The sequence below is a fragment of the Myxocyprinus asiaticus genome, chromosome 45 (genome assembly GCF_019703515.2).
Source record: "Myxocyprinus asiaticus isolate MX2 ecotype Aquarium Trade chromosome 45, UBuf_Myxa_2, whole genome shotgun sequence".
Taxonomy (NCBI): Eukaryota; Metazoa; Chordata; class Actinopteri; order Cypriniformes; family Catostomidae; genus Myxocyprinus; species Myxocyprinus asiaticus.
This window is the reverse complement of record NC_059388.1, coordinates 19,305,585-19,548,337: the sequence shown is the minus strand read 5'-3', so window position 1 is coordinate 19,548,337 and position 242,753 is coordinate 19,305,585. Positions and strand designations below refer to the sequence as shown.

The following is a 242,753-nucleotide window of genomic DNA, read 5'->3' as shown; positions in this document are numbered from 1 at the left end:
TGTGTGTGCCTCAACGAGGACCACCTCAAAGTCATCCTGCTTGACCTCACGGCCCCGCCGTGCCTCCTCGTGTGAATCATTGTGTATCAGAGAAGAGGTGGGTGGGAGGGTGCGTGAGGCTGAATCGTCCCTCAGAACGAGGGTGATTCGTGAGCGAAGTGTCTTGAGACTCATGCCCTCACAGCGAGGACAGTCTGTCTCCACGAGAGCTGTCTCTGCGTGGGTGTGGCCCAGACAGAAAACGCAGCTCTTATGCTGATCTGACGGCAGGGTGTGCCTCTCGCACAAGGAGCACTTACGGAAAAAATAACTCCAGTTGTTACACGACAACGAATGCCATATCAAACATATGTAACCTGCTTTTGTCTTGATTAAGGTTTGCAAACCCTTAAATAAATAATAAATGTATTATTCAGCTATATAGCAACAGAGGAAGAATTAAAAGCATAAGATTACATGTTTACTGATAGTGGCACCTGGTGGCCAAGGTTGGTACTGCATGCATTTTTTGGAAGAGAGAAAAAAAAATTTGAGGAGAGAAAAAAAATTTTTTGAAGAGAGAGTAAAACAAATTTTTGAAGAGAGAAAAAAATTTGTTTTTTTGAAGAAAGAATATATATATATATATATATATATATATATATATATATATATATATATATATATATAAAAAAAATTTTCCCACCTTGCGGTTCAGAGCTTCCGTAGAACCTAACAAAATCGTAAAGAGGTTTTTTTTTTTATCCGAATACGTTGTCAGATCAGATCACAGTCACAAAAGTGTCAGGAAGTTGTCGATTTTATACACAGATTTAAACGTGAAAATATTTTTATATAAGAGACTATGGTGCACCTGTTTCAGACGGAAGAACATTTTTTATTTTTGCACCTTTTAAATGTTGCTGAGTGAACTTTTTGTGTTTTTTAAAGCCCTGAAAGGTTTATTTTTTATTACTTTGTATTTTTTGACTGCAAAATGTTGTATTTGCTTTTCATCGCAGATAATTTGGATTTTTCAACACTATTTAATAAGGCATGACTTGACTTTAATGGCTCAAATATATAATGTCAAATCTTATTTAATATATGTTAAACATTAATTGCTTACTAGATATGTCAGGTCTAACATAGCAGACCTAAACAGACTGCAGGAGATTTCTCTAAGATAATGTCTAAGCATCACTAGTTTAAGAATGACAGGAGAAATAACAAGCACACATAGATTTACTGCCCACTTAAAGTGTTGGATGGAGCACACCAAATGTGAGGACCTCATCCAGACGATGATCCACAGTCAAAAAGTTCAGCAACGTTTCAAGAAAATTCTGAGACCTCTCTCACTTCTCGTCCACCTGGACATCACTGCTAACAAGTGGAAAGGTTTGTACTTTGTTCAGAAATTAACATGTTTTGACATCAAAGTGACATCAAAGAAATCAAAAGTTCTTTCAGACAGGGCCGAGGAGATGAGATCAGAGTCTTCTGCTTATGAGAATACATAAGGACTCCTACCTCACTGTCAGAGCTTTGCAAACTGCTGGAGGAGAGAATCTTTCAGAAATCACAGCTCCACTCCATCTGCCATGAAGACCACCAGGCTCTGGTAAGTCTCAGACAGATCATAAGACATTTAGATGTGTAGTTTATACAAGCAAACTCCAATTTAAAAACACTTTCATATGTGGTTGAATAGATGGATCTTCTTAGTGATTTTAATGAAAATTCTCTCATCATTTACTCACCATCATCTCAGATGTGTATGACTTTCTTTCTTCTGCAGAACACAAACAAATATTTTTAGAAGAATATTTCAGCTCTGTAGGTCCTCACGATATAAGTGAATGGTTGCCAGAACTTTGAAGCTCCAAAAAGCACATAAATGCAGCAAAAAAAAAAAAAAAAAAAAAAAAAAAAAAAAAAGTAATCCATACGACTCCAGTGGTTAAATCCATATTGTCAGAAGTAATATGATAGGTGTGGGTGAGGAACAAATACATTTTTAAGTCCTTTTTACTATAAATTCTTCTCCCTGCCCAGTAGGTCGCCAAATGCACGAAGAATGCGAATTTCCCAAAACAAAAGAAGAATGTGAAAGTGAAAGTAGAGATTTATAGTAAAAAAGGACATAAACATTGATCTGTTTCTCAACCACACCTATTTATTCAATCCCTATGGAAGACATGAATGGGAAAAATACTTCTGGAACCAAGATGGCTGAAAAAGTGGGCGGCACTGTTACACTCTATTTTTGCGGCATTGTTCTGGGTAGCCACGCCTACTGCGGAATCTCATTGGTCCAAAATTTCGCTCCTCATAATTGTACATTAAACATCAAATAACTCTTGATTGGCTGTTATTGTGTCACATCACGCATAATTTTATCCTTAAGTGTGGACAGACAAATCGTGTTTGGTTAGGACACTGTGTTAGTATTTACGTACTCCAGTGGAACAGTTTTGCATGTACTTCATATTTACATTCACCCTTATTATGAAATGTTCTGAAGTCTGATGTTCTGAAGTGTGTGTGTGTCCTGGAGATCAGAGTGAAGGACCAGCTGCTGGACTGTTGGATGTAGACCAGATGCAGGCCAGGCTGGAGAAGGTCTGGAATGCCCTCTATCTGCCAGAGGGCCAGCGACTAGAAATGGCCTTCAAATACAGCTCTCAGAGACCATCTGCAGGAGGTAAAAAATAAAGACGATAAACTACTCCTGGATTTCCATCATTGTTGATCACCTGCTTGATGCAACTGTTTGTGTGTATTTGTGCTTTAAGGCAATTGCTACATGGGAGCAGGCTGCTTGGCTGATCCAGCAGAGGGAGTTATTGCTGTCTAAGTTGGAAGAGTTTGAGAAAGAGGCATCTGACCCCAACAGATTTTATCAACAAGGTAAAAGAGGCACGTGATCTTGAATTTTGACTCCATTTTGAACAACGTATAACGTGTATGGGAGCTTTTGGCATGGATTGTCTATATAAGATATTTAGAGATGCTAAATATAAGATTCTTATATAAGAAATGCTATATAAATCACTTTTGGTTTGTGAAGTATTTCTAACAAAGACACAATTAAACAATTATAGCTTATTTTCTGAATTGATTCTACTTATGTTGTTCTCTTGTATACACACACAGGTTATAATGGTTCATCCATAGCTAGAATGGAGGAGGCAAGTCAGAGAGAGAAGCTTAAAACTCAGATTTCAGCTGTAAACAAAGAGCTGTCTGAGATCACTGGCCACATCACAACCCGTTTCAATGACATCATCACCTATAAGGTGAGTGCTCCACAGCTCACAAGCCCTCCGTCAGTCACCTGCCTCCAGAAAAACAGATTATCATCCATGCTGTTTTGGTTGTGTCACAGGGTCGTCCCTACTGCGAGAAAATGCACTGGGACTGTATTGAGATGCTGTACTGGCTGCAGCAGGAGAGGCGAGTCCAGTCCCTGGAGATGTTTGTAAAGAGACAGATGGCTCTTACTGTAAGGCTGCCTACTCTGAACCACAGCCAGGAGTTTAATACAACAACAATCTCGCAACAATGTCTGTCAGACTGTGAGAGAAACAGCGAATTGCAGCAACACCCAGGACCCTAAATCAAATACTCATGTTTTCAAAATAAAAAAGCAAAAGATTTGTCAGTTTTATAGACCTTTGTGTTTTTATTTGTTTATTTCTAGACTAGTGATTGCAGAAGAACTGTTTATTAGGGTCGTACGATACGACGGCCACTATACAATACCATATGTATCGTATGATACGTAAACAAACACATTATAATGTAATTAAAACCAAGCAGCGCAACATTGAGAGCTGCAGTAACAGTCTCCTCCCCGGAGAGGCGACGCTGAGTACCTAGGTGAGAAGATCGATGGCAAACGGCAAGAAGATTGTAGCGTTACAGCTTGTCGACATTTGGCAAACAACGGTGTCATGTCCCAGTGCTACAGTACATGAAAGATGTTTTATTTACGCCGACATCACCGTGCAAATCTGTGGATTTGCGATGTAGAAACAGCAGAAGCAGCAGCAGCAGCAAAGTTGCACCTCTCCCAGAGACACGGAGCAAGATGCTCATAAGTAACAAAAACAAGCTTATTAAAAAATCTGACAATGTAAGAAACCCGTGATTACATGATACTTATTATTCTCTGGTTTTGTTGTCAAAATTTAAACAGGTATAAGTACAACACTTGCACACATGTTATAAACCGGTAATAACGCAGCTAAATTTTACGTGCAACGTGAAACCGGGGGAAGATGGTAAAAATAAATACGTGGGCTGATCGTTTTTTGTTCAAGCCGCTAAATAGTATTGGATTATGTACATAATCGTAAAAGCAGAGGTCAGGTTCCTCATATGAGTTCATATGAGTTTTTCTCATTACAATCAAACAAAGTAAATGCAGTGCTGTTTAAGTTACTTTATTATAGAGCTAATATATATATATATATATATGTACACAGTGCTGGGTGGTAATGGATTACATGTAATCTGGATTATGTAATCAGATTACAAAAATCAAGTACTTGAAATTAGATTACATTTGGAAAAAGCTATGTAAATGAAAACTGTAATTAGATTACAGCTCATTTCTATGGATTATGTGATTACATGTTAATCAGGCAACTGCAGTAAATTGTTCATAATTTATTTATTCCTCTAATTCTGCACTCAGTAATTATTTCCTCATTAAAAATATTTAAATCCTAAAGACATGTTTTGTAATTTTGCAATATATGTAGGAAATCATGACCACTCACATTAAAATGAAGACTCTAGTCATATCAGTAACCTTATAAAAGCTGTTTTATTCTACATGGAGAGGGTCCCCTCATGGGGGTTGCTATGTTTGAATCACATGACCAACTGAATACTACTCGCTTAACTTCAGTAACCGTCCTGTTATTTGACACTTTCACTCATAGATTACTGTAATCATGGCTGACTGTGAATACAAAATTTCTACAATGGCATCTGAAACTTTTCCTTTTTAATTATGATTTTAAATGATGCTGCATCCAAGCCACTAGGTGTCAGTGTAAGTCCAACATGACACAAAGACAAAAGTTACTGAGTGGACCTTTAAATATTTTTAAAAAAATTATACTAAATCAGCTTACAGTTGATAAATGTTCCGTAAGTCTTCAAGTGTTTTCTTAAGGGGGGAGGGTTGTGGAATTGCATACACAGACCTGATATGAGCCATCAGCCAGGCTATAATTACACTGAAGATGGAGCGGTAATCCATACATAAACGCTGAACCAATTACATTAGTGCAGTACAGTTAGTTTTAATTTCATGAATTGCTTTTGTACTCTGCTTTAAAAATGTACATGAATGCGCTTTTGCTTTTGTGACAACGTTTGAGATCACACATGGATGGTGCTTGTAATGCCAAAATTGCTGGAGTAAGAACATTTTAAATGCCTTTTTCAATTCACTCAGAAACAGGCAAATAGCGTGTAAAACACACAGACACACACACAAACATATCAATTATCATGTTTTGATCGATTTGATCCATTAAGGATGCTTACAGAAGTGGGGATAAAATATTGTACAACCAGGCCAGGAACACTGACTAAGGAAATCAGAGTGGCTTAAAGAAGCAAATCTGAAAATCTGAAAACCAGTTTTCAGCCAACGATCCTGCATCTGTGTGGAAAGGCCTGAAAAGCATCACCAAGTACAAGACACCTCCCCCTCGCTCTGTAGAGAGTCAATTAATGGCAGATGAACTGAGTGTTGGAAAAATTGAATGTTGAATGTTGAAGGATTGAAAAGCCCAGCGTCACACCCCTCCCCTGCTCTGATCTTCACTTCACACACAGACCAACACCTCCTGCAACCCCCCTCCTTGATACTCAATCAGCACTTATGATCTGTGAGGAGGATGTGTGCTGGGTATTTCAGAAACAAAAGACTAGGAAAGCTTCAGGCCCAGATGGTGTTTCACCTGCCTGTCTGAAAGTCTGCGCTGACCAACTGGCCCCCATCTTCACACAGATCTTCAATAGATCACTGGAGCAGTGTGAAATTCCCTGCTGCTTCAAATGCTCCACCATCATTCCGGTCCCCAAAAAACCCAATATCACAGGACCTAATGACTGCAGACCTGTCGCTCTCATGTCTGTGGTCATGAAGTAATTTGAGAGACTGGTTTTGACCTACCTGAAGGACATCACTGGACCACTGTTGGACCCCCTTCAGTTTGCTTACCAAGCAAACAGGTCGGTGGATGATGCTGTCAATATGGGACTGCATTATATCCTGCAACACCTCGACAGACCTGGAACTTATGCAAGGATCCTATTTGTGGACTTCAGTTCAGCCTTCAATACCATAATGCCTGATCTTCTCTCAACCAAACTGACCCAGCTCTCCGTACCCACCCCAATCTGTCGATGGATCACTAGCTTACTGACAGATAGGCAGCAGCTAGTGAGACTGGGGAAACTCCCATCCGGGACCCTTACTATTAGCATTGGTGCTCCTTAGGGATGCGTTCTCTCTCCACTGCTCTTCTCCTTGTACACAAATGACTGCACTGCAAAAGACCCCACTGCGATGGTGACCGTGGCAGCACTGGAGTCATTCAGGTACCTGGACTCTACCATCTCTCAGGACCTGAAGTGTGACACCCACATAGACTCCATTGTGAAGAAGACTCAGCAGAGGTTGTACTTCCTTCACCAGCTGAGGAAGTTCAACCTGCCACTGGAGCTGCTGACATAGTTCTACTTGGCCGTCATTGAGTCTGTCCTGTGTACATCTATAATTATCTGGTTTTGTTCAGCCACCAAATCAGACAGAAGTAAACTACAATGGACAGTCAGGACTGCTGAGAGGAATATTGGTGCCCCCCTCCCCACCCTCCAAGATCTGTCGTCTCCAGATTGAGGAAACGTGCAGGTAGAATCTCTCTGGATCCCACACACCCTGCCCACTCCCTCTTTGAACTGTTCCCCTCTGGCCGGTGCTACAGAGCACTGAGCGCCAGGACATCCAGGCACAAGAACAGTTTTTACCCTCAGGCCATTTCCCTCATGAAAAATTAAACTGCCTCAGGACTCCCCCATAATGCAATAATGTAAAAACATATCTCATGTACATATGTAAATTCACATATTTAATTCATTAACTGTACATATCCCTACCTTGCACATACATTACCACTTGCACATGTACATACACCATTCTGTTATATGTCCTATTATTTGTTTGTCTATTTATACTCTTACCTTGTTTTATATTATGTGTCTCACTGTGATGTTCTGTGTGCACTTGTTTCTTCTATCACCAAAAACAAAAAAACAAATCCTTGTGTACGTGAGAACACTTGACAATAAAGCTCATTCTGATTCTGATTAAGTATGTTTTCTTTAATGCATTTAAGCAACATAATGTCAAAATGATACCATCTTATCCTGCTCAAATGCATGTTACATCAATTAAACAAGAATTAGGAAAGAGTAATCCAAGAGTAATCTAAAAGCAATCAGATTAATTTGTCTTATTCATTACGTTACTGACTACAATTTTGGTCATGTTTAGTCAGTAACTGATTCCAATTCAGAAGTAATCTAACCAGCATTCGTGTATATATATATATATATATATATATATATATATATGTTTACATTTTTAATTTAATTTTATTATTTTCAGAATTCATTTGCATTTATTCTACTGATCAGGTCATGCGTTATTATTTACTGCCACTAGTTGGCAGTTCGTTCTTTCCCGTTTGTTTATGTTGTTCCAGTCAGCTGAAGAGAAGAAGAGAGGAGCGGCACTCTGATTGGTTGCTGCTCAGGACGTCATCTCTTCTGTTTCTAAACGTTTCCTGTCAAATTTTTCATTTGGGATTCATCCATTTTTCTGTTTTCAACATTTATCTTAACGAAATGACAGCAAATAAAAAGGAATCGTTGGGTATGTCATTCTATATTCATGTTTAATGCGTCAACATCCGGATCCAAAGCTCAAAGTGATTTATTACAGTTGATCATAACAACCCTTAAGGTCCAATGACCAAGCTTTCAAAATTATATAATATCAGTATAGTGAAATGTATACAGAATATACATTTATATGGCGATAACAGTTCATAGATTGTTTTGATCGCGGGTTATCAAGACAACAGTCATATTATGGTCAAATGATACATTTATATCAGCAGAGCAATGCACCATCACCTTCATCTAAAGACATTTATTAATTACTAACACTAAAATATTGAAAAACATCAGTGTTTTATATTAAAAGTCTTTAAAGAGCATCAATTTAATCAGTTTAATCAGTTACAATTTAAAAATTGTGTTTGTAAACAGCACTACAGATTTTCACTGACCGCTCGGCTTCAGCATAGATCCAGTTTTAAAAGTTGACAGAGTCCATAAGCAAAGTCTTGCTCTTAATCACATCCATCAGCCACTTTTCCCTTAACCTCCTTCGTCCTGGTACATGTTTGTATCTGTTTGACTCAATAAGAAAGTGCACGTCCACGAGCAGGGTGTCTGGTTTGATTTGAGAGATTTGTATGATGAAATACACGCTGGCTGTGGCTGTGGGGATCGGGACGCCTGGGGTCGGGATGCTCCATTGGGCTCGGTACTGGTACTGCCGTTTAAACTCCAGCTCTGTCTCCTGCAGAAACGTCAGACTGTACAACCAGCCAGTGTGCTGCTGCATCTCCCATGTACTGTCTGATCTGTTGCTCTCCCGCCTCGATTGTAAAATCTTTGCACGAAATCCAGTCTATGTTTTTGATTTCGTGCTCTTTTTGTGCATTATTTGCGATTTCCGAGCTGGGTGCGCTGTCCGACCCGACCTCCATTGATCAATTATTGTCGTTCGTTGGGACTCGAACAACGTAAAACCGTTTGAGCTATCAGTCTGTCTGTCATGTTGACTTTGGTTGCCATGATGATGAGTGACAGGGGCCTCCTTCGGGCCTTCGTTTCTCCCTCTTGACTCCTCCACTGAGGCGTGTTTAAAACTTGTTTTAAAGGTGCATTCAGTAATTTTTTCCTCATTAAAAAAGTTTAACTCCTAAAGACATGAATTGTAATTTTGCAATATATGTAAGAAATCATGACCACTCACATTAAAATGAAGACTCCAGTCATATCAGTAACCTTATAAAAGCTGATTTATTCTACATGGAGAGGGTCCCCTCATGGGGGGTGCCATGTTAGAATCACATGACCAGCCGAATACAACTCGCTTAATCTCAGTAACTGTCCTGTTATTTGACACTTTCACTCATTGATTAAAGTAATCATGGCTGACTGTGAATACTACATTTCTAAAACTATTGATTTTAAAGATGCTGCATCCAAGCCACTAGGTGTCAGTGTAAGTCCAAGATGACACAAAGACAAAAGTTACTGAGTGCACCTATAAAATGACTTTAGGAGGTATTTTTGCATTTCACAATGTATTTTTAAATATTTTCACTACATGTAGAATTTTTTTTATTATAATTTTTTTTATGTAAAAGTGGTCTATCGTTCTCTCATATTTCCTTGTTCTAAGACTATAACAATTACACTAGATTTTTATTTTTTCTGAGGAAAATGTGAGTGCAGTTAGACTGGTAAATGTCACCGCCACAATGCTAGTGTGTTGTGAGAGGTTGCCAGGTGCTGCTCTGTGGTTGCTAAGCTGTTCTGAGTGATTTTGTTTTGGCACGGTTGCTACATGATTTGAGGTAACATTCATGTCCAAGTTATGGGGTGAATTTGAAAGGTTCTGGAAGTGATTTTAGTGCTCTGAAGCTTTCATGTGACTGAGCTGTTGAATTAGCCACGCCCCATCATTCCAAAACCCCACCCTCCAAAGATAATTTTGAGACCAAAACCGAGCAAAAGAGCAGCATTTATTATTCCTGTGGCTGTCAAATTCAACAGTGGCGCAATATCGCCCTCAACTGACAAACATTATAAATCATAGCATCAATGATCCGCTTCAAATACAACACTATGAGAACGAGCAAAATTATTGAGAGGTGAATAGCGTTAATATCCACGGTTCGCGGACACATTTTTGTTTCCTGTTTAGAAAGTTTACAGCAAATCTCAGAACACTTATTTCATTAATATCTTTAAGGGAGTAGGACATTTTTTTGCATACTTTTCCATAAAAAAATCACTTACAGCACCTTTACAGGAATATTCCGGGTTTAATACAACTTAAGCTCAATCGACAAAATTTTTAGTATAATGTTGATTACCACAAAAAATATTTTGACTCGTCCCTCCTGTTCTTAAAAAAAGAAGAAGCAAAAATCGAAGTTACAACAAGGCACTTACAATCGAAGTGAATGGGGCCAATTTTTGGAGGGTTTAAAGGCAGAAATGTAAATCTTCTAATTTTATAAAAGAACTAACATCAATTCTTCTGTTAAAACGTGTTAATTATTTAAGCTGTTTAAATCGTCATATTTACAGTCGCTTGAAGGTTTTAGGGTTAACAGCAATTACAAAATTGTAAAATTGGCTATAACTTTACAGAGAAAAGATTTTTATCACACTAAAATCATGTTAACATACATATTATAGTCTTGTGGCTATACTTTTGAAACAGTGAGTATTTTAACGTTTACGGATTGGCCTCCATTCACTTCCATTGTAAGTGCCTCACAGGAACCCAGATTATTGCTTTTTTTTTTATCCCCTTTTTCTCCCAATTTAGAATGCCCAATTCCCACTACTTAGTAGGTCCTCGTGGTGGTGGGGTTACTCACCTCAATCTGGGGAGGACAAGTCTCAGTTGCCTCCGCTTCTGAGATCGTCAGTCTGCGCATCTTATCACGTGGCTCATTGTGCATGACACTGCGGAGACTCACAGCATGTGGAGGCTCATGCTACTCTCTGCACAATTTACCACGTGCAATTTATCCACGCACAATTTACCACGTGCCCCATTGAGAGCGAGAACCACTAATCGCGACCACGAGGAAGTTACCCCATGTGATTCTACCCTCCCTAGCAACCGGGCCAATTTGGTTGCTTAGGAGACCTGGCTGGAATCACTCAGCACACCCTGGATTCGAACTCACGACTCCAGGGGTTGTAGTCAGCGTCAGTACTCGCTGAGCTACCCAGGCTCCCGATTTGTGCTTTTTTAAAGAAAACGAGGGACATGTCAAAATGAATTTTCGTGGTAATTAACATTATGCCACAAAAGCTGTCGATAGATCTTAACTTGTACTGAATCAGGAATATTCCTTTATTACTAAGGGTTAGGTTTTGTTTAAATCCCTAAATGAGTAACAACTAACAACAATCTTTCTCTTTACAGGTTGCTAGTAAAATGAGAAAAGTTCCCACTTCCTATATAAGCACAGAGCCCTTATCTAACAGATATAAATTGGCTAAAGCTTTAGCACAACATGATCTGACTGAGCACTGCATGATTTACCAAGTCTGATGCCAAGTTTACATAAGTGTGTCTCCATAAGGAATATCCCAAAAGTTCCTCTAGCAACCTCACCGCATGTCGCGTATCAGGAGCACACTAGACACAGTCACCAAGGCTGTGAGTGGAACAGTGAACACTGAGCTCCTCTCCAAGATTACGCGCCTCAAACCCGGTGCGACCCAGGGCAAAACTGTTGAGCTGAAAGTCGATTGCCCTAAAGCCGAAGCTGAAGCCCTCATGACCGTAGCAGAACCCGAGCCACCAAACGTGAAAGAGGTGGAGAAAGACATAGAATGTCATAAAGAACCCCCAAAACCTAACAGCAACCTGTCTGCTACCAAAGGGAGTGCATCCAGCACGGTTGCAAAGCAGACACTGCAACGTTTCCAGCCTGCTGCATTCACAGCGAACATGGACGAAACCTACAGTCACTTGGCTGAACATGTCAACACCTACTTTGGAAGTGACACACGAGATGACAAAAGATCACAGCAGGGTAGAGGAGATACAGACCCCTCCACAACTCAAATCCAACCTAGTTCTCATTCCATTGGTAGTAAAGATCACGTCCTTATGGCAGTGCCTGTGACCCATAGAACTACACCAGAAATGCCCCCTTTACCACCTGCCATTGGCCAGGATGGTGCCGTTCCAAATTCAGAAGTGCCGGCTTCTCCATCTCAAGAGGATGATGATTCAGCCATCCCCATATCACCAAGAAAAGGCATCAGTCAATACTTGTCCTACCCCAGGCCAAGTGTTCAGGCTTTTGTAGGTAACTACATTGCTCCTCTGGTTCCAAAGTTCAGAGCGGATTCCAAAGGCAGTACAGCGGAGAAGGACAAACCGGCTGGATTGGATCAGCCAGTGTCACAAGCCACTAAGACAGCAGAAACCAAGGAACAGAAAGAAGCAGAGGAGAAAGCACAGAGACTGCTGTCTCAGAGAGAGAAGGTATAATTAAAGCACAATAAATAAAACATTATAACACTCTAAAATATGTGGAATGGAGAATTTTGTGTTTCAGACAGTGTGGTTATTTAGGCTTGTGCTGCAGTGTAGTTTTAGGGATTGAATCTCACAAATAATGTCAAGAAATGGTATATTTGGGGGCCTGGGTAGCTCAGCAAGTATTGACGCTGACTACCACCCCTGGAATCGCGAGTTCGAATCCAGGGCATGCTGAGTGACTCCAGCCAGGTCTCCTAAGCAACCAAATTGGCCCGGTTGCTAGGGAGGGTAGACTCACATGGGGTAACCTCCTCGTTGTCGCTATAATGTGTTTCTCGCTCTTGGTGGGGCGCGTGGTGAGTTGTGCATGGATGCTACGGAGAATAGCGTGAAGCCTCCACACGTGCTACGTCCCCATGGTAATGTGCTTAACATGCCACGTGATAAGATGCACGGATTGACGGTCTCAGACGCGGAGGCAAATGAGATTCGTACTCCGCCACCCGGATTGAGGCAAGTCACTACGCCACCACGAGGACTCAGAGCGCATTGGGAATTAGGCATTCCAAATTGGGGAGAAAAGAGGAGAAAATAAAAAATTAAATAAAGAAAGAAATAGTATATTTAAAATATAAACAAACAATTCAAACAAAAATCAAAAGAAAACCATTCGAAATTTTTATTTTTGTAAAAAAAAATGAAGCTCATTGTTGGATTATTATGATCTTTTGACATTGTGACATTTCATGATAATTAAGCGCATACAAATAATTTATGATTATTTATTTAAAATAAATAAATTAAAATAATTATGTCTGGACAGATTGTTTTCACTTTATAGTAATGAGAATTGCTTAATCGTCAAGTAAATAAAGTTTTTTCTAAAAATAGACTTTATCGTCTTTTTGCAAAATATAAAAAACTGGCTATTTTGGCTTCTTCTGCAGTATAGTTTATTGATTAAATGTCGCAGAAACGGTAAAGAAATTTTATATTTACCCCCAAAATCAAAAGAAAGCAATAAGAAATTATATTTTATTTAATGAAAATGAAACCTATTTTAGGACTATTAAGAATTGTTTTACATTTTTATTTTTTTAATCATAAATAAGCACATTAATATTTTTTTTAATTAATTTTGTCTATTTTTTTATGTCTTTTATTAATAGTAATGAGAATTTGGGACAAAATATGTAAATAATGTTACAATGCAAAAAAATTAATAAAATAAAATGAACTACATTCTTCATTTTTTTTTCCATTTTATTTTGGGGTGAAGTGTGACCTAGATATTCTTCTTAAAATTCACATAAGGAAGCTCGATCAGGTTAACAAAGTATCAATTGTAACCACTTATTTTGAACCATTGTTCTTATGTTTGAGCTTTAAATTAGTCTTTGTGTGTTGTATGTAGATTATAGCACGTGTTAGTGTGGATAACCAAACCAGAGCACTCGTCAAGAGCCTTCAAAGAGTTACTGATGTGAAGATTACCATCAGCAGGGTGGAGGAACTGAGCTTCCACCTCCTGGAGTTTCCAGAGACCAGAGGAGTGGCAGTCACCGTAAGTGTGTGTTAAACCATCTCTCATTTACAGTATCTACATCAAAGCTTGTATATTTGTAAAATTCCATTGTACATTGTATTCTCTTTCTTATTGACTGTCTATAGGAGAAGGTGATCCCATGTCTGCTGCGTTTGAGGCAGGCACGGGATGCCAGTCTGCAGGCTGCAGTGAGGCAGGCTCTGGCCCTGGTGGGCTACACCGACCCAGTGAAAGGCAGAGGGATACGTGTGCTCTCCATCGACGGAGGAGGAACCAGGTGCTTGTAACATACAGACGGAACATGGGAAAAAAAATTATTCAACTTATAGTTAACAGATTGTGAAAGTACTTTTAAGATAAAAGTAGGTCACCCAAAAATAGAACTGACACAGTTTTACATTCCCTTTAGATGCTGTCTATCAACCCAGACTAATTTGTGTGTTTAAAATGATTGTCTACAGTCACAATTTTAGGATTATATCCCCAGAATGAAATATGAATTTGATATGAAAAAACAAACAAAACACTAAACATCTAAATTTGCTAATAGTTTCATTTGATTGTTTCTATAGCTTCCTGTTGATGATTTATGAATGTGTTTAAATGTGGTATAGTATGTTAGAACACCCCATAGTTTGATATTTTGAACAAGATGTTGTTTTGCAGGGGATTGGTGGCTTTACAGGCTTTGCACAAGTTGGAGAGTTTGACAGGGAAGCCCATCTATCAACTCTTTGACTACATATGTGGAGTTAGTACAGGTATATTCAGCCACATGCAAAATATCTGTGCAATCGGAACAATGGAACTTAATGGAATACTTTTATATTACTTGTAATACTTTTTTGCCTACTAAACAATATATGTTTGTCTTAGGAGCCATCCTGGCCTTTATGTTGGGTGTATTCCAGATCCCTTTGAATGAGTGTGAGGAACTTTATCGGAAGTTGGGATCTGATGTCTTTAAGCAAAACTTGATAGTGGGCACAATGAAGATGGGCTGGAGTCATGCGTTCTACGATAGCCAGACCTGGGAGGAGATTCTAAAGTAAGGCGTTAAGTACGTTTACATGCACTTTAAAAGTTTGATTTCAGTCAGACTAAAACTATTATTGTTTTCTTTTTAAATGTCATGTAAATGCTGTGGTCCATCTGAAACTGTACTAGTCCAATTTTTGCGAAGTCACACTTCACACAATCAAAGATCATTTGATTGTAGCTTGGCTACAATTCCAGCATGCAAGGATTAAGGGTAAAGGATAATTTTTTAGAGCAATCAGTGTTCAATTCAAGGATTCAGTTCAAGTCAAATGCAGTTAAATTCCTTTATTTGCATAGTGCAAGTACAACTAAATTTGTTCCTTGACTCCAAGGCACAGTGAGATAAAAATAGACAAAGTGTTGTAAAGTGATGTAGTAAAGGACAAAAAGTGGTAATTTATGGTTTGTCTTCAACAGAGAAAGAATGGGACCTGGTCTTATGATTGAGACTGCCAAAAACCCTAAATGCCCCAAGGTGTGTTCAATATATCTTTGGACAAATTACAAATCTTAACCTTTCACTTAGACTTGGATAAATCACTCAATGTTTCCTCTAGGTGTCAGCAGTGAGCACCGTAGTGAACAGGGGCCTACCACTGAAGGCGTATGTCTTCAGGAATTATAACTTCTTACCTGGGGTTCGCTCACACTACTTGGGGAGTTGCCAGCACAAAATGTGGCAGGCCATTCGAGCCTCCTCCGCTGCCCCAGGCTATTTCCAGGAGTTCGTTCTAGGAAATGACCTCCACCAGGTAACCAAAAAACAAAGTTCAGTCTGCATTGTCTCGACCCAGGCATTAAATTGGCTTTTGGTACTGATTTATCTTTGAAAATAATTATGATATGTTTTTAAGGCTCTTTTAGAAATATGCTTAGTATTGAATGTGCCACAGTTTTACACCTAAAGAAATGAATTGTACTTTGGACATTTACACTCACTGAGCACTTTATAGGAAGACCTGTGCACCTGCTTATTCATGCGATTCTTTAATCAGCCAATCATGTGGCAGCAGTGCAATGCATAAAATCATGCATATACGGGTCAGGAGCTTCAGTAAATGTTCACATCAACCATCAGAATGGGGGAAAAATGTGATCTCAGTGATTTGGACCGTGGCATGATTGATGGTGCCAGATGGGCTGGTTTGAGTATTTCTGTAACTGCTGATCTCCTGGGATTTTCATGCACAACAGTCTCTAGAGTTTACTCAGAATGGTGTCAAAAACAAAAAACATCCAGTGAGCGGAAGTTCTGCAGATGGAAATGCCTTGTTGATGAGAGAGGTCAGTGGAGAATGGCCAGACTGGTTCGAGCTGACAGAAAGGCTACGGTAACTCAGATAACTACTCTGTAAAATTGTAGTGAGCAGAATAGCATATTAGAATGAACAACACGTCGAACCTTGAGGCGGATGGGCTACGACAGCAGAAGACCACGTCAGGCACTTTATTAGGACCATATTGTTCCTAATAAAGTGCTCAGTGAGTGAATGTTTAAAAAGACTTATCATTGATGTCACTGAAGGTGTTTAGAACAACATGAGTCAATGAAACATACACAAGAAATTGCTTTGTTCACCTTTAAATGGCAAATTTGAGTTTTTGATATGTGCTTGGTCAGACACCTTGCAGTATTGAAAATCATTACAAAGCCTTTCAGGTCCTTGTCAGAAGAAAGCTATTTCTGCACATGCATGCACTCTTAACAGCTGGATACTATTGGTTCTTCACATTCAAATTCATTAGTGTTGCTCTTGAGTGTCGTTACTCAGCGCACATCAGCTCACTCGCTCAGCGTGCGACTGCTTTAAAGTGGCTCTTAGATTGATGTTTGAAGAGAATCCGGTTGCAGGGATTGTTTAGACTCCTCACACATTTCTAATGCATTTGGGTGCTTTTCTGATGCATCCCATTCTGAGTTAACTCAATATACAATACTGTGCAAAAGTCTTAGGCACTTTTCAAAACAAAACAAAAAATTGTCTTAAGATGGTTATTTTATATCTTCTGCTTTAGTGTGTCAATAGGAAAAGTACATTTTAGATGGCCAACATTTCTTTTGGAAATAGAATAGAATAGAATAGAAGTTGTTCAAGGATTTCTGCAACAGATGGTATGGCCCCCACAGAGCCCAGATCTCAACATCATTAAGTCAGTCTGGAATTACATGAAGAGACAGAAGCAATTAAGACTATAAATACATTGAACTGAGGCAAGTGCTCCAAGATGCTTGGAACAACCTGTCTGCCAACAACCTTGAAAAACTGTGTGCAAGTGTACCTATGGTAATTAGTTGCTGTTTTAAAGGCATAGGGTGGTCACACCAAATATTTTTTTATTTTTTTATGTTTATTGCACTTTGTATGATGTTAATTGATAAAAAAAAATAAAAAAAAACATTATTCATGGCATCATTTTTGAAAAAATCCTCACTATACAACATTTTTCAAAAATGCCTAAAACTTTTGCACTGTAATTTATATCATCCAGATATCAACCTAATAACTCAAAATATTTGGTTTAAAAGTTATCATCCAAAACTTGAGCACAAATACTTTTGTATTTGTTAATCAGTTGGGTGAAAGAGAAGTTAAAAATATCTTTGCAGGGCCAGAGAGAAAAACTAAATGTAGTTTCCTGGTAAACTCTGGTGTGAACATTTAAAGGGATAGTTCACCCAAAAATGAAAATTCTCTCATCATTTACTCCCAGATGTGCATGACTTTCACAAATGAAGATTTTTAGAAAAATATTTCAGCTCTGTTGTTCCATACAATGCAAATGAATGGTGACCAGACCATTGAAGCACCAAAAAAAAGGACTTAATATTGATCTGTTTCTCATCCACACTTATCAAGTCGCATATTAAGATATCGTTTTAACCACTGGAGTCTTTTGGATTACGTGGCCTTTATTTTATTTATATACTTTGATTTTTGGTGCTTCAAAGGTCTGGTCACAATTTACTTGCATTGTATAGACCAACAGAGCTGAGATATTCTTCTAAACATCTTCATTTGTATTCTGCAGAAGGTAGAAAATTATACACAGCTGGGAAGGCATGAGGGTGAGTAAATGATGAGAGAATTTTCATTTTTGCGTGAGCTATCCCTATAATCCACACTATTCACAACACTTTAGCACAATTTTACAAACAATACATAAACATGTGAGACACAACAATACAGACTTAACAAGACTTAAATGGATAGTTCATGCATCAAAGAAAATTGTGTCATCATTTACTCACCCTCATGTTGTTCTATACCTGTTTGACTTTCTTTCTTCTGTAGAACACAGAAGCAGATGTTTGGCAGAATGTTAGCCTCAGTCACCATTCACTTTCATTGCATCTTTTTTCCATACAATCAAAGTGAATGGTGACTGAAGCTAACATTCTGCCTAGTAACATGAGGGTTAGTAAATGAAGACAAAATTTTATTTTTTTTGCGTGAACTATCACTTTAAGTCTGGCTGTCTTTACAAAGGCTGCCTAAACTATACACTAAAATGTATTATTTGTATGTATGAAAATGTGTCTGCACAGCCCAGGCATAGCTGTCAAGTCTCTCTGCCTATTTTAAGCCAGCTCAAACTGGAACAGTCCCATTGCTGCCACACTGAACGCACCCTCACAGCCTGAGATTTCAGCCAGAAGTCTCTCTGCCAAGACGACAGACATTAATGTTGAATCGTAGCCCTCAGCGTTGTCTGTTGAGCCATCAGGAAGGCGTCATTCTGTCCGTCTGCCTATTAACACCCACCGAGTTCACATCCAGCTTTCCACAATGTCTCTGTTGTCCTGAAAGGCCAATAAAGCTGTTGGCCATCGAGCTATATGAATGCCCAGATTGATTAGGATTCTGAGTGCAATGAGATCTGTGGTCAATAGGAAGATGACTTTATTAATAGTGATATAAAGCTGTTTATGAATGATTGTATGCAAGCATTTCATGTTCTACTCAATTTAGATGAGCAATGCAAGTTATTGAACCCTGGAAAGTTTACATCGATCAACCACAACATTAAAACCACCTGCTTAATGTTGTGTAGGTCCCTCTCGTGCTGCCAAAACAGCGCCAACCCGCATCTCAGAATAGTATTCTGAGATTCTGTTCTTCTCACCACAATTGTACAGAGTGGTTATCTGAGTTACCGTAGACTTTGTCAGTTCAAACCAGTCTGGCCATTCTCTGCTGACCTCTCTCATCAACAAGGCATTTCCGGGGGACCTGGGTAGCTCAGCGAGTATTGACGCTGACTACCACCCCTGGAGTCACGAGTTCAAATCCAGGGTGTGCTGAGTGACTCCAGCCAGGTCTCCTAAGCAACCAAATTGGCCCGGTTGCTAGGGAAGGTAGAGTCACATGGAGTAACCTCCTCATGGTCACGGTTAGTGGTTCTTGCTCTCAGTGGGGTGCGTTGTGAGTTGTGCATGGATCGCGGAGAGTAGCATGAGACATGCACAACGAGCCACGTGATAAGATGTGTGAGTCTGCATCCTGTTATATACAGAAGCGGAGGCAACTGAGACTTGTCCTCCGCCACCCGGATTGAGGTGAGTAACCATGCCACCACAAGGACCTACTAAGTAGTGGGAATTGGGCATTCCAAATTGGGAGAATTCCAAATTTTTTTGAAAAAACCAAATAAGGCATTTCCGTCCGCAGAACTGCTGCTCACTGGATGTTTTTTGTTTTTGGCACCATTCGTAGTAAATTCTAGAGACTGTTATGTGTGAAAATCCCAGGAGATCAGCAGGTACAGAAAAAACAACACATTCTCAAGGCGAAATAGTCAGGATTCTTACGACTTTTCTAAATTTGGCTAATTCATATGATATCGTGCGACAGCACTCGTTTGAATTCCTACGACTTTCACTACAGCCAATGACATCGCTGGACATCGTTTCCATCTAATACGCGACAATTACTTGCTTCTGTCACACACAACAGCTTCCTATCATGTTTACACACTCTACTGATTGGTTAAGTTTAGATAAGGGGTTTGGGTAAGGGCATAATATTAATAAGCATGTCCTTAACGCCTCGTGCACAGAACTCGCACTTACTTCCGCATTAGACATCCGGGAATTTGCACGTGATGAAGTTGTACGAGTTTATGTGAACAACTTCATGCGAGACCATACGAAATAGCCAACTCGTAAATTATGAATGAATTTTCATGAGATCAGGTTGGAAATACTCAAACCAGCCCATCTGGCACCAACAATCATGCCACGCTCCAAATCACTGAGATCACTTTTTTTCCCCATTCTGATGGTTGATGTGAACACTAATTGAAGCTCCTGACCCATACCTGTGTGATTTTATGCAATGCACGATTGGCTGATTAGATAATCGCATGGATAATTGTTGGTGCCAGACGGGCTGGTTTGAGTATTTCTGTAACTGCTGATCTCCTGGGATTTTCACACACAGTAGTCTCTAGAATTTCATAACATGATTCCTCATTTAAAGCAGTGCTATGGTTTGATGTATGTTTTTGCATTGTGGGATGAATGCATCCTCATTAAAATGCAAATGTGGTAAAGGCTCTTGGCTCTAAAACCTGTTGCCAACAGAGCTATCAGTGCCCAGACTCAGAATGCCACCAGTGGCATAGTCTTCTCTCAGCCCCTCACTTATTTTCTCTCTCTTTCTTACTCTGAATGGCACTTCAGTTTCTTCTCCACATGCCAAGCCTGTAATCTTTTAAGCATACCACACTCAAGAGCTCTAGAGCTTCAAACAAGAAGTCTGTGCTCTAGTATTTGTTTGTGTTTCTTTTTCATTTGATTGATTCATTCATTAAAGGGATAGTTCACCCAAAAATGAAAATTCTGTCATTATTTACTCACCCTTATGTCCTTATAAACCTCTTTGCTGTTATTTATTCTGTGGCACGTAAAAGGAGAATGTACAAACAGCAATTTTTTATACAGTGAAAGTTTATAGTGACAACTTCTGTCAAGCTTCGAAAAGGGCAAAAAAGAACTGTAAAAGTAGTCCATATGACTTGTATGCTATATTCCAAGTCTTCTGAAACCATGCTATAGCTTTTTGTAAGGAACAGTTCAGAATTTAAGTAATTATTCAAACATCATTATATCAGACAAGCGCCATTATCATTGAATAATGGCTTAAATTTAGGTCTGTTACTTACACAAAATTATCGCATGGCTTCAGAAGTCTTGGGATAAAGTGCACAAGTCATATGGACTAGTCGTATGGACTTTTAAGATGCTCTTCGGTTTTTTTTTTTGTGAACTATCACTGTATGTGTGAAGATTCCTTAAAATGATCCTTTTGTGTTTCATGGTAATAATAACAGCATTTAAAGGAATAGTTCACCCAAAAATAAAAATTCTCTCATCATTTGCTCAACCTTATGCAATCTCAGATGTGTATGACTTTCTTTCTTTTGCAGAACACGGATTAAGTTTTTAGAATAATATCTCAGCTCAGTAGGTCCATACAATGCAAGTGAATGGGTGTCAAAATTTTGATGCTCCAAAAAGAACGGAAATGCAGCTTAAAAGTAATCCACATGACTCCAGTGGTTAAATTCATATCTTCAGAAGTTATATTTTAGGTGTGGGTGAGAAACAGATCAATATATAAGTACATTTTGCTAGAAATGCTTCTCCCTGCCCAGTGAATCACCAAAAACACAAGAAGAAGAATGTGAAAGTGAAAGTTAAAGTGGAGATCAACTGAGCAGAGAGGAGAATTTTTAGTAAAAATTGACTGAAACATTGATTTGTTTCTCACCCACATCTATCAGGTCACTTTTGAAGACATTGATTTAACCACTGGAGTCATATGGATTACTTTTATGTGAGTTTTGGAGCTTCAAATTTTTGGCACCCTTTCACTTGCATTGTATGGACCAAAAGAGCTGAGATATACTTCTAAAAATCTTAATTTGTGTTCTGCTGAAGAAAGAAAGTCCTACACATCCTGGATGGCATGAGGGTGAGTAAATGATGAGATAATTTTCATTTTTGGGTCAGCTTTTCCTTTAATTTAGCTTTTTATTGATTGTCTTGATGAGGAATCCTCTGGTTTCCATTAGCTTTGTTCTTTTTTCAGCATGCAGCGCTTAGAGCAGTGATACATCTCAGAATCTGTGTCACTGAAATGTAGGACACAAAGAAATAAAGGATCTGTCTAGTGGCCGGGGGCCTGGGTAGCTCAACAAGTATTGACGCTGACTACCACCCCTGGAGTCACAAGTTCAAATCCAGGGCATGCTGAGTGACTCCAGCCAGGCCTCCTAAGCAACCAAATTGGCCCGGTTGCTAGGGAGGGTATAGTCACATGGGGTAACCTCCTCGTGGTCACTATAATGTGGTTCTCACTCTCGGTGGGGCACGTGGTGAGTTGTGCATGGATGCCATGGAGAATAGCATGGGCCTCCACATCCTACGTCTCCACGGTAATGCGTTCAACAAAGCCACGTGATAAGATGTGCGGATTGACGGTCTCAGACGTGGAGGCAACTGAGATTCGTCCTCCGTCACCCGGATTGAGGCGAGTCACTATGCCACCACTAGGACTTAGAGCGTATTGGGAATTGGGCATTCCAAATTGGGGAGAAAAGGGGAGAAAAAAAAAAGGATGCCGTCTAGTGGACGATTTCATCATGTGCTCCTAACGAGAGACGAGAAAACAGAACAGAGAGGGATGATGACAAGTCAGTGGATTTTTCATGCTTCGGGTAAATTGAACTCATCTACCCACATCCTCTACAGGAAGAGATGAGGTGTCTATTATATTTTACAGTGATGATTCCCATAATCTTATCAACTTGAAAATGCAAATACACCTCTTTTATTTATTTTATTTTTTTACCTCTACTATTTCAGAGAATAAGGCATATTTTCAAAAAGAAGCTTTTGGGCAAGAATAGATGCAATTTCTGTTGGCAGAACCTCAAAAGTTGCTTTTAACTACTCACGTTTTGTTTAATTTTGTTTTTTACATTTTTTAGTTATCAATCAAAACATACATTTTAGGCATTATTTCATGACCTACGTAAATAAAGTGATTTTAATTGCCCGTAAAGCCTATATAATTTCAGATAATATAATGCAACATCTTTAAATGTAAATCTTATAGTTATACTGGGGCCAAACATTAGATATATTAAGATTAAGCACAAGTTAAAAGGAAGAAACTGAACATTTTATGTTTTCGTTTTTTTAAGAAACAGTTTCGCTTGCAGCATTTTAATTGACTCACTTCCATCCTGCTTAGATCATTGGCAACTCTCATCCTTCCCATCAGCAGCCCTTTTATAAAATATACCAGATGTATACCCAAAATATTTTACAAACTGATGCCTTTAGGGAAGCAGAGTAGTTTTGACCTACATTTTAACATTTTGTGAAATAAAGCCAAAACAAAATGTGATTTAGACTTTTAAACAGTCAAGTCCCCGTATCTATCATTTATTCACTGTCCCAAGGCTTATTATAAAATATCTCTATTTAATTTTAAATGATCAAGTACAAAACCCAGCTGACCATTTTTATTTTATAGCAATCATTTTATAGGACTATGGCAGTGAGGAACAGAAATGTTTTGAGAGAGCTGAGTGCAGTTAGTTACATTGTTATTTTCTTGTGAGATCTACAGTGTAAGTTTTGTCTTGTGTGTTTTCTTTTGTACCCATATCAGAAATATTGTTTCATTATGTTGGCTTGACATATTCTACAGACTTTTTTTTCAGAATTCCTAAACCAAGACCAAGAATGGGTCGTCTCCTGCAGCTTTCAAGCTACATGTACCATACTTGGCACAGACCTTCAGACTGTTCTGACTTCTGATTTAGTGTGCTATGTTTTTTCTAACTTGGTTTTCCCATACTGGACATTAAAAAAAAAAAAAAAAAAAAAAAATCCCATAGACATTCATTTAAACATGGCAAAATTAATATTCTTTGAATGTGACCGTAAAATGTTAAAGGCTTTTTTAAAAAGGGCATGGAAGACAGACACATAAATGCATCTCTTTTTGGGGGGGGGGGGGTCTCATTGGGGCTGGTGTTTCTGGCCCTCTATAATGAGCAACACTGTTATACTGCTTGATCTTGTCCCCTTTCGGCTGCTCATTATTGTCTATCCTTCTTTCTGTTTCCTGTCAAATGATGAATCAGATTCAGCTGAACTCTTACAGTTCTCTCAAGACCTACTGTAACATAGTAGTCCGGTTAAAATCATCTAAAACTTTCTAAGGTTATAAAATCAGCTAAGGATCACCCACAGATCAGTCTCTAGTAACCACTTGTGTGGACAATTACAATTGAGATTTTGTTTAAATTTGATTGCTTTTGTGGGTTTTGTCCAGGACGGTGGACTCCTGATCAACAACCCCACAGCTCTGGCCATCCACGAAAGTAAGTGTTTGTGGCCCAACACACCTGTACAGTGTGTAGTGTCTCTGGGCACAGGCCGATCCGAGACAGTCGCCAAGACCGGCTCCAGCACTTACACCAGCTTAAAGACCAAACTCACCAACGTCATCAGCAGCGCAACAGACACTGAAGGTGAGAGTGGAATCACATGATGTCACATGGGGCCCTATTTTAAGAGCGCAAGCGTTATGCGCAAAGCAATGCCTTAAGTCATAATCGCAAAGACAATGGGCATGGCCATGAAGTTTTGCTATTTTCATACAAGCATGCATTAAGTCTAGGCGCAAGTAGGTTTGGTGAAATCGCCCACGCAACGTGCAAAAGGCGTGACCAAGTGCCACATAATTCTGAGGTTCTTCTCCGGTTATTAAAACTTCTGCATCCTGTTATATACAGTAGTCCATTCCCTCAAGCACCAATGATTTAAACAAAGACAGCACATTCATAAGAATTTTGGTAGTGTAAATTTCTATGACAGCGACATGCTCTTTTTATACGCATGGAAAATGTGATTCTCGCCAGAATTTGTATGTATACACCATTAAATTAAATGATTATTATTAATCATTTTCATCTACTGACACGCAAATCATGGCTAGAGTAAACAGTGATTGTATCAGCACGCACTTCACTTCTACCGGTCGATTTTGCAAAATGAAATTAATTTATTGAAACCAAAAGTATTTCTTAATTCAAATCACACTTCAAATGAAACGAGAATAAAATAAAAATAAAGAAGTGGTCCAAAAAATCAATTTAAATCCAAACATTTTACTCCCTTCAACTTGTTCCTTTTGCAGTGACTTAAAAATCACTCTACGACAACTGGTGGAAAATTACTAGTCAAAATTAAATCATAAATACAATATAAAAGAATTATAATACATATAAACATAACAATAAAAATAATAATAATAATTGAAAAAATAAACCATGACCTCTAGAAAGTTTAACATAAATCTCATAATTTTTTGATTGAACAAATGGCTTCAACAACGACTGAAGGCACGTAATTTGATGTTATGTACTTTCAGAATTTGGACATGAACTTTATAACCACCTGCTGGTGAAATCTCCAAACTGCAAATGCAGGAACTGAATTTGAACTTTGCTCTGAGTTAAGAGGTGGTATTGAAATGTCTTAGTGCAACAACCAAATTCTTAGGAAAATAGCAAATTGTGCTTTGCACTACTTCATTTACATACAACGCACCCACAGTTTGGGCGCCTACACCCAAAGTAGTGCAAACACTCCCACCCACACCCAGTTGCACTTTCCGCTGGCACGAAAATTGCACTTAGAATTAGCGCTCTCACAAAAATTGGATAAGATGGTGCACACGGTCGCAGTGCGTTAATGAAGAAAGAAGTGGTGCGTTCACCTCTACCTTCCTAGAATGTTCGGTCATTTTTGACCAATTTCAAATTTGTTTTTTTAATAAAAAATGGTTTCCTCAATCTGAGTGGTACAAGACTTTGTGACTTTTCCTTGACTTGCAATCTGAACACACAAAAAAATATGGACTTGATTCGATGAGTCTAAGTGGTCGTAAAAAGCCATAGGAAGTGAATAGGAGAGAACCTAAAACAGAGTTTTTTTTTTGTTATGTTTTTTGGTTTTTGTTGAATAAAATAAAAATCAGCCACAATGCCGAACACACACACACAGATCAAAGAACAAAAAAGAAAGTCTCAGTCTGACCCCAATGTATATGCTTAGGTGTGGTAGCCACACCTTCCAGACCAAACACTGCATCTTTCTGTTATGGAAACAAAGAAACAGTAAACTAATTTACATTATTTAATTTTGATTTTGTAAAATTAATTATTGGTAACAAAATGCTTATTATATGTCTTCTCTTTGTAACACCATGGTCAGGTTTGACAGTTAACATACAGTTATGTCACATTATTGCAAAAATAATTATTTCAGAACTATAAAAAAAGCTAAACTTTGACATAATAGTTTAAAAATGTGTCTAAATATATATCCAAATGCATTACATGTGATAATATAATCTAAATCTAAAATTAGAGTCTCTGCAGTCATCTACTGGTTGTTATTTTTATGACATGATTTTCAAGTCATTTGAAAAAAAAATTCTCACCAGATGTCAGCAATCTTCTCCCAGTACATGACACATTCTCATATTATCTTCATGTTTTAACTTATAAAAGTGTAGGTTTTTACTGAAGTGACGTTAACATAAATTATTCGCAAATGTAAATGAATGATGTAATTGAGAAATTTACAGATAAATAAGAATAAATAGCACAAAATCCCAAAAGAATTGAATAATTCCATTGTTATTACTTCAGGGAAGAGATTAAGTTACACCAGTTCCGTTTCCCGTCAAAAATGACCGCGAACAGCCAAGGTGTTGACCTTTATTGAACAGCCTAGGAGGGTTAAATGGTGTGTAAACATTACTACAGTTGGAGTTTCCGAGATAGCACATCTGTTTAATAGAATATTTGACAATACTGTTATACTGCTGTTTAGCAATTTCTGTAAAAACCTTAAAGGGATAGTTCATCCAAAAAAAAAAAAAAACATTCTCTCATCATTTACTCACCCTCACGCCATCCCAAATGTGCATGACTTTCTTTCTTATGCTGAACACAAAGATTTTTAGAAACATATTTCAGCTCTGTAGGTCCTCATAATGCAAGTAAATGGGTTCCAAAATGTTGAAGCTCCAAAAGGACATAAAGGCAGCATAAAAGTAATCCATAAGACTCCAGTGGTTAAAGCCATGTCTTCAGAAGCGATAGGTGTGGGTGAGAAACAGATGAATATTTAAGTCATCAAGTTTACTATCATTCTCCACTTTCACTTTCACATTATTCTTCTTTTGTTTTTGGTGATTTGCATTCTTTGTGCATATCGCCACCTACTGGGCAGGGAGGAGAATTTATGGTAAAAACTGACTTAAATATTTATCTGTTTCTCACCCACACCTATCATATCGCTTCTATTTAGCACTGGAGTATAATGGATTTATTTTATGCTGTATTTATGTACATTTTGGAGCTTCAAAAATTTTGGTCACCATTTACTTGCATTGAAAGGACCTACAGAGCTGAAATATTCTCATAAAAATATGAATTTGTGTTCAGCAGAAGATAAAAAGTCCCACATCTGGGATGACATGAGGGTGAGTAAATTCTGAGAGAATTGTCATTTATGGGTGAATTATTCCTTTAATGATCTCTTTCTGTACTGCAGAGGTCCACACGATGTTGGATGCCCTCCTCCCCCCCAATACCTACTTTCGCTTTAACCCTCACATGAGTGAGGACATTCCATTGGATGAGAACAGACAGGAGAAGCTGGACTTTCTTCTGGTGGAAGGCTGTCGCTACCTTGAGCGCAATGAGAACAAGCTGAAGAAAGCGGCCAGTATTCTCACTCAAGAGAAGAGCGTCGTTCAGAAGCTGGCTGAGTGGGCACAGCTGAAAACTGACATGTATGATGGTTTTCCCTTTCGCTCCAAACTCTGAAACATGTCTTAACGCAGTGAATCTCACTATCTAAAACAACCTTGCACAACTAATGACCTATCTCTGTTTAACATATACAGCAGAAACTGGTACACTTTTGTGGATTTACATATTATGTTGCCATAATGTTTAATCTGATTCAAGCCTATTGTCTCATATTGAAGTGCACATTAGATTATTGAAAAGGTTCATGAGGTCAGATTTCTAAGTGTTTATTGTTGTTGTCAGTAATTGTTGACCATGACTCTGTGGATGCAGAAGAAGAAAGTTAGAGGCAACACTCTCAGTACTCTTTTCCACTTACTAGCACTTCCTGCTTGTTGTTTTTTGCAATGTTATAATATATCATTGTGAATGATTTGCATTAACTTTGTGAAGGCTGAAGTAATTGCACTTGCTGTTATGTAGTGTGTTTCCCCACCAAACCATGTAGTTGCTTTTTTCTGCACAATAATGCTGGTAAGAGTTGACTGAACTTAATTTAGTTAGCATGGGGTTAGCTGCTATATGCAAACTGAAGTTTGTGTAAATAAGTAGTTAAAACTAAAACATTTCAACTAAACTTTTAACTTTAACTTTTTTTATTATTATTATTCTGCGTGGCTTATAATTGTAAACCCTCTAATTGTGTTCGACCACAAAAGGAACCAACAGCACTTTTTTAAAGACTTTTGCACAAAGTGCTTTAAAAGCACTAATTGCAGATGTGTTATTGCCGAATTGCTGAATGCAACACTTGCGTTGGTCACTGTAACAGTTGTTTGGAAATAATAATGAAATTATTATCATGGACATGGCTTATTATGTTTGAATGCTTCAACTGCTTTTCAGTAATGTACATTTTCATTTCAACTTCTGTATGTACTTGGCAGGAAAATGCCCTACATAATTTATTGATTCTGTCCAGATCCAAGTGTTATAAATACTGTAAAATAATGTTAATCCTTGAATGCATTAAGTAAAATGACGACTGTCGAAAATTTAACAGCTTAATTCAGAAATCCCATTTTCCTAATAACATCTGAAACAAGATTCCTTGACAATTTCTCAAAGAAAAATAAAGGATTTTAAAACCTCAGTGTGTCCATGTTTAATATCATCGCTCATTAAAGGATGCTGTTATTTTTACAATTGTTTGTGAGGGATGTCTCAAATAGGATCGCAGTATTTAAGGTATCTAAACATTTGTTGAATTGTTCCTACATTTAAAGTCTCTTTCTTTTCCTTCTAATATTGAGTAAAATCCTGATCATTGGAAAACCACAATTTTAGACACACTTGATTCTCTTTGTACATAACTTGTACGTGGCAGTAATTAATTGTTTTTTCCAATGGAAACATTGATTTCCGTTGGTCTATTGTTCCACAGTGTTGTCACATTGGCTGGCATTTTTATGCAGCCTATCAACATGGCATTCGAATATTTTAACAACATGTAAATGTCCACATCTACACTGAGAAAAGATGTTAACCTTAAAAGTGTTCTTCATTTGGTAACATCTAAAATATCTGGTTTTATTCAATTAAAAAAACATTACTTAACATCACTAAATCAACCTGAATACATTCGGTTACACCAGCAACACTCATTTTAAGAGTTAGATCAGGTAGAAATAGCTCTTTAAGGTAACAATTGCAGGTTACCACTTTTTACAGTGTGATAGGGTTTCATAATTTGTAGTAGGCTTTAGGATTTTACTTTCTTACTCAAACCCAATAGCAATCCTCAAAACAATAAGGTTCAGTGAGGTTATTTTCTCATTCAAACCTCAGTTTCGAGAATGCAACCTACAGTACCTGAAGTGAGGAATGTGTCTTATCCATGGAAACATTCAATGATGTCTCAAATCCCACAGATGAGTGCGAGAGGAGTCTAGATTTGATAGAAATATGCACTCAGATGAATCTGCAGTTCTGTTCTACTGGAAGGGGAACTGTCGTCTACCTGTGAGATGAGCCTAAAGTGGAGACAGAGGGTAAAGCCATCTGTGGCATTTTCTCTTTTCAAACTGGCCTCTTGATTATCTTTAACTGAACAGTTATCTAATCTCAATCTAATCCGCATTGTACCCTGTCAAATGTAGTTACTTATCCACAGTCTACCAAAGCACAGTCACTGCAGTTTTTGTGATTGTCCAAAAAGACAGATTAGGCATGAGTGTGTTCAGCTGAGAAGGTCACTGGTTCTTAGCTAAGATCGATCGAGGAGTTGTACACTCGAAGCACAGTGGTCCCACTTTATATTAGGTGTGCTAACATTAAAATACACAGTACAATGTACATATTGTGTAACTACATTTTGTTCTGCAAAATTCTCACAACATTCACATTTGTTGCTACTGAGGTTGAAATACGGGTAGGGTTAGGGTTAGGAGTAGGGTTTGGATTAATGTTTAGGGTAAGGGTTGGGGTTGGGGTAGGGTTAGATTTAAGATTAGGGGTAAGGTTAACAGATTAACTACAGATGTATTTAAATGCAGGTACTTTAAATGTAAGTACAATGCAACAACATGTATGTATGTAATAAGTGCATTTTTCAAATACTTAAGTATATAGTAAACCACTTGAGACCCGAGCTTCATTGTTGTGTGCATTTTCCATTTCCATATTTTATTTGTAACTAGTAGCACCTAATAAATAAACAAATAAAAAAAAGTTTTTTTTTGTTTTTCTAGAGCAAATAGAAAATTGATGTCCACATATGTGGACAGCGGGACTAAGTTATGAAATTTTAAGTTATACCAAGCTATAGAAAGTCAGATTATTATTATTATATATTTTTTCAAATTGTTTATTATGTTTCCAGGAATGTTGGTTATTCAAATTTTTGAGACGTTACAGACATTACATCAGAAATTAGCATAATTAATTCTGATTCAAAGTAATGGCCAGCATCATCCAATCACTAACAACCATGTTAAAATAAAATTTAGCATTATATATTCTGAATCTATGTACTGATTACCATTGTCCCATGTCTGCTAAACATGTTGAGTGGTCCAAACATCATCTGCAGCCTGAAACTAATCTTTTGATCAGATTTTAGGAGTGAATGCTCCCTTGCTCCCTATTTAATGAATAACTTCCAGTGTGCTGTCTGTCTGCACTGGTCTCAGAATAGTCTGAAATTCACCTTATTTTCATCTTAACTCCATATAAAGCCTCTGAAAGCAAAATTGTTTTGATTCTCAATGTGATCATGCACAGTAAATATAGGATTTTTTAAGGAAAAAATATGCTAAAGTACACATTAGTGTACATTGTGTTTAGCAGCGTGGCATTTTGCGATAAATCGCTCGAATTTTTAAAATGGAATACTAGAGACTCTAATCTTTTGACTCAAATAGGTTTCAGTCTAAAAACTTTACTAGGTTTCTTACCAGATGTAGTTTTGTTGGCTCTTCTCCCAAAGTCAAACATCGCTGTGATCGGCGCCATGTTGTTTTGTCACATGACTCCGTACATTGAAAGTGTAACCCTTTACTGACACCAAAGAGTCTTCTGAACTGAGATCAATTAAAATTATGTGTTGCGTATAGCTAAGCCAAAATACACCATCCACGCATGTGTACGTGGGGTCGCACAATGTTAAAGACAACTAATATAAAGTTGGTACAGCACAGATGATAGGATCATCTCTGACTCAACCCTTACATCATCTCCTTGCCAGATTCTCCTCAGGCTGCCAATTGGAAACTATACAAGAACCTCCTGTCACCATAATAGCATCAAGTGCAATTTTGTAACTTAAAGTACATGCAACTAATGCTATTTCCAATACAGCTCAATACAAATGCAATACATTACACACACTATTCTTGGCACTTGAGTGCCTTGTTTGTGTACAAGGTGTATGAAGACTATTTGTTAATATAATGTTGCCCAGTTTGTGTATCTAAAGCCACACTTCTTTTGTCAGTCTGATTTGTCAACCTAGTCACCAGTGTCCTTGATTTGCATTTTTCAGTGCTGCCACATTGGCATGTCTGCATAAGTCTATAGAGCTTTATGGCTATAGGTAGAAAGTCTTCCATGAATTTATTTCCACTGCAGTAGTTCAAATAGAAATAAAGTGACACTAAAAGAACAGATTATAAACAAATTCCAACTGGTTGGAAAATCACCTGCCACAATTCTGGTATATAATATGGATTATGTCTGGATGATCCCATTGAGGAAAGAGTTCCTGAGTCAAAAGACACCATGAGACATAATGATATGCAAAGACAATTTAGGAAGTAAGATATGTAAATAAAGCCAGTGATCTGTATTAGCTCAAACTAGAGTTAAAAGAGTTATCTTAAAGGGAGTACTCAAAGCTGGCATTAGTTCAAGTATCAGTGCAGAACCCCTTGTTTAAAGGTACTCTTAATTAGGAGACTTCTAAAATGTTTTTGTTGTCTTTATTCTTAATTTACTATCCTTTATGCTGCTCTGTTTTATTCTGTTTCCGAGTAATTTGTATTGCACGGGCATCTACTTTTGACTTCCAAATCTTTGATTTCAATTGTATTGTAGTCCTGATTCTCTTTGTGTCATATCTTGAACAAGTTATCAAGTAGTTCCTCATTCCATTCAAGACTCATACAGACAGGAGTCTGACTCAGAGTCTCAAAAATAATGTTTTCACATATAATAGACACACACCAAACTGTCTAGAATTATGAGCAGATGTGGTCGGGCAAGACATGATAATGTTCTATGCAATGAGAGCCCTGTAACATGCTCATTTTCACATGCAACCACCACCATAAATCAGATGTCCAGTCCTGCCTGCATTCAGAAAAATAAATAAAAAAATCACATAGCAACTCTACCCATCTGCACAAAGGCTTAATATGGCTTTGACAAAGTAGTTTAGATTCTTGTGTTTATTGAAAATTGTAGATGTTCTTGCAATTAATTGGTCTGCATCCCATGACTGTGCCCTGCTTTCTAAATCATTTTAAGAACGCATAGCACAATTTTTAATGACACTAAAACTATAAGGGTGGCTACCTTGAAGAAGGTAAATAAGTAAGTTTTGATTCATTGAACATTTTTGGTCACTATCATACTTCAGTTATTTTTTTCATGGTTTTGATGACCTTACTATTATTCTAAAAGGGGAAGCATTGTAATAAAGAATAAGTAGGGGTTAAAAAATATTTTTAGTTGTAGCCTAGTGTATAAAAAAAAATTGGCTATCAATTATCAATATTTTTCATTGGCAAGGTATCTCAGGGTTACTGATTTAATGTCAGGAGCGTTGTAATTTTTGTAAATAGCATAGTGTATATTGTATTATAATTGTCCAACTGTGCTTTGTGTGTGTGTGGTATCTGCCTGAAGCTCCTCAGCTGCTGATTATTCTCGTGTCGATGCCACTGCGCCTGCACGGAGCATGCGCTTGACGGCGCTGCGCGTGTGACAGCAGTGGCAGTGAGAGCGCTCGAGGAGAAAGAGCAGCGCGCGAACACAGGCTGCAGTACGCGAGACTACACAACATACCATTCCCAGATAAATCCAATCACTTGTAAACGGACGGGTCGAAGATTCAGCACTGTAATAGGTGAGCTTTACATTTATGCATATTGAACGCACGTGCAACAGCTTTATTAGCTCATGTTTGTTTTCCAATATGCTTTTTATAAGGAAAAATGCGCATAAGGTGCAATATATTTGTCGAGCATCCAGTCGCTCTTTCCCATGGCAACCGATGATGATGCGGATTTTCGCGGAGATATGGCAGGCATCACAAAGGATATGTATCTTTCAGATAGAATGAAACAATCATGCCCGTTTAATCCAAAATACAATTTCAAATTCCGTTTTTATTTGGTGTCGTGTCATACTGACAGTGTATAAACGGCCCTTAACGAATGACTGTTTGATAAAAATCTTGCTCGGCTGCGGGTCGAAAGCAGGTGTTTCCATGATTCTCATTCTTCATCCTCAATGTTTGTTTATTATGACGCATTTCTTAAATGTAAATGTTTAATTTTGGCAGTTAGTTTACGTTATTTGAGATCTGTTATCATTGCATGAAGACAATAATCAGCCATTTAATATAGCCATATGATAGCAACCATACACACGATTACAGAAGCAATGCTTTCTTTCTTTCTTTCTTTCTTTCTTTAACATGTCTTTGACATGTAACATGTCTTTGACATGTTAATATCTCTTGCATACTGCATAGAGAATACTGAATTTGATAGCTGCTGCTAGTAGTGGTTTCGTGATTTAGCTTATGTGAAAAGATTTTGTCTTAATAATGGTACAGCTTGAAAATGCAAAATAGAAGATTTACCTACAATGCTTTGTGTGTCACTTTCTCTGGCATTTCTCAGGCTACTCTGTTGTACATTTAGGCTACTGTATGTATATTGTCACTTGTGCAATACAAAGGCGTACTATAATGTATATATACAGTACTGTGCAAAATTCTTAGGCACGTAAGGTGTTTCACAAAAACATTTGTCTTAAGATGGTTGTTTATATCTTCAGCTTTAGTGTGTCAATAGGAAATATAAATGTTAGACTCCCATTGCTTTTGCAAATAGAAAAGATTAGAATAGAAGAACAGGGAGCCCTGCAACAGATGTCATGGCCCCCACAGAGACCCCCACTGAACATCTATCAGTCTGAGATTACATGAAGAGACAGAAGCAATTGAGAAAGCCTAAAAAGTTAGAAGAACTGTGGTGAATTCTCCAAGAAGCTTGGAACATCCTATCTGCCAACAACCAAGAAAAACTGTGTCCAGGTGTACCTAGGAGAATTGGGGCTGTTTTAAAGGCAAAGGTGGTCACATCAAATATTGATTTAGGTTTTTTATGTTTACTGGACTTTGAATGACATTAAGTGATAAATGAAAACTATTTATGTCATTATTTTTGAAGACATCCTCACTATGCAACATTTTTCACAAGTGCCTAAAACATTTGCACAGTACTGTAGCTTTTTTAGAGTTAATGGTAAAGTGAGTGGTAATTAGAGGTCAACCGATAGTGGATTTTGCCGATACTGATAAGGTGTTGGAAAAGGACGATAACCGATTAATCGGCCGATAGTTTTAAAATTGATTTATAGAATGATTTATCAAAATGTTCTTAGTCCTTACTATGACGGGCAAAGCCAAAGCGCCTACAAGTGTCCAAAATAAATAAAACCCCAGATAAAGTTTATTGTAGAGGTAGACCGATATATCGGTTTTACAGATTGATCGGTGCTGATAGTTGCTTTTTGGAACTTTTGGTTATTGGCAAAAATCTATGCCAATTGTTGCCAATAGTTTTTTTTATTCCTCCTTGTTCCTCTGAAAATTAAGTTTTTTAAATTGAAGTGAGGGCATGTGAAGAAAAATGCGACTATATAGAAATGTCCCATGTCAGCACATACATCTTGTCTCCAACTTCATTTGTGAATATTAATGATAATATTATGTAGGCTATAAAAAGCTTATTTTGGTAAATATTAAATATAGAGCATTGTAACAGAGCCAAGTCTATGTCGTTTCAAAATAAGAGTCCCTGGTGTGTTTCAGACTTGTTTAGTGTTGAAAGTCCCATGTTATGCACCCAATCTTCTTTTTTTTTTTTATTATTATTATTGGGATTTTGGTTGAAAAATAAATTAAATCTGGGATTTTATTCATTTTAGACTCTGGCCTCGATGTCTGTGCCAACTAAGAAAATGTTGTAACATTCTATGAATCGATTAAAAAAAAATATCGGCTGAAAAAAGAATATTTGGTGCATAATGTGGTACTTTTAACTATAAACAAGCCCGAAACACACAAGGGGCTGTTATTTTGAAATGACGGAGGTTTGGCTCTGTTACAATGCTCTTTATTTAAGTATAAACCAAATTAATCTTTTTATAGCCTATATATTTCACAAGATGAAGGGTTTGTGTGTGTGTGTGTGTGTGTGTGTGTGTGTATATATATATATATATATTTAAGCAATATCACACGAGCAAGAGTGCGATATGGCCCTATATCAGCACTGCTTTGATTCGGCCGCAGGCCGAGTGCCATAGGTAATCACAGCAGTGCTGATTTAGGGCCATATAGCACAATTGGGAGTGTGATATTGCTTATATACAACAGTTCAATGAACAAGTACATTAAAAAAAATTAGAAAAAAATGAGTACGGTCATAAAAACACATTTGTGCTTGGAACTACTATCTTACGTGACGGATCAGAATCTGCCGTTGCTGGTTCAAACCAAATGATGTGTCCAAGCCTTCATTAGTAATTCAAAAATGTCACTTCAGAAATAGTATCACGGCTTGTGCTGTTTCTAACAAGTTATTGGATAAACAAGGATGGATGGATGTGTGTGTGTGTGAGAGAGAGAGAGACAGAGAGAGAGAGAGAGAGAGGTGTGTGTGTGTGGATGTGTGAGAGAGAGAGAGATGGAGCATGTGCGATCACCTGTTGCCACTCCCAAGCAGAGATGCTGTCAGCTTTCTGAAGGTCAGCTTTCTCAGTAGAAAATAGCCATCCAAGTGGGGGTATTTCTCCCTATTTCGCAGTAGCCGGTGCGCAAGAGTCGATCACTATAGAAACCGCAATCTCCTCCGCCATTTTGGACTATACTTTCTCTCCAATGTGGAAACTCCAGTAAGTGGTAAGCGCCTTGAGTTCTGTAATTAATCAGTCTGTTGTGTCTCTCAGCTGTGATGAGCCTTAATGCTTAAGTTGTTCGTTTAAAGCGGTTTAAAGCTATTTTCTAGCTTTAGTAGTGTAGTAGTAATACAAGCGATCATGGAGCGCTGTTGTATGTAAACACTGGCTGACACGGATTCACTTCACGTCACCTAACTGACTCATATTACACACAAAAATTATCTTTTGCCACCACATGCTGGCTAACATATGTAATGTAAGAGACACACATACAGTAGCTCTTAACACATATGCACTGCTCTTACACTTTAGTTTAGAACAGCATGAACACAAGCGGAGTGATACACACAGTGAAGCGTCCATCAGTGCTCATGGAACATCTCTCGTCCAATCAGATTCGAGGACCGGAACTAAGTTTTGTGTGTGTATGTATATTTATATATATATATACACTTTACCAGATTAGGTTTAATGAGGAAGAAGGTTTATTATTTAAATTTAAGTTGGAATATATGTGCTGACAGGGCACGTTTCCATATAGTCACATTTTCCGTTGCATGCCCTCGCTTCAGTTCAGATACTTGATTATCTAATCAAAATAACAACATATGCATTGAAATAATTGAAGTGAGGATGAATAATGTCAATGATGAAAGATTGAGGAACAATAATAAAAAAAACTTAGGCAACTGTCGCCATATATTTTTGCAGATAACCGATAGTTTTAAAAAGCAACTATTGGCACCGATTAATCAGTAAAACCGATATATATCAGTCTACCTCTAGTGGTAGTGGTCCGTTGTAAGATATCTCAGTTTTATTAGTAAAATTCAAAAGCTGTTTGATCTTAACCCTAACCCTGCTTAACGAAAAGTACCCCATAGTACCTCCTAGCGTCCAACCAGCGGTAATACCGATGTTCGTGGGTTTGAATGTGAATAAATAAATACCGCATGGACCAGCCCTGTAAACGATCATGTCTGTCCATCACTGACTTCGCCACTTCCTGTGGAGTTTTTTTTTTCTGCGACCAACGACCAATCCAAACTTGGTCGACCAAGACTCTTCTCATCGACTAACGTTTGGTCAACTATTAGGGGGCAGCCCTAGTTTTATGGCACACGTGGGATTTAATTAGCTCATAATTTAGGATAGCTGATATTATAGTGAGTTAATTTTAAATAACTCTTAAGGACATTGTTGAATGACCAAATGTATATTGTGCTTTACTCTAATTGGAATATTTATTGTAGTCTCGTTCATTTTGCAGTTACTGCAGGTCATGATTTTTAAAGCCTTTAGGCCATACTGTAATAAGCACTGCACTCTTTCACCCACCACATTTTATCACTGTAGTCCTAGCTATACACACAGAATGTAGTTTGGTAGGAGACCTTATTGTGTGGATGATTAGTGCTTTGCAACATCATTATTCATATTTTGAGTACTCTAATTGCATTATTGGCTACCTGCATCCTGTCTAACATTTGACGCTTTTGAATGATGATTAATGAATTAGAAAATATGGGACATTTGCTTCTCATCTCTGGCAAATGGATATTAGTATGCATGTGTGCATAACAGCTGCTGCCTTGTGTACTACAGAGCTACAAGTCCCTCAGTGACACTGAGAATTGTTCATCCAATTTCCCATTTTGTGCTTTCCCTGGTATTTTTAATTAGCATTTATGCATTGGTGTAACAAGTGAAAATAGTCTGTGTGTGTGTGTGTGTGAGTTAATTCATGTGTGCTTTCATGTAAGACAGAAAAAGATCAAACCAAATAAATGAACAGAAAGCCATTTGTGACAATGTATTAATGGAGTAGTGGAAAGGCATTTTGAATATTTTAATAATAATAGCAATTATGATTATTACAATAACATTATTATAACTATTGTAATTATTATTATTATACTGTTGACAAAGTAAATTGTGACAAAGTGGTATTTTTCAAAATTGAGATTTGGAACAAGATTTTTACATTTATCGGTACACCCAATTTTAAGGAGCCAATAACAAGTAGAAAAGTTTGAATGTTGGTAAAAAAATATTGGTCAATCTGATTATCAATCTTGATCTTCTTGCCATGCCTCTGTTGCTGTTATATCGAAAGCACCCACACTGGAAGTAGATTGGTGATCTGGATTTGCTAGATTTTTACTACTGAAAATAGGTCAAGAGTTGTATTTTGGATAAGAAAATAATTTGAAAAACATTTGGTTCTATTATAGTGATTATAATCAATAATTCAAAAGTTCCATAATGGATGCATTGAATTTTCTTTGTCAGATCAATATATGGCAGTGCATAAATGCATTTTTACCCCCTTCAGTGTTTACGCAGTCCGTACATTTGGATTATGAACAGTGTGGGTCCAGATGAACAAGATCAAACTGTTCTTTTTGGGGTCCTTATATGGGAATTTATAGCAGTGCTGATGAAGCACAACGGACACCAGGTATGTGCCACCAAACACTGCCAGCTGTGCTTCATCATGGAGCTTTCAGCACCTGGTTGTTGCCAAAGGCAATATGCTGATCTGACAATAACTGTATGGAATGAATGGACAATGACTCCTGGTATAGGCATTGCTAGACCATATTTAAGAGGGCATCAGCCCCCCTTAATTTAATCTAAGCCCCCTAAAAATCTATGACTTTTCAATCAGCACACAGCCGTGTTTGTTGTCTGTTGTGATCTCTTTAAACGGTGGCAGCACTGCACTAGTTTAAAGTGCGAGAGTGCTTTGGTGGCTTTTCCCAACTGTAAAGACCGACTATGGCATGAGCCAATAGCATTTAAGTGCGGGCTGTGATGGAGCATATCAGTGGTTTGACACACTATACACCCCTTTACTGAATTAGTCGTTCATTTGAGTTTCAATGAGACAATTCGTGTCCGAGCAATGATCAGTGTCTGTTGACTGACTGAAGGAGAGGAAAATGTCCTTTGTTTAGTTTGGTAATCTCATTTAATAAGGAGAGAAAGGGGCTGGATAAATTATGCGTAAAAGTGACTGATGATGATGACATTATAATGACATCAGGACATAATTGAAACGTCTAATTTGTTTTATAGCTTGATAGGCATGCTCAGCAGTTCACAAAGTGATAGGTTTGCTTTGTTGTCAAAAAATAGTTACTGAACGAATTATGCCAACAAGTACAAATCGGAACTGATCTTTAAAACGGATTCAAAAGACTCGAGTCACATGCTAATGACAGACAGAGAAACATCTGTGGAGTTAACTCATTCCACTAAATAATGACTAAGCTTAATGTGACATTTATTTTAATAAAATATTTTTGCTGTGTTTGATAGAACTTTAATCTATGTATTAAGTTGTGAAATTGATTCATGTTCTATCATTTTTGTAAATAAATGGAGAACAAACAAAGGAATGATTAGGACAGATGAAACATGTTGCCAGTAATTACACAATTATGATAATATATGGTTTGTCTATGGCTATGGTTCTTTAAGCAGTTTCGATTATTTTTATAATTTGATATGTGTTTATTATAGAAAATGACAATATTCTGAATAAATATAAGCTGGCTAGCGTGAATGATGTAAACACAGTAAAAAAAATAAATAAAATAAAATAAAAAAAAAAAAAAACTATGCAGCAACAGAGTGGAATACATAAAATTTGCAAATATGTGTCACCCCCCTAAATTTGAAATCCTAGAATCACCCCTGACATCTGGTATTTCTAGGAGTGGAAAATACATATTTTGCATTGAGGTTTAGCAGACATTGACTTATCTCTACCTCTCCCAGCAGATAGAAGACAATTAGACCATCAGAGATAGAAAACCATTAGATGCGAGACAGACTTACAGAGGGTGAAATAACACTGTTGCTCTTTTTGTGGCTTTGGAGTGTTTGTTTGTGTGTCAGTAAGTTCAAATGCTGGATATTTACATAGAGACACACTGCACCAGCTGCCACTGGTATGACAGACTAGATATTTGCATGCTCAGAATTGCCCTGCAAATATGCCACATGTGCCCTGTGTCCTGATTTTAATGCATCATAGATTCTAAGTATGATTTAAACAGAGTGAAATTAGTGTAATTCTGTCTAAAAAAATGGTTTTTAAATCGGATTAAGTGTGGTAGATTGGTGAATAATAGTTTTTGTGACAGGTGTTGCCAGGGGCATACATTTTTCTTTAACAGGTGTATAATACTTTTGCATCTATTTCCTTTTAGATAAGGCCTGCTTTGTATTGAATATTATTGTGATTATAGGCAGGGAACATATTGCCACATGTAACCAACACATCTCTTCAAATGCCTTTGTGTGACATATGTTTCAGTGTAGAAGCTGGGTGCTTTTAATTAAATTATATTACAAAGCAATGTAGTTTGGGTGATGAAAACTTCAGGAATTATGTGCAGGACGGTTTTCTTCTAGGCCTGTATGGAGTACTTATATGTTGTGGTGGCTGATTAAAATATAAGCTCTTTCAGCTCCATCTGTCTTGCAATAAAGCTTGACTTTTGACCTGTGCGTTTATAGACTACACTCAAAAATGTTGCACTGCAAAAAATTTATTTGATGAATGTTTACATGTGGCTTACTGTTTCTATATAGGCTACTATATTCTGTTTATTTTATATTAAGTCACTTTTGATGGGAGATGGGAGGACATGTTCCCTTTTGTTTAGTTTTGACTGTTATCTCATCACAAGAGCAGTTTATTTTTCATCTGTGGTGTTTCATTCCAATGTCTTTGACTGACCACAAGTAAAAGCCCTTAGAAAGGAGGAAATGTACTCCTGCTTTGAGGCACAAAGTTCAAATCTAGGACTGTTTATGGGAAAGGAATGCCATCTTTTATGTTTAACCATTATGGAAAACAATATGGAAAACAGTGAGTTCAACCGAAGTACAATATTCTCAGATAGAAATGGCATATCTGCTTTTACTTTATGTGGTGGGGGACACTTAAGGCACACGTAAAAATCTATGAATGTTTTTGCATTATATAACAAAATATCAAACCAAGTAGCATTTATTTAAAAAAATTAAATAAAATAGCACAAACACTCTTTTCAAGCAAACATTTTAAAAGACTTTTAGGTTTCAAAGACCAACTAAAATGACCAGTTAGTTTAAAGTAATTTAAAAAAAAATTTATTTAGATAAGTTAAAATAGTTCTGAGCAAAGATCTAGCATTGTTTGTTTACAGTTGCCAATAGGGTTGACATTTTGTATGTATTGCATTGAAATTCAGACATTCTAAGTGTAATAAGTGTCCAAAAACTTTTCCCACTGTATCTGCTTTTGAATTATGATATGAATATATGAATTACTAGAAAATTGGGACCGGATAAATTGGTCTAAAAGTTTTCCAACAATGTCCCCACAGAGTGTGAGACACAGTTGCCCCACTTGTATCGGTCGACTGAATCGACTGATGCGCTCTCAATTTCAACAATGCGCTGCTCTCTCAGTCTGGTGATGGGGTGGTTCATGAGAGGCACCATTCTGTCTATATGTTCCTGTTTATGGACTGAATCTCTGATACTGTCATCTGCTAATTTACTGATTGAAAGCAGTGGCTGGACATTTTTGGATGAGGTTAGGAACTTAAAGCACTGTGTTTTCTGGTCATGCACTGTTCTTCATCAGAGGGGATTGGCACCTTATGTAACATGGGTATCGGAAACTCTATTGAATTGTAGGCTATTTTGCCGTAGTCATGCTTTTTACTGCCAGACAGTTGTGTTGATAAAGTTTCTTTTTTATGCTGGTGTTTCAGTTCATGTGCAGTCTCTCTCACCTCTGCGAAGAAAGACAACTTGCAATTATGCCTTAAATGATCTCCTACTCTCATTTTCCCATGGTCTTCATGTTTGTACCATTCGGTAATTAAATTCTTTGTCTCATTACAAGAATTTTTCATCACACCTTCAGATGTGTCATTGCTTATTATCTTGATAATTCAGATCATTTCAAAAGTTCAGTACAGATGTAATTACTTTTTTTGTGGTTTTATGGTATAGGTAGGGATGGGTGGTATGACCAAAATCATATGATGGTATGATTACATTTACAGGTGCATCTCAATAAATTAGAATGTCGTGGAAAAGTTCATTTATTTCAGTAATTCAACTCAAATTGTTTTTGTGAAGGGTGTCAATGATTGTCTTCTGGACAACTGTCAGATCAGCAGTCTTCCCCATGATTGTGTAGCCTAGTGAACCAAACTGAGAGACCATTTTGAAGGCTCAGGAAACCTTTGCAGGTGTTTTGAGTTGATTAGCTGATTGGCATGTCACCATATTCTAATTTTTTGAGATAGTGAATTGGTGGGTTTTTGTTAAATGTGAGCCAAAATCATCACAATTAAAAGAACCAAAGACTTAAACTACTTCAGTCTGTGTGCATTGAATTTATTTAATACACGAGTTTCACAATTTGAGTTGAATTACTGAAATAAATGAACTTTTCCACGACATTCTAATTTATTGAGATGCACCTGTATATCATGGTAACAGTATCACAATATATTTATAGTTATATGTAATTCTCACGAAACCATTTAAGAAAATGTCCTGGTCATATTTAACCACAAATCAATATGTAAAAATATGAAATTATATTTTTGCTTAAAGAAAAGAAAGCCTTTATTTAGGACCATTAAGATTGTTTTTACATTGTGACATTATTTTCAGGACACTTAAGCACATTTTACCCCCAGTTCTCATTACCAAAACACGCAAGGATGTTTTACTTTTACTTTTAAAAACAACAGGATTTCTCTTTACCCTACCACAATAATTTTTTACTGTATTACAATAAACAATGCTGTTTGTACATTGATTTTGTTCATTAAAATTAGCTTAAATGAAAGGCAGTACCAAGGGAGAACTACAGTAATATGATGTATAAATACTCAAATTAAAATTTTATATAAACAAAAATACTCATTGCGGTAATGAGAACTGGGTGCTAAAATGTGCTAAAATGTGTAAAAAAAACAATTGCAATGACCCTTAAAATAGACTTCATATTCTATATGCAAAATATAATTTCTTATTTGTTTCCTTTGATTTTGCAGTAAAATAAGACCAGGACATTTTCTTCAAAGGTTTCTTGAGGAGAAGCCACATATCTGTTGAAATTTAACAGAAAAATGGTTCATATTTTAAAACCATGTAGTAATACGTACTGTAGGCTTGGGATCGATGCCTTTTTCACGCATCGATAATCTGAAGATTTTCACAATGATTATCGATATATATCAAGATTTTTTATAAACAGGGCTACCCGTTGCACAATAGTCTTGTGTTTTCAAACACATTTCTCAACACAACTTTGGTAAAGTGTGCGGGGCAGGGTAAATTAAAAGGGTTTGCACTCTGCACATGTCTGCCGGACCACATGGTGCGTTCTAAAATGTAAAGTATGTACACACTCACCACAGTCTCACCATCTCTCGAGGCTGCTCAAAAATCTGCAGCGCCACATAGTTTTCCATTAAATTCAACCCTAACCTGCAAACTCATCAACGTCACTTTCATTCTTAAAGAAGGAGAAAAACCTTAGTAATGTTTGTTTGTATGCATCCTGTGCAAGGAGCTCTAAAGTACCTGTCCTATGTTGTGATACCTGTGACTTGTAACATGCTTTAGTAAATTTTATATCACCCCCTTGTGGTCTCCCAACAATATTATTCCAGACATTAAACAGAAGCCTAACTGAGTGAATTGGAAAGCACACAAATTAGGCTTCTAATTTAAATGTTGGCTAATGTTAATATATCGATGCCTCAAAAATATATTGATAAAATAATGTGCCAATCAATAATTGATATATCCATATTTTATGACATGCCTAGTAAAACCTATTTTTGGATATTCCAGTGAAATAAATACTTCAAATATTAAAGGTTACATTTGATAATTTTCTCTTTTAATTAGAACTTGATGGATACAAACCAAACGATAAGTTTATTAATTTATGCTTTGCATTCTGCGCTATTTTCACATTACTCATTTTTTCATCATTCTCAAGTGCAAATAACGTAAAGCAGTCCTGCCCACTTATAGCCACACAAATATCGACCATGGTATAAGCAGTATAGCAAAATCTCTACCAGTTGGCACATTTATATCTACTGTCACACAGTATACTGTCAAACCGCCCAGCTTTAGTAGTAGACATAATATCAAACATTTCTAGACACTGGGTCTTTATTCTTTTGCATCAACAAACAAACATCATCTCAAGAACTTAAGCATTTTTTCTAAAGCGTCTAACATCCGACCACTCTAACCACCAAGAAATGTGAAATATTTAAATTGGCCTGGTATCCTTGTGTTTTAAACGTGCTGATTTAAGGATATTTGAGAGCTGTGGTCTGTGGCCTGCTTGCTGCTTTGGAGAGATGCGTGTTCACTTTATGAATTGTGTAAATAGCTTGGAGGTCATGGCGTCCTCAAGCCCTGTGAAATTTCGCTTCTATGGGGCAAGTTTCTGGTCTCATCCTCCTGGCCTCCTCCCTGAACTCTTTATCCACTCTTCCAAAACACACTCCTGTTTGCCTTTGATGTGATTTTATGTTGTTCTAATGTAAGTCATAAGTTTCTGCCTTTAAAAGTCATCTAATAAGTTTCAGCAGCTGTATTCTGTCTATGAATCACAATGTAGGCCTTAAATAATTTTAACTTCCTGATTTAAAGACCTCAAACTCCCCTGTACTCTGAGACAAGACTTTTTCCAGACAGTCTTTAGACTTTAATGATGTTTTGAGTTTAGCTTGTGATTGCAGTCCCTTGTCGACTATGAAAAGTCATTTATATCAATTTAAAAAGTATTTATTCTGTCAATTATTTAAGGGCACTGATAAAATATTGTTACATTTAATTTGTCAGTAATTTCTCTCTCAGGATTTCAGAATCTGAACAGATGAGGTAAAGATACTTTTATTTCAACAACCTGCTGCATTTGCTCATAATTTCAGCACACTTTGACCCTGTTTCCACCTGGTATTAAGATGCGTTTCAGGTGATCCGATCACATGTGGTCAGCCCTAAATACAGGTCTAAATGGGGTCTAAAACATTTTGTGATCGGCTCGCAAAAATCACATACGAATGTCGTCAAAAGTGAAGCGAGGCGCCACTCCTCGTGGTCACTATAATGTGTGGTTCTCACGTGGTAAGTTGTGCGTGGATGGCGCGGAGAATAGCGTGGGCCTCCACACACGATACGTCTCCGCGGTAACGTGCTCAACAAACCACGTGATAAAATGTGTGGATTGACAGTCTCAGAAGTGGAGGCAACTGAGATTCATCCTCTGCCACCCGGATTGAGGCGAGCCACTACGCCACCACGAGGACTTAAAGCGCATTGGGAATTGCGCATTCCAAACTGGGGAGAAAAGGGGAGAAAATAAAATAAATAAATAAAATGAAACAGAGACCCTCCCCTCCAAATCTGAACACAAGTGGTCACAGGAGACGCATTTAAGCAACCAGGTGTAAACAGCGATGAGTCTCACCTGACCGCACAAATACTAGGTGGAAACGGAGCCTTTTATAACAGAAAACCAAACCATGAAAATATTTTATAACTTTCTGACAACATGTGTAATTTTTTTCCCGTAAAGCCCCATTTTTGGATGATCCAAAATCAGAGATACAGTATGTCCCAAAATAGATTATAAATTATGAACCAAACTACCAATGTTCATATGTTATGAATAAATAGAGCAGTTCTGTTAAATATTTCACATTTGGGCCCTATTTAATCACGCGTGCTAATCGTGTCAATGGAGGTTCTCCTCCGGCACCTTCTCCGTCCTATTATACAGTCCATTCCCTGTCTAGCAGCATTGATATAAACAAAGACAGTACATTCATAAAAAGTTGGTAGTGTAAATGGACTGTATGCAATGAATTGGAAGAATAAAAATATGGATTTACATTATTTTGTGCGTCCTTGTTAAATGGGACACGTTCCTTTTATACGCATGGAAAATGTGATTCAGGATATGGATGTAGGCTCTGTTTAATTACAGAGAATGTAAGTATTATTAATCATTTTCATCCACTGACACATAAATCATGGCTAGTATTAACAGTGATTGTATTAGCACACACTTCAGTTCAACTGGTCGACATTGATTTTGAAAAATGTAATTAATTTATTGAAACACAAAAAATTAAACCAAAAATATTTCTAAATTCAAATTACACTTCAAACGAAACAAAAATATAATCAAAGTGGTGGGAAAAAATCATACCAAATCCAAACATTTAACTCTCTCCTTCTTCCACTGGCCCCTTTTGCATTGACTGAAACATAACAATAAAAATAATAATCATTGAAAAAATAAACCAATGTAACACAAATCTCATAATTTTTTTGATTCAACAAACGGCTTCAACAGCGATCGTCAAGGACATTATTTGATGTTCTGTACTTTCAGAATTTGGACATGAACTTTATAACCTCCTGCTGGTGAAATCTCCAAACTGCAAATGCAGGAACTGAATTTGGACCTGAGTTAAGATGTGGTATTGAAACATCTTAGTGCAACAACCAAATTCTTAGGAGAACAGCAAATTTTGCTTTGTGCCACTTAATTTACATACAATACACCCACAGCTTTGTGCTGGCATGAAAATTGTGCATAGAATGAACTCTCTCATGAAAATTGGATAAGACGTTGCGCACGGTCGTTGAGCGTAGCGCTGCGCTTTGTGCATTCACGAAAATAGAGCCCTGTGTGTTAAGAAAATTTGTATTCCTCCTCAAGTAACTCTTAGCAGGCCTGTGGTTTCATGTTCACATCCTCTGAGACACCTTAAAAAGAGAAGATACTGAGCTCTTTCTCTCTTTCTCTTCCTTTCTCTTCCTCTCTAACCCTTTAATTTGATGTAAGTATAGAGAAAGCTCTAATATTGTTAGGGATGATTTTTAGAATTATGTTAGAGTTTCTTTGAAAGATGAAAGAATGTGCAGTATGGCAGTTATATTGCTCAAATGTAATAAGTTTATAAATTTAAAGATTATAAAGTTATTTCAGCATACTTTTCTTGACTCTGAGGATCTCAGAGTACCACACAGACTCATAGAATATCAGCAAAATTGGATGAATTGTTGGATTGTGTTGTTAATGTATCTATAACACATTATGGGTAGATTTTGGGTGTAAGAATTATAATTAGCTTAATTAAAACAGTTCTTAACTGCACATATTTAAAAGTGTGACGTCGCATTAGAATGTTTGTGCTGTTACATTGAACGTTAATATCCTTTAAACAACTTAAAATCGAACTGTTTGTTAAATCTCTCTTTGGAGAAAACCAAATCAGGAATGTGTGCTTTTTATTTTATATTCTACAATTACTTACAACTTATAGTATATAAATAATGGCTGTGCCTTAAGTACATTGTTTTTTACGAGCTCCCTGTTATTTCTGTTGAATCCAGATTGACAGGGTCTGGCGTGTGTCCAGTCATGAACAGAATGAATTGAAAGATCTCTTGAATAGAGCAGAGAAACACTGGAGACTTGCTGTGAGAGGGACTTAAATTGACTGAACACTGCTGTATGGGCGATCAATGCAGTACAGTTACATTTAATAACAAAGTGTCACTGTGAACATATGATTTAATAAGATATAAATATCGAAAACACTCAGGCATGTGGGCTCTCCTACATATAGTAACTGCAAAACAAACATATGAAATTGGGGGCCTGGGTAGCTCAGTGGTAAAATACGCTGGCTACCACCCCTGGAGTTCACTAGTTCCCTAATTCAAATCCCAGGGTGTGCTGAGTGACTCCATCCAGGTCTCCTAAGCTACTAGTTACTAGGGAGGGTAGAGTCACATGGGGTAACCTCCTCGTGGTCGCTACAATGTGGTTTGTTCTCAGTGGGGCACATGGTGAGTTGGGCGTGGATGCCGCAGTGGATGGTGTGAAGCCTCCACATGCACTATGTCTCCATGGCAACGCACTCAACAAGCCATGTGATAAGATGCGCGGGTTGGCGGTCTCAGATGCAGAGGCAGCTGGGATTCATCCTCTGCCACCCAGACTGGGGCAAATCACTCTGTGACCACAAGGACTTAAAAGTGCATTGGGAATTGGGCATTCCAAATTGGGTGAAAAAAACAAAAAACATATGCAATTGTGATTTTGTTTTTTATTTGACCCCAGAATATCCTAAAACTCTTGTATTGATTGGAGTTTTTGCGTGTCTCTAAATGATTGTTTTGTAAATGTCATGGTTGGGGATTGGGGTTAGGAATTGATTTATTGCACTTATCAATGAACGAATGTATTGTAGTCAGTGTTATTGGCAGTATTGACAGATCATTGACCTTAGACTTAGATTTGACCTCAGTGTGGCTAGAGAATCACAAATCAATGTAGCAAAGTGCAGGAAATTCTAATGGAGCAACTAAAAAGGATTGTGGTCTTTATACCCAACATCTTGATCTCCTTTATTAAAATGACTCTTGGTTAAAAAGTAAGTAACACATGAACATAAAGCTGCTTTAAGGCTATGTCCACATTAATATGGATACATTTGAAAATGTCGTTTTCGTTTTTGAAATGCAAGTCCACATTGGCGTTTTCAAGCATTTTACAAAAGTTCTCATCCACACTGAGATGTATGAAAACGTGTGAAATGCCTTACTGGGGCATGTGAAAAATCGCTGTTCCAAGTACAGTCTGAAATGCAATTGTCCTCTTGTTCAGTCGCCAGACAGCAATTCCATGTAAACTTCCCGTCGCCTTTGAAGGAATGCAATGTGAAGGTTATACAAAGTAACATTTATCTTTAACAGAGCTATCGAAGTGCACAACAGGCACAACAACGCTGCTACAACATGGGCTGCCATCTTGATTGTTTTGGGTTGAATGGATCACATGACTGAAGACAACAAATATGTCATCGTTTTGAGATATATCTGTTTCTCCTGTTCACAACACAATGCGAAGACGGTGTTTTCAAATTTGTCTTCTTGGGAGAGCATTTTCTCAGTGTGGACGGAAACGATGCGTTTTCAAACGAATACGTATTAGTTTGGACGTGGCCTAAGCGATTTAGGCACCACTAGCAGCATCAAACATAATTGCATAAATAACAACTGTTTCCAAGCAGGTTTCCCAAACACGTCCCCTGTTTTCATTGTTTAGACGAACAGATAGTCCCGCCCCAAATACCATTGGTAGATCCTCCTCCAAGTTTGTTTGTGCTTTGATTAGATTCCTTTTTGCTTGGGGGTATCATAGAAATAAGTTTGATTTCTCAGGACACCTATTTGAGTGATATCTGTCAGGTAGTTGGGACATTTTATGCTTGGTATTCCAAAAATAATCACTTACAATAGCTTTAAAGCAGTTTCCTATTGTAAGTCTTTTTGATGAGTTGCATAGAGCTAGTTTAATAGGCAACTGATGATGCTCTAGTGGTTGCTTGAAGGGGAAATAAAATAAAAGAAAGTGACATTTTATAGAGTTGAATAATCTGTGTTGAATATATTTCATGGGTGTGAATCAGTTGAAATGATAATATTACGAGAGAGAGAGAGAGAGAGAGAGACCTGACCATGTAGGTGACTCTCCCTGATATAACAGGGCAGTTGAACGCCAATGGCATAAACAACACATGATAATTTATTACAGTTAAGCGTACACTAATTTAGTCTGCCAGCTTTAATTTAAACATACCCTTTTTAAACTCATTAGTCTGGTATGTGCTAGAACAGGCAACTACTTTGCAACCAAAGACCAAAGACATGTTCCTGAACCTTATTAAATAGTGAATTGAGTCTTTGATTTTGTGTTGCACTCACTCTGAATAGCACTTCAGGTCCTACTTCACATGCCAAGCTTGAAATCTGTTATGCATACTCTCCTCAAGGACTCTATTCCATCAGACGAGAAGTCAACACTGTTGTTTGTTTATTCAGTTTTTCTTTCCTTTTTTTTTCTTAAAAAGTCCCTCTCTTCCTCCATTGGAATACAGTGAAGCAGTAGTTTGGAGTAGTTTCTGTCCCTGGAGGGTGATTCTTTTTACCCTTAATCTGTTATGGAAATCAACTGTCATTTAAATCAAAAGTTTTTAGAGGACTTCAAAAATGTCAGTTACATTTTAGATTATTGCAACATCTAATTCTCAATTTATGTTCCTGGGTTCATAACAAGATGTTATTCTTTTTTTATTTAATTATTCATATTCAATATTCATATTAACTTTATTAACGTGTTTAACGAGACAATTGCATATTTATTTTTCTCATCAATTCAAGCATCTGTCTCCATGAAAGCAATAGTGTAAAGGCATCCCATATTGTTGCTGCTCCCCATTGCTGAAATCCCTCTGCACTCTTGCAGCTTGTCAGACCAGCTTGATTTATGATACCTCTCATGACGAATGTGAATTTGAATGCGGGTCACTGATGGTTTAGTAGTGCCATTTTGTTTAATGGAAATCAAGACAGAGGGCTGAGAGATTCATTTTGCATGTGTACTCTGTGTGTCTGTCGCTGCCAGATGCGTCAGATTCACAGACGGGCACACACTTGACGTGCACATGGCAGGGGTGTCATGGCTCCGGTGTCTGCCGGTTCATTCTGTTGTCTGTTTTTCTCTCTCCCTCGTGTGCCACAGGTGGAGCCGGTGAGCATAATCTGCGTTTCCATGGGAGCGATGATCGCTCCCGAGGAGGCGCTGATTACAGTAATGGTTTACTCACCTGCTTCACCTGTCTTCCTCTGAATACACTCCCTATTTTATCACTTGTGTTTTCCCTGTCCTGTTGCTGGATTATTGTTTACTGTACCTTAATGTTGTTCTCTTGTTTAGTGTGGAGTTCCGTTCTGTTGGTTGCTTTTGTCTCGGAGTGATGTGTGCCCATCAGATCGCTGTTGCCCTGGTGACCACGCTCAAGGAAGATTTCTTGGATATTCTGCCCGCGTGTCGGGAGACTTGCTTGTATGGGCTCTGCTCCACACCACACCTTCTTGCTAGGGATTGGTCCAGACCTCCACAGCTCTACTCACTGACGAACACACTATCCTCGCCCCAGTGGCTTCCTTGTTGAGCTCAACCGAGCTGGTGCAGGAGCGCTTTTGTTGTGTTTACTGAATTATTTTTTTTATTATCTTTTTTATTTTTTACATTTTTTTTTATTTTTCCCCCAATTTGGAATGCCCAATTCCCAATGTGCTTTTAAGTCCTCGTGGTCAGTCCGGGTGGCGGAGGACGAATCTCAGTTGCCTCCACGTCTGAGATCGTCAACCCGCGCGTCTTATCACGTGGCTTGTTGAGCGCATTGCCACGGAGACATAGTGCGTGTGGAGGCTTCACGCCATCCACCGCGGCATCCACGCTCAACTCGCCACACGCCCCACTGAGAATGAACCACATTATAGCGATCACGAGGAGGTTACCCCATGTGACTCTACCCTCCCTAGCAACCGGGCCAATTTGGTTGCTTAGGAGACCTGGCTGGAGTCACTCAGCATGCCCTGGGATTCGAACTAGCGAACTAGCGAACTCCAGGGGTGGTAGCCAGCGTATTTTACCACTGAGCTGCCCTATGTTTATTGAATAATTAAAGATTTTTTTATTTATTCCCTCTGCTCTTGGGTCCTTTGTCTCCACAAAATGTCTGACAAGAGGAATGACAGTGCTGACTGTTCAAGCCTGACCGGATACAAATAAGCCAAATGGGTCTCTAATATGCTGCAAAGTTTTGGACATTCGCTTTTATTGTTTTTGTCTGATAGAGGGTGGATACAGTTTCTGTTATCAGTGTATGTGCGCACACACGCATGTGTGTATGTAGCTGTAGTTTGGGGACAACATTTTTCCAGCAGTGAGCTTATCCTTCCTTTGGATAGAAGTATATGCTATGTTCTTATAGTTAGCTAATAAGCAGGTTTATAGTGTTTTTACTCTTAATCCATCTATTCGCCTTTAATTCTCACTGACATTACTATTTAACATACGGTAGCTCTTTTTGCTTGTTTCCTATGCAACCCCCCCCAGAAGTGCTTATTCACCTTCTATGATAATAAACTGTGTTCTTCTGCTCAGCACACACTGTTTAATGCATTTATCTTTTAAATAATGTCATTTTATTAAATTATCTTGTTGCAGGTAACGTTGAGGTCTTACATTCCGCTCCTTGGAAAATTTAGTTATTCAAGACCTCAACACTCTCACAGTCACAGTATGGACATAACACATTCCATTCAGACCCTTATAGATCTTTAATTACTGTTAGTTGTCAACCTTCTTAGTGGCATTCCTTCTTAGAATCTGCACAGACAATAGACACTTTCACACATGAAACCTGGTATTTTGCAGTACAATTGTTGAGTTGCCTTTAATGGTAAATGTACCATGTCTGCTATTAACACATTTCTATCTTTTTTTGTTTTGCTACCATTCACACATCAGAACCAAAATGCCGTTTGAGCTGTAGTAAGTTATTTTATCAATCGACAAATTTCCTCATCTGCTCGGATGAAGAGAAGTGCCTTTAGGCTAAATTACACTACACCACTTCTAAAATCTGAACATAATCTAAAATTCGTAGTTATCACACACTTACCAACTATGTAAATGGCTACAGACAAAAACTGGGTATCACACACTAAGTGACCCAACGAGTGGATCACTCCTGCTGTCAAGTTGATCCGATCACAAACACACGGCTCCATTGTAGAAGACGCATGACAGATGTAAACAAACATGAATGTACGGGAGAGCATTGCCTTTGATGTTGCTGCTTCTTTGTTTCAGAGTTTCAAAAGAAGCAGTCTGAGTACATTTAGGTTCGGTCTTGGTTGTAAAGACGGAGACTGTGACGCGAGGTGGAGGTGAGTGGCTTAAATGTTTTCTCCACTTTGAGCGCTTGTTCGCCATCTCCATTTCTTCGTGGTCCAGTGTTGTGGCCACATGCGGTCGATTTCCATCGGCTGCTCTCCATATGACTTAAGATTTGAGTTGTGGAGCAACTACAAGATTTCCTCTTTAGTCGGCTCTAAAATATTTTTTATATCCTCTGACTAAATGGAGTAATTTCATTTTTTTTTTTACTACTCTAGACTAGAGTAACTGAATCATCTCCATCATACGTCAGCGCGCCCTGACCTCGTACGTTCTCAAACCGATAATCTTATGACTCTGTTCACACATAGCAAAACTAAACTTTTCAGGTAATATTAAAATTGTTCAAGTCGTGTTCACACATGACCTCTTTATTAAAAATTGCAGTTAAGTTTCTGGAAAAGGCTGTATGTGTGAAATCGACAATTTTCACTGTAGGACACTGAGCTAAAACATTGTAAATCTACCATTTGAGGATTTCAGGTGCTGCAAAACTACAGAAAGCTCAGTTGGAGTGTTTGATGAATAGGAATGCACACTTTATTTCTGAAAATGCAACATATAAACAAAGACGGAGCAAACAAAAAGAATACAATACATACTGTTGGTTGAGACATAGACCCCGTTTCCACCTGGCATTAAGATGCATTTCGGTTGATCCGATCACATGTGGTCACCCCATAAATACAGGTCTAAAGGGTCAAAAACATTTTGTGATCGGATCACAAAAACCACATACGAATGTTGTCAAAAATGCATGTGACTGCATGCTAATCCATCCTGTATGTGTCCTAGCAGCAGTGAAGCACCACCCCTCACCTGTCAATCAACCGCTGCTCTACAACAAGAGTTTAAATTGCTTTAAAAGGAAATAATTCTCAGATCGGAAAATGTAAAAAGCGGATACAAACTGTACACAATCATGAGAGCTTCACAGATCTTTAGTGTGTCTGATATCAACACAAATCACAAGTACGAACACCTGAAGCTCCTTTAATACAGGTAATACACTGAAATAATGGATAATCTTGCTTGACATGTTGCGTTTGTGCTTAGATTAAATTTCAACCACATCTGGGAGAAACAGCGCAGCATTTTTTTCTGTGCTTTCTTTGTCTTTTCTGACTTTTTTGCACTTTATTATCATGCAGTAATACACTGATATAGTGATTGATGTATGTCATGAAACAGAGACTCTCCCCTCCAAATCTGAACACAAGTGGTCACAGGAGACGCATTAAAGTGACCAGGTTTAAACAGCGATGTGTCTCACCTGACCACATTTGATTGGATCACCTGAGACGCATCTTAATACCAGGTGGAAATGTTTTTCAAAGTTAAACACTTTTATCTTGACACTGCATTTTAAAAACATGAAGCATGCATAGTGTGAGACACTGAAAAATAATGTCTGTCTGATATGTGCATAAAACTATAAAAATACAGTGCAGACGGATACAAAACGGCTTCAGTGTGAACAGCTCCTAAGGCTGGTTCAAACTGCCCCGATTAACCAACATTTCAAACATTCCAAGGGGCCGTTGAGACCGAAGGCATTCTTGTGATAAAAAAGGTATACACAATGTAACCTGTCCCGAGATGCGCTTTTTAAAAGTGTACATTCTTTTTAACCTGACACATCGCACTCCTGCACGAGCGAGACGCAGCGCAACAGTCAAAGACGTCTGTCTAGAGTTTGTTTACATATGAAAAACAATAGAAAAACTGTGAAAATGGATACAAAAATGTGTTTGATGTGAACAGCCCTTAAAGTTGGGGAATTCTGGGAAACAAAACTTTAATTTTTACTTTGCCGCAACAAACACTGACAGGGCCAACCACACTGATTCAATAAAACCACAACCATTGGAACTGGTGTTTGTTGGCGTTTGCTAGAGCAGTGTGCACTAACCTTCGGAATTAAGAATGTCGAAATGGTCCAATGAATGAACTGTTTGTTTGTTCATATCCCTCTCTCAGCTACACCTTTTCTAGATTTCACTTCTTTTCTTTCTGTGGCCCACAGTGGCACGTGAGCCTTAGGGAGCCACACTGAGGAGATTTTTCAATCATCTGAGTTACTTGCTTAATAAGAAATCCCTACCCTCTTGTGGGGCTAATAATAGCCCCCTCTCCCTTCTACTCTATCAGATGTATAGCTCCACTCAAAGTGAAATGCTGTCCTGTAGTTCCCCAGCTCTCCCGCTCTCTTTTTTATTACCACCAGCTTGTCATGTTTTTTTTTTTTTGATGAATATCTTTCTCAATAGCTTTCTCTAGCAGACTCTCGCTCTGTGTCAGCTTCTTTGCTTCAGTTTGTTCTTTGCATGCTCGTTCATTGTATTTAAAAAAGATTAGTTTCTCTCCGGAGTGCAGGCTTAATGTCTGAAGGGTCAGGGTCACCAGGTTCTCCATGGTGATGATGTTGTGTGATCGGCGTGGCTGGTGAGGATGTTTGAAAAAAAGTTATGCAGCCGTTCTGTGTTGTAATAGTTCAACCAAAAACAAATAAAAAATTCGGTCATAATTTACTCTCCCTTATGGCGTTCCAAACCCATATGACTTGCGTCTCCTTCAATAACCACTCCCAGTCCAGTTAAACCACACATAAATGCCCTGAAATAGCATTCACCATGACTATTTAATAATTGGTAATGGTAATTGTTATTCTTTTTCAGCACAAACATGGTTCCTTTCTATGTAATTTATTGTTAATTTGTTAATTTACCTATTATAACTTCTAGATTGCGTCTTGCGACAAAAGTCAGTGCTATTTGCTTGCCACAATTAAAGTTGCATTAATATTACCTGCAAAGAGCAGCCGGTAAACTAAATGTAGTTATTCATCGAATAGTGATTAAATAACGAGAAGTGCCTAGATTTCAGTGGTGTAGTGATGCTGTACAGTTCCAGTAAAATATGCCAGATTGCAGCAGTCTCCTGCATCCTTTGTGTGTCACGGTCTTGGTGAGTCTGCTGGTTTGTTCCAGTTTGTGTTTACATGTTTCCTCAATTGATTCAGGTGTTGCTGGCTTGTGTAATCAGCGTTGCTGTGGGAACCTTAATCGTTTCCATGGGAGCGCTGATCATTCCAACTTGCTGAGAGCGAGCGGGACTTGATCACTATTAGTTCCCTGCCTATATCTACCACTACTCTTCAGAGGATTCCTTGCGAATATACGCTCTACACTTCCACTATGCATGCAAGCCTATGAACACACTCTCCATCTCCATGCTGCAGTCAGTGCCAGGTATCTTTGATGTTTCACCAGCTTAAGGTGTGTTTAAATAATAAACTGTTCATTGCCTCCGCACTTGGATCTTTTGTCTCATCATTTCTGACATTGTGTTTTTATTTTGCATTCAGCTGTGCATGTGTGGAATAAACCTGAATAACACTGACCTTATTGGAGATGGCTGAATGCTGTTTTATTGTCTGGCTTTCTCTGAGAACTGTGGCATTTACATAATCAGGCAGATCAATAATGTGGAAAGCACATACGTCAGCAGCAACTAAAATTAATTAAGATAGCTTTCATACACCGTGCATCAGAATAAGCTAATGAAATAGAAGAAATCTGGCCTGCTTAAATGTGTTCAACTGAGGATGTCTGTAGAATTTTAATGGTCGATTTTTGACTTTAAATCTTGCACTAATGCTTTTGATGAATATACACTCACAGAACTTTATTAGGAACACTATGGTCCTAATAAAGTGCCTGATGTGGTCTTCTGCTGTTATAGCCCATCCGCCTCAAGGTTGTTCTGAGACGCTATTCTGCTCACTACAATTGTACAGAGTGGTTATCTGCTCCATTGACCTCTCATCAACAAGGTGTTTCTGTCTGAAGAGCTGCCACTCACTGGATGTTTTTGGTTTTTGGCACCATTTTGAGTAAACTCTAGAGACTGTTGTGCGTGAAAATCCCAGGAGATCAGCACCCTTCCTGATCCGTATCTGTATGATTTTATGCATTGCACTGCTGTCGCATGATTGGCTGATTAGATATTTACATGAATAATAGGTAGACAGGTATTCCTAATGGAGTTTAATAAAGTTCGGGAGAAGCATGTTCATTTAATCCGACCAATCACATCGCCAGAGGAAGCATATATGAACAGCTGCTTGCATCCATGCTGCGACGATTCCACTTACCCTTGACAGATCCATGCGGCAGTTTTGGATGACACACTACTCTGCGCAAAGCATTTGTCCTCATCAGATAAGCTCTTCCATCTCAATTGTTACGTTATTCACCAAGCTGCCACAGCAGCCACTATTCGTGTTTTGTGGTAATACTGGCTGTTAATTTAACCGTTGTTTTTCTTTTATTCTCATCTTTCCTCACCGAAGCAGACCTGGTGTCGAGGCTGCCTCCACACTGGCCACTGCTTCGCTGTATACCTGTCATACAGCCCCCTAATGCTGAACACAGGTCCTCTCATCCTATATTCTGCCCGGAGCAGTCCCTATAACGTGAGGCTGTCTAAGCGAATAGGCGCTGCTCCGGCTTCATGCCTCATGAGCTCTATTACAGCTTTAATTTAACGTGAACAATTTAATTCAAACATTATTCCAGCACACTCCAGTGGTTTAATCCGGTTCTCCCACACATGTGATTCCTGTCAGCCTGATTACATCGCCATGCAGCTCATTTAGGGCATGTTCCATTCAGTGATCATTCCCATTAGGGCTGCCCCCTGGTAGTCGACCAAACGTTAGTCGATGAGAAGAGTCTTGGTCGACCAAGTTTTGGTTGGTTGGTTGGTCGCAGAAAAAAATAAAACTCCACAGGAAACCGATGCACACTGGTATTACCGCTGGTTGGACGCTAGGTGGTACTATGGGGTAATTTTCGTTAAGCAGGGTTAGGGTTAAGCCTACACAATAAAGCAAGACACCTTGACTTATTTTTATTTTAACAAAAATTCAAATGAAACTGGAAAAATTAAAATGTGTGTTGTTCAACTTTTTGAAAGATGGCTTTACAACAGTTCTCTCTGGCAAAGAACCTACTTCATCTGTGCATTCTCTACCGGTCAGGTATTTCATTGTCTGGGAAAATACATCATGTGTGTGGATAAATTCGTTTTGTTCCCTCTTCACTATATATATATATATATATATATATATATATATATATATATATATATATATATATATATATATATATATACACACACACACACACACATACAGGGTTGGGAGGGTTACTTTTTAAATGTATTCCACTACAGATTACAGAATATATGCTGTAAAATGTAATTTGTAACGTATTCCGTTAGATTACTCAAGGTCAGTAACGTATTCTAAATACTTTGGATTACTTCTTCAGCACTGGTAGATTTTTTCACTTGTTTTGACTATAAAAACTCTGCCAGTACAGTAAGACAAAATACACATGTTAAAAATACATTCTCTGAAAAACCTAAATATCTTATGCAGTGTTGTTTCTAAAACAAGATAAATCTAATTGATCTTGTTTGAAGGATTTTTAGATATTTTTACAGGAAAACAATACAAAAAATATTATCAAGAATTCGATGTTTACCCTAATATCAAAGGTCTTACTAGAAAAAAAGAAATTATGATCCAATGTGAATTTTCTTGATAAAAAAATATGATCGTGCCTGGTAACGTGCATGTAAAATGGCTAGAAATAGCATTTTAGCTAAGCGTAAAGCTGACAATTTACACTATGTTTATTTCTATTTCTTCTGCTTCAAACTTACTTCAAACTTATTTCTCTGTCTGCTCGTATGAATGTAACACATAAGAAAGTGTTTCACCGCTGTTCAAATGGACTTTGGATTGCATCATTTACATGTATAAATGTATTCCATCTGAAAAGACAAAATATTAAATGAAACAAATGACAATAAAATGCAAAGTAATCTCTTCAATAATCAAAATACTTTTTGAATGTAACTGTATTCTAATTACCAATGATTTAAATTGTAACTGTAGTGGAATACAGTTACTTATATTTTGTATTTTAAATACGTATTCCCGTTACATATATTCCGTTACTCCCCAACACTGGCTACGAGGGCCCCCCGGCTAGACCAGAAGCCCTTCCGTTCGTACCGCTGTGAAGGCCCTCCCACTTACACGCATTCAAGGGGTTCGAATCTCCCGTGCGAATGTTGTGTGAGCTAACTCAATGTGGCATGGGGTCATGTGTCTGTCTGTGGGAGAGGGAGAACGGGAAGGCTCGTCACCTGGGTTGTGATTACTCTAACACCTGTCTGTCATTATATTGATGGAGGGAGACCTGATAAGGCATGCCATAGCATCAGTGTGGGGGAGAAACCGCAGAGAGAGACCGTGTGTACAGCAGTGGCGTGTTCTTCAGAGTGTTCAAAGATCTAATGAGTGTTTTCGAAGCCTTTAATGTTTGTTTATGTAAGTGAATTATTGCCTGAGTGAAAAAGTAACAAAAAGTAACTACACTGTACACAAAAGTGTGAAAGCAAGAGAATAAAAGACTCACGCTGACAGTTCGCTTCCTCCTGGCTCCTCCATTGCCCACGAACTTGAACATATCACAGTGGTGCCGAAAACCCAGCTTTGGAGGATTACGCCATTATGGAGTCTTCACCACTGGGTGAAGTTGTCAAGTCCCTCACCAGCATCAAGGAAAACCAACATCGAGCCCTGATGGAGGAATGCCTGTAGCAGGAACAGCGTTTCCAAGTCCTGCTCCAGGCACAAGCAGAGGACTGGCAGGTGTTCCGGAGCCTGATCGCCAGTCAGGGGGCTGGCGCTGCGACTTCCTCGGAGCCCACCCGTGACCCTGATTAAAATGGGGCCAAACAATGATCCGGAGGCCTTCCTCGAACTGTTCGAAAAGACAGCCGACCAGTAGGCAGCCCACTTATTGCCCTTACTCTCTGGGGAGGTGCAGCTAGCGGCACAGCAACTTCCCACTGCCAGCCTCTTGAACTATCAACACCTGAAGAAATTTATCCATCAAAGGGTTGGCCGTAGCCCCGAGCAGTGTCGACAACCCAGGTGACGAGCCTTACTGCACTTCTCCCGCAGACAGACACATGACCATGCCCCCCATGCCACACTCACGTTTATTTGCATCGTGGGCTCTTCCATTTGTACCGCTATGAGGACTTCCTCGTTCGAATTCAGTGAGGGCCCCTGTTCAATTGCAGGATGGGCTCGCCCTCATGAGCAGCAGCCGAGCCCCACACACATGGGGTTGGTCCATTCGCTATGTAGGCCCCTCCCGTCGAATGATTTGCATCTGTAGATGGCATAAGGTCGAGTCCGCCTAAGGTGGCAGGGGCCAGCTCTCGCCACGGGTAGACCTGCCCGGGCGGTGGGAGGTTTACAGGACCCCCCTTTCTCCAGAAGGCTTGCGTTGCGTAGCGGAGTCCTCAAGTGCAACAGCAGCACCCATGAGAGCTCATTCCATGCAGCAGCAACCACCACTGTTTCTGCAGTGTTTCTGCCTATTTTCACTCTTCTAATTCTCAACCTATCCTGTAGCTCTCAGTTTCCTGTCCCTCAAGCAGACCCTAGCGTGAGGCTGCCTCCGCAAGCGGGAACTGCTTGTTCTATCATCTGTGGCACTTCTGCCCCTCTCACACACAGGCTTAGGAGAACCCCCCATCGAAAGTCTACAACCCCCCCCCCCCCCCACCACCCCCCGCATGCCGTTTCAGGTCTCATTACCTTTGGGGGGGAGAGGCATCACAGTGACTGTCGTTCAGCATCTCAATATTCCTACCCAAACACATTGCTTTCTGTGTTTTACAAGGTTCTGACACTAGTGACTTGCAGCTCGGTCTTGGCTTCTTTTGGGGGGTATTCGAGCTTGGGTCAAGCCTCAAGCCCTCCTCCAGGGACAGCGAACCAAACACGTTTATAATATCCTCATGGCAGGATTACATTAACTTGCGAACTACTGAAATGGAGATTCATAACAAAGTTTGTGGGGAGCATGTTAATTTATTCCGACCAGTCACATTGCCAGAGTAAGCGTATATAAACAGCTGCTTACATCCATGTTGTGACAATTCCTCCAGCATCCCTCCACCACCCCAACTCCTCCCATCTATTCATTAATAACTCAACAAGTCCGGGGGGGTATTCGAGTTCGGGTCAAGTCTCGAGCCTCGAGCCCTCCTCCAGGGACAGCGAGCCAGACACGTTTACACTATTCTCATGGCAGGATTACATTAACTTGTGAACTACTGATATAAAGTGCTCAGTGAGTGTTGCTGATTCCAATAGATAGTCATGGAACCGAGAACCATACGGAAGTGTGTGGTACCCAACAGCCATTCCATATCTCTCCTGGCATGTGGCCTTTGCTCAAACCACATCATTAACATAAAAATCAAATAACATTCTCTTTTTGCACTGTTGGACCTCTGTAGGGGGCATCATACCAACAGATCTAATTCACTTTTATTTTCTCTTTGTTTCTGTCTTCTGTACAACTATGGAAATCAATGCAGTCAATTTTGGCTATTAAGAGACATAACAACTCTAAAGGCTATCTACCTGCAAAATATATAGGATATATTTGTATATATTGTGAGTATGTGTGTGTGTGTATATATATATATATATATATATATATATATATATATATATATATATATATATATATATTTTTTTATATATTTTTATATTTGGGTAGTTGACCTGAAATAATTTTGGGAAGTTGACGTGTCCTGTGGTGTGACATGCTACACTCCATCTAAAAATATTTTTAAACAGCATTTTGCTAATTCTTTATTAATTATTGTTTCTATGACTTCATATGAATTGAGAAACTACACAGAATATTTGTTTTGTACTTTTAAAAAGTAATACTCTATATCACACCATAAGACTACTTAAAATAAACAAGTGAAGGCAAAAAAGTGATTAAAAATTATGAAAGACCAGGACCTAAGATATATACTTTACTTTATAAATTCATATAAACTTTAACCTGAAATCTTGATGTTTTATTTAAAAAAATAAAGGTCATGGACATTTTGTAAATGCCATCTACCTAACTATTTATATAAAACATATGTTTTTATTTATAATACAGTATATCTCAAATGCATGGTCCTACACAAGATCAAGTAGATTACAAACTGCAAACCATAATAAAAAAAAAAAAAAAAAAAAAAAAAAAAGATCTTTTGTTTCCTTCCTGTTGGAAGACTGGTGGGAATTATGTCCTGGTATTGTTGCTAGTGTGGATAGCTGTCTCCTCAGAGCTGAAGTGGAAATGACACAGAGTTCAATGGCGACTCGTCTCCATGCTGAAAGTCCAGCTGGTGTGTGCTAAATCTACTGTGTGAAAAGGCCTCTCCATGCCCTTTTGTGCAGCTCTCCAGCACTCGCTCTGTTAGGGCATTTGTGTGTGTGGGACCCCAGTCTGCCGGATGTTAACACTCAGACAGGGTAAATTAAGGCAAAGAGCTGGGGAAAGTAATCAGAGCTTTTCTCTCTATTCATATATACTCTAGACTGTATCAACATGTGACGGTCTACCTCAGTATGTTACTCTAAAACACTACATTCTCAGAGATATGGGTTTTAAAATAGCTTACCTTGAAGTTACTGAGATATGATCCCTCATGGTCGCAAAAATATACGATATAGAGAGGCAATGTATATTACGTAGCAGAATTGATTTTATTCTGACTGATATTAATAATGACTTTTACTCTTTACTGAACATTGGTGTCTTTAATATTATACTTTATTGTTATTAATGCTGTTATCGTGCCTAAGAACATAACTCTTATGCTGTAAAATTACAGTAACACACATCCTCTTGTGAATTATTGCATTCATTTAGATATTTTCAATAGAGGTTGCTTAATTTTTTCCTCAGAGAAATGTTATGTTTTCATTTGCTGACCACAGAATTTAATGTCTATTCTTTTACAAAAAGGATATCAATTTAATGCCTCAATTTGAAGACAGCATACGGTAAAAGACTGGGGTTTACAACTGCTAATATCATTATATCTCAGTAAACAAACGTTCAGAACTTTTCAAATTACCATTATATGATTTTGGAATGACTCATTATGTCAGCATTGAAAGCACTCTCATATGCACTGAGTGCCTGCATTGCCTAGCTACATTAGGATAAATTGATTGAAACATCTGGTTGCCGTAGAGCTCTGCTTTTGTATTATGATTTTTATTGGAGTGGAGAGAGATAAATAAACAGTCTAAATCTGTTTACACATTATTGTCAATTCATACTGTTCTCAGAAGATCTTGTGCTTTGTGTTGTAATGGTTTTGGTTAGAAAAGCTGACCTCAGATCTGCAAAATTGGTCTGAATCTTTCTCTATAGGCTCTTTAGACTGACTTACTGTAAGTGATTGAGGCTACTGTCAGTTAAGTGGTGAGGCTCTGCACGGATTTTGTATTTTATAATTATTTCACACTTCTAGATGTTAATTAAGATCTCCAGATCTCAGATGTGTTCCAGATGTGTTCCATTTAAAGCAAATGTTGTGAAACACTTTTACAAAACAAATGGACCTGTAAGATGAGCTTGCACTGCAAAAATCAAGAAGTATTTTTGTCTTGTTTTCCGGTAAAAATATCAAAACATCCTGAAAAACAAAATAAATTTACTTGAGAAGCAAGATAGAATGAGGACAGAATGTGTCACCATTAACCTCAGTCACCATTCACTTGCATTGTATGAAAAAAAGATGCAATGGAAATTGACTGAATCTAACATTATGCTTTTTGTGTTCCATGATGGAAGAAACTCATTTGGGTTTGTAACAACATGAGCGTGAGTAAATGATGACAAAATTTACATTTTTGGGCGAACCCTTTAAAACATTGAAACCAGCCATTCATCTTGCACATTTTACTATGCCTTTAATTCAAGAGATACTCTCTGAAAAGAAATCGTTTTACACAATTAAATATGTGTTATTTTAAGATTAGTTTTAGTTTAGATAGTTTTACTGGATACTGTGGATAGCAAGACAAAAATAATGATTAAGAAAAATATTTTTTTTTGCTGTGTGTAAGCATGATTGTTGTATTTCACCACTTCTGTAAATGTACAAAACCTACTCCACTCGACCTACTCCATCTTTCTTTTTATCTCCATCTTTTTCTCTGTCTTTTCCATCCCTCAGTTTCTATGGATGCATTCGGTTTGCACCAGGAAATGCGTTAACCCCCTTTTTACAGTGACAAAGAGGTGTGTTAATCTCACATAGTTTTTAGGAGGCAGGGACATGGGGGTGGGTGCAAAGGAGAGACGCGCCGCCATCAGTGTGTATATGTATGTGAGCGTGTGTGTGCGTGTGTGTGTGTGTGTGTGTAAATCAGCTGCCTTTCAGAGTGTTCACTTGCCACACACATGGTACAGGAGCCAGAGGGAATGGTTAGAGAGATACACACTTGATATACACTGTTCAGAAAAAGGACTGCTATTGACTCACCATAGAATTAAGGTAACAATCATCTGGCTGTTTGAAATAACACTTTTTTATACAAAGGAGCCTTTGTTTCTGTATGCAGTGTGTTTTTTGAAATGTTTTATTGATTTGTTCTGATTTGGTGATTTTTTTTTCTCAACATTTCCATTTCTCAATTCTTGTGGGCCAAAGTTATACCTCCAGGGTGATATATTTCCTTTCACCTCCTTGACTCAGGTTCTGCAACTGCAGGTCTAGAAAACAAGATCACACAGCATTTTGTCCATTGCATGGTACACACCTGGTATCACCTTTCCCACAAAAACCAGTCAGATTTGTCTCTGTGTGTTTGCTGATTTGTTTATTCTTGTGAGTCATGTGTATGCTGATGGGACAGAGCTTTCTCAGTCTGTCTGTATGTGTAAAACACAAAGCAAAGGTTTTATGGCAGTATGCATTTTATGGGAGAAACCTGTTTTATCTGAATGTCTGGTTGGTTTAATATGTAATATATTTTTGATACTGTATATAAAACTATATATAGAGGTGCTGCCCTTCTGCCCGTCCTTCTGCTGGCAGGTCTTCCCCGCCTCCTTGGACCCTGGGAGAGGTGAGGGGAGGGAGAGGGGAGAGGGAAAGAGCGAGGGGGAGAGACAGAGAGAGAGAGAGAGAGAGAGAGAGAGAGAGAGAGAAATTGGCTCGCCGGTCCTGAACACGCCGTCCATGGCGTCCATGCCGTCCACGGGTCCTCAGCCCCCTGGCGGACGGCAGCGGTTCCTCTGCGATCTGGCAGACGGCAGCGGGTCCTCCATCCCCAGGCAGCTGGCAATGACTCCTCCGCTTTTTGGCGGACAGCAATGGCAAGTTCTCCTGGACAGCGTGCTCTTCCTCCTTCCTGGGTTTTGGCACCAAATGTAAAAGACCTCCGTTCGGTTGGGAAAGGAGGACGTTGGGACCCGGCTGAGCAGTCATCATAAAGTTTTAATGATACAAATGAACTTCAACATAACATAAAAGACACACAAAAGCATAACTCTGTGTGTGTCTCTCTCTCTCCCTCACTGGTGTCTCCGGCTCCACTTTATCTCTCTCTCTCCTGCTGATTTGGTGACTCTGCGCCGGCTGTGCACCATCACGGCCCGGCCACGCCCTCCTCCTGGTCACACCTATCATTAATGAATATATTATGTATTGAACCTACCTATCCATATAGATAGATAGATAGACAGACAGACAGACAGACAGACAGACAGATGGACATCAGGACAGACAGATAGATAAAATAGATGGATCGATGGATGGATGGATGGATGGGTCAATAGACAGACAGACAGACAGATAGATAGATAGATAGATGGACAGAGAGATGATAGATAGATAGATGGATGGATGGATGGATGGAGGGATGGATGGATGGATAGATTAGACAGACGGACGGACAGACGGATAGATAAGATAGATAGATATACGGACAGACAGACGGACAGATAGATATAATTTTTTTATGAAGATAATTGATAATTCTCTTGATGATGATGCAGACGATGATAAAGCATTTTTAAGTCTGTCTCTCAACATTAGCTACAGTGCATTCTCAGAACCCCCTCCATCCCTCTCTCTTTCTCTCTCTGTTTATCCTGCCGGCATGCGGCCTGTCTCCATGACAACACCTCAGGTCGGCTCTGAGAGGTGGGAGGTAGTTAGTGTGATTTCTCTCGGTTTTATAGCCTGTTTCTCTCTCTCTGTCTATCTCTCTGACTCTCTCTGTGAGACAGCAGCTGTTTGTGACAGCTTTTCGAGGGGCTGGAGATTTCCTCAGTTCGCTTTAAAATCTGAAAACAATGCAGTAAAGCAGTGTGGTTCTCCCTCACTGTGTCTTTGTGGTCCATCTCCCATCAAAAGCGCAGTGCTCTGGGAGGGGTGGGGGGTGGGGGGGTGTTGTGTCAGCGGCCATGTTTCTATTAATGTGAAATGAATGCGTGTCTCTCGAGGGAGAGCACTGATATATGCACGACCATGAACCAGCACATATGATGTAGAGGTGCCAAAGGGGGGTGCTGTTGCATGCAGGTCCCTCCATCATTCTGCTGATTTAAGACATGGCTTTGTGTTTACACTGAGGCCATAATTTTTAGAAATCCCATTGGACCAAAGAATAACACATTTTGTGTGATTTTAGTGCTTTATTGGATGTTGCTGCAAGGTGGTGGTCAGCACATGTGCCCACTTTTTTGTTGCATCTGGTCCACTTTAAGAGTCTTTTGTCCCGTGAACTACAGAGAGTCCATTCGCCCTTATGTTGTTCCAAACCAATATGACTTCCGTGGAATACAGGAACTGTTCGTCACGCCTCAGTCACCATATACTTTCACTGCATCTTTTTTCCAAACAATGAAAGTGAATGGTGACTGAGGCTGTTATTCTGCCTAACATTTTTTGTGTTCTATCCCTTTATGGCACTATTCTTCATCCTATCATTGGTGTGACCTAATGTAGTCAGGTTGTTTGAGTCATCCTAAACAATATTTTTGACCAGCTCGTTTTTTTAGGTTACTTGACAAAAGGTTTTTATATAGCAGTCTGTCATAACAGAGTTCCCCATTTAAAGGTGACATTGTTTTCTTTACAGTGTCCACACCATCTGAGCTGCTGACGTCTGGTTCAAACGAGAGGATTCACTCTCTGTTACAGTCTGAGCAGGTAAGATGTGGCTCACGGGATGGTGCTTTTTTGTTTGTACTGTATGCAATTTGATCCATTTTCAATGACTTTGTGATGTGACGAAAGATCTTTAGAAAAACACACAAAAGAAGATGATTTGAAATGAAAAAGAATTAATGGTTTGTTCTCGTATAGTGAAACATTTAAGATCTAAAGGATAAACTAAAAAAGCTGTTACTGGAATAGAAAGAAATAAGCATTTTATGGCTGATTTCACCCACACCCCCAGCCACACACACACACACACACACACACACACACACACACACAGAAAGCATCATCAATAATCGCAAAAACTTTGATAAGGCTGCTGTCTGCTGACAGATTGTTATCATGCAGAAGCCAGTAAAATGCATTTGGTCTCCTCCAAACTGCTGGTTTGGGTTCCTTGTACAGTTGTGTTTGATCACAGACCTTTGATCATTTATTCAGTAGGCTATGTCTTTTATATGAGAGGTCTGCACCCTTTTTCAGCCTAAGGACCCCTTGGTGGATATACAGTAGAGACAGAGTAGGAACGTTCTGTGTTGCATTTTATGCCTGGCGTGTAAAAACATTTTGTATAGTACCATATTAATCTTTACAACATTGTTATGATGCTATATTTTCAAAACCATTTGTACATTGCATTTATATTTTTACTTAATACATTTTTATGTGACAATAAATCATTTAACTGAATGTAAGCTTAGTTTGAAGTTAACTTAATATTGCATTTTTGTTTGATGCATATTTCATATTTCACATTTAATAAAACAGTAATTGGCGGAGCCCCCTGAAATACCACCATGTACTTGCTGTTGAAGCCCCCATTTTATATTACAATAAAATGTGTGTTTTGTAAAGAAATTATTTAAATAATATATTTTAGGGTTCTGAAGCAAAAATAGATGCACCTGGGGGATATTTAGATGCAACACAGCAGCTGCATCATATCTAAAGTACTCTAAAACATGTAGTACAATCAAATTTAGATGTTGCAGGGAAAAACTTGAAACTGCGATGAGTAAATGTGCTGAGTGTGCAGCTGAACTGGCATATGCTGCTCTGTCATCTAAAGTAGGCGGATTCGGCCTCTGAAGGCACAAATTTGCTGTCAGCAGTGTTAGTCAACAAGTGAGTCACCTCTACAGAAAACCAATGGGATCAGTAAAGTCTTACATCATCTTTTCTGATTTAATGCAGGGAAATTGAACTGAATGGGTCTGAATGTGATTCTTCCCTAATGATGAACCCTGCTGAGAACATCTGGCCCCATTAGAGAGAGGTACAGATGGCATGCTCCAGAGCTCTGCTGTCTTTTGTAGGAAACACAGATAGTCGGTGATCTCATGCCATGTGCATTGCCATGATTAAGGTTGCTGATGTGGTTGTTTTTTGACATTTAATGTTTAATGTTTGTGTCTTTAGAGAGACAGAGCATACTTTCTGGCATAAAGGAATAGTTCACCACAAAACAAAAATGCTGTCATTTAGTCACCCTCATGTCGTTCCAAACCTGTATGACTTTCTTTCCTCTGTATAACACAAAATTAGATATTGTGCAGAATGTTCACGCTGGTCTTTTCTATACAATGAAAGTAAAAGGCTATGGGTGCTCTCAAGCTCCAAAAAGGACTAAAAAGCACCATGAAATTACCATAAAATTAGTCCAATACAATATGTGTGTGCTATATTATATGTTTGTATTTCACAAAAGAGAGACATATACATTTTTGTGCAAACTATTCTTTTTAGTGCACAAAGTGATTTACTGTATTATGGAAGTCGGATCTTGCCAGGAATGAGGGAATTAAATAAGATAATTCAACTTTATGATTGTGATTTTTTTTTATATATCTCGCAGTTGTGACTTTACATCCTTTTGTTGCAACTTTATATCTCAGAATTGTGAATATATATCTCACAATTGCAACTTTACACTCAATGAGCACTTTATGGTCCTAACAAAGTGCCCGACACTGTCTTCTGCTGTTGTAGTCCATGTGCCTCAAGATTTGACATGTTGTGCTTTCTGAGATACTATTCTGCTTACTACAATTGTACAGAGTGGTTATCTGAGTTACTGTAGCCTTTCTGTCAGCTTAAACCAGTCTGGCCATTCTCCACTGACCTCTCTCGTCAACAAGGCATTTCCCTCCACAGAACTGCCGCTCACTGGATGTTTTTTGTTTTTGGCACCATTCTGAGTAAACTCTAGAGACTGTTGTGTGTGAAAATCCCAGGAGATCAGCAGTTACAGAAATACTCAAACTAGCCCATCTGGCACCAACAATCATGCCATGGTTGAAATCACTGAGATCACTTTTTTCCCCCATTCTGATGATTGATGAAGTCATAATTGCAAAAAATAAAGTTGCAGTTCTGAAATATAAACTCACGATTACAAGAAATGTAGTCACATCTTTGAGATATAAAGTCAGAATTACCTTTTTATTTTTTTCCTCTATGGTAGGATCAAAGCACTATTCTGCAGAGTGCTTCATTTTTCTAATATTAGTAAAGCTTAGTTTAGCGATGCAGAATTTTACTCTTTATAGCTGACTTTTTAACTACAGCTAAATGTATTTCCTGAAAATTCCACTCTTTTTTTCACAAAAGGGTTAGATGGCATCACATGTACAATATCAAATCATAACTCAGTGTGGGACAAACACAATTTGAACTCTGTAAATGGCTGTGATAGGCTGCACATACTGTAAAAGCTCTGGTTCACCCACACGCAGTTTGTGGACAGATGACCTCAGCTTATCTGAATGCTGAACAGATGGAACAGAGAGGGGAGTGAGCCGACTCATCCTTTCCCCTTGGATTTTCAAAAATAGATCATATAAAGAGATTTTAGGTGTCATAGAAATAGAATAGTAACATTATTTGAAGATCATTCTTTGTTATTATGCATACTATTTAATAACACGACAAGTTATATAACCCTAACCTTAAAGGAATAGTTCATCCAAAACTTAAAATGACGATTTTTAGAAGAAGATAGAGCTCTGTCAGGTCCTTATAATACAAGTACACGGGTGCCAGCACTTTGTCGGTCCAAAAGTCATATTTAGGCAGCATAAAAGTAATCGATTATAAGGAACTTACAGAGCTCTATCTTCTTCTAAAAATCTTCATTTGTGTTCTGCTGAAGAAAGACAGTCATACACATCTGGGATGGCATCAGGGTAAGTGAATAATGAGAGAATTTTCATTTTTGGGTGAACTATTAATTTAACCCTAACCCATTTGTCAAGCAGATAAGTAGTTTACAAGCTTAACAAATAATGCTTAATTAATCAGAAAAACTTGGTAGTCCTTATACATGTTTTTAAAGCACAAAACAGTTTCAAAATTCACATTTTAGGTATGAATGTGTATAATTTAATCATAAATCGAAAACTGCTATTCTAAAAGCCCATTTTGACTCAGTTAAAGTGAGGCACTTACAATGGAAGTGAATTGGGCCAGTCCATAAAGACTAAAAGACACACAGTTTCAAAAGTATAGCTGCAAGATGTAAACATTATTTGTGTTAACATGATTTTAGTGTGATAAAATCACTTACTAACCTTATCTTTGTAAAGTTATATCCAAAATATACAACTTTATACCCATTCACTTTTATTGTAAGTCCCTTACTGTACCTGCATTTGTTAAATTATTTTTTGTGGTAATCAACATTATGCCAGAAATTCTGTTGATTGTCCTTAACTTGTGTTGAACCTGGAATATTCCTTTAACATTCCAAAACACTATACACATTCACTGCATCCCATACAGTAAATGGCTGTTATGACGGTTGAGTCATGCCAGTCATTATACATCACATCAACAACAATTCACAGTCAAAACTTGTATGTACAGTATAGATTCTCATCCCATTGCTATGACCTCCATGGTATTTCTTGAGCTACTGTATCACATCTGGTCATTGATATACCCCTCACCCTCACTCTGTTTCTTCAGAATACAAATGCACCTTGATTACAGTCCTGTGGCCTCTTGTAGGGGAGATCTCTTATGAAGCACTCAACCCACCCCAACTTTCTTATTTCTGGTGGTGTATAGATTGTACACAGGTGGACAGTACTGAAGCAGATTATATAGCCTGATCAACTGATTGGAGGATATTTTAAGAGGTCTTTACAACCAGTGTTGAATAAAACATAATGCCACCCCGGTACAGTCACAAATGTGCTTGGGAAAAGGGCTGCAAGTATGAAGTTGGACTTATGACTCGCAGCCTTCAGGAACCATTAAATCATTTCTGGAAATTCCCGGCTGCTTTTTAAATAATTAAAGTACAGTAGAAGTTTCCGAGAGCTTGATGGAGGTCTCCTAGTGTCTGCCTTTTTTATACACATTCTTAAAAATAATTATCATTAATATTAATTTCACCTTCATGATAACCCAGAGAAATGTTGAAATTTTAGACTAGAAGACTAGACAAAGACTGAAAACGTGTAGTTCCCTGATTGACAATGAGCCCACCAATCAAACCAGATCTTAACCTCTGTGCTTCAGTTTAACAGGCCTTTTAACATTTGATTTCCAAACCTGGATCAGATCAGACTGATCTAGAGACATTATAAAGGGAGGAGATGGGTGGCTCATATGCGTATTAATAGCGGAAATCATAACGCTAAATACGGCAGCTGTAATACTGCCTTATAGTTAAAAGAGCCAATCAGTACCGTTGATTTCAGATTACATTACTGATTTGAAATATTTTTCAAAATGTGTTTTGATACAAAATCTTGACAAACAGTTTGGAGATTTCTTTCTTTCCCCATTCGAGTAGATAAACAGTATGTTGTACTGGAAAAAGCTACCCAGAGTGTTACCAATGTGGTTGCTGAGCAGTGGCGGCCCGTGCATTTTAAGTCTAGGCCTTCATTGCGATTCATGCCATTAAGAAAACACAGTTTCACAATGAATAAGACACTGTATGTCTATCATACATTACGTGGCAGTCAACTAATAATACCAATTGACATTTTAAAAACACGTCCATGCACGAAAGCCAGAACCAAGGAGGTCTAATACCAAGAAAATGCTCTCTAATAATATTTGCGATTGAAATTTTGCTTGCAATAAATTTTGTTTCATCAGTGTACATGGTTACTTTTCAAAACTTGATCTGACACTGAATGCTCAAGCAGCCTAATTTGCACTTAGAAAACTGAAAAATGATGTTGCTATAACAATGCAAAAAGCACTTACCAATTTGCTTGAAGTGAAAATCAGCCCTCATTTCCTGTTTAATTATTCAATCGCACGATCATGCAGAACATCTTAGGTTTTTAAATCCATAAGGATCTCTTTCTCAATGGCAATAACAGCAGTGATGACAGCCAACTCGTCAGCAAGATGTCGTGCTCTTCACTTTCAAATTACGTACATCACTTAAAGTGTGATTGCGTCACTCAAGGCCAGTTAGAAGGCCTGGACTGAGACATATCCTAAAGACCACACCCACCAAGAACAAATCAATCAATCTGATTGGCTGATGAATCTGACAATCTGACTTTAAATACCTATTCACTGCAGTGTTGAAGGATTCTCTGGAAATTCTGAAGGCCTGACAGGTTGGAGCTGTTTCGCTGCTTCGGCTAAGGAGCATGGCTTCAGGCATGCGATTTGTGAAACAGTTGTCACACTTTGCTTGTAAGCATCGAGGAATAAATTCTGATTGGATAAACTTTTTGTTTTTTGCTATTTGTTTGTAGATGAATTAGGAGTGGAAAGCGATTGAAAATACATAGGCAAAAAGGTCAATGAGAATGAAAGGATGAAAAAATATTTATTTATTAGGCATGTTACGCTAGCAGAGAAGGCTTTGCTGGCCCTGAGAAATTGCGACTGTTGCTGAGTGAATTAACTTTAACTTTAAAGATTAAAAGGGCATTGGTATTACTTAGTTAGAATGAAACTTTTTTACTTTGTAATTTTGATTTAGTAATTTTCTGCTATTTATACACTGGTGCCCAAAAGTTTGGAATAATGTACAGATTTAGCTCTTATGGAAGAAATTGGTACTTTTATTCACCAAAGTGGCATTCAGCTGATCATAATGTATAGTCAGGACATTAATAACATGAAAAATTACTATTACAATTTGAAAAACAATTTCAGAACTTCTTAAACTACTTCAAAATGTTCTCGTCAAAAAATCCTCCATGTGCAGCAATGACAGCTTTGCAGATCCTTGGCATTCTAGTTGTCAGTTTGTCTAGATACTCAGGTGACATTTCACCCCACACTTTCTGTAGCTCTTGCCATAGATGTGGCTGTCTTGTTGGGCACTTCTCATGCACCTTACAGTCTAGCTGATCCTACAAAAGCCCAATGGGATTAAGATCCATAACACTCTTTTCCAATTATCTGTTGTCCAATGTCTGTGTTTCTTTGCCCACTCTAACCTTTTCTTTTTGATTTCTATTTCAAAAGTGGCTTTTTCTTTGCAGTTCTTCCCATAAGGCCTGCAGCCCTGAGTCTTCTCTTTACTGTTGTACATGAAACTGGTGTTGAGCGGGTAGAATTAAATGAAGGTGTCAGCTGAGGACATGTGAGGTGTCTATTTCTCAAACTAGAGAATCTGATGTACTTATCCTCTTGTTCAGTTGTACATCTGACCTTCCACACCTCGTTCTGTCCTTGTTAGAGCCAGTTGTCCTTTGTCTTTGAAGACTGTAGTGTACACCTTTTTTTTTTTTTTTGGCAATTTCAAGCATTGCATAGCCTTAATTCCTCAAAACAATGATTGACTGATGAGTTTCTAGAGAAAGCTGTTTCTTTTTTTGCTATTTTTGACCTAATATTGACCTTAAGACATGCTAGACACTCTATTGCATACAGTGGCAACTCAGACAATGTTACGCTTCATTTAACAAACCAAATAGCTTTCAACTGTGTTTATATAATGGCATGTGATTTTCTAGTAACAAATTAATAATTTAGTATGATTACTCAAGGATAAGGTGTTGGAGTGATGGCTGCTGGAATTGGGGCCTGTCTAGATTTGAAAAAAAAATTACTTTTTTCAAATAGTGATGGTGCTGTATTTTACATCAGTAATGTCCTGACTATAGTTTGTGATCAGTTGATTGCCACTTTGGTGAATTAAAGTACCGCTTTCCTTCGGAAACACCAAAATCTGTACATTATTCCAAACTTTTGGCCGCCAGAGTATATTTGGGGTTAAATATTCCACCCAGAGTAGTTCAGGTTACAAAGTACTGTATTTTCAGTGTAAAGTTTCAGCTTAACTGAACTATAAACAGCATAAAGCAACAATGCAGCTTGTGAGTAGCCAGACATGAGCGTGCTGACGTTCAGCAACTTTCCAAAGCTCATGAGAGAAAGAACGCTTTCTTATTCTGCTGACGGTGCAGGATTAAGTTGCCCTTTAGCCGTGCATAACCTCATACCAGTGCTGTGTTAAATTAAGTTAGCTCATTTATTTAGATAACTCCCGGCAGTGACTCTTTGAAACTATTCAGTGCTGAGGTTTAGCATTGTCTTGCTTCCGAAAACATCAGTTGTTGGTTTTTGGACCAAACAACAGCATGAAGGCAGACAGCTGCCAAACAAGCAGTTTAACAAGTACAGTTAAAGTTTACAGAGATATATCAGAGCTCACCCAAACATTACAAATTCTGCCATCATTTATTCACCTTCACATCCTCCCAAAACTGGATGACTTTCTTACTTAAAGGAATAGTTCACCCAAAAATGAAAATTCTCTCATCATTACTCACATACATCCCAGATGTGTATGACTTTCTTTCTTCTGCTGAACACAAACAAAGATTTTTAGAAGAATATTTCATGCAAATTAATGGGTACCCAAATGTTGAAGCTCCTAAAAGCACATAAAGGCAGCATAAAAGTAATCCATAAGACTCCAGTGGTTAAATGTCTTCAGAAGCGATATGATAGGTGTGGGTGAGAAACAGACAAATATTTAAGCCCTTTTTTTTACTATAAATTCTCCTCCCTGCCCAGTTGGTGGCGATATGCACAAAGAATGCAAATCGGCAAAAACATAAGAAGAAGAATGTTAACGTGAAGATTGAAATTAAAAAAGGACTCAAATATTGATCTGTTTCTCACCCACACCTATTATATCGCTTCAAAAGAGATTGATTAACCCCACTGGAGTCTTATGGATTACTTTTATGCTGCTTTTATGTGCTTTTGGAGCTTCAAAATTTTGGTACCTATCCACAATATTCCTGAGTCCCATAACGCTTTGTGCACAATGTTGGCGGGACTTCTGGCCAAGAGTATAAACAAACATAAACCGATGTACCAGTACAACTTTAAAGATGACAGAAACTTGGAAACATTTTACAATGTTTTAAAAGCAAGAATCTAAGAAACGCTAGCTAACTGCTACAACTGTACACAAAACCGCTAGCCAACCGGAAGTTCCGCCCACCTGTCGAAATACAGTGGACTCGCTGAAAATATTGTGGGTTCGCTTGCATTGAAAGGACCTACAGAAAATTGAAATATTCTTATAAAAATCTTCGTTTGTGTTCAGCGGAAGAAAGAAAGTCATACACATCTGGGATGGCATGAGGGTGAGTAAATGATGAGAGAATTTTCATTTTTGGGTGAACTATTCCTATAAGTGGAACAAAAAAGGATACATTTTAAAGAGTATTCACACTGCTCTGTCACAGACAACACAAGTGAATAATGACCAGGGGCTGTAAAGCTACAAAAAGGACAAAAAAGTAGCATAAAAGTAGCCCAATCCACTTTTGTGCTATACCCTATGTCTTCTGAAGCCAAATTATATTTTTATGTGAGGAACAGACTGAAATTTAAGCTATTATTCTCAAAAAAATTTCCCCTCTGGCATAGTTTTCAAATCTCATTCATTCATGCACATTTTCAGTCTTAAACTAACCATTAAATGCATTTTGTGTTTCTCAGTCTAAAAACAGATTTGTTTTTACAGTGTCGCATAAAGTGTTGTGTCTTAAATGAAATGCAAGCTTTGAAGGCAGCTTAGTTTACTCAGACAGATAATTAAAATTAATTTCCTTGACTCATTTTAGATGAGTCATTTGTGCTCTCCCAAATAAATTAGAACAATGTACCATAAACCATATGAGTAAACAGGGATTTGATTGCCCAGAGGTGCTTTATGAATTAAAATGCAAGGAAATACAATGTATTGTCTAGAGAACAGATATGATTTGGTATGCAAACCTTAACCCTTTAAAAACAGTGAAAAGGTTTTAGGATAAATTGTTATATCATGTTTTTGTTTGTCTAACACCCTGCTCAAGGGCTTCAGACTTTGGTGTGAAAAGACATTTAACCGTGTCTCTCATTTGGCCTGAAGGCATCTTGTGCTAAAGTAAAGAATTGCTTTCTTTTCACTGTTCAATGACAGCTGAGCACTGTTGAGAGGGCTTCTCTCAGTAGTGTTCTCTTCTTAGATTTACATTAAAAAGATGGATGGGCTTGGGTGTCTTTTGTGTGTCTTTTAATAGGCATGTGTTGTAATAAATGTGTTGTCATGGAAATTAAGTGATCAGTAAAGTGGCTGCCTGGTTCGGTCTGTTGACTCAGGTCTTCATCAGAGTAAAGGAGCTGTTGAGAAGAACTTGTACTATTGGAGAAAATGAGTTTCCAATGTACACTTTCTGAGAGTACATTCTCCAAATCACTGTGATCAAAAAAGCTTAAATATACCTTTTAATCCTTCCAGCTACATTGCTTTTAAAGGGGCAATATTATATAATTATTGTTTAAACTTATTATGTTATCACTCATTATGTAAACTTATTATGTTTACCACTTATGTATAGACAAAGTTTCTGTTTTGAGAACTGAAGCTTGAAAATGTTCACGGAGTATTTCAAGTCACTTGCAAGTTCTGAAACTTGAAAGTGTTTACATAATTTAAACTCTCTTATTTTAAAAGATCAAGGAAAATTAGGTTTTCGAGATTTACATTTTTAAATGTAAATCTCCTTTACATTTTGCCTACTGCCTACAAAAGTACTTCTATTCTTTTTGGGGAATTGTTATTTTAATATTAACTCTAATAAAAAAAAATAATAACTATTTTGTGGATTGGTCTATGAGACGTAATTTGTCTATGATGTTTAATAAGTTCTATAAGTCTGTGTGTGTGTGTGTGTGTGTGTGTGTGTGTGTGTGTGTGTGTGTGTGTGCCTGACCATATGATGTCTCACTTTTCTTATTGGTCTGACTTAATTTTCCATTTCATTCTCATGGTAATATTTCAAGCCCAGCTCAAAACACACACTCAGACAAACCCTTCCTGACCTGCGAAGGACAGTCTTTTGATGGTTCTCTCACTTCTGTGCCCTCTTACAAACATGAAAGATGAAAGTTTCATTCATAAAATCCACTCAATTATGCCATAGAACCATTCTGAGTTAATTAGAAAATGTTTGGTAGAAAAAGCTGCTATACTTAGCTTTAGTATTCAAGAACAAACAAAAAACAAGGTGTCTGTTGAAATAATTGGTGAAATTTAAAATAGCTACGTAGCAAACAAACTCAAATATGAAAAAAAAGAGATTTTGATAACATACAGTAAGGTTATGAACTCCCTCCTTGCAAAAAGAATCACCGTTTATCAACACAAACAGCAAATTAGCCAAACCAGAAAACACAACGGAAGGATTTGGTTAAATGAACCCATGTGAATAAAGTTCAGCCCTTTTGACTGTACTGTACTGGTATGTTCACTTTTACAGTTAAAGACTATAAATATGTAAATTATGCTATTCATTTGCATATACTCCCCTCAATTTTTGTATGGATTATGCTGAGATGAATATCAAAATAGACTGTGCAAAAGCCCGTGGCAAAATTTCTTTTGAGCATAATATGTGATGAGAGTTATGGATATTAATGAGTCTTGTATTTTTTTAATTTGTTACATTTTTTTTTATTGTTAACAAGAGGTTGACTCAGGCTTTTTAAAACATGTCTCAGGCATACTGTATGTTCCCTTTAGTGTGGTTACTTTTTTATCTGTTTCATACAGTAAAGAGGCTATTGGCCAAGATGATCCAGAAAAGAAGGGATCTTAGCAGCCCAGCTTCCCTAGAAGGATTGCCCTCATTTAGGACAGATTCCTCTGGTTTGAGCCCTCCATCCAGCAAATCAGAAAGAGAATAGATGCTTGTGTCAGATTACCTGCATCTTTTCTCCATTTCCCTTGAAACTGTCATGATATAATTCAGAAGTAATTTAATCACAGGTTTTGCTGTTCCATGACACAATACTGTAGCTTCCCTCTGAGCTATTGAAAAGGTAATGTGTGCCAAAGGGCTATCAGCTAACATATAATGCACACACACTCATCATTACTCTTTAAGTGTACGCTCTGGGGTTTCCTCCAAGCTACTGTACAAACAGACAGTATTTTGATAGTCCATATGGGACTGAGGAAACATTCCCTGATGGAGGGAACGAGACGTTGTGTCGATGTAGTGACACTAGAGGTCACTCTTGGGAGCCCCAAACACCATTGATTTTTTGAAAAAAGGCCAATGGGAATTGGCGAGTGGAATTTGCATGTCACTCCCCCCGGACATACGGGTATAAAAGGAGCTGGCTCGCAACCACTTGTTCATTTTTTGTTCTGAGGCCATTTCAGCGGGTAGAGGAACCTCTGTCCAAGGAAGACGCAGTTTACCAACAGGGAAACGATTTAGTGGAAGACATATCACATGGGGTCACCTATGGGGAACCAGTGCATGTGGAGCACCTACCCCAGTATAGGGCTTAGTTAGCATATGTACTGGGCATACTTACCACAGGGCTAAGGAGGAAAATCATCCAGGGATCAGAACTTGTGAACATGACTGGGAGTCAAAAGCTCACATCTTCACCTCATGGGAGGGGAAAGGCGCTATGTGCAAGCGGTACACCCGGCCAGCTGTCCTGGAACTTACCTGCTCATACCTGACAATACACGGGACGAGACCGGCTCAACCCAGAGATTATAGAACCTCGCAAAGTTGTTGGGTGTTGCCCAGCCTGCTGCTCTGCAGATGTCTGCCAAAGAGGCACCATTGGTCAGGGCCCAGGAGGCTGCCACACTCCTAGTAGAGTGGGCTCGTAGCCCCACAGGGGGCGGCACGTCCTGAGCGTGATATGCCATCATGATGGCGTCAATGACCCAGTGGGCGATCCTCTATTTGGAGACAGCGCTCCCTTTCCGCTGTCCGCCAAAGCAGACAAAGAGCTGCTCGGAACTTCTAAAGCTCTGCGTGCAATCCAAATAGATGCGTAAAGCACGCACCGGACACAGCAACGCCAAGGCTGGGTCTGTCTTCTCCCGGTGTAGCGCTTGCAGGTTCACCACCTCATCCCTAAACGGGTTCATGGGAACCTTGGGCACATAGCCCGGTCGGGGTCTCAGGATCATGTGAGAGTAGCCCGGACCGAACACCAGGCACGTTTCGCTGACAGAGAACGCCTGCAGGTCCCCTACCCTCTTGATGGAAGTGAGCACAGTCAGGAGGGCAGTCTGACTCTAGGGGCTCGAAGGGAGCTCCCCATAGACCCCAAAGGACTACAGAGAGGTCCCACGAGGGAATGAGGCACGGTCTGGAGGGATTCAACCTCCTAGCGCCTCTCAGGAACCTGATGATCAAGTCGTGCTTCCCCAAATACTTAACATCTACTGCATTGTGATGTGCCGAAATGGCGGCTCTCCTGCAGGAAGGAAAGCACCGATCCGACTGCCCATCTCTGGGGGTCTTCACGTCAGGAAGAACAACACTTAGCGAACAGATGCCACTTCAAGGCATACAGACGCCTCGTAGAGGGAGCCCTAGCCTGAGTGATCGTGTCTACCACCGCAGGCCACTTAGGTCTACCACGTCCTGTCCAAGGGCCAGACGTGGAGATTCCAAAGGTCTGGTCATGGGTGCCAGATGGTGCTCTGTCCCTGAGGAAGAAGGTCCTTCCTCAGGGGAATTCGCCAGGGGGGGGCTGTCGCGAGGAGTGTGAGGTCCGAGAACCATGTCTGGGTGGGCCAGTAGGGTGCTACTAGGACAACTTGCTCCTCGTCCTCCCTGACCTTGCACAGGGTCTGTGCAAGTAGGCTTACTTGGGGAAACACGTATTTGCGTAGTCCCGGAGGCCAGCTCTGTGCCAGCGTGTCTATACCGAGGGGTGCCTCGGTCAGGGCGTACCAAAGTGGGCAGTGGGAGGATTCCCGGGAAGCAAACAGGTCTACCTGTGCGAAACGACTCTAAATCAGCTGGACCACCTGAGGGTGGAGTCTCCACTCTCCCCTGAGCGTAACCTGTCGTGACAGCACATCCGCTGCGGTATTGAGGTCGCCCGGGGTATGAGTGGCTCGCAGCAACTTGAGGCGCTGCTGACTCCAGTGGAGGAGACGGCCGGCGAGTTGTGACATGCAACGGGAGCGTAGTCCGCCTTGGCGGTTGATGTACGCTACCATCGCCGTGTTGTCCGTCCGGACCAACACATGCTTGTCCTGGATCAACGGCTGGAGCCTCCACAGGGCGAGCAGTACTGCCAACAACACGAGGCAGTTGATGTGCCAATGTAGCCGTGGGCCAGTCCAAGAGCCGGCGACTGCGTGCACGTTGCATACGGCGCCCCAGCCCATCTCGGAGTTGTCCGTCGTAACCACGCCGTGCCTGGAGACCTGCTCTAGGGGAACCCCTGCCCGTAGAAATGCTAGGTCGGTCCAAGGGCTGAAGAGGCGGCGACAGATCGGCGTGACGACCACGTGATGTGTCCCGCAGCGCCATGCCCATCTCGGGACTCGAGTCTGAAGCCAGTGCTGAAGCGGTCTCATATGCATCAACCCAAGCGGTGTGGCCACCGCTGAGGATGCCATATGCCCCAGGAGCCTCTGAAAAGGTTTCAGTGGAACCGCTGTCCTCCGTCTGAACACCTTCAGACAGTTCAGCACCGACTGTGCGCGCTCGTTCGTGAGGTGCGCCGTCATCTGGTATTCTGACACATTGGGCTGTGGTTCTTATGCTTGTGATGTGAGTTTGAGTCCAGCATGCAACATTCTCTTTTTCCACCCTCCTCTTCCCATCATTTACTGTCCTCTCTTTACTATTTAATTTATTGTCCTCTCTTTACTCTCCCTATCAGTAAAAGATAAAAAAAAAAAAAAAATAAAAAAAATCTGAAAGCTGTTTTAGAAATAATTAATTTAAAAATGCACGGAATTAAGTGCTCTTTTCATTAGTTTGTCTTCATTCAGCTAATTTGACCAGAATATTAAAAGACCGACTTCAGAGATACCAGCTGTTTCTCTGTTAATAAATTCAGTCATAAATCATGCGTTATTGGAAGTGAAAGTATGTAGAATCATTTATGACTAGAATTGATGTTGTTTGTACTATACACATTCGACTATAAATGACAGTCTATCCATCTCTACTGTTTATGACCTTGTTTTTAATTTGTCTCTCACAATGTCATTTTAAAAGACCCAGATAGAAATGTCTACTTTTTTTTTTCACTGATTCCTGTTATAGAAAGCTAAAGGTCAATCCATGGCACTGATGGCATGGCAACAAAAAATATGACTGACAGTTTACATTTAAAACAATGTCACTGTCACTCTACTGTCAGTAACCTAGTTTCCATCCACTTTTCACGCTAATTTGTAATACAAAGTGAAAATGTGTAAAAAAATGTTTGCGAAATTTGCCATCTTCTGCCTGTTTCCATTCAAATCGATAAAAATGGTGTGTGTGATGACGCCATGCTTAAAAAAACCACTTTGTTGCATTAGTTTTGGTTTATCGCAAAAGAAATCTGCCCTTAAGCCGTTTCCATACAGAAATGTGTTTATCACTAATTGTGTACCTTTCGCCTCCCAGATGTCCCTAATCCCCCCTCAAAAGTCTTTGTAAAATGGGGAGAGTATTGAGATAATTCATTGAAATTAGCCAGCTTACTATCATTTTAATTTCACAAATAAATGCAATCAGAAGAGGAGGAATTGCAATCAAAAGGGAGCAGTTGCCCTTCTGATAGGACTGTAATATTGGTCCTGATGTTGCGCCTATCGCAGGTTGCCACCGGTTCCAACCCAAAAGCGAATCATCATGGCCCTGTTCAAGCTGGCAACCTGCACCAAGTAGTGGGGGAAAATTTTGGTCTTAGCATATGGACCATCCATTGATGTGTATATGTCACATTTAATAGATGTACACAGCTATTAAAGAAAACATTTTGCGGTGTAATATCAGGGTTTACATATGATACATTCCTGATATTCAATAGGCTATTTTGAACAATCATCTAATCTAAAGCATTGCCATCACAACTGCAATATGTCCTGCATATTTGTCCGCAACTTTTAACGACAAACTGTACTTGATTGTCATCTAAAATTAATTTTAGCATCATTTACATTTTCGGAAGAAGTTTAGCAAATACGATCCGAGGTTAGAACGCTAAATGTAATAGGCAGATTTAAACATGCCCACCATTTATCCACCATTAATATGTTTTAAATTTTGGTAGTATAAACATCACGGTTCTGATAAATCCGCAGGTTTGTTTTGTTTGTTTTGTAATTTTCTCTCCCTTGTGTTTCACAGGCGCGCTCGACTGGCATGATCAGCGTTTCCATGGGAACGTTCATTGTTCTCAGGGTGGCGCCGATCATTACACTGATTGCTTGTCGAGAAACACCTGTTCCAGCCTGATTGCACTCCCTACATATGCCCTCATGTTTCTCTGTTTCTTTGCCAGATTATTATGCTAAATTGAGTACTAACCTCGCTCTCCTTGTCTAGCTAGTCCTGTCTTGTCACTCTGTTGGTTTGCCCGCATTGTTCGGGTTGTGGTTTGCCTTTCAGTCTTCGCTGAGTTCAGCCTGGCAATACACAAAGGAATTCCGCTCTATGCCCACTTGCCGGGGATCTACACGTCTGCTGTTGCTCGCATTGTCCGCTGGACATCTCTCTCATCGCCAAGCTTCTACGGAGGATTCTGCCAAGCACCTCCTGACTTCCACGATGCACAAACTCCACTGATGAACACACTACTCTCTACTTTGCGCGGTGGCACATTATTGACTTTATTAATAAATATTTTTAGAACTGTTACCTCTGCTCGTGGTTCATTCTGTCCAGCACCTACACGTTACAATAATACGGGTTTTAGCTCAGATACCTTGGCGTCAGCAGAGCAGTGCCTTTAATATATGACTTGGAGGAATTTCCAGTGTGACTGCTGGCCTCTGTGTCTTAGTTTTAATAACTTGGAAGTAAATATCAGTGTAAATCCTGGATTTAAGTCATTCAGCATGGAAATTGATATTTCTTCAGTCTATAAGATCCTACACAGGGGACACTGGTTTCATTAAACCATGGCCTCACTACATGATTTTTATCATAGCAGACAGATTTCAGAGGTCTGCGCCAAAACCCCCGGCTCACAGCCAAATCGGTGCTCGCTACGGTCGGTGATACTCGCTAAGTATGATCAGTTCAGCAACATGATCAGTGTTGGGGGTAATCCAATTACAAATTAGTTACTGTAATCTAATTACTTTTTAGTAAAAAAAAAGTAGTGTAATGCATTACTTTTTAAATTCTTGTAATCAGATTAAAGTTACTGTGTGTTTTATGGTAATAAACTAATACAAAATAATTTTAACAAATAAATAAATGGTCTGAGCATTATACTTGACATTGTGCTTTATTTAATTTACATCTAACTCTTTTTCCAAAACAGACACAGACAGCCTGCCCACGTCCTCCAAATGATTGTTTCTGCCATATTTTCTTTTTTTGTCTCTTTTTTTGTTTTAGACAAAATAAGTATAAAGACAATTTTGGACAGCGAGCTGATCATGAACAAGACAAAAATCTTGTGATCACTCTATTTTCTTGCCTGAATTTATGTGTGAAAACATTTTTTTCCCCCCGCTGTTGGTCTGGGATGCCTCTTGGCCAGTGATCTTGTAGTTTATGCACCTTGTCTGCATTCTGTTATGTAGTATGTGTGCTCCTACGACAAGATGACAGATGAAAAAAAAACTTTTGTGTAATGTGAGCGGTACAGCAATTTGGGTAGTCTGATATTGGTGTAGTGAGGACACCTGCTAAGACCCATACTTAGTGTTATACTTAGTGTTAGGGATTTGAACAAAACCCTTACCATAAGTATTAAACTTTGGTGCTTAACTCATCCCCTACCATGAGAATGATACATTAAATCATGCGGCATGTTGAGGAGAGGTGTGTTGTTATTATTTTTAAGCAATCAGACTTAGAATTTTTGCCTGGTGGACGATGACTGACTTATATTGAAGGAGAGCCCCAAGCACTATCTAGGGAAATAATATCATAGAGACTTGAATGTGGGCTCTTTTTACCTGGGCGAATAAGCCACACCATAGGAACCACATAGAACACCTTAGCAACCACAGAACAATGTCCTGGCAACCACCTACAATACCCTAGCATCGTGGCAGTAAGTTTTGGGCAAATGATGCTGCTGGATGTGTTCTCACATTCTTATTTAAAACCGTGTCCAAGCAACTGGCCTTAGATTTATCTCTGGCTAAAGTGTATCTATGAAACCAGCCCTTTACATCACAAACTAAAATTATGTAGATTCCAGAATGTGTCAAGGAGACCTGACTGTTTGAGCGATAATTTGCGCAGGTGATATCCAGAAGAATCCATCTGGATATTAGAGTCCTAGTCTCACTTTGAATGTCTGATAACTTCCCCTTGAGACGAGCCTTTGAATCTACAGACTAATGCATTCTCTCTCTCTCTCTCTCTCTCTTTCTCTCTCTTGCTGTAAGAATCCATCAAAGTTTCTGAGCTTATGAATTATGCAAAGCACAGCCCATTTTCCTGACACAGCCTGCTACACAGCAGTATTACCCAGAGAACTGTCTCTACATACCGGTAGGAACAGTGAAAGCTAGTTCACTTCTCTGACACATTATACACCTGTCTTCTCATTAGAAGAGCTTTTCTACCTATGCTTTGTCCAACCTAGTCTCATAGATTGAATGTTACTATAACTACATTTTTGCAAACCGAATTTTACGTGCTGCTTTCTACATTTTGCTGCAGTTTCCTGGTGAAATTAACACTAGAGGTGCTACGACAACTGCATTTTATTCACTTTCACACAAATCACGGATACTATGGCTGTTTAGGACTTTATAAACACTTATTCTTTGCTCTATAACTCACACCCTGCTATGTTATTATATTAAAACACTTATACTCTAACACATCATTTGAAAAATGATACATTTTAACGCTTGTATTACAGACCCACCTACATTTACATATTTATTCCAATGTGATTATCTTCTGCGGTAACTCACCTGATAGAGTGTTGGACTTTGGACTTTGAGACTAAAATGCTCAAAACGAAAGTGCCATAGAAGATAAATGATGTGGTTGCTTCAGTAAATGTGCTTTTCATGTTGAGTTTGCTTTTAAAACACAATCGGTTAGGTTTAGGCATTGGTTAAGGATGTCTGTTTTGTTCACCTCTCATTTATCTTTTTGAACACTATTGGTTAGGTTTAGGTTAAAATTTTAGGTTAGGGAAGGACATTTTACTCAATAAAACATACATCTAATATTCACCTTAAAAACCGCATCTGATTACAACATTATTTCACTCGCTTTTGGCGGCCCCGGTGGACATTTCACTCAGAAACTATAGCCAAATGTGTAATGAAGCACGTAATTTTGGTTTTCAAAATTTTTGCATTTTTTTTTTTATATTTTGTTTTCTCGTGTTCAACTGAAGAAAGTCATACGAGTTTGGAACGACATGAGGGTATATAAATGATGACAGAATTTCCATCCCTTCCATCCCTTAAAATATTGCAATCACCCATTCATTTTAGTATGACTCTATTATCAGGTATGAGGTCACAGTTCGAAATGTATCACAGTACATTGGATTGACTCCCTGAGTCAAAATGAAGATCTGCTCCAGAAATTTCCATTCAGTGCATGTAGAAAGCCAAAGAATAAAACAAAGGGCTTTTTGGGGCAAGAAAGGCAGTGTTTAAGGTATTTCTTTGTCTCTGGTAATTCACCTCTGAGGAACCAGACAGCAGGCTGATTAATTTTGTGTTTCAGCCATGTGTATTGAGATCCATATGACAGTGCTGAGCGTGTTGCCATTACAGCATCCCTGTCTCTTCAAGCTAAGTGCCCTCATGTGTTTTCATGTGTGTCAAGACAATCCAACCCCATGCTACTGTAGCTATTGGCAAGCACTCCCTACTGAGGCTCTTGTGGACTGTTAGTGCTTAAAGAGGCATAACACTGCAAAAAGTCATTTTCTTAATCAGTATTTAGTAAAATATATCTAAACATCCTTAAAACAAGATAAATCAGATTATATATAAACTTGATAAGATATTAAGACTTGAATTACATTTATTTTTATTATGCTATTTTTTGCAATTTTTTTCCTGATAAAATAACAAATCTAACAAAATTTAGTGAAGCTTATGGTCAAAACAATCATTTTATTTTTTGACATATTAAGACAATAGTGATTAAGAAAAGTATTTTTGTCATTAAGCAGTTTAATGGCAAAACAAATGTAATTCTTGTTATCTCTGTTGTCTCTCATTTAGTGTGACTGACTAGTCGTGGATGCCCCTGCATGTTTGAATGGTCACAGTGAGTGTGGATCACAAGGCCCAGTTGCTTTGTCGTGGAGGGGAAGGATTTCTGTGTAACACACCCTGCCATGGACAAGAAGAGGAATCGTATGCTCTGTGGTGGAGCTATGATGATGCTGTTGCTTGGTCACATGGCCACTGCATTAGAAGTGCCTCTAGACCGTGAGTATTGCACAGTGGCCAATTTCCAGATTTCCAGTTTGAAAGCAACTGCAGTCAAACAGCCAAAACTACAGTTTGCTACATTATAAATGTCTTTATAGTGAACATGAAAAAGTCTTCACATTCCATTATCTTTCCATAAGGTGACATATTTCTGAGTGAAACAGGATATTCAATGAGAAATTTTTTTAGGATGGGCCTTGATTTTATCCTTGATGGAATAGTGAAAAAGACATTTATCCCCTTTGGAATAGCATGCACTGATTAATCATGAGCAGGAAATTGTGTTAAGGAAGTTAGTAGGGTTGATTTTGCTATAATGTTGACTTTAAAATAAAGTTCTTGCCATATTTTTGGAGTGGGACATAAATTTGAAGATTCTCAGTCCAGATTCATTTAAGAACTCTATCCTCCAAAAAATAAAAACAACCAAAAAACAATCTCATTAGAATGAAAATGCTAAATGCAGTTCAATATGTAACTGTGAGTGGTGTAAAATTGTTCTCACATAAGACAGTCTGTGCGTTTCTCTTTACTTAGCTGCTGCTCTCTAGAGGAGCGTCTCACATTTATATACTGACAGTGTGTTAAGTCAGCATCACCACTGTGTAAGCAAAATATACAAGGACATTTAGAGAGCACAGGTCACTCCATATTCCTGCCGGTGCCGGATCTCTCTTTCTTTGTCTCTCTCCCTCTGTCTTTCTCCTTCTATCTCTCTGGCTTTGAATTTACACTTAATGAAGGAAATAATTTACCAAAAACCTTCCAAAAACTCTTAAAACCTTTGGAAGCCAAGATTAATCAAGCTTAAACACAATCCAAGAAATAGTGCCCCCCAAAATGTAATTTAAAATGCCTCATTCATGATTTTCTTTATTTCTGTGGAACACAAAAGTAGATATTTAGCAAAAGGTGCAGGGTGCTCCAAACAACTAATGCATTTAGTGACCAGGGGCTGTCAAACTCCAAAACAGAGCTATGGCACAGGGGAAGAGTTTTATCGAGTAACAGCTTAAATTTCTGGCTGTTTCTCACACAAAGCTATTGTATGCCTTCAGAAGTCATATGGACTACTTTTATGGTACTTTTTTGTCCTTTTTGTAGCTTGATACCCACTGGTTACTGTATGCTTTCGTTGTATGAACATGAGCAGCTTGGACATTCTGCAAAAAAATCTCAGTTTACACAAGTGTGAGTAATACCAGTGAATGCTGACAGTATTTTCATTTTTGGGTTAAATATTTCTTTAAAATACTGAGGTAGTCCTAAACCTGCCAGAAATTCAGTCCAGTACTTTGTACATTTTTTGGTCTACAATGCATGCACCACTATTGTCAGGGCCGGTAAAGCCAATCAATCATTGACAAACAATCAACATCATCAAAAATGCATTAGCAGACTGAAATGGCTTGAGAAATACATGATGGATAGTGAGCGCCCAACACACCTCCGGAAGTTTATCTGAGGGAACATGTTTTTGTTTGATCGTCTTTTCTCTCTTCTTCTCTTGCACTAATTTGAACTCTTTTACTCTCTGCTTATGTGTTTCCTGATTCTTTTGGACAAAAAAGCAAAAGTTCTGGAGGGATGTAAGTTTGGGCACTTTGCTGTGAACTCTGTTGTGTATTAGCTCTTTATATAATTTTTTTCCCTGTCTTTTTCTTTAGTTTGAAGTGTTTTTGTTTTTGGTATGCATTTTTACTCTAATTAAACATTTAATTAACTTACAATCCAACTAGGGCTGGGTGATATAGCTAAAAAAATGATATCAATATTGTTCAGTTGACCATATTCAATATATACCTCAATATTTATGTTTTTTACTTAATAAACACAAATAATTATATTTAATCAATAATGAATATCTACAATAATTACCTTCTGCTGTTAGTCGATTGCATTTTTTAATCGCGATTAATCGCATAATCTTTGTAGTTAATCGCAGTTAAATCTTTTAAACTGAAATCCTTCACAATCTGCCGGTAGACTGTGATTATCCACTTTCCTGGTCATGGCACCAAGGCCAGCGCCACTTTGAGCTCCACATGAAGAGCGCTTGCAGACAAAAATGTCTCATTCTGCGTTTTGGTAAAAGTTTAGACTTAACGTGCTTCTGTGTTAATTAAAATGCGCCTTAAGTAGGCTGAAAAATACTTGATTTCTATCGCAGGTCCCATCTGTGCTTGTTTTGTACATCAAATAACATTAAGAGGTCCTTTCTCCATTATTTTATCACTGAAGCGCTGTTGTATATGTGCACAGAGATTCTATTTACTGAGATAAGAACCTCTGCGGCTCTATCATATCAAGACAAGAATGAATCGTGAAACTAGTCAAATGAAACTAATCTAATGAATACAATGAAACTAGTCTAATGAAAGTCTTTAGAAAACAATTAATGGCCAGATATGAAGCACATTAAATTCACGGCACTATTTGCAGTGTTGCTTAATTTTATATCACCAGCAAAAACATTGCACATATATTCTGAATATACAATATATTGCCCAGCCCTAAGTCAAAAAATTAAGCTATTTACAATGTACTGCTAAGATCTGCCATGCCAACAAGTTTGTGTTGCATGTTGCATGCTCTTTGGTTGTTTGTCTCTCTGGGTTTTGTTGTACATACTTGGAATAAAATTAGGTAAAACTGGGCATATTGTATTTTTAGATGTTTTCTTGAAACATCTAAAAATATGGTTCATCTGTGTGGAGTGTGTTGGTTTGTGCCAAGGTGTGTGGGGGAATAGAGTGGTTTTGTATTCACGCCTGTCTCTGTGCTTTAGTGCCACAGCCTCCCACAATAATTCATCAGTCCCCCAAGGATTACATCATCGACCCTCGGGAGAACATCATTATCCACTGTGAGGCGAAAGGAAAGCCTCATCCCAGGTGGGTGTCACTTTGAATCACCATGGTTACTATCACTGTAGATTCCACTGCTTTGGACTGATATATAGTTCACCTACCAAATTATTCTAACATTACACAGATATTATTATTATTATTATTATTATTGCAAATTAAATATGTTTTCATAGTACAATAAAGTCTTTAATTTCGAAAGATTAAGGAAAATTCTGGGTCTTATGATAAAACCTTTTTAATGAATCAAGTTGTTCGACAAATTAGATTGATGTAGAGATAGATAAATAACAATATTGATTGTAACATCACATTGAGCACATGCTTTGTAATTGATGTTCTATTTTTAATCCTCTCACCCTGTAGCTTTTCATGGACACGTAACGGCACTCACTTCGATGTGGAGAAGGATTCAAAGGTCACCGTGAATCCCAATTCAGGCACTTTGGTCATTGACATCAGTGGTGAGAAAGCAGAGGCATACGAGGGCATTTACCAGTGCATCGCCCGCAACGAGCATGGCTCTGCTGTGTCCAATAACATCTTCATCCGTCAGTCGAGTAAGACCTTTTGCAGATGCAGCTAACACCAAAAGAAATTGCTATAGGCATGTGCACTCCTAAAAATTTACAAGATTAAATTCCAATTCATAGGGTCCCCCTTGTGGTCGAAGGAGAAAAATGAACCAATCACAGTGCAGAGAGGCATGTCTCTAGTACTGCAGTGCAGACCTCCGGCAGGCCTGCCTCCACCAATCATCTTCTGGATGGATAACAGTAAGCGCAGAGAACACATCACGTCTACTCACGCACTACACGTACATGGATCTTTTGCACATCCTGCTAATGTAAACAGCCACTGTAACATCTCTTTTGGTTACGTTTACATATATTTTCCTTGGAAACCCATGAATGTAAATTCACTTGGGTTCTCAACTTAAACCGAGCTGCTCTCTTCTGGAGGTTCAGCACATTGTTATTTCATGGGCCTTTGCACTGTATACTGATAATACTGACAATATTGCTGTGTTTGCAGAAGGCTACAAGACAAAAGGAACTTGCGTGTTTCAAGTTTCCTTATAGGTAGAGAGCAAAATCTAATACTCTTATGAAGTTTTTCCTGTTTTGGAATTTCATTTATTGATGAAATATTTTTAAAATATTTCTAATTCTCAATTCATTCTCTGATGCATGTATTATTAAATCACAAAGGAATGTTTCAATTTTCTTCAAAACAAGATTTAATCATTTCCAGTCTTTATTTTTTCAAAATGATGTATTTCAAGAGAGTTACACATCAATCCACTGCAATTGAAAATAGTAGTTATGTTAAAGGTGCAGTATGTAAGATTCAGAAACCCTTGTTATTAATGACACCTGTGGCCGTTAAGTGAACTGCAGCCAGCTACCTGTTGCTCGTGCTCGTGCACACACTCCATAGGTACATTATAAATATGTTGACACAATTCAGTATTGATGTGATTCCATCACAACTGTCATTTTTATATATCGATGCGCTAGTTACGAAGCAAGGTAGCTTGCAATTCGTCAGCGTTAGCAGGAAAGATCAAGTTAGCTAAAATTATGGCACTTTATTTCACATGCTTTGCAGTTATGTAAGCTCACCTGTCCAATAAGAAGAACGCCAATTCAGTTTCAGTTTTGATACCCAAAACCGGTTTTGATCCCCAAAACCGAATGAAGGTCCTGCCGATGTTCACTCTAGTTTTCACTCGACCACCATCACGTTCCCGCTTAGCCAGACGGGATTCAGTAGATAAATTTTTTTTTTTTTTGGCTTACTCGGAGTTTGTGTAGGAGTTGGTGTTGTGCTGGGAGTCGGACGTTTGCTGAATTCCATCTGTAAGATAATGTTACCTAAGGTTGCAGACTGTCTGTTGACGCTGTTGAATAACGGAAGAGAAGCTATTACTGTCTGAGGCAAGGCTCTCGGGAGCGCGCATAAACGTCATATCCTTTGGATTTTCCCGGCAAAAGTGACCCGCTCCCTTTGCATGAAAATCAGTCTACAGGCTTTAATAGGCAACCTAGGAAGTCCGGGAAGGGCTCCTTTATTAAGTTGCGTTACAAGCCGTTCACACATTGGAAAAAAAAGCTGTATATTACATGAAAAATGTTACATATTGCACCTTTAAGTAGTATAGTAATCATATTCATTGTACATGTACTGTACATTTACATTGTTCTCCAAGTTGCATCAAAAAATACCATGATATGATATGGTATATGTCCAAAAACCGTGTTAATACCAAGTATACACTCAAAAAAAGGATTTTTGCGGGTTGTTAAGTTTACTTCATTAAAATGAACTTAAGCAACACAATTCTAGAACATTTTGTCACAACTTGATGTCATTGCATTCCATCCTATTACATTTGTAAAACTGAAGTCTACTTAATCTATTTGGACTACATGAATACTTTTTGTGCCATTGATGAAACTGGGCAGGGGATTTCCTTTTCCCAGCATGCTTTGCATGGGACTGGATGGGGTGAACAAATGTTGAAATTAAGTGTTATTTTATGCATTTTATGCACAAGATGAGAACAGAAGGAGATTTGTTAATGTTTTATTGGTATTTAAAAAGAGAGTTTGTTATGCTGGAGTTTTGGAGGTTACCATTGTGGTGAAGATTGACACTTGTGTTTAGCTTTTATTTTTTTATTTTTTTATTTTATTTTTTCTGGGGGGGGTTTGATATTTGGAATGCCAAATTGCCAATGCGCTCTAAGTCCTCGTAGTGGCATAGTTGCTCTCCTCAATCTGGGTGGCGGAGGACAAATCTCAGTTGCCTCTGCGTCTGAGACCGTCAATCCGCGCATCTTATTATGTGGCTTGTTGAGCACGTTACCGTGGCGACATAGCGCGTGTGGAGGCTTCACGCTATTCTCATCATCCACGCACAACTCACGATGTGCCCCATGTGACTCTACCCTCCTTAGCAACCGGGCCAATTTGGTTGCTTGGGAGACCATGCTGGAGTCACTCAGCGCGCCCTGGATTCGAACTCGCGACTCCAGAGGTGGTAGTCGATGCTTGTGCTTAGTTGAGGATGGACTTTCAATTTCAAGCAATTATTTATTCGGGTGCTGCTCAGCTCTATAACAAGTTGCGATCAAATTGAAAGTGCATATACTAATAATAAATCAAATAGATTAAGTTGGACCAACATAAGAAAATTTCGTTTGACGAACCAAATAAAGTTGAGTTAAAACCATTATAGTTCATTGATTTGACCTGATCCAACTAAATTATGTTGACTGAATGAAACTGACTTAATCTGAATGAAAGAAATTAAATTCTCAAATTCAGTTAAGGGTAATGACTTTAATGGTCTGTTTTTGTCAGATTTCCAGAGGCTTCCCCAAAACAGTCGTGTGTCCCAGGCTTTAAACGGAGACCTTTATTTCTCCAACGTGCTCATTGATGACACCAGAAATGACTACATCTGCTACGCCCGCTTCCCACACACTCAGACGATCCAACAGAAACAGCCCATCACTGTCAATGTGCTGGACAGTAAGTGTTTTTTGCCTACTGCTAGTAACAGAATCAGCATTTCTCTCCTGCTCTAATCACATGCTTGCTGCACTAGTGCACTGTGGGAATCAGTTGGATCTTCTCATCCAAGGGTGTAGAATTGGCTTGAACAGTGTGAAGAATTTGCATGTTTCCGTTGATCATTGTATAAATATTGGGGGGGGGGTTGTTCTTGCTTGTTTTGATTATTGGGGGGTTACCTCCCCATCCCCCTGGAATCTACGCTCTGTCCTCATCTGATTTATTTTGTAGAAGAAACTCTGCATTTTATGTTGAATCATGTTTTTTTCTGTTATTATCAATGTTCCCTCTAATTTTTGTTGTTGCTGAGCAAAACCTGTTTCTACTGTACAGTACATATATACTTATTTCTAAGCAGAATGTATAGTATATTTAGTATATATTAAATGTTATGATTTATTATTGATACTGTATATTGACATTGATGACATTAAATGTTATGATTATAAAACAAATATAGGTATAAATCTGCATTAAATTAGATGTATATGCTACTTATTATATAAAGGTAATATAATATTCATAATAAATAACATTATCTAGAGGACTTGTTTTTCTTTTGAAGGTCAACTTTTGTCAAGGTCACAAAAACAAGTCAGAAAAATAACAATTCATAGCCTTTGTGAACTTCTGTTTGCATGTACTTCCAAACGTGTAAAATCTCTGTACTGTTCACAAATTAATCCTTTCATGAATTAATCCGTGCTGGACTTTTAACAATGGACTGGATGGACTCCAGTTGAAGTACTGATCACTGACCTGTTTCAATAATTCCAAACTTATTCCACATATTTGCACAGAATCCGTGCACACTTGGCAGCTTATAGAGGGAACATTGGTTATATTATTAATGCAACAGTGTCACCTTGTCCCTTTTATTTTCAAATGCCTCTTTAATATTTACTGCTCTTTCCAGACACACAGCTTTACCAGTACTGCATGCTCATTATTTTTTGTTGTATTCCAGTTGAAGCTATGAATGACACTGTATTGGCATCTTTTTTGAATGGCTCTGATTTTTGGGGTGGTGAGTGCTAGCATAAATTTTCCAAGTGAACCCAGCTTTCATCCCTCCCATAACTTGTGTGTCTGCCTAACCAGGATTGGCTATTCTTCTAATATATCACCTACTTAACTAGATATATAACCTACTCCTATAGAACCCCAACCCTGTCCTCAAACAGCTCATCTTTATGAAGATCTCAAACTTTTACACTATTAATATTCATTTCATTGCATCCTCCTCATGAAAACTCTGACTTAGTCAGATATAATTGACAAAAGGACTGAAACCAAGCTGTCTTATGGATGAATTAAAATGTTTATTTTAAACATTTAATTTCATAATCTGTATAGCAAGGCAACATACAGTACATGCATAAGGTGCAATGATAAAATTAGTGGTAATCAGTCCTTTTTTCTTTCTTTTTAAATGTCTAATTAATATTTAGATGATATATTAGACCTGTCTATACGTCATCTACAGGTCTGATTCCTCTAAACTTTTTTGTTTGTCAAACTAAATGAATTTACTCTTGTTAATCAACCTTTGGTTCAATTTATATTTCTCCTTCAAATCCTTCCATTCTCTTTTTAAAAGGCCCTGTCCATCAAAAAGAAGCAATGGAAGGATATAACTCTTATCATTCAATATCAGGTTCACTTGATCACAGGCATCAGGGCAATTACAGTTCAGGTTCTAAAAAAAAAAAAACTATGAAAATTCCACAGTTTAAAAGAGAAGTCTACTTTAATCAGCAATATGCTATTTGCACACCTCTAGTTGTACCGGCCTTATTCATGTGTGGTTTACACACCAGTTCATAATCTTTCCTCCTCACTTGCATATTAACCTATGAAGTCCTGGCCAAAAGCTGGCCGGTCACAAGAGCTCTGTTTGATTGTGGCCAATCCCTGTTGTAGACAGCCCATTTGGAGAGAGAGCACCCTCTTTCATGCACCCTCCAGGGACACACAGTACAGCCACGGTCCTAAAAGGAGACACGCTGGAGCTGGAATGCATCGCCGATGGCCTGTAAGTAGCAGGAAGGTCTGTCCTCAATCAGAGAGCAGCACAGATAATTTTACCTGTGTTATCTAGTTTATTTTTGTTTCAACATCCATCTCTTCTTCTAATTTAGGTCAGATCAGTTCAGAGTATTTGCAAAATGTGATATACAGCTGCTAAATATAACTACATGTAATAGGTCTGTGTTTCCACAAAACTAATGTTAATTTCACTAGGTCTTTAAGTGTTTGTCTTCTTTGTGTGTTTTAGTCCGACACCAGATGTCTCCTGGAGTAAGGTGAACGGGGAGCTGCCAAGCGGTCGTTTTTCATTTCACAGTTTCCAGAAAACTCTGAAGATAACGGAGGTAACAGATATGGATGGTGGAGATTACCGCTGTTTAGCCAAGAACCGGCTGGGGAGCAATCATCACGTCATCACTGTTGTTGTCAAAGGTCTGACTTTGTTTCATCTGTCACATCTCAAAAATCCTGTTTAGTCACACCATTCACTGTCCCATGGGACACCATCCTTGACTTGCATCAAGCAGATCTGAAAGACCCTTTATAATTCCAATTGCTCTGAAAACACCCACTGAAACAGCCAAACATCATGAGAATAATTCTAGTCAATACCATAGTGAAAGCAGTATTGGAACACTTGAAATTTTTTATTTGAGGCATCTCCTTCTCACCACCACAGCGGCTCCGTTTTGGATCAGCGCCCCTCGGAACCTCATCCTGGCTCCAAAAGAAACTGGAATGCTCACCTGCCGGGTGGATGGAAACCCTAGACCCAAGGTCACCTGGTCTGTCAATGGAGTGCCTATCGAGAGTATGCGTCAGCCAATCACATTTATCTTGAGCTTGAACTTCAGTATGCCAAGTGAATATCCTACATGTTTGAAAGAATAAAGAACTGAATATATATTAATTTTCCATTGCATTCCTTGATAGACTCACCCAAGGATCCCAGTCGGAAAATTGAAGATGATGTCATCATCCTCAGTGATGTCCCGATGGGATCCAGCGCAGTTTACCAGTGCAACGCCTCTAATGAATATGGTTACCTGCTGGCCAATGCCTTTGTCAGCGTCCTGGGTTAGTGATATGCATCTGTATTAGACTGTATTATATTCTATTCATATTGTTTAAGATTGTTATTTATTTAATGAATCATACATTAAACATATTATATTACATTTCAGCTGAACCTCCAAGGGTGCTGACTCCTCCAAACCATGTGTACTCAATCATCACCAACAGTCGGGCATTGCTAGACTGTGCTTCATTTGGCTCTCCCCTTCCAAAGATCACTTGGTGAGATTTTTATTTTTATATCCTTTTAATTTCTTTTCTTTTTTTATTTAATTGGATTTTTACAATATGTCTCTAATAGCATTACTGAAGATCAACATTAACTGCAAGGAGTGTCTGTGTTGAACGATTTTGATGTGTTTTTTCCATGATCCAAAGGTTTAAGGACAGTCAAAGCATACTGGATGGTGACTCATACATCATTCATAAGAACGGTACCTTAGAGATTAATGTGGCTCAGCCACTAAACAGTGGTAAATACACCTGCATGGCCTCAAACAATCTCGGCAACAAAGAGAATCACGTATACCTGGAGGTAAAAGGTGAGAAATGGCTGATATTACTGTGTGAAATCCTACTGAAATGATTTGGCTTACTAGACATAATAAGAGTGAGTACTGTCATACATATTTTGGGTAACACTTCACAATAAGTTTCCATTTGTTAACATTAGTTAACAACATTAGTTAACATGAACTTACAATAGTTTTACAGCGTCCCCACATCACCTAGCATTTATTATTCTTGGTTAATGTTAATTTCCACATATACTAATATATTTTTAAAATCAAAAGTTGCATATGTTAACATTAGTTAATGCACTCTTACATGAACTAACAATGAACAATTGTATTTTTACTAACTAACATTAAATAAGATTAATAAATGTTGTAAAAATATATATTGTTTATTGTTAGTTCATGATATCTAATGCATTAACTATTGTTAGCTAATGCAACCTTATTGTAAAGTGTTACCAATATTTGCAATTGCACATCAATTATTTTATTTTTAAAATACTAAATGAAGGAATAATATACTAAAGAAAGAAGTAAAATGGGAAGTGGGGGAAAGAAAGAATTAAAATGTATATTTGTGCTCTTTTCTCAGAGCCTACACGGATTCTAAAACAGCCAGAGTATAAAGTGGTCCAGAGAAACAGCATAGCTGTGTTTGAGTGTAAGGTCAAACACGACCCCACTCTTTTACCCACCATGATATGGCTTAAAGACAACCGAGAACTTCCTGACGATGTTCGGTATGCTGAATATTTCTTCTAAAGACTGCATAACTTTGTTGAGTCCTAAAGGTGCAAAGCACTAAATAGTAGTTTGTAACTCCTTGATTTTAACAAATGTGTGTGTCGTGTGTGTGTGTACTGTAGATTTGAGGTGGGCTCTGATAGTCTGACTATACATGATGTAACAGAAGATGATGAGGGGACCTACACCTGCATCAGGAACACCACGCTGGACCAGGATTCAGCCAGTGCTGCGCTTACAGTAGTCCGTAAGTTTATATATATAAATTCACCATCATATAACATCTATGAGATCACCTTCTGATTATACTTCTCCTGATTTAGTTCTATATCTTTTTTCAGAGAGTATATTTTGCAACTGCACACTGTACAATACGCAACACACAAAACAGGCCTAATATGTCAGCTTATAAAGTTATTTGTTATGCAGTTGAAATTGTGCTGTTTTGTGTGACTAACTTTGGACTTTCACCCAAAACGGCTTTCCTTGTCAGAGGCAACACCAATACCACCTGTAATACTGGGTAAAGCTTACTTCCTTTCAATTCCCAAACAGGACCCAGGCCCATTTGATCCATCTGTATTTTTGGTTTTTTTTTTTGTTTACCCCTCATCACCTCGCTGAGTATGTGTTCTGTAGTCATTTCTCATTAATAAACTGTTAAAGACAGTTTACCCAAAAATGTAATTCTGTCATCATTTTGTCATCCTAATGCTGTTCCAAACTTGTATGGATTTCTTTCTTCGGTGGAACACTTTCATTGCATCTGTTTTCATACAATGAAAGTGAATGGCTGTCTCTAACATTCTGCCTAACGTCTCCTTTTTTTTTTTTTTCATAGAAGAAAGTCATACAGGTTTTGAACAACATTAGTATGACTAAATGATGACAGAAATAATTTTTTGGGTAAACTATCCTTTTAAAGGCTATTTTCATTTTTACGTTTTATCAGGTTCTTATTCTCAGATTAAGCAGCTCACTAATCTTGGATATCAGTGCACAAATGCAGCCTTTTTCCTGCTTGCTTTGATAGGAAATAAGAACCTGTGTGTTTCATTTTAACAGCTTCCAAACGCATTTGTACCTTGAAAATAGTTTTACCAAAACCATGCCATGACAGAATGTCATATATTTCAGACTGACATTTTATATTTTATGTGCGCTTTTGTTTTTTAGTTGGTGGTATATATGGGTCATTTGACCATGACGTTTTTATTTTGGCTTGTGTTGCATGTTTCTAATCTGTGGTGCACTTAAGTTGGCTTGGTCTGATTGTTTGGTGTCCCATAATGTTTGGTGGTTTGATTTCCCAGAGCAACCAGACATGCCCACAGACCTGGAGCTGACGGACCAACGAGAGCGCAGCGTTCAGCTGACTTGGACCCCTGGAGACGAAAACAACAGCCCTATTAAATGTGAGCAGGACTGAAAACTGATCTCTTTTTTGTTTGTACTGTAGATTCATGGCAGATTGCCATTGCAGCAATGTTTGTTCTTCTTGATGCTTTGATTTTACCATAATCAAAGCTGAACAGGATTGGATAAGTATAGCCATTCAGTATGTATGCTCAGTGCTCAGTAAACATCATGCATACTGCATGGCATGGTAATAAACAGCATGTATCGGCGATTATGCTTATTGTACTGTTTGTGAGGGTGCCAGCAATATCTGAGCCTTTAATATTTCTTGTAATATTTCATTTTAAATAGCTTAGATATTTAAATATATATACATTGGTTTTGTGGCTTTTAGTCCATGTCTATAATCTTTGAAACATATCTTTGAAATCTGTGTATATGCTACTGTACTCCAAATTAACTTTTAGCTGATATACTCATTTAAAATGTATATCAATCTTTCTCTTCTAAAAATAATAATGACTTACCTTGCACTCCAAATTTTTGTCCAGTCAAATGCTCTCTAGAATTAGAATTTCCTTCCTTTCTGATACATACCATCGGCAACCGACTTGGGAAGAAGACTGTGCACGTCAAGCCATTTAATGGGGTCTTAAAACACGTGCATTCAAATTACACATCTTGGATGATTAAAAACCTTTTTCAGTCAGTTGATTACCTCAGTTGTTCACCTCACTATTATCTCTGGTTCCCTCAGCATTCCTTATCCAATATGAAGATTCGCTCCATGAGCCTGGAATCTGGGTCAATATGACTGAGGTTTCAGGAACCAGCACCACGGCCCATCTGGAACTGTCTCCATACATGTATTACTCATTCAGAGTTCTGGCACTCAATCAAGTGGGTCTGAGTGAACCCAGCGCGCCATCCAGACAGTACCGAACCAACCCTTCACGTGAGTGACCCTAGAGAGAAAGATGACAGATTGTACAATTGAAAATCTTTAAACACCCTTATTTTTTTTGTAGATGATAAGTCTGAAACAGATTATTTTAAAATCTTCCAGAGCCTGACATGAATCCATCAAATGTTGAAGCCATTGGAACATCACCTGACAGTATGACCATAACTTGGAAGGTAAAAACTTTTATACAATATCTACTAATTATGCTGTGAATAATGACAAATATGCTGTAGTCCGTGTCCCCACAGTCATGGAAATGTCTCGGTTACTGTCGTAACCTCCATTCCCTGATGGAGGGAACAAGACGTTGTGTCGATGTAGTGACACTAGGGGGTCGCTCTTGAGAGCCCCGATCACCTCAGATCTTTGAGAAAAGGCCAAGGAGAATTGGCAAGTGGAATTTGCATGCCACTCCCCCGGACATACGGATATAAAAGGGAGCTGGAATGCAGGATTCATTCAGGTTTTGTGCTGAGGAGCCGAGACACGGTCCCAGCCATTTCAGCGGCTAGTACAGCGTTGTGGCAAGAGGGACACAACGTCTCCCGAGACGTTCCCCTTCTGTCACTCACTCGATGTTGTGTCGATGTAGTGACACTAGGGATCCCTATGAAAAAACGCCACAACAGCTGAACTGTGTTACGTGAACTGCCGATGCAGGTGCAAGCAAGCTGCTGCGTGCGTAATAGCAGGTGCATCAGACTGCACGTAACCTGCCCCAACACCCCAAAAGACGTCATGTAGTACCCCACGTCCCTGAGGGGGGGAAGCGACTTAAATAGCATGGGAGCAGGCCGCGCCAGCTGCGGCCTTTTCTTTCTATGTTTTCTCTCCACAGAGTATTAGATTCAGCTGGGGCCATCTAACACTATCATACGCATCGGGGAAGGTGTTCTTTTCCTTTCCTATTCTTTCAGTGGGAAAAGACCCCGGAGACCACATCCTGCCCAAAAGGGGAGGTCAACATGTGACAATACGACACATGGGCTCAGCAGCCGCACATGGAAGAGGCGCGATGGTAGGTCCCGCCACGAAAAAAGGGGGAGGGGAACTCTACAAACACAGCGACCGGGGGCAGAGAGAGCTCTGCCCAAGGGAGACGCGGGTCAGCCGACAGGGAGACCGTACCGCGGAGTATACATCACAGGGGTTACCGGATTAATCGGCACCTGTGGAGCACCTATCCCACTACAGGGCATATTAGACCCCGTAGTGTGGCTGGTTGCGAACTCCTCCGCCAAGTTCGCGAACCATAGGGTTAGGGAGGATGGACATCCAGGGTCCACGACTTCGTGAACTCGACTGGGGGTAAAAGCGCACGTTTTCGCCTCAGGGGAGGGGAAAGGCGCTATACGCAAGTGATACACCCGGCCAGCTGTTCCGTATTACCGAACTCTACCTATTCATACCTGAAGAACACGGGACGAAACCGGCTCAACCCGGAGATTGTAAAATCTCACGAAAGTATTGGGTGTTGCCCAGCCCTCTGCTCAGCAGATGTCTGCTAGAGAGGTGCCATTGGCCAGTGCCCATGAGGACGCCACACTCCTTGTAGAGTGTGCTCGAACCCGCAAGGGGGCCTGGGTCTGGTAGGCCAATGCAATGGCATCCACGATCCAGTGGGCAAGCCTCTGTTTGGAGACGGCGTTCCCTTTCCGCTGTCCACCAAAGCAGACAAGGAGTTGCTCAGAGCGTCTAAAGCTCTGTGTTCGATGCAAGTAGGTGCGCAAAGCACGCACCGGACACAGTAATGACAGGGCTGGGTCTGCCTCCTCCCGGGGCAGCGCTTGCAGGTTCACCACCTGATCCCTATTTAGTGAATGACTTAACCTCCAGTGTGCTTTCTGTCTACACTGGTCTCAGAACAGTTCGAAATGCACCTTATTTTCATCCTAACTCCATATACAACTTATATATTTTGGATGAACCCATTGATTCTCAATGTGATAGTGCGCAGTAAATATAGGATTTCTAAGGGAAAAAATGCACTAAAGAACTGTAGTGTACATTGTGTTTAGCAGCGTGGCGTTTCGTGATAAATCGGTCAAATAAATAAATGCCATATTTGATGAAACTTGAGACTCTAATCTTTTGACTCAAATAGCATTCAAAGTAAAAACTTAATCAGGTTTCTTACCAGATGTAGATTTGTAGGTGTTTCTCCCGAAGAGAAACTCCGCTGTCATCAGTGCCATGTTGTTTTTTCACATGACAAATGGCGAAAGTTTAACCCTTTTCTGACAGCACAGAGTCTCCCGCACTGAGATCAGTTGGTTTAAATGAATTTAAATTATGCGTTGCATATAGCGAAGTAAAAATACAACGTCAACGCATGTGTACGTGGGGTCGCACAGGGATAAAGCTTGTGTAGAGTACAACTTGCTCACAAGCCATAGTGATCTCCAGTTTGTGAGTGATTCATTCTTTTGAATCTGTTCTTTTCAGTGAATCAAAAATTGCACTTCATAATGTATTACAGAATCTGTGTCAATCAAAATAATTTATAAAAGTCCTTATCCAGTAATCACAAATGAATGTAAAGTTCATGCAAAGGTTTTTGTCTCCTTGGAAAACCTGAATGTTTTTGTAATGTCTTGTAAACAGGAGCTGACAGGGCTGGAGTCGAACGGTCCAGGTCTACAGTACAAGGTGAGCTGGAGACAGAAAGATGTGGATCAGGACTGGAATTCACTCACTCTTGCCAATGTCTCACAGTATGTGGTGACAGGAACGGACACTTTTGTGCCCTATGAAGTCACAGTACAGGCGATCAATGACTATGGATCGGGCCCCAGGCCTGAGGTGGTGTTGGGATATTCAGGAGAGGACTGTGAGTGAACTGCAGAAAACACAATTCATTAAAGCTTTTGTTTAAAATGTAAAACACTGGGTGAGGGTGATTTAAGAGGATTTATTTATTGTATCATGTGTCTGTCTTTGTCATTCAGCTCCCAGTATGGCCCCAGAAAACATACAGGTTTCTGTTCAGAATGGGACAGTAGCTGAAGTTCATTGGGATGCTGTTCCTCCTTCAGCAGTCCGAGGGCGACTAAAGGGGTACAAGGTACTTATAACAACCAGAAAACTAAAATAATAAAAACTATTTATTCATTTAGCTGATGCTTTTGTCCAAAGCAACTTACAGTTGGGTGGAAAAAAGAATCAATTTAACATTAAAGAGCCAACCATAATAGAAGTTAACGTTTTTATTGAAACACTGTAGTGAAAAACATTAACTGCATTTTTTCTGTTCTTTTCTTGATGAATAATGGAAACCCAATGGAAAAAGCATATAATAATAATAATGATAATAACAGTGAAAACTTTGTATGTTCTTTCAGTTTTGACTGTTTTGTTGAATGAAAAACTACATCATTGAAGAAGAAAAAAACAAACTGAATTAACAATTACCTATATTGTGTGACAGTGAACAAGATTCTATCCTTCACCGTTTACAGTTCTCTGAATCTCAAAATACAAAATGTTTTAGTTGAGCTTCAAGTGGTCTAAGTTGTTGGCCATTGTGTAGGTGAGTTACTGGAAGTTGAGAAGTCTACACGAGCAAGAACCTGAGCCTGAGAAGCCACAGGTGCTCATCTTCAGTAGCAATGACACAGAGGGTCATCTGCCCGACCTCCATCCCTATAGCCAGTACTCCCTCAATATTAGGGCCTTCAATGGGAAGGGAGATGGACCCACCAGCTCTGATCAGCACTTTGTAACACCAGAAGGAGGTAGAGTCTATATTGCTTACTCCCTCACATGTCAAAATCAAAGTGTAGAGTATTATATTCTACATTTTAATTGTGAATGGTGGGTTGTTGTTTTTTTCCACAATAGTTCCAGGGCCTCCTGCCGATTTCAGAGTCAGAAATCTGGATCTGGACTCATTGGTTTTAGAGTGGGCGCCACCTCTGGAAGATAATGGCCCCTTAACAGGTTACCTGCTCAAATACCAGCCTAGTAAGTCTCAGTTCAAGGATGTTTCATGAAATATTGCAAACTTATTTGTTTTACTTAAGAGTCATCTATCATAGTCCTGTATTTCAAAGTCTTGAAGATGAAGTGTAAAATTATTTCAATGTTAATATGCAAAGATAAGCAAGCCATTTGCAGGATGAATTCCCCCAAAAATATAAACACTGTGGCTCTGTGCCTCTATCAAAAAATTGCTCTGGTTGTTTGAGCATCCTGACCAGCAAGAAACAGCAACATTGGCTCAACCAATGGCATGAGTTTGGGACGGAACTATCTTTTTCTGCGTCCTATGGCAGACTGGGGGAGTATTTGGAAAACTTGGGAAAACTTGATCATTTTTGCAATTCCGCTTAGTCACACTGGTGCGCAGAAATTACATGCTTTACCTTAACTAAACACCAATGGAACGGCGTCTAAAATCCAGCATTAAGATTCTTATAATTTTCAGTTCTCTTGCAAACATTTTCTCTGTTTGACTTCTCTCCTTGTAGTTAATACAACAGATGAACTTGGGCCTCTCAAAGAGCTGTTACTACTTGCAAATGAGACCAGCATCACTCTTGACAGCCTCAAATACAGCACACGCTACAAGTTCTATTTGAACGCCATGACAGTCAAGGGCTCGGGGCCCACCATCACAGAAGAGGCTATCACAGTTATGGATGAAGGTGAGGATTAACTTGTGACTGTGATTTTCCTAAATAACATTTCCAGGATATGAATCAAGGATCCAGCTGCAGTAGCCCTGATATTCTAGTTGGAGGTTGTTTTAAACGTTAGTTTAGTTTAAAAATCTCACATTCAGCATTCAAAATGTCATACAAAAACTGGAAGCAATGACATCATTGTTATATTTGCATACTGAATTGCAGTTGATCTTCTTTCTTACATACATTTGCATTGGCCAGTGACTGGCCTTGCATTTATTGCATCATATCTTCCTTGCATTTATAGCCACTGTTACACTACACATAGACTAATGTGTTGACTCTTGCCTACAGCCAACAAAAAACATGATGCATGCTGAGTGTCGGCTATAATTCAGCATTTTATTTACACAGAGCCTAACCTAAATTTACCGAAAACCCAAATCTTTTGCTGCCTTGCACTGCCATTTTCAATTGTAAGCCGATATTAGCCATTAATGCCATTCACTTCAGTCTGTGCAACTTTTATTTTTGACTATATTTAGTTTTGTCTGCGAAACTAAGCTCTTTTGTAAGACGCTTTGGATCTGCCTTAAATGGAAATGGTTCTGTTTCTCTTTCTTTTTGATTTCCATAGTTAAATCATTGTTGTTGTACATTTAAATGTATCTTCCTTATGCAGCATTATGTTTCGCAACATACACAATTGGAAACATTCTATTTTTAAATGAATGGCTGTCAGGTGCTTTCTACTTACATTCATTCTATCTTTGTCTCCCTTTCTTTCTCTCTTCTCTCTAAAGCTTTAATTCGACATCCCGCAGTAGAGGCGGGTAAAGGTAACACCAGTATCAGGCTGATGAAAATGCATGCTGGTCAAGCATCAGCTATGAGACTAGAGAGTCACTGTAGCATTAAAAGCAAATAGATACATATGCATGAACTTCCCCAGGCCAAACAGCTTCACACCTGATCGAACCTGCTGCCATGGAGAATCATGTTAGCAACAGATGCAAATTCCATCCCACTGCTTTCATTAGGACTGAACTAGAACTAGAACATCTGTTGTTTAGTTAGTGTAGGTGAGGACACTAGATATGTTGCAGTGTAGGCTGACCTACTGCAGTCCAAACCAGTTATATGTAAACAGGTTTCAATGGATACTTGGAAAGATTAAGATTTTGCCTCATTAAACCTATAAAACAAAGATTACAACTTTAATATAAAAATATTAGGGCTGTCAAAACATTAATATAATTAAGAACTATTAATATCATCATGTTATTTGTAGTTAGTGGCTTAACATACTCAGTTACTTTTTAAGGACAGAAAATTAAGCAATATGTGTACGCGTTGTCACTTGTAGCAGAACATATTGTGGCCCCAAAAATGATTTATACACTTAAGCCAAACTTAAAAATGTATAAATTTCATTGCATTATATACATTTATTTTTTTTAAACCAAGTGGCATTTATTTTAAATGTATATAGAACAAACACACATTTCAACTGTTTGTGTTTAAACTACTGTATAAAGTAATATATTTTTATTGTTCAAAATATAATCATTCAAAAATTATTTGAACACTTTCTGGTTGTCAAAATTTGTGAAACTTATTCACAGTTAATGCAATGAACTACACCTGTGGTTACTTTGCTAGGACACTGCTGTTTGAGGTGAACTGACTTCATACAGCCTCAAAAAACTACTTTGGGACTAGTTTGTTAAAAGGGATTTTCCTAAAACAAAGTCTTCTTAAGAAAAGTGACTTTAATTCTGAGAAAAAGCCTAGCTTCATTTTTTTTTTTTCAAATGCAACTTGGTTTTATATTGATAGTGTCTTATGCAATGACATTCATACATTTTTAAGAGTGACTCAAGTGTCCAAAAACTCATCTCAATCCTAATTTTCCTTAAAAACACAACACTTGGAGGCCACTTGGTGAGCCTGTTTTTCAACCACAACATTGATTGATTTAAATCTTGACTCTTTGTTTTAAAGTGCGTAATTGTAATAATGACTATTTTGATAATATTAAAGGAATAGTTCACCCAAAAATGAAAACTCTCTCATCATTTACTCATCCTCATGCCATCCCAGATGTGTATGACATTCTTTCTTCTGCAGAACACAAACAAAGATGTTTAGAAGAATATCTCAGCTCCGTAGGTCCATATAATGCAAGTGAATAGTGACCAAAAAGTAATCCATAAGACCCCAGTAGTTTAAACCCTGTCTTCTGAAGCGATCCAATCGGTTTTGGATGAGAACAGGCCAAAAATATAACTCCTTTTTCACTATAAATCTTGACATCAGCAGTCTCCTTGGCGATCATGATTTCAAGCTTGATTACACTTCCTAGCGCCATCTATCGCTCTGCCCATGCGTCAAGCTCTAGGCAGCGTAATCGAGCTTGAAATCATGATCGTGCCTAGAGACTGCAATTACAAGATGTACAGTAATTGATCGGTTCCCACACAAAGCCGATTAGATTGCTTCAGAATATATGGATTTAACTACTGGAGTGATATGGATTATTTTATACTGCCTTTATGTGCTTATTGGAGCATTTGGTCACTATTCACTTGCATCGTAAGGACCTACAGAGCTGAGATATTCCTCTAAAAATATTTTTTTGTCTTGAACAGAAGAAAGAAAGTCATACACTTCTGGTATAGCATAAGGGTGAGTAAATGATGAGAGAAGGAGTTAAAAGGAGTGCTTTTCTGGTTTTGTGTTGATGAAGCGGTACTTGAGCACTACTGGTGGGGCTGTTGGTGTACATAAAACAGAAGGTTAGGAAATACTGTTCTAATGTAATATAACAAGACACCCAGATCTCTCTCTGCCTTGATCCCAACTTCCTCTCTGCAGCATAACTAGCTCTTATTGCACCAGGGATCTGCATGTTTCTGCATGCTGACAACTCAATGAACTGTATTTCTCACTTTCTGCCTTGTTTTCTCTCTTTCTAATGAGTTGTGTTGTTCCTTGTTGCTTCAATTTTCTCTGTATTTTTTCAGGCTCAGCCCCCCCTCCACCACCACCAACCCCCCCTGTCACTCAATCTTTGCAGCCCTCATTGCACAATGGTATAAACACTTCTGGCCTGGCACCTTTATCTCTTTCCTCGATTGTTGTGCTTAGCCTGGGACTATAGACTTAGATAGAAGATAGAAGGTGTCACTTTCATTAAATGATGACTCAGTCAGGAATTCTAATAAGAAAGTGAGTCATACTAGTCATTAAAATAGAAAATATGCCTTCTAATAGTTTTTAATATTATAATTGGTCCATTAGTCAGCCAGGGCATTAATTGCAAATTACTCCTGATTTCTAAATAAACAGGATTTGTATTGTGACCCTAAGGGGTTTTAAATGAATAGTTGACCCGATAATGAAAATGATGTTATCATTTACTCATCTTCATGTCGTTCCAAACCCGTCATAGAGGTTTGGAATAACACGAGTGTGAGTAAATGAGGACAGAAATTGTATTTTTGGGTGAACTATCCCTTTAAGGATTTTCTTAATTCTTGTCACTTGTGTTTTTCCCTCTGTGTGATCAGCGCCACCTGCTGGTAGGATGTTTGGGAGCGTGAACTCCTCCGTGGAGGAGGACCATGCTTTGATAAGCTGGGAATATTCTGGTCCGGATAGGAATGTTTATGTGGAATATGTTGTTGATAACAGTAAGCTTTCCCTTCTTACAATTTTTGTGCGTTCCAATATGAAATAGCTGTGCCCTAGTGACATTTCCAGCAATTTAAAGAGGTCTGGAATACAAATGTATCATGTGATATCAAAACACAATTACTTCTCAAAAGATCTTGTTAAGCTTTAAAAAAAGAAAAAAAAAAGATCCACTTGATCTGACCTGATATAAATACAGTAGTCGCCTTAAAGAACTAATGCAAATAATAATAAAAAAATATTTTAACATTTTGCTGCTCTCCAGGTAAAGAACCCTGGAAAACAGAGTTTGTAAATGGCACTCGGACATATCAGATTAGAGGACTAAAGCCGGGGATGTCCTATAGGGTTCGGGTGGTAGCCAAAGACCACTCCGGCGCAACGGTCCACAGTACAGAGGAGCTGTTGATTACAGTTCCAGGTGAGGAGCGCATGTCTATAGACAGCTGGAGACACCTGTCACGCACCCATGAAGCCCCTCCCAACTTCAGTTCCAGACATCACCTATAGTTAACAAATTAAGCATGCTTGGTGTCCAGACAGGTTCATGGAAAAGTAGATGCATGCCAGAATTCCTTTTTTTCTTCTTTCTTGCTTTTTTACCATACAGTGTGAAAGGATCATAAATGAACAGTCTTCCTCAAAGCACCTGGTTGTTTTTCCATATCGTGACTCGAACTCTTTTTTTTTTTTTTTACTCTTGTTGTTGATTGTGATGTACACATGATGTCAATTTCTATTTTGCTGTTGATGCTATTAATTCATTCTGTGTGCACACTAGAGATAAACCGACGATTGGTTTGATATTTTTTACTGAAATTTACATTTGACCTCTTAATCAGTTGTTTGTTCTTTAATATCGGGTTTACTGATAAAGTTAGACAAAGATGAACTTGCACAGTGGAAGACAAATAGTGCCACAAAACTCTTCAGTAATAAGTTTCCATATCGGTTATACAAAAACAATACTGGTCGATCTCTAGAGCACACTTCAGCATGTGTTCATGAACAAAGCTCTGAAAGTTTAATGTATGGTATTCCCTGATTTTTGTTTATTATTTTTTTGTGCTGTCTGCATGATAAATTCATTTAAATTAACTTTTACGTCTAAAAATTTGAAGTAAGGTTTGGTTCTGATTTTGGATCTACTACCTCTCTCATTTTCTGTGTGTGTGTGTGTGTGTTTATGTTTGCAGCCATGACCAACAAGCAAGTTGACATAGCCACACAGGGCTGGTTTATAGGGCTGATGTGTGCCATTGCTTTACTGATACTGGTACTCCTCATCGTTTGCTTCATTAAGAGGAACAAAGGAGGCAAATACCCAGGTGAGTGTATGTGTATGGTCTTTGCTAGTAAGTGAGCTAAATCTGACAAAACCTCCCTTAAGGGATACTCTCATTTGAAAAAATATAGTGCTATCAGTCAATTAAAAGTTTTTTTATTGTGATTAATCGCATATTTTTTTGTAATCGCTATTAATTGCAGATTTTGAAAATGCTGAAATATTACACCATATATACAGCTTTTCCTGTCAAAATAAATTTACTTCCATCTTGGGAAAGAAAACAAAAAACATTATGTAACAATGTAATACTTTATTAACATTTTCAAAATAAAGCCTTCTACAGTGTAAAGACAGAAATGCACTAAAATAGCACCAATTCAAGTAACATTAAATGTTTCCCAAAGTCTAAGTGGGAGTTTGAGTAATTAAAAGAACTAGTATCCCCATAGGTTGAATATTCATTGCAATGGGCATTACATCTCTTAAACTCTCATCCTCCCCAGTATTAATCTGCCAGTAGACTGTGGCTATCCACTTTGTTACAGCAATTGTGAAGCTGCATTCATCAGAGGGTCAACGCCAGTGTCAAGCAGCACTTTGAACTCCACATGAAAAGCACTTGCAGAGAAAAACACCTCATTCTGCATTTTGGTGATAGTTACGACTTGATGTGCTTCTGTAGCAATTAAAATGCGCCTTAAATAGGCTGAAAATACTTGATTTCTATTGCAAATCCCATCTGGGCTTGTTTTATACATCAAATAGTGCTAAGACGTCCTTTCTCCATAATTTTATCACTGACAGGGAAGCGCTGTTGTGTGTGTTGTGAAGTGTGCATCAGTGTTGTGACTCTGGGCGGACACATTAAAAAGGTTCCGCCCTCCCAAAAAGTTCTGGTTTATGCTGTATTATTGGTAAATGCATTTATTGCAATTAAGAAAAATTAACACGTTAAACTTTTTAAATTAATCACGTGTTAATGCGTTAATTCTGACAGCTCTAAAAAAATTATAAATAAAGTAAATCATTTTTTAAATGATAAAAATGCAAACTTTAAACAAAGTCTGTTAATTATCACATGACAAACCTTTACACCATGTAAAATTCTGATTTCCATTTTACACAAAGTAAAAGAGAAAGAAGATGCCCACCAAGACCCAGAGATCCAACCCATGAAAGAGGACGATGGGACATTTGGGGAGTACAGGTGAGGAGAACGACAGATAGGACTTAATCTAGTTATTTATATCACTATGGTCAGAAATCATAGAAAATGTTTGAGTATTAAACTGATTTGTTTTCATTTCAAAATTCATTGAAAACAAACCTCTCCTCTTGCTCAGGGATTCAGACCGTAATTTTTTCATTCCTCTGAGATGAATGTAAACCTCCCTGCACAAACAGCTTGAGGAAAGGAGCAAACATTTTATACTTTAAATATAACAAGCCTGAACCAAAGCTCTGTATTATGTGACTGTATAACATTTTTAATTTAACACATCTTAAGTGTCAAATCAATTGCCTTCCTGATTTTACATGAATGTTGGACTTATTGCTGTGATTTGGTATTTTATTTTGTGTCATCATTGATATTTATTGTCATCAACCATATTTATTATCATCATTATTCAATTTTATTTATTGTTTTGTAATTGTGTATGTTTTTATTGTTGTCTGTCTTGTCATATTGTCATTATTATTGCAGTAACAATGCAGTAAATGGGATTGGAACAGGGATGAATTGGTCTCACCTCAACTGAGATAATTCATGGCATAAATTCAATAAATTCAAATGAGGCAAATTGAATTCCTGATCATTTATATATTTGATTATATATTGTAAAACTTTGAATATAATTGAAATCTTTTATAAATTCAATTTTAGCTTCTGAATGTGCCAAATCAGAATTGCATTTGACAGCAGTCATTTCTACAGATGTTCATTTTGTGTGTAATTATTGCATTTGTCCTGTTCATGAAGTCTGTCATTTGTTGTGTATGAGTGTATGATGTCACTACATACTGTATCTTTGTCTTAAATGTAAAGTTGTTACCATCATTGTCAAACATGTCAGTCTGTCTCATTGGTTCCTGTGTGTTTTGATTTTGGGGGGAGTTCAGGTCTTTAGAAAGGTAAGAGGGGCTTTACAAGTCTTGCATGCATAAATCGCCCGTGATTCACTGTGTACTGTTGCTTCATCATTGAGCATACAATGGTAGATCTCATGTGGACAAAGCCAAACCTAAAGCTTTTACTAAAATAAGTTTGAATCTGAAATCATCATGTATTTTTGGACTGCTTGTTGTGATCTTACCTTATTTTATTATTATTTAACTGCATCTGATTAGAAATTCTCAATGATTATTTTTACGATTTTTCTGATTCTGAGAGAGATGCTCCATGCATTGTGATGAATGTGCCCAAACTTACCCTTCCAAATGCACGTTATGACCAGTTATGACATTAACTGACCCTCCAATAGAGACACATATAAGGACTGTCTCACCTGCACTAAACAGCATGTTCTTGGAAATGGACGTTTTGGAAATCTCCATACATTGGCTAGTTTAGTTGCTTTAAATTGTTGCATTGTAATATCCTCCCCTACCCCTTGTCTCTACTCTTTATATCAGTGACACTGAGGACCACAAGCCCCTCAAGGGCAGCCGGACCCCTTCCAATGGCACAGTAAAGAAGGACGACAGTGATGACAGCCTGGTCGATTATGGAGAAGGTGGAGATGGACAGTTCAACGAGGACGGCTCCTTTATCGGCCAGTACAGTGGAAAGAAGGAAAAGGACACAGCAGAGGGCAACGAGAGTTCGGAAGCTCCATCCCCAGTCAACGCCATGAACTCCTTTGTGTAACTGCCTGAAAATGCTCCATGACCTTTGACCCATCCAAGACCCAGCCCCCTTTGTCACACCATCATATGGAGAACAGGCTGTCTCTATTGCACTGTGACTCCCTGACATCACACAGGAAATAGGCATCAAGCAACAAACAATGACCCTCATTAGAATGTAAGGAATGTGGAGGAGAGAGAGAGAGAGAGAGAGAGATGCAAAATGTCATACATATGCAAGAGTATACGTATACTGTAAGTACCAGAGGGCCAGTCCTTTACCTTTAGCTTTACCTTGATTGGTCAAATGATATATAGGTGTAATCACTGTATTATCTTTTGGCAAGCATACATATATATCAATATATGTGTATATGAATATATACTGTAAATTGACATATATAAGAAAATATTTAATTAACATGGCCCCATCACTGTCAGACAGCATTGTATCTCACCATCTTGTCCACTGGACTTGCATGGAATCACTTAATCTAATCATCACGCCCTCAGCGAATCAACGTTAGCCAGCGTTGTGTAGACTGTGAATCTTGTCCGAATACGACGCTCACCTTTGCTTCAAAGCTAATGCCTGTCGTGTTCTGTCGTCAGTGTTCAAATCGGTATTATACACATTTAAAGCACCAATGTCTTTGTGGGCATTGTTGTGAAGTATGTGACTGTGTGTAAAAGCTATTAGGCGTCTTTTTTGACAGACAGAAGCTCTATGAAAATACAAAAACCACAGTAGAATTTCAAAACTGGATATCAGAGATGAAAAGTAGCATGTTTATGACACAAAAGCACTCTTTGCAGACAAACTGTCACTCACACACACGGACATGTTGTGTCCTTTTTCAGTTTTCTTGTGGTAAACATTTTGATATATTTATTTATTTACAACAGATTTTTTTTTTTTTTTTTTTTGCTGTTTTATCCCTGAAAAAAAAAAAAAAAAGACACTGAGAAACTTTAAAAATGTTAAAAAACTTTAATTCTCTCATCATTTACTTACCCTCATGGGATCCCAGATGTGTATGACTTTCTTTCTTCAGCTGAACACAAACAAAGATTTTTAGAAGAATATCTCATCTCTGTAGATCCTCACAATGCAAGTGAATGGGTACCAACATTTTGAAGCTCCAAAATGTTTTATGGATTACTTTTATGCTGCCTTTATGTCCTTTTTGAGCTTTAAAATTTGGGTACCCAATCACGTGCATTATGAGGACCTACAGAGCTGAAATATTATTCTAAAAATCTTCGTTTGTGTTCAGCACAAGAAAGAAATTCATACATATCTGGGATTGCATGATGGTGAGCAAATGATGAGAGAATTTTAATTTTTGTGTGAACTATCCCTTTAAGGCCAAAGTATACTTCAGTTTTCAGTGTGCCGCTACATCTTGTGCAAATTCCACGTGTAGCCCTGTTTTTCTAGACACACGGAGAGTCCGTGTCATCTGCACAGTTTAAATGCTAATTCTTGATATCAGCAATGGAATTACTACTAGTTAAAATTTAACTTTATGTTATCAGTAATTAGGGTTGCACTAGTAAAAACATTAATTCTTGATATAATAAATTACGTCATTACTCATGGAATTACCCATTCTTGATTTCAAAAATTGATTTTTAACTAGAAAAAAACATACTTTTTGATATCTGTAATGGTATTTTACTAGCAGAATTACACGTCATTCACTCCAGTTCGTATCAATACAGATATCTATAATTAATTTCCTACTAACTGAAATTGAAATTTCACATATCAGTGCTGTACAACTAGTAAAAACGATCAATAATTATATTGTTACTTATGAAAATGTCCATTCCTAATATCAACAATTGAATTGCAACTAGTAAAAATGCATTTGGTTCTCACTAGTGGCAATATTAATTTCTAATATCTGTAATGTGATTGTTACTAGTTAAAAAGGCTTTTAAGATATCTTTAATCACTCTCCAATTTATTGTTATCTGAAAACCATTTCCAAAAATCTGAAACACCAGATCTAACATGTTAAAATGCATTTACAGATATCACAAATTTGCATTTCACTAGCTGTAATAAAGTAGTTGATATCAGGAATGGACATCTGCACTAGGAACAATGTAATTCTTGGTGTAAAAAATATATAATTTTTTACTAGTAATATGTAATGATATGTGAAATTAGAATTGAACATTTAATTCTAATATACAGTTGTACTCAAAAGTTTGCATACCCTGGTAGAAATTGTGAAATTTTGGCATTGATTTTGAAAATATGACTGATCATGCAAAAAAACTGACTTTTATTTAAGGATAGTGATCATATGAAGCCATTTATTATCACATAGTTGTTTGGCTCCTTTTTAAATCATAATGATAACAGAAATCACTCAAATGGCCCTGATCAAAAGTTGACATACCCTTGAATGTTTGGCCTTGTTACAGACACACAAGGTGACACACACAGGTTTAAATGGCAATTAAAGGTTAATTTCCCACACCTGTGGCTTTTTAAATTGCAGTTAGTGTCTGTGTATAAATAGTCAATGAGTTTGTTAGCTCTCACGTGGATGTACTGAGCAGGCTAGATACTGAGCCATGGGGAGCAGAAAAGATCTGTCAAAAGACCTGCGTAACAAGGTAATGGAACTTTATAAAGATGGAAAAGGATATAAAACGATATCCAAAGCCTTGAAAATGCCAGTCAGTACTGTTCAGTCACTTATTAAGAAGTGGAAAATTCGGGATCTCTTGATACCAAGCCAAGGTCAGGTAGACCATGAAAGATTTCAGCCACAACTGCCAGAAGAATTGTTCGGGATACAAAGAAAAACCCACTGGTAACCTCAGGAGAAATACAGGCTGCTCTGGAAAAAGACGGTGTGATTGTTTCAAGGAGCAGAATACAACGAAACTTGAACAAAAATGAGCTGCATGGTCGAGTTGCCAGAAAGAAGCCTTTACTGCACCAATGTCACAAAAAAGCCTGGTTACAATATGCCCGACAACACCTTGACACACCTCACAGCTTCTGGCACACTGTAATTTAGAGTGACGAGACCAAAATTGAGCTTTATGGTCACAACCATAAGCGCTATGTTTGGAGAGGGGTCAACAAGTATTGTGCTCCTTGAAACAACCACACTGTCTTTTTCCAGAGCAGCCTGTATTTCTCCTGAGGTTACCTGTGGGTTTTTCTTTGTATCCCGAACAATTCCTCTGGCAGTTGTGGCTGAAATCTTTCTTGGTCTACCTGACCTTGGCTTGGTATCAAGAGATCCCTGAATTTTCCACTTCATAATAAGTGATTGAACAGTACTGAATGGTATTTTCAAGGCTTTGGATATCGTTTTATATCCTTTTCCATCTTTATAAAATTCCATTAACTTGTTACGCAGGTCTTTTGATAGTTCTTTTCTGCTCCCCATGGCTCAGTATCTAGCCTGCTCAGTGCATCCACGTGAGAGCTAACAAACTCATTGACTATTTATACACAGACACTAATTGCAATTTAAAAAGCCACAGGTGTGGGAAATTAATCTTTAATTGCCATTTAAACCTGTGTGTGTCACCTTGTGTGTCTGTAACAAGGCCAAACATTCAAGGGTATGTAAACTTTTGATCAGGGCCATTTGGGTGATTTCTGTTATCATTATGATGTAAAAAGGAGCCAAACAACTAGGTGATAATAAATGGCTTCATATGATCACTATCCTTAAATAAAAGTCAGTTTTTTTGCATGATCAGTCATATTTTCAAAATCAGTGCCAAAATTTCACAATTTCTGCCAGGGTATGCAAATTTTTGAGCACAACTGTAACATATCCTGCACATGATAAAATGTCAAAAGGGCTTGCAGTACTTTCTGTCAGAAGAGTACACTTTGAAAGGCTGTGCGTGAGATGGAACGGTACACAGAAATGCGAAGTATACCCTAGCCTTTAAGGAGTTACATATCAACCAGGACTTTTATTCTAAACTGCATTGTGAAGGAAAGCCCCTAGTCAGCCATGTAGCCACCCCTTTGGCCATGTGTCCTCCTGCCCACTGCGTCGATCTCCAAGTGGATAAAACATCTCGCAATGTCCTTGGTGGGGTCTCACAGTAAGGGATGCAAGGAAGGCCTCTCAGCACGGTTCCTTAGTGCCTTGGTAGAAAACATTCTATAATCACAGACAAATTCCCTCTGTTCGCTTTTGAATTCAGATATCAGTTCTACAAGCAATGCTGAGGTCCTGTGTGGATTCAAGACCACAAGACTCAAGGAGTTGATGTCAAAAACATTCGCTATCACCGTCCACAAAAGTTAAAATCACCTCAATTCGGGATGAGGGGCTTCTCATTCCCCTTATGAACAGCTAAAAATACTGCCACTTTTCTGTAATAAGTGAACTGTCATTGATTGGTCTGATCGGACACATTGATGGCACTTTGGAAAGCTCATAACGTTGATTGAAACAACCGACTTTGGTAATTGCAGTAGCCTGTCCTGACAAATCTCACTGTATGCAATACCATAAGGCATAAATATACACCTTTTCACATGTAACCCTTTTTAAAATCATGTTATTGCATGTTATGAAGTATTACAAGCTGTTGAGTGTAGTGAAATCAGGGCTTCACCAAACACAGTCCGCAGTGGTGCTGTCATCAAATATGGCTGGAGAAATTGAGATTTTAAGTCTATGTATGCATTTATGCAGGCATGCGTGGATATATGGGTGTATGAGAAGTGTGTGTGCCTGTTTGCATGAGTGTATGATTGAGTGTGTCTATGAGTACATGTGCGTGTCTCCACTGTATATATGGGGTGAGCCTTTTTTTGGCGAGTCCCTAGATTTTCATGATTTAGCTTGTCATAACTTGCATCAAGTTTTTTAAGTTTGGAAATGTCTGCTTTTTAATATATAGATATGACATTGCTTTGTAAATATCCAGCCAAAATGATTTGAGACGAGAAGAGACATCCCAGGTAGGGTTGACACTTGAACTTAACCTAGGATGCTCAAGCGGGACTGTCCCAGCAATTTGTGTACTGTAAATTACTTTAAAAAGACCTTACACCTTTTTTTAAGTGACAACAAACCTCTATTCCTAAATCCCATGCATCTCTATTACAAGAAAAAACAGGTCTTGGATCAGTGCAAAAGGTGACAGAGTAGCCTACAAGGTAATGCTGCAGAAACTGCACAGTGTTCCATCTGAATTCACATACACATCAGCTTATATTCTTTCACTGGCACCGTTTTATTTTTGATTTTGCCAGATGTTTCTGAATTTTGCGCACAGATGGTTTAGGTAAAATAAGAGAATAAGTAATCAAAAGAAGTGGACGCATCTTCAGAGAAGGAGGGCAGATTGCACTGCTGTGGGTGCAGAATCTACTGATGTGTTTATGTCAGGGGGGCAATGAAGAATGAAATGTAGTGTGAGAAATACTATTCTGGTTAATGTTAAGGCTACATGAAAATAAAGCATGAAAGGCTGTGAAATGGTTTACTCTATAATATCCTTACAAAAATATTTTGTATATAAAAGAATTAAAATAAACGTTGGTTTCTGGATTTCACTACCACCTGTCTGTTCTTGATTTTATTCAGCAGCATGTTACTACTTTAACTAATCTCTTAAAGTTTGACACTATAACTAAATGATTTGAGTAGGCCTTCAAATAAGAATAAAATGGATAGTTCACCCAAAAATTTAATTTCTGTTATCATTTAGCCAACCCACTCGCATGTTGATCCAAATCCATACCCTCTTTTAGGCAGATTGTTAGCCTCAGTCACCGTTCACTTCCGTTGCATCTTTTCCCTATGCCATTAAAGTGAATGATGTCCGAGGCTAACATTTGAAAAGAGATTCAAGAATATTCACGCTTCAGTAAAAGTTAAGCTCGATCAACTGCATTTGTGGCATAATATTGCCCCTTCTCCTTTGACTTCTTTAAAAAAAAGAAAAAATGTGGGTTACAGTGAGGCACTTACAATGGAAGTCACTGGGGTCAATTTGTAAACGTTAAAATACATTAAAAAAAAGTATAGCCATAAGACAAACAATACATGTTAACATGATTTTAGTGTGATAAAATTGCTTACTAACATTTTGTATGTAAATTTATATCCAATTTTACAACTTAGCTGTCATGACAAAGTAACGGCATAAACAATAAAACCCTAATATGACTGTAAAAATTACAGTTTACAGCTCAAATAATACACAAGTGTCAACAGAAAAATCAATGTAAGTGTTTTTATAAAATTATAAGATTCATATTTCTGACTTTAAACCCTCCAAAAATTGGTCCCATTCACTTCCATTGTAAGTGCCTTACTGTAAACCTGATTTAAAAAAAATAAATTACAAAAATGTAAGAAAAGGAGGGATGACTCGAAATAATTTTTTTGGTGATAATCAACATTATGCCACAAATGCTGTCGACTGAGCTTATCATGTATTGAACCCGGAATATTCCTTTAAGTATGTTCAACATAAATATAAGAAGTGTATGTTAAAATGCATGGGTAAGTTTGTACAAGTATTATGCATAAATTATCCCTGTGCAGCTGTCTTGAAGAGTAAAGCCTCTTCCCATAGCTGTGCTGATGTTCGCCCATCATTCTGCCTTTTTATCCAATTAGATTGATTCTCAGAGTTTGGATTTTTTTCTGAATACTGAGTATCAGAGAGAAAAACAAAAACATGCAAAGTCTGTTCTCAATGACCAAAGAAAATATTTAAGACAATCAAAAACACTGTAAGTGGCACCCTTCCATATGCACAGGACTTTAAGCAGAAATTTCTGTTTCTCTTAATAAACAACACATAATCTATTTCTCCCTCCTCCTGCAGTGTAAGAATTTAATCCACTGGATTTGAACAGATGTGTATGGCTTATCCTTTCATTCCCCTAAACATTATCAGATATCAACTGCGCCTCTTTGTTGAACATTTTGAAATCAACTGACACTCAGCTACCATAACAAAATCACCTTGACAAGTTTAGATCCACTGCAGTAGCACATGGACACAGAGAGCATCACTCAGTCCAATAGGATGCTGGCTCGCGCAGAATCCGCGCTCGGCCAATAGCAGACTGGTGCCGCACGCGCGCCGTCTGTCTCTGCTGCGGCGGTTCTGGTCCAGGTGTGGGGGGTTTTGGGGAGGATTCTCTGGCGTTTCACCCATGCTCTCGGTAAGTTTACTTCATATGTATGACCTTGCGTTATTCTGATGAAAATATAAGGGCTCTAAGACCTTTCGGAGACTATTCTATTCTAGGATGAGGAGGGTGTTCCGACGAGTTTGGCCATATACCGCAATGCAGAGGAACAGGGTGGATTAGTCTGGTCATAGTTGATGTCAACATCAAAATTGCAGGATTCATTTTCACAAAGAGTGATAGGATTGCATAGTGGAATGATTAACCATACATATATGCACATATGCGACAGGATATTTACTTGTCTAAAGTTGAAACGGGACAGAAGTTCATCCTCGGTCGCCCGGTAACAAGAAGGATGGAGATTGTAATAACAGTGTAATGTCAGTGGGTGGCGCTAGTGGACAGTTGCCACCAGTTACGCAGTTAATTAGATTGCTATTGTTTTGTGACTATATAGAGTTATAATGGGTTGACAAGATCATAGACTTTTTTAAGTTTCCTCTTGAGACTGCATAATATTTTTGTCTGGAAATAGATATTACACATCCATCTTTTATCTTTATGTTTTTATTATTCAAATAGGCCTACCTAAAATGAAAAGGCAAATGGTATTTCACCCTGTGTTTGAAGATTATTTTGAGTCAGCTGATTTTTTACTGCCACACCCTGAGCATGAGTTTACAGTGAGCCGTGACCTAAATCCGAGTATGCAGGACTGAAGCAGACAGCAGATCAGAAGATGCAATAAGATTATAATTACAAATGGATGAAAATACCCTGAATAGAATTAGACCACATGTGCATGACTTGCATGGTGGACAGTCATATGGATGGCCTAGGAAATTGCATATGTGTAACAGACATAGCCAAATCCTGAAGATTCACAATAAATGGGCACATCAGTGGGCAGCAAGGGTTAATGTATAAAAGTGCAGCGCAGGCAGATAAGAGATGCTGCATGTGTTAGCAAGGACAAGGAGGGTATCAGCAAGACTCCATCTCTAAGACTGCATTCTTATACTCAGTAATGCATACTCAGCTATGCTGACGCAAGGCATACTCTAAGGATTAGATTTACTTTCTCTGTTTCTGTTTCCATCTTTTGTATGTTATTTTCCGCAGACAGATGTTTCCCTAAGCATATAGGGAAACATTCTACATACAACGTGTGTGTTAGGAGTTTATGTATATCTGTGTGAGAGCGAGAGAGATGTCACAAATTGCTGAGTCAGGATGTGATAAATGGTTAGTGTCGCTCTTTTAGACACAGGCTGATATCACATGGTGCAGAGCGGGAGTCTGGACTATGTAGCCGCCATTACTCAACACTGCAGCTAGACAGCACTTTATTCACACACACTCTCACTCTCTCCCTCTTTCATGTTGTTTCTTTTTTTTTTCACAGGCCTGGTTTTTAACTGTTAAATCATCAAGATGGTAACCTCAGCCATGTTTCGTTGTATCCTCGCCACTCTCTTCTTATCAGCTGGTGAGTACTTTAAAGTACTTTTTAAAGTAAACATGTAAAATAATGCTGTTTTATGGATTATTCTCCACCAAAATGTCAAATTTAAAATTTCAAGCACTGTTAAAATGATGATTGTTGAACTGTTTTCAGCTGCAATTAAGCCCAGGATCTTTGAACCCAGAATCTTTGACAGTAAGTCAGACGCATCTCTGTCTTTGGGGGCTTTCACACTGGCAGTTTAGTCCGAAACAGAGCACGGTTTGCATGAAAAATTGGTAATATGAAAGCTGGTTTGCAGACCGTGGTACCAAACTCGAGTCTACCTGTAGGAGTTGGTCTGAGCTTGTTGCAATGGAACTGTGGCACAGTTTTCATGAGTAAAGAAGCAACCTGTACCCGGGTCTGCACTTGTTCAGGAATTAAAATAACTTATGCATGCGTTTTTGCCGATTTTAAAGGGGTCATCATGACATACTCTTTTTTTTTAAATAATTTTATTATCTTCCCTGAGGTCAACTTTTAATGATAGTGATTATTTCTTTGGACCAAAACAGTCAGTCATAATTTAGTCATATATAATAATTATAATAATAATTTTCCACCCTGTCTCTGGCCCTCTGTCTGAAAACGCTCAGTTTTAAACTGTCTGGCCCTTTAAGACTTCAACGTAAATGCCCACTGTTGTGATTGGCTAACATCGTTCAGCCCCTCAAGTACAGCCATATTTGAAGCTCAATCTGAAGAAAATGAACAATTTCACAAAACATTATAAAATTACATTTCCAGGTCAACACATAACGTACACCCAACACATTTCATCTGAATTAATCAAACTGTTCACTCAAGCACATCATAAATTATCAAACAGTCATGAATGGAATTGGTTACGGTTTTGTGGTCTAATTTTAACTGCCCCATCTTTTAATAATAGTTCCTTTGCAAAGCTTGAATCGTATTGTGCAATCCACGCTGATATGAGCCGAAAACACATACAATCTACGCTGAAACCTTCGCTCAAAATCTTGAAATCGCACTCAGATTCGGACCGCAGCAAACGTGCCCAGTTTGAAAACCACCTTTAAGTCCCTCATATCCTGTATATGAAGAATATATTATTATTATTATTATTATTATTCATTAATTAATAATAATACATAATATTTTATAATAAGAAGAATAACAATAATAGATTTGTATGTTTTATTTGAGCTTTTTTCATGCAATAGCATAAAAATATTAGGCTATAGCATGCAATTCTGTCTGCATATTGATAGGTTTCTGTAGATTGACAATAATGCTAGATCACGGTATTGTTCATCAGAGGAGGCCACAGGTTTTGGGCCTATATTTGAAGAGGAGCCTTTGGACACAGTGTACGCAGAGGATTCTCCAGAGAACAAAATCTCCATGAACTGCAGGGTGCGGGCCAACCCACCAGCCTATATCAAGTAATTTCTCTATTTTTATCCATTTGTCTTTGTATCTACTATTACTAACAGTACACTATTACAGGGACTCATAAATTAAATAGTTGGCTCTTGCACAAGGAATCTGTGAGAAATTATTCAGTATTACTTTACAATAATTCCATTCGTTTACATTAGTTAATGCATTAGATATCATAAAATAACAGTAAACTATATTTTTACAGCATTTATTAATCCTTTTTAATGTTAGTTAATACAAATATCATTGTTAGTTCATAGTGCATTAACTAATTAACTTAACATATACTACTTTTGATTTTAAAAATGTATTACTTTATGTTGAAATTAACATTAACCAAGATTAATAATTGCTGTAAAAACGTTGTTAATTGTTAGTTCATGTTAACTGATGTTGTTAATTAATATTAACAAATTAACCTTATTGTAACGTATTGCTAGTGATTCCTCAAAAGACTATTTTGGTTAAAAAAAAAAAAAAAAATCATGTTTTTTTCTCAGATGGTGGTTGAACAATTGGGAAATTAAACTGATGGAGCAGCCTGATGAGCACTTCAGCCTGGTGGGGGGAAACCTGGTCATCACCAACCCAGACAAGGGAAAGCATGCTGGGAAATATGTGTGTGTGGCCAAGAATGTGTATGGCACTGTCATCAGCAAGGAGGCCACTGTCACGTTTGGATGTATGTGACAGATAGGACTGTTTATATAGACAAAAATGTGTTGAGTTCAACCATAATCTATTACTGAGATTGTGCGGAATATCATCCTCTCCTGCTTTTCCCTCGAATCTTCTCTCCTTATTTTCTGTCTGCAGACCTGAATCAGTTCCCCACAGATGAGAGAGAGCCAGTGAATGTGAAGGAGGGGCAGGGGGCGGTGCTGCTGTGTTCCCCTCCATCTCGCTATCCAAGTAAGACCTAGGTTCATACATAGCTGTTCTGCATGCATCCCTACTGTACAACCTGGTTTAACAAAGTAGTACCAAAACTTCAGTGATTTGTTTTACTTAGTAGTGCCCTTAGTAGAATATTTATACAGTTTCAGAAAGAAAAAAAAAACTATGAATGTACCTGGATTTCTACATGAATTGGTCATAAAAGTCTGCTTAAACACTAATCAAATCACATACCTTTTCCTCTTACTCTAAACCTTTTTTCTAATTGAGAAACATTTGTGATTCTTTGCTGGTCTAAAGGCCAAAAGGGCACTGTTTTGATTTATGTGAGTGGCATAAAACTGTCCTTCCAGCAACGCAACTGTCATGTCTCATGAATCGTTTTGTTTTTCTCTCAGGTGAGGTGATGTTTCGCTGGATCTACAATGATTTCCCCAACTTCATCAACCCCGACCAGAGGCGTTTTGTGTCTCAGTCCACTGGGAATCTGTACATCGCTAAAGTTGAGGCCTCTGATGTTGGGAATTACTCTTGTTTTGTGTCAAGCCCCACCATCGGCAAGAGTGTTTTCAGCATGCCTATAACTCTGATTCCACAAATAGAGAGTGAGTTCATCTAAATGAAATCTTGAATAACAAGATTTTTTTGTTAAAAGGAATTTTAACAAATGTGCAGCTGTTTCCTCATAACTGAGCCCTTTAGCAGACAGGGTGGGAATTGTTTTCTGAAATAGTTTTGTGTGCACTAACAATAAGTTTTGCGTTCCCGCACAATAGTTTGTGTTCCATCGCAATAGTTGCGTTCCCTCGTAATAGTTTGTGTACCTTCGCAATAAGTTTTGCGTTCCTTCTCAATAGTTTGCATTCCCTTTTAATAAGTTTTATGTTCCTTTGCAATAGTTTGCATTCCCTCCTAATAGTTTGCATTGCCTTGCAATAGTTTGCGTACCTTTGCAGTAAGTTCTGCATTCCCTCACAATAGTTTGCATTTCCTTGCAATAAGTTTTGCGTTTCTTTGCAATAGGTTGCATTCCCTCACAATGCGTTTTGCATTCCCTCGCAATAGTTTGGTTTCCTAGCATTAAGTTTTGTGTTCCTTCGCAATAGTTTTCGTTCCCTCGCAATAAGTTTTGCATTCCTTCGCAATAGTTTGTGAACCCACACAATAAGTTTTGCATTCCCTTGCAATAGTTTTTGTTCCCTCGCAATAAGTTTTGCATTCCCATGCAATAGTTTGCATTCCCTTGGAATAAGTTTTACGTTCCTTTTCAATAAATTGCGTTTCCTCTCAATAGTTTGCATTACCTTGCAATAGTTTGCTGTAAAGGTTCCAACAGGAAGGAAGAGGGTTGGCAGTCCAGGTAAATCAGCTTTAATTCAAGCGTTCAGCTTCACAGACAAAGTATAGGCTTTTCAGCTTCATAAACAAAGAGCAGTCTTTTCAGCTATATGCAACACTAAACAGGCTTTCAGATACAGACGTGGCTTTTCAGCTTCATGCAACTCTCTCTGCCTCACTGGCGTTCTCGGCAGCCTTTTCAAGCCCAACTCCATCGACACTGTAACGAGAAACAGGTGTTACGCATCATTAATCACCAGGTGATGGTCCTTACCACTTCCTCTCTCCCTAGTGACAGACACACGACCACGTCCCACTCCACATTTGCTTATCTTTGCAATAAGTTTTGTATTCCCTCGCAATAGTTTGCGTTCTCTTGCAATAATTTTTGCATTCCCTTGCAATAGTTTGCGTGCCTTCGCAATAAGTTTTGCATTCCCTCGCAATAGTTTGTGTTCCCTAGCATTTAGTTTTGCATTCCTTCGCAATAGTTTTCGTTACCTCGCAATAAGTTTTGTGTTCCCTCGCAACAGTTTGCATTCCCTCGCAATAAGTTTTGCATTCCCTTGCAATAGTTTGTGTTCCCTAGCATTAAGTTTTGCGTTCCTTCGCAATAGTTTGTGAACCCTTGCAATAAGTTTTGCGTTCCCTCGCAACAGTTTGCATTCCCTCGCAAAAAGTTTTGCATTCCCTTGCAATAGTTTGCATTCCCTCTCAATAAGTTTTGCGTTCTCCACAACAGCGACGGCATTTCATAAAAACCTAGGGTATGGCCAAACCCCCCCCCACCCCCACCCCACCCCGGCGAATATAGCAATAACTCGCTGTCCCTGTGGGAGTGCTGAAATGTGACCGTGTAGTGTCTCTTGTCATTGTCCTCTCGTCAAGTTTATTATAGTTTGGCACAAAACTTTATGAATACATTAACTCACTGGGAAGGTTTAAAGTTATTCTCCTAATCAAACTAATTAACTACACATATTTTTATTATTATTACTTGTGCAGTACGATCTATTATTTTTACACAATCAATGCTTTGTTCATCATAAGTAAGTTTTCAATTTTTCATTTACACAAATCTGTGGGTTGAGGTGCAAGCTGCAAGGTCAGTGAAGACTTATCTATATATACCATGTTGGCAGCAGGCCTATTGCAAGTGCACAATATAATAAATAAAACATCTCAATTCCCTCTGAATTTAATTTGCAATTCTATCATGCAGCCACTTTGTGCCAACTGCGTGGTCCTGCACACCAGGCTAACCATGTTTTTTTGCTTTTGTTTGTTTTTTGGCAGAAACCATGGATTTACAATAGTAATATTGTTGTAACAATGAAAAATGGTAATAATACAGTATACTGTATCCATATACTAACAGTGGTTTTACTATAGATTAACCTTGGTTAATGGTATTTGTAGTAAAACCATTATAACCACAAAATTAGAATATTTATTTACATAGTTTTCATTTTCCCGTATTATTACTGTGGTTTCACTATGAATATCAAGGCTAAAATATGTTTACTGTAGTAGTACCATGGTAAAATTATTTAGGGCATGCAAAACATATTTCAAGGGAATGCAAACGATTGCGAGGGAATGCAAAACACATTGCTAAGGCATGCAAAACTATTTCAGAAAAATAAAAGTAAATTATTTCCTACCTTTTCGTCTCTGCCTTTTACACAGAGGAGGTAAAGAGATATCCTGCTGATATTCGTGTTAAATTTCCCAAGACCTATGCTTTGGTGGCACAGAACATCACGCTGGAGTGCTTTGCCCTTGGAAAGTGAGTTAACAAAAGCAAAAGCTGTTCATATAGGATGCAATTTAAAACAAACCTTAAAAAAGGTACAGTGGCAGAACCATGGTACAGGGATTGCATCAGAAAGTAATACCATTGTACTCTGATATATACCTTAGTACTGAAATATGCTGACCATTGTATTTACATGGTACCCCAAGACACTTTCAAGAATACCATGGTAAATAAAAAATAAAAAAAATAAATTAAAAAAGCATGGTAGTACCATGGTTCCTTTTGGCACATTTTTGTAAGTGCAGCATAATTTACCTGTTATTTACATGCTACTCCAAGATACTGTATTTTAAAAAATCTCATGGCTTAACAATTGTACAAGTCCATGAAACCATAATGATTCATCATCATGTTTTGTTAGTGAAGTGATTGTGTCCCCACAATCAGGTTCACAGTCAACAAAGTGTTTCCTCAAAACAGCATTAGATTTGTTTGGTTGTTCCTTCATTTAAACTCATTATTTACCTTTCAGTCCACTCCCACACATTCGCTGGAGGAAGTTAGATGCTGATCTTCCACCTAACTATGAGGTCAGCATGAATGGAGCTTTGCTGCACCTGATTAATGTGCAGTATGAGGACGAGGGCAGCTACGAGTGTGAGACGCTCAATGTTAAGGGGATGGACTGGTATCGGCAGTGGCTCTATGTGGAAGGTAGCACAAAATCAAACGTTTAATAGATGGAAAAGCTAACTCTGGTTTAGTTCTGTCTCTTTATTTTATATTATTTCTTCTGAAAATTCAGATTGAAATATCAAGTGTAACATCAGAGAGAATTCTAGCTCTTTTAAAATAATCAGTTGATAATTTGATCTCTCTTCAGGTGCCCCAGAATGGGCGGAGCACATCAATGACACAGAGAAAGATGTTGGCAGCGAGCTCACACTGAGATGCGTTGCTGTGGGGAAGCCATTACCATGGATACGCTGGCTGAAGGATGGCTACTCAGTTAATACTGTTTTATTTGTTGTGGAAAAAACACACTGAAAACTTCAAGTTGTTCAGATCATTTTACACTGTGAACAATGCTAATAGATAAATTATGTTTGTTCTGCTGTCTTTTGTCTCATCACAAGTATGGTAAAGGGGAGCTGAAGTTCTCCAGTCTCACGTTTGAGGACTCTGGAATGTATCAGTGTATTGCGGAGAATGAATGGGGCACCATCTATGCCAACGCGGAGCTACGGGTTGTCTGTGAGATCTTCAATGCTTTTTTCCAGTCATTTTTTGCAACTCTTGTGGGCCACTGGACTAATTAAATTAAAGGACCGTAAATAAAATGTTTTGATATACAGTGTTCTTTGTTGTTCAAAATCCAAGTCTTGTGTTTTAAATGGTCTATTCACAGCCTGTGCACCAACGTTCATTTATAATCCAGTGAAGAAAGTTCTGCTAGGGGCTGAAAATGGACGTGTGGTGATAGAGTGTCAACCTCGTGCTGCTCCTAAACCCAAGTTTATCTGGAAACGAGGCTCTGAACTGCTGACCAACTCTTCACGGTTAGTCAGTAATCCATTCAATCCTTAGAACATTTCAGACCAGAATTTCACATATACAAAAGAACAGAATTTAATTTAGCACAACATACTGTAAATTAGGATTTATATTAACCTTTTGAAACCCGAGTGTGAATGCTGTGTGCATTTTTTCATTTCTCTTTTTGATTTGTAACTAGTAGCACCTGATAAACAAGCAAAAAAACATTTTTATTTTTATTTTTTTATTTTTTTTAGAGCAAATAGATTTTCTAAAAATTGATGTACACATTGATGGACAGTGGGATTAAGTTGTGACATTTTAAATAATACCCAGATTTTTTTCATCAAATTGTTTGTTTCCAGGAGTGCTGGTTATTCATGTTTTTGAGACATTACAGACAATAAAGTTCATTTTCTGTAAAGCTGAATAATTAATTCTGTTTCAAAGTAATGGCCAGCATCATCCAATCACTGCCAACCATGTTAAAATAAAATTTAGCATTATAAATTCTGAATCTATGTACTGATTACCATTGTCCCATGTCTGCCAAACATGTTGAGTGGTCCAAATATCATCTGCAGCTTGAAACTGAAATGTTTGTCGGATTGTAAGAGGTAATGTATTTAGCTGCATAGAAAGTTACAGTACAGGATGTCCCCTTGTTGCCTTGCTCCTTATTTAGTCATTGACTCCAGTGTTCTGTCTGTCTCACTGGTCTCAGAATAGTTTGAAATGCACCTTATTTTCATCCTAACTCCATATAAAGTAACTGAAAGCTACATTTTTCAGCTTTTGGATGAACTAATTGATTCTCAATGTGAAAATGCACAGTGAATATAGGAATGCATTTACTAATGTTAATGAATAGAACCATATTGTACAATGATTACAAAATAAATTATAACAAGATTTATATTAAAATGAAGGGAAATAACCCACATATTTGTTAATGTGGACAAATGTTTTTTCAACTTTTGTGGGAATAATGTCCCACAATACATGTATGTGTACATCATGTTTATCATCACGCTTACGTGCGAAAAATGAATGAATTTTTTAAAGCGGCATATCAAACGAAACTAGAGATGCTACTCTTTACACCCAATCAGGTTTCAATAAAAAAATTAAAGAGGTTTCTTACCAGAGGCACTTTTGGTAGCTCTGTGCCCATGGAAGCACTTTATTATTATTATTTTCCACACATCTTATCACGTGGCTCACTGTGCATGACACTGCGGAGACTCACAGCATGTGTTGGCTCATGCTACCCTCCGCAATCCACACACAACTTACCACGTGCCCCATTGAGACTGAGTACCACTAATCGCAACCACGAGGAGGTTACCCCATGTGACTCTACCCTCCCTAGCAATGGGGACAATTTGGTTGCTTAGGAGACCTGGCTGGAGTCACTCAGCACACCCTGGATTCGAACTCACGACTCCAGGGGTGGTAGTCAGCCTCAATACTCGCTGAGCTACCAAGGCCCCATGGAAGCACTTCTAGGACATCGACGCCATGCTTTTGTGACAGTCTAAAGTGTTGTGAACAGTATTCAGTCAGTTTAAATTCATTTTAAATTATGCGTTACGTAGGGCGAAGCCAAAATACAACATACAAGCATGTGTATGTGGGGTCGCATGAGGTTAAAGCATTATTTGTATTGTGGGTTTAAAACACACTCTTGTACTATGTCTCTATAAATTCAAATGCACTGTATTTACTAAAAGTATTTAAGATCATAATGCTCAGTTTCAGGATTGTGTTCATGTTGCAAAGATGTACACATGCTACAGATGACATCAGTCGTTTTGCCACAGTTCTGTGCTGAGAGAGACATTACATAATCAACATGTCTCCTCGTCCCTATTTTGCAGGATGTTAATTTGGGAGGATGGTAGTTTGGAGATTCTAAACGCATCAAAAAGTGATGAGGGCTCATACACCTGCTATGCTGAGAATGACCGTGGCAAATCCAACAGCACGGGCACCCTCACTATCACTGGTCAGACAGCATTCAAATCTTCTCACATGCCCATGCATTTTTTGTTTTTGTTTTATAAATATACAGATTAAAAAAAGGAGTTTAGGCAAAATTACAGCACAAAAAAGGTACTGTAAAAATAACTAATGGCATATATTTTTTTTGTGTGAAAATGTTACAGAGCAACAACAACAAAAACCCATGGCAGGAAATTATTTCAAATTGTTGGATGAATGCAGTATTCAGGGATCTAGATGAAATATGAGCTCTGTAAGACTAAATAATGTCATGGTTACTTTCGTAACATCCGTTCCCTGATGGAGGGAATGAGACGTTGTGTCGATGTAGTGACAATAGGGGTCACTCTTGGGAGCCCCAAACACCTCTGCTTTTTTGAAAAAAGGCCAATGAGAATTGGCGAGTGGAATTTGCATGCCACTCCCCCGGACATACGGGTATGAAAGGAGCTGGTATGCAACCACTCATTCAGGTTTTGTGCTGAGGAGCCGAGACCAGGTCCCGGCCATTTCAGTGGGTAGTTCAGCGTTGTGGCAGGAGGGACACAACGTCTTGTTCCCTCCATCAGGGAACGGAGGTTACGAAAGTAACCATGACTTTCCCTATCTGTCACTCACTCGACGTTGTGTCGATGTAGTGACACTAGGGGTCCCTATGCAAAACGTCACAACTATCTGAACTGTGTTGCATGAACTGGCGGTGTGTGACGGGCAGACCGCTGTGTGCCTCATAGCCAGCGCACCAGGCCGTCACGTAACCTCCCCCAACGCTCTTATGAGCGTTGAATGGTCCATCAGGAACAAGTCGACTGCCCAACTATAGGGACAGGCTAGCCCAGCCGAGGACTTTTTCCCTATATTTCTCCCCAAAAAGAGTGGAATTTGTTAACTGACTGGGAGCCATAAGTGTCTGTGTCGGGGGGTGTCCCTCCAAGGGGAAGACACTGCAGAGACCACACCCCACCCAAAATGATGGGGGGTATTTTGAGTGGAATACATCACATGGTCTTACCGAGTCTTGTTGGAAGTATGTCATGTGGAGAGGTCCCATGGTAGGTCCTACCCGAAGGGGGAGGAGTTTCTACAGAGCATGGCGACCGGAGGCAGAGGGGCCTCTGCCCAAGGAAGATGCAGTTTGCTGACGGGGAAACGAATTTGCGGAAGATATCACATAGGGTCACCTTAGGGGAACCAGCACATGTGGAGCACCTACCTCATTACAGGGACTCATTAGCGCACATACTGGGCCGGTCAGCAAGTTTCTCCGTAAACTCAACTGCCAGAGGGCTAAGGAGGAAAGTCATCCATGGATCACAGTCTGTGAATACAACTGGGAGTCAAGAGCGTACGTCTTCAACTCAAGGGAGGGGAAAGGCGCTATGCACAAGAGGTACACCCGGCCAGCTGTCCCGGAACTTACCTGCTCGTGCCTGCCAATACACGGGATGAGACCGGATCAACCCGGAGATTGTAGAACCTCGCAAAGTTGTTGGGTGTTGCCCAGCCTGCTGCTCTGCAGATTTCTGCCAAAGAGGCGCCACTGGCCAGGGCCCAGGAGGGGGCCACACTCCTGGTAGAGTGGGCTCATAACCCCGCAGGGGGTGGCACGTCCTGAGCCTGATATGCCATCATGATGGCGTTAATGACACAGTGGAGACCCTCTGTTTGGTGATAGCGCTTCCTTTCCGCTGTCCACCAAAGCAGACAAAGAGCTGCTCGGAGCTTCTAAGGCTCTGCGTGCGATCCAAATAGATGTGTAAAGCTCGCACCGGACACAGCAACGTGAAGGCTGGGTCTGCCTCCTCCTGGGGAAGCGCTTGCAGGTTCACCACCTGATCCCTAAAAGGGGTTGTGGGAACCTTGGGCACATAGCCTGGTCGGGGTCTCAGGATCACGTGAGAGTAATCTGGACTGAACTCCAGGCATGATTCGCTGACAGAGAATGCCTGCAGGTCCCCTACCCTTTTGATGGAAGTGAGCGCAGTCAGGAGGGCAGTCTTCAAAGAGAGTGCCTTAAGCTCAGCTGACTCCAAGGGCTCAAAGAGAGCTCCCTGTAGACCCCGAAGGACTACAGAGAGGTCCCACGAGGGGATGAGGCACGGTCTGGAGGGATTCAACCTCCTAGTGCCTCTCAGGAACCTGATGATCAAGTCGTGCTTCCCCATGTACTTACCATCTACTGCATCGTGATGAGCTGAAATAGCAGCTACATACACCTTCAAGGTGGAGGGGGACTACCACCCCTCCAGCCTCTCCTGCAGGAAGGAAAGCACCGATCCAACTGCGCATCTCTGGTGTCTCGCATCGGGAAGAACACCACTTAGTGAACAGACACCACTTCAAGGCATACAGGCACCTCGTAGAGGGAGCCCTACCCTGAGTGATCGTATCTACCACCGCGGGTGGTATGCCACTTAGGTCTTCTGTGTCCCGTCCAGGAGTCAGACGTAGTAGATTCCAGAGGTCTGGTCGCGGGTGCCAGATGGTGCCCCGTCCCTGAGAAAGAAGGTCCTTCGTCCCCGGGAATTCGTCGGGAGGGGGGCGTTGCGAGGAGCGTGAGATCCGAGAACCTTGTCTGGATGGGCCAGTAGGTTGCTACTAGGACAACCTGCTCCTCATCCTCCCTGACCTTGCACAGAGTCTGTGCAAGTAGGCTCACTGGGGGAAACGCATATTTGCATAGTCCAGGGGGCCAGCTGTGTGCCAGAGCATCTATACCGAGGGGTGCCTCGGTCAAGGCGTACCAAAGCGGGCAGTGGGAAGCAAACAGGTCTACCTGTGCTCGACCGAATCGACTCCAAATTAGCTGGACCACCTGAGGGTGGAGTCTTCACTCTCCCCTGAGGGTAACCTGACATGACAGTGCATCCGCTGCGGTGTTGAGGTCGCCCGGGATGTGAGTGGCTCATAGCAACTTGAGGCGCTGCTGACTCCAGAGGAGGAGACGGCGGGCGAGTTGTGACATGCAACGGGAGTGTAGACCACCTTGACTGTTGATGTACACAACCGTCGCTGTGTTGTCTGTCCGGACCAACACGTGCTTGTCCTGGATCAATGGCCAGAACCTCCACAGGGTGAGCAGTACTGCCAACAACTCTAGGCAGTTGATGTGCCAATGCAGCCACGGGCCAGTCCAGGAGCCGGCGGCTGTGTGCCCATTGCATCCGGCGCCTCAGCCCATCTTGTAGGTGTCTGTTGTAACCACGACGTGACTGGAGACCTGCCCAAGGCAACCCCTGCCCGTAGAAATGCAAGGTCGATCCAAGGGCTGAAAAGGCGGCGACAGATCGGCGTGATGGTCACGCGATGTGTCCTGCGGCACCATGCCCATCTTGGGACTCGAGTCTGAAGCCAGTGCTGAAGCAGTCTCATATGCATCAACCCGAGTGGTGTGGCTGCCGCTGAGGATGCCATATGCCTTTAGGAGCCTCTGAAAAAGTTTCAGTGGGACAGCTGTCCTCAGTCTGAACGCCTTCAGACAGTTCAGTACCGACTGCACGCTCTCGTTTGTGAGGCACGCTGTCATCGAGACTGAGTCCAACTCCAAACCGAGAAAAGAGATGCTCTGAACCGGGGAGAGCTTGCTCTTTTCCCAGTTGACCCGAAGCCCCAGTCGGCTGAGGTGCCAGAGCACGAGGTCCCTGTGTGCGCACAGCGACTCTCGAGAGTGAGCTAGGATTAGCCAGTCATCGAGATAATTGAGGATGCGTAAGCCCACTTCCCTTAGCGGGGCAAGGGCTGCCTCTGCGACCTTCTTGAAGATATGAGGGCACAAGGACAGGCCAAGGGGGAGGACCTTGTACTGGTACGCCTGTCCTTCAAAGGCAAACCGTGGGAAGGGTCTGTGTCGAGGTAAGACCAAGACGTGGAAGTATGCGTCCTTCAGGTCTACCGCCGTGAACCAATCTTGATGCCGGACACTCGTTAGAGTGCGTTTTTGCATCAGCATCTTGGACGGGAGATTCAGTACTCGCAGGTACAGGATTGGTCGCAACCCACCACCTTTCTTCGGTACGATGAAGCAAGGGCTGTAGAACCCTTTCTTCATCTTGGCTGGAGGGACAGGCTCTATCGTGCCCTTGCGCAGAAGGGTAGCGATCTCCGCACGCAAGGTAGCGCCGTTCTTGCCCTTCACCGAGGTGAAGCGGACGCCGTTGAACCTGGGTGGGTGCCTGACGAACTGAATCGCGTAGCCGAGTCGGACAGTCCGGGTCAGCCATCGCGACAGGTTGGAAAGCACGAGCCACGCGCCCAAACTCCCGGCGAGGGGGACCAAGGGAATGATCATGTAGGACGTACCAGCGAGTGGGGCCTCGCGGCGGGGCGGAGGCCCCACCCTCATGTTTCTTACGAAAGCAAGCCGCGACCGCAACGTTGCCATGGCCATGTTCTCGCAATGAGGACATGACTCATCCACGAACGATGTCTCCGCATGGGCAGTGCCCAGACACATAAGACAGCGATCGTGGCCATCAGAAGCGGAGAGATAATGACCGCAACCAGGAATAACACACAAACGGAAAGGCATCTTTAAAAAGACGTTCTGTGTGTGCCACTCTTTTTGTGAATTAAAATATACTTTTTTAGAATATACTCTCTTATTTTCGCTCTGCCGAAGCACCCAGGGGCATTCTCTGCACTCAACGGGTGTGGAGGAGGAGAAGCTGCTGAAATGAGCCGTAAATCCAACAGTTTTGAGGTGCGTCATTGGAGGGAATTGAATTCAGTGCACTGAATACAACCGCTTGACTCCGAAGAGAAAATCTGAATGAGTGATTGCATACCATCTCCTTTTATACCCGTATGCTCGGGGGAGTGGCATGCAAATTCCACTCGCCAATTCTCATTGGCCTTTTTTCGAAAAAGCAGAGGTGTGCATGCTGAGTGACTCCAGCCAGGTCTCCTAAGCAACCAAATTGGCCTGGTTGCTAGGGAGGGTAGAGTCACATGGGGTAACCTCCTCGTGGTTGCTATAATGTGGTTCGTTATTGGTGGGGCGCGTGGTGAGTTGAGCGCGGATGCCTTTATCTGTGAAGCCTCCACACACGCTATTTCTCCGTGGCAACGCGCTCAACAAGCCATGTGATAAGATGTGCGGGTTGATGGTCTCAGACGCGGAGGCAACTGGGATTCATCCTCCGCCACCCGGATTGAGGTGAATCACTACGTGACCACAAGGACTTAAAAGCGCACTGGGAATTAGGCATTCTAAATTGGGTGAAAAAAAAAAAAAAAAAGCAGAGGTGTTTGGGGCTCCCAAGTGTGACCCCTAGTGTCACTACATCGACACAACGTCGAGTGAGTGACAGATAGGGAACACCTGGATCACATGTTATTTTACCCTAATTAATGTATAATGTAATTAATGCTAAAAATGAACAATTGTATAATTATTAACTAAAAATAATAAATAAAACTGTAAAACATATATTGTTCATTGTTAGTTCATGATACCTAATGCATTAACTAATGTTGACGAATGGAACATTATAGTAAATTGTTACCATGTAATTGTCAATATAATTATTATGTTCTGCATAGTGGATATCTCAAGACTTCATTGTGTTATGATGTCTTTGTATAAGAATGACTAAGTCAAAGTTCATGTTTATTCATAAGTGTAACTGTATTAATTTCTATGTGTTTAATTGACTAGAGGCCACCAAGATCATGGTGGCTCCATCAGACACTCAGGTGGTTGTTGGTGACAGTACAGTTTTACGGTGCTCTGCATCCTATGACCCCAGTCTGGACATCACCTTCATCTGGACTGTTGACTCCTTCCTGATCAACTTCTACACAGACTGGGAGCACTACGAGCATCTCATGGTATATAGAAAGGGGAATCCTAGATATTTTGCTGATGAGAAGTATACAGGAAACATTTTTAATGTAATTTCATTGTTTGTGTGTGTTTCTACAGGGTCATGAGAACAGTGGAGACCTGCTGATCAAGAATATTCAGGTCAGACATGCAGGACGCTATACCTGCACAGCACAGACCATAGTGGACAATGCCACTGCAGAAGCTGATGTTTTTGTCAAAGGTTGGTGATGTGTCATGAATACCTGTGTACTATGTAAGGTCAGTCACACTAATACTACATCAACTCTGCAAACTGCCAATACTCTACCAACTCTCCCAAAAGATGTATTTTACATACTAAATATTGAGTTTGTGCAACAGTTAATGTTTCTTGTTGGATATTCCTGTTTTAAACATCTGTATCTCATTTATACATCTTGGTGGAGCAGCATATTTCAGAGATTAGCATCATGTCATGATTTTGTTAATGCAGGTTTGCCTGGTCCTCCTGGTGGTGTCCGTGTGGAAGAGATTGGAGACACATCTGTAAAAGTGCGCTGGAGTCTAGGATCAGATCATGGTAGTCCCCTTATTCAACAAGTCATACAGACGCGAGACTTTTACGCCCTGGACCCAGAGGACTGGAAAACTGCATCCACCTGTGAGTCCACCAGAGGGCGACAAAACATACATTTTAAGCATTGCCAACTAATTTTCTGAAGAACACTTTAGAACAGTACAGAATTCATTCTATTTTAAATATAGTTTATTTGATTTTAATTTGAATTCAATCAATGAAAAATTCATAGGATGGTTTGTTTCCAGAGCAAGCACAATTGTTTTTATATATATGGAATCTTGATGTGGAATGCAATTTTATTTTATGAACAAATTCTACTAGCCTTAACCTAAAAGTTCTAAACCTGGTAATACCAAAGAGTCAAACATTATAAGTGAACAAATATTGTTTTCCCAGCTCCTGTGTTTTTGGACGGGTCAGCGGAGTCAGCCACTGTGCTTGACCTCTACCCCTGGATGCAATATGAATTCCGTGTGTATGCCATCAATGAATTTGGAGCTGGGGAAAGCAGTCGTCCCTCCATTAAAATCAAGACATGGGATGCCAGTGAGTTTTATTTAGAAAAATTACAGTTTCCAATGAGGTTTTATTCAAGTCTCATAAAAGTCTCATAAAAGTATTTCAAAATCCTTACAAGTGAGCTATTTTCTGTAAAATTACAGATAAAAAAAAAAAAAAAAAAAAAAATATATATATATATATATATATATATATATATATATATATATATATATATATTTTTTTTTTTTTTTTATATATATATGTTAGATTGTATACATTTATCCCTGCTTGCAGTATTCTTTTGGGAACATAAATTCTTACCATGCCTTCTCTTGTCTCAGGGCCCACAGTAGCTCCTTCTGACGTCATTGGCCAAGTGGGAATAAGTGGAGAGCTAATCGTTACCTGGAGTGTAGGTGTTCGTATTGTACTGCATATATATTATTAAAACATACCACATTTTTATGAAGTTTGATTGGTGGCCAATGATGGCTTTTTTGTCATGTCATCATGTTTGTCACTCCGTTTCAGCCTGTGAAACCTCAGTACTTCTTCGGTAAAAAATTTGGCTATGTCGTGGCGTTTAAGCAGCATGAGGATTATGAGTGGAAATGGTCGACCGTGGAGGATCCTGAGACCAGACGGTATGTCTACAAAGAAAACATGACCCCAGACACTGAGATTCAGGTGAAAGTGAGCACCTACAACAACAAAGGAGAAGGACCTTCCAGTCTTATCACAGTGGTCTACTCTCCAAGACTTGGTGAGAGCTAATCCCTTTATCTTTTTTGTTTGGTTTTTATTTGATTGTGTTTTGTATTTGTTTTTGTTTTTGTTTTGTTTTGTTTTGTTTTGTTTTGTTTTGTTTTGTTTTGTTTTGTTTTGTTTTGGTTTTAGTTTAGTTTAGTTTAGTTTAGTTTAGTTTTATTTTGTTTTGTTGTGTTTTGGTTTTAGTTTAGTTTAGTTTAGTTTAGTTTTGTTTTTTGTGTTTTGTTTTTTGTGTTTTGTTTTGTTTTGTTTTGGTTTTAGTTTAGTTTAGTTTAGTTTAGTTTAGTTTAGTTTTATTTTGTATTGTTGTGTTTTGTTTGAGGTGTTTTTGTTTTGTTTTGTTTTGTTTTGTTTTGTTTTGTTTTGTTTTGCTTTGTTTTGCTTTGTTTGGCTTTGTTTTGTTTTGGGGGTGTTTTGTTTTTGTTTTGTGTTTTATTTTGTTTTGTTTTGTTGTGTTTTGTTTGGGGGTGTTTTGTTTTTGTTTTGTGTTTTATTTTGTTTTGTTTTGTTGTGTTTTGTTTGGGGTGTTTTTGTTTGGGGTGTTTTTGTTTTGCTTTGTTTTGTTGTGTTTTGTTTTGGGGTGTTTTGTTTTTGTTTTGTTTTGTGTTTTATTTTGTTTTGCTTTGTTGTGTTTTGTTTGGGAGTGTTTTGTTTTTGTTTTGTTTTGTGTTTTATTTTGTTTTGTTGTGTTTTGATTGGGGGTGTTTTGTTTTGTGTTTTATTTTGTTTTGTTTTGTTGTGTTTTGATTGGGGTTGTTTTGTGTTTTGTTTTGGGATGTATAGGGTCCTATATTTTGTTTGTCATAATAATAAAAAGACAACTTGACAACTGAAATAACACCAATGTCTATTGAATGGTATCGAATGTCGTGTTGGACTGCAAACAAGTGAGTTTAGTTAGTGAGTTTTTTTTATTTATTTATTTATTTATTTATTTTTTTTACATTTTGTATGTAGCTCTTAATGAATACCATATCTAAAAAGACCAAAAAACATTTAATTTGACTAAGAAGTGCTTTAAATTACCCCTGGCACTTATTAGTTCTTAACCAACACCTAACACTTCTCTCTAAGCACCCACTGAAGCTCCTTTAGATGTGTATGCCAGGCAAGTCACATCCACAGAAGCTTTGGTCTGGTGGCTACCAGTCTACCAGGCACCTCCAAACTGGCTCGATGGATACCAGGTGAGACCTTAGTGGATGTAATGGTCATGTCCAGAGCTCTTAGAACTGTACTAACCTGTAATATAGAAATAAATTGTTGCAATTTTTACCCTTAAATCTTTTCTTTTGATGTCCAGATTCGTTACTGGAGGAAGTATGATGATAATGAGGCTGCAGCCTGCCGAGTCCTGGTGCATAGAACAGTTAACCAAACCCGCCTGGAGAACATGCGTCCCGACTCTCACTACCTTATAGAGGTACGAGCGTTCAACGGTGCCGGACTCGGACCACCCAGCGAGCACTGTGAGATGTTCACCAGGAGACCACGTAAGAATCTTAAATTTCTCTAGATTATTCACCCACATGATGTAATTAAGCAAGCCTTACATGTTCAGGTGAAAACTGACTTGCCTTATTTATTGTATGTGTATAATCTTTCCAGCCCCAAGTCGTCATTTGAGAGTATACAAATACGTCAGCTTTACACGCAAATGGCTTTATCTATACTGGGATCACATTTATAACTACTGGAATGAATCCTATGTGGAGGGTTATAAGGTGAGTCAGTCGTGATTACATTTAGTGTTTGCACCTCTATTTAAATGAAGAATATAGTTGGTATCAGGGTAGCTGACAAATAAGGTGCTGTTCATACCAAACTTGTTCTTGTGCTATAAAAAAAAAAAACGCAGCACATCTAATATAACAGAATGCATGTGTCTGAAAGGGATAGTTCACCCAAAAATAAAAATTATCTTATAATTTACTCACCCTCATGCCATATGACTTTCTTTCTTCTGCTGAACACAAACAAAGATTTTAAGAAGAATATCTCAGCTCTATTGGTCCATACAATGCAAGTAAATGGGTACCAAATCTTTGAAGGTCAAAAAGCACATAGAGGCAACATAAAAGTAATCCACTTGACTCCAGTGCTTAATTTTTTATCTTCAGAAGCGATATGATAGGTGTGGGTCGGAAACAGATAAATATTTAAGTCCTTTTTTACTATAAATCTCCACATTCACATTCTTCTTCTTTTGTTTTTGGTGAGATGCATTCTTCGAGAATTTATAGTAAAAAAGGACTTAAATATTGATCTGTTTCTCACCCACACCTATCATATCGCTTCTGAAGAAACAGATTTAACCACTGGAGTCGTATGGATTACTTTTACGCTGCCTTTATGTGCTTTTTGGAGGTTCAAAATGTTGGTACCCATTCACTTGCATTATGAGGACCTACAGAGCTGAAATATTCTAAAAATCTTCGTTTGTTTTCAGCAGAACAAAGAAAGGTTGAAAGGATGAGGGCGAGTAAATGATGAGAGAATTTTCATTTCTGGGTGAACTATTCCTTTAAAACACACTTTTAAAAGTTGTAGTAGTTTTTAACTTGAAAAGGTGTCTAAAAAATGCAAAAGCTTTTTAGAGATGCTGTAAATACATCGCGACACTACTCAATGGTCAAAGATGTCCATCTTGTGCATATTTACATAGAAAAACAACTGAAAAATAGCACAAACTGTCGCAAATATGCATTCGGTGTGAACAGCCCCTGTCGGGTCCAATTCGCTTTTTTTATTGCAATATATTTTTTAACGAACTTATTTTAACATTTCTTTATACTATACTGTGTGCACCGTTTTATCTGTTTTTAATCACCTTTTAGCTTTTTTTGCAGTTTACTTAAAGGGGTCATATGATGAGGAATAAAGTTTTTCTTGGCATTTTGAAATGAAAGAGATAAAAAATACAGAAACTACAGTACGCAGTCCAAAAAATATCATTTATTGAAACTGAGATGCAATTTGTAATCTGTAGCTTTGTGTTGAAAGAGACAAAAATAAGCTTAAAGTGAGCTGAAAGAGTTGAAGCTCCATTTGTACCTTTCTCTCAGATTTTGTTCCGGAAGGAAGGAGAGCGTTATGGGAAGCTTTACACCACAGGTAAACACTACATAGATTTCCCCATGCCAGAGACTGGAGATTACATCATCGAGGTCCGAGCTCGCTGCGAGGGAGGCGATGGACCCATATCACAGATCAGAATTCAAGGTGAACACATCTTTTCACTAATGAGTAGAGATTTTCTATTTTCATATGACTGATGATGATTACGACAGGGTGACACGAATGATATTTGAAACTGGTTCATAATTTTCATAATGTTCAGTATTCTCAGATCATTTTAATACAGTTTAAGAGTCAACTTACAATTCCACAAATGCAACTCTTATTCTTGCAGCTCTCTTTCTTACCATTGTTTGAATTGTGCTCCTGTTCAGGTAAAGCGGCTTTTTGTGCCAGATCTCTCAGCTTGGCCTCGCTCCTTCTGCTGACTCTGGGCTGGATGAATCTAGGCCTGTAGGCAAACTCACTATCAACTAAGTGAAATCCACTAATATAGTTTGTGTACAGGGACTGTTGTCATGAAGCAGATTAAGTTTTATGTTTTATTTATGTTCTCTGTTTGGGAATGGCCACATGTCATTTGATTCAGTACAAGTCTTAATCTGCATCTCGGAAACCTATTCACAGAATATACAGTAAATCATTTGTTTGTATTAACACTCTAGATTTGCTAAATGCCCTCAATCAACTAATGAAACTTAGTTGTAAAATACATACTGTATTTTAGCAGGTTATGGTGATTTTTTTGATGACTTATGATTAGTTGTTCAGAAATAAGAAATATGTTATTATTACAGAAGTTATCTGTGTGTTAGGCAATCATCATTTTCCATGTCAACTGCTGCACTGTACTATTGTCCAATAAGAGTTCGCATTTTCATTGATGCATTAATACGTAATTGTTAATACACTTGTTTGTGCACATATTTTCAATTATGTTTCCAGATCTTTTGTCACTGTGTTTGATTTATAAAGTTTTTTATATAAGTTCACACTGCTGTTTCATTTGTAAAGTATTCTTTATCAATAAACATTGGCAACATCACAAGACAAAATGCTTCTCTTGCTTTAGTCTTCCTAGCCAGTCAAAAATGTGACATCATTTAATTTGAGTCTTTTAATCAGAGTAATAAATGTTAATTCCTTTTCAAAAAAGTATCATGATTTTCCCACTTGATACTATAGTTACTACAGTCATTGTTACTACAATGAAAAAACAAAACAAAACTTGGTACTGGTCACCACTGTCATTAAAATATATTACAAAAAAGAACAGGAATGATTCTAAACTGTTAGGTTCCATTTTTTAATGTTATAAATGTTACATGTTACATTTTTGTAGGGGCATTTCCCCCTTGAAAACCAGCTATCTGAATTATATATACAGTAGTGGTACTGAATGTCGTGTTGGACTGCAAACAAGTGAGTTTAGTTCCTTTATAAACAATACAGTAGTCACGTTATATTGTGTCAGTATATATATATATATATATATATATATATATATATATATATATATATATATATATATATATATTTATTTTTTTAATTATTATTATTTTATATATATATATATATATATATATATATATATATATATATATATATATATATATATATATATATTAACCCACCACCAAAAGAGAGGTAGGTATTGATGATAGGATTTATCCAGTAGATGTCAGCATAAGATTAGGGCCGTAGCAAGGTAATCTGGGCCTCCTGACTGTTTATTGCTCTGGGCCCCTTTCCTCTTAAAACATACAGTTTAGAATTTGTTGTGGGGCCCCCTGGACCTTTGGGCCCCTAGAATCGTTACCACCTTTCACCCCACTAGCTACGGCCCTGCCTGAAGTACACCAAATAAAGATCAACGAATCAACGAATCATACAGGTCTTCATTTTTAGAACATAGTAATTTAATTCATTATCAGAATGTGCTTCTAAATACACCATTTATAAGGATGTTTTTTGTTAAGAGAGCTGCTTAGTAATTTTTAGGCATTTACTGTACAGTCAGACACCCTTGGTGTGGGAATGAAGGAAAAAGGCAAAACACAATTATTGTTTGTACTGTAAATGCATTTGTTTGTGAGTGTATTTATTGCCTACAAGTTGTGTGTTTTGAGTATAATGGATAGGAGAGTTTGAATCTTTTTGTGTTTATGTTGTATCAGTATTTAATAAATGACTTAGGTGTTTGATTGCTGTCTTTGTGCTTAAAGGGATAGTTCACCCAAAAATTTTAATTCTCTCATCATTTACTCACCCGCATACCATCCCAGATATGTATGACTTTCTTTATTTTGCAGAACACAAATGGAGATTTTTAGAAGAATATCTCAGCTCAGTAGGTCCATACAAGTGAATAGTGACCAGACATTTGAATCTCCAAAAATCACATAAAGGTCACATAAAAGTAATCCATAAGACTTCAGTGTTTTAATCCATGTCTTCAGAAGTGATATTATAGGCGTGGGTAAGAAACAGATCAATATTACAGAGTTGAGAAATCTCCACTTTCACTTTCAGAATGTGAAAAAATGTGAAAGTGAATGTGGAGATTTATAGTAAAAAAGACTAGCAGATTAACCTGTTTCTCACCCACACCTATCATATCGCTTCAGAAGACATGGATTAAAAAAATCTAAAGAACCTACAGAGCTGAGATATACTTCTAAAAATCTCCATTTGTGTTCTGCAAAAGAAAGACAGCCATACACATCTGCGATGGCATGTGGGTGAGTAAATGATGAGAAAATTTTCATTTTTGGGAAATATCCCTTTAAATATTTCTCATCAAAAGAACAAGCGATCTGATCTCTGCTATCCACATTAATTTTATAGTTCTGTACTCTTATACTAAATGCCACATTTGTCTCAGTTGTGTCTATTTTTATTTCTTCTAATGAATTCCTAAGAATTCCTAAAAAGTTCCTCTAAATCAGCTGGAAGTGTATTGCGCTAGCAACATGAAAATCGTGTGTTTGATTTCCAAGGAATGCACAGGTGTGTGCCTGGAATGCATAGTACTGTAAGTCACTTAAATATTTGCAGTATGCTTTTGCCAGACATAAATAGAAGCGTCTAACACATACATAAAAAGGTAATGTACTTTCTCCCAATTTGGAATGCCCAATTCCCACTACTTAGTTGGTCCTTGTGGTGGTGCGGTAACTCACCTCAATCTGGGTGGCGGAGGACAAGTCTCAGTTGCCTCTGCTTCTGAGACAGTCAATCTGCACATCTTATCACGTGGCTCACTGTGCATGACACCGTGGAGACTCACAGCATGTGGAGGCTCATGCTACTCTCCACGATCCACACACAAATTGCCACGCACCCCATTGAGAGCGAGAACCACTAAATGCGACCATGAGGAGGTTACCCCATGTGACTCTACCCTCCCTAGGAACCAGGCCAATTCGGTTGCTTAAGAGACCTGGCTGGAGTCACTCAGCATCAATACTCACTGAGCTACCCAGGCCCCCTTAAGGTAATGATACTTAAATAAAACCTATCTGAGAACTCTATTAGGTCCTTTTAACTATGAAAGAGCAACCTTTGAGCTAGAATATAAATATAATCATATAATGCTTTGTCAGTGAGCTAATGAGAATATGTTGAGATGTCTAGAGTGTGAGAAAATTCTCTCTGTTTCCCTTCTCATCTTCCCATCTATGTAGCATGTTCTCCTTTTTCACTATCACTCTCCAAAGAGAAATGGTAAAAATTGCAAGGATCCAGAGTTCAATCGATGTGGCCTTTCCGTGAAACGCTCAGTGGTGAGTTGAGAGATAGATGAGACCCTCTCATCGCAGCAGGGGAACCTCCATCTCCCCTATCTCATACTCTTTAAGTGCATTCTCTCTCTTTATCTCTCTCTTTCTGCCTTCCAGTCACAATTTGATCCTAAGGCAGTCCTTTTTGAGAAATCCACTGTTGTAATTGATAAATTATACACAAACATCTAATTTGCATATTTTTTAATGACACTTTGGGTGCCTCACCAATAAAGAGTAGTTATAGGTACGTGACTAACCAGAAAGACTGAAAAGCTCTAGATAAACTCAATTAAAGAAATTGAAAAAAGGGATCTTCCATGATCTTTCAAAACACCCCGCCTTTTCTCTTCTAGACAGCTTTGTGTCCGAATCTATGCCTACAAATGCACTTTATGTAGATCAGGCCATGCATCTGTGCCCCATACATTGTAACTTCCAGCAGCGAGTGCATTGTCTTTTATTTAGGATCTCCATTATAGCAGAAAGGGGTGGATGTGATATATTACTGGAGAATGGGAGCACTGGAAGAGTCTGGTAAAACAGGGCGTATTAGCTCTGACAGAAGATCATAAATCACAGTTTGTGTGTTGGGGCCTGTGGCGTAGCAGCGAGCATTCTCCGAGAAGTGGGCCACTGAATCTGGAGTCTTGGCGAGGACACACAGATGCATATACAACATATACAACCCTCTTGGGCCGATTTGATGCGACTTGTCATTCATAATACACAGCAAAGCGTTATGGTGCTTGTCAAACCCCCCTGTAGTTTTATTGGTTTGGCATGGGGTGTCATATAGGTCCTTAATTGGAGGTCGTATAGACGTTTTTATTGGATTGTGCAGTAAAGAAGTGCTATGTGTTCCTCTGTGCCACTTTCTTTCTTAAGTTCAACATATCCCACGCTACTGTGCTCTATGTGACATCTCATTTAGGATTGCCTGAAAAGCATTTCTCGCCCTTAATGCAACAAACTGCTGCATTTCAAAACAAAGCCTTTGGAGAACCAAATGTGCTATGTAAATTCATTTAACTTGTGACTCTTAGCTCTGTTGAGTTGATTGATTGCATTTTACAGCCCACAATGGAACCACACACCTCCTTTATGGTTAATACCAAGGTTTTAGTGTGCTCAGTCTGCAATTGCTCTTCAAATCTTTCCTCTGGCGTGTCAGCACTTTGCCAACATTTTCTCCCCCTGTCTGTGCCTGCCGAGAGACCCTTTACCTCTTTCGGATCTTCCCAGTAAATCGCAATTTTTCACGCCCTCCAAGAAGCTTGGTGAGATGGATAGCAATCAACACCATCATCGCTCGGCTTAATTAAGGATTAGCCAGAATTCTGAAAATGATTTCTGAACTTCTGATAATATCCAGCCCAAAACATCAAGCTCAGATAACAGGCTGTAGTTGTGATTGAGTTAGTTGTCTGAGTTAAGACACAGGTCGACATCAAAATGGCAATTTTAGGAAGCACTTTTTCACTTGTCAGTGACAGTGATGGTAGCAGATAGAATTAATACATGTTACCTATCTGTCACTCACTCGATGTTGTGTCGATGTAGTGACACTAGGGGTCAGTCTTGGGAGCCCCAAACACCTCTGCTTTTTTGAAAAAAAGCCAATGAGAATTGGCGAGTGGAATTTGCATGCCACTCCCCTGGACATACGGGTATTAAAGGAGCTGGTATGCCACCACTCATTCAGATTTTCTCTACGGAGCCGAGCGGTTCTATTCATTGAGCTGAATTTATCCGCCGAGTTCATTCACCTCTCTCTGCTCGATCTTACGGTGCATTTCAGCGGCTTCGCCACCTCTGCATCTGTGGTTTGCAGAAAACGCCCCTGGGCGCTTCGGCAGAACATTTAAAAGGGTATATTCTAAAAGGGTATATTTTCTTTCTGAAAGAGCAGCACACACGAAACGTCTTTTTAAAGATGCCTTTCCGTTTGTGTGTTATTCCTGGTTGCGGTCGTTATCTCTCCGCTTCCGATGGCCACGATCGCTGTCTTATGTGTCTGGGCACTGCCCTTGCGGAGACATCTTTCGTGGATGAGTCATGTCCTCATTGCGAGAACATGACCATGGCAACGTTGCGGTCACGGCTTGCTTTCGTAAGAAGGCAAGCCACCGCAGCGGCTCCCTGAACCGGTCCTTCTACCTACGGGTTTGAGGCCGCGTCGGTTAGCACTGGGGGTGATTTGGGGACATTAATGGGACCACCTCCGCCAGGTATCCCCCACGGACCTCACATTCCCCAGCATGCTCGCTTGCCCCGATCGGGCTCTCGCATGAGATCGGCGGCTCGTCTCAGCGCGAGTTCGACTTCTCGTTCGGAGCTCCGAAAGACAATGAGTTATCGAGCGCAGCATCGGAGAGCGGGCTCATCCAGTCTGACACAGAGGCTTTGGCTCGGCTTCCTCCTTCGGGAACGGACACCCAGCCTCACGCCGACGTGGAAATGATGGACGTGCTTTCCCAGGTGGGAAAGCATGTCCAAAATTGTCTAAAATTTGTCTAAAATGTAAAAACTTTGGGGGTGAATTCACTTAACAGTTGTGCCATGTTTGCGCATGGTATTTCAGCGCAAAACCCTGCATTTTATTCACTAACCACACGCATTCTAGTTAAAGCAGGTGCAGTCAGCACTTATAAAAGCATTGTAACCTGGCATATGTACAGATGCACGGTGTAGTCAAGTGCACATTTGGCATGTTAAAGAGAAGATTCAGAAGTCTGGATCACAGTAGTCAGTGATGTTCAGTCCTGCCAAAGTGTGTCAGACAACAGAGGTCTTCTGCATCCTCTGCCATATTGCATTCAGAATCGGCCCGCAAGATCGGATTTGCACATGCAAATTGCGTTCTGCAGCGATTATGTGGATACGTTTGCACGGTTGTCTGATCAGAATAAAGGGACGGTCACACTAGCCTTTAAGCACGCAAGTTTTTTTTTCAGACAACGCAACTGACCAGGATATAATGTCAAGCTTCTGGTGTAAGTAAATAGTACATCACAAATAACAAATAATATTATATTTAAAATGTTAAAAAATTGTCTACTCAATATCCTGCAACAATAAAACATGTAGCTTTGAAATAAGCATTCTTTGTATTGAGCCAAGTGGTCAGCTTATGACGTTTTTGATCTTCTAATGGTCCTCTTGTCACACGGATTCACAGGTCTGAGTTTGCCAAACTTAAACTCTTGTACACAAGAGAGTATAACATTTCTTTGCATGAGCTTGTGTTTTATGGTCTCCCGCATTCAGATTCATTTGAATGGGAGTAAATGGAGTGCAAAGTGTAGTGTGACCGTTTCTTAATTCCCTTAGTGAATCAGGTGCTAAACCAGCACAGACAGAATGTGCAAATAGCTGGCACTTTTACCGGCTCCAATTCATTCTCCCCAGAGTGTTTTAGTGCTAACATTTCCAGTCAGACTCTGTCTTATCTACAGTATCTCACATTATTAAGAGCTGCTCCGACACATAAAGAGAGAAAGGGCGTACTGGAAACTCTAGGCACAAGTGTCATCACTCGTCTTCCTTGACAGGAAGCAAGATGACAGGACTGACAATCTGAGAGCAGCTTGTGAGGGAGACAGATTGACAGAGGAGATGTCACTTTAGGCCCATGTGCACTAACTGAGCTTAAGTGTGTGTATTACAAAACACTACACCCTGCCCCCTAACAGAGTGCAGTGTGTGCTACACAGTTCATTGTGAAATCATGCCTTATGTAGCAGTTTTGGGTCTGGGTTTAAAAGCGGAAAAAATAAGCTATTTTTCATGTAAACAGACCAACCTGGTCTCATGACAAGTAATAATAGTACGAGTTGGCTCATACATGAACGTATGAATTTGACTCCCATAGAGAAACATAAACGAACAATGTTATTACACTCATATATGTTCAACTCCTTACCCAAACCCTAAACCTATCCATGATTTTAATAGGAAAATAACTTTTGAGTACCACGGAAGAAAAAAACATCAGTGTTTGGAACGAGAAGAGGGAAGTGTATTACAGGTTATTGACATACATCAATCTTTCATATACTGCATAAATAAATATGGAATGAGTAACGAATTTGTTCACAGACATTTCCTTTCATACAGTTAAGTGTTTGGATAGTAAGGTATAGGTAAAATTTCATGCCTGTATTGTATCGATATGAAATCCTGTTTGTTGATTGATTGGGATTTATGGGCATAAAAGTCGTACCTTTTCATATGGTACAATGTCATCCAATGAGCCCGTTTACATGCACACCAAAATGCTGATTACTCTCTAAAATCAGTTTATTTAAACAATCTGACAAGGCAAGAAATCCGTGTTTACATGACATTTGAAATAATCGCGTTGTTCTCTACTTCTGACGTCAAATCGTGAAGAGGCATGCGCTCAACACGTGCGCACATTGGATGAGCCGGTAAGAACAACGGGTAAAGTGTTTACATGGCACAAGAAATCTGTGTGGGCAAAAACCTACCCATGTAGATTGGGTTATTCATAAGCCTTTTATGGCCTTTTCGCCATTAAAGGAACGCGGTTTATTGCATTTACATGACCACACGCGTTGTTGGCTTATTAAGCATAATCGGTGTAAGAACGTGCATGTAAATGTGCTCAATGTCGCATTCTCGTACGAGTCATTATGAGTTGTCATGAGACTATTGAAACAGACCCTCTCTGGTTATACTTTCAAATGCGTGAGCATTTTAACGTTTATTCCAGTGAAATGCTTTGCTCCAAAGATTTGCATTGTAAATGCATTACTGTAAATGCAATTTTGGCCAAATCAGAATCAGTCTCATGCCACAGATGCTGATGATAGAGCTTAACTTCTATTAAACCCGGAGCAAGTCACTGTAATTATTTATTCTTTCAATTGCAAATCTTAATTGCATTTCACATGAGTATCAGTTAATGTGATGGGAAGACCTCTGCTTACCAAACCACACAGGCTACACACCTGTGCGGTGTGTGTGTGAGTATCCAGTGTCTTGAGTTGAATAGATGCATTGGATATTGTGTGGGAAATCACCAAACCCCTCACCTAATTAAGACGGATGCATTTTTAACGACCAGGCAGCCGCTATTAAACCTCATCTGCTACAGAAGACATTAAAATATGCCCACATAGTGAACTGCACTAATAGGCTGCACTGTGGTAAGACCCCCACCCCACGGTCCTGCTCTCCCATCAGCACTCTCTAACGATGCTGGGTGTGCCATCTCTGTGCTTTTCTTTGTTTGAAGACAAAATACTTAAAGACAGTGTAAGTGTGCTTGCATGCAGTATGTGTGTATGAAAAAGAAAAATTCAATATTGGATCAATGAGATTCTGACTTTGATTTGAATTTAATCAGTTCCATTTCATATAAACTACACTAACACACATGTAGACACACACTAGTGCCTAATTAATAATCTGGGAAGATGCCTCCCACTCTGAATAGGACTGATTCTAAAGTACAGGAATTCCACGCAGGATGTATAATTAGCTGTAGCTCAACTGTGTTTGTTTGTTTTTTTTTTTTTTTGTTTTTTTGAAGACAAAACTGGGGACTGTGGTGTGAAGCTAACAAATTAATTATTGTAAAAAGCAGTGAAAACATTGTTTGTTTGTTCTGTAACTAAATGTTTTGAGCTTTTATGCCAGTTGCTTTCTCAGTCTGGAATCTGGAGTCACTTCAATTAGGTTATAGAGTAGATTAGGCGATTAAAGCCGTATGATTAGCAATGTTTGCTATTAGGATTTTGTTATTAATTAACCAGCCTTTTCAGATCGAAGGTAAATTAGGTTATTAGCTCTGTTCCAAAACCTAGTGAGCTGCCTACTTAGACAGGATTTAAATGCATCATAGGCGAAGAGTTGAGAAAAATGGCAATTATGGATATACAATATACACACTAAATATCAATCTAATAAAAAACTATTTTACCATTAAATGATTAAATATATTTAAATAATTACAAATAAATTATTTAGTATAATAATTTTGGTAATTAAATATCCATATGTAGGGTTAGGGTTAGGTTAGGGTTAGGATGATTTTGGAGTGCTTTGGTTGTGTTGCATCATAAACACAGCCTTTTTAGGACACTGTGTCTAGTTAAACATTGCTTGAAACTTAGAAAAACATGTCTCTGGATTCAGAGTTGCGATCTGTCCAGCTTTGTTTGAACTCAAGAAAATGCGCCCTACTCATCTTGTGTTGTCTGCTGTTGGTAAGTGTGGTTTGTTTCCTGTACAGCTGCATGTTGTCTGTACAGCTGGAGTTGTGCTTACTGCCCCCTGCTGACTGGGACTACCAAAAACATGAAGGTGTTTTTGAAACACGAATTAATCGCACTGAATTAATGCATTAAATCATCAGCCCTAATTTTTCTGCTTATTAAAAAATAACATTTTTAGCTTAGCAGTGTGCTAACATCAAACTCTATTGGACTCAATTAGTAGAGTGTCCCATGTGCTTTACATAAGGAGTGCTATATGTGTGGCAAGCCAAAATGGTTCATAAATCAGTCATTTATGAGGTTCCATTTAATTTACAATGCTGTGGATATAGGCAATAGACAGCATGTCACAGATTCAGTGGATATATTTTGCCCCTAGGAATCTCTCTCCCTTTCTTTCACTTTACTGTTTTTTGTCTCTCACTCTTTCTCTCTCTTTATCTCTTTCTGTTCTGTTTTTCCCAGCTTCACCTTAGTGAGCATGACTGCGCTTGAGGTAACAATTTCCTCATCATGCCACTGTCACACCAACAGAGAAATGCTTCCTCAAATTCTCTAGTCTGCCCTTTTGTCTGGCAACAAAGTGTATATATTTTACTGACAGCACCAAAAGAGCCTCCAGAGATAATGCAAAGCTTTATGAAGGATATCCTCAGTTTAAATAGAAAGCGAATATAGCTGGAAATCGACCCCCATGGTCAGACTGATGGGACCTGAGGGAAAGATAGAGGCAGATGAATGATGTTCAGGATTAGCTAATAAAATGCTTTTTACCAGTTCATATCTGTCATTACAATGCAAAGATGGGTGATACCAATTATTTTCTTTTTGATTTAATACCAAGCACTATCAAGACCAATATAGCTGATATAGATAAGAATACCATCAATACCAATGCCTGTATGAAATTGAATATTTTTGTGATTTCTGTGGATAAAATTGGCAAATATAGCCATTAAATGTTATATTATTTAATAAATTATTACATTTGTAATAATTACTCTCCCTAATGTCCAAGGGCGTAGATTTGGCTTGGACATGGGGGGGTACGAAGATACTTCAATATCAGTGAATTATATACAAACCCCCACACACCTCAGCACTTTCAGGATGAACCTTCTACACCATGATGCCCTGTTAATGAGTATTAAAATGTCATTTCCCAATGGATTTGCCTGTAATTGATCAGATTTTCTCACCCACTTCACCACAAACAGGGAGAAAACTCTAAATCTCCCTGGATCTGAGGGAGTTTGCATTTTAGGAACACCTGCTTTGCTTGGAGTAAGAATAATGAGTTTCCTAAAAGTGCAGTAATGTAATCTGTTCCTCTATAAGTCATGTTTTTGCAATCTGTAACATTTAATTCTAGCCACAGGCTGCAGAAAGCATTAGATATTCGTCTTAAGTATTCATGGATGCATATGTGATTTTCCGGGCTGGGATCGTCAGCGGAATAGAGATGAATGTGTAAGTGCATGCTGGGATATGTGCATTTTGCTGTGGGCAATGGGAAGGATGAGGGTGTGTCTTTACGGTAAGAGCAAAATAGTGGCCAGCTGTGTTCAGAATGGAATAGGTACATACTGCGCAATATACACTGTATGCTGAAATGAAAGAAAGAGCAGATTCAAATAGTTAGAGCAGATTATATAATCGTTATTTTCTATAATTCTGTTATAGATGAATATAGATGAATACAGAATTCAACTGCTTTAGAGCAGAAGTCATTGCAGAGTAAATTATTTCTTTCTGGGGATAACGGACATCATCTTTAGTCTATGGTGCTCCTTAATCCAAGAACTTGGAGTGGAAAATGGTGGAGTAGATCATTAACCTTAATGAGATGAGTTAATTGAGTTTAATCAGTCAGAGAGAATGGGAGAGAGAAAAAGACCTTGAGCATGGATGTGATCTGAGCTCTTTCCATTAATGCAGGCCATGACTCTATAATGTGCAACACTCTTCCCCATATAGATGTGCAGGTTTATTTGATATATAGATCAAGTTAAAAGTATCTCTGTCACTGATTTGTAGTGAGCTACATTATCTGGACAATTATCACCCCTCTAAACTTCAAAATGATATTTTTTTATACCTCCAATTACTGATTTATGAGAATGTAAAACTTCCATTATTATTATTTTTTTACTCTGGAGAAAAGTACACAATGTAAAAGAAATGCATCTCAGACTATAGGTTCACTTGCAACAAGGATTAACATGGTTTTGTGCCAACCACAATTGGTTTCTGCAATGAATTTATTGGCAGCCGAGAGCATGGAACTATTGAAATTTATGAGACATTCAGAAACCAACAAATGTCAGTTTCATGGCACATTTAGCCTACACTGTAAAAAAAAAAAAAAATCTGTTAAATTTATGGTAAAATACCGGGAACTATGGTTGCCAAAACATTTACCGTTAAAAAACAATGATCATGTTTCAGGCTTAACGGGTTGTCTTTTTGATGCCCGTATATTTTACTGTTTACTACTGTTTATATTATTAAATGATATAAACTTAATATACTAACCTTCTGTGACTGTAAAAGTCTGCTTATAACTTTAAAATGTATTGTTATTCACCGTAGACACTACAAAAGGCCACATGATGACTTAAAGTTCATCAAGAGTGACCCTTTTGGGTGCAATAACCAATAAACATGTAGCCATCACAACACAAATCACCATCAGGGTAACACTAAAATAATGCAATAAACATTGAAAAAACTACATAAAATATAACACAGAACACCCCAATGTACATAACTGAATTAAAAAATAAGAAAAAACCTAACTATTCCCATAAAATATAATGAAAGGTGATGGTTCAAGCAGGGACTTCTGGGAACGCCCGGTTATTGTTTCACTGTCATTTTAACGATAGTTTACTATAAAAAGTACACGATTTCTCCTGTTAAGCATAATATAAATGTTTACCATTAATTATACGGTAAAATGTTACTTTTTACATCTACAAAATGATTATTATTGTTTTTTTTTGTTTGTTTTTTGTTTTTTTACAATATTTTACCATAAAATTACATGCATTGTCTTGTTAAATAAATGATATTTTTTTACTGTATATGTTAAGGTATCTACCCGTTAACCAATGTTTTGTTACTGTAGCATTTTTACATTCTTTTACCATTAAAATGACTGACATTTTTACAGTGTACTGTATATAATGTTAATGATTCATGGTAATATTAATGCATGGCATTAAAATCAATCAGTGAAATCTTTATTTTTATTCAATAAAAAAAATAAAAAAATAAATGCATACTGTATTGGGTCTCCACTTGATGTCCGATGTAAAATTTGGGTCCTGAAGCAAAATCAGTTAACAACCACTGCTTTGAGGCTGATCTCATGAAAATGACGTGACTGGCATCATTTTTGCAAAATTATATTATCCGAGCAACACAAGGATTTTCCAAAAGTTGCTCGTCCACATTAAAACGTATGAAAACATTGAAATGCCCTTACTGTGCATTTGCAAATTGCTGTTCCATGTACGGTCTGTAACGCAATTGTCCTCATGTTCTATTGCCGTACAGCAATTCCGAGTAAACTTCCCATAGCCTTTGAAGGAATGCAATGTGAAGGTTGTACAAAATAACTTTTGGGCTGCCATCTTGATTGTTTTGGGTTAATAATAAATGTATCACATGACTGTGTCACATGATAACAAATACGTCATCGTTTTCAGATATATCCGTTTTCCCTGTCCACGCTACAACACGAAGATGGCATTTTCAAATTAATCCACTTGGGAGAGCAATTTTTCAAAAAGCTCAGTTTTCGCTGTCAAAAATGCCATCTTTAACACCGTTTTCAAACAAAAATGTATAAGTGTGGAAGTGGCCTTAGTGCGGTTGTTTTATTGCTGGAGTCAATCTCTTGCAGTGAATGTATATAGACATCTGAAACGTATGCGTGTGTCAGATTCCCTGAAGTGTTTAGGATTTGATGGATTATCTTGTGATCTGTGAGCTCTGTCTTTTTTTGTGTCCAAGCCACAGTCAAATTAGCTGTTCCCCAGCCGCACCTCTCGTCTGGGTCTATGCTTTTAGTGTAGTGACTTCTTGTTTTGTTAGCTATGCAATTGATTTTTGCTGACATGGGATCAATATCAGCAATTAGCTTCATTCGACACTTAAAAGTTATAAATTTAGGTCGGAATGTGTTTTATTTTTTTAAATGAAATTTAACATACAGCAATATCAAAACATTGACTGTTATACATCCTATGGGATGTAAATTGTGCAGCTGTACTTTGTCATGACAAAGTTTTTGCATATTAGCAATCAGGGTTGGTGAGTAACTGAATATATGTAACGGGATTACGTATTTAAAATACAAAATATAAGTAACTGTATTCCACTACAGTTACAATTTAAATCATTGGTAATTAGAATACAGTTACATTCAAAAAGTATTTTGATTACGGAAGAGATTACTTTGCATTTTATTGTCATTTGTTTCATTTAATATTTAGTCCTTTCAGATGGAAAACATTTATCCATATAAATGATGCGATCCAAAGTGCATTTGAACAGCGGTGAAACACTTTCTTATGATGTGTTTCATTCATACGAGCAGACAGAGAAGTACGTTTGAAGTAATTTTGGAGCAGAAGAAATATAAATAAACTTTGTGTAAATTGTCGGCTTTACGCTGAGCTAAAATGCTATTTCTAGCCATTTTACATGCACATGTTACCAGGCATGTTTTTTTTATCAAGAAAATTCACGTTGGATCATAATTTCTGTTTTTCTAGTAAGACCTTTGATATTAGGGCAAAAAATTTATTCTTGATAATAATTTTTTTATTGTTTTCCTGTAAAAATATCTCAAAATCCTTAAAACAACAATTTGATTGATCTTGTTTTAGAAACAACATTGCATAAGATATTTAGGTTTTTCAGAGGATGTATTTTTAACATGTGTATTTTGTCTTACTGTACTGATAGAGTTTTTATAGTCAAAACAAGTGAAAAAATCTACCAGTGCTGAAGAAGTAATCCAAAGTATTTAGAATATGTTAATGATCTTGATTAATCTAACAGAATACATTACAAATTACATTTTACAGCATGTATTCTGTAATCTGGTCTAGTGGAATACATTTCAAAAGTAACCCTCCCAACCCTGTTTGCAGCACACCAGTTTAGCACATGCTGGAAGGTCACTGGGGTGAGGTGACCTCATGGTGTATGGGAGCGTTGTGTGGTCTCAAGGTCCATGTCAGGCTAATTATGTCAGACAATGATATGTTACAGTGTCCTCACTTAAATTTAACACCTATCTGTGACTCATTGGAGATATACGATACCACTCGTAATAGACTGTGTGTATAATGTAATTGATTTTATTCATAAGGCTGAGCATTAGATGTGTTTGGAACCTGTTAATAAAAAGCTTTATTGCATGTAAACACATGATTTATAGCTTTTCTGTAACTTGTTTTAAAAGATATTTCACTGTATATCTATCCCATCAGACACAGTATCCTTGAATACATGCAAGGATGCAGATTGAATGTGTGGATAATCCAATGCATTTGGCCCAGAAGTGACCTGGAAACACCCTGTAGGGATTTAGGTTTGAGGCCAGATCTGGTCTGGAGAGGACAAACATCTGGTCCACCCCACTCTTTTCGTCCTGGCCCTTGGAGCATGACAAGGTCAAAACACACTTTAAAATGACTCATGAGTTTTTCTTACTGAGTGGGTGTATGTGAACTATGGAGAAGATGAAGGCAATAACTTAGTTTCATGAGATTCACTGTCATTTATCAGCTTCTAATCAGTGGAAACACGCACACACACACACACACACACACACACACACACACACACACACACACACACACACACACACACACACACACACACACAGAGCCCACTTCACTTTCTTGGTGAAATGGTGTTTGCTTTGTATGACAAAGATATTGCTGAGTGCCTTAGTGTGTTTAATGAAACCAGATGTCCCTGGTTTAGGCAACATAATGCTCCATTAGAGTAAATATCTCTGGAGGAATGAAAAGGTCATCATTTTATCCATAGTTTTAGTGTGCTTTATGCTTCTTGAAGTTGATTTTTAAGCAAAATATTGCTGTTTTGCCAGTAAGCCAGTTCTGGCTATTTACAGAAAGTTTGTCTGCATTTTAACAGTTTAAAAGCTTTTTTTTTTTTATTTGTTATTAAATAAATCTTACAAAATGTAATTGTTTTAGAGGTTTATGCTTAAAGGAATAATTCACTCAAAAATGAAAAGTCTTTTAAGCTTAAAAAAAAAAACACACACACTAAAAGTAATCGATACGACTTATGCAATGTATTCTATGTCTTCTGAAGACTTCCTCAAATCAAATCATCAATAAGGTGCTTAAATCAAATATGGTGGCTACGTCAAGGCTCAGTGGGTAGCACTGTTGCCTCATAGCAAGAAGGTCCCTGGTTCAAGTCTCAGCTCACCTAGGGCCTTTCTGTGTGTTGTTTGCATGTTCTCCGTGTTCACATGGGTTTCCTCCAGGTGCTCCGGTTTCCCCCACAGTCAAAAAACTGGAGTTTCAATCAATTACTTTGTTAATGCAGCACTATTAAACAGCTATGTTTAGACTCTATGCTTTCTGAAGCAGTCCCAAGCATGTGAATGGATTTTCCTTTTGTCTGTCTTTAACTGTTGATTGTTTTGTTGATTGTGTGGTTAAGTACCATTTAATTCAGGAGATGAACTGTTAGAAATTTGTTTTCTTTTCTCAGGAGGCAGTCCAGACAGCTCTTTAGTCAAGACTAGCACTCAGACTAACCAGCTCAGAGGTTCTGTATTGAAAAGCATTGCAGTGTTTTGGTCCAAGATCAATTGTTCTGTCCTGAACTAGAGTTCACATCTCTTGGGTTCATGGCTTGAATGAAAAACAATATGTAATTATTGTACACAAACAGACGCTTCCTGATGAAAAGCTTCATTACGTTATAAGTTTATCGTGCGCTACCTTATCAGTGAAAGACAAAGTAATCATTGAAAGCGTTGCTTGGACTAAAATAACTGTCTTTTCCATTCTTCTTGAAAATAAGACACCATATCTATTATCCATAGAGAAGAGATGGTCTTTTGATGACTAGGACAATTACACCCGATGGCTCATGACTGAGTTGTGGCTTGAGTTTGCTTTGTAAATATAAGCTCACACCTGCAATTACCCCCAGTGCAGAAATACTCAGTGCTTTTAGTGTAGCTCATGCCACGATTGCCTGCATAGCAAGATGTTTTCTCTGAAAAGATGAATTACTGAGGTCTGAGGGTGTTTGACCAAAACAATATCTTAATTGTGGACTTATTGTTGGGTGTTTCTTCAACTGTAGACAATTTTGGCCCTGTGGACTTTTGGAAAATATTATACTCTCACCAGATTATTGAATTTGTCCATTAACAATGACCAACAGTAATATACTCTACATGCATCACAGGAGAATTCTGTAATTTTTCAGAAACATCATGAACATTTTCACTACAATATCATTTCCACCACATCTAAAATTATGTGCTGTGTTTGATAGCAATCTGTGGTGGAAATAACGGTGATGGAAATTACTTTTTTGGAAGAAAAAAAGGGCAGATATATTTGTCTTGCTAAGGATAATTTCAACTTCAGCAGGAGGCACCAAAAGCGAGTGAAATGGTGTCGTAATCAGACAAGGTCTTTTAGGTGACTATTAATTGGGGGTTTTAATGAGTAAGGTACCTCCCTAACCTAAAACTTTAACCTAAACCTAAACAATAGTGTTTTAAAAAAGCAAATGAGAGGTAAACAAAACAGACATTCTTACCTTGACAGACAACCACCAACACCTAAACCTAACCGGTAGTGTTGTAAAATGAAATACGACACGAAAAGCACATTTTTTTGAATTAACCACATCATCTCGTGTTGCTTCTATAAAACCTTCGTCTCACATGTCAGCTTGCATGCTTGTTTGGTTTTTCCAGGAGACAATCGGTGCACAGTGCTGTCGAGAATTAGTCCCAAATTGCATTGAGACCAGCAGTCTTTCCAATCAGACAAAACACAGACAGTGGTCTGAAGAAACATGCTTTTCTTCAAAGGATCATTAAAGAATATCAAGATGCTAATGCATTGGGCAAATCGTTTGATTCGAGTAACTTTGTAGACTACATCAAAGTCATATTTCTGAGGTTTCTGGTGACCCTTTAGAGATTTTGCCTTTTTTTCTGTGTATGTGTGTGGCTAGGTGGAGATGTGTTTCTGTGTGTGTGGGTTTCTGAGAAATCCAATTTTAGATAATGGAGACAGTAATTGAAATTTATTTTGCCACTGCAATTCGGACCTCCGTAATTTATCCAGCCTCCTGTAATGGATGTATCTATGCTCTTAGCAAATGGCCAGTTAAACCAGAAAAGTAACAATTTTAAACATGTTTACACCCTGATACTCCCTATCTGTTTCCAATTTACATGTGCTGCAATTATGTAGTTTAATGAGAGAAAGAATAAAGCAGGGCTCACTCATTTGCTGTAATCACCATCTTGTTTATTAATGCAGCCATATATCTGTTTGGCATTATTGGAGACCTTAATTCCTGAAAGCTCAGTGAATAGTCATAAAATCTTGCCTCTTGATCATCCAACAAAGAGCCAACACAAAGGAATACTGTCATTAGGTAGACACACATACAAATATACACGCAAATTAGTAAAGAACATGTCTGGGCCATATTTCAAATTTAAAACAAAGAAAAATATGTATTTTATATATTGCTTAAAAAAGCTTTTTTTTATTGCATTAACCTTAGTTTTGTGAATATAAAGCACATTCCCCCCAATTCTCAATACTGTAATGCAAAAACTCTGTGTATTTTTGTCTTATTTTCTAGTAAAGACATCTAAACATCCTTAAAAAGGGTACTTGAGAAGCAGAATGACATAAGATATTTTGTCTTGTCTTTAGAGAAATCTTGCAAAATTTTGTAAAGTTTATGCTTAAAATTAGAGAGAACTATTTTCCAAAGCGGTAAGAAAAATACAAATTTTTTCTCTTTGAATCAAGTTTTTTTTTTCTTTTTACCCCTTTAGCAAATAGTTTTTCTTGTTATAAATGTTACTAAATTGTGTTAGATTTCCCTTAAAACAAGACAAAATATCTTATGTCATTTTGCTATTAGAATAATTCAGTAGCAACACTATGGGAAATCCTCCCAGGAGTGACGTTCTCTGAAGCCCTTTAAAATCAGTATTTGACACTCCGCCCGATGTGCGTGCATGATAGTGTCATTTATAAAGACCGGAAGTCATTCATTTCTAATGGAGAGTTGCATGGGGGCTGTGTGGGGTTCTGACCATCTCCGGATGCAACAATTACGGATCTGATTTGAGCTTCGGCTGCGTTGAAATATTTCAGCTTGTGTGAACAGACCATATGCGACTGCCCAGCTGGATGTGATATATTCATTCAAAACTCGAAAGCCGAAAGATCCTGATGAAATGGTGCTGTGCTCCAGTGTATATGCCTGCGATGACGCACTCATCAAGGGCGGAGTGTCAAGCGCCATTTGACAATAGATTGGCTGATTTTAAAGGGCTTCAGCGATTGTCTTTCCTGGGAGGAGTTCCCATCGCATCAGCTACTGACGCTTCGTCTCGTTCCCTTCTTTTAGTGAACCAGGGTTACAGTCGTAACCGAGACAATTTTCTTACAGGTAAAAGAAGACAAAAACCTTAGTACAGAAGTTATTTTTGCAGTGTTCACATTACCATCATGTGGAAAATAATGATGTATTATTTAAATTAAGTATTTATATATCATGGTAGTATTTGTTGTAGTACAGATTTAATTTTGTCATTTTAATTTTAAAACAATTATACAGTAAAAACAATTACTTTATTACTGAAATGAGAATCTTATAAGTAATAAGTAAAAAAAATAAATAAATAAAATTCTGTTTGATTTTGGTGTTAAATGTGACCTGGACAGATTTACACAGACATATACACGCTCAGACACTCACATATACAGGGATGCACACGAGTGGAGGCATTATCACAAAGGCTGAAATTGTAATCTCAAACCCCAGTGCCTTTTGGAAATCGGGAAAAGTCATAACATACAAATGTTGTAAGACAAACCACTTATAAGAAGACGAAAACAAAGGCAAAAACCTGGGCAGAAATCAAGGAACAACATTTTTTAATTTTTTTATTTAATTTTAATTTTAAAATCTACTTAATTTGCTGACATGCACATACAAACACATGCCCAACAGTAAATATGTGCAAAGACTTGCTTGGCACTCTCTCTCTCTGACAAACAGCTAGACCATGACATTATGTCACTCACATGTTCGTTGTGGTAATTGATAAACGAGGGCTGTGTTTGTAACTGACAGCTGGCTTGCTTGGCCTCTCTCCCCTTGCTAGCTCAACCTTCACAGGCCTCAAATTGCTAATTACTGCAGCTGCTATTGGACGAAACAGGCCAATGAGCAAATGGCTGTCCTGGGACCAAATTGAGAGGGTGGGATGCATGTACAGTTCAGGCCGATGCACCTGATCCCACAATTCTGTGTTTTTATTTTCTGTGTCATTCATAGATCAGTGTGCAATTCACTACTTGCTTGGCCGTCCCACTGACCGCCTCTGACCCTGAGACTTGTGGCCTATGAGGTGTCCAGCTCTGTTATAATTCAGGTTTTAATTAGACACAAATAATATAAAGGGTTATAATGGCTACATTAGGATGTGGACCATGCATGATGAAGCTTCTGCTGAGAAAGATTAAATGTGGTGTAACAGTGCCATTTTTTTTTCTTTTAAAGTCTGTCTACTTTAGTTCGTGTGTGCTAGTTGTGTGATGGAAAATCAGTGGTACTGCATTGGGGCTGTCTTTTATGAATTTGAACTGATTTAACATTTGACATTGTTTCTGACACTACACTCAAAGCACTTTACATAGAGAACAAGAGACTCTCCTCAACCACCACCACACTGGATGATTCAACAGCAGCCATAGTGTGCCAGTACACTCTTACACACCAACTATTGGTGGTCAGGAGAGAGTAGAGTGTGATAATGTAAATTCATGGATGGGGATAGGAATTTGTGTTTGTTTTGTTTTTTTGTTTAGACTACTTTAGACTACTTTAGGTTGATTGTAAAAAGGCTGACTACACAAGACTAATCTCAATATGAAAAGCCTGTTAGCAACATGATCATACAGGAACTCGATATATTGCTATCGAATGTTCCAGTACCCTGACATCGATTCAGAGGTTGCATTTTCCCTCTAAGATCAAATGTTTTCTCCACTGAGAGTTAGGTTTAGGGTTGGCATTTGGGTTAGGGTGTATGGTTAATAAAATATGCATTCCTGTTGACTGCATTACATAATTTTCAACTAAAAACATCTCACTTTTGGTGACACTCTGTGGTCATTTCACCCAGAAACGAGAGCTCAAACATGTCCATACATTCAAAAACACTTCCAGCTTTGGCCACTGGGGGCAGTCGTTCGAATTTCAGTAAACACAGACCGATTTCAGCTAAAGAACTTTTGACATAGTGTTGCCAAATTCACTGTGAGATCAGTCTGCTCTTAGACCATTTAGGTAGGGTAAGTGATAAAAATTTTTTAATTCTCCTGTCCTGAAGTTCAATACTCTGTAATACTACTGTCAATGCTGTTAATGGGAGCAATTTAGTGCAATTCAGAAGCCCTAAAAATGACTAATTTCCTCTTAAATTACTGTTCACATTATACAATGCAAAACATTTCTATGACTATATATAATTTTAATTTGATTTATCTGGTGCTCTTGTCAGGGTGTGCACCTGTGTATAATGTTTGTACTGGTCAGAACATATTGAAGTGAACAGGAACTCTAGGGCAGAATAGGCAGATAAAGCTCTGGATGAAACAAGAATTACTTGCCTCTGCTTGTTGGATTTTCTCTAGGCCAGTGGCTTTATGTCGGCTTTCATTGTTATTTGAGAGATATTGTCTTTGTGTGCGTGCACGTATGGTTAATGTGGGAATCAGCAGTATTCAATATTCTATTGATATCTGGGTCATAATATGATAGTATTGTGATTGTTTATGTATAGTTTATAATTTTTCGAAACTTTGATATATCAGACTAATCTCACTGTGAATTCGGCGACAGTAGGTCAAAAGTTCCAACTGAAATTGGTCTGTGCTAACTGAAATTTGGAGCACTGCACCCAATGGCCAAAGCTGGAAGTGTTTTTGAATGTATGAACACGTTTAAGCTGCAGTTTTCAGGCGTAATATCCACAAAGTGGTGGGAAAAGCAAGTTGTAATGAAAGTTTTTTTGCTTGCAAATTATATAATACAAACAACAGAAATGCATATTATATTAAACATACACCTTAACCCAGTGGTTCTCAACCCTGTTCCTGGGGCCCCCACAACACTACACATTTTGGATATCTCCCTAATCAAACACACCTGATTCAACTCATCAGCTCATTAGTGGAGACTCCAAGACCTGAATTGGGTGTGTCAGAAAAGGGAGATATACAAAATGTGCTGTGTTGGGGGGTGGGGGGGGTGCTCCAGAAACAGGGTTGAGAACCACTGCCCTAACCCAACCCCAACCCCCAACCCTAAAACTAATCATCAGTGGAGTAAAAATGTAGTCTTGGAGGGAAAATGCAACCTCTGAATCATGCTCATAATTGATAACAATTAATTCAACATAACTGAACACAATTACTTCCTAATCACTAGGCAGCTCACGTAACATGCTATCAGTAGCGCCACAGTAAAATAAACACATTTAAACTGATGCAAAAATGTCTGATGGGAGATAGCACTTGTCAGTAACTCGGCAGAATGAGGTCAATGTCAGAGTACTGGAACATTCAGCAGCAACATGTTGACTTCCTGTGTGATCATGTTGGATGGATTGTGATCTTTTACTCACTTGTTTCTCTTTCATCTGCACTGGACCTTCTTGCTGCAATTATATTCTTAGCTCGTTCTGAGATTGGATTTTGGTTGAATAGAAATGTAGTATTAGCTGACCTATTGCCACTGTGGCCCCATTTACACCTAACATTAACATGCGTTTCATATCCAGATTGTATCTGGATATAGTTTAGTTGGATTATATTTACACATTGCAGTCAAATGCGTCTCAATTTTTATCAGATCTGATCAAAGTTACTTGCGGAAAATGTAAAACGCTACTTACATCAAAGGGTTTGGTACCTAAAACTTTGCCGTCTTTTTGCTAATTTTAAGAACATTGATGGATAATTCAAAAGCTTTCCATAGCTTTAACAGTCAGGGTTTTTCTTTCATTAAACTTTTTTTTTGGAGGCCGCCAAAGCTACATTTCGTGTCCCGTTGCAAATTTAATAATATTAGTCTCACGTTCTTTGCTTTGTAAGTGCAGAATATGCTTCTTAACTGAAACAAGTGAGTGAAGCCTGGTTTCACATGAGTGTCACACAAGCCTCGTAGTGATTAGAAAACAGGAGAGAGACGAGAGCAGTGGGGATTTGAGGACAAGATATTCCAAGTGTATTCCAATGGAATAATTCATTTGATATTGTTCATTGTCTGGGTGACATGCATGTTAATGCAAGTTGTAAATGGGGCCTTTATATTTCGTCTTACACACTTGCTCTAAGTGGTGGTCAATCTCCTTTTCCCCAAAAATATTAATGCGAAAAATGTAGCAAAAAATATTGATTTTTGATGTGAGAATTTTGACAGATTTGTGAGGTAAATTATTGTGAAACTTTGAGACAATGCTCATTTTCTACATCACATTGTTTTCAAGTGTGACGCATTACATGTACACTTCCACAAACATATAAGCACATACAAGTAGAGATGTACGGCATACTTCCTGTTAAGTGGACTGTTTCTGGCACGTGTATAATAAAATCAATGACAACAATGCGAGTAGCAGTCGGCACCTCGTAGATAAAACAACTGTCACTTGCAGCCTTTATTCTGCTGTCTCTGCCTCACTTGCCCTTTCTATATGCTTTTAGAAGGATAAAAGCTCTTCTATTAATCAAGCCATCCATCCATCCATGGCATGTGAAGACCATATAGGCATATTTCATCTGTCAGGCTTTGCCAGGGAATCCAGGCCTATTTTAAATAAAGGCATATCGCTTTGTGTGATGGCAGCACATACGGAAACGGGGGGAGCACTGTTGCGGCTCCACAAGCCATTTCTGAGATAAATCTCACCTCTCCACCTCTCTGTCACCAGCTCCGTCATACCGTGGGGTTGCTATGACAACTGCAACGAGGCTGGGGGAACAATTTTGAAGAGGGAAAGTGAAAGAAAAATTATAAGAGCCAGCACTCCATCAAGTGAATTTCCATGTATGGGTCTTGCTTTGCCTCACTCGAAAATCAATGTTCAACCTTGGAAATAGGGTTGCTAGTTAGGGCGCATATGATGCATTCTTGAAAAATTGCCTCTGCTGTTTATTTTAAAAAGGCTCTTGTCGAAATGCACTTTGGTTCAGGTTGAGGACTGTCTGACTGGTAATAAAGTTGTTTTGTTTTATGGTGTGCTTGTTGCTTTTCCTATAAAATGCATAAAATTGCACCTTAGTCAACCAAATCAGCGTTACAGAGTATTCATGCCACTCAGCTGTAAAGTACGTGATAATTGAAGAAGTTATGTTTGATGGTTGATTTTAAAAAATATACTGAGTTGTAGTATTTAATTTCCCAAAAATGTTGTAATTTTTAATGCTGAGTGATTTTCAGAAAGCATTAGCTTATTTTTTCACTTTAAAATATTGAGCAATTCTTTTTTCGAGGGCTTCATTTCTGTTATGTTCTTCTCTTTTTCTTTTTCTTTTTTTTTTTTGTCCAGATTTTGAGTGTGGTGCTTTTATGTGGTTATTTTTAAATGCGGAATAATTCCCCAGGGCCACATTCGCTTTCCACCTCTACTCTTTCCTTTAGCTGCTATTGTTTGTGGCACAAAAATATTTCAATAGTGTCTTTCTCTCCAGAAGTGTCTAGGTTTTATTGAAAGATTTTGTATGCTATCCCTGAGGTCGTGTGTGTGTTTGTGTGTAGCAGGCAGGGATGTGAATAGGTCTGTAAGCTGATAGTATACCACACCACACCATTGTCACGGCTCTGGTGAGTTCGCCGATTTGTTTTGTTTGTTTTGTCATTTTCTCTCCCCCATGTCTCGCAGGCACTGCCGGCATGCATGATCACGTTTTCATGGGAACAAACGCTGATCATGCCACTGGTTAGCGTGAGGAGCAATTCCTGTTCATCTTTAATTCACGCCCTCCTTAAGCCCGTCGTGTCCTCAGTATCTTTGCTAGATTGTTGTTTGATGTTGAGTACTAATGCTTTCTCTGTCTAGTTGATCCTGTCTTGTGTATCTGTTGGTTGCCCGCATGTCGGGTGTGTGGTTGCCTTCCATTACTGCTGCGTGTCAGCTGGTCTTCCACGGAGGATACCTCGTCTCTGCCCGCGTGTCGGGAGTAGTATCGCCCTCTTCAGCTGGGCGCTGTTCTGCACCTCACTAGCTTCAATGAAGGATTCTACGAATCTGTTCCTGACTTCCACAACACACACACTCATCCTATGGACACACTCTTCAAGGATTGTTCACGAGTGCGGCCTCAGTGCACTCGCTTTTCTGTCACCTCTTCTCGCTGCTGCAGCCGGTGCCGGGATCCTCGACATCCACTGCGACTGCTTTTTGTTATTAATAAATTCCATAAATGTTTCCTTTGCTCTTGGGTTTGTTTGTTCTCCCTATCAAATCGTTACAACCATACTATTAGCATAATGAAGAGGAGCATCAGCTCAGCTGTCTCACATCCTGATCTCAGGTCAAGCTCCATTCAATGTCACAGCTGTAGGTCAATTGTTCAAGCATTTTTACATTATTTGTTTACATGAGATATAATCCAAATGTATTTTTTATTAATGTTATTTAAAATATAGGCATATTCTATATAATTTTGTAATAACATATAATACAGCACATACTATATAAAGTGTTGTTTTCATGGTAAAACTTTACAATAAGGTTGTATTCAGTAACATTAGTTAACTACATTAGTTAACATGACCTAACAATGAACAATACTTTTACAGCACTTACAGTCTTGGTTAATGTTAACATGAACTAATACATTTTAGAAATTAAAAGTTGTATATGTTAACATTATTTAAAGGTGCATTCAGTAGTTTTTAGCCAATTTAAAAAGTTTTACACATTAACAAATAGATTGTGTTTTTGTGAAGTTTGATCCAAATGGTGAACACTCACATGAAATGAAGACTGTATTCATTACAGTTTTCTATAAAAAGTGTTTTATTCTACATGGTGCAGGTAACCCCTTCAATGTATTTCGCCATGTTGAAATCACATGACCCGCAGCGTTTCACTAAACGACGAAGAAGAGAATCCTTGCGCTAATTGGCTGCTGCCTGTGTAGATAGATATGCTTGGTTATGCTTAGAACATTGTTGTTTGGTGACGCGAAGAGCGAAAAGAATCAGAATGAACTTTATTGCCAAGTATGCTTACACACACAAGGAATTTGTCATGGTGACAGAACACAATGGAACATACTTATTTATTACACTTTAGCAGCGGACACAACAGGAGATCCAGTAGCTGTACTGCCGAAGAAGCAAAAAAAGGTATGAAGCAACTTGCTTCAAGCAAGAAGACAAAGGCAAAAAATGGTAACGGTAAGGCATCCACGTCTTCATTTGTTTAGTGCAGAGTAGCTTGGCACAGCGATTGTTGTGGATTTTGTGTAAGCCATGACGTTAGTTGCTTGGAAATAAAACAAGTTCTTCAAATACAGTATTTATGGACATGCTAAATTTGATCATCAAAAACAATTATAATCTTTCCTTTACCATAATATTCTGTATCACTAGATAATTGAGGATTATTTTATGCTAAGCAGTTATCTGATAAAGGTAATAACTGTCTTTAGAAATAACTTGAAATGTAGACAGTCTGCAAAGATTATTGATATGAGGGACAATAATAATCTATCCTTAACAGTAGAAGACTGTTCACTTGATTTCTGAAGTTTGTTTTTAGGTAAAGCAATTATATTATAGGAGTAATAAATAACTTTAGAAATGACCTCAAATGCTGACATTTTCCAGATGCACATCATATTCCAAAGCTGACGGGGGCAGCAGAGATGATCATGCTGATACACGTAGAAAGGTGGCAGTATATCATCTAACACCACTGTAACATTGGTACTTAAAGTACACGAAGATGAGTAATGCTAACGCTAGCTAGAGAACTACTGAATGCCCCTTTAATGCCTTATGAACTAACAATAAACTATGTTTTTCTATAAATTAATGTTAACCAAGATTTATAAATTCTGTAAAAAATATATTGTTCATTCTTCGGTTATGATACCTAATTTATTAACCTTAATGTAGTGTTACCATTTTCACATTCTTTTAGATAGATTCTGATGCATCCATCCATCCATCCATCCTCCTTCCTCCATCCCTCCATCCATCCACCCTCCCTCCCTCTGTCCGTCCATCCACCCTCCCCTGTCCATCCATCCATCCATCCATCCTCCTTCCTCCGCCCCTCCATCCATTCACCCTCCCTCCCTCCGTCCATCCTCCCTCCCTCCCTCCATTAATGAGGTAAAAATTGCTAAACAAAATGGTTGCATGAGAGGTCAAAACCAGCTCTGTATTGATCACACTTCAAAGAACACCCTAAGCATGGCTATGTTGCACGATCCCCAACCATTACATCTGTCCATGATGGTGGTAAAATTGGATCACAAATATGTCAAAATGGGCCGTTGTATCTTTTAGATGCTATTTCCCTTGGGGAACAAGGCCAGTGAAAGTTTTATTGGACTGTTTACTGCAGCCGTGGGGTGCCCAGTAGCACAGTATCTTTGTATGTGTGTGTGTTTGAATTTGTTTTGATTGGCTCTATAGATCTGTTTAGCCAGATCTATGGGAACCAAAGCCATTGTCCCTACTACACTGTTATGTAGAGTATTGATTACCCCCCTACAAGCTGTCCAGTCCCAGACGGAGGGTTTTAAATGAATTTAGTAAGCACTACAGCTTGTGACCAGACCTGAACCTTTTACATCCAGCTTGTTCAGCTTAATGTGCCTCCTACTGTTTTACTTTCTCTCAGGAGAGATGCCACACGCCATTTCAAGCCTCTACTGACTGTGCACATTGCCACCTTCTGCCTCACTTCAGCATAAGGCCTTTTTTGTATGTAAATCCTCAATGTGTTAAAGTTTAGCTTTTAGGGGAAGCCTATATGATTGGGCTTATATGGATGAATTTGGGATAAGAGAGTGTTTAGAGAGGAAAGAAGAGACAATAGAGGTGTCCTCTTATCACAAGACCAGACGTGGAGCAACGCCCAGACCGCTGAGGAGGAAGAGGAGATTGCAAGCAGCTGGAACCACCCAGCCTGACGGAAGTATACGTGAATATCTGAATATCTCCTTTAAACCCAAAGAGGAGCCTGCTGGAGTGTGACAAATCTGACCTCAAGCCTCAAGCTGTCTCTGTAGGGTGAGCTTAGATTAGGCTGCTTTAATGCATAGTGTGTTGGCTTTTAACCACACCTCTGATAAAGATCAGATTCATTATGCTGAACATGCAGGGCCAGGAAAGAAGAAAAGGCAGACAAGGAAAGAAAGACTGTCATCTTTGTTTATGTTGGTAAAAGGTTGTAGATGTATCATTTGGTCTATCATGCACTGAGTTAATCAAATTAAGCACCTGCATTATGGAGGAACAGCTGGTGTAGTTTGTATATAACCCCGCACACAAACATAAACAGGAGTGAATCTTTCAAAGCCTGTCAACTGTCATATTTGTTAACATGGGTCATATTTCACCCCAAAAGCAAAGCAGAGAAAAAATAAAAAAGCATATTTTTCATAAATAAAATTAAGCATTTTTTTGTAAGACTTTATTTAGTTAATGACAATTAAGTAAACCCCTCTCTCTCTCTCTCTCTCTCTCTCTCTCTCTCTCTCTCTCTCTCTCTCTATATATATATATATATATATATACAGTTGTGCTCAAAAGTTTGCATACCCTTGGAGAATTGGTAATATATGTACCATTTTTAAAGAAAACGTGAGTGAGCAGGCAAAACATTTCTTTTTTTTCTTATGAGATTCATATTCAACTGTAGGTTATAACAGAATGGCACAATCATAAAACAAAACATGGCAACAAAGAAAAAAATGAAATGACCCCTGTTCAAAAGTCTGCATACTCTTAGTTCTTAATACTGTGTATTCCCCACTTTAGCATCAATGACAGCGTGCAGTCTTTTGTAATAGTTATCTATGAGGCCCCAAATTCTTGCAGGTGGTATAGCTGCCCATTCGTCTTGGCAAAATGCTTCCAGGTCATGCAAAGTATTAGGTTGTCTTGCATGAACCGTACGTTTGAGATCTCCCCAGAGTGGCTCGATGATATTAAGGACAGGAGACTGTGATGGCCACTCCAGAACCTTCTGCTGTAACCACTGGAGGGCCAACTTGGCCTTGTGCTTAGGGTCATTGTCGTGCTGGAATGTCCAAGTGCACTCCATGCGCAGCTTTCGTGCAGAAGAATGCAAATTGTCTGCCAGTATTTTCTTATAACATGATGCATTCATCTTGCCATCAATTTTCACAAGATTCCCCGTGCCTTTAGAGCTCACACACCCCCAAAACATCAGTGAGCCACCAACATGCTTCACAGTGGGGATGGTATTCTTTTCACTATAGGCCTTGTTGACCCCTCTCCAAACATAGCGCTAATGGTTGTGACCATAAAGCTCTATTTTGGTCTTGTCACTCCAAATTACAGTGTGCCAGAAGCTGTGAGGTGTGTCAAGGTGTTGTCGGGCATATTGTAACTGGGCTTTTTTTGTGGCACTGGTGCAGTAAAGGCTTCTTTCTGACAACTCGACCATGCAGCTCATTTTTGTTCAAGTATCATCATATTGTGCTCCTTGAAACAACCACACCGTCTTTTTCCAGAGCAGCCTGTAGTTCTCCTGAGGTTACCAGTGGGTTTTTCTTCGTATCCCAAACAATTCTTCTGGCAGTTGTGGCTGAAATCTTTCTTGGTCTACCTGACCTTATATATTTTCCCTCTTGGATTTGGTCAAAAGAGGGTCTTCAAAGGTTCTATTTCTCAGTATTAAGAATTTCTTCATTTTTACTTTTGTCTAAGGTAGAAGACATCCTAAGCTTTCTTCAAAGGTATAATGTCAGGTTATGTGTGTTTGGATCATAATTAAAAGTGTCCTACTTTGCCCAAAACTAAAACTAAACTAAAACTGAAATGCATCCGAGATCATTTTTATTTTATTTAGTTTTGGAATTAAGAAAAAGTATTTTAGTGTAGTTTTAGTTTTTTCAAATAATTTCAGTTTTTATTTTTATTTTAGTTAACAAAAATGGTTTTAGTTATTTTTTATTTTAGTTTTCGTTAACTATAATAACACTGGTATACACCAAGGATATATTTTTTTTGTATTGCCTTTAATTTATGCTGATTTTATATTAAAACATTTTATTATGACAGGATAGTTTTAATTACTATATAAAAATTTTTCATGATAAATATTTAATATAACAAATATTATAAATAAACTATATAAAAAATATTAAAAAGAAACTCAAAAGAATGCAAAATACAATTTATTTATTCTTTTTTGTGAGCGATATTATATTATACTGTATATATATATATATATATATATATATATATATATATATATATTATACAGTTGAAGTCAGACGTTCACATTTAGGTTGAAGTCATTAAAACTCATTTTTTCACCACTCCATAGATTTCTTATTAGCAAACTATAAATTTGGCAAGTCTTTTAGGACATCTACTTTGTGCATGACACGAGTAATCTTTCCAACAATTGTTTACAGACAGATTGTTTCACTTTTAATTGACTATATCACAATTCCAGTGGGTCAGAAGTTTACATACACTGAGTTAACTGTGCCTTTAAGCAGCTTGGACAATTCCAGAAAATTATGTCAAGCCTTTGGGCATTTAGCCAATTAGCTTCTGTTAAGCTAATTGGAGTCAATTAGAGGTGTACCTGTGGATGTATTTTAAAGTCTACCTTCAAACTCAGTGCCTCTTTGCTTGACATCATGGGAAAATGAAAAGAAATCAGCCAAGACCTCAGAAAAAATTTGTGAACCTCCACAAGTCTGGTTCATCCTTGGAAGCAATTTCCAAATGCCTGAAGGTACCATGTTCATCTGTACAAGCAATAGTACGCAAGTATAAACACCATGGGACCACGCAGCCATCATACCGCTCAGGAAGGAGATGGATTCTATCTCTTAGAGATGAACGTAGTTTGGTGCGAAAAGTGCAAATCAATCCCAGAATAACAGCAAAGGACCTTGTGAAGATGCTGGAAGAAACAGGTAGACAAGTATCTATATCCACAGTAATACAAGTCCTATATCAACATAACATGAAAGGTTGCTCAGCAAGGAAGAAGCCACTGCTCCAAAACCACCATAAAAAAGTCAGACTATAGTTTGCATGTGCACATGGGGACAAAGATCTTACATTTTGGAGAAATGTCCTCTGGTCTGATGAAACAAAATTTAAACTGTTTGGCCAGAATGACCATAGTCATAAAAAAGGGTGAGGCTTGCAAGCCGAAGAACACCATCCCAACCGTGAAGCATGGGGGTGGCAGCATCATATTGTGGGAGAGACTTTCTGCAGGAAGGACTGGTGCACTTCACAAAATAGATGGCATCATGAGGAAGGAAAATTACGTGGATACATTGAAGCAACATCTCCAGACATCAGCCAGGAAGTTAAAGCTCATCGCAAATGGGTCTTCCAAATGGACAATGACCCCAAGCATACCTCCAAAGTTGTGACAAAATGGCATAAGGGACAACAAAGTCAAGGTATTGGAGTGGCCATCACAAAGCCCTAACCTCAATCCAATAGAAAATTTGTGGGCAGAACTGAAAAAGCATGTGCGGGCAAGGAGGCCTACAAACCTGACTCAGTTACACCAGTTTTGTCTGGAGGAATGGGTCAAAATTCCGGTAATTTATTGTGAGAAGCTTGTGGAAGGCTACCCAAAATGTTTGACCCAAGTTAAATAATTTAAAGGCAATGCTACCAAATAATAACAAAGTGTATGTAAACTTCTGACGCACTGGAAATGTGATGAAAGAAATAAAAGCTGAAATAAATCATTCTCTCTCCTATTATTCTGACATTTCACATTCTTTTTTTTATTTTATTTTTTTTTATATTTCTCACCTTTTCTCCCCAGTTTGGCTTGCCTAATTCCCAATGTGCTCTAGGTCCTTGTGATGATGTAGCAACTCACCTCAATCTGGGTGGTGGAGGACGAAACTCAGTTGCCTCTGCGTCTGAAACCGTCAATCCGCGCATCTTATCACGTGGCTTGTTGAGCACGTTACCGTGGAGACATAGCACGTGTGGAGGCTTCATGCTATTCTCAGCAACATCCATGCACAACTCACCACGTGCCCCACCGAGGGTGAGAACCACATTATAGTGACCACGAGAAGGTTACCTCAACGTGACTCTACTCACCCTAGCAACTGGGCCAATTGGTTGCTTAGGATGCCTGGCTGGAGTCACTCAGCATGCCCTGGATTCTAACTTACGACTCCAGGTGTGGTAGTCAGCGTCTTTACTCGCTGAGCTACCCAGGCCCCCGGACATTTCACATTCTTAAAATAAAGTAGTGATCCTAACTGACCTAAGACAGGGAATATTTTCTACGATCGAATGTCAGGAATTGTGAAAAACTGGGTTTAAATGTATTTGGCGTGTATGAAAACTTCTGACTTCAACTGTATATACAGTATAAGTTAATTACTGTAAAATATTGATATTGATTTCAGTTATATCAATATAAATTGCTTATTTCTTATTTTCCTTTTATTTTGAAATAAAATATGACCCAGACATATTCTTGAAGAGATTCACCCACAGACACATGGAAAAGGAGCTCAATCACTATTGGCTCATTTAAGACAATAAATGTAGGGCAAACATGGTGCATCTTCAGACAGCTGGTTACGAGCAATCTGACACCAACCTGACGATCAACTAATCAGAAGAGGGAGATGGAGATAAGTTTAGAGGGGCGGGCAGAGGGAGTGAGACAGAAAATGGCATTAGTTTACCATAGCCCTGCTGTTCAAATGAAACCATAGCCATCTCAGCCATGGTGAGCAATTTATTTCAGTTCTTAATTGAAGGCACCTCACGTTTGACACAGATGCTGTTTGGCTGTAAAGAGACCCTCCAGTGCTGTTTCCAATTCAACCACCTGAGAGTGGAAGCCGAAGGGGGCACTGGGGGAAGCCCCATAATGCATTTTATGAGAACTGGTCTATTAAGTTAAAACATCAGACATGGAATAAGGCTCCAGCAGTGTGTGTTTGTGGTTTATCGTGCCCTAAGGCCCCCACTGGTAGGGTCCATGGAGACCAGGTTGTGTCTGAATAAGTGTGTGGGTGGGTGGGACAATCTATGTAGGTCATTGAAACTGCAGTGTAAAGTGAGACTCAGCTATGTGTTGCAGATGAGTTTCAGTTTGTCTGTCTAAACTGATCTGAGGTCAGAATGCAGTGAGTGAGTTTGGCTGCACATATTAGGGCCAAAGATCCACTGGTGCCTGCATAAGATCTATGAAGGTGCAGTGGGATCTAGTGGTAGCTAGTGTTCAAGCTATCTCTACATTTTAAAGCTCTCTATATTTTAGTGTAATTACTTATATATAAAAATAAACGTATTAAAAACATTAACGCAATTAGTCATGCCGAATGCACGTACAAAAATTCCATAATGAAAGTACAGATTTTCCTACTATACTATACTATTCAAGCTTGAAGTACATCTGTTTTTACGAGTCGTGTCTATAGGTGGCAGCATGCCTCACCAAACCTCACAAGCAGTGCAGCCACAGAAAGTGAGAACCACTCATGGTGGAAACACAACAGGAAACAGAAATCTTGAGACATGATTTTCAAAGTTTTCAAAAGCATCATGCAAATGCAGCGTTTATGTCATTGAATACCAGTGAAATGCTCCAAACTACATAGAGCGACAATTAAAAATAGCACAGACTGAATGCAAGAACGTGTACTGTGAGAACTGGACATGCTGACGAACTCAATGCAGTACAGATTTCTGTCAACTGTAGGCTTGTTCAGTGATATGAGAATAAAACAAACAATACGTTCTTAAGCCTCTTTTTGAATTGTCTAATCAATGTTTTATTTATCTGCCACAATAATGCAATTTACTTCAAACTGAATTTCAATCCGTATTATGTATTTATTATAGGCCCTATGTATTATTATTATTATTATTATTATTATTATTATTGTTATGCATTATTTATATTAATTATCTTTATTTGGTCGCATCTTCAGCAAATGATTAATTGCGATTTAATTTGATTAATTAATCAGCATGTCAGGAAATTAATTAGATTAAAAAATGTTATTGATTGACAGCCCTAATTTAATCATTTTATACGCCATATTGTCATCACATATTGTATGAATTCTGTCATTTTTGTTGAAAAACTCTTGCTGCCTGAGATATTCAGACATTTTGAACATTATCAGCCTCCACCTGAGCTCCAACAACAGCTCTACTGGAGTTTTTGCTCCAATTAATAATTCATAAGTTTTATTAATTTATGTTTTTTGGTCATTGAGATACATGGCACATTAGCCCTCAGTCATTCTGATATCTCCATTCAAACACCACCTGTTTAGTGTGTGTCATTTTAGTCACTGTTTTTGTGTACATGTGCGGTGTGAATATCATTTAAAGTTGTTCACATACTTCAACACGCTGAAGGTCTCGAATAGCCTTTAAATAATATATACAATTTATGTATCATTGTCATCATAGAATTCCTAATGGGGAAAGATCATCTAATAGGCATTTGTGCAATGATTACTGGCTTTAAAGCTTAATTAACTTTACTTATTTATAATTTTAACACATAGAACTCTCAAAAGCACGTTTCATACTCAAAGGGATCTGATGTCCAGATGGTGATGTAAGAGTCTGCTGGATTTTGTATCTGTAAACTGATGACTCATCTTAACTGTGTGATTGCCACTCTGAAGGGCATTTCACATCTTCCCCTGCCATTTCTAGTGAAAGAATAATGGTGCAATTCTCCAGGAGTATTACATGAAAGATTGTGTGCCCCTGCTGTTTTGAGCATAATGATTAAAACAGTATGCTAATTCTAACTGATTGACAGACACGAGCCCTTGAAAATGTTTTTACCATAGCTAAAATTCCAAAATTCTTGGCATATTTGTGAATTAGAGTTTTGACATTTTGTGTAATAATCATGTTACAGTAGGACTGTAACCACTGTAGACTCACAATGGTCAACTAGTCGTCTAACAGCCATCTAGTCAATAACTGAGGTATACAAGTTTATCTACATAATTTCTTATAAATGTATTTTTTATTTTTGGTATATTTAGCAGCAGTACTTTAATAGCATGATGTGCATCCATCCATCCTTCCTTCCATCCATCCATCCATCCATCCATCCATCCATGTACCGCTGTTAGACAGTTTGCACCATGAAATTCTGCATCTTTACATTTATCGTATTTAAAGCACTGTCACTCCAGCCATATGCATTTAAATGGACATCTTTGACAGTTGCGTCACGTCTTGTGCTTTTTTTTTTTTTTTTTTGAGCATCCTGCCATGAGCATTGTTCCTTTATGATGGCATGACAAGTATACTTACCAACTCTTAAAAAAAAACAAGTCTCAAGGACCCCATTTCATTGTGCTTTGCATAACTGTTTTTGAAAGCAAGAATGCATCTTATGTAGACTCCCACAAAAAGGCGTCAAATCAGGGTTCGGGTGAACTCAGGACCAGCCCATTTTTACAGGGCTTTCTAAAACCGATAAGTCGACTAATTGTTTCAGCATCCCACGGACTAGTCTATTTCCACATTCCTACAGTAGACATTAAGGGGGACTCATCTAACCCAATGGAATGTTTTTTATTAGAGCCCACCCACAATCCCAAAAATGTGGTTACATGCTTGTGTCACCATATTGCATTTTAAATCACTGCTTCTGTTTACTTGTACTCCTGTTATAATTCAAAGACACATGGTTAACCTCTCACCCTCAGAAATGCTATGATGGCATTAAGCACATGACTACAGTGTCAGGGCTCCACAAGGTTCAACAGAAACAAGAGGTCACCTCTTCTGTAGGCACTTTTATCATTGATGATGTCAACTTTAGGAGGTCATCTTCAGTGACCCTTGATGTAGGCAGCTGATGTTCTCCACAGATGACCTTTCCCTCCTTGGTGAATATGGATTAAAACTTTGAAGTAGAATAGAGTAGAATGGAATGAAACTGCATTGAATGGAACAGAATGAGGCAGAATGGAATGGAATGGGATTGAGTGGAAAATAATCCCTTTGATGCTTAATGGTTCTGAGTATTGATCAATTTCTTGCTCTAGATATTTTGTAATTGAATAAGTACATAGAGATGATTTGTAACTTTACCAACTCCCTTATGAACAAAGACAAAGAAAACATGTCATAATTTACTCACCTTCATGTTGTTCCAAACCCTTATGGTTATCTCTCTTCCATGGACTGAGGCTGTCATTCTATCTAACATCTCAACATGAGGGTAAGCACTGTAAATATTGAAAGAATTTTCTATTTTTGGGTGAACTATCCCTTTAAAACCTCTAATTCTATACTGTATGAATAGACTTAAAGATGAAAGGAGAGAAAAGTTAGTAAGCGCCTTCCAGCATTCAGTATGTCCAGACACGTGCAGTGGAGGGCTGGAGAGTGGTGAGCTTAGGAAAGCGAAGCTCCAGTTGGGGCAAAGTTGGCTCAGATCCTCTCCAGACATGCTGAGTGAAATTAAAGCTCTGCAAATCGGATTAATGCTTCTCAAGAGAGCTTTCTCACAGCCAACGGACACTTGCCTCTATGGTACACACCAAGCCTCTCTCTTTCTCTCACTGTTTGTCAGGAAACTAATTTGAGGACAATCAATAGCAGTCTGTCCATTGTGGACCCTTTTCACAAATATATTTTTTTGCTTTCACATTTGCTCTGACAGCAAAAGACAAAATCCACTATTTCCACAACTTTTCAAAATAGTAAAGAAATAGAGAGAAAGTTGCCAAATAATTCTCCCACAGCAGCTGTTTTTGAAACCTCACAGTTTATTATTGTACAACATTTATAAAACATTTAAATATAAAAACAAATTGCTAGATTAACGCTGCTATAAGGCAGTAATGCATCATCACAGTCTGTGTGAAGGGACCATTGTCAGCTATGCTGATAATCTCAAATTGGCCATGATTTGGCCATAAATCAGACAATTAATTGGTCTATTGGTATCCTTGAAATATAGCATACACTAATATCTGTGAAACAAAAAGACCTATAAACATACCTATAAATAGCATTAATAAACCAGTGAGTACATCTGAACACTGGATCCATTTTTAGTCTTTATCACCTTATTTAATGCCTTATGATAACTACCCAGTTAACACACACTGTGCCTTCTACACACCATCTTTTATGAATAACCAACAGATACTCATTATTATTCATGACTATGAGGTGTAATCATGTGCAATGAGCTTAAGATAGAGAGAGGGAGGAACCAAGAGATAGAGGGAGAGAGAGAGAGATGGGTGAGCGAGAGAAGGGGGGTGTGTCTCTATGAATGGGTGGAATACAGCATGTGTGGATGACTGCTAGTCGACTAGTGTGGATGAGAGAGAGACAGGGAGACACGAAGCACATCACACTGTACTCGTCTTACACACGCACTCAAACACATTCAAAAGGAATTCTACAGTATTGGGCAGGCTGGTGAGTTTATGATTTTAACACAAAGAAGGAGGGTGAGAGGTACCCACTGATGAGACACGTTACTCCACATTTGAGGGAACTCCCTAGAGTGTGTGTGCGCCCGTGCACTGCTGTCAGAGATCGGTTGGGGGACCCAAGACGACACAATGGGCTGTAACCTTTGCACGCTGCAGAAGAGAGAGGAACATTACAAGCTGCTGTATGAGATTGCACAGGTGAGTCCACCTCTTTTAACCACTCCTTAATATGAGATCTGGAGAACTAGAGTTAGATTGTGAGGTCAGAAGATCAGATGGGACTTCTACGGGAGAAACCACAAGTTTTTATGTACACTAGAGATATCTTATGGATGTTTTCTTCTCAGTAAGACTCTGTTAGATTGAATAGATACATTTATTCATTTAGCAGATGCTTTTATCCAAATGACTTACAATTGAGAATAATACAAGGAGGTGCAATTACTTCAAGGAAGAAGTGAAAGAAAACAAGAAGTAGCAAAACTTATACTAAAAGTGTCTTCTAAGACAGTGGCTGAGTTCGGGATGGCATACTACCATACTGTATCTCTATATGGCACAAATAGTGAGAGTAGTACGGTAGTATGCCAGCCACTGTTTCCGAATTCTGGTCCTGGAGTACCAGTGTCTCCCTAATCTAACACACCTCATTCAACTCTTCAGTTAGTTAGTAAAGGCTACATGACCTAAAGTAGGTGTATCAAATAATGTATCCAAAATGTGCAGTGTTGGGGTAGTCGAGGATTGGGACCAGGATTGGGAAACACTTTTCTAAGACTTTCAGTTCTTTGGTTCAAATAAGCGATCTAATAGGTTTTTTTGTCCTATATTTGTAGTTCTTCAAGAGATCTTAAAGGTTGTTGTGAATGTTGAGAAATGCCCAGTAGAATTGGTGACTTACCTGGAAGCATTTGTCAGTGATCAAAGGAAGTTTTGCAGCACACACCCTTAACAACAGTGCTCATGTGCTTGTTGATTTAGATAACTGAAATATGAGATGCTTTCAGGTAGAAGGTTGAGTATTGTAGGATTGCACACATTGGCGGAGCATTGCTTTTTTTGGTATGTGTGTTCACGTGAGAGTTGCCTGGGTGGATACAAGAAGAAAGAAGCCTAAGTTGCAAACTCCAGAAATTGGATCAAAAGTCTCTACAAAATAGATTAAAAGAGGAAACTGAAACTGTAAATTATTTATTTAGCTAAAGCAATTTTTTTCAAATAATTACACATTTTCCAAAGCCTTGCCTTCTTAGTTGGCCCCCACTGAAGCTGTATTATGCTTGCACAGTTCGTTCATTAGCTCAGCACAGGTAGTGAGTGCTTTTGTGCAGTACATTGATGGAAGATCAGTTTTACTTTTTAGTTATTGCTCATGTTTAGGGTTGATGATGCTGGTCTTAGTCCAGCTTAAATTTTGGCTCCTCTCCTCTCCATACTGAATGACTATAGTACACATGTTCCAGGGTTGCAAGGGAAGTCAGAGTCTCCCGAACAACAAGTACACAAAAGAATATTTCTCACTGCTCTGATTTCAGCCTCATTAAGCTGTTGTACAAAATGACTTTGGTCCCTAATTAGATGTTAAAACGTCCCTTTTGTCTGTGCGGATGCCAATCTGGAAGATTATCCCTGTCAGTGGCTGTCTTGAGGTGATAGGATTTTGAGCCCTAGTGATTTAAAACAGTAGGGTTCTGTTTGAAGTGACTGTGGTTCAGTTGGAATTAAATCTGAAACCCACTGTTGCTTTAATTGGTGCCGTGTCACCTGTGATTGAGAGATTTGGATGAGGAATTACTCTTTTGTGGGGTGGCACTATAGAATGAAACGTGTAAGAAAAAAGGACTTGGCAACATTTTTGTGGGTCTGAGCTGGTTTAAGATGGTATAGCTGGTCGATCAGCCTGGCCAACTTGGCTTAAGCTTGTCTAGCTGCTCTTCTAGCCTGGCTAAACTGGTTTAAGCTGGTCTAGCAGGTCTTCTAGCCTGGCCCACTTGGCTTAAGCTTGTCTAGCTTGTCTTCTAGCCTGGACAAACTGATTTAAGATGGTCTAGCTGGTCTTCTAGCTTGGCCAACTTGGCTTAAGCTTGTCTACCTGCTGCTCTTCTAGTCTGGCCAAGCTGGTTTAAGGTGGTCTAGCTTGTCTTCTAGCCTGGCCAACTTGGCTGAACCTTATCTAGCTAGTCCTCTAGCTTGACCAAGCTGGTTTAAGATGGTCTTGCTGGTCTTCTAACCTGGCCAAGCTGGTTTAAGCTGGTATAGCTGGTCTTCTAGCCTGGCCAACTTGGTTAAGCTTGTCTAGCTGGTCTTCTAGCTTGGCCAAGCTGGGTTAAGATGGTCTAGCTAGTCCTCTAGCCTGGCAAAGCTGGTCTTCAACTGGCCTAGCTGATCTCCACGCCTAGCTGTGCTGGAGCTTAGCTGGTTTAACCGGTTGGCCAGCTGGTGTCCCAGCCTTTCTAGCAGACAAGTGCCCCAAACCTTCCTAAAACCAGCAAACAGACCAGCCTGAATAGGATGGGAGAACAGCTAAGACCTGAAAACCAGCTTAGGCTAGTTAGATTTTTCTCACCTGGGTAGTGACCGAATTATTTCCTGTGTGTTTTTGGCAGGGTTGCAGTTTGCTTAAATTACATGAGAGGACTTTTTATCCATGTCATGTGTTGGTGCTTTTTGATGTTGGTCTGTTTTAGCAGAAGGATTCTGCTCTAGACAACCAAAAACAGAAGGAGGGAAGGAGACAGAGAGAGAAGTAAGATAGAAATAGGTTGAGAAAGAAATAATGTAGTGAATCCAGGAAGGATAAAGGCACTACGAGGTTGAAGGCAAGGAGATGAGATTCAAATCTACTCTCAGTGGAGTGAATTCCCAGGCTGACACAAAAGTGTGTCAAGGAATCGTTGCCTCAAATTTTTTCCGTCTCCGTTGTTCGACCAATTTATATTCTAAAGCTTTTATGTTTGTGAGTAGGAATCAAAGAAAATTTAAGTTCAAGAGGAGAAGGCATGCATGGTGTGACAACAACAACGATATACATGCACAAACAAAGATGCAACATACAACCTCACTGGAATTTCATGCTCTTTGACCATTTTGATACTATTCTTGGCAGCACAACCCTTTTAGCCCTGGTGGTCTGTGAGATTTATGAGTTTAGTGTGAGTGTTCACCCCTCCACAGGCTCACCATGGAAATGTATTCGTTCTTTGTTACCCATATTACAAAGACATCCCATGCACTCTCTTTCTTTCTCTCAACTCCGTCTCAGAGGACTTGGCTGCGTTTGTGTTTAGTCACCAAGATCAGGTTTTGGATTTTTAGGTCTGAGCTTAGTCTGAGCTTTTTCACCTCAATTTGATCCTTTAGCTGGTAGAGAGCTAATTGACAAAATCTCTATGATTTCATGCTGTTTATGGATTATATTTAATGTATAATATGTAATATGTGATGACATACCTGTCACTTTACCAGTGAGGTATGGTTTGAGGGTGACTTAAAGGCGTGTTGAAATCAGCTAAACTCTACTAAACTAATAAACTAATTCTTAATACACAATAAACTGGTAAGCATTGTATAGCTAATATGAGTGTAGTAATGTTCACATTAACATGTTATCTTGTATTACCATATATAGCCTACATAAGAATGAATGGTTATTTGTTTTATTTGTGTACTATTATGTGCTTTTCTGTGTATATTGAAATTGTTTTCCTACTTAGAAATATAAAACTGAAATGATTTAATATCACGAGAAAAAGGCACCACCGACAGCAAGAGCATCAAAAATAGCAGGGGTGCAATAACATGCAGTATTTTTACAAAGTTGAATTGCATAAGTTAAATTTATATATATATATATATATATATATATATATATATATATATGTGTGTGTGTGTGTGTGTGTGTGTGTGTGTGTGATATATATATATATATATATATATATATATATATATATATATATATATATATTTATTTATTTATTTATTTATTTTTTTCCCCCTTTTTCTCCCCAACTTGGAATGCCCAATTCCCAATGTGCTCTAGGTCCTCGTGGTGGCGTAGTGACTTACCTCAATCTGGGTGGCAGAGGACAAATCTCAGTTGCCTCCGCGTCTGAGACCGTCAATCCGCGCATCTTATCACATGGCTTGTTGAGCGTGTTACCGCGGAGACATAACACATGTGGAGGCTTCATGCTATTCTCTGTGGCATCCACGCACAACTCACCAAGCGCCCCACCAAGAGCGAGAACCACATTATAGCGACCACGAGGAGCTTACCCCAAGTGACTCTACCCTCTCTAACAACCGGGCCAATTTGGTTGCTTAGGAGTCCTGGCTGGAGTCACTCAGCACGTCCTGGATTCAAACTCATGACTCCAGGGGTGGTAGTCAGCATCTTTACTCGCTGAGCTACCATATTAGCAGGGAAATAAATTTACAGTGCAAATTATGGTTACTCCAGGGATGCTTGTGCATCAGATGCTAGAAATGTCCCCCCCCCCCCTTACTGAAACGAGATTCGAGAAACGAGACGTCATGGTTACTGGTGTAACCTCCGTTCCCTGATGGAGGGAACGAGACGTTGGTGTCGATGTAGTGACACTAGGGGTCACTCTTGGGAGCCCGAGACACCTCTGGTCTTTGATAAAAGGCCAATGAAAATTGGCGAGTGGTATTTGCATGCCACTCCCCCAGACATACGGGTATAAAAGGAGCTGGTATGCAACCACTCATTCAGGTTTTACGCTGAGGAGCCGATATAAGGTCCTGCCATTTCAGCGGGTAGTTCAGCGTTGTGGCAGGAGGGACCAACGTCTCGTTCCCTCCATCAGGGAACGGAGGTTACACCAGTAACCATGACATTCCCTATCTGTCACTCATTCGACGTTGGTGTCGATGTAGTGACACTAGGGGTCCCTATACAAAACGCCACAAGGCTGAACTGTGTTACGTGAACTGGCAGTGTGTCGTGGGCAGACTTTCTGTGTGCCTCATAGCCAGCACACCAGGTCGACACGTAACCTCCCCAACACAGTTATGAGTGTCGAACGGCCCTTTTTGGGGACAAGTCGACTACCCAAAGATAGAGACAGGCTTAACCCAGTTGTGGCCTCTTTTCCCCTTCTCGTTTTCCACTCCCTAAAAAAGAAGGGGGATTATCCGACTGGGCCGCCAGGTCTAGTCGGGGGGTGTCCCTCCCAAGGGGAGGACACAGCGGAGACCACACCTCGCCCCAAGAGAGTCTTACCAACCATGTGGAGAGCCTTCAAGGTAGATCCTGCCCAATGGGGGAGGAGTTACTATGAACATGGAGACTGGGGCAGAGGGGCTCTGCCCAAGGAAGACACAGTTTGCCAGCAGGGAAACAAATTAGCGGAAGATATAGATCACATGGGGTTAGCCTTACAGGGAACCGCCACATGCGGAGCACCTACCCCAGAACAGGGCTCTTAGTTAGCGTGTGTACTGGGCCGGCAGCGAGTCTCTCCGAAAACTTGACTGCCACAGGGCTCGGAGGAAGTCAACCAGGGAACAAATTTTGTGAACACTACTGGGAATTAACGGCGCACGTCTTCAGCTCAAAAGGAGGTGGAAGGCGCTATGTGCAAGCGATACACCTGGCCAGCTATCCCGGGCTTATCCGCTTGTGTTGCGTGCCACTACCTGGGATGAAACCGGTTCCATCCGGAGGTTGTAGAACCTTGCAAAGGTGTTGGGTGTTGCCCAGCCCGCTGCTCTGCAAATGTCTGTTAGAGAGGAACCTCTGGCCAAGGCCCAAGAAGCCGCTAAACCACGGGTAGATTGGGCTCGTAGCCCTACCGGGGGCGGCATGTTTTGGGCGAGATATGCCATAGTTATGGCGTCAACGAGCCAGTGGGCAATCCTCTGCTTGGAGACAGCACTTCCTTTCCGCTGTGCACCAAAGCAGACAAATAGCTGCTCAGAGACTCTAAAGCTCTGCGTGCGATCCAAATAGATGCGTACACCGGACACACCAATGACAGGGCTGGGTCTGCCTCCTCCTGGGGCAGCGCTTGCAGGTTCACCACCTGATCCCTAAAAGGGGTGGTGGGAACCTTGGGCACATAGCCCGGTCGGGGTCTCAGTATCATGTGAGAATAACCCGGACCAAACTCCAGGCATGTTTTGCTGACAGAGAATGCTTTCAGGTCACCTACCCTCTTGATGGAAGTGAGCGCAGTCAGGAGGGCAGTCTTCAAGGAGAGTGCCTTAAGCTCGGCTGACTGCAAAGGCTCAAAGGGGGCTCTCTGTAGACCCTGAAGAACTATGGAGAGATCCCATGAGGGATTCAGCCTCCTGGCGCCTCTTAGGAACCTGATGATCAGGTCGTGCTTCCCTAAGGACTTACCGTCAACTGCGTCGTGGTGTGCTGCTATGGCAGCAACGTATACCTTCAAGGTGGAAGGGGACAGCCTCCCTTCCAGCCTCTCCTGCAGGAAGGAAAGCACTGATCTGACTGCGCATCTCTGGGGGTCTTTGTGTCGGGAAGAACACCACTTAGCGAATTAAAGGCATACAGGCGCCTCATAGAGGGGGCCCTAGCCTGAGTGATCGTGTCTACCACTGCGGGTGGGGGGCCAGGGACCAGACATGGAGATTCCAGAGGTCTGGGCGCGGGTGCCAGGGGGTGCCCCGTCCCTGAGAAAGAAAGTCCTTCCTCAGGGGAATTCGCCAGGGGGGAGCTGTCGCGAGGAGCGTGAGGTCCGAGAACCACGTCTGGGTGGGCCAGTAGGGTGCTACCTGGACGACCTGCTCCTCGTCCTCCCTGACCTTGCACAGAGTCTGTGCAAGCAGGCTCACTGGGGGAAATGCATATTTGCGTAGTCCGGGGGGCCAGTTGTGTGCCAGTGCGTCTATGCTGAGGGGAGCCTCGGTGAGGGCGTATCAGGGTGGGCAGTGGGAGGATTCTTGGGAGGCGAACAGGTCCACCTGTGCCAGTCCGAATCGACTCCAAATCAGCTGGACCACCTGAAGGTGGAGTCTCCACTCTCTCCTGAGGGAAACCTGCCGTGACAGCACATCCGCTGTAGTGTTGAGGTTGCCCGGGATGTGAGTGGCTCGCAGCGACTTGAGGTGCTGCCGACTCCGGAGGAGGAGACGGCGGGCGAGTTGTGACATACAGCAAGAGCGCAGACCGCCTTGGCGGTTGACATATGCTACCACTGCCGTGCTGTCCGTCCGAACTCGTGAGCAGAATTGCCAGTAACTCGAGGCAGTTGATGTGCCAATGCAGTCGCGGGCCCATCCAGAGTCCGGCGGGTGCGTGCCCGTTGCAAACAGCACCTCAGCCCGTTTTGGAGGCGTCTGTCATGACCACGACGCACCTGGAGACCAGTTCTAGGGGAACACCTGCTTGTAGAAATGAGAGGTCGGTCCAAGGGCTGAAAAGACGGTGACAGACCGACGTAATGGCCATGCGGTGTGTCCCGTGGCGCCATGCCCATCTCGGGACTCGAGTCTGGAGCCAGTGCTGAAGCGGCCTCATATGCATCAACCCAAGTGGGGTGGCCACCGCTGAGGATGCCATATGCCCCAGGAGCCTCTGAAAAAGTTTCAGTGGAACCGCTGTTCCCTGCTTGAATGCCTTCAAACAGGCCAGCACCGACTGGGCGCGCATGTTCGTAAGGCACACCGTCAAGGAGACTGAGTCCAACTCCAGACCGAGAAAAGAGATGCTCTGAATCGGGAGGAGCTTGCTTTTTTCCCAGTTGACCCGAAGCCCTAGTCGGCTGAGGTGTGAGAGCACCAGGTCCCTGTGTGCGCATAACACGTCTCGAGAGTGAGCTAGGATTAGCCAGTCGTCGAGATAGTTGAGAATACGAATGCCCACCTCCCTTAACGGGGCAAGGGCAGCCTCTGCGATCTTCATAAAGATGCGAGGAGACAGGGACAGGGAGGACTTTGTACTGATACGCCTGACCCTCGAACGCGAGCCACAGGAAGGGTCTGTGTCGAGGAAGGATCGAGACGTGAAAGTACACATCCTTCAGGTCTACCGCCATGAACCAATCTTGATGCCGGACGCTCGCTAGAATGTGTCTTTGCGTGAGCATCTTGAACGGGAGTCTGTGTAAAGCCCGGTTCAGTACTTGCAGGTTCAAGATTGGCCGCAACCCACCGCCTTTTTTCGGTACGATGAAGTAGGGGCTATAAAACCCTTTCTTCATCTCGGCTGGAGGGACAGGTTCTATCGCGTCCTTCCGTAGGAGGGTAGCGATCTCCGCGCGCAGGGTGACAGCGTTTTCTCCCTTGACCAAGGTGAAGTGAATACCGCTGAACCTGGGCGGGCTCCTGGCGAACTGAATCGCGTAGCCGAGTCGGACAGTCCGGACCAGCCACCGCGACGGATTGGAAAGCGCAAGCCATGCGTCCAAATTCCGTGCGAGGGGGACCAAGGGGACAACATCGTCGGGCATACCGGCAGGTGGGGCGGAGCGACGGGGTGGAGCGTGAGGTGCCACAGCACGTCGTGGCCGTGCTGAGTCTAGGGACATCAAAGCACTTACCTGGCTCCTTGTGACCACCCCGGAACAGCCTTAGACGGGGGAGGAAGAGGCCTGTCCTCATAACCCATGGAGGCTGCCACATCGGGGGCGGCTGTGTGCCACAGCTGGGCGCTCAGGGGTGGAAAGGGCACCGCTGGAGCGCCAATCCTGCAAGAAAAAGCCCGTGGACGGTAGTCATGGTGATGACCGTACACACCGGGTATGTGACCCAGGGAGGAAGGAAGCCGCTCTTTTGCTGAACTGTTGGGTACCACAGCCAATTGGGCGTGCGGCGAAATCAAACAAAAAGGCAACAAAAGATTTTCCACCCGGCCCTCCACCGGGGGATGGAGTGGTCTTCCTACCAGCTCCACGTGAGTGGGTTCCCTCGTCCCTGAGTTGCCCGTCTCAGGGGTGCTTCAAGGACCTCCGTGGGTTCTTCGGCACCGGCTGTGAGACAGGTGGCGTCGGCTTCCTGCGGTGGGCTCCACACCGGGGCCGGGCCAAAGGGGCGGGCTGCAGCGGAGCCGGTGCAGTCACTGCAGGGGGACGCCCTTGGCAACGAGCAAACTGGGTGCAGGATCTTGAACTGCGCCGGGGCAGGATGTGCCGGATTGCTTCTGTCTGCTGCTTTACCGTCGAGAACTACTGGGCAAAGTCCTCAACGGTGTCACCAAATAGGCCCGCCTGGGAAATGGGGGCAGCAAGGAACTGTGTCTTGTCGGCCTCGCCCATCTCGACCAGGTTGAGCCACAGGTGGCGCTCCTGGACCACTAGTGTGGCCATCGTCCGCCCGAGAGACCGCGCCGTGACCTTCGTCGCCCGGAGGGCGAGGTCGGTCGCCGAGCGCAGTTCCTGCATCAAATCTGGGGCGGAACTACCCTCGTGCAGTTCTTTCAGCGCCTTGGCTTGGTGGACCTGCAGGAGAGCCATGGCGTGCAGGGCAGAGGCAGCTTGTCCAGCAGCACTGTAGGCTTTAGCCGTCAGGGACGACGTGAGCCTACAGGGCTTGGACGGGAGCTTAGGGCATCCACGCCAGGTGGCGGCGCTCTGCGGGCATAAGTGCACAGCGAGCGCATTATCCACAGGGGGAATCGCCGTATAGCCCCTGCCGCCCCGCCATCGAGGGTAGTGAGAGCGGGGGAACTGCGGAGTCGGGGCCGGGCAGTGAAAGGTGCCTCCCACGACTTTGTCAGCTCCTCATGCACTTCCGGGAAGAATGGCACTGGAGCGGGGCGCGGCTGTTTTGAGCGGGCCGCGAGCCCAGAAACCAATCATCAAGCCGCGAGGGTTCCACTCTAGCCCGACGCTCGTGGCCGCCCGGGAAAGCATGTCCGTCATTTTGGCATCGGCCTGTGACTGGGCGACCGTCCCCGAAGGGGGAAGCCCAGCTGAGGCTTCTACGTCTAACTGGACAAGCCCGCTCTCCGATGCTGCGCTCGAGAGCTCATCATCTTTGCGGGCCCCGAACAAGAAGCCAGACTTCTCATGAAAGCAAGCCGCGACCGCAATGTTGCCATGGTCATGTTCTCGCAGTGAGAACATGAACCATTCATAAATGCTGCCTCCGTGTGGGTCGCGCCCAGACACGAAAGACAGCAATCATGACCATCCGAAGTTGAGAGAAAACGACCGCAACCAGGAATAACACACGATCGGAAAGGCATCTTTAGAAAGACGCGTCTTTAAAAAGACGTTCCGTGTGTGCGCTCTTTTAGAGAAATATACTCTTTTAAAGGGGAAAAATGCTCTTTCAGAAAATATACTCTCTAGTTTTTCTGCTGAAGCGCCCAGGGGCGTTCTCTGCAGTGCACCAGTGCAGAGGAGGGAGAAGCCGCTGAAATGCGCCGTCAGATCCAGCAGAGGTGAATGAACAGTGCTATTCAGCTCAATGAGCATGACCGTTTGGCTCCGAAGAGAAAATCTGAATGAGTGGTTGCATACCAGCTCCTTTTATACCCATATGTCCGGGGGAGTGGCATGCAAATACCACTCGCCAATTTTCATTGGCCTTTTATCAAAGACCAGAGGTGTCTCGGGCTCCCAAGAGTGACCCCTAGTGTCACTACATTGACACCAACGTCGAGTGAGTGACAGATAGGGAACTGAAAATATTATTGGTTAGCAAATATCTAATCACGCCTGAAATGAGCGTTCTGAGTGGTGGATCAGCTTAGTCGGACTGTCTGTCTTGCCTGTGCCATCAGTTGCGCTCCTGCAACTCCGTGCGCATTTAAAGAGAATCTCTGTACACTTAAATATATATATATATATATATATATATATATATATATATAATTCACTCAGCGGTGCTGCAGCATTGCGTTAGTAGATTGAAAATGTTTCGGGTCAAAAGACTACTCGATGTTCTGTTGGCCATCCATCTCATACATCACTTATTTCAGGTGGGCATACACAAAATCCTAAGCAAGATAGGTGGGCATATGAAACATTCCTGCATATGCCCCAGACTACATTACTGCTTGTAATAAACCTTGATATGCCCATTTATTTTGTTATCATAATTATGCATGATTATATGTTTTTTTGCATGTAATTATTTGCATAATTTTTCCTGCTGTCATTAACCATAACAGAACAGGCATGCAAAAAATGTTTTGGGTCACTACCTACCAGTTGAAACCAATTTATTAAAATATTACAAGCAAATGGCTACTTAAAGCTGTTTATTTGAATATGCCTTATTTAACTAACCACATTGTGCTAAGAATTGATCTACTGCTAGACTAAACTGCTAAGTATACAGAGACAGACATCTATTAAAATTAAACTAGATATAGGATCATCTCCCTCCTCTTTACATGAATGAGTGAAACTGAGACACTGAGGCCCGGTGGAGCAGTGCAGTTTATGACCGTGGTCATGTGTCTGCATGGGGACAGATGCTCTGTCTCATTCCCAGTCTGTGGATCAGCATGGGAGGAGAAAGAGATATATATCACTTCCCACTCACTCACTCACTCACTCACTCACTCATGCACTCACTCACTCACTCAATCACTCACTCATTCACTCCCTCACTCACTCACTCACTCACTCTCACTCACAGACTCATTTTTAGTATCTTTTGATGCCTCAATTTCAGAGATAATCTCAAAGGGTAATTCAATGATGTCTCCAAGCAGCTCCCTAAAACTGAAATATATATTTTTTTGCTTTTAAAATACTTTCTCTTATTCCAGCCTACTATGGACATAAGTTCAAGCCATTTGTAAGTTGATGTCCCTGAAAAGTGTGAACACTGTGGTGCTATCAAAAAAATTACTCTGTTTGAGTATCCTGACCAGCCGATATACAGAAGCAATATTGGCTCAACCAATGGTTTGGGAAACTTGTTTGAAAACAAGTCATAATTTTTTCTATTCCTTACAGCAGTGCTTGTGGCGTAGATATTACACATTTCAGCTTTAATTTGAAATTGTATTAGCCGAACTGGAAATTACTTGCAGTTTACCTTCCTTAAAACAAAATCTGCTCCAAATTTTATTTTAATTAACTTGGCACTGTGCTGGCACTGAGTCTCAATGGCTTTTGTGCTTTGGGCAATTGCCAGTTTACCTCTGTGCCCCCTATGGTGGACAGCGAGGGTCGAACAGGAAGTGTCAATCCTGAGAGCACTAACAGCCATATGGATCTGGATCTGTGTGAGTGAATTGGGCTGTCAGTATATCACAGCCTTGAATTTTAATGGGTGTCCAGATGGAGGACAATCTTTAGAGAGCCAAAAGGAACTGCCTTTTGTGTGTGTGTGTGTGTAAGATTGAGTTTTGAGTAAAGATGAACTGATACAGATATTGATTATTTTTATGTCTGATAATATATTCTAATATGTTGAACCGATTTTAATTGTTTAATTTCTGTCTTTTGACTAATATTAACTAAAGAATCATCAGACTGGGGGCCTGAGTAGCTCAGCAAGTAAAGATGCTGACTACCACACCTGGAGCTGCAAGTTCAAATCTAGGGCGTGCTGAGTGACTCCAGTCAGGCTTCCTAAGCAACCACTTGGCCTGGTTGCTGGGGTGGGTAGAGTCACGTTGGGTTAACCTTCTCGTGATCGCTATAATGTGGTTCTCGCTCCACAAGCCTCGTGATAAAATGCGCGGATTGACTGTCTCAGACGCGGAGGCAACAGAGATTCGTCCTCCACCACCCAGATTGAGGCGAGTCACTACACCACCATGAGGACTTAGAGTGCATTGGGAATTGGGCATTCCAAATTGGGGAGAAAAGAGGAGAGAGAGAGAGAAAAAAAAGAATCATCAGGCTAATAAATAAATAAAAAATAAAACAAAACCTAATGAATTACCAAATTATTATTATTATTGTTGTTATCATTAAATAATAATAATAATAAATATTTGTTCAAGAAATACAATAGTATCAATTAATACAATAAATAATCTTATTTATATTATTTATGCCATTATATTTATGCAATTGTTTTTTGCAATATAAATGGTTACAAATTTATTTTCATCTTTATTTTGACTGTTGTCTAACTGTTAAGCTTAAAATGCTACTCTTTTCTCAGTTGGGAATGAATGGCTACTATGTAAAAAGTAATTAATGCAAACTACATTAGAGAAGTAAGTTACTTTACCTCTGAATAACAATGTTTCCTGTTAAACACATGTGTTGTAACAGTTCTGGGTGCTTATTTTTAGAGACCCATCAAATAGCGCCATTTATCGGTAAGCTCGATATTAAAGAACCAATAACCAATTAAGTTGAAAGATTTATGTAAATAATGTCAATCAATCTGATTATCAGTATATCTCTATTTGTTCTTGTGTGTAAGTATGTGAGAGAGCCTGGGGTCTCTCTTATTGGCATTGTCACCTTTGGGCAATGTCCCCTGTCTGTCTTTTCAAACATACTCATACATTTTCCTGTCCCAGAGCGATTCTCTGAATGATGCTCCTTGCTGATGAAACGAGATGAGTGTAGAGCAAAAGAGGGCAAAGACAGAAAACATCTAGCTTTGATTGATCTTGTGACCATACTGGACGATAAGCCTTACAAATAGTACAGGCCCTGTGGTGATCATATCAGCAGACCATTTCATCTCCAGCCTCGGTAAAGCGTATGTGTGTTTGAAAGATGGAAATCTCATTTAAAACTCATATAATTCTTCCTGGCTTTAGCATGGATGGAATGCTTGCATAATTATTGATAAAAATAGACTTCTCTCTCTGTCTCATGTGGTCTGGGTGATTTTCTGCTTCACTGATATAGCAGATGCTGAGTTCATCTTTTTCTCCTTATATGTTGTGTGGGAAAGAAAGCAGATGACCTTATCTAGACCCCTGTCTAATGTAATTTACACAGCCACCGATCTTCCTTACCAGACAGAGACACACAGAATTACCTACTGCTATTAGATACTGAATATCATTTGTTTTCATATTGATGGTGCAAGGTAACATTAGCTTTATAAAAGTGAACAAGAACAGATTTATGACAGTTCCATGTATTTTTATGTGAATTATGGACATTGTATCTCATATTTATGAGAACTGTGATAATTATAATTATCTATAACTATGAAAGTACTGCATCAGAATCATAAGGACTTTTATTATTTATATACTGTAAATTGGGTCCAAAGTTTACTCGCCAAGCACGTAAAAAATTGGCTATTTGCGAGTAAATAAATTCACCAGTTTTATTATGAGCTGTCTACGAACTGCTTACTAGAAAAAACATCTGTCGCACCTCTCAAGCCTTCTAGCAGCTTTTTCCTCAGTGGATAGATCATGTGGCAAAACATATATGGAATTTATTTAGCCACCAAAAGAAAAGGAGGAACAAAATCACAGTTTTAACAAAAATACAGTTTAATGGCCTTTAAGAATTATTTATGCATGGTAAATTTGATACATTTTTCCTCCACTGGCTGGTGTGGCAAAATATTTTGGACCCTGTTTTTATGACACTGACTATGATATGAAGTCCCTAAAGGGTCATTGCATACCTGTTACCAGAGAACTGTTTCTGCAACATCCAGATTGAGTTTCATTGAATTTTATACTTCTGTGATCTGGGTACTGTATGAGAGTCTCTTGAGTGAAATTATGAAGTGACCTTTTCTTTTTTATGTTATTCCATTTTAAAAAGCATAGGCTTGACCTTTACATTCGTATTGCAAACGCACTCGACCAGCCAGAATCTCTAACTGGAGTTCTTTATGATGAGCCCCTCTGTCTGCTCTCTTCAATCCTCTTTGCACATACACCACCTGCTAGCAGAGCCAAAAAAGGGTCATATTTTAATTTTTATTCGCTACAAAAATGTACACTATAGTACAAGTAAATTCATATGGATGGTCACGTTAATGTGCTTACAGTTGTGATATCATAATCAAGAAGATTTCTAAATGCAACTTAGTTTCAATAAATGTTGGGTGGACTGGTGAGGGAGCTTTGCGTTCTGAACATTGTGAGCATGTCTATATAGGACATCAAACCGTTTTACATAAAAAGAACAAGAGAATTTGTATGTTTTCGTTATCTTTCATCAAAATTTAACAGCTTGCCCCATAATGAAATGACTTTCTTTATCGCTGACAACACCAGGTGGTCCATTATCCTGGAACAATGCTGGAATTACACCATATGATGGCAAAAAAGTGTGTTTCCCCATTGACAGCTATTCAAAAGTAGCCCTGTTTTCTTATGAAATTTTTATTTTATTTTTTCCAAGAAACGTTTAAATCATAATTTTTTCATTACAATTTTGTACATCAATTTCCAGTAACAGATTATTTTTGAAGAGCTCTTAAAGGGATAGTTCACCCAAAAATGGAAATTCTCTCATCATTTACTCACCCTCATGTCATCCCAGATGTTTATGACTTTCTATCTTCTGCTGAACAAAAGAAAAAGATTTTTAGAAAAATATCTTGGCACTGTATGTCCATACAATGCAAGTGAAAGGTGGCCAGAAATTTGTAGCTCTAAAAAGCATATAAAAGCAGCATAAATGTAATCCATAAAACTCCAGTGGTTTAATCCATGTCTTCAGAAGAGGTACGATAGGTGTGGATGAGAAACAGATCAATATTTAAGTCCTTTTATACTATCAATCTCCACTTTCACATTCTTCTTTAATATTTTGCTATTCACATTCTTTGTGCATATCGCCACCTACTGGACAGGAAGATAAAAAATGCCTTAAATATCGATCTGTTAACTATCATATTGCTACTAAGTATATCCATTTTACCACTGGAGTCGAATGGATTACTTTTATGCTGCCTTCATGTGCTTTTTGGACCTTCAAAGTTCTGGCCACCATTCACTTGCATTGTGAGGACCTACAGAGCAGAGATATTCTACTAAAAATCTTTGTTTGTGTTCAGCAGAAGAAAGAAAGTCATACACATCTGCAATGGCTTAAAGTTTAGTAAATGATGAGAGAATTTTCATTTTTGGGTGAACTAACTCTTCAAAAGCGTGAAATGGACTTTTCCTATCTGTTTCCATTGATGAATGAACAGTCACATGACACCCAGTCCTGGAAATGAGTGCAGATAACTAAAGATGGCAGCGTACCTCCAGATCGCGTACTCCGGGGATCCCTGTGCTAGCTGAGCAGTAGCCATTGAAATGAATGGGAATGCTAATGGATGGCTTTCTCCAGGTATTTTAGAGCTCCTTAAACGCTACCAAGCCCTCTTTATTTTTAAACCCTTCTGTACAACCACCATAATGAGTCAGTTAGAGACCATGGCGAGTTAACTGCACTCCAATCAGTTCCTATTGGGTAAAGTATTTGTCTCTTTAAAAATCCTGTTTCACTCGGAAATGCATCAAATCATGTAAATAAAATGGATGTGAATGTCGTTTCCGAATTTAAACGGCAAATAACATGATGGAGTGGCAAATATATATTGTTCCCTCGTCACAAGCACCAGTGATTCTCCCAAGCTTGTTATTATACTCTTAGATTGCTTTCTCTCACTCTTCTTTCCAAATTCCGGCATAACTGACACAGAAGCAAATTATGTTCTAATTTCAGCAAAACAGATAATACAAGTTCATTGTCTGAAATTGCACAGGGAATGACCTGCTTGTCTGCCCTAGACACACTTGTGTGTAATTAGAGCTGGGCTCTAGTGCTGATTGGTAATTATGAGAAGTTATGGAGTTCCTTCATCTTCCTTTATCGTGGAGTCCTGTCTGAGTCACCCCACCTGCTAGGTCCAAAGGGGTAATTACACATGGATGCTACATGAATGAAAAACAAGCCATTAAATCTATATACTTATCCCCAGTATGTCCATACTTGTGCACTATATTCCAAGTCTTCTGAAGCCATACAATAACTTTATGTAATGACGAGACTGACATTTAAGGCTGTTCTTGGATTAAATAATTGTCTATATTGCTAAATTGACCCAGAACTTAAATATTGCTCATGCTTCATGTGCATTACACAAAAAGTTGAATATCATTGAAGGTTGTCTTGGTTATTTTGTGTTCATTTGTTTTATATTGCTTTGTAGATTTGCTATATATATTGTGAGTTTTAAAGTGCACTGGAGCATTGTGGATCGATCCATTTGTAATTAATACATAATTAGCAGCTACACAAGTCTAGATGACAATCCCTAATATACCATCTAGTAAAGCACAGAGGGAGGAAATAACTTGTGTATCGTACAGCTGCTGGTTTATCAAGGAGAATTAGAGTTCAAATGCTCTTCAGACAAATTCAGTTAATTTATGGGTCACATCTGCTCTATATGCAATATTAAAAAATCTGTGTGGATTGCAGTTCACCCCAGTAGCGCAGTTACTCTGTGATATTGTTATGCAGACTAAATACTGAAGCGTCTCAGTGTGCAAGTTTTAGACACAAAAATAGCTCTCAGTTGGTCCTTGTGTCTGTACAGCACTGGAAACATAAGGATGATACCCCTCCCCCATCTCTCTCTCTCTCTCTCTCTCTCTCTCTCTCTTTTGTTCTTGCAAAGGTGAGACATATTCTGTTTAGAAGACAGAACTGTGAACAGAAGGCAGAAGAATTGTGAGACTCTGAAAATTTATTTTGTATCAGGGACAGAGCACATGCTATGTATATGTTTGTGCGTGTGTGTTGTAGTGGTGTTGTGTGACAGATATTAGTGACAGATTTTCCCATGACCCAAGGATGCATGCAATAGTCTGTGCCGTTTCAAAATACTATTTATTGTGGAAAAGAACAGGATTTGATACCTGTTTTGATATAGTACACTTAAATTGTCTGTCTTTAGGGTTTAACATACTGTCTTACATCTGGATATTGCAGACTGGACTGGGCACATTTCACCTTTCATCAGAAACACACACACACATATGCGGGTAGGTCACTGCTCCTGTTTGTTTCTCTTGGCTGGCCTTGGCCCCCTGTGTGAGTGACAGGCTGTCAGTGAGACACAAACTGGCCCGGGTCATTTCCTCCAAGTCTGACACAATACACTGTGACACATCCTGTATTCAACAACAATACTAAGCTGATATCACTCAAACATTCCTTGTGTGTGTGTTGAACTTTGTAGTATGTTGGACTGGTAACCTGTGTAGTAGGCAGGACATTAATTTTTTATTTTATATTATTTTTATGAATTGACTGAATAGTACAGAACATAGATTACATACAATTATCCATTCAAAAATATACAAATGTATCAAAATGAACAATGTGTATAGAAATGCAATTTAAATATATTGGCATTATCTAATTGGAGTTAATATTCTATCCTGGTGGAAGCCAGCTCGCTCCTCCCCCGGCGGACGGCAGCGAGTCCTCCGGCCCCAGGCAGACGGAACCGCTCCTCCCTTTCTTCAGCGGATGGCAGCGGTTCCTCCGGCTCTCGGTGGCCAGCAGCGACCCCCTCCATCACCAAGCAGACGGCCGCGGCTTCTCCCCTGGTGGATGGCAGCGGCGAGGACTCCGCGACAGTGCATCCCTCCTCCCTCCTGGGTTTCGGCACCAATGTAACAGATAAAGGACGGGCAAGAAGGAGGCAGGAAATGGCTGAACAGTAAACATAACGTTTAATAAAACATACATAAACACAGACACACATGCAACACGGTCACGTGTGTCTCTCTCTCCCTCGAACTGGCGCCTCTGGCTCCCCTTTATCTCGCTCTCCCGCTGATCAGCTGATTCAGCGCCTGGCCACGCCTTCCTCTTCGTCATAGTACTATATACACTCACTAGCCACGCCCTCCTCTTCGTCACAATACTATATATATATATATATACACACTCACTGAGCACTTTATTAGAAAATTCATGACCGACATGGTCTTCTGCTGTTGTAGGCCATCCGCCTCAAGGTTCGACGTGTTGTGCATTCTGAGATGCTATTCAGCTCACTACAATTGTACAGACTGGTTATCTGAGAAACCGTAGCCTTTCTGTCAGCTCGAACCAGTGTGGCCATTCTCCATTGACCTCTCTCATCTACAAGGCATTTCTGCCTGCAGACCTACTGCTCACTGGATGTTTTTTGTTTTTAGCACCATTCTGAGTAAATTATAGAGGCTGTTGTGTGTGAAAATCCCAGGAGATCAGCAGTTACAGAAATATTCAAGCCAGTCTGTCACCAACAATCATGCCTCGGTCGAAATCACTAAAATCCCATTTTTTCCCCATTCTGATGGTTGATGGTGAACATGGCATGATTGTTGATGCCAGATGGGCAGGTTTGAGTATTTCTGTAACTGCTGATCTCCAGGGATTTTCATGCACAACATTCACGGTTTACTTAGAATGGTGCCAAAAACAAAAAACTGTTTTTTTTTTTTTTTTGTAAAGTTAATGGATCTTAAATATATAAAAGGTAACTAAACAAATATAGTTTGCATATATTTGTATAATTTGTATATATTAATTACTTAAAAGATGCTGTCAGTACATCTACATTATTTGTTTTTGCATCTATCCAAACGTTCAAAAATGCACATTTAAATGTTACATACAAATACCTATGAATAATGAGATTATAATAATGAGAGTCTTATATTCTCTTAAGAGATGTTTGTTACCAATTACATCATCTAAAAACCCTTTTCCTTACACAAATGTATATTTTAACCAAAAATATTTTTTTAAATGTAAAAAAACAAAAAACAAAACAACAACAACAAAAAAATCCCAACTACCCAATTGCAGTTGTCCTATTTTCAGGACTCTAGGTCTCATATGCAGTTGTTTCTCCACCTCAGGTGTTTTCTGTCAACTCGTTTGTTGCATCTCAGACAGGTTCTGGATGTTCATTCGATACTATGCCACCATCAAACTTGTATTGGGTTTCTTGTGTGTTTGAAAAGTCATTTGCGGTTCTCTGAGGTCTCTTGCATCGACTGCTTGCATATTAAGTATCAGGCGGCCCATCTGTGGGGCACCGAGTGACGTCTCCGCTCTGTAACCAGATCCTATCCATGAAACATCAGCAGAGTTTATGTCTTAGAGCAGCTTCTTTCTGGGAAACAAGCAGTTTGATGTGCTATTTCATGCTTTTATACATGCCTTATGTTTTGTAAAAGGCAGCTTCTAAAGTAGGCAGAAGACAGCGAGGTAGCTCTGGAACAGACCAGCTGTCCTATTAAAATATATGTATCTGATAATATTGGCCTGTTTTTTATATCTGCTCTTTCAAATCCTGTCATGTCTACATCTGATTAGCTAATTAATCCTAATTCATACTCCAAGTCATCCATAGAGCAACTGTGAAAACAGGTGTTGACTGACTGCCGACAGGCTGAATAGAGCTAAATTTCACTGTAAAAGAAGTCAGCGTGGTGTGCATTATGTAGCTGTGTGAGTCAGACACAGTCTTGGTCTGTGTTTTTGGATATTCATTCACACACGTCTGCTGTGCTCTTGGAGACTACTCAGGTGTGAAGGCATATGTTATTGTTTCAGTCTACCTTCTATAAAAGTGGAATCCAACTAAGAAGAATAATGCTAATTGGAAGAGCCAGATACTACGCACATATTCTCAGATGAAAAATCTCACAGCTGGCAGCCCATTAAAAGGATATTAATGTGATTCTTTTACACATCAAACCACTGACACAATTTACCTGGTTTTGCTCTGAAAGTGGAGGTTCTGTTGCCCATCTGTGTGTTTCTGTGGCTTAATTTTGGGGCTTCAGGTTTATTATAATTCGAACATCAAACATCATTCACACCATTTACCTGGTTTTGCTCAGTGCACATTGATTTGCACATTACACTATGATGTTGCCCATGTGGCTTAATAATGTTTTTATTTGAATATTGGGCTTCAGGTTTGATGAGGAGCAGATGTCTCTTTTGGCTGTATATTGGTGGCTGCCATGTGTCACACCTGTAGTGGTGCATTAGCTACAAGCAGAATATGACTGGCCCGTGCTAGCCCACACTCAACTGCCAGATGTATTCATCAGTTTTTGGATCTGCAAACAAGGATGTGGTACAAAAGATTCACTCAAAATAATGAGGATGTAGGGACTCTAATTATGATGTTTGTGTGTAGAGATGTGTTTGGATTGGTGTGCAACACCACTTTCATGCCTTAGGATGTAAAAGTGCAGCTGTAAGAACCTTTGTTAGCAGTTGTATGTATGTCAACTGCATACTTTTTTTGTTTGTTGCTTTTTTATACTTTTTCACAGATATTTTGTGTGTGTGTGTGTGTGTGTGTGTGTGCATACTTTTGGTGTTACATAGAAATTTAACTTGAATTAGATTTGCTATCACCTTACACTATACTTACTAGGCCAGTAATTTGTCTGTCTACACTGAAAGCGAAAATGCTGCATGACATGATCACAGCCAATCAGAACACATTTGATGTGTAAGCAGGGTTTTGAACCAATGAGATTTCCCTGGGGCGGGGGTGACACCACTTAAATTGAAACCCAACTGACTGACAAAATGTCCTGTCACATGCCGCTTGTTACAGCTGCAATCGTGGCTATGACCAAACCTGTATATAAATATTTACGGTGAAGAGGTTATTGCTTATTCGCATTTCATCTGATCAGGACATGATGTTTGGCTATCTCTACATGCCTACCACTTAATTGTATGGGCTCTAAATTCTTCTTGAATACATCTGCTTATAAAGTAGTTTATGTATCTCTTCACTCACGTAATTGAAAAAGATTGTGTGGTCCATGGTGTGTGTGTTTGAATGTTTATATAGCTATTGTTTGTGGTAGTTATGTCTTGTAATGATGGCAGATGTGAGGTTAATATGTGTCTAATGTGTGTAGGAGGGAAGGAGGAAGTAACAAACAATAAGCCGCTGGCACCAGATGTACCATATCCATTAGAGTGAGACACCAAATGACTGAAGTTCACAGAGGAAGACAAGGAGTAACTATATTAGGCTTCTTTTCTATCGCTGTTTCTCCTATTTCAAGGACTACGATACTAGTTTATTCAGCTTCTATTTCTTCTTTGTTTCTCTGCAATATCTCTCTTTACCTTAGACAGTCTTTACCACCTGTCTTCTTTCACACTGAGGTAGACATTCAACATGATCGACATGTTGCTTCTGAAAGTTCATACACCCTTAAAATCAACCACATTCAGCTGTATTAATGACAAGTGTCATCCCCCATCAGACATTTTTGCATTTATTCAACCATGAACACATTTCCCTTTAGTGCGAGCAACCTCAGGGACACAAGTTCTGGAATACGATTCTGAGGTTTCCTTTTTTTACTCTAAATGATATTTTTACTCCACTGAGAGTTAGGTTTAGGGTTGAGGTTTGGGTTAGGGGTAGGGTTTATAAAATATGCATTTCTGTTAACTGCATTACATCATTTACAACTAAAAATGATGTAATACATGCACCACTCTATGGACATATGACTGGGAAGTTGCAGGCAGAGCTCCAAAAAGGGGTGGGAGCTCCTAACCTCCAGCAAATATATAGGGAGCCTCTAATTATGAATTCATGATGCTAATGCGCTAACACACTATATGTGGCCATAATATGCACCAATTACACACTGTTATTGCAATTTATGATGACACTGATACTACTGCAAATATGAGTGTATAAAAGTGTTAATGTGCAGACTAAAGAAAAAAACATTATGATAGAGGCATATCTTACCTTGTGTGAATGGCTTTCGATACAGATGACACATGAGTGAATGGGCACTTGAGAGTAGTAACATGGTCTTGGAAAATGTCAGTAAGTGAATGATCTTACAGATGTAAGTAAATTTGCACCAGCTCGCTAATAACTCTGCACAATGAATGTTGACTCATGTTGATTCACTGAACAACGTAAACAGAATTAGCTGTCAGCCTCAAGGTAGGTGGAGCTCCAGGTCACACCTACCGATGACATGGACCAATGGCAGTAAGAAAGTATTTAGCAGCTGGTAAGAATTTTCCTAAAAGTTCAACCCATCGAGCTGTTTCGAACCACTGAAACGAACACAAAAATGCACCTTCTTTATGGCCAGATTTTGTTCTAAATTATGTCACACCTGTTTGTTCTTCGATTTCGTAGGAAGTATATCGAGGCCTTAAGAACTCAAATCACACTTAAGTTGACTTGAGTATACTTACAGTAGATTTGTAAACAATTCACTTGAGACATGACATATACCCCAAATTAAATATGAAACAAAATATGAAATTCATTACTCTTCGACAAGGTTTATAAACCTAACCTGTAGAAATCTCTTACCTTAAGAGATTTGAGTCTAAACCTGGACTAGTGACAAATGACTGGACTAAGGCCTGTTCTTGAAAGGCTTGAGAATTGACTTGGACTCCACTTTAAAGACATAAGACTTAACTTAAACTTGTGAACATGTCTGCCAAAACAGCAAATCACATTCAGATCTGTCTCCTGCTCTTTCCTCGTGACCGCAGTAGCCATAACTCTCCCCGTCTTGCTTTTTTTAAGGCCAAGACATTGGGTGCATTGCCCTTCAGGCACAATCTGTAGTTTTCACCGTTAGGTCAAGTGAGCATCAAATGTGTATGAAAAAGGTAGAGCATTTAACCTTGAACCATAGGTCCCCTATTTGTGTTGCTGTATTGTATAGCTATGTACTATTGTGTGTTTGCTATGATTAATGTTGGCTCGGGCCATAGCATTTTTGCTTTGACATTTATTGGTGAACTTTGAGGTGAACTCAACTGCACAGCCCAACCAATTGCTAAATTCAGGCCTTGGTCTATTTTTGTGGTTCAGTAAGGATCAGTGGTTTTGAAGGCCTGTAGATTTAAAGGAATAGTTCACCAAAACAAAAAATCTTCCACTCTGCTGTAGCCATGATACTTTTATGCAGTTCTTTTTTCTCAATAGCACCTGTTCCCATTCAATTTTATTGTAAGAAAAAGAGTAGCAAGAACATTCTGAAAAGTATCGCATTTTGTGTTGCTGGAACAAAAAGAAAGTTATACAAGTTTGGAATGCCTTGTTTGGGTTATTAATTGACAGAATTTTTATTTTTGGGTAAACAACACCTGCATACTAGTAACTTATTACAATTCCCTACACTCAGAAATCCCTAAGTGATTCTGTGCTCAATATGTACTCAATGACAGCACACAGTGTGTACGCATATATGAAGAGCGATTGCGTCGGGCTATTGTAGTGAGGCACTGAAGACTGAGGCTTAGTAAACATTTTGTTGATGCAGTTTGTCATAACCCATGTCATCCATGGTTGGGCCCTGCTGAAACACTCATTAGTTAGACATACACAAACACGTTCATGGCTCCCTGTGATATATGTGCCTGTAATTTCAAATGCATTATTTATTTTAACCTGAAAATAGAGAAGAATGAGGGGTGCTTTTTACACTCTGAGGATCAAACCATGATTGGTGCAAATGGAGAATTTAATTATGTTGAAAGAGGGAGACATTTACCTCAAGGGTGAACTGCCAGCGTTTTGTTGTGTAGTCAAAATCCTACTGCCTGATTCTCACTGAATAACCTAGTGCCATATTATTGCACTGTTATTGTCAGAGTTCAGCCACTTATGTTGATTGTGTTTTGCTGTTTTTGTGGCTGAGCTCAGACATACTTGTTTTATTCATTCTCTTGTCTGATTGGTTACTGGCACGAGTGCATTGCTCTTATGCAATCTTGTGGCATGCACTCGTGTCAGTTGTTTTGTGTTTGTCTCTCACGACCTCGGGTGCGCTTTGCATTGCACTCGCATTGCGCGACTGGGTTGCGATCCGTTGTCATGTTGTGCTGAGGATCGGCCACTTCGGTCTTGGTTGCTTGTTTATCTGTGGCTGAGCTCTTGCACAAACGTCCCGTCATGTCTGTCGTCTGGCATGAGCGCATGTTGCCGTTCTTCTGTGGGGACAATGAAGATGTATTGAATCTCTAATCTCTACACCAGGATAGTGAAAGTGAACACTATGTATGTTTATGTGATATACACTACCGGTCAAAAGTTTTGAAACACTTGACCGAAATGTTTCTCATGATCTTAAAAATCTTTTGATCTGAAAGTGTATGCTTAAATGTTTGAAATTAGTTTTGTAGACAAAAATATAATTGTGCCACCATATTAATTTATTTCATTATAAATCTAAAATTTAATAAAAATAAATTAAAAAAAAGTTTTTGAAATTGATGACTTGGACCAAATAATAAAGAAAAGCAGCCAATAAGTGCCCAACATAGATGGGAACTCCTTCAATACTGTTTAAAAAGCATCCCAGGGTGATACCTCAAGAAGTTGGTTGAGAAAATGTCAAGAGTACATGTTTGCTAATTCTAGGCAAAGGGTGACTATTTTGAAGATGCTAAAATATAACACAGTTTTGATTCATTTTGGATTTTGTTTAGTCACAACATAATTCCCATATTTCCATTTACGTTATTCCATAGTTTTGATGACTTTACTATTATTCTAAAATGTGAAAATATTCACATTTTGGTTCCCTGTTCTTACAGTTGCTTATACCTGCTTGGGTGTTGCATCTTGTTCTTTTAGCATAATAAGATTTAGAATAATTTGGTAAAGTTGAAGTGTGTAATTGGTGCACCAAATTGGTTTAAGGTTTGTCAGACTGAGAATTTTCATTCCAGATTCATAATGATAATAATGCCAAGTTATTATCATTACTTATCTGTTCATTTTGCTTGTTTGTTTGCTGTCTGTTTAGTATGCTTGGATTCAAGATGTCAAATTAGACAAAACCCATTTTTGGTGTAACATAAACATTAATTAGCACCAAATTTCACTTCAGAATAGAAAGTTTTTTTCTCTCCTATCCCTTTCTTCCTCTCCCTCTCCACATCTCGTGCTCAGCCACGCATTTCGATAGAGGACTAATTGCCATTCATTTCTTGCCACATTGATTAATTGGTGCAGCGATAACAGGGAAAACAGCATTTGCAAATAGTTAATAGTCTCTTTCTGAATATTGAATATATTTGAATTTTTAAAAAGGTGGTGAGTAGATAGGGAAACAGAGTCAGTTATCAGTCGCTGAGTAGACTAAATCTGGTGAAGAAAATGAACTAAAAAAGGTCTATAATGATAACCGGTTCTCTGACACAGGTCAGACAAGATGATTGTTGTCAACAGGCGGTTTAGGGCTGTATAGCTAAATATATCAATATTTTGATAGTATTTGATATATGTTTATTTGATATATGTTTAAATATTTATGTATTTGCTCTGAAATGACTGAAAAGGGTGAATATTTTTTTTTTTTCAGTCAGAGGAACCATTATTTCAACCAAACAGCCATGGTTGCAAAGTAGATTCAAAATGTTAAATCATATAAGTTTTTCATTAAATGTACACACACATAAAAAGATATTTAAGCATTTTCATTTTTATAACAAACAAAAAACTTAAATAATTAATTACTATTTAAAAGAATATTCCAGATTCAATAGAAGTAAAGCTCAATCGACAGCATTTGTGGCATACTGCTGATTACCACTCACATTTATTTCGACTTGTCCCTCCTTTTCTTTAAAAAAAGCAAAAATCTGGGTTCTAGTGTGGCACTTACAAAGAAAGTGAATGGGGGCAAATCCGTAAATCTTAAAATACTCACTCTTTCAAAAGTATAGCCACAAGACATAAACAATATGTATGTTAACATGATTTTAGTGTGATAAAATCGCTTACTAACCTTTTCTGTGTAAAGTTATATCCAATTTTACAATTGTATTGCCATGACAACATAACGCAGTAAACCCTTAAACCTTAAAACGACTGTAAAACCAACTATATAAACAACTTTACAGTTCAAATATTACATGAGAATAATACACATACAGTGCTTTTATAAAATTATAAGCTTCACATTTCAGCCTTTTAACCCTCCAAAAATTGGTCCCATTCAGGGCCAGAGTGGCTAATCAGGAGGATCAGGAGAATTCCTGGTGGGCCGCTTATAAATTAGGCTGTAATTAAATGACTGAAAACAAGGTTTGCCAACCCCTGGTATTATATGGAATCATCCGGTATTCAAGGTATGAGAATTCAGTTGCATATAAAAGCCACACGGGACGCAGCCTCTCCCATATTTTAGCATCTCACTCAAACAGACGAGAGAGTGGCATTTTTATACAGATCCATTACACAGCGGGGCTGGATATAGGCATGGGCAGGGGTGGGCTGAGTCTTGCCCACTCAATCAAACATTTTGGAAACATGGTTTTAAATAAATAATAAAAACTTTTTTTCCCCCAATTTGTGCATTGGTTAAAAGGGGGTGGCTGTGTGTTGCAAATATTAAGGGTGGGCTGTAGACTGCCCAACAAATCACAAAACAGCACAGGAAATGCATAGTTGTTTTCTATTTTTGTCATTGGCCAAAGCAACGACACACTCAAGAAGCGGCTGCTGCATACCAGAGAGTCCGAGACATGATGCGAGCGAGAACGGTAATGAGAGATATTTTTGTGCAATGCATAGGTTTTTAATGCCCATAAAGAAGCCTGGTGCTGTCTCAGTGTGCAGTGACCATGCGGCTGCTGTTAATGTATCACAGGCTCCCTCTTATCAAATATTTCCTTGACTCCCTCTCCATCCACATCAGCTCCCCAAAATCACACTGCGGTTGTTCGTGAAATACTGGACCTGAATTATACAGTCGAGGTCTGCACGGGATGGATTTTCAGACCCTCTCCCATGAGATTCTGTCCCACTCCCGCAAAACAATATGTAATATTTTGTCCCGCTCCCACCTGCAACTTTCGAGTTGTGTCCCGCTCCCACCTGCAAGTCCGCAGGTAGTGGTCAGTGCAAATTTTTCAGTCCCAGTCCCCTAACATTCTGTCCTGCTCCGGTATCATTTTTTTTTTTTTTTTTTTTTTTTTACAATTCCCACCCATAAAAAACAAAAAACTGGCAAAAAGAAAAAGAGAAAAAAAAAACAAGTTTTTTACATCACTTTTATATACACATTTTTACAGTGCTGTGATAATTTGTTGTTTATTGTTTGTCACTGTGCTTTAAACTACTCTGTTTGCCATGAAAATAACCTTTGGTGCTTACATGGCATTACTTTCCATCCATCCATCCAAATTCCTGTATTCCCTAAATGACTTAACACATATAGTTTCACTAGTAAAAATATCAGTAGCCTTTACTGCCCTTCGAAGGCCATACTCATTAACTAACAATGAAACTGAGAAAAATGGCTTGAATTATTTTGATGTGGATTTTGTAGTTACTGCATTTTCACACAATGGTTACTCTGAATTTCAGCAAACAAGACAAACTCATCTGTCACCGGACAGATCATAAGAAACCTGTTTCATTCATAACTCTATTTTGCATTTTGCCTTTGTGGGGCAGGATCATTGCTTATTATATTTCTGTCAAACAGAAAAGTCAAACAAAGAATCGTCATCATTTAATATTATATAATTACTTCTTTAAGCAGTTCCCATCTGTGTCATATTTTATTTTTATTTTTTTTTAAAGTATCCCCTTTTCTCCCAATTTGGAATGCCCAATTCCCACTACTTAGTAGGTTCTTGTGGTGGCGTGGTTACTCACCTCAATCCAGGTGGTGGAGGACAAGTCCCAGCTGCCTCCGCTTCTGAGACAACATATATGACATATCTTATCACGTGGCTTGCTGTGCATGACACCTCAGAGAATCACAGCACGGGAGGCTCATGCTACTCTCTCTACCACTCCCTAGCAACCGGGCCAATTTGGTTGCTTAGAAGACCTGGCTGGAGTCACTCAGCACACCCTGGATTTGAACCCGTGACTCCAGGGGTGGTAGTCAGCATCAATACTTGCCGAGCTACCAAGGCCCCCCTTGATCTCTCCATTTAATATACTTCTTTTCACTCCATCTTTATTTTCCTCCTTGATATTATTTCTCTCCACTCCATCCTTGAATTTGTGGGGAATCTGATTTGTCTTTGTAATTTGCTTTAAGGCTCTAATTCTAATTACTCTGAAAGTGTAAAGATGTCCAAGTTTAAAGTTGTCAGGGCCCAATTCTATCTTATGATTATATACAATGTTTATCAGTTTATTTCATGATTTTTTTTAATATGGGGAATAAGTGTAAAATATAGTTATATTGGGCCTTACGATCTTTACAATTACGCCAAGTCACGGCAATTCAAGACATTAAATTAGTAGTCTGCTAACTTTTTTTTTTTTTATAGAAATCAAGAGTTCTAAAATGGCAAGTCTTTGAAAATCTGAAGAGAAAGTCTATCTTTTCGATTAGACTTTATAGACTTCCTAGTGCCTTTGTCAAAATGGTGTGTTTCACTGTGAGCTCAATATGAAGATAAGATACAGCTGGGGTTGTGAATGGGACCATGGCTCCGATATGTCTTAGTAGTCACACATTATGCCCTAAAGAATATATTTTGTGATGGTTTGACTCTTCCCGGCTGGGCTTTTTCTCTGTTATGCTCTCATACCTTTATATCTTTGGATACACCGTGTTAAAAAGGAAAACTCAAAGTATGTCCCTTACAAATGTGCTGCATAAAAGACGGATATCTGGCCTGAATACACCCGTGAATTTTTAGTTGTGTTTGTTGGGTCCTTTGTTGTCACAGTCAGTAGATGGACAAGTCATGTTCCAAACACCAATGGCACTTTTTGGGTTGATTTAATGCTGTGTGTGTGTGTGTGTGTGTGTGTGTGTGTGTGTGTGTGTGTGTGTGTGTGTGCGTGCTTGTAAGCTGTAGCATTTTCTGCTGTTTGGACACATGTCCAAAAGGGTTCTCGTCCATTTCTTATCTCAAATACCACGTGTTTAAACACACACACACACACAAACACACGCACGCACACACACACTCACACACACATACATACACACACACACACACACACACACAGTCTTATCACTTCTTGGTGCTTATCTCACCTGTACAAATCATCAGCTTAGAGAAAATAAACAAGCCAGTAGATGTTTGTAACTTGACAAGACCTAACCCAAATATGACAGCTACAGCATTAAACACACACACACACACACACACACACACACACGCATGTTGGTATGGCTATCCTTATGAGGACTCTCCATAGACATTATGATTTTTATACTGTACAAACTATAGATGCTATCCCCTAAACCTAACCCTCACAAAAAACTTTCTGCATTTTTACATCTTCAAAAAAACATTGTTTAGTATGTTTTTTAAGCGATTTGAATTATGGTGACACTAGAAATGTCCTCATAAATCACATTTATAGCATAATACCCTTGTAATTACCAGTTTGTAACCTAAATGTCATCGTAACCCCCCCCCCCCCCCAACACACACTGTACCCTCAACCATTGATTTTCGACTCTAGACTGAGTTGAGATTCTTTCATTCTCTACTCATCGCTTTAGAAGCACTCAGAAGTGCTACATGGTCCTCTTGAGGCACAGCTGATATTATAAAAGTCTGTAATCAATACAATATATCTAAGGTAACTGCAGTACATTCCAGCTTCAGACCTTGTTATCAAACCCAGGTGGCACCTGACCTTTTCAGAGTCATGTATTGAGGTGGAATGTGTAGATGGGCAGGTGTGTCTTTGGTGGTGTGTGGGGGCCACATTTCTTTGACATTAATGACCTTTAAATTCATATCACTGTGAATCAACGTTCACCGAAGTGAACTTCAGAGCTTCTTCACCTGCTGATCTTTAAACTAGATTGGAAAAATCGATAGAAATCTATGGGAATTAGTTGCTGTTTCTTGAAACCAATTACTGTATCATTATGGTGACACTAAGAAGGGGTGACCGTTATGTAGCTATGTAGTGTGCAACTGGTTTTACTTTTCTGCTTTACAGCGGTAGACATATTTGCATGGCTATTAGTGGGCAGCACTGCTTTATGATGTTTACACATGAGAGTGACAAAACATTGACATAATGCAAAAATACAAAGCAGGGCATGTCCCAAACAAGTTAAGACAAGGAATAGAACCATATTACTAAACCAAAATTTTTCCAAATTACTTTGATGTAGCTCTATGTACGTAACGCGAAATTTCCTGTTGAAATAAACAATAGATGCAACAACAACAATGATAATTATTCACTTTCAAGCAAATCACAAGTAAACTGCTATAAAAATAAATAAATAATATAATAATTAATTATTGTAGTGCATGATTTGCATTTATTTAACCAACTACATTTACAAGCTTGATTGTGCAAAATAAAATTGTGTGGCAGCTCAACTGATAGAGCATTGCACTTGCGATGCAAAGTACTGGGGTACAGGTCCAGCAAAGTATGCTAATCAACACGTGAGGTGAAAGTGTCATAAAAGCACTACATATTTACATTTTTGCTTCAGCAATTGTGTTTTTATGTCACATTTGCTTTTTATGACACAATAGTTTGGGTTTAGGTTTAGGGTTTAGGGTAGGGAGGTATTTTTATTTTTTTTATTTTTTTATTTACAACTCGATATAGCATTAATCTTAAAAACTCGCTTTTAGCACTACACAGTGGACATTTCACCTCGGAAATGCTGCGATTCATGTAATGAACTACATAAAATATAATTTTGCAAAAATAACTCCCACAGTCAGGTAACTTTCATAAGATCAGGCTGCAAGTAAGGGTTGAAATAAGAATAAGTTGAGAATCAGAGCAACTTTCCTTATTCGTATAGAATTCAGTCATTGTTAATATCAGCTATTTAATTTTTTGTGTTTAACTCAGATGTTACATAATATGTAGCAATGCAAGACTTCTCATCCATTTCATAATTTGTTATGAATAATTGTATGTTTTGATTTGCATCCAAGTTCCAATTAAAATGAGAAAATAATCAAATTAAATGAAGTACCTTAGATTTGGGAAAAAAATAGGTATTATCACATAGTTATTAAAATATAAACCATAAATTAACTGCAAAGGAAAGTTTAATATGTCACCAGCTAAATGTTGTAAGGAAAAGATCTAAATCAGCTCTGCAGAACTTGTTGTAAGTACAAGCCATAATTAAGTGAGAGAACATAGGGATGAACTCTGCAGAGGTGATATTCATAGTGATATTTTCTCTCAGGAAATGAAAGCTGTTTATCTCTGGAATGAGCTGTTAAGAAGCTCAATGCTTTTGCAAATAATGCTGATGTGAAACGGTACATTTTGTGGATACCTTCTATGTTTTTGAAAGAGACATGCTATTAACTCAATTTGGGGGTCAAATAAAGGTGTGAAGACCTTGTCTGTTCACAAATTGTAAATACATTTGATGTAATCTAGGGGAAAAGTGCCAATTTCTTACAACTATGTGTTGTGTATGTTTGTGGGCCACAGTTCCTCATGAATATTGTAGACTAATCATAAAAAGAATTTCAGAAGTGGCATGTATGGTTGACACTGTCATTAATGTCATAGATCTGCAATAGTGAGACTAGTAAGAGCATGTGTGTGTGTGTGTGTGTGTGTGTGTGTGTGTGTGTGTGTGTGTGTGTGTGTGTGTGTGTGCTTGCCTGAGGTATGTTTCTGCCTCATATTAATGGTTGAAAAGAAGGGTACTCTGAGTTTGTAAGGAGTTTATTTAATTGGTCAGGCAGAGAACCAGTTGATGCGGGTGAGTGAATTCCAACTGCAGCTTTGACAGGTGTCAGGTGCAACATGTCAGATGTCACAGTGATTATGCAGACTGTTGGGTCCCTTGTGAAATACATATTACAGATGAACATACACATACAAACATTCACTTTTTGAAGTATATAAAACTCTCTTTAAATAATGACTGTGAACCTAATATTTTTGTTTAATTTGAGTATCAAAGGGCTTTAAAAAGTGTATTGAGACAACAATTAGTTAGAACCGTCTGTTAGAACAATGTCAGATGTACTTCTGCAGGAATTCCCTGTAGAAATATGAATGGAGCTTGTACAAACACCATAATATATATGTATATATATATATATATATATATATATATATATATATATATATATATATATATATATATATATACACGTATATAGGTAAATAATTCTATTGCAATCATTTTGTTTTGGCCTCTGTTCTCTTTAGGTGAATGGCCGTGACTTTTCAAAGTCCGGACATGAGGGTACGGTGGAAGCAGTGCGGAAGGATCCCATTATGGTGCAGGTGTTAAGACGGGGCACCTCATCCCGTAACCAGAGCAACCTACAGGAAGTGTGTGTGGTGGACGTGTGCACTCAGACCGACATCACCTTTGAACACATAATGGCTCTGGCTAAGATGAGATCCACTACCCCACCTGTGCCAGACATTTGCCCTTTCCTACTGTCAGACAGGTATATACTGTTAACACTATGTTATGACAGGTGTATTAATATGTTGTAACCATGTTATTAGCATTCATGATTTTTCATTACATTACCTCACTATAAATGTATGCAAATTCTTAATATAGGATTATTTGAAGGATTTTAGGCTTAACCCTCTTTTTGTTTTTCTGGCAAATACATTTGCAAATGCGTTTCTTAAATCTGTGGACTTTTACCTTAGACAGTACATGTAAGTCTCTCTTAACCATTAGAATATGAATATCAATGGTGTCCCACCAGTCCATGTTATTGTCAAGAATTTCCGCATCACCAGGCAACCCCCTCCCCCAATTAAATATCCCCCACTGCCATCGTAAAGTCACACCAGTGCCTATGTGTAATTATTTTAGTGGCTTCCTTTATCCATTCCCTGTAATGAGTAGTGTACAGGGTGATTAAAACCTAATGGAGTGCTAAAATATCAAACACGCTGGCACATAGGTTTCTCTTGCTATTTTATACCCTTTCACAGCTCTTCAACCACTTCAAATTGTCCAATAAAACATAAATCATCCATCCCTTCACTGGTGTGTTTTGGGAATGATAGACCAAATCAGATCATTTAGCCCATTATTGGCTTGTTTTGATTTGTTTGTTTATATACATTTTTGAATTTTCCAGTTACAGCTTACCAAAACCAAGGATTCAACTTATTTGTGTGTATGTATGTTTCTGTGAGAGTTAGGTTTAGAGGTAGGGGATAGAAAATATCATTAGCCCAGTATAAAACTAATAGAAGTTAATGCAATGTCCCCACCATGACAGAAAAACAAAAGTTTTCAAATGTTCGAGTGTGTGTGTGTGTGTGTGTGTGTGTGTGTATCGCTTTGCACAGATTACTCTGGATCTTGGAACAGTCCATTTGCAATTGTACCCCAGCATAATGTGTTAACAGATTAATGAGCATTGCTTGTAATTGCATTCGTCCCCTGACCACAAACAAATTCTGTTATCCTCTGTGGAGTGTAATGCATGGCTCAGGGTCTACGTAAAGTGATTCACTGATTTAGCTGGTTCTGGAAATAGAATACTGGGCACAAATCTAGCCTAGTGCATAATGTTTCTCTCATTCTCTTTCTCCAGCTGTCATTCCATTCAGACAATGGAGCATGAATATTTTGATTGTCAAGAATATGTATCCAGCACTCAGGCAGAGGTGGACAGGGCTGATGAATTCGAGTGTGAGGTGAGTAAAAGGCCACAGTTCCTATTTAGTTTAATACTGCTAACTAATATATATATACTGTATATATTTAAAATTTTACAGTGAATGAAAATTCGTAAAAATATCTATAAAATAGTAAAAATGTAACTATACAAATATATTTATAATTTAAAGTATTTGTAAATATTTTAACATTTCTAAAGCTGTATATATGTAAAAACGTTTTTGTACTGTACGTTTCAGCATCTATCCAGATGTACAAAAATGTGATCTATATATAGAACATGAATGCTGCTTTATCCGTTTTGTTTTAGTTGTATTATTTTATAATTTATCAGTTTTGTTTTAGTTTTTTATATATATAATTAATATATTTACAATTTAAATAGCTTCAATATAAATCTGATTTTTGTTTTTCCACAAAGGAAAGACTACATTTTAAATGTGTATATTTGCTAGAATTATTTTAGTAAACTGTTTTGGGGCACCCTAGCATATAGATGGCCTCAAAGTTAACAGACATGAACTAAAAGCCACATAATCCCAATATACACAACTATAAATGATTTTATAGCTAAAGGGCATATTATGGTTCATTTGAGTGTAAAATCCTAGAAAATAAAAGCTCCAGAAGGCACATTCCTACTCTATTAATGAGTTAAAGTAGCATGTTACAGCAGGAGAGCTACCAAATGATGCCATAATACCTCTGACTGATAAACAGGGATGCAGATTAGACTCCACTGATGTGTAATTAGTTCTATTTTACTGACATTAATGTTCTTCCCTACTGGGTCTCTCATTGCTTGTTTTTGGTAAGAAAACAAAGGCATATCTCTTAATAAATCTTAATTATTAAGATTGTTTAAAACTACACAAACAACTTGTGTCACCAGATGTCTTTTCCAGAGTTATACAAACAGAGAAGCATCCCTGTGCTGTTATACTGCAGTAAATATTAAATATTGGAACTTCTCTGGTCCAATCAGATTAGAAGACCAGAACTAAATGTTTAATAAGTAAGATTAGGCTGTAAATTGGATATATCATGAAATGTAAATCATAAATTGTACAGTGGGAATATTGCTTTGCAATGTATGCGTGATTTTTGAGTAATCTCTGTCCTGAATCCTGGATCAGTCTGCATTGCTTTATGCTTGGATGAGCTTCTTCCATGCGAGATTCAACTTCAATCTGTCTATCATGAGCAGATCTCTCCTATCAGGATAATACTAATGATGATTTGAAAGTACAGCTTCAGCCATGTGGGGCATATCCTGGAATAATTCTATTGCCTGCAAAATTATCACTATGATTTGCCTGTTTTATTGGTGGACACTCTAGTTTAAAATAGATTGTGTGAATTATTCTGCTCAGCAGATCAGTTGATCCAGTTCGATGAGCATGTGGCCAAAAACAATATACTTGGAGGAGATATAATGTATTTCCGAGCTTCGGGAACAGATCAATATGAAGCCATATTAAAGCTGCTGGTGATGATTTGCATCCATTGTATGGACTGGCAGTAACCCTGGTTCAGCTGAAATACGAGAAAGAGTTAGCCTATTTATATCACATCACAAACATTGATGTGAACGCCTTGGTATCTCAATTTTAGAAATGATTTGCCAAATACAGACTCTTGACAGGTTGATGTATGACACTAGTGCTCGGTCAGGACTGTCGACCTGTAAATGAGCCGTTCTACATGACTGAACTGAGCTAAGGGTTAGTGGTATGGCTACCTATGGCTAACTGCTCTCCTTTGATAAATAAATGTCTCTAAAAGGCAGCCCTGTCACTAGTGCCTGCCATCAGTATTGTCAAATCTCCCCCTTTGTTCAGATGGACCATATATTTTTGTATGACATATTTGATGTTATTTGTAGCCTAAGGAACTGTGACTGATCCTCCTTTCCATTCTAATGTAAAGCCAAAACTGTTTAAGAGGTGAATACAGCTCTAAATCAACACAATAATCTCTCTTTTTTTTTTTTTTTTTTTTTTTTTTGTTTTTTTTTGTTTAAAGTTATACCTAATGATTTAGTACCTAATAAAAGAGACTAGGACACACTAAATAACTTCACTTGTTGGTCAATGGAGAGCAAGTGACCCAGGACTAATGACAGCATAGTCTGTTCATCTGCTAAATAAGAGAGTATTTTTTTCTTATTGAGCTGTGCAAGAGATTTGTTAATCATAACCTTGAATTACAGAATGAGATGAGAAGTGTGTGTGTGTGTGTGTGTGTGTGTTTTCATGGGTTCTTTTTCATTCTCCTACAATATAAAAGCTTTTTAAACTCTTTTTTTGATTGAGCACAAAATAATGTTTTCTGGTCCACTGTGGTTTCATTGTTAATAGCCTAATACATTTCTATTTAATGTGCAGAGGTCACTTAACTGAAAAAAAAATAAACTGAACTGAACTGAACTCAACTTAACTGATCATCACTTTCTTGTAAATTGCATTGAAAAAAATATCTCCCAGGAAAACACACTTAAAGGTAATTGTTTGGGTTTTGAATCATTGCTATGATGGTACATGTTACTACAACTCATATTTCTACACATATACTGTGTCAGTTCTTCGCTCCTGCCCTTGAAATACAAACTAAGGCAGTAAACTATAAAGTATTTATGTTACGTTTGAGATAGAAGAAACAAAGCAATTCATGGATGATTCACGTTTTTATTTTTTATTTTTATTTTTTCTGGGTATGTGTGTATGTTACAGGAGGTTGTGCTCTGTCGAATGAACAGTCAGGAAAAGCTGGGTCTGACTCTCTGTTACCGCACTGATGATGAGGAGGATGCAGCTATTTTTGTTGGCCAGGTGGGTAATTCGAATTTTTTGCAACTGTAAGGATAACTGTGCTCATACATATCTTTTAAGCCTCCAGCTTATAACATAAAAAGAAAAGGGTTGTCTTGAATATTTTAAAGTGTTATTTTTTCGATGTAAAAATAATTCCTTCTATCCCAGCTTAATATGCAGAGACAACTACAGTATAAGTAAGCCGTTTGTTGGTTGATTTCCTTGAAAAGTGTAACACTGTGCCTTTGTGGCACTAGTAAAACATGGTTTGTTTGTGCATCCTGATCCAGCAACACTGGCTCAATCAATGTCGAGAGTTTGGAGTTCAGATTATCTGTTTCTCTGACCAATGGCAGATGAGTGTTCAGGCAACCAGTTTAAAAACAGTCATTATTTTTGCAATTCTGCTTGGAAATGCTAATGGTGCAGAAGTGACAAACTTCTGCTATAATGTTAAATTAATGCATCAATTAAGCTGACAAACTGAGCATCAAATTTGATGCGTCCGGTCAAACTATTTTGATTAAACCCTCTTTAATATCAATTTCAATTTTCAAAAAATGTATTAAAAGATAAAGATTCTATTTAATCCATTTTCATTCTTCTACATCACCATATCCCTTGAGTGAAATTGAAAGTGTTTAGTATGGAAAATTTGTAGAACATTTCTGGTTTTCCAAAGTTCAAATGCCAGATGAATATCTACCAGGATTGAGCCAAGCATGAAAAGAGCATGTAAGTTTGGAAAATTATTCTGCATACAGACAGTTCCTTTTAAGCGGTTTAATTGCTGATTTTAATTAGCAGGGATTGGCACCCCTCTCTTCTCCTATGGAGTGTAAAATGGCACATTTTTCCTTCACACCTCCTATTACACACCAAGACAAGCAAAAGGACTGTGTTTCAACAGAAACAGGGAGAATTCTCCCTTATTGTACAGATATTGCCTGTTCTTACACCATTTCTCACTCAGAGACATGTAAATGTCGACCATCTGACATCAAACAGGGGAGAACTGCTCCTGAAACAGATATTTCTCTCTTTCGTATCCTCACTAAAAGGACTATCACAAACAACCTACTGAACTGTTGTATTATTACATGTCTGTGTGGTGTGTGTGTTGGGGGGTGGGGGGGGGGGGGGTGTGGGGGGGGATATATGCTAATGTTAGTTATTAAAAATTCATTTTTGCATATGATGCTTGTGTCAATGTACTGCAGTGAGGTACATTATCAGTATGTCTCTGATATGTGAGACTTATTTAAGAGTAAGAAAAGTTGAAAAATTAACAAGTACAGCATGCTAAGCTGTATTATGTCAGTTTACATATTGATGCCATGTTTGTTATTTCATTAATAGGTCGAGCCCAACAGCATAGCTGCAAGGGATGGACGCATCAGAGAGGGAGACCGAATTTTACAGGTGGGGTACATTATATCTTAGGTGGACACACGTACCCATCTGTTTACTTAGCTATCAAAATGGAGGCACAATTGCTTTTATATAAAGCTAATTTCAAAATTAAAAAGTAATCTGAATCCTCAAGGAAATCATTTGCATTTTTAGGGGGGAATTGAAAATGTCTCCAAATGGGGTTTGGGGTTTTGTCATGTTTTTGTCCCAAAAGTATAGCAAAGTAAACAAGGTATGAAATCTTACAACAAGAAATTTCCACTGTCCTATGCATCCAGATGATGAACAGTTTTAAAGATTGTGTAACTAACTAAACCAGCCACTAGTTAATAAACTTGATCATCATGATAAACTGCAGTTACATAAACTAGTTTCAAATTGATATGCATTTACAGCATATATAGAGTTGGTGTGACATTCAGCAGAGACAATAAGGTTAAAGGTATAGAGAATTTATTAGCAGCAGAAGATAAGAAGAGAAAGACAGGACACAAGGCATCTGTGGATGTAACATTGGGGGAGATGAATACAACAGTTCAACACGCATCTGTCTCACTCTCTCCACCCCTATTATCTTCTACTGACAGTGCCATTACTCTATAGAAGAAAAGATGAACGGCACCTGTCAGAGGCTGCATAATTGTGTGTCTGGGCGTGTACCACCAGAATGCTTTTATAAACGCTGTGGTTCCTGCAGCCCAGTCGGCAGTCTTAGTAATCGATGCAAATTCTTTCCGCAGTAAATGCATAATTGACTGGAGATTGTTATCTCGCAGTGGGGGCCTAGTTTTGTGTGTTTGCGTGTGTGTGTGAGGAAATGCAATTTTGCTCCACTTTTGTCACTGATTAAGTGTGCTTCCGGTACGAAAATCCTGACAGTCTGTCATTATCTTTGTGTGTGTGTGTGTGTGTAATTGTCTCTCTGTGTCCATGTTTCTTGCAGATAAATGGTCATGACGTGCAGGACAGGGAAGAGGCTGTCGCTCTCCTCTCAAATGAAAATTCCAGATCTATTGTGTTTCTCGTCACCAGACCTGAAGGACAAGTGAGCTAATAGGAAAACTTGCTGACCTTAACCCACAGTAGTATAGCATCTTCCCATAGGCTTTGGTTAATATACCTGCAGCTTCATCGGTCTTGTATGTTTGTCCAAAACTGGACTGAATTCTATTGGTATTTTCTCCCATAGATGGATGGAAGCTGGCTTGATGAAGACCATCATGATTTCCTAGAGGAGCTGAAAATGGAGATTTTAGAGGAACAGAAGAAAGATGGACTTCTTCAAACAGCTGGTTGCGTAAAGCGGGTGAGTGGGAACATTTGAAGCCTGATGCAGTGGCCCCAACAAATATTTGGGCACTTGAAAATGTATGAATATCATTGCATTAGAAAATAAAATATCAAACCAAGTGCCATTTATTGATACTAAATACAGTAGCACAAGTACACTATTAAAAAATAAACATAAAAAAGACAGTTATGTTTTAAATGATAAACCAATAGATATACCATTCAAAATGAGACACAAATTGTTTGACTCTTTCTGGTTTTCAAACATTAGTGAAACATACCCATAGTAAATGTGATGAACTACACTTGTTACTCTGCTATGACACCTGTGTGAACTTGAGGATAAGTGACTTCATACATCCAATAAAACTGACCTTGAGACTAGTTGGTTAAAAGTAATAACAAAAATGGTTTAGGATATAGAAGTTATTACTGAGAAGATGTCTTGTATCATGCAGATGCCTCTTGGTTAGATATTTTGTTATCTTATGAAATTCATAAATTTTTAAGTGTAACTTAAGTGTCCTAATACTTTTTGGGGGCACTGTGTGTTCCTTAGCAGCACCTCGGAGTCTTCTTACAGACATTAAAGTGATCATATCTATTTGTTTTGCAGTCCAATAGATGTGAGGAAAGCTCAACAACCACAGATACGGCAATATGTTCGTCTAGCCTACTAGGGAAGGACAGTGGAGTAAAATGCAGCTTTGAGGAGAGCTCTGAACATGAATCACTCTCTTATGCCGACTCACGGACTCAAAAACATTGTCGGGACAGGCGGGAGGTGCGCTCGCATTTGGTTCCTATGGACACCATCAGCTTAGCCAGGCAGGAACTGGGTCAAGATGGCAGAGTGACTGATAATGGTTTGGACAGCTTCCAGCAACTGCTGGAGCTCAAGTGCCAGATCCGCAATGGCAGAGAGTGCGGGTTGGTGTACAGGCGAAGCAGCACTATTGAATGTAGCCTGATGGAGCAGGGTGGAGGTGGTGTAGCACGGGAACTGCACATGCTCAATGAGGAACTACATAGCATTGAACGTGAGTGCCAGAGCATCATGCAGGCACACCAACTGCGCAGAAGCAAGCACGACTCCCCTCGAACAGATAAGGAAAGTCGTTTGAGGTGTGGAAAGCTTGCGGATATTAACGAACATCCTGAAAGACTACAAAGTGAGAAGATGAAAGATAAAGACAGCTCTAGTGCCTATAACACGGCCGAGAGCTCCCGCTCAACGCCACTGGGAACAGAAGGATCGCCTGACCACTCACTACAGCATCACATTCTCTTGACCAATCAGAGAAACCTTCGAAGTACCCAACACATTCAGAGTCCATACAGTAGTCACATCTTTTCATTACCCTTTCAAAGCAGCCCTACTTGCAGTCGCTCCCATACCTACACCAGCTCCACATCCCCCTTGCAGCCCCCCATGACCAGTCCTAGTTCGCAAGGCCCCAGCCAAGCCTTTTCCAGCAGCCTAGAGCAAAGCCCCAGCAACCCTTCAGAATCTGACCCAGCCCTCCCTGCAGACGATGAACGCTGTGTAAGAGAAAGGAACCGGAGCAAAGTTGGAACCACTCCCCACCATCCTTCACCCTACCACAGCAACACCACAGCAACCCAGCCACCCAGCACACACCACTACCAGAGCTACCTACAGCTTCTACAACAGCACTCCTCTTCCTCTCTGGAATACTCCCAGAGCCAGCTCAGCCTCCTTAGTCTTCGTGGTCGGCCCGGTCCTTCGCAACCTGGCCGACTCGAATGGAAGGTCAAAGTACGGGCAGATGGAACCAGGTATGTAGCACGCCGTCCTGCACGAGACCGCATCCTACGGGAACGAGCCCTACGGATCCGTGAGGAACGTAGTGGTGGGATGACCACAGATGATGATGCAGTCAGCGAGCTGAAGATGGGTCGGTACTGGAGTAAAGAAGAACGCAAGCAGCAACTAGCAAGGGCAAGAGAGCAACGACGCAGGAGGGAGTTCATGCAGAAGAGCAGAGTGGAGTGCCTCAGGGAGACAATGGGGACAGCGAGTGGGGAGGTCAGCATCCTGGAACTCAGTCATAAGAAGATGTTGAAGAAACGAAACAAGAAGATCCTGGACAATTGGATGACCATTCAAGAACTAATGAGCCATGGTGCTCGAGAACCTGAGGGCACCAAAGTCCACAATGCCTTCCTCTCAGTTACCACTGTTTAGCAAAGAGTGACACCCTGAACTTAAGAGCACAACCCTTTTGTGGTCTTTTATGTACTTTCCTCATTCCAAGTGGCCATTTTTAAAAAGTGAAGATGCAGATATTTTTCATGATTTGTGAAACTGAGTAATACTTAGTGTAGACTTTTTTCAACTCAACTGGCTGTGGTCTCAATACTCAAATGTGAATGTTCAAACTCTCTTTTGATATATCGACAGGTAATACTTTACCGCTTCAGACCTCGCTGTGTTTTCTTACTAGAATGTATAAAGGATACAGTTTTAATAGGATTTTACACACTGCATTGTTTCCATACATTTGTATTTTATAATTGGCAATTTTTCATGGGGTTTTAAGAATAAAACAATACTTGAATGTACGTACAATGTCAGCTTTTGCTGCCATTCCGTCATTTAACTCCAGAAATGTAAATATCCTTTGTTCTTCTCAATATGTTTATGGGTAAAGGTCTTCATTTTAGCTGATCAGGTTTACATCATATTTAAAAACTGTTTGAAATAACCCATTGTAAAGGTATTGTATACAATACCTATGGGTTTTGTACTGTTCTGTTACTAATGAACATTATTTATATTTTTGAGTCTTATAATTTATGTAGGCTTTGTTCCATCTTTATGATGCCAAATGACCCGATAAACAACTGATAAACATGGAGTGAATATGTTATTTCTACCACTCTCATTGTGCCTTGTATTGAGGCTCATTTTTCTACCACAGGTTGTGAAGCGACACCCTGAGTGATTGTAGTCATGTTTTTAATCTCATTTTATGTATAAGACAACTTTGTAGCCTGTTCTACATGTTCTAGGTGTGTTACATGAGGAAAAAAGGAATACATTATTGTTAAATAACTTAAATAATTATGTTTTGTAATCATCCCTTTTCAAATAATGTTTCCCAGTTTTTCTACTTGTACTTATATTCACTGTATATTAAGCATACAAAGATGTATGTAGAATAATTGTAGTATTTGTAGTGCAAAAGGTCTCGGGTTCAAATCCCGGATGAGCTCCCAGTTATTACATCCTCTGCAGTCTCTTAAACTAATTCTACAAAGCTAAGGGATTTGATTGATTTGCATTCTTGATTGACTGCTTGAACTAATTAAGAACTGCGATTACATTATTAGACTCAGACAACATTTGCGATTGTTTGATTTGCATCTCACCCAAATACCACACCTGTCATTTTTAACCTTGTCAGACAGTAATGTTAAGATCAGATCGGTTTGATTACAAATGTATGGCTGCGAGAATACTTTCATGATAAGCATCACTCCCATTATGTTTGCTGAAAAGCATGAAAGCATAGAGATGAATTCTCAAAATAAATAACTAGTATAATAGTTATTTTACCATTGTCAGCTCTTTGAACACTGGAACCAAAAACCGCTAAAGCCAATGATTGCATGAATCATACATCCTAGAGCTGGTCCTGAAGTACCCCCAGAACTGTACATTTTGAATGTCTCCCTATTCTGACACCGTGGAGCCCCTACTGTCACGTCTGTCACGTCATCATCCCTTCTTGTTCACGGATTCTTAGTTTGACACTGTCATGGACTTTTATGTTGTAGTTTTTCCCTGCACTACATTTCCCAGCATGCACCATCATCATTACTTTCACCTGTTTCCCATCAGTGTTCCCAGCTGTACCTTGTATTGGGATTTCCTGTGTATGTATATATTCCCTCGTGTTTCCTCACTTGTTGTCTTGTCTATTGTGGCATTGAGCTAAAGTCGTTCTTTTGTTTGCAAAGCCTAGTGCTATTTCTATTTGTATACTGTCTTTATCATCATTAAAAACTGCATTTGGGTTCAACCAGCATCTCTCTCCTTGTTCATGCTGACACCTACTAATGAGCTTAAGGTTTTAATCAGGTGTGTTTGATTAGGGAGTCATCCAAAATGTGCACTGTTGGGGGTAATTCAGGACCAGGATTGAGAAAGACTTCTATAAAATTATAATCAGGTGAAATGTATTGCATAAAATGTTTTCCTAAATGAATGAAAGCACATAAGGATATTAGGATGGTGTGTGTGTGTGTGTTAGAGAAAGAAAGAGAGGGTGGATGCTTTTTGAAGTCTAATGTTTTTCATCTTTGGAATGAATGTGTGCTGCATGTAAAGACCTGTCTGCTTCTGTTTCAAAGTGATAACACTACCGTGTATGTCATGCATGGTGATGTAAACCTTTGCAGCTTTGGGTTGAGAACAATGATTTCAACCCAGTACCCCCTGCACCCTTATTGGTCAACCATTCCTCTCTACAACTATCTGCAAAATTGTCTATTTCCAGTTCACCAAATCTTTCTGAAAAGCTCATGTAAATTAGCTGCCATGCCCAGGTCATAGTTTATTCTTATGCTCAGGTTTATTATTTATCATCTTTTATTTTTATTTTTATTTTTTTTGTCTTTATGTCCTGAAATCATTTCCTACAATGTGTTTGTTGCCTGATGTGTTTAAATACTACAAACTAATTATTATTTTTTTTTCTTGTAGCCATAATAACTGCTGTGATACAGTTTTTAGAAAACCATTTTACATGTACATATTTTGCAGACACAGTTTATCCAAAGTGACTTAAGTGCATGCAAGGTGTACAGTTTATCATTTTGTGTGTTTCCTGGGCATCAAACCTGTGACCCTGGCGTTGCTAGAGCCATGCCGCCACCATGTCAACACTAGTTAAGTGACAGAAACACTGAAACGTGATACTTTTGTGTTACAATTATAGTTATAAAAAAAATAATTCTGTCATCATTTACTCACCCTCATGTTGTTGACTTTCTGCTGTGAAACACAAAAGATGTAAGGCAGAATATTTTGGACTGATAGCCTCAGTCAAGATTCACTTTTATTGCATTTTTTATTTTTTATTTTATTTTTATAAATAATGCAAGTGAATGGTGACTGAACTGAACTCCTTGTGAATTCCACTGAAGAAGTCCTACCGATTTGGAACAGCATGAGTGTGTGTAAATTATGACAGAATTTTCATCTTTGGGTGAACTATCCCTTTAATGCTTGTTTTTAAATTAGACAAGTACCAGAAAATGCATGCCACAGAATGCCCAGAAAACATATCTTAGCATGTGTAGGTGTGTGTGGATAAATCTACTCTTCATAAACCCTCTCCATTTTTTAGGTTTTACCTTCTCAGTCATTACATTTTTTCCATCTTTCATGTTATCAAACTTTGTCCTGAGCTAGACATTCACAATTATAAAGTTCTCCTAATTACTCTCTTAAGAAATTGCTTGTTTCTTTTGTTATGGTCCCAATGTAGAGGGATATTCTCTCAGACTGAATACGGTGAAAAGTTGCTGTATTATGTATGTGTGCCAGTCGTTTATCTCGTTAAGGCTCTCTTTCACATTCATTTATTCATAAATGCTCATTATGACTGACAGAGCAGAGTTGTGTAAAACAGGAGAAAGGATATCAAAGAAAGTGACTTTTTATCCTCTCTCACTTTCTTTCATTCTCTCTGTCTCTCTCTCAACCTACTCTACTACAAAGAATAATGGAGAGCACTGCTGAAAGTCTCTGTTATGTTCTCACTTCACCTGCATAGTAGAAGAACTTTATCTGCTTTAAAAGAATAGTTCATCCCAAAAAGAAAATTCTGTCATCATTTACTCAACCTCATGTTGTTTCAAACTCATTCAGTATGACTTTCATCTATGAAACACAAAAGGAGATATTAGGCAGAATTTTGGGGACTGATAGCCTTAGTCACCATTCACTTTCATTGCATCTTTTTTTTAACAACATGATGGTGAGAAAATGATTTATTTTAGGTTGAACTATCCCTTCCTGAGGCTTTTTGTGACATCCCTTTGTCATGCTTTTTGAGGCTTCAGTTTCTTAAAAAACAGAAATGATAGAGTGAACCCAAAAATAAGGGCAGATGAACTGAGAACTGACAGGCTGGGAGGATAGTGAGAATAGTGTTTCTTCTCTCTGTGGCCACATTTTGACTTTGATGTTGGGCACACAGGCTGTGAAGCTGCCCTGTGAACATTTTGTTGCTTTCTGATGTTTTCTTAACAAGCTGTCAAAACACAACAAAGAACATTGAGGTAAAAAGGTGAATAAAATTCAGGTGAAGGTGAAGTCCCTTTTCTCATTTGTGGAACTCTGAATGTATGGATCTGGGGCAAACACTACCCTCATTATTTTAGTGTTCTGTTCTCATGTCTCAGTGTGTAAATTTGTTGTAGATGTGGCCTAGCAGTTAGTGGTTAGGTGCTCAGGTGAGCAGATTCAAGTCTGACTGCATTTCTTGATCCCGTTTCTTCCTTCTCCTCAGAATGTTAGCCTAAGTCACCATTCACTTTCATATGGAAAAAGATGCAGTAAAAGAGAATAGTGACTGAGGGTGCCAGTCCCTAATATTCTGCCTAACATCTCTTAATGAGTTCCACAAAGGAAAGTCATATGGGTAAGTAAATAAAGATGACAATTGTTGAGTAAATAATGATACATTTTCATTCATATATAAATATATTTTTCACATTTTGTTTTTTTATAAAAATTCTACAGAGCCCTTTAGAAGGCTGGGCGGGATTTGTTTTCTTCTGAAATAGCTTTTGCGTTCCTCGCAATAAGTTTTGCATTGGTATTTGTAGGAAAATCATAGTAACCACAAAATTTAGATTTTTATTACCCTAGTTTTCTTTTTCCTGTTTTATTACTATGGTTTCACAAAGAATATAATGGTTAAAATATGGTTATTGTAGTAAAACAATGGTAAATGTATTGCAAGGGAACTCAAAAAAATATTGCCAGAGCATGCAAAACTTATTGCAAATGAGCGCAAACTATCGCGAGGGAATGCAAAACTATTTCAGAAAAAAGAATCCCGCTCTGTCCTCTAAGGGACTTTGTAAATTTACCCCAACTGTTCCATTTTACCTCAAAAATCCCCAGCCTCTCAAAACTACTACATTTGAAGGCAAAGTCTTACAACAGGCAGAAAACGGTGTGTGGCATAATTAGAAACTTATACTTAAGAGACAACAGCACCCATGTTGAGATTCATTGAACAATGGAAGTTAATCCCATGGTGAGCAGCTGTTTTTGCATGGAGATGTAGTCAGAGCGAGTTCAGCCTGAAACTACAACAGCCCCCCTCCAAACACAGCAGCAACTTTGATCCTGCAGACAGCATTACAGATTAATGCTCTCTGAGAACAAAAGGAATAATTTTCTGCAGGAATGAAAGTATATTTCATAGAAACAGTCAGAGGGAGGATGAATGTGGACAAGAACAGCTGTAAATCTTGGAAGGTTTGGTGACTAGTAGTGGAATATTGCTGTGTGTTTATAAAAATTGATAGTTCAGACTCTAAATTCTGATTGGATGAGCTGGTTCAAAGCCATTGTAAATGCACACCTGTAACTGCACATTGAATATAAATGTACCAAGCTGATACTTTGCTTTGCTAATGGCTACATGACTTGTCAAAGATATATAGGGGAGATCGGGGCTAATTGTTACACATCTTTTACTCCAGTAAATATTTCTCAAGTTTCATTTCAAGGTTCATTTTTGAAAGTAAATTTCTGCATGATCACATACCCTAAAGTCTTGACTAAAAAAAGCATTACATGTTTACTTTTTGTGACAACATGTCCCAATAGCAGGGCATATTGTCACAATGGAACTTGCCACTTAATCAGTGGCATAAGTTTCATGTGAACATTGGGGGGTGACAGGGGAATGTGTCCCCACCGTTAAAACAGCCAAAAGAAAATCTATGCCTCTCTTTAAATCTATATAACTGAAAATGGAGGAATGCGCACATCCAAAACAATTAAGGGCAGGTGCACGATCAAAAAAGGTAACAGTTCATAGTGAAAAAGGAGACCAGCACACTGCTACATATAGTATGCTCCCATACAATTGAACAGATTAGACAAACAAAGTTTCAACCACTAAGGTCTTTGTCAGGCAATGACCTTGTTTATCTAATCTATTAAATTGTAACGCAACATATGTAGCAGTGTGCTGATCTCCTTTTTCACTATGATCTCTTTAAATCTATGCCTGCATTAAACAGCCTATTATAGGCTATTCAGCAAAAAATTGTAAAAGTAAAACAATTATAAAACAAAACAATCCATGAAACAACAAAAATGGATAAGGTAATGTACAAGAATATCATCAAAACAATTGTTTTGGCCAAAAAATAATTAATTGCAATTAATTTTATACATTTATGACTTATAATATGTGTGACAACATGCCCCGACCTGACTTTCATTAAAAATATCTTTGTCTTAAAATAAAAAAAACATAAAAAATGTACAGTTCAAATCTACTTTCATTATATAGTCCGAATGTATGATAGTCTGGTTTGATTATGTTTGCTTGTTTATCGAAGAGCTATAACAAAAATATGATGATGGCGAAACTTCACTTTGGAAGGTAGAATTCACAAAAAAAAATAATAATAATTTAATTTTAGACAGTTTTGAACTTGTTATTTGAAACCAACATACGAATACTCTGCTAGATAAAAATACACATTTGCACAATTAGACTTTTGACTCCAGATCTTAATGTTACTGAGGAATAGCCCTTGTGACAACTTAAATACCCTCACTGAGCACTTTATTAGGAACACCTGTACACCTACTTATTCATGCCATTATCTAATCAGTTAATCATGTGGCAGCAGTACAATGCATAAAATCATGCAGATACGGATCAGGAGCATCAGTTAATGTTCACATCAACCATTAGAATGGGGAAAACATTTGATCTCAGTGATTTGGACCGTGCCATGATTGTTGGTGCCAGACGGGCTGGTTTGAGTATTTCTGTAACTTCTGATCTCCTGGGGTTTTCATGCACAACAGTCTCTAGAGTTTACTCAGAATGGTGCCAAAAACAAAAAACATCCAGTGAGTGGCAGTTCTGTGGATGGAAATGCCTTGTTGATGAGAGAGGTCAACAGAGAATGACCAGATTGATTCGAGCTGACAGAAAGGCTACAGTAACTCAGATAATCACTCTGTACAATTGTAGTGAGCAGAATAACATCTCAGAATGCACAACATGTCGAACCTTGAGGCGGATGGGCAACAACAGCAGAAGACCACATTTTACACTTTATTAGGACCATTGAGGTAGCTACACATTTCAAAAACCCCTTCCGGCCCCCACAACACTCATTGGTTTGTTAAGGTGCAGTTTTTAGCCCAGATGAGTTTTGGCAGTCAAAAAACATGACAGCACTGGAGAAGCGTGGTAGTTATCAGCTGAGCTGACAACACGCCAGAGGCTTTCTCTCACACACATACTTTTCTCTTGTCTCATTTTGTCTTCTTCTTATTCCATATCAGTGTAAAATTCAAAAGAACTGAATTGTCACTTTGGTTTTACTTTAAATGCATTGTTTGTTTGTTTGTTAGTTTTTAACATCGTTTCAAGCAATTACCCTCTGGTGTGGAAACTGAGTGTGATTTATGACTTTATGGTTATGTCTTTTAGATGTAAAAAGTGTTAAGTTTTCACACTGAAATTAATGGAAGTTAATAAGAGTTGGTGGTTTGAAGAAACAGCGTTGAGGATCAATGCAATACAGATGCATTATTAGTGTTCTCTTGTCATGAATAGTTCAGTAGGTTTTGCTGAAATTTGGCAGTCTACAGAATGAGTAGGCTATGTAATGCGCTGTTGATTCAAAAAGGAAATGATAATAGGTTTTTTATAAGAAAAGGTCATTTCTCCCTTCCTTTACCTAGGGTGCTTCGCTAAAAGCCCTCTTTTCTTCTGTAGCTTCTCGGTTCAGCTGTTTTATTGATCTGGCACAGGTGAGATGTTTTCTTGGCACACCTCATAGATCCTTTTTCATTGTTATCTAACTCCTTTGTACCTCAGCTGTCCTTCAAAATGCTCTTCAAAGATTTACCCTCAAAACCACAGCCAAATCAAAGAAGGCCAATACTGAGGAAATTTTTTTTTCTCAACTGAGTTTCTGATGAAAGTTTCAAACAATTTTGAAAGCACAAATTAAATTAGATTTTCCTAAATGATTAAGAATAATCTTCTGAATAATAAGTAGTGAATAGGTCCATACAGGCTTTGCTTCCACTAATGTGATTTGTGTTACTGTGTATAAAGTGTTACTTTTTAGTTAACGTAATTTAAGTGGTGTGTATGCACTTTCAGAACTCTACTTGATTATTCTGGCTTTTCCTTTTAAAATGATTCCATTCTTTATAGGGCCATATTTTTTTATTTTTTTATCTTGGCTCACCAATACTCTGAGTGCTGGATCTAATAAGCAGAAATGGCATGTGCCAATCAGCCATATGGAGCCCCTAACTTAGATTTCTACCGTTTCCTTTCTAACTCCAACTCCAAAACTCATTTGTAAGTGTATTTCTTTTTTTTTTTTTTTTTCTTTTTTTTGTGTGAGACTAATTTTATAAACATTGAATGTGGCTGGTCTTCCACTTCTTTCTCTCCATGAAAAACTTCTTTAAGGAGGTGTGAGTTCTGATGGCATACTGTTTCTACTGCGCAGATGGTGACCCACTCACAGAAATCCTTTTGAAATCCCTTAGAAGCCATGAAAAATGAAGAGCAAATGAAAATAAATTAAGGGCCTCACTCAAGATGATTGAACTGGCTGATTCAGACTTTACAGGAAACAGAAGCATGGCCCCTGGACTGTTATTGGAGAAAGGAGAATGATGTTTGATATTTCACATTGAAGCAGGTTATTGATTTTTTATATCTGATTGTTTAATATGTGTTCTATACTGGCCAATACACAACATTTTAGCCTATCTGGTGTATGCTTGAACAGAAGTGTAATTTGTTCACCGTTAGTGGCAAAAACAAAAAACAAAAACAAAAAAGGCAATGTTTTTATTTTTTTTTTATTTATTTTTTTTTTGGGTGGGGAAATCAACCTAAAAATGGCTGAAATGTAGTCGCCTCTGTGTATTAAGATGGGATAGGAAAAATCACACTTCAGCTTTAACAATGACTTTGGAAAAGAAAAAACTAGCCCCAGTGCTATATAGTTTTTTATTTTGAACACATTAAATTGAAATATTGCAATGTATTTCACAATAAATAAAGTACTCTAAAAGTGTGCAAACTGCAGTATGAATAATGCAACAGTTGGACATGCACTTCTCTGATCAATAAAAGATTCATCTGAGGAAAGGATGTAAGTGTATAAGTGAACACCCAGCCACTCTGTGTGCGGACTAATCAGATTACCTAACAGCAAGATAAACAGCCCTATATGGAGATATTAAGTTAATTAAACTCAATGAAAGTTGTTTGCGTGACCGGAATCATAACCGAAATGTCGATGGGAGCAGCTCTACAAATGAGACTTGTTGCATCTGTGTACCAAATGTATTTAAATACTTGGGTGCCAAATAAATCCACATTACTTTGGCTCCAGACTCCAGAGTGCTCTTGAGTAAGGTTTTGTGCGGAGAGCAAAGACAGACACTTTTAATTGAAATATAAATACAGTAGAGTACTGGTGTGCCCTTGTGCAACACACTTAAAAATGTGTACTTTGCCATCAAAAGCAAAGTACATACTTTTAATACATAGTTTAGGTAGGTCAAATGGCACAGCAATTGTTTCTGTATTGGCTCAATTGTGTCATGCCATACCTGTATATTGAACACACCTGGTGCATTCTTTGGGGAAAAATGTATCTCCACAAAAGATTTAGGGCAGAAATGATGAAACACACCAGGAATCAGGTATGTTGTTGTACCTGTTGGCCACCTGCTCCTATCATGTAAATGGTAGCTAATAATGGAATGGCCATGATTTGAGGGGAGGCAGATCCTCTCCTATATACTGTAATCCCAAAATAAGTTTCAATGGAAAATCGGGTTCATTTTGTGGGTCAACCAAGAAATCCCCTCCTTGTGACAATCTGTGATTAACAGGTCTGTTCCCTCAATTGATTACACCTGCACATATCTTTTATAAACCTATCTTCTGTCTAGCTCACAGGCTGTTTGGGTTTCTCATCATTACAGCTCAGTGGAGAGAGAGAGAGAGAGAGAGAGAGAGAGAGAGAGAGAGAGAGAGAGAGAGAGAGAGAGAGAGAGAGAGAGAGAGAGAGAGAGAGAGAGAGAGAGAGAGACACACACACACACAATCTAAACCTCCTTTGAGGAAAGCAGAGCCGTCTAAAAACAGTCCAGTCATTATTGGATGAGAATTGTTCCTGTCAAGCTGGTAAATCCAGCATAAAATTGAAACCCACAGTTTGTTCCAACAATGTAATGTTACATTAGTGGCCTGAGGCAAGGTGAGTCAATTCAAATGCTCATTTTAGTATTAGATAATGAATTAAAAATAACTCAAGCAGAGATCAATTGTTTAAAATTATTGATTAGTTTCATGACCTTAGGTTGCCAGAAATTAGAAATCTCAAATCATAGAACATTAAAATAAAGGTGCCCACATGTTATACTTTTAACAATGGGTTTTCAAAGTGTATATACACATGCATACTTTAGCAATATTCAGCACAGCTCCTTGTTTTATGTAAACAGGGGAGTTTGTGATAATTTTCCAACTGTTGGTGTTTAAGAGAAGTGGTGAGGAATGCAAGGCCAAAGTAGTCACAGCAGTATTTAAATGTATGAACCTTAAAGCCAAGTATTGTTCAATTTTAAGTCAATTAATGTAGCTAGATAGCTATGCTAGTACACAAAAGCGTCTGCGGTGTCATTACACAATTTTATGACATGATACAGTATGTCCTAATTCTGCTCATATTCAACCTTAAAAGTAATATTGCAAAAGTAATAAAGCAACCTAAAAGCCAAGTAATTTGTCATTTTAAGTCCATTAAATTTAGCTAGATGGTAATGCTAGCATGCAACAGTACAAAGTGGTTTGTGATGTCTAGAGGCTTTTATGACATGCTACGTCCCAATACTGGTGTATTATTTTGCTACATACTCAAATGTGTACTTTGCCATCACCAGCAATGTACATATTAGTGTATAGTAAAAGTAGGTTGCCAAAACTTAAATTTATGAACTTACGTTCACAAAGGGGTCTGTGATGTCGAGAAACTTAAAGACATGGTTTCCAAATACAGGTAAATTATTTTGCTACACACACAAAAGTACTTTCCCCATCACCAGCGAGGTACATACTACGCATAGGATAAGTACGCTGCCAATAATTAGAGAAGGTGTCTAAGATTAAAGTGGCTGAACTGGTTGAACTAAGGGTTTAAATGTGGTTGTATTCTCAAAGTGTTGCCTTAAGTTTCTGCCCAATTTATGGCAGTAAATTAGGAACGTTTTTCATTTTTATTGCCTGTGGCGATCGAGGGGTACAGGGACAACAAAATAAAAAATAAAGATCAATAAATGAAACCAAAAAGTGTAATGCAAAAAAAGCAATGTGTTTAAACAGGCCGACTACGCCACCCTGGGGGCCTAATACCAGGGAATCACTCCAGACAAGTTAAGAGCACACAAGGCTCACAGGTTCATATCAGTTGGAGTGAGGTACAAAAGATAAAATAAAATAAAATAATAATAAATATAAAAATATATAATAAATATAATATAATAAATAATAATAATAATAATATATAATACATATATAATAAAATAAAATATTTAATAAAATGATCCAGCAGCAAACAATCACCACAAAATAAAATACAAAAAGGAAAAATAAAGAAAACCACAAAAATACACAATTCAAATAGGAATTGGGGTCAGCACGCAAGATCACTCACCCCAAGGGGTCTTCCCTGATCTCCTAAAAAAAAAAAAGGCACCGCAGCCACACGTGCACTCACCACACTTGGCACACGACACCTCAGTATTGTGCACAGCAACCACTACAAGCACCACCACCAGGAGGAAGACAGATCAGATAGCTTATCTTCTTGCAGCCCCAATTCTGTATATATAAAAAAAGAAATCATACAAAACACACAAAAGGAACAGGCATACACAACATTTAAATAAACATAGCATAAACAAGGAGAGAACAACCCTCCATAACCCAGAAATAAGGGATGGAAGACAATAGAAAGAAAATTAAATTATTAAACCCAAAAGCACACAGCACTCCCCTCAATAGTACAAAGTACTATTATACAGATAATAACGCGGCTCACATTTTGGGGGAATACATACCAAGCAGATACCTCGTAATTGTCACAGTGAGCACCCTTGGGTCAGTAGAAATTCAATTAAACACACAGAACCCAAACACATACATCAAAACAAGAAAGCCATCCCATATATCCACAAATTACAAAGCAAATAAATGCAACTTTGAATAAACAAAAAAAAAAAAAAAAAAAAATCAAAGTTTAAAGTAACACAAAAAGAATCAAACCAAACAATAAAAATAGACATGGTGATGACTGGAAGAAATGAGCATCAAGCACACCCAGAAGGAGTCTCATTACGTTCTGGATGACCAATATTAGTCAGAGCTAGAATGAAGGCAACCACACAGTAAAATGCTCTTATCTGAGTGAACAGCAGGCAGCGAGGAAGTTGAAGCAGCTTCACAGTGGAGATAGTCACTAGTCCAGATTAGGCCAACCGCGCAGCTCACGCTGTGAAATCAGTAACACTCAGCGATGTACCCACGGCAAAAGTCATTTGAGCGGCAGCAACATGATTTATCGTAGCCACTTGTTAAACACTCAGAACAGCCCACCGCAACATTGAAAACCCCTAATTTAAACACAAGGGAACAAACAAAGAGGTAACTCACCAAACGAGCTCGCAATAGAGTGATAAGTTCAGTGTGAAGGTTGGAAAAGATACCTGAAAGTTGTTTACTATCATACAATGCTCCTTGTTCCCGTCGTGGAAAGAAGCTTGCAGCTGGAGACAATCATCGACGAGGGTCCACTGTATAGTTCCTCAGTCCACTAAAACAAACAAGCCCATATCACCCTGCACAAGGTTAGCCCGCAATATTGTCGCTAGCTCGCAGCTCTTACCTCTAAAGCAATCACACACAGTACCGGAAAAGTGCAACACAATGACGCTTAGGATGACGCACATCCAGGTAGCACACACACTGCGTATTTATAGCCTACATAACCAGGACTAATCACTAACTGCCGATCAACATCAGGTGGAGTAAACGCCTACTGCTACACCTACACAAATTAACAGCCTCTAATACTCTACAGTATTATGATGACGTACTGTTCATTAGAGCAAATGTCTTTCAAGAAAAGCTGTTCACTAAAAACAAATTTTTGCTCAAACATCAATGAGCCATTGGACAGGAGATGTAGGAAAGGTCTTTAAGTGATTTCCACATCTCATACATTTGTGCCAAATCCTCATTACGCCTTTTATAAATAATCACTTTTTGCATCAATTTAAATTCTGGGTTTCCTTTGACCTCAATATGCTGAGTGTGTCTTTCTAAGAACCAGGGAGTATTGCTTCTAACCAGAATGGGAGCATTTATTCAGAAAAAGTGCTGCGGAAAGCGAAACTGGGCAAATATAGAAAGACCTAGATATAGAGAAGAGTGAAAACTAGTGTGAACAGTATGTGTGGTTGCATTATCATTCTGTTGGGAAGACTCTTGTTGAACAGAGGTGAAACATTTTAAACCTTTGTCAACATTTAATGCTCCTTATCTCTTATTTATATATATATATATATATATATATATATATATATATATATATATATATATTAGCATGAATTGCACCAAAACAAACGTCTCTCTGAGTTGTGTATGTGTGTCTGTAACATTAATACCTGCCATTTAAAAATTACCTTCGGTCTAAGATCCTCACCAGGGGCCGTATTAAACACCCTTACTTTTTACCTTACCGTATTAAACACCCTTACCTTAATCTGTTTGAATTTCAGTTAGGATCTCAATAAGAACACTGAACTTGTCAGATCTTAAAGAGATAGTTCACCCAAAAATTTAAATTCTGCCATCTACTCACCCTCATGTTGTTCCAAACTTGTATGACTTTCTTCTGTAGAACACAAAAAGAGATGTGAAGCAGAATGACAGCCTCAGTCACCATTCACTTTCATTGTAAGGAAAAAAGATGCAAAGAAAGTGAATGGTGACAAACAATCTGCACAACATCTTTTGAGTTCCATGGAAGAAAAAAGTAATGTGGGTTTAAAATAACATGAGAGTAATGCTGCCTTCACGTGCTATTGGAATTATCATAAAAACGAGTTTTACACTCGGAAGTTGCACATGAATGACCCCTCAAGTTTTAATTACAACTGGGAAATTCTGAGATAAATTTGATATCCGAGTATCTTATTTGGGAGGAGTTGTAAACTTTCAACATGGCATAGGAGAGTACGGTTTCAGTAGTGAATGACAAGTTTTATTCATTTTTCTAAATGCAGCTAATTGTTAGCGCTTGCCATTTTAGTCATATTCATTTATGTATGTCAGCAACCATTTAATGCATGTTGTACATTTTTACACCGTGAAAATTATTATGTGTCAAAAAATAAAGTTCCTCAAGAAATATGTATGAATGAACCTGCGATGGGAGAAAGTTGCCTCTGGTTGTTCCTTGTAGGATACTCGGCCTTACAGGCTACATATGGTTAGGATTAGGGTGGGGTGGGGTTAGGGTTAGGGCATCTGCTGCCTCCCAGGAACAAACTGGGGCCCCTTTGTACAATGGGCGACTGAACCTGGCATTATCCATGCTTCCTGTTCTTTCCGACAACAAACCACTTGAACACGACTTACTCGGAATTACCACTTTAGAAGAGGGAAGTAGGATCATTCTGATAGCACATGAAGGCAACATGAGTAAATGATGAAATAATTTTTAATTTTGGGTGATCTATGCCTTTAACATAAGACTTAAGTTCTGTAATATGGCCCAGAAGAACAATATCGGGATTCTTTGGCATAAATGAACTAGATTTGAGTAAATCTATAAATTGAAGTAAATTCAAGCCTGTTTTAAAATCTCTTGATATTCAAGTGAAAATGTTTAATGTAATTTATTTTTTTTGGGGGCCTCCGTGTACACAAGAACCCACAAGCTCCCATTGAGAACAAAAATTCTCTCCTACAAATTGAATGGCTTGCAGACATTGTTTTCTCCCTTCCATTGTCTCATATAATCTGCAGTGGTTCTTTGAACTACTGGAGGTGGCAGTGTCTAAATATATTGTGTAAGTGGAGAAGCAATCTGCATTGGTTTGTGCTGCAGGCAGATCTTGTTTACCGAATGTTATATATGATAATGTTCTTGGGCAGTCACCCTGGTGGTAGCTGAGATTTCATTCATTCAAGATTTACAAAGAAATGATTGCTGTTGTAGTTGTTTGTGTTGGAAATGAAATATTATGTAAATGCATTCAATGCTGAAGGCTCAGAAAGCACACACTTATGACTCAAAGTTTACAGTTCCCAGCTTGAGTGTCTGTCTTTCTTAGTTTTTTCAAACCATCTTCATTCTCCCATCAAGATTTATTAATCTTCCTAGGTGTCTCGATATTCTCTAGACTGTACACCGCATCTCCTGGAGCATTAGGACTGTCTCTCATTCGGCATCTGTCAGAATTTGTATTCCCTCGCCAGTAGTGGCACATCCTGTGAAGGACAAATTAATTAGCTGGTGCAAATGCTGGCAGATGGCTTTGAAGGACACTCGCTCTGCCTCAGGTGAAAGCTCTTGCTCATCGTAATTCCCACGCAAATTCACATAGATTTCCTTGTCACAATTTTTTGTTTTGCCTGGGTAACTGACCTACAGACCGAAATTGCACATGTTGTGAGCCACTGACTGTGTCTTGTGAGACACAAAGTTTTATTCCTGCAAGGAGCATTTAATGCTCTGAAAACCGAATCCTTTAATCATCCGTATTCAAATTTCAGAACGTTTTATATCACTTTTGGAGACATTTTCCACTGGATATTTATTTTTAATAAAAACTAATAATTGCAAGGATTCCTGTGAATGGAAAACCTCCAAAGCATAATTTATTAAAAGAATTTTCAAAAATCCTCATCCAGTAACAATAAATGACTGTGATTGGCCCATCCTGGCCAGCACTGAGAAAAGAGGTACCACGTGACACCACTGTCTACGCTAGAGGGTGATTGCGAGACACTAGATGGGCGATACCAGCTCGTACAATGGAGGGGCGACTTCAGTTTTTTGTCAGATTATAACAGACTCACAGTCACACAACTGAAAGATATCTCATACTAAATTATTTTCAGCGTTGGTATAAAATATGCATGATTGAATCAGTTGTAATACACATTAGTCTAGCTCTAATGCTTTTTCTTTTTGCTTAATGTGAAAGAAGACCTTTGATTCCCAACCTAATATAGTATTTAGCCGATGTGTATTTGCTAAATAATGTCTGTATTTCTTGTTCATTAATACACAAGTCAAACACTCAGCACCTCCCATTTCTCCTTCAATCACTCGTTATGGGGCCATAATTCATGTATTTTACATAATATATTAGAAATAAGAATAACCATATAATGAACTTTAAAAGTAAATAAATTAAAGTCAGTAACTGTAATCTGATTACAAGAATTAAAACATTTAATACAGTGCACTACTTTTTGGCTAAAATGTAATTGGATTACAGTAACTAATTACTTTGTAATTGGATTACACCCAACTCTGATTAAAAACCAAAAAAAAAACTTGACTGCCAGTCATTACCATCAGCATGCATGTTCTTTATGTGGAACAAAAGTAGTTTTGACATTTTGATAAAACAATGACACGGGACAAAGTCATGTTGCATTTGAGCGATATGAGGGTGGGTAGGTGATGACAATTTTGTTTAAAGCAAAAGATTTGGTGAAATTGTGACTCGACTGGACTGACCAAAGTTAGAAATGTTAAGAGAGGATTTCTGCCACAGCATTTTAGACAAACAATTTTTTTAATGTAATTGTGCAACTTGATTATCAAAGGAACACTTTTATTTTTACTTTCATTTATTATTAATAAAATAATGACATATATACACACATACACTCCATTAAACATGAGAAAGGATAAGAAAAATTAATTAAATATCTGAGATGGCTGGGTCATTATAAAACTCATGACTTCAGCTAGTTGGAATGGAAACCAACACAATCCAGTGTGGCCCTCTTTCACTTCCAACTGCAATTACAAATAATCAGTCCAATCAGTATGCTAATCTTTCATGTTCAAACTGACGATTCAAAGTCGCTAATTCGGTGGCTGCGTTGGGGTCTTTTATTTTGCCTTCTTTTTTGCAAATGTTATAACAGGTTAACATTATCAGTACCTTATCAGGCTGAGGCCAGAACAATGGTACCAGTCTAAACTTGAATGAGCTGAAAAGGTGGCAGAGAAAACACCCATTGTGATTTGTCACAATGTGCCCGATAAAGAGAGCATGTGAGGAGAATGAACAGAGAGGCCTATCAATTATGGCTCAATTGTTCCCATTAATTTATAATTTAATGAGGGAGACAGGGTTGTGTAGCTACAGTTAGTGGGAAATACAAAGACACCAGTGTTTAGGACTCTAGAGAGAAAACAAAAGCTTGCATATGTCTGTCAGGGTTTGTATCTAGGCACAAACGAATACAGAAAACCCCTTAAGTCCCATGTTATTGTTTGTGTGCTTGAGTCAATTGCACTGAGGAACAAAAGATCTAAACACAAAGCTAAGCTAATGTTACAGCAGCCGCTACTGGTGCGCCTCCATGAAGTATTTTGAATGACAATTAATTCATTATTCTGCACAAATACAGATGAGAGTCATTTTTTGCAATTCATGTTGTGATTTTATCTGTTTTTAATCTGTCGTCTTGTCTAAAATTATATGAAGCCATGGCTCCTGAGGGCCCGGTGCCAAACTGTGAGTTTATCAGCAGAATTGCATTGGAGGCATAATTATTCTCATACAGTGATTAAGAGTTAGATTTCCCTCAAGGTACAAAGAATTGTCTCACACATACACACATGCACACAGATTACAACAAACGAATGTAAACAGTAAGCCATCAAATGAATGATTACTTCTCTCTAGTTGGAGATGTTCATTTTGAGACATCAGCGGCAGTATGTGAGTGTGTGTGGGTTGCTTTATCGGCACAGGTCCTCACACAAATCAGAGGTGCTGATAATGTAATGAAGCCATTCAAAAGTCATCTCCAAGTGACGGATATTCATTTGCATTAGTGGAATGTGGAGACTGCTGCATTTTTGAATCTCAAAGTGACAATTTAATTACCTTTGCCTAACATTAAGATGGAACGGGTGCAAAGTCACAGTGAAAGGAGATATACATTTACAGTGTTGAGAGGATGTTGCTTTTTTTACTTGAAATTATCCTATGAATCACAGGAATGCTCTGCATGGATCCAGAGTTGAAATCAGACATCATTAAGTGTTTTGCATTCAAGACCCCATTCACTTTACTGAATTTAAATGATGGTGTTTATACCAAAGTACATTCAAGGTTTTATGACATGAAAACCAGTTGGTTTATAAATATATACGGATAGTCGACATGAGAAGTTTCTGCAGCGTCCTGCAGTGATTCACTATACTGCATCTAAAAATATTTGAATGTTTTCCCATGTCTTTCATCATTTATTAAATTAATAGTTCACCCAGAAATGAACTTTCTCTCCTCATTTACTCACCCTCATGCCATACCAGATGTGTATGACTTACTTTCTTCTGCAGAACACAAACAAAGGTTTTTAGAAGAATATCTCACACTGATAGGTACAAACTAAGTCACAAAGAGAAAGTTATATAACCTGTCAGACAGTGTCTCTACACTCTAACTCAAATTATAGTGTGTCTTTCTCCCTGAAGATGTCCTTGATATTTTTCTCTGCACAGGTACCAGCCACAGCACCCATTCTGATAAAATGTCCTGGTTACTTTCGTAACCTCCGTTCCCTGATGGAGGGAACGAGACGTTGTGTCGATGTAGTAACACTAGGGGTCACTCTTGGGAGCCCCAAACACCTCTGATTTTGAAAAAAGGCCAGTGGGAATTAGCGAGTGGAATTTGTATGCCACTCCCCCAGTCATACGCTTATAAAAGGAGCTGGCTCGCAACCACTCATTCAGGTTTTGTGCTGAGGAGCCGAGACAAGGTCCCGGCCATTTCAGCGGGTAGTTCAGTATTGTGGCAAGAGAGACACAACATCTCGTTCCCTCCATCAGGGAACGGAGGTTACGAAAGTAACCAGGACTTTCCCTATCTGACACTCACTCGACGTTGTGTCGATGTAGTGACACTAGGGGTCCCTATACGAAACACCACAATAAGCTGAACTGTGTTACTTTGACTGGCGGTGCGAGACGGGCAGACCGCTGTGTGCCTCGTAGCCAGTGCACCAGGCCATCACGTAACCTCCCCCAACGCTCTTATGAGCGTCGAACGGCCCCTTCAGGGAGGCTAGCCCAGCCGTGGCCTCTTTTCCTCTTTTTTTTTTTTTTTATTTCTCCCCAAAAAGTGGGAGTGGAATCTGTTTACCGACTTTGGGCCATAAGTGTCTACGTTGGGGGGGTGTCACTCCCAAGGGGAAGACCGACTTGGGGCCATAAGTGTCTACGTTGGGGGGGGGTGTCACTCCCAAGGGGAAGACACCATGGAGACCACACCCTGCCCGGGGGGGGGGGGGGGATTTTGAGTGGAAATGCGTCACATGGTCTTACCGAGTCTTGTCGGAAGCAAACATTGACCGGGGGCAGAGAAACCTCTGCCCAAGGAAGACGCAGTTTACTAACAGGGAAACGATTTAGCGGAAGATATATCACATGGGGTCACCTATGGGGAACCAGTGCATGTGGAGCACCTACCCCAGTACAGGGCTTAGTTAGCACATGTACTGAGCTGGCAGCGAGTTTCTCCGCAAACTCGTCTGCCACAGGGCTAAGGAGGAAAGTCATCCAGGGATCACAACTTGTTAACATGACTGGGAGTCAAAGTGCACGTGTTCACCTCAGGGGAGGGGAAAGGCACTATGCGCAAGCGGTACACCCGGCCAGCTGTCCCGGAACTTACCTGCTCGTACCTGACAATACACGGGACGAGACCGGCTCAACCCGGAGATTGTAGAACCTCGCAAAGGTGTGGGTGTTGCCCAGCCCGCTGCTCTGCAGATGTCTGCTAAGAGACGCCATTGGTCAGGGCCCAGGAGGCCGCCACACTCCTAGTAGAGTGGGCTTGTAGCCCCACGGGGGCGGCACGTCCTGAGTGTGATATGCCATCATGATGGCAGCAATGACCAAGTGGGTGATCCTCTGTTTGGAGACAGCGCTCCCTTTCCGCTGACCGCCAAAACAGATAAAGAGCTGCTCGGCGCTTCTAAAGCTCTGCTTGTGATCCAAATAGATGCGTAAAGCACACACTGGACACAGCAACGCCAAGGTTGGGTCTGCCTCCTCCTGTGGCAGCACTTGCAGGTTCACCACCTGATCCCTAAACGGCTGCCTTGGCGGTTGATGGTTTTGTACACCTCTACTGTCCCTGTATTGCGAGAAATCAGGAGTAAAAGTGTGCAAACTTTGGGGAGGAGACGTAGTGCATGATGGGCATTGTAGTTCTATAGAGTGTGAGGCCAGAGACTATTTAGCAGAGTCCCTTCTATTTAAATGAATGGGAGAAATTGGAATGCCCAGCGAAGAAGCTCTAGCATCCAACAGTCAATGAATGTAGAGAGGAAGTCCTGCCTTACAGGTAAAAGAGCCAGTCACCTTTTAGATACAAACATCGCCTGTCAATCAACTTGCTAACACGCATCTGCATTTCATGTTTTAAAGTAATATGAGGTCAACATTCAGTTGAGTGAAATGCGATTTGATTCATGCGTTAATACACACTGCATTAAAACATCAGTAAACGCGTTTAGGCAGAGTGATTATGAGACTAGTCTTCCACTGGCCACGACATGACACACAGGGTGAAATACTCACTCAATTCACTGACTTATGCAGCCGAACTGTTCCGTGTTAGAGCTCCCTGTAACTGGGAGAATGGGATGAGAAAAGCTGACTCTGGATCTGTGGCTCTGAGCAATGTTCTACATCGATTGTGTACACAGTAAATATCTTGGTTTCTAAAAATATTCTACATTTTTGTTTTATAATAAACAAGTAGTTTGATTCATGA

General features: G+C 39.0%; 5 protein-coding genes across 7 annotated transcripts; all 5 read left to right on the top strand.

The window, feature by feature from the left end:
• Positions 1-2,943: 2,943 nt before the first annotated feature.
• Positions 2,944-3,602, top strand: LOC127435000 (coiled-coil domain-containing protein 87-like). Its single transcript, XM_051688092.1, has 3 exons — positions 2,944-2,947; positions 3,139-3,281; positions 3,371-3,602. The coding sequence occupies exons 2-3, from the start codon at positions 3,165-3,167 to the stop codon at positions 3,599-3,601; spliced, it is 348 nt and encodes a 115-aa protein (XP_051544052.1). The 5' UTR covers positions 2,944-2,947; positions 3,139-3,164; the 3' UTR covers position 3,602.
• Positions 3,603-7,803: 4,201 nt separating this feature from the next.
• On the top strand, positions 7,804-28,977 carry LOC127434968 (calcium-independent phospholipase A2-gamma-like). The gene is made up of 10 exons (XM_051688037.1): positions 7,804-7,945; positions 11,318-12,391; positions 13,803-13,952; positions 14,060-14,211; positions 14,601-14,695; positions 14,811-14,982; positions 15,393-15,450; positions 15,533-15,727; positions 24,329-24,527; positions 27,625-28,977. Exons 2-10 carry the CDS (start codon positions 11,513-11,515, stop codon positions 27,897-27,899), a joined length of 2,175 nt encoding a protein of 724 aa, XP_051543997.1. The 5' UTR covers positions 7,804-7,945; positions 11,318-11,512; the 3' UTR covers positions 27,900-28,977.
• A 4,351-nt stretch (positions 28,978-33,328) lies between these two features.
• Positions 33,329-114,049, top strand: LOC127434954 (neuronal cell adhesion molecule-like). Of its 2 annotated transcripts, XM_051688003.1 has the most exons (33): positions 33,329-33,450; positions 53,317-53,393; positions 67,460-67,530; positions 87,191-87,400; positions 88,975-88,992; positions 90,192-90,297; positions 90,637-90,830; positions 90,924-91,046; positions 93,639-93,809; positions 95,775-95,886; positions 96,130-96,314; positions 96,562-96,693; positions 96,816-96,959; positions 97,067-97,178; positions 97,335-97,498; positions 98,067-98,214; positions 98,341-98,465; positions 98,712-98,741; positions 99,532-99,633; positions 100,335-100,532; positions 100,644-100,714; positions 103,146-103,371; positions 103,490-103,605; positions 104,071-104,275; positions 104,382-104,504; positions 105,011-105,187; positions 105,970-106,005; positions 108,193-108,261; positions 108,739-108,861; positions 109,128-109,283; positions 110,059-110,190; positions 111,279-111,357; positions 112,785-114,049. In XM_051688003.1, exons 4-33 carry the CDS (start codon positions 87,307-87,309, stop codon positions 113,017-113,019), a joined length of 3,906 nt encoding a protein of 1,301 aa, XP_051543963.1. In that variant the 5' UTR covers positions 33,329-33,450; positions 53,317-53,393; positions 67,460-67,530; positions 87,191-87,306; the 3' UTR covers positions 113,020-114,049. The 2 variants fall into 2 exon arrangements, with proteins under 2 accessions (XP_051543963.1, XP_051543964.1); XM_051688004.1 differs by lacking the exons at positions 88,975-88,992; positions 98,712-98,741; positions 105,970-106,005; ... (1 more) ...; positions 108,739-108,861; positions 109,128-109,283.
• A 5,992-nt stretch (positions 114,050-120,041) lies between these two features.
• Positions 120,042-142,385, top strand: LOC127434958 (contactin-1-like). Of its 2 annotated transcripts, none has more exons than XM_051688017.1 (24): positions 120,042-120,186; positions 121,562-121,645; positions 121,775-121,816; positions 122,946-123,072; positions 123,571-123,752; positions 123,887-123,982; positions 124,366-124,572; positions 126,995-127,094; positions 127,597-127,778; positions 127,948-128,072; positions 128,201-128,318; positions 128,473-128,623; positions 130,481-130,608; positions 136,261-136,433; positions 136,528-136,651; positions 136,904-137,071; positions 137,387-137,536; positions 137,833-137,903; positions 138,023-138,254; positions 139,334-139,446; positions 139,563-139,752; positions 139,868-139,983; positions 141,325-141,481; positions 141,712-142,385. In XM_051688017.1, the coding sequence occupies exons 2-24, from the start codon at positions 121,591-121,593 to the stop codon at positions 141,792-141,794; spliced, it is 3,090 nt and encodes a 1,029-aa protein (XP_051543977.1). In that variant the 5' UTR covers positions 120,042-120,186; positions 121,562-121,590; the 3' UTR covers positions 141,795-142,385. The 2 variants fall into 2 exon arrangements, with proteins under 2 accessions (XP_051543977.1, XP_051543978.1); XM_051688018.1 differs by lacking the exon at positions 120,042-120,186 and adding an exon at positions 120,592-121,401.
• Positions 142,386-179,281: 36,896 nt separating this feature from the next.
• Positions 179,282-223,125, top strand: LOC127434966 (PDZ domain-containing RING finger protein 4-like). Its single transcript, XM_051688032.1, has 8 exons — positions 179,282-179,575; positions 212,399-212,646; positions 213,763-213,865; positions 216,581-216,679; positions 218,021-218,083; positions 219,018-219,119; positions 219,264-219,380; positions 219,981-223,125. Exons 1-8 carry the CDS (start codon positions 179,507-179,509, stop codon positions 221,571-221,573), a joined length of 2,394 nt encoding a protein of 797 aa, XP_051543992.1. The 5' UTR covers positions 179,282-179,506; the 3' UTR covers positions 221,574-223,125.
• The last annotated feature ends 19,628 nt before the right edge of the window (positions 223,126-242,753 follow it).

What these genes read in the sequence shown, in the direction of transcription:
- LOC127435000 (XM_051688092.1), top strand. Translation starts at nt 3,165, where the DNA reads ATGGAGGAGGCAAGTCAGAGAGAGAAGCTTAAAACTCAGATTTCAGCT. An exon ending in ATGACATCATCACCTATAAG is followed by an intron (nt 3,282 to 3,370) that starts GTGAGTGCTCCA and finishes GTTGTGTCACAG; the next exon opens with GGTCGTCCCTACTGCGAGAA.
- LOC127434968 (XM_051688037.1), top strand. Translation starts at nt 11,513, where the DNA reads ATGTCGCGTATCAGGAGCACACTAGACACAGTCACCAAGGCTGTGAGT. An exon ending in CCAGAGGAGTGGCAGTCACC is followed by an intron (nt 13,953 to 14,059) that starts GTAAGTGTGTGT and finishes GACTGTCTATAG; the next exon opens with GAGAAGGTGATCCCATGTCT. An exon ending in ATCGACGGAGGAGGAACCAG is followed by an intron (nt 14,212 to 14,600) that starts GTGCTTGTAACA and finishes GTTGTTTTGCAG; the next exon opens with GGGATTGGTGGCTTTACAGG.
- LOC127434954 (XM_051688003.1), top strand. Translation starts at nt 87,307, where the DNA reads ATGGACAAGAAGAGGAATCGTATGCTCTGTGGTGGAGCTATGATGATG. An exon ending in CATCTTCTGGATGGATAACA is followed by an intron (nt 91,047 to 93,638) that starts GTAAGCGCAGAG and finishes TGTTTTTGTCAG; the next exon opens with ATTTCCAGAGGCTTCCCCAA. An exon ending in GAATGCATCGCCGATGGCCT is followed by an intron (nt 95,887 to 96,129) that starts GTAAGTAGCAGG and finishes TGTGTGTTTTAG; the next exon opens with TCCGACACCAGATGTCTCCT.
- LOC127434958 (XM_051688017.1), top strand. Translation starts at nt 121,591, where the DNA reads ATGGTAACCTCAGCCATGTTTCGTTGTATCCTCGCCACTCTCTTCTTA. An exon ending in CCCTCCATCTCGCTATCCAA is followed by an intron (nt 123,983 to 124,365) that starts GTAAGACCTAGG and finishes TTTTTCTCTCAG; the next exon opens with GTGAGGTGATGTTTCGCTGG. An exon ending in CTGCTGACCAACTCTTCACG is followed by an intron (nt 128,624 to 130,480) that starts GTTAGTCAGTAA and finishes CCTATTTTGCAG; the next exon opens with GATGTTAATTTGGGAGGATG.
- LOC127434966 (XM_051688032.1), top strand. Translation starts at nt 179,507, where the DNA reads ATGGGCTGTAACCTTTGCACGCTGCAGAAGAGAGAGGAACATTACAAG. An exon ending in CCTTTCCTACTGTCAGACAG is followed by an intron (nt 212,647 to 213,762) that starts GTATATACTGTT and finishes CTCTTTCTCCAG; the next exon opens with CTGTCATTCCATTCAGACAA. An exon ending in CAGCTATTTTTGTTGGCCAG is followed by an intron (nt 216,680 to 218,020) that starts GTGGGTAATTCG and finishes TTTCATTAATAG; the next exon opens with GTCGAGCCCAACAGCATAGC.